At 37.0% G+C, this 288,358-nt stretch overlaps 1 protein-coding gene across 1 annotated transcript; it reads left to right on the top strand.

Annotated features, from left to right (window-relative positions):
* The first annotated feature begins 57,835 nt into the window (after positions 1–57,835).
* TLL1 (tolloid like 1) lies at positions 57,836–194,759 on the top strand. Its single transcript, XM_015888475.3, has 22 exons — positions 57,836–57,970; positions 58,692–58,970; positions 131,904–132,014; positions 141,627–141,707; positions 143,019–143,171; positions 145,516–145,633; positions 152,297–152,475; positions 154,723–154,828; positions 156,224–156,348; positions 163,093–163,208; positions 167,075–167,177; positions 167,898–168,014; positions 168,979–169,124; positions 170,672–170,867; positions 174,863–174,988; positions 177,465–177,625; positions 178,671–178,851; positions 181,488–181,613; positions 182,135–182,262; positions 187,337–187,550; positions 187,997–188,247; positions 190,639–194,759. The coding sequence occupies exons 2-22, from the start codon at positions 58,808–58,810 to the stop codon at positions 190,771–190,773; spliced, it is 3,036 nt and encodes a 1,011-aa protein (XP_015743961.2). The 5' UTR covers positions 57,836–57,970; positions 58,692–58,807; the 3' UTR covers positions 190,774–194,759.
* Positions 194,760–288,358: the final 93,599 nt, after the last annotated feature.

The raw sequence follows: 288,358 nt of genomic DNA, 5'->3' as shown, positions 1-288,358 counted from the left end.
GATGTATTTTATAATGAAGTTACTGTAGATCGTTTGGGGAAAAAAACTTAAATAATATTTAGGTACTATAGATCTTAATATATCTAGAACTTTTCTTCTCCATATTTTCATTCATATACAGCATATATGTACACACATGCACACACACACAAATCCACAGAGAGAGAGAACAATATATATAATCAGTTAACATAGTAAAATTGCAATAGAAGGAATCAGCAATTACAGTATTGCAACCGTGTGTAATAAGCAGCATTTATTTGCAGTTACTAGTTACTTACTTTGCAAAATATAAAATGATGATGATATCTATTGCTTGCTAATCCTGAACCAATTTTGAGTTTTGTTTTTTTTAAAAAGCAACTCTCTCTAATTTAATTCAATAACACAGGTAAAAGATCCTACTCTGTCATTGTTAAATGTATGTAATACTGCTGAAAAGAAAGAATTCATAAACTAGATTCTCTCCTTTTTAAAACCAGCGCTCAGTTCATGATACCAAATAGGACAGGATTTGCCAAGATATAAATGGCAACACTATGAGCCTGAATTTTCAAAAAACAAAGAAAGAAAGAAACTGATTGAATAGTCAGTAGGAAGCTGTTAAACAGCCACAGACCCATTATATATAAAATTCCCCTCTCACCCCTATGGGTGGTATGTCTTCCTCAATCTTGGGTCCTCTACCAGGGGCGTGGGAGTTTGAGGGTTCTGCATAGTATCTTAGCTGTTCCTAGCACTGCACTCTTCTGGACAGAGAGCTCTGATGTTGTTCCTGGGATCTGTTGGAGCCACTCTTCCAGCTTAGGAGTCATGGCCCCGAGAGCTCCTACCACCCCCAGGACTACTTTGGCCTTTACTTTCCACATCTCTATTATCTCCTTCAGGCCCTGGTACTTCTTTGGCTTCTCATGTTCATTCTTCCTGATGTTGCTGTCACTTGGCACTGCTACATCTATCACTACTGCTGTCTTCTGGTCTTTGTCTACTACCACAATTTCTGGTTCATTGGCCAGTATCTGCCTGCCTGTCTGTCTGGATCTGGAAGGCCCAAAGGATCTTAGCCCTGTTATTCTCCACAACCTTCTATGGAATCTCCCATCTGGATTTGGGAGGGAGAGCAGCTTCCTCCACTTGGACTTCCACTTGGACTTCCTCCCATGTCTGCTGCTGCCTCAGACATTCTCTCAGCAGCTCATCTTTGGGTGCCATCTTACTGATGTACTCCTGGATGGTCTGGGTTTCGTCCAGGACAGTGGCTTTGACACTTATCAGACCCTGCCCACCCTCTCTGTGGCTGGTGTAAAATCTTTGGGTGTTGGACTTGGGGTCGAAACCTCCGTACATTGTGAGGAGCTTCTGGGTCTTCACATTGGCAGCCTCCATGTCCTCCTTTGGCCAGCTCGCTATACTGGCAGGGTACCTGATGACTGGCAGGGCGTACGTGTTGATGGCATGGATTTTGTTCTTCCCACTGAGCTGGATCTTCAGGACCTGTCTTATCCTTTGGTGGTACTTGGATGTTGCTGTCTTCCTTGCCTCCTCATCATGGTTCCCATGTGACTGTGGGATACCAAGGTATATATACCTGGTCTCTATGTCTGCTATGTGGCCCACTGGTAGTTCCACTCCATCGATCTGAACTACCTTCCCTCTCTTTACTATCACCCTGCCACACTTCTCCAGTCCAAATGACATCCTAATGTCCTCACTGTAGATCCGTGTCAGGTGGATCAGTGTGTCAATGTCTCATTCATTCTTAGCATACAACTTGATGTCATCCATGTAAAGGAGGTGGCTGATGGTGATTCCACTCTTGAACTTGTATCCATATCTAGTCCTTGTGATTATCTGGCTGAGGGGGTTTAAGCCTATGCAGAACAGCAGCAAGGACAGTGCATCACCTTGGTATATGCCACACTTGATGGCCACTTGTGCGACCTGTCTTGAGTTGACTTCCAGTGTTGTCTTCCACAGTCCCACTGAGTTCTTGAGGAAGGTCCTTAGTGTCCTGTTGACTTTGTATAGCACCAGGCATTCAGAGATCCATGTGTGTGACATTGAGTCGTAGGCTTTCCTGAAGTCAATCCAGGTTGTGCTCAGATTGGTCTGCCTAGACCTTGAGTCTTGGGTGACTGCCCTATCTATGCGCTTCTGGTGTTGTTCCCAATGCCCTTCCGAGCTGTGCTCATGTACTGGCCCATACTAGCTTGGCAGCTAGGATGCCTGACAGAACTTTCCATGTTGTGGGTTGGCAGATTATTGGCCGGTGGTTGGATGGTGGTGTTCCCTTGTGAAGGTCTTTCATGATCAGCACTGTCCTTCCTTGTGTTAGCCAGTCTGGGTGGGAGTCTGCTGCTAACAGCTGGTTCACCTGTACTGCTAGGCATTCATACACTACTATTAGTTTCTTTAGCCAGTAGGTGTAGATCATGTCCAGGCCAGATGCTGCCCAGCTTTTCATGTTCTTGACCCGCTGTTGGATGTCTGCTACTGTGATAGTGACTGGTTCTTGTTCTGAGAGATTGCTATGGTCTGCTTTCAGGTCCTGCAACCACTTTGCGTTGGTGTTATGTGTCTTCTCTTTCTCCCATATATTCTTCCAGTAGTGTTCAGTTTCTGCTGCTGGTGGCTCTTCTGTTACTGTGTGGTTGCACTGCAGTTGGGAGTACATTTTGGGTGGTTCTTTGGAGAGCAGGACCTTTATCTTCTTGGCCTCTGCTTCTCTAGTGTAGCCTTTGTTTAGCAGTCTCTAGGGCTTCAGATGGAGTCAGGCCCATATATTTTTTCAGTAGTCAAGTCTTATCCTTAATCTCCACACCCATCTGTAGTTCCACCAGCTGACTGACTTCTCTTCTCTTCTCTGACTGACTTGGAGAAGTTGCCTTGATCTTAACCTCCAATCTCATTTTCCAGGGCAGGTATGTACTGTTGTTCTTCTTAATCATGTAGCCAAGCATTTCCAGGATTACAGCAGCTGTAGAGTATACCAGTTCATTGGTTTGAGTAATGGTGGTAGTAGGGATTGTCTGGAGGGCTCTATTGGCATCTTCTAGCATACTCTCCGATGGCACTTCTCCACTGAGCCTTGGTAATCCGTCTCAAGGGTTGACTGTAGCTAGTTTATCCATGATCTTCTGCCTCTTATCAGCTGCTGTGCTCTGTAATGGAGGGGGTGGCAGTTACGTTCCAGCTTCAGGTGTTGGCTGCACATCCAGTTGTTCTTGCAGGTCTGCTTGAATCTGGGTTGTAATGTGGAGTTGGTCTATCTCAAATTGTGAGATCAGCTTCCTCTTCACTATGTTGAAGTGCTGGGTAACTACTTGTTTCTCAGTTATTGTGGATGTAGGTCTGTCTATCCATAGTTCCCTCATACATTTCATATATCCCCTCTCATTAAGTCTGCTGTACTAGCATTCCATCAATTCCAAGTTCTTTTGTCTCCATGTATGGTTTGTTCCAGTAGCCCACTTAACATCAGATTTTCCTGGTTCCCCAACATCTGATGTGGACCTTGTTAATCCGGGGGGCATCCAAGCTGGCATAACGCTTTTAGTTTGTGTCACTCTCATATTTGAGGTAGGCAGGTGAAGCGTTAGGGGGTCTTTGCCTAAGGACCCCTACTGGTAAGGTAAGTAACAGCTGGGATTTGAACCCCGGTCTCCTACGTCAAAGGCGGTGTTCTAACCACTACGCTATCCAGCCGCTCTACGTATCTGGTGCTTAGTGCCTGTTTTTGTGCTGCTACGATCAGTGCCTCAGTGCTGTCTTTTAGTCCAGCCCTTTCCAGCCACCTCAGCTATCAGTCAATGGTACATCCCATGCAGGGGCTTGTCTTGCCATGGTACTTCCTCCACTTGGACTTCCACTCTTTCTGTGTGTGTGTGTGTGTGTGTGTGTGTATGTGTATACACACACACATACATACATACATAGACATACATACACACATAGTACTTCCTGCATTTGGACTTCCACCCACCCACCCACCCACCCACACACCCTTTGAGCCAGCTGCAGCTATATTTCTGTGGAATGAGACTTCCACGTATGCATCCCAAGCAACATGGGCATTCACTGCATGTACCACTCCTGATGCAACAAAATTCATTAGCAAGGTATGGACCATAGTCCTGCCAAGATAACTGCCAAGGTAGGAACTTTGATCAGGGTTGGGAATGGAATGGATTCATTCTCTGCTCTCCAAAATAGCTCAGGGATGGGATTGCTGATTAGCTAGTAGTTTTGTACTACTAACTCCTGTGCCTCTTTCTCTTAGAACTGTTGTCCATCCATCCATTCAAGGCAATTGGTCCAGGGCCCCTTCATACAGGACATCTATGCTACTTACAGACTGGCACTGTACCTATGTGATCACATTCTATTAACACTGGTAGCACAGCTAATATCTCTGTGGCAATAGAAGAGGAATAGTTGCTCATAGTTCTGCAGTGGTAATGCTGGAGCTTCAGCCTGGATGGACTTCCATGGGTGGAAACACCTGCCTCCTCACTTCCCTCTTCTGTGCTGAAGCCTCCTACCACTATTTCTTTATTTTAAATTGGGCAGAGGCAACTTTCAAGTTCTGCTTCCTAGCAACTGGCTGGATTTTGCTTGAATTATTCAGAAAACAAACGAACAGGCAACTGAGGATCAGCCAGAAGATGTGGCATTGGTGAGATGCTGAATTTTGAGTTACTTCTTAATTAGGTGAAAGGAGCAGTTGTTTATTCAACCACAGATTTTGTTGTTGTTCTAAGAATAGCAGCACAGAGGATATTTGTGGGCCTGAATCAGCTTGTAAGTGGAGGAATAAAACCAGTGGGTGTGGTGAAAGTGCAACTAAATTCTATTAACTTTAAGGAATAAATGGCAATAAACATGTGTTATCTGATTACTTAACCTGATTACAGATGAACTTGGATTGTTACATTTACAAAATGATAATGATTTTTCATGTTTACTGTTTGAAATGATAATTAGCCAATATTCAGATCCTAAGTTTTATGAATACCTTGAAAGAACTTGTTTCTCTCTTTACCCATAAAGGACTTGAATAAGTCTTTATTAATTGGTTTTATATATAACAGGAAAAGTGTCATCAATTATGGTATAGCATTTTGGAAACAAGGTGTCCCACAGACACCTGGCAAAATTCCCAAAGAGATTTCTTTCCATTAAAAATTAAAATGTTACAGTATGGCTTCAGCTAAGAGAACAATTGGACGCATTTTGCCTCCATGCAACGTCCACTGTCCTGAAGTATATTTCATTATGATTTATTCTGTTCATCGTTTAATATTAAATCCCAAATATTGTTAAAACAGTATTCAGTAGCTGTTATGAATGAGCGTGAATCAAAGTTCTTAAGCAGGTTTAGAAAAACTACTCACAGAAAGAGAAAGAATATGCTTTTGTCATTCTTATTTCTATAATCACTACTGCTACACTACTACTGGTATTATTAAGAGCTTTATCTTTTCAACCCACAAGTGAAGATTAAGCAGTATGAAGACTGACCCTGATCTCCTCTGTGTATTTGCTGCTTAAAGGACACGAACAGGAAACAGGTCAGCCTCGGGACACAATGAAAGGAAACAAACACAGCAGAAAACGTTTTACTGATAACATGCAATCTGAGCTGGTGGGTAGATCCAGTCAGTCATCCAGCTATTCAGGCCAAAGTCTTTAAGCACACAGCTGACTCAGTTAAGCGTTTGCAGAGCTGGCAATTGATACCTGATATGTCAAGAAAAAAAGGTGCTTTTTTTTTTTTTTTTGCCCATCACCCTATACATTTGCATTCTGCATTCTACAAACCATGCATTCTACAAAATTCTACATTTACAAACTTGCAATTTTTTTCAGTTTATGCCTGTTCAGGGAGGATTCTCTAGGGAATTAAAGTAAAAATGGTGGGGTTATCCAGTAATACATGCTGTAGATATAATAGGAATTGATTGGGATAATCACTGTCAGTCATCCCAGGTCAGGATTAGGCAGTAAACCACAGACTTTAACTCTATATGGCTTAACTAGACTGCTAGGCTCAAACCTAGGTGTCTAGATAAGAAGTTTTATTGCAGACTAGAATGAAGCCATACGATTGTTTTCTGCAGTGTAAGGGTGCAACTACCAAGGCTGTTGAAATCTCTTCCTGGTTTCAATGGACTATCTGCTCTGAGGTTCATGGCCTTGAACTGAGTGGCTGTTGTTGGGTCTTTGCTCTTGGTTTATCTGTGACAATCATAAATTATTGAAATTACCTCAGCTATCATTGTTCGATTTTATTGAGAGATGTTTACTCTTTTGTTTTGATGCTATCCTTTCCTTTCCTTTCCTTTCCTTTCCTTTCCTTTCCTTTCCTTTCCTTTCCTTTCCTTTCCTTTCCTTTCCTTTCCTTTCCTTTCCTTTCCTTTCCTTTCCTTTCCTTTCCTTTGTGTTATCGTATGCTGTCCAGAATCCTTTGTGATTGGGATGGTTTATAAATGTTGTTAAATAACTACGATCAAAATCATACCCTTAATTTCTTTCTATATGAACAATTACTTATAAATAATATATTAATTTTACTATTTATCAAATGCCTACATTTATATTCCCCCTTCCTCTAATATCTCCAGGTGATTAATAGCTTTCCATTTTAATCTCATATAGGTTAGAATGCATAATAGTGACAGACCAAGAGTTATTTAGCTAAATGACTCAGTGGGAAACTGAACCTGGATCACCCAGATCCTTATTCAAAATTCTAATTACAGCATTTCTTAACCTAGGTGCCATCAGGATGTGTGGATTTCAACTCCAAAAATTTCCTAGCCAACATGGTCATTCCTGAGAATTCTAGGAGATGAAGTCCTCACATCTGGAGTTCATCTAGACTGGAGCAGGCTGTTCTAACTACTACACCAAATCACTTGCAAGTCAGTGCTTTCTCTACCATCCCAGAACTTAATACAATTGATTAATTTGGACTTCTCTCATCTTTTACTTTTTTGAAGAGAAAGTTTCACACCCAGACTGGCAATGGGACTTTTTTAAAAAAATGACTTTCTCTGTTATTTTACTTCATACTGTAAAGCCACAAAAAATTGGAGTCACCCTTTCAGTAACAAAAATACGTATAAATGAATCTGTGTTACATAAAGATATTGTTAGACATATTTGTTTTATCAATTTGTGCCTTCTGATATCTTGAAAATCCTGTTATAATAACAGCAGCCCAAACACTTTGGACATTTTGCTTTGATTCCCTTTGATACATTTTAAAAGTTGATTCTAATAATTTTTATAGATGCTAATCATGCAAATTTCTGGTTTTCCATGAATTTTGACTAAGAAGAATAAGAGATCTTATTTACCTCAGAACACTGCTGCAAGCCTGAGAGGACTTCATGATGGCTCTCTCACACCCATCCTAATAGGATAATTCTGTAAATTGTCTACTTTTCACCTTTTAAAACATTTCCAGGGTTAATGCTTTCTTAAGACTTAATAAAAAGTTCATTGAAAATGCTTTTTATATAATCATCCTGAAAAAACAGGACTTAGAGCAGTTAATTTTGCTTAAACTTCATAGACCTTTTCAGCTAGCATTACAGCAATGTCACAACATTTGGCACATCTCTCATTCTAAGATCCAACAACCAAACTGTGAAGGAATGAGCTACAATATAGCAAAGTAAATAGTTTAAACAGTTTTGTCATTGTTTGAAAATTATATATTATTTCATCTCGATTTCAACTTTAGTGGTTGCTCCTTTTGATTGCCAGGTTTGTACTGCTCTTAAAATATTGGATTCTTAGTCTCATAGACTGTAGAATTTATTATTATTTTCCAAACTTCAGTGGAACAGAGCTTAGCCATGATTCTACTGTATATATTGTTGCCTGCCAGTTTTTGGTCATGAACATGACTAGGTAGTAACAGATGGAAAATTACTTTTCTCTGTGTGGTTCTGACAGAGAGCTACACTAATTTGAAAGAATTTTGAATCTGTAAAGTATGTTGAGAGTAAAGCTGTGTTTAAAAAATGGCAGAAGAAATCTGCATTTTAAATGGCTTAGTAAGAGAAGGAAGGACAGAGCATTACAGTACAGAGATCTTTTTGCATCAAGCCAAATGCTTTTTTGGACATAATGCTTAAACAAGAACCTATATAGATGACATGTTCTAAACAAGTTGCCCCTGTCACTAACCTCTCTGTATGTGCTAGCTCCATCTTTTCTGCTCTCAGCCTTGATGCTTTGGAAAAAATAGGTGGATTTAGTCATTTTCACTTGACTATGAATAGAACCCTTATTTAATAATTTTTGTTCCATCAACCATCTTTTGACATTCACTTTTTGTTACTGACCTTGACAGGAGCTTTGTGTTTAACTTTGTATTTCCAAGCCTCTGCTTCAGTGTATTATGAGTGAGAGGGTTTCTTTGGCAAAATTTTGCAAATTCAGATGTGGAAAAAAATAAGAGTTTTTGTCAGGCCTTTGTATAATCTTTCTGTGTTTGATTGAACATTTCTTAGGATGAGCAAACTACCTCATACCCTTCCTGTTGGTTATGTTCCAATCGAAACAGACATACACAGCTTATTTTAAGCCAATTCTCATTAAGGTTCAACCTGGTACCTTTCTTCATTCTGGAATATTTGTTCCAAATATGCAGCCATAATAAAGAATAGCTGAACATATGGCAAGTATACATTAATCAGCAGCACCTATCTGCAATCAGTTTCTACAATTTGCTATAAAGAAAATAATTCTCTCATATAAAGGGCTGTGACTTCTGAGTTTAATTTCCTTTTAAAATATATTATTTCCATTAGGATTAAGTAATGTGGCACAGAAGTTCTTTTTAATTTTCTCTTTCTCTTATCTCTCTTTTTTCTTTTGTAGCAGTTTATTCAAGCATGGGAAGTTAATTGAACTTTTATCACATTGGGGAAAAATGAAACAAGTCTTGAATTCCCAGATTAGAGACAAGCATGCCTAGGTTTTTTGGAACTTCCTATTGCTAGCAATAATACTCTTGGTTCTGCAGAAAATTACTTGCAACAGATCAGATGTACAAGCCTGGCTACTGTGTAGGGCCATGTGAAAAAGATGTGCAGGCTGACATTATGGGAGTCCCTTCAGGCTTTCATATTAAAACTGTACAAAGCTTGTATCACTTTTCCAAAATTTCTGTTGATCAAAATATGAAAACTTCTCAGCCTGATAAAATGCAATGTGCATGAAGCTCTCAGTCACTGCAGAGACATGCCACTTTTTAAAAAAGTACAGTCTTTATGTAGGAATCAGAGGCAAAATAAAAGAATTGAAACATGATAACATAGTAAACAAATGGAATAGTAACAGGTCCATTACCCAGGTCTGAAAGCTTCTGATAGTTATAAAATCTGATTATCTTCCATACAAATTCCCCAAAACTGATCGGTTTCAAAGGAAAGAGGAAGAAATAACTTCCTACTGGCAGTGTTTTGAATTAGAGCACTTCCTTTTATTTTCTTACCATAGTTTTTGTACTTCAGTCTCCTTTATCATGAAAACAACATCTTCCTAGATATTTCTTCAGACTGAATGGAAACATGTCGGTCTGACAATTATAAATGTGACCTAATATAAACTCTTCATTTAAACAGAAAATCCAAATAAGATTTTACCATAAAGGAGGTTATTCAGATTTAACATGGTTTCTACAAGGACTACAGTAGAATAAAAGAATAAAAATAGTAAGTAAATAAGATAAATTGAATTTAGGAATATTATCTAAGACAGTAAGCAAGTGAAGATAAAATGTAAATTAACAAAATTATGAAAAAACATGTTATAATATTTAATCTATTGGGGAGAGGTAAGAACTGATAATGAAATAAAAGATAAAGTCAAGGATATATTGTGCCAGAATTAAGAATGGTTTAGAAATTTTAAAAGTAAAAAGAGAGAGAGAGAGAGAGAGAGAGAGAGAGATTGGTTCTCAGCTTTTCCTACCTTAAGTTCCATCATTCAAATAATCTAGGTCACTTTGATATAGAACAAAAAAGTCAATCTTTCTGAGAAAGAAAAAAAAAAATCCCCTCTCACCCCTATGGTGGAATGTGCCTTCCTTGGGTCCTCTACCAGAGGCCTGGGAGTCTGAGGGTTCTGTGCAGTATCTTCACTATTCCTAGCACTGCACTCTTCTGGACAGAGCTCTAATGTTGTTCCTGGGATCTCTTGGAGCCACTGTCCCAGCTTAGGAGTCACAGCCCCGAGTGCGTCTACCACCACTGGGACCACTTTGGCTTTTACTTTCCACATCCTCCCTAGTTTCTCCTTCAGACGCTGGTACTTCTCCAGCTTCTCCTACTCCTCCTTCCTGATGTTGCTGTCACTTGGCACTGCTACATCTATCATAACTGCTGTCTTCTGGTCCTTGTCTACTACCATGGTGTCTAGTTGATTGGCCAGCACCTGCCTGTCTGTCTGGATCTGGAGGTCCCACAGGATCTTAGCCCTGTTAGTCTCCATGACTTTCTAAGGAATCTCCCATCTAGACTTGGGGGGCGGTCTAGCCATACACTGTATAGATGCAGAGAGGGGATTTTCACACACACAAACACAGAGGACTACAGGAAAAGCCTATGACTCAATGCCACACGCATGGATCTGTGAATGCCTGGCACTATACAAAGTCAACAGGACACTAAGGACCTTCCTCAAGAATTCAATGGGACTGTGGAAGACAACACTGGAAGTCAACTCAAGGCAGGTCGCACAAGTGGCCATCAAGTGCGGCATATACCAAGGTGATGCACTGTCCCTGCTGCTGTTCTGCATAGGCTTAAACCCCCTCAGCCAGATAATCACAAGGACTGGATATGGGTACAAGTTCAAGAGTGGAATCACCATCACCCACCTCCTCTACATGGATGACATCAAGTTGTATGCTAAGAGTGAACGAGACATCGACTCACTGATCCACCTGACACGGATCTACAGTGAGGACATTAGGATGTCATTCGGACTGGAGAAGTGTGGCAGGATGATAATAAAGAGAGGGAAGGTAGTTCAGATCGATGGAGTGGAACTACCAGTGGGCCACATAGCAGACATAGAGACCAGATATAAATACTTTGGTATCCCACAGTCACATGGGAACTATGATGAGGAGGCAAGGAAGACAGCAACATCCAAGTACCACCAAAGGATAAAACAGGTCCTGAAGAGCTATCTCAATGGGAAGAACAAGATCCATGCCATCAACCCATACGCCCTGCCAGTCATCAGATACCCTGCCAGTATAGTGAGCTGGCCAAAGGAAGACACGGAGGCTGCCGATGTGAAGACCCAGAAGCTCCTCACAATGTACGGAGGTTTCGACCCCAAGTCCAACACCCAGAGATTGTGCACCAGCCACAAAGAGGGCAGGCGGGGTCTGATGAGTGTCAAAGTCGCTGTCCTGGACAAAACCCGGAGCATCCAGGAGTACATCAGTAAGATGGCACCCAAAGATGAGCTGCTGAGGGAATGCCTGAGGCAGCAGCAGACATGGGAGAAAGTTCAAGTGGAGGATGTACCATGGCAAGACAAGCCCCTGCATGGGATGTACCATTGACAGATAGCTGAAGTGACTGACATTGGGAAATCCTATCAGTGGCTGGAAAGGGATAGACTAAAAGATATCACTGAGGCACTGATCATAGCAGCACAAGAACAGGAACTAAGCACCAGATCCATAGAAGCAGGGGTCTACCACACTAGACATGACCCAAGGTGCAGATTGTGCAAAGAGGCCTCAGAGACAGTCCAACACATAGTGGCAGGGTGTAAGATACAGGCAGGAACAGCATATACTGAACGGCACAAGCAAGTAGCTGGCATTATGTACAGGAACATCTGCATAGTGTATGGGCTAGACCCCCCCAAGTTCAGATGGAAGATTCCACAGAAAGTCGTGGAGAATAACAGGGCTAAGATCCTGTGGGATTTCCAGATCCAGACGGACAGGCAGGTACTAGCCAATCAACCAGACCTCGTGGTAGTAGACAAAGACCAGAAGACAGCGGTAGTGATAGATGTAGCGGTGCCAAGTGACAGCAACATCAGGAAGAAGGAGCATGAGAAGCTGGAGAAGTACCAGGGCCTGAAGGAGATAATAGAGAGGATGTGGAAAGTAAAGGCCAAAATGGTCCCAGTGGTTGTAGGAGCACTCGGGGCCATGACTCCTAAGCTGGGAGAATGGCTCCAACAGATCCCAGGAACAACATCAGAGCTCTCTGTCCAGAAGAGTACAGTGCTAGGAACAGCTAAGATACTGCACAGAACCCTCAAAATCCCAGGCCTCTGGTAGAGGACCCAAGATTGAGGAAGACACGTACCACCCATAGGGGTGAGAGGGGATTTTTTATTATTATTATTATACACACACACACACAAGTTATATATTTGTTATGATAAATTTTAATGAGATAAAAATGGAATATTTGAAATAATGAGTAAGAAAAATGAAAATGTAGCATTGTTTTCCATTGCAGGAACAATATTTTCCTAAACCCCAAGCAAAAAATAGGTAGCTAGATAGTGCAAAATGTTAGTTTATTTTACTTTAGCTGTTACCCATTAGAGGATATTCTACTTGTTTCATAGATGGATCCCTTTCCTGTGGATGTTTGCTCAATTATCATCTGTGGCCTTTGAGTGGTACAGTATACTCATTTGGTTTCATGTCCTAGCTTATCAATCACATCCATGAGTTCCCATTTAAAAGACATTATGTGAGAACTATCAGTCACAGGGAAGAGAATAATTATATACATTACATTTTTCATGCTTTATGCTGACCATATAAATATAGGCTATGTAGTCAGAAGGCACTGTAAATTGAAGCCCAGAGTATAGCTAGTTAGGGCAGCATTGCTCAAGGATTCACTAAACTACATTTAAATAGCATATTGGCTGAAAAGACCCCTATATATCAATTGTTCTATAATACTGACAGTAAAAACTTTTTTCAAAGCAGATGTATTTAAATGTCTAAGAATACAAAGTAACTCAATCCGTGCTGCTTGTTAAAGAGGATTTGATCCAGAGTAACTACATTTAGCTATCAAAAGTCCCATTGATTTAAATAGGTTTATTCTAATTCTACTGGAAAAAAAATGGGACACATCTGTTGTGATTCAAGTCCCAATGTACATTAGGTTGAACTTCAACAGGTGGCAACTCCAACTGACCTTGACTGATTCTGGAAGGTAAGTATGGTTGGCCTTGGTTAATAACCTGGAAGGGGACTACTGCAAATTCCAGAGTAGTATCTAGACTGCTGCCTGCCTGCCTGCCTGCCTGCCTGCCTGCCTGCCTTTTGTAGACTACAATCCTACCAGGGAATAAAGTCCACTGAATTCAGCTGGGCTTACTTTTCGGTAACTATATACTGAAATGCACATCTCAATCCAGCCACTTACTTAATGGTGTTACATCTCCCATTCTGGAGTTATGCTATATAATGAAATCCTGGAATTCTAACTTTCTCCTCAGTGTTAATGTAACTTTCACTCAGGATAGCCAATGTTCATTGTGTTGTATTTCTGTTTCCAAGGTCATACATTATAGGAAATTTGAGCTTGGCTGCATCTATCTGACTCCTGCACATGTCAGCTTTATTTACATGTGTTATAGCTGTAGCTGCCAAGTGATGTAATTTTAATCATTGTTTAAACCTGACAGAGAACAGAAACAGTATTCAAGTATTCAGATAGATTATAGTTTCATATAAATAAATAGCTTGTAAATTTAGATGATAGATATGGTTAACTTATCCTTTCATATAACAAAAAGATGCAAGCTAACTGCATTTTTTTTTCATTTTGAGTCTTGGCTTGAAGAACTGCACATATGATAATATTATTATATATTAAAACATTTAACACTAACTCAACATGTTTCAAGAAATGCTACCACATTATAACAGCATAAAGGAGCAAGAAAAGTTATTGTTAATAATCCCTTCTTTGAAGTGGAAGAAGGAAAATATGTGCAATATTCTTCCTTTTCCTCACAATTCATATTTTCTGAATGCTATTTACTCTAGCTATTTTATTTCTTCTGTGGTAAAAATGAGAATTCTAAATCTCAGGCCATAGTTATAGCTTTCAGAATAAAAAATACCACATTTTTCTATATTAGAAATTCTAGAAAAGCTATACTTTTTTTTAAAAAAAATGATATTGTTATTTTGAGTTTTTTTGTTTTTCAGTTAACTTCATTTGCTGGTCACCACAAAACAACTTGGATTGGTTGTGTAACTTAATGATGTTATCCAGTTCAATTCATAACTCCTGAATCATTGTTATTATGTGTTTATATCTCCTTTTAAATGGCTCAAACATTCTAAGATTTTGGAGGAGAAGGCTAATTCATAGTTATTCACTGAAATAAAGAAATAAAACATATTAAAAATAAATGATATTCCTAAAGGCACATAATTATAATAAGGCATTTGTGCTTGATTTAATTCAAATTTGAAATTTGTTAAGATAATTCTAAACTAACAGCTACCATTTAAACCCAGTTACCATTCCAAGGTTTATAAGCCATTTGGATTTACTACTAGGAATATTAGTTTTTTATTGTCTAGATCAAATCCAATTTATATATTTGATGGAAATTATCTTTTTCCCATGAGAAAGGAAAAAACAATGCTGTATATACTGCATTCATTTTCAAGGATACATATATCCCATTACGGTAGTGTAGAGAAATACAAACACATATAAATCTGTCCAAATAAAACAATAATAGAAATTCAGATCAGTCATTCATCACATCACTCTTTTTAATCTCACATATATAGACATTCTTGTGTCTTCATATAAGAGGTATAGCACAATACTATACTACACCATAAAAAGGACATTTGGTGAGATCCAGACTCTTGTACTTAAGAGTAGTAGATCTATTGAAATCAGTGGGACTTATGGTAGACATGGTTAATATATATTGTTAATTTCAATAAGTCTGTTCTAAACTATTTATTTTAAAAGGACACATTTTATTTGTTTGTTTATTTATTTTTGTTTATTTCAAAGCTTAAACGTGGCTGAAAAAACAGCCTTCTTTTCATTCTGGCTGAGAATTTGGGGAACTGAAGTCCAATAGAAATTATGGGAGAGGGGAAATACAAACTAGATTGAAGAAAGCTAATAAAATGTTTCCTTGGTTATAATTATGGGGCCACTTATTTAAAATATAAATGCTGAATTTCAAACAGTTCCTTTCCAATTTTCTTTTCTCTTTTCCATGCAGACACACAACCTACCACTATAAGATGGCAATATTTGAATTGATACAGATTGGAATTGGTACAGAACTTACATAAAAAGTATGGAATACAGAAGCAAGAGTAAGTGAGAAGGAATAAATCAAATCAACAAAATACTTCACGTGCATTCATCTCTATGTCCAGCTCACACAGTAGTTTGGACTTTGTTGCCTTATACAGTGTATACAGAATATAATCAATTCAGCCACATATCGCTATCAAAGAAACATCAGTGATAGTCTGTAAGAGAAGTTAAACACTAGAGAATAGGTTTATAATGTAATAACTTTATTGCATCTACAATGTTCCAAAAGTACTCAACTGGTGACCATAGAAACTAAGAATCAGCAAACAGCCAGTCAGTCAAAGAACTTCCTTAAGAGAAAATGCTTTCCAACTCATCATGTCATGATCTCATGTGACTGGGCTTTGGCTCATTAAAAACAACTCATTTTCCCCAAATTTGTGAGAATCCTTTGGCAAATAGGTGAACATATAAAATCAGCTTAATTTAAATATTTATACAGAGCAGATTTTGGACAATGCCTGGGAAGAGGAGCATTGCAAGTTTTAGGAAACTTTTTTTAAAATTCATGTCTTCAGTGCCTTTCAGAAGAGTATCAAGGTGGGGGCCAGTCTTATCTCCATGGGAATGATATTCCACAGGGAGGGAGTCACCATGGATGGACCTCCTTAATAGAGGGGACCTGCAACGTACCCTGCCTCCCCAACCTGGTGGGTCGGGCAGATGAAATTGGGAAAATGTGGGCCTTCAAATAACCTGGCTCCAAGACATGTAGGGGTTTAAAGGTGATAACCAGCATCTTGAATTGGGCCTGGAAGCAAATTGGCAACCAGTGCAGCTCCTGCAAGAGAGGTGACACATGTGCAAATCTAGACTTGCACAAAACCATGCAGGCAGCCACATTTTGAAGCAACTGAAGATTCCGGATACTTTTCAAGGGCAGCCCCATGTAGAACACATTATAGTAGTCAAGACAAGAAGTGACTAAGGCATGGGTGACTATGAGCAGGGCCTGTTGGTCCAGGAAAGGGCATAACTGGTGCACAACCTGCAGTTGCGCAAAGGCCTTCCTGGCCATGACTGCCACCTGCTGCTCAAGCTGGAGTCGCAAGTCCAGGAGAACCCCCAGATTACACACCAGGTCCGTCTGGGGCAGTGGAATCCCATCCAAGCCAAAGATGGCAATTATCCATGAACCAAAGAACCCCAAACCCAGAACTATTCCATCTTGCCAGGGTTCAGTTTCAACCAATTGCTCCCCATCCAGACCTTAACAGCCTCCAGGCACTGCGGGAGGGAGGTCATGGCATTGCTTAACTCACCATGGGCTGAGATATACAGCTGAGTATCATCAGCATACTGATGATATCTCACCCCATGGTGACAGATGATTTCACCCAGCAGCTTCATGTAGATGTTAAACAGAAGTGGAGAAAGTACCGAACCCCGCGGAATTATATTACACTGACAGTTGGATCTTATTATTTACTGATGAGCAATAAAAATCAGTCAGGAAGCATTGTCCTCACTTACTTGGTCACATTGTTACATGGCCAACTGCACTATCTAACAATATCAGATACCCAGCCAATGTGTTTCCTATGTTTGTCTCAAGAAAGAAATCTGTGTTTTCATTAAAGATGTTCCTACAGCTCACAATAGGGAAAGCTATGGGTGAACCATCTTTTCAGCCCTGGGGAATGCATATAATGGGGGACTGGTGGTCAGGGGAGGTAGTAAACTCATAGACACACAATAGACACATAAGCTACCAAAGCCCCTCTGCAATCTCACTGTTGCTGAAATTGTTAGGAGAGGAAGTTTAAAGCCCTCCACATCTTCTTCTCTTGTCTTCCTTTCATGATTTGTGAATGGGACAGCTGTTGTAGATTTTTCTCTAAGCCGTGAACCCTGGACAGATTCTCTAACTTCTATTCTGATAGGGCTCAATGGCTATTTAACTTTGTAATAAAAAGGCAGTTTCCTGAAGGACTTTTCCTGCAAAATAGCACCAGCTCACTTCAGAACCCAAAGGATCATACACTTAAGACAGTGAACCTAGCATGACATTTAAAAAAAATAATCATCATAGACTTCAACGTTTATAATACAGGAGGGCTAGAATGCTATTTATACAGTAGAAGACTCTGAGCTGTCCACTTTAGGAAATGCAATAGTATGGACAGACAATGAACTGATACACATAAAGAAAGTGGGGGGAGGGATTGTTAAAACTTTATATCTTGCTCAAGAATTTCCATGTGTAAAAATGCACTTTTTCTGAAAATAAGAAAAATAGACACATTTTTATATATATTATATATCCCATATATATATATATATATATATATATATATATATATATATATATATTTATATGGAATTAGAGCAGGGCTCTATTATCTTACATTTGCAATCTTGCAATGGCTGAATAAGCTCCTTTGAACTTGGTTGAATTTCTGAGAAAATACGCATGGCAATGAAGGATATAACTGCTATCCTATGGACATATACTTCAGATTTTGCCCCACTGGACTATTGTGGGACTTTCACCCAAGTGAAATTGCATTGGGTTGGGCTACACACTTAACTGAAAATAAGGCTCACTGAATATAATAATTATTTCAAAATAGTAAATTGCTGTATGTTTGTTGTGCAGAGATGTTTTATTCAGGAAACAATAAATATGCTGTTGTAGAAAGAATTATGCCATAAGGGAAAAAAATGAAGTATCAATGATATCATTTCCCATACATTTTAAAGGATTTAAAAAGTAATAACTCTTTTAGAGCTGGAATAAACTGTCAGCTTAGACATAAAGGTTACCAGGTATGAGAATCCTCATATTGATCCAGTGTGATTTTTTTTTTTATTTATGTTCTTATAAATAATGTATTGCACTTGCAGCTGTTGGCAACATTTGATAAGTGAAAGTAAATATATTTATAAAATACACTTAAACCCGAGTGATACTGAAGTCTTAGGTGAAACTGAGAATGTCTTAAATCACATAAGGCATGTGACATGACAATTTTGAAAAAGCAGGATAATTGGCTAAAAATCATGCTCAGAGGTCATCAGCAAGAAAAGTGATGATAGCATAAACAAATGAACTGGACAAAGATCACCAATGTACAGTATACTAATTTACAAAGTACTCTGCTCTTAATTCTAATGATTTCTTTCAAACATCCTGGACTTCTTAAAGAAATTTAAGTAATATCATCTTGGGTTTATTTCTGGAATAAGAGGCTTCTAAGCATAGTTACTTACATGGTGCAATTGCTTTAGTGTAATTATTTTAATATAAAAGCATTATAATTAGTTTAATATACGTAAAAGGAATAAGAAGAATTTCTAAACAATCCTCTTTTTTGCCTTTTGGCATAAAGAAATAGGTAATTTGTAAACAGTGAAAGATTCACAAAAGTTTCTAATAAGATCTTCAAGTTAAATTTTGGCCCAGTTCAAATACAATAAACATCATGGAAAATCAGGATAAAAGACCATCTATGATGTAATTAATCTTACCCAATTTCAAATAAATAAAGCATCTTGCATGAGAAGTCTCAGTTTAAAAACGTTTTAGGATATATAAAAACGCTTAACAAATATTTTGCAATGGAAACTTTGACAGTTTGCCACATCCTTACTGCTGAAATCTTCTCAAAGTACCACATGTTAGTTACACCCATTGGCCAGAGCCATTACTGGCTTACTGCTGAAATTTCATGCTGATTGAAACAAGTGCCAATAATAACAGTATAGTGCTAAGGGAGAACACAGGAGGAAGTACTTCATGTTAGATACACATGGGCCATTGTTAACAACAATCATATTGGGAAACATTATGAGATCACAAAGCACTTGGTGATCTACATCTCTTTGAAATTAATGAGAACAAATTTTGTCCTATCTGTACAAGCCCCACTGACTTCAATAATACATAATGCAATCCAAAGTTAGCACTCTTGTCCTTGCATTTCTCCATATAAAAATAAGCATATGCATATAGAGTTTTATATTCATGAATTCTAGATACAAAATGCTAGAAAGAACTTTCTTTTAAAATACCTCAACTTTTAACATTCATTTCAGAATTCATTTAGGGATTATATTTATTTCCCATGTCTTTGCTTGTCCTTTTATACTTTCCATGAGTTTTGCCATATTTTGATTTTCCTATCCTTTCAATTCAGCAGGAGTTGCAATCTGCACACAGATCCAAATCCAGCACAATATATATTGGGATATTGAGAGTTCATTAGTGAACTGTGATGAACCTGTAGTATCACTAGAGACAATAATTCTTTTTTTTATATAAGAACTTTATTAAGTTATAAAAAGCATAAAGATAAAAGCAACAAGAACTAATAATCAAGGAGAGAAGTACAGAACGAGAGAGTTAGAATGTGATGAAAAAGTGATGAAAAGTAAAGGGAAAAAAGGAAAAATTACAAAAAAAATGACTTCTGATTTCTTATACAGCAGATATAGATTAATTGTATAATAACCTTTTACTCTAAAACTACATCTTTACATGTTTTGTATAACCTCTTGATTTAACTAATCATCAAATCGAGACAATAATCCAAAGATTTAAAATTTACCTGATTGTAAGATTCCTGACACCCAGGTTCTAAGAGAAAGAGGAACATAGGAGAAAGAGAAGCATAGAAGTGACAAAATGGGGCAAAAAAGTATTTAGTCAGCCACCAATTGTGCAAGTTCTCCCACTTAAAAAGATGAGAGAGGCCTGTAATTTTCATCATAGGTATACCTCAACTATGAGAGACAAAATGAGAAAAAAAATCCAGAAAATCACATTGTCTGATTTTTAAAGAATTTATTTGCAAATCATGGTGGAAAATAAGTATTTGGTCACCTACAAACAAGCAAGATGTCTGGCTCTCACAGACCTGTAACTACTTCTTTAAGAGGCTCCTCTGTCCTCCACTCGTTACCTGTAGTAATGGCACCTGTTTGACTTTGTTATCAGTATAAAAGACACCTGTCCACAACCTTAAACAGTCTCGCTCCAAACTCCACTATGGCCAAGACCAAAGAGCTGTTGAAGGACACCAGAAACAAAATTGTAGAGCTGCACCAGGCTGGGAAGACTGAATCTGCAATAGGCAAGCAGCTTGGTGTGAAGAAATCAACTGTGGGAGCAATAATTAGAAAATGGAAGACATACAAGACCACTGATAATCTCCCTTGGTCTGGGGCTCCATGCAAGATCTCACCCTGTGGGGTCAAAATGATCACAAGAACGGTGAGCAAAAATCCCAGAACCACACGGGGGGACCTAGTGAATGACCTGCAGAGAGCTGGGACCAAAGTAACAAAGGCTACCATCAGTAACACACTATGCTGCCAGGGACTCAAATCCTGCAGTGCCAGACGTGTCCCCCTGCTTAAGCCAGTACATGTCCAGGCCCATCTGAAGTTTGCTAGAGAGCATTTGGATGATCCAGAAGAGGATTGGGAGAATGTCATATGGTCAGATGAAACCAAAGTAGAATGTTTTGGTCTAAACTCAACTTGTTGTGTTTGGAGGAGAGAGAATGCTGAGTTGCATCCAAAGAACACCATACCTACTGTGAAGCATGGGGGTGGAAACATCATGCTTTGGGGCTGTTTTTCTGCAAAGGGACCAGGACGACTGATCCGTGTAAAGGAAAGAATGAATGGGGCCATGTATCGTGAGATTTTGAGTGAACACCTCCTTCCATCAGCAAGGGCATTGAAGATGAAACGTGGCTGGGTCTTTCAGCATGACAATGATCCCAAACACACCGCCTGGGCAACGAAGGAGTGGCTTCGTAAGAAGCATTTCAAGGTCCTGGAGTGGCCTAGCCAGTCTCCGGATCTCAACCCCATGGAAAACCTTTGGAGGGAGTTGAAAGTCCGTGTTGCCCAGCGACAGCCCCAAAACATCACTGCTCTAGAGGAGATCTGCATGGAGGAATGGGCCAAAATACCAGCAACAGTGTGTGAAAACCTTGTGAAGACTTACAGAAAACGTTTGACCTCTGTCATTTCCAACAAAGGATATATAACAAAGTATTGAGATGAACTTTTGATATTGACCAAATACTTATTTTCCACCATGATTTGCAAATAAATTATTTAAAAATCAGACAATGTGATTTTCTGGATTTTTTTCTCATTTTGTCTCTCATAGTTGAGGTATACCTATGATGAAAATTACAGGCCTCTCTCATCTTTTTAAGTGGGAGAACTTGCACAATTGGTGGCTGACTAAATACTTTTTTGCCCCACTGTAAATGGCTGGGTATAATGTGCAGTTGAACAACATAATGTTTTAAACTCCAGTATTAGTAACCAGTAAGCCTGGATTGGGGGTGCAGTTATTCCACAATGCAGCCTATAATATCCCAATGGCATTTCTCACAAACTATTGATTCCTTTTCCAAGCTGAGAAACAGTTCCCTAAACTGGGTGATGTGGCTGACCTCTATGACAGATTTTCCAAATCTCAGCACCAGATTATCCTTTACTGAATTCAAATCAATTATGCCATAGTATGTGGGCAAACTATGGCATACTATGGCATAAGGGAATGACCTTGGGAGACAGGGCAACGAGATGCAACCAGGGGAACAATCAGATAAAAGACAGCTTGGCCCACAGCAGAAATGTGGACAGGGCAAGAAACTCTAGTTTTGGAGCTGTAAAGGGGATGAGGGGAGAGAAGTACTTTCAGACTTGCAAGATTCTGTTAATGTAACCTTACAATAAAGTAGAATGAGCTCTTCTGGTCATGTTTCCCATCTGATCTACCGTTAGGCTGACATCTCTCTAGATTGTACTGTTATATTAAAAATGAAGAAAGAAATACATACTGTGTAATTTTCATTCTTGTTTTGTTTCCATTATTTATTTAAATTTATTTTTCCCTTTAAGCAAGTTTTTCATCCTACATAACTGTTCAATTTAAAAACATGTTGCAATATTACATTAAAATTGAGCAGAAAGCCGTTTAGAATCATCCAAACACAAATGCATTTTTATGAGTTTAATGACAGACAGGTCAAGCATTGCTCCCAAATCTTACAGACTTTTCAGCTCACTGATGACTTATCCAATGGGTTTTCTTATCTTGAAAGATGCATGGTGGTAATTAAACTGATATGAGAGATGGAATTTTTCAGCACTGGAAATTATTTTTTTTCTTCTTTCCAGTAATAGTATGTAGCACAAACACGAACGTACCCTGTCCAAAACAAAATCCATGTTGACTGTCAAAACATTATTCTTTCAAATACTTTAAACTCCCCCATATCCCAGTTCATATTATTTGCCAAGCACATTGATATCCACACAGTATAACAGGATAGATGAATTGGTTACCATCCTTCTTCCTTAGAGGTGAATTATAGATGATCCGACACTTTTTATTCCTCCTGCTTGGAGGCACTTTACGTTCAGGATTTTTGCAGGATACTCTTCTGTGCCTTGACATGTTGCTTGATCTTTCAAGATTTAAGGAGCAGAGACATGATTACCTGGCTTGTTTAGCCAAGCTGTCTACTCAGGTGTTCTGTGAGCTTCTGAAGCATGAGTATTTCAGGTCCCCCTTTTATGAAATCTGTAACAATATGGCACTATTACTATGGCCCTTTGTCTGTTGAAACATGACCATATATAGCAACTGCCCAATATTAGGGGAAAAAACATAAAATATTTTTTGTTTTCAACAAAATGAAATGCCCTAAAATTTGCAAACTATTCCAAATCCACTGACTCCAATCTTATATTTGTGACTTATAATTATAAAGAATTTTAGTTTCTACTCAATCATCTGTTTTATTCAGGCAGTCTTTCTTCCATTTTGTTTGAACAAGGACAGTAGTGGTAACTAAGATAAAGGCAAAATATATCAATGCTTAGATTTATCTGAATAAGGAACAACTACTCCCTTTTTCAGCTCTACCATATTGGCAACTTTTATTCCCATTCTTAAATTCTTAAATTGGAGTCAGCAATGCAGGAAATTTAATTGTTCAACCTATATTTTGCAAATTTTAATTCTGATAATGCAACATAAACTTGCATCAGCCTTTTCTGAAATCACATTACACTCTTGATTTATATTCAATTTTTAAAAATATGTATTCATTTATCATTTTTCCAATATTCAGAAAAAGAGAAAAAAAATACAGCAAAGTATAAAACTACAGTCAAAACAAAAACCACAGTGAAACAAAGCACAGATGTATAAAAGCAACTCAGTTTTTAAACAAGGAATTAAACCTTGCCCACATTAAATTTGTTACATCAATAGAGAGCAAGGCTGGGCGTGAACACATTTCTTAAATCCATTTCTTTCAACAATACAAAAATTTCTTTTGAAATACAGCCCAAAACTGATAAATCCATAGTTCATAAACCAATAAATTTAAAGTTTTCAGTGCATAATTCAACATCACAATATTTTAAAATCCTTTCTTTCCCCCAAATTGTATTAATAATAATGTAAATACTCAAGTAAAAGGGGACAACCATTGGGTAAGCCCAAATCACATAGCAAAATCCCCTCAAATGTGTTATATTTCTACGATTCAAAGGATGTTTAATTCAAATTAAACATCCACTGAGGTGGATTAAAAAAATCATTTTTTAATGATTTAGCATCATAAGCAACATTAGGGTCATAAAAGTTTTAACATTTTAAAACATGTTTGAGACTATTGATTTGTTAAAATAGGATATATTAACTCTTTATTTCAAAGTTATTGAAACTCACCAGTATTCTTCAGCTCTCTGTAGAAGTAAATTGTAATAATTCTGCCCTTTACCTAACTATTCAAAAAAGGAAAGGAAAGGAAAGGAAAGGAAAGGAAAGGAAAGGAAAGGAAAGGAAAGGAAAGGAAAGGAAAGGAAAGGAAAGGAAAGGAAAGGAAAGGAAAGGAATGGAAAACACATTTGCCTCAGTTTTTAAATTAAGATTATCTCAATGTGTCAATTTTTTATGTGAACAGGTATCAAATTTTTATCCAAACATCTTCCAAATATGTATTTCACCCTTTAATGTTGAAAAAACAACAAAATTTTCCCTTAGAGAAGTACCAAGGCCCTGCCAAGATATCAGAGGGTTCAGGTAATAACTTCTAATTGTTTCCATAATGGCTTTTGGGAAAAAAATCACTTGGATTTGCCATTGGGCTTATGTTTTGATTTCTGTTTGTGTGTGTGAATTACACACACACAAACAGAAATCAAAACATAAGCCCAATGGCAAATCTCAAAAACTTATCAATCTATTTAAAGAACCTAACAGAAATAAGGGGCTCTTCTAGAATATAAATGTATCAGTCTAAAATATTCATTTTAACCACATTCTTTCCCATACATTCATGGGAGCTTTCAATCATCCATTTATCAATATTAATTTAACAATTGAAATATTTAAATAAAAAATACATTTCTCCAAGACTATTTCCAATGTATTTAAGAGAAGCCATATAATAAACAACCCATTTATTTTACAAATTGCCATAGATATCTTGCCTCACATTCAATTTGTAAAAAAACTATTTTTGGGGGGAAAAAAAGTATTTTTTACAAGGAGTATTGCCAAGTCAGACACTCCCATTCTATATCTGTGCATTTGATCTGTGTACTCTTAGAATTCTAATAGTTTTAAGTTAATTTTTCCAACTTATCAAACTAATGTTGCAATTATTTTATCCAAATCATTCCTTACCAAACTCAGGACTGAATCTTGCGCCACCCCATATTATAACTTATTTTTTCTATTCTGATTAGGAATTATTGAAAGCCCATTGAGTTAAATTTTTGAACCAGCTATATATTCACTTCATGCAAACTAGCATACTCTTAACGGGTTCACTAAGTAGAATGTCATGAGGTATTCTGCCATGATTGCAAAATATTTTGCCTATAGCATTCCCATAATCTACTAAGGAAGTTATCCACGATGAATATAGTTAGTCTGCCAAAGCTAGTATTATCCATGCAAACTATTGGTAACCATAACTTCTCTCTTGTTTCTGCCTTTCAAACATTTGGAGTATAACTCCCAACATACCTAGGCAGTGTACCTACGCTGACTAGACTGGTGGCAGTTACTGTCTATTACAAATCATTGGTACCATTTTGGAAAAAGCTATTCTCATCACACACTTTATAATTCCTGAAATGCAGTTCCCACCCCAGTGTCTTTCCATGGAAGTTCAACAGCTATGGCTTTAAGAGTTCTGTGAGTGACAAGGGGAAAAAAAAGCAGATGATTCAGTAAGTTGCTCCCCATGAGATTCCAGATGTCCTAAAAAAGCAAAGGATGTGCATCACTTGCTTTTCCCTAAAAAAAAAAAAACATTTGGATCTACTGCACCCCAAAATCTTTAAATTTTTATTGTCATATTTCAGAGTGTGACCATTGTTGTTTTCCCAACAGTATGTTTATAGAAAGACAAAAAGCAGTGCAAGCGATGCTCAGATGTTTATTGTCCAGCATGAATGGTTGCGGAAGCTTGATGCATCAGACACCACAATCCTGGTCTCCCAGCATGTTGGTTTTGTGGGATTGCAGTTGTCCTATTTCAGGAACCGAAGATGGCTAGGCTGAGACGGAGCTCTTCCGGTAATGGGCCTGGCGTGGGCCTACATTAAATAAACAGAAAGGTTGGTGTAAATGTATATAATGTATGAACAAATGTAAATAGTAATGAAAAAGAATAATCATTTTACAATTTGCAAAGGTAGTATGTAAAGGTTATCTTTAAACTTGGCTTGTAAACCCTGTTTTAAACTTGGCTTCAGAAGTTAATTGAAAATAGTGGGAATTAAGTCATGAGTAACTTGTTTCAGTAATTTCAATGTAAAATAAATTCAGCTAATTGTCTTGTTCTGCCTGTCTTGTTATCATAAAGAACTTTCTGTATGATTTATTCAATAATTATCTATACATTTTAAAATATTAATATAATAAAATAATAAATTGTCTTAGAAAATTGAAACTAAAAAGAAAGCAGCACAGTGCTTCCCTTCTATATAAGAATTTCTCTCATTTGTCTCAACACTTTTTAATGGTACTTTCAGAAGTATTAGTTATTTTTTAAAACCTCTCTTCTGCATCCTCCGGTATCTTCTAGCAGTTCTTCTCCTTTGTTTTAATCTCCTACTACGATGCAGCCTTCTGCTTCTGCTGCTCTGGCGCAAGTACCGTGACATTGTCTAAAATGTTCAGTCTGAGATAAGCTAGAAATTCAGTTGGTCATCCTCAGATGGTGGTGTTATTCTGACTATGGGAATATATAAACAAATTACAACAAGACTTTTGGGCATATTCATTATATCATGAATTACAATATGTTATTATTTTATTATTGCTATGTAATGAGAAATATCACATTACTCTCTTTTAAGTATTATCTTCTACTTTTGTTCTTCTTACAATGATTACTGTGCTACTGGGGAAAGATGTTTGATCAATTTCCCCACTTTATTATTTTTCCAGTAAAGAAAATGTAGGCAACAGCTTTGAAACAGAACAATACAGATTTGCAGGAGATCGGATCATACACTCATCCAATCCAGAAACTAAACTTCAGCTAATTTTAAAAAAGTATTTTTTAATGTTCAGTGTGAACTGCCGTTTAAGAGATCTTACCTACCACTAGGTTGCTGTCCCAATGATTACTGAACTGTTTTATCAGTAACTAGATAACAGCATATACTACTACATTGGTGACATCATAAAGATACATTGTAACATAATTCATGGCAATGCCAAGCAATATAACTTTTTTTTTTTAATAAAAATGATTTTTCCATTCTACTCAGGGAACTATATTACTGTAATTTAGTTATTTTCACATTTCAATATTGCATCTTTGTCTCAAGAATAATCACCACCTCACTGAACTGGATCCAGAAGTTTATTAAAAACCATAATAGTAATATTTCTCTCCTTGTTAAATGTTGCAATGCTCTGGCTGTCACTTCTGAACTTCATTCGAAAGCATCCCCACATTGAGTGCATTGCAGTAGTAAATATACAAACATAGCAAAGCATGAGTAATATGGAATAACTTAGAGAAAAGCAGTTACAACTGACTATAATCCATATTCTAAAGCTACTCCTCCTAATACGCCCATCCAGGAATTCAGTGGCAAGTTAGGTTCTAAAAAACACCATGAAGAAAATAAGTTTGTTTGTTTATATGCCACATCCTCCTCAGATTCTAGGTGATTCACAATACTTCTCTGGCTTGACTGCTTTAAGTAAAATAGCACTCCCTCATGAAGGGTTACTGGAAAAGTACAGTCTTAACTTTCTGAGAAGCTAAAAGGCCTTCTTAACTTGGGGGAGAGAAGGGCTAGGAGGCTACTCTTACAGAGAAGGCCTGTTTCTGGACTCCCTTCCTCTTGATTTCTTATGGGAAAGAGAATCTCAGCTAGCCTTCATCTACATTGTCAACTAGGAAGGCACAGTCTACCTGAGTCAAATGGCCCTGAAGGTAACAGGAACCTTTCCCATAAATGGCTTAAAGGTGATTTAGAACCTTGAATTGAGCCTGAAATCCTACTGGTAGCCAATGAGGCTTCCATGAAATTGATGTTGTTCTGCTGTACCAGTTGCAGCAGGGAGGCAGATTAATTTTAAAGCAGTTGTAATTTCTGAACTGCCCTTGATGGCAAGCTCGTAGAATGAACAATCCAAGTTTAAGATGCTAACAGCATAAATTATTGTTGCCTGAATCTCCTGATTAAAAAACAAACACCTCAACTGCTATACTAGCCAAAGCTGGGCAAAGGCTCTCAGCCGTGTCCTCTACTTGCTGTTCCAACAGTTGTGGATCTACTCTCAGGGGTAGTACCAACCTGTCCTGAGCTAAAGGCAAAAACATCTTGGAAACTGAGGACTTTTGAACAAGCACTACCTCCATCTTGCTGGTGTTTCTCAATCATCTCACAAGAGATGGGTCAAGATTTCCACTGCTTCTCTTCCTGTGCCAGGGAGAGATGTAAAGCTAGGTATCATCAGCATACTGACAATACTTCACTTCAAACTAGTGTGAATTATCTTTCTCTGTGATTTCAAGTGGATATTGAAAAGGACAGAGGAGAAGGCTGAGCCTTGAGGCATCCTACACTGAAATGTCAAAGGATCCAACCTCTCTTCCCCATCAATGTCCACTGAAACTGTTCCTCAGAAAGGAATGGCATCAATGCAGAAACAATGCCTACAACTCTCAACCCTTACAGGTGATTCAAAACAATATCAGGACTGATGCTATCAAATGCCACTGAGAGTGTAAAAAGGACAAGAAGAACAATGCTCTCCATCTACATCCCACTGCTGGTCATCAAGCAACCAATGTGGTTTCTATTCCATCTGCAAGAAGTGATTGACTATTTTTGCAAAAGCTGTCAAAAGATCCAGAAAAATGAGCAGAACTATTATTATTCAACTCTAGATCTAATCATTGACCTGTGGCAGCTTGCAGACAGTTGGCCTGGTTTCCATACCAGACAATTCTCATGGATTGAGGTGTTGGCTTGTGTGTACTGGATGTTCATATCTGTACAAATTGGCATGAGGCAAAATGATTTGAGCCAGGAATGGCCACTATCTTCTTTGGTTACTCCTAGTGTAGTGGTATACAGCATTTAATTAGTTATAATCCAAAGTGATTTAAGAAGTGGGTTTGGTTATACTCAATGTCCTTTAAAAGCTTACACTGAGGTTACAAGCCTGATCCTCCTCTTTGTCTCTTGGCTGCTGTTACTCACAAGGTGCCTGAAGAATCCTTTCAAATCCTCCAGGCTTCCTTGTGAGGAGCAGCCATCCAGAGCACATGTGGGCAATTTCTTCATCTTTTCCTTTCTCTGGAGAAGCCTTGAAAGACCAGACACCTCACCCAATCGCAATTCCAGCTTTGGTGTCATCTCTGCACTTTCAGAGACATTCAGTCTATAATTTTCCCCACTGAAAGTCCAATAGACATCCACAACAAACTGAATTTTTGTCGTAATCAAAATCTGGCTATTTATGATGGTGCTTTTCTCAATCAAGCTCTTATTAATGGGGAGATTGCCTTCCTTTGGGAATCTTAACTTCAGATAGTGGGTCTTGCTTATTCATAAGGAATCTGAAAACCATGACAAAGGCATACTGAACTTACCAGTGGTAAAATAGCGTGGGATAGGATCCTAACGTGAGGACATTGTTATGCTTTTTTGTACCACTTTCTCATAAAATTCATTCAATGTTTAATAACTCAACAATAATATTAAAGGTAAAAAGGCAGAGAAAATCATAGCCTATTAGTGAATCACCAAATCATTATTTAGGCTAGCAGAGGTTAATGCCCAAGATGAGGTGACAAATTGCCCTTGCTGTCACATATTTCTACCCAGAAGCTGATTAATACTGCAATGTTCAGTTCATTATTCTGAGTTCTTATACTTTAAAAGAAATGTTTGGTGTCCCAGTCTATACTGAAATTACACTGACCAATATTATATACTGTTTTATGACAAATTTTGGTAAAAAAAATTCTAAATAAATTTGTAAGAATAAAATAGAGCAAACAAAAATGACAGTATAAATACAAGTACTAAAACATGAAAAAAAATTAAAGTATTTATATCTAAAACACTGAATTATAACATTGTGAATAAACTACTCAACTACTCACTTACAAGTGAATAGAGTACTTTCTTAATATACTAAGCTATTTAACACTAAAATACTACTTTTACTATTAAAATACTTAAGATGTGACCCTGATAATCCATTGATCAATCAATTCATTACAGTTACATGTTGGAGACAATATTTAACTTCCATGTAGTCAATATAATATATTACACCCAACAATCTAAATATTGGTCTCCTGCATATAACAACACAGTCTTTGGCATGCTACTACACAAAAGTTTTGCTACTTGCCATGTGATTTTACCCTTTTAATGTGCAAATAGGTATTTTATATAAGAACCATCTGGAGCTATGGGAATTTTGTATCAGGCAGAACTATCAGAATTCAAGGAGTATCCTTATACAGGTGATAGTACAGAAGCTTACAGATCACTCTGCCCCACATGGGCAGTCTTTCATTACATGAAGAGGAGTTTACACTGCTGAAGGGTTAAAGCAGGCTAAAGTGTACTGTGTGGGACTTTAGAAGAGTAAGTTGCTCAGGTGACAGACTGCTTGAGGGCTCTACAATCAACTTCCTGCTCCTGCTGGTGCAGAGATCCTGCCCCAGTCTTTCTGTACACTCATAGCTGTAAATCTGTTTCAACATGTCTCTTCCTCAGTCATGTCCCATCCCCAAAAGCTTCTGGGGAGAAAGCCCAGACTGCAGCAGTTCATGTTGTGTTCTTTGTTTCCACATAACACAGAGTTGGTTAATGTCCGCAGGACCAAACTTGTATGAGGAAGTTCAGCCTTAGCCAGAATTATACTCAGCCAGGCCCTGTACCCAAGCAGGGCTGCATTTGGCATGCAACAAGCCAGATTTTGCTCAGAAATTTGGGCTGAGAATTCTCATGTTAAGATATTGTACTTCCTAGCCCTAATTCCATCTGTAAAGGAGTTGATTAGAGGATTGGCCATAATGAGCATAATAGCAGCTGGACTGTGTTATGGTCCACTTGTATTAGAAGAAACAGTATAGATGCAATACTTCTCTGTGCCTTCTTGGCAGCATACAAAAGGTGAGCTTTCTGATTCCCAGTTCAATGAAAAACTGTCCTAAGATAATTAAAATGAGCCATATCTGCCCATTAATGAGCCAATTCAGACTTTTAGATCTTTTTGAAAAAAACAATATTTTATTGAAATTTAACTGTAACTAATGCTCCTTGCAGAAGAGGGATAAAGATTGAGTTGTCCTTTTTATTTCTATAGTGTCAGTGCATCATCTGCATACATTAGCACCGCTGTTAAACCTGTCTGCAATATCTGATGGGTAAAATTCTATTTTTGTCAGAAAATTGACTATATAATTTATGTAGAAACAGAATAATAGCTGTGTGATAATACAGCTTTGTTTAACCCTCTTCTGATAGGGACTGAGTCAGAGAACCGCCCTGCAGCATCACCTCTTACCTTAAGAGTTTACATATATCTTAGAGATAAGAATAAACAGCTGTGGATCAGCTGACGTATCTCTGAACTTTTCTCATAATTTGTTCCTTAAAACCTGCTTATAATCAACAAATCAGCACACAGGGCAGACTTTGTGTTTGCTATATACGTGTATACCCACAAGAGGTGAGGGCAAATGACAAAATGTACATTGTGACACCATGGTAGAAACTCTGCTTTTCTATGTGTGTAAATAACAGGAGGAGCTGGCATGATGGATGTTGGATCATTCTGATAAAACCATGGCATGCTCCAGTTACTTCCGGCTATGCATTTCTCTAGTAAATGACTCAGCTCAACCTTTTGTTCTATTGTACTTCTACCTTCTCTAAAACCTGCCTGCCTCTTTGGGTGTGAGAGATTCTGGCTATATAAATCAATAGTGAGAACAAACTGGAAGCCACCAATCCAGACTAATTTGAATCAACTCTGGCAAGTCAATTCAAGGTGGCTTTCTAGATTTCAGATGAAGAATGAATGCGCTGATTTCTGAGATTGAGACCTTTGGCCAGTGTGGGAGAAGTCCCTCATATTTAAGCTTAATATCAGAATGCTATAACCTACTTATATAAATTTCACCAAATAAAAATTGAAAGCAAGTTCTTTTCAAGCAGTAAAGGAGAATGGTAAAAAGTGTAGAAGACTATTGGGGCACTAGTTTCAAGTTGTTCACCCCATGGGCTGTGGGTCTAATCAAGACTGAAAGCCTGCTTATTACTTGAGAGTAAACAGTGACTACATACACACATGCATGGTCAGCTGTACATGTAGCTAATTTAAGATGTAATTGGCCTTTTAGGTATCTTATTTGATGGCAGTTGTAATCCAGCCAGAAAAGATTTGATGGAGTTTCCTCATCCCTCATCAGTCTATGACAGTTCTGGCTGTTTTAGCCACAACAAAGCCAACCAGGTTTTCTCCCCTCCCAAGAAACTCTGCTGCTTCTGTTCCAACTTCTCAGTTCATAGTGAGTGGCCCATGTAACCATATTCTGAAGAGGGTTGGAGAGCAATGGGACATTTTATATATTATTTTTAAAAAAACATTTCTTGAAAAGTTTATTTAACCAGAAAGCAACTTATCAATACAGTAGTAGAAATACAATGGGATCTGCAACGTATCCTCCTTAAAGCTGCTACAAATTACATTCCTCCTCTTTGACAAAAAGACAAGGGGAAAGAGAATAGAAAGGGGGCATTGATTAGCAGCTGGGAAATTGAAAATGTAATTAAGTGAGGGACTGCTCCAACTAAGCGAAAGTATTCATCAGTGTGGGAGAGGTACTATCACTTTAAGAATTCTTTAGCTGTCACATAGTAGGAAAAACCTGTTTGCAAAGCAATCATCAGCATGCAGTTGGTCTCAGTTTATCTGTATGATTGTCTATCAGCTTAGAAGCTAAATCAACAATAATTATAAAAAAGTTCTTGTTACCAGGAGTGGGGTGCAAAAGGAAGCAAGTCCAAGCAACAAACAAAACAGACAAGATGGAGCACTTATAGCAAAAAGGACTACAATGATCAGATAACATGTTAAATCCTGGAATAAGTTTAAGTAGCATTCTGATATTGATATACTGGCCACTGCTTATGCAGCCAAAGAGGGACATAACAGTGTAGATTGGCAGGTGTCAGTTGATGTTTTTAATGACATGCAACCTACTCAAGAAGGAGGAAAAAATTATAGAGCTGTCTTGCAAAAGTTTGCAGAATGTTGCATGCCAAAAACAAGTTTAACAAAAGTGTTCCAAAAAGGATGAATATTTTGAAAAACATCTCACTGACTTAAAGCTGTTGAACCTAGATTTTAATTTTGGCCAACTCACTGAATTTGTGATAAATTATCAGGTTGTGCAAAAAAAGACTTTTGGAGGATGTTAATTTGAGTTGGTATAAAGCAACATGAGTGTGCAAGGCTGCTGAAGTTACTCTGCAGACACTTCAAGTTATAGAAAACAAAACTGAAATTGTCACAGTAAGCAATTTAACTGACATGGCAGAGTTAAGCAGCAAAACAAGAGTGGAAACTTTTCCAATTCTCTCCCGCAGGATGAGCCTGCAGACATGATGCACAAAAAGTGGCTTCCTTCATTAGAACAATGTCCTGCACTTAGAAAGTGCTGTAATGCATGCAAACAATTTAATCATTTTGAGTCTGCACTGAGAAGCAGGTTACCAGTCTAAGGGGAAAAAAGCACCCCATGTTTATTGATGAGGATATACCAAACACTTCACAAATAAATGCAATTTATTAACAATGCACAAATGAATTATTATGTAGAAAAGTTCTGTGTGAGAACTGTAGAAAAACCTGGGCAATTTCAAACATGTCTCCTCATCTAAACAAAAAGTTGGTCAACAGTTTTTCGATTTATCATTTATGTAGGCAGGTATATTAAAAACCTGAGAAAGCCTACCTCCCCACTTTTTGAAATGTTTTTGAAACATTAAAACAGCTCTAGTTCTTTGATGCCTTGATAGCAAGTAGAGATTAAAATATCTACTGATACTGTCAGAATGGGTATTAAAGTAATGCTTTTGCCAAAATATTATTTTTGGAAGACTACAGTATATGCATCTTGAGCTTTTATAAGCACAGAAATCTGATATAAACAAGCTGAGAAAGAGGAGGAGGAGGAGGATCATCTTGGTTTTGAAAAATGTAAACATCAGGCTAGGGAGGTTTTTTATATTGGCTAGCCATTAACAAGGATATTGAAAAATCAGTCCATAATTGCACTATTCATCAAACAGTTTACCAGTCTAGGGGGAAAAAAGCACCCCATGTTTATTGATGAGGATATACCACACACTTGACATAAGTGGTTATTTATTTGTTTATGCTGGCAAGTAAAGATTACATAATTATGAAGTACTTTTCTCATTACTCAAGATTGTTTTATTAGAAAACATAACTACTGCACAGATTATCTACCACATGAAGGTTCTTTATCTCACCATAAAAGTGAGATAAATACCCAGTATTATTATGTCAGAGAATAGTCCTCAGTTCTCTGGCCATGCTCTTTGCTAAGCAATGTGGCTTCTCCCAGCTCAGATTTCCCACAGTCTAACTGATTTGTTAAAAATATGGTTAAGACTATAAAACAATTACTGAAATAGTCTTTATTTTGAGGTGATCCCTTTTTGTTATTTTTTTTACTTATAGAGCTATTCATTTGTTACCATTTTTGAAACCTAATGATTGTGTTCACCTTTTAAATGGCACCTCTTGGGCTACACCAGCTGATAGGATACATGAAGCACATCCCATTCATGTGAGGTGGTGACTGCTCTTGTTGTTCCCACAGGCATAACAGGTTGTTCCTTCATTGAAGAAGGAAGGGGAGGAGAGAAGAAATGTAGGGTTAATTACCTTCAGAAAGTATTGTGGAGATCAGTAGGGAATTATAATAATCTCAAGGCTATAGAGGAACACCAGAAAAGAGACTCAGCCATTAACTTTTGAAGAACCAGAACTAATCCTACACAGATTAACCAGAACATGCAGAATGCAGAGAGACCCACTGAACAATGTATGTTTTTATTCTGTTAAACCCAGGATGATGATGACAATGATAATGACTTTGTAGTTTAGCCTACAGTTCTGCTAGGCTAAACAGCCTAGTAGAAACTATCTTTCTACTAATATAGCCTGAAATTGCATTTGCTTTTTTTGCAGCTACATCACATAGTTGATTCATATTCAGCTTATGATCAGCTAGAGTGTTGAGATTTCACAGGTATTATTAGCAAATCATTTATCCCTTATTCAATATGGACAGAGCTTCATTTAGACCAGAGTTCCCCAAAGTGGTTAATATCAATCCCCAAGGGTTATTGTTGTTGTTGCTATTGTTATTGTTAGTTATTGTTATTGTTATTCTTACTTCTATTAGTTAAAGTAGTATTTACTGTATTACATTATTTTCATATAATAAATGTTTGGGGGGTTGATGAACAATCTGAAACTTCATGAAGAGGTTGGTGAGCTGAAAAGTTTGGGGACCCCTGATTTAAACCATCAACAAGTTCCTTCAATAACCTGAAAAATTCATCTTAATATTCATATATTACTCTATGGAACCACAGCTAGGCATGGTTAAGATGTACTGAATAAAGGACTATCTGTGATAGAATGCAGTAGAAAACCAGGTTCTCAGGAAGGACGGAGCACATTCCAGAAAGAAAGGGGGAGAGACAAGCCACACAGTCCAGAGCAGGAGCATGGGAACAGGAAGAGACTTAGAGTAGCCACTCCCTAGAATCTTCCAGGGCATATCCATTAGGTTAGCATAGTACAGATTTGGTTTGGCAAGATTATGCCTATATGAACTTTTTCCTGTTGTTCTTGGGCTGGGCCTGACACTATCTCTGAATTAGATCAAAAGTGGAAATAACCAGTTTGGTCTAGGCTTGGCATCTACTATAAGCAGGATCAGTGTGTTTTGAACCTGGATAGGAATTTATCAACTCTGTTTAAGCAGAACCTGGACATATATTTGGATTCTTGACTGAGAAAAGGGTTAAATTCAGTGACCTGAATTATTTATTCTAACTCTCTGATTCTATTACCTTATTATTATTATTATTTTTGCCTGAAGGGAGAAAAGATAATATCAAAACAAATGATAGTTTCATACCAATTGAGAAAAACCCTCTCATATCAGAAAGACACTTCTTGCCTTTTTGGGTGACAGCCAGTGGGAGAAAAGTGTTAAGTTTGCCAGAAAATCAAGAGAAATGGTGGAGCATGAGCATTCAGGAACAAGGGTCACAATGCTATAACTAATGACATTTGTTGTGGTTCTTACATCAAGATGCAATTTGATTTTTTTCCTGAATATAAAAATGAAAATTATAGTTTACTTCTCTTTATTATTTTTTTCTTATTTCCTTCTGGGAAATTCCATTCTCCTTTGCTATTCTCTACAGTGAAGCTGTTTCACAGTCCAATGAGGGCTATCAGGTGTTTGCCCAAGATAAAATAATTTCATAGTCAGCTAATCCCTGTGTCTCATATCTGATCACATATAAGCCATAGAGGTTGCCATATCGATGAGATGAGCTCATAATTGCCAAACCCTTTAAGTAAAAGGACAGGAGAAAGCATAGTTTCATAAACTCAATCACCATCTCATGGAACAGACTGCAGTGGCTTCACCAAAAGACATGCTCCTCTTGGTCCTTGACTAAGCTCAGAACATCACCAGAATCCTAGGAAAATGTCACGATGTCGGTGCAGAAATCCTAATCGCAAAAGGCTAAGACGAAAACGGGGTTCTGGAGGATTGAGGAAAAGAAGGATGGGAAGAAGAAGAAGAGGTAAAGGCAATCTGTATGAAATGTATCAAACAATGAAAATCAGCAAATAATGAAGTATTACTTAGCTTCCTTTATTAAAATAATTTATTTTCTCGGTGGGTAGGAGAATTGGAAGTTGAATACAGATATTCTCTCTCAAGCTCATCTCACGACCTTGGAAACATGATAGAAACGCTTTGCCATTGCCTTTTGCCAAGATATTTTCAATTACCCAGTCTGGTCTAGAGTCCTAAGATTTATTGGTATTCTCCAATCAAAGTACTAGTGAGGTTTAACTCTGGTTACTGTTTTTTTCAAGATTAGTCAAGTTCAGTTGAGTCTGCTGTCTAATTTTGTCCGGGTATGTGTGATACTAGAAGCTAAATACTAAGATTTAATCTTAATATTTTCTGGATTCGTTACTTATTGCATTAAATAGAAGTTCAACATTGGTGTAGAGGGAGAAACATCTTTAAAATGTTTGGATTTTTGTTTCCACAGTATCTGTAGCTCACACAGTTTACTACTACAGGAAGATCAAATAGCTTTGCAAGCCTTTCATTCTAACATGCAGTTTTGGACATGTCAGTCATCACCAACAAGATGATTTCTGAATGAATCACAGTTCCAGCAAAGCACATGGATTGACAATCCTGATCCTGACCCTCTAAAGAGGAGCATTCTGCCATTAAACCTGAAGCCGCAATGTCTTTTCTGAATTGGTTACTTTATCAATTCATATTTAAATTTCTTGGCAGGTGGGGGGGAATTGGGGGTTTCTTCAAAATCTTTTAGGAATAGTTCATTAAGGTTTTGCAACATTGTTAGAATGATAGAATTATGGAGTTTGAAGTCCAGCTGTTTGCACATAACAGGATCTCCTAGAGCATCTCTGACAAATTACCATCCAACTGATTTGAAGACCTCCAGCAAAAGAGAACCCACCACATTGTGTGGCAGCCTGTTCCACTGATTCCTCCTGACATCTAACCTGATGAGGTAAAACAGATAATAAGTCAATTTCCCCTTCTAGTTGAAACTGAAGTGGAATTAACTGGCACTGTTTGAGTGTGGTCATTCAGCCAGCTGTGACTCCATCTAACAGGATGATCATCTCTAAATTCTTCAGCATGAGCAGTTCATTATGATGAAGTAGAACTAACACCCAGCATGTGCTGCTTTTCTGAAAAATATACAGTCTTCTAACAAATTGACAGTAGTTCTACAACAATTGACATCCTAGTGTCAACACAGTTTGCACTATATTGGACATGAAGTCTAAAGTCAAATGTTCCAGGTCTATCTAAACCATTATGAGTTCATTCTAGGTTCTGACTCCCCACTGAGATGAGAAATGGAGTGGAATAAATAAGACAATATTGAATTAAATGTTTACAATGCAGCCAATCAAAGAAGCTCATACCACTTTGTCCCTCAGACAAACTTGGCAATCTTAACATAATTTGTAGAGAATCCACAACTCAGAAGGTTGTGAAGTGATCTTATGACCTTAATGTTATAGGAAAAAGCTATATTGTGTTGATTCCCATGCTGTCTAGGAGCTGAATGATTACAAATCCCTAGTTTCTTTTGTGCATTGTAAAAAATGTAGGCTAAGCCTTATATGCATATCACTGTATATGTAAACAGGCTTTCAATCACACTTCCCAAATCTATGTGCATTTAGTAAAACATTCTGACATTCTGGAGGAGACAGGGGCAGTGGTCATCCTCAGGTTAGTGGGGAGTCTGCAAAGAGGGCCATAATGGATTGAGATCCTAAATGCTAGCCTATGGGATGGTGCAAATATGACCTTTTTGAAGATACTTTTGCAAAAAATCACTAAATGTTTTCACTGACTCACTTAAGCATTCAGAATAGCTACCCATAGAAAAATGCAGAATTTGCTTCTTTGAAAGAAAGTATAATTATGCACCTTGCACATAGTAGTAATTTCCAAAAGACATTCTAAACCACTGCATTTGAATTTAGAGTCAGATTTTTGGCTATTTGAAAATCTAAGTGCAGATGCATAGACACCACAGCTATAATTTCTTATGTAGCCAAATGAGTAGTTGCTTCCTTTTTCCTTAAGGCAATAGCCTTTTTCCTTAAGGCTAGCCCCTTAGAGGCCTGTCTCCTGCAGTTCTGGAAACCATCAGCCTCTTGGACTTTTTCTTTTCTTTTGGTAATGCTTTGTATAGTTTTCATGTTTTATGTAATTTTGTATATATTTATTGTTTTAATGGATCTTGTGAGCTACCCAGAGTGCCCCATTAGGGGGAGATGGGCGGAGATAATCAATCAATCAATCAATCAATCAATCAATCAATCAATCAATCTTTTCTACAATCTTACTTTGCTAAAGTCTGTTGTAATAATCCTATGTTCTCTTGTGAAAGTTTATTTTTCTTTAAGTACTGCTGCCATTATTCAGTTTTAATGTCAAATCAAATGCAAAAGACACATTCTAGTCTTCAGAACTAGATCTTTAAGCCTTTAAATCTAAGTAACACCCTAGAGCTTCTAGATGGAGAAAACATGGGAATGAACAGATGATTCAAAATTATCAACTTCTGATAAAATTAATCCAGATTTATGTTGTATTTTGTAAGTTCTTAACTTACATTTCTTTAAGCATAAAGGCTGCAAGGTAACTAGTCAAATTCATTTACATCTTTACTTTGCTTGGAGCTAATGATTTTATAGTGGTTGATTAAGATTACTGTTTCTACGTTTATCACAAAACATCACACAAGACATGTTTTGTCAGTATACTGTCATTTCTTGCTTGTTAGAGTTAAATGACTTAATGCTCTTCTACACCACCACCGTATCCACTTCCCAATCTCTCAAAAGTGGCTTGAAGAAAATCTGTGAGCGAGTTCATTGCCATTGAATTCAAATGCTGGCAACATATGAACGATTCAGTGTTCTCTCCCCACTGTCTATCTGGAATGTCCCAGCCCCATTCATAGTTTATTTCACACATGTGTTTGGTGATTTTTCCCACAAGCTGCATGGTTGTTATTGGGGTGGGTGGATGGATGGAGCTGCACCCTTCTTACATTTAGAGTAATTGTGTTTTGGGAAGATGCTGCAGAGGCTAGACATTTACAGGGCTGGAGAAGAAGGTGAGTTAATTTGGGAGCTGGGTGGCAGAGTAATGTAAGAGTTTTCACCGATACAAAACTGAACAGCACACAAGCTCTCCAGAACTTCAGTGTTGAGTTCAAATGTACAAGTATTTGCTGAGGCAGAAATAAGTTAGCTAACCAACAGCAATGATCACACAGATGCTGAGCTGATGTGGATGCTGTATAAAGACCCCACGTGGAAGTGCCTTTAGACCATTTGTTCACACAAGATTTTTGGAAATCTCTCTGAACTAGAATCTCAGTTCATCAATGAAGACATTTTCATTTTCTCTTCATCTCAGAATATTCCCAATTCTATGTCATTCAGACTAGTTAATCCTTATTTTTCCTTACACTACTCTCACCACATTGGCTTCATAGCTACTCTGTCAGTCCAAAATCCCTCTTCTTAACTGACACTCTGATCCTATGGAGTCCTTGGGGTTCTTTGAGCTTGGTTCTTTTCTTGCAAACGTTTCATCACCCAGCTAGGAAACATCTTCAGTGCTAAAATGGGATGGGGTTTGCTCTCTATTTATATACTGTGGCCTGCCTTGCCAGTGCTGGTGGAGGTGGGAGTTTTGTTTTGCTCCTCTGGTAGTTCTTTGATTAGCATATGTTTACTGCTTGATTGTATGCCTGGTGGTAACCCTTGCTTATCTGGGTGATGATTGCTGGTGAGGCGATCTTCTGTTCTTTTGTCTCTTTTGAATGGTATGTAGATGCTGTTTATCTCTATGTGTCTGTTAATTGCTGCCTTGTCTGAATACCAGGCTTCCAAAAATTCTCTTGCATATTTGGATTTAGCTTGGTCTAAAATGCTGACAATTTCCCAGTTAAAACTATTGTTGAGTCTGTCCATGTGTTGTGAAATTAAGGAATTTTCATCATGTCTTCTGATTGCTAGTTGGTGCTCATGGATGCGCTCTGCTAGCCTTCTGCCTGTCTGTCCTACGTAGTGTTTGTTACAGTCCTTACACTGTATGTTGTAGATGGCTCCTGTTTTTTCTTCTTGTGCTACTGGGTCTTTTGGTTTTTAGGATATAGGATATTTTGGAGTGATTTTGTTGGTTTGTGTGCTACAGAGATGCCATGTGATTGTAATAGTCTGTTGATGGTTTCTGAGACATTTATGATGTATGGCAGTGTGATCCTTTTCATAACTTATGTAGGTTGTGTAAAATCATGGCCCTTTTGTTCTTCTGTTCCCATAATCTCTGGGCTTCCTCAGAATCCCCTGGTTATGGTTGAGGGGAATCTAAACTATCTAGGCTGCCCGAAAGTCCAATTGTAGCCTTAGTTTGCATAGCCAAGCTGAAAAATTATCTTCATTCAGCTTTGGGATGGGGGGTAGCCCCTCCTCCCTCTCCATTGTTAAAAGGAGAGAAAAAGAAAAAAAAATCTGAACTGGGCCTTTAAAAATGTGCAAGCAGTTTCTTGGCTGTAAGACCAAAGAAACCTCCTGGGCTGATACACTGGGCCCGTAACCCAATGTTGGGATTGTGAAAATGTTGATTCAAAAACCATGAGGAGGAGACCGGATTCATTCCTACCTCATGGAGAGCCATGAGGAGAAGTGAAGGAAAATGAAGGAAACAGGAAAAAAAGTGGGCTCCAAGCCCCTCCCACACAAAGCAGCAAAGCTAGGCTGCAGCGAAGCTGCCCCTCTCTTTGTGCTCGTGTGAGACAGGCTTGGTTGAAACCCCATATTTTCCAACAGAGCCTGCTTACATATTTGAATCAATTGGAGTCATAACTCTGTGGCAAATCTGTGTTTTGTGTGCAGAAGGTCTTAGGTTCAACACCTAAGCATCTCCAGATAAGGTGGGGAAAAAATTCCAGTCTAAAACCATGGTAAACACTTCCAAGCATTCACACACAAATGGATTTAAGAGAGAGAAATGAACTGTTAAGTTTCTTTTCAGTGTCTAGAATTTTTTTTTTTTTTTGGCTTGATTACAAATATTGGCTATTTATTCTATGGTACAGGCAAGATACTGAAGCCACAGAATGAAAGAATGTTCAGAATTCTCTTGTACCATTGATAATTCCCTGTACTTCTGAGACTACCTAAAAATAAATCCATACATTTCTCAACATGTTACTGACAAGTGAGAGAGGGAGAAAATGGGAGAAAGAGAAGAAGAAAGTGGTTTAAAAAAGTCACATACAGAGCATAACAATTTCAGAGTGAGTCATATTTCCAAACCCAACATTTTCAAATATGTTATCCAGGGGAGTAACAGTGCACTCAGTACAGTCACATCAAAGTCAAGTGTGAATTAAAATAGAGCTCTCTTAAATATATTGTTCTGAATCCAAAATCAGTAGATTCTCCTTAGCCTCTCAGCTACTGAATAAAATTATCTCCAGTGTATATAAACGCTGAGACAAATGTTTCATATTCCTGCCTAATTTGGTACTATGCCTTTCAAATGCTTTTTGTTAATTCAATAATTTACATTTATTTGCACTTATTGTTAAATCCCTAATTATAATTATTTTAATTTACAGAATTTTGTTCCTCTCCTACTCCACCTAAAGATTAAAAACTGACCTTATCTGTATTATGAAGCTCAGACAAATCATATTCAGAACTTTATGGGACTTATACATCTTACAGATATATAATCCCAATATTCTTTCTCTTACAGAATATTATCCTTCTCTGTGTGTGTTTTAACCTTCTGTTCACTTTAAACCTTCTGTTCACTTTAAATTAAAACTATAACTGTAGATTGTTGGGAAATTTAAGAAAGACTGTAGGAAAGAAAATATTTAGAAAATATGGAACATTCTAGATTGTTAGAGTATAAAACTATTGAAATATTCACAGTGTTTATTTGTGCTACTAAACAATGTGATGACTTTTCTACAAAATAAAAAGCCCAATTTTTAAAAATTTACTATTGTTATTTTGGGACAGGTTGATAATAGTATTATACATTATGATCTGCTAATACATAATTAGATTCTAACAATAAAAATAACACCTACTGGTTCAGTTCTGACACGGGAAATGTCATAATTTGTTTAATAACATAAACAAGGCTGACACCTATGGAAATATTAAAGAGCTGTAAAGGATGAAGAGGATATATCACACTCACATTGCAGAGTGCCAGTAACTGAGATCAGAACTACATGCTATGTATTATTAATACCACCAGAAGTAGCAAACAACATCACAACTGACATTTTGACATATATCAAATAAAGTTATTTAATGGGCTGCATCTTGTTCCCTTTTGCAACTGTAAACATATATGAAAACTTGATGAGCTGCAATGTTCTACATTTTTCAGGAGGAAGAATGGTATATATCAGTGCACATGTTTTTCTTCTCTATTTCTACATCCTCTTCTATATTCTTTTTTCCTGAGTATGTTCTTGTCATAGTAAAAATATGTGACATATTAATGATGGTAGATAATCTGTTCTCATCACACTCCCCGAATGGCCTTTCTATCTTACTGAATAAACATATCCAGGTAGCATAGTTTCACAAACAATTTATATTCATGGAGGACTGCAAAACTCTGCACATGTAGGGTAAGTGTGATAGAAATGTTGGCCCATATCTTTTCTGTACTGTCTTTTCTAAAGGGGTATTTGTAACTGGTTCTGGGAAATCTGTTTATACGTATAGATTTTTTTTATTATTACAGGTCAGCAACCTAAACTAAATAAGACTTACTAAATAAAACTTACAGAACACAAACTACAAAATAAAATAAGGCATACAAGGTTAAAAATGTCCAATTATGCTTGCACGATTTTGCTTTCAACAATGTGTGAGTTTTACAAGCTGTGAAAACAAACTTTGCAACAGCGAGAGTTACCTTGGGGTCTTTATCTGCCAATAAAAATTGACCATAAAATTCTTTAGTTGTCCCAGAAATGGGGTTAAAAGAGGCTTTAGTAACTCTTTTCATATGTCTTGATGGAAATTACAACACAATAGAATTTATGATTTTATGTTTCAGTATTACCATCTTTACAAGGACAGAGCCTTTCTGAATAAGGAATTTTACAAAATTTTCCATCCAGCTCAGCTGATGGTATAAGAGTGAACTGTGATAATGTCAATGCTTGCTGAAATGTATTGTTTGTAAGTTGATCTAGTTCAGTGTTTCTCAACCTTGGCAGCTTGAAGATGTGTGGACTTCATCTCCCAGAATTCCTCAGCCAGCATGGCTGGCTGGGGAATTCTGGGAGTTGAAGTCCACACATCTTCAAGCTGCCAAGGTTGAGAAACACTGATTTAGGTATAATCCTGCTTTGCAGTGTTCATTGCGGTGGCCCAATTGTACCCTTGGTGACAGTTTACCACATTCTGTTTGTAATTCCATATCAAGGATCCTTTGCTTAAGTGCCACCATTGCCTGATCTTGTCCAAGGGTATGAATATCTCCCTTGCAGAACTCAGTTTATCTAATTTTTGTCAATTTGGGGTTTCCATGAGGAATTGCATTTGCCAGTTAATATTAGCTGTGTCAGACCTTGAGGTTGGAAATGAAATGTCAGCCAGTATTTGGGCACACATAGCCATGCCCTCATTTCATTTTAAATTTGGCCAGTCCTGCCTTTACCCACAGGGCAACATTAGGCACTTGGAATAGATGTCTAAGGAATTTTGACTGTATCTTTTCCAAGTTCTGAGCAATTAATACTTGGATTTAATTAGGCTTTGTATAACAATTGGGATAATATCTCAGCTTCAAAAAGCTTGAGGGCAGCTTAACATGTCCTGGGCACCTCTGGAGGAAAAGAAAGAACGAACTGCTGCTGAACTCCTCTGGGCATTGGAAGCAACCTGTGCAGTGTGCATATGGCACTTCCCAGAGGAGAGCAGCAGAAAACCCAAGTATCTGAAGCTGGGAACCTGCTCTCTTTTCTGTCCTTTACAAGTCCAATACAGTTTTAAAACCCCTTGCAAAACACATGATCTTTGTTTTTTCATAGTTGATCTGTAATGAATGTTCTTTACAGAAATGGAGCCGAGCTCCCATGGCCCTTCTAACTCAGTATAGAGGTCTGCTGTTCAGTTTTGGGGGACTCCTTCTTTAAGGGTACTAGCCCGTTTACTGATATAATAATCAGAGTAATGAGGCCAGAATACTCCTTTGTTTAACCCCCTTGTTGGTTATCACTGTATCTGAGAGATGCCTGGCTGTGGTACACCTCAGCCTCAAACTGATATTTTTATGTAGTCCATGTGTTAGAGTAAGTAACTGTCTATTGATGGTACAAGCTTTCAATATCTTCCTGGAAATTGAATCAAAGACCTGCTTAAAATCAATAAACAAGGCATAAAGAGTTACTTTTGGTGGATGAGTGTATTTCATAATCAGGTGGGAAAGAATCTGTCCCTGATCTGTCACAGAGCAGCCTGCTCAGAATCCCACCTGTTCATCAGCTAGGAGGCTCTCTTCCTCCAACCAACCTAAAAAATTCCAAGAAATGTGTCTGGCACGTATCTTACTGACTATGCTCAGAAGACTCACTGGGAAATAATTTGCTGGCATATCCTTCCTTCCCTTTTTCCAGATAGGGACATTATAGCTGTGCCTCAGTGACTAGGAATAATTGTTTTATTTATATAGATGAAAAGAGAAGCCAATGCCCACCAGTCAGAATGCATATTAGTTCAGGAGGTATTAAATCCATCTATTCATACAGTACAACTTAAATGCCAACTGAATGGAGCAAATCTATATCCTGCAATATGCAATCAAAAGGGAATGAAACAGGAAGGTATCTTGTTCTCAACTTTACTCAGTCAATTTCTATATCAATTCTTCAGTAAACTTCTTATCAAGAAAAGAACACTCCCCATATTCTCATGTTGTTCAACAAAACAATCTGATGGTGCTATCACTTCCATTGCTGAAGTGGCCATGAGGTGATACCTTTGGGCTCTTGCTTTGTACTGAAACACTTTTTTTTTTTTTTTAATCTGCGCTCAGTCTTTACTGACCCTGCAGTGACTGCTTGGACGAGTCCTTGCAGTTTTCAAGGCAATTGTTTCGGAAGTGGTTTGCCAGTGCCTCCTTCCTAGAGCAGAGCCCAGCTGGCGAGCGCAGGAGGCGGGGTTTCCGTTGCTTCGTGCCCTTTTCGGGCGAGTGCGGTTTCGCGTTTTACCGGCAACTGCTCCCGACTCCTTTTGCAAGGTGCCGCCAGCATTTTTCCTCCCACCGGAGTGAGAGTCCCCATTTATCTACTCACGTGAGTTTTCGACCTGTTGGGTTGACAGGAACTGGGAAGGAAACAGGAGCTCACCCTGTTTAACGCGAAGGCTGGACTCGAACCGCTGAAGCGTCAGCCATTTCTGGCCGGCAACTTTCAGCGTCATTAAGCCGCTGCACCACCGCGTCCCTCACACTGAAACACTTACCATCAACTAATAAATAGGTGAATAAATAATAAAGTCATGGTATTTCTTGGGGCTTCTCCAGGAAAACTGACATAGCATCAAATAAACCAGGTTATTTAAATATCTAGGCATTCTATTTCAAGATTTAACATTCTGGTCCAAACTCTCTTCAGTGAAAGAATCTGTCCATGAGGGGCTGATGTGAGAGAAATGTTGATCATTAACTCATATGGCAATTAGCAAAATGTTGTTTGCAAACTCCTGGGCATAGTGATATTGCATGGAGGAGCAGAAGGTCTAGGAAAATAGAAATCAGTGACCTTCCCTATTATTACATATTATTGTATTTTATATTGATTTTATGTAATTTTATATAATTCACATATCTTTTCTTTCGCCATTATATTTTGAAGCAATGTAATAAATATTGATACTACTATGAGACCTAATAAAATGTATTGACTGAATATTGCATGCTAACCTTTTAGAGTAGTCCAATATTACCATTTCTTGGTCTCCTGCTATGTTGGAGAATACAGTAATGAACTTGATGAAGGAAATTCTGGTGCTTAATATCAATTCACCTGATTCTGGACCAAACTGAACAATTCTAGGCATGATTCAATTTCCAGTCTTGTTCCTTAGAAATTCTGCCTGATGAATTGAGAACTGACATTTCATATATTGCCCATGAAAATGTTACACACACAGCGGCATTAACTTTAATGGCATTACTTTATCTTATCCTGTATAAAAAGCCTGCATAGGATCAGAAACAGCAGATCTATTCATATAAACAACCCTTTGCTAAATAGTTTCAGTAAAGTAAGAAACAGGCAGTAACCAGCTACATGAGGGAAAACTAGCAGGGTTTTGTCTGCAAATCACTACCTATGGAGTTTAGAAATAACAGGGAAAGATGATATTCAAGGAGGATTTTCCAGGTGGAAGGAGATAATTAGAAGTTTGGTGGACAAACTAATCAGCAGTTTTCAAACTTTCCATAGTTGTCTAACACAAACAACCAAGCTGTCTTGGTCCTAAGAGTCAGGCTACTCTTTCCTAAAAACTGACACATCATTAGTGGAACAAGGCAAAGTTGAGGACAGGTAACAGTCAAACTCCAAAAAAGCAGCTATCAAAGATCAGATGGACCAAAGACAGTAATATAATCCAAAGCAGACAGGAACAGTTTCAAAGGCAACAACAGAGGATAAAATAATATTTTGGAGGATAGTACATGACAGTGTAAATTATGGGTTAGAGAACATTCCCAGATCTCTCTTCTTCTCTGCTATTGTTTCTTCCTAGTATTGGGCACTGGAATTTTTAATTCCTCCTTTCCAGATATTTATGGTTGTTGTCTGTTCAATAAGAACATGAATTAAGAAAAGTATAGCTAACTTTGAGAAACTTGGCTGATCAAGTGCACACTTATTCCTAGCCTTTGTCATCACATCTGTCAGGTACTGCTAATGCTTCTGTGAGAAAAGACGTGCATGCCTACCTTTTTAATGGAAGAAATGATATCTCCCATACTGAAGTTCTCATTGGTTTCTGTAATATGAAAAATCAGCATCGGGTTTTGGATAATCTGTTTTGGGGTAAGGTATGTGAATACATTGTAACAGCCTAATTTGCACCCTAACTGATGCCTGCTTCACTTTCAGGCTAGATTTTGGGATTGAAATTATTTGGGTCAATTTAGTGAACCATGTATCTTAGCAGATTGGCAAGGTGAATCTTTCATTGACATTTGACACCATTTATCAATTGGTTAGGAATTATTCCATAAACAGGAACTTTTCTGCCATCTTCTCAAAGTAATATAAGTTGTTTCAGCTGAAGACTTTATCCATGGGATTTGCCTTTCCTTTTTTAGTATCTCAAAGAAGATGGCTTGGTCCTTGTGGCCAGCTGAAAAGATTGTTCCTTTTCCATCCCAGGCAGCTTTTTCACAAAAGAAAAAAAGCAAAAAAGCAATCCTCTGCCCCTTCAAGTATAAAGCTTGTGGCAGGACCATGATCCTGATGGCGGAGGTAGTAAGCTGCTAAACCTGATGGCTAAAAGCTAGTTTGATATATGGATAGAATGTGTAATTTTAAGAATTTCACAGGTGGTCTGCATTCCTAAATATATTTACAAAGACTAACTTCTGAGTAGACATCCATAGGATTGTGTGTTCATACTTTAAATTCCACATTTTTACTAGTATTTTAAATAGTTAAAAAAAAAAAACCCTTGCATTCTCAAATAACTGTGAACCTCTTTGAGTGGTAAGTTTTGGTGAGTGAAAAAACTGATTTGCAAGCTCCCTTTTCTTAAAACTAGATCACATATAAAACAATGAATACTGGTTAAATTCCATAAAAGTATTACACTCCTAAACATATATAATATATATATATTTTGGATAGTAACTTAATTTCATTTTCTTATTTCTCCTCTCTTGGTGACATGAATTGATTATGTTATTCAGTCAGAATTAGAATATATATCAGCAATATGATAGCGTGCACAGCTGTTTTTATCTGACAATCACTGAATTAGAAGCACTTAATTGCAGGCTAGATAATTCTCTGAGATGCCTACAGGAAAAAGTCCAAGAAGACCAGAATCTGGCAGGAAGAGGTGCTGCAAGTGTGCTGGCAGTCATGTTGTTCACTAGGGGTCGCAGCAGGATGTCAAAAAATCAATCAGGCAGCAGTACCAAAGCTGTAATCCCAATCTGTACAAACCACTGTTAATACAATCATTTGCACACCAATTGTACTATTTGAGAAAGCACACAAATTACGGTATCATTTTCATGAATATTATACTCCCTCATTCTGGCTTATTTCATTAGCACCATCTTATTAAAAAGTTATGTTTGATTTTTGAAAAAAACAGCACCACTTTGTTCACTGAATATTTGAGAGAGCATGAGGGAGTTCTGGCTGACAAGGAATATATTGTTGCATTTTTATGGCACTTTTATCTCCAGGAACTCAAGATCACTTGCACATTAACTCCTCCTCTAATGTTATACTCACAATAATCCTTTAAAGGAAGTTTGGCTGAGACATAGTGATTAGTCCAAAATGTTGTGTGAAATTCAACTTATATGTGGTCTTATGCTCACCAAGAAGCCTATTATATACACAGGATATAATTATCATAATACAATTTAAAGAAATATCTCACCTTCTCTTGCAAAAGGAAATCAGATTTCTCATTATCTAAGCTTATTACCTCCTTGCTTCACCATCTTGTTTTCTCACTTAATTTGGTTGGGTCTTCTATGCAGCAGAATAAATGGATCATAAGCAATTACTTTCCAGATTACAGGAGTGGGATTTTTTTAAGCCCTTCCTCCCACCCTCCAATTTCCTACAAATATACATTTAGTACACTAGAAAAAAGGTGCTAATTCAACTCTTCTACATTGTTTTTCAATTTGCAAGGGAACAAAAACAACACATGGAAGCATTCAAAACGAAACCTTATTTATATCGCAGGGGTGCAGAAAGTGTGGCCCAGGGGCTACATATTGCTTGCCAATAGTCCTTTTACATAATTCAAAGCTCATTAGACTGCATTTGGGCCTCTTTTTTTTAATTTTAGGAAAATTATCTAACCTCCCCATGAATCTTGGCTCTGCCCATTGTGAGCAAAGTCTGCTGTGATGCTGGAGGTGATGGAAGTTGTATGTCCTTGCTCTGCAGACTAGACAAGTGTAGTCCTTTCTACTCCTTGTGCAATTTACAACCCATTTTGCTTTCATACAAGGATTAAACCTCTTATTGAGGTCATTCCATTAGCTTTTTCAGTTTTCTTCGCTGAATTTCAAAATCGAGAAGTGTATTTCTGTTTCATAAACAACTCAGGTGTGCTTTATATGCTTTCTCCCTCATCTCCAGTTGTCCAATCACACAAGAAGCTGTAAAAACTGGGGTTTACCAGAAAAAGAAGGAAAGAAGGAAGAAAGGAAGGGGAGGCATACAGTTTTTGCTGTTTCTTCCTGTCACTTAAATGATTTTCTGACTTGTCCATAGTGTTAGCTAAGAATAAATACATTATGAGTGTTGACTGAGAGAAAACAGGTAACAATTTTGTGTGCTCATGACAGTGTATTACAATAGTAAAAAATAGCACTGTGCACACCTGGAAATGATTCTGAAGGAGTGCTTTTGATTTTGCATAAGCCCAAAGCTTCTGTGCTCTTCATTAAAGCATCCCTACTTCTTTTAGGCTACCACACCAAACTGAAAAAAGGGGTCCATGCAGAAGCCACATGAAAAAAAATGGGGCCACTTGAATGAAAAGGAGAGGGACTGCATTTTGCATGGGGTCCAAAGCACTTCTTCCAAATCAATTTTGAAGTGTGGATAGCCCAGTCTAAGAATTGTCTACTTGGAGCTTCTTTACACATAGATGTATTTTGACACTCCCATCATTAGTTTCAATCAACTATGCAGTATAAGGATAATAATCAAATAATACTGTTCTTCAGAAAGAATGCATTTTTGGGGAAAATGCATTCATTATGGAATGACCAATGAGCAGAGAAAAAAAAAGACATTTTTAAAATAACATAGATGAACTTTCACAAAAGAGTAGTACTAGAATTAAGCATTTTGGTGCAGATTTTCAAGTGAACTGAGAACATTTCCCATCAAGGTGATAAAACAAGAACAGATTCTTGGTGGATCAGACCAAACTTCTCTTTACAAGTCCACTTTGCATTTCTAAATGTTCAGTCAGTCTTTGGAATCTTATGGGAGCCCCACATAAGGCTTTATGCTGGTTCAGAACCAGCTACAGGTCTACATGATTGAGTGTTCCCTGGTTTTGAGAATGGAGCTGTTTTTTCTGGCCCTGCTTCAATTTGAAACTGGAACAAAACTGGGATTTTCTTTGCAGTGCTGTAGGCATGCTGAGCTTGTGGGTGGTCCATTTTTCCAATGGCAGGAACTCTTGTTTCATCCCACCTTGTGGCCTCGAGACAAAGAAAGGGAAGAGAATATTGCAAGTGCTGGTGAAAATACTTTATTAAGTGAGAGCCCAATACATTTTGGATACTTTTTGCACTGCAGAACAAAATCTTAGAGAACAAATGTGATATTTTTCAACCTATTGAACTGTTCAGTAAATCATTAAATGAAATAAGCATGGTATTGTTTCTTATTATTTATTATTAGTGTTAGTGTTTCAGCCCTAGGAAGAAGGCAATGACAAAACATTTCCGAAAATCCAGGCAGTCACCGAGGGTCAAGACTGACTCAAAGACTAAATAAATAAATAAATAAATAGAAATAAAAATTAAACATGTCTTCTTATATAACTAATAAAACATTTTTTTAAAGATACTTACGTACTTTGTTATCTTGAAATAACTAAAACAAAGACTAATAACTTGGAGTTAATACAAAAAATGCTTTCAGTAATGAGGGACATCCATTTGAGGAGATAAAATAAATCATTGGTTTGTCTTCTTAAATCATTGTATGCTTTTATGTATATTTTTTTCATTTTTTTCCCTAACTAATCCCTCATCATGATAGATAGATAGATAGATAGATAGATAGATAGATAGATAGATAGATAGATAGATAGATAGATGGATGGATGGATGGATGGATGGATGGATGGATGGATGGATGGATGGATGGATGGATGGATGGATGGATGGACGGACGGACGGACAGACAGACAGACAGACAGACAGACAGATGAAAAAGTTTACAACAACCAGAAACTATAGCCATGGCTAAATTATAAACAAAAACAAAACTTTTTTACATGAAATTTCCATCAATTCCATTTCAGAGAATGGAAATATATAATACACATTACCAGTGACAATGACAGAATGAACTTGAATGAACCCAATGTATTATATATGAACTAGGAAATAGCAGGTCAGGATTTATAAACTATTTAGAGAGGCATGTTTCTCCACAAAAGATGTTTTTATGAGGACGTGAATGATCAGAAGACTGGGAAACAGCCTCAAAGTGACCATCTGAAGCCTACCAAAAATATAGTGTCCTTGATGCTTCAAGAAAGAGATTCAGAGGGACATTTGTAATCTGGCAGAAAGTGAGGAAACAATACCCTGCAAAACAGAAGTTGTTTTTTTTTTAAAAATATTATCGCCTCAAGAAAGAAGAAAAAAGAATACAACTAATACAAACATACATTTGGAGGAATATAGAAAAAATAATGAGGATAGGAAAACAAAGCAACAGAATACAGGTAGATAGCCAATAAATTATGAGTAACCAGCATATCGAAGATATCATATAGCTAATATATTCTAGTACACCATTAACAATTTAGAGTACTATAAGACATTTCAAATCCAATTTCTGGTCAAGAGATGTCTCTACTGAAGTGTAAAAATATCTGGTTAATGCAATTAAAAACAATGAGAGAAAAAGAAAAGCTATAAATAGTAATCTATGAAAGTAGTTTTATGAATAAGGATTCTTTGGATTCCTTGGATCCAAAGAGAACTAATAATCAGAACCAACTTTCTTTCTTTGGATTTGCAGTTTGAGTCCATTTCACAATAAATTATATTAATAAAACTGTAAATATGTGTAATTCTGCATTTAACAGGAACCCATTAAGAAATGGGTTAAATGTAAGCTAATATATCTACAAGTAGCTACTCTTGTTAAATTGTCCTAAATCATTTAGGAGAGAATTAGGTTTGATGGTTATTGTTTGTGTTTAATCCTTGTTCTATGATAGTAAACAGAAATGAAACCACAATTTATCTCAACAAAAATCAGGAATTTACGCCCAGTATTTATTAACTAGAAGATTGCATAAACTTGGAAAGAAGTAATATGAATGTATAATTAACAGCATGATCTGATCTCTTCAATTTTGAATAACATTTCCCCAATTAAATTTTCCTAGATCTTATTTCAAATAACTATTCACAGTTGTGAACATTTAATTTATTCCCTGATGAGAGCCAGGGATACTGACCAACACCAGAAAGCAACAATATTGAATTTAGATGTTATGATAGACTAAAACCATTGCATCCTTTTAATCAAACATCTTAGTGATAAAGTTTCTTGGTGATTGCATTAAAGAACTATATTAGAAAAGTGTCAGAGAAAATACCTGCATATGAGAATCATGTTTGACCTTTATATATTATTTCAGGAATTGTTGTATGTCCAGTTCCCATATACTCTGAATGAGAAGCACTAACATGCCTAAGGGCACATCAGCCCTTTCTGGCATAGTTACTTATGCATAGCAGGAAACAGGGAATAACAAAGTAAAGGAAACAGCAAGAATATAACCCTGAAGTCTCCTACTGACATATCTTCTGCAGATATAAGAATTACTTTGGGTTTGTCTCTTTGTTTTATCTGAAGCATTAATGAATTTAATGATAGTAGGACAATATAAATTTCCTTCCTTCCTTCATCACAACTCTATAAAGCAGGTTGGGCTATGAATAAATGGCCCAAACTCACCCAATGAGTTTCCATGGCTAAGAGTGGACTGACACTTGGGTCTCCCCCATGCCAATCCCATAACAAGCTAGAAAAGGCTACTATAGCATGAAAAAGCACATATTTAAATTTTTTAGGGTGGTGGGGTTGGTCTGTTTTCCACATCCAAATATTTTCTTGTACATGTAGTATTTTCCTCTGGGAACTGAGGGATTATTATTTAGATTAAGTTTAGGATTAATATTATAAGCATTTAACCTGGAGTTTATAAAGGTTTATATGGGAGGAAGTTTCATTGAATTCATGCTGATCTGAATGATGGGAGTTGCAGCTCACATCTGGAGTTAAGTGATAACTTGGGTAATGTTATTGTTAAGGTTGTGAACAACAACAACAAGATTGACTAGGAAATATCCTGAGGAGAGAAAGTAGAAATAAAGTCATTTGGGACAGAGGAGATGTGTGTTCTTCAAGCCATTGAAATATATATTCTGAGTCAAATCAAGGGAAAACTACATGAATAGGACTGAAAGGACTGGATATGTACTAGACTCAATTAATTCTTTCTCCCCTTGAATAAAATGTATATTTAAAAAAAAATACTCTAATTATAACTGGTTCACTACTGGCGAATGCTATCACATGAGGATGTGAGTTAAAAGAAATAGCCAATTGAATAATTGGAGAATATAGATGCATCTTAATTTAAAGGACCAGACTGCATGCATGCCATGAAATATTTTTCATCAAAATATTTGCTTCTTCTAACAGTCCTGGCAGCGAGGAGAAGGGATCACTCTATCTGACAACATTAAATAATCAAGATAAAGAGAAATCTCTTCTTTCCAATGGCTGGCAAAGGAAACTACCTTGAAATAAAATGAATGAAATGGCCATTGCCTATTATTTCTTTGAGTTGTCTTAAGATTTTTTTTCCCCCGATATATGCAGCAGCCTCACAAACCTTTGGATAAACAGGAATATGCAGTGAGCGTCTCTCCAATTAGGCAGCCTGTCTCTGTGCTTTTGTTAGGTACTTGGAAAGGATTGCATGGACAGACTTTGTGTATGTTGACAGATGGATTATCAAAGTTATGAGTAGGCTGGTATTAGACATTTATGTGTGATTTGGGAGAAAAAAACACCTTGATTCAAAAATGGCTGGTAAATTAAACAGCTTGCAAAAACATGAATCATGGAATTGTTCTGGTTTTCATCATTTACTAGAAACTGCAAATTGGAGGTATAGATTTTTCTTAGTTACTAACATTATAACTGCTGCTTCTTTGTCTTATCACATCTTTCCATCGGGCAGGCTGAGCTGCCTTGTTTCGATATCTTGGCACAGACATATCTGGGTCTTTTTTATAGCTTTCTCAAGGGTCTTCAAGGCCAATTGTCCTCAAGTCTATTGCTAGCCACTGTTGCTCTGCCTCCATTAGTTAACCTGAGGTCAGGGGCAGATTGCCATCTGGAGGTTAAGAGGTGACGTGTGTAACTTGCTGGAATAATTAATCTCCTGCAGGGAGGATATATTTAATTCTGGACTTACTTAGGAAGACTGGGAGACTTGAGATTGCATACTTTTCTTCTGAAGCTATGACACCATTTGGGAATAGCCAATCATTAAGATCCTCTTACCTCATGTCTGATTCCATCATAGGATAGTTTCTAGACCCAGAACAAGGTATATTTTATATTTGTGACCAGGGCAATTGAATACCTTTGTGAGATTTGAATGCTTTTGTTCAAACAGACTTATGCAAGATCTGGTTTGATTGGTTGAATTTTTACTGGGTTATTTTTTTGAATGAAGCAAGTATCCTGTCAGATGTTGGGAAAATGTGCTTATTACCATATACTATGGACGAAATGAGCCTTCTACTGCATCTTATATTCCATTCTTAATGTGGAGGATAATTATTGCACTACACTGTGTTAAAAACTCTTAGGTAATATTTGTATCATTTAGATTTAGATTTTTTTTTATCCCACCTTTATCATGTTGGTCTTGGTAATTTTTTGGAGCTATGACACCATTTGGGAGTAGTTTAAGATCTGCTGATTTTGTCCAAGGGTTCAAAATCACAATTTTGCCAACTTCCTTTTCTTAAAAAACTCCCCCCCCCCCCCAAATATCTGGGCATATGGCACCAAATTTAAAGGTAACTAGAGTTCTGGGAGCTTCTGAAGTAAATCTCTTGGTTATTTACAGGGAAGACTACAGAGTTACTGAAGCAGTAGCAAGATACCGAAGGGCAGAGCTGCCTCAAGCTTTCTGAATTATCCTGCTGTTCACAAGTGTAAAGGAAAACACTATTCTGCACATTTTGAAGTGTCACCTTGGATTGCTTCTCTACATGGAATATGAGAAGACACTATTTTTGTCCTTTGCCTCCAGCAGAAAAGTATCATGGCCCAGCCTTGGTTTATTGTACAGCATCCGTAAAATAAAGCACATGTAGAGGATTTTAAAGAAAGCCATCTTTTGATACTCTGATCTATTTGCTTGGTTTCCAGTAATATTTTGCACCAGCACAACATTATGTTGTGGTGGTAAACAGTCTTTCCACAGACAAGAGCAGCTTTGAATGGAAAAAGAGGTTTTCAGCAGGACAGCATACATACAACGCTGGACCGCTTTAAGCATTAAGGCTAGTAAAACATATAAGAGTATTTAATAAATCCTGTGGACAAAATGCCGTTTCTCAGATGTTTGTTTTAAATCATCCCATCGACCAACCTCCTGCTGTGCCTGGGTATTCTTTTCCTCAAACGTTCACCATCCTTTCAGGGCCCTATAGTCAGCAGCATTTATGCCTGCAGATGTGATGATGAAGCAGTTTCATTGTAGATGTGATGAGGAACCCACATGTATACATTAACCTCTGGAAGGAAATTCAGGGGTTAGTGACACCGGATCACATCCCAAGTCTTGATCTGAAAGGTTGCATGCTTTTTTGTCTTGAATATCTTGCAGGGAGCGGAGGAAACCTGTAAACGTCTACTTAGTTGTTTGTTATGGCTATAGCCATAAAGATACTGTTTTTGCAACTATAAGCAACCTGTTAGCATCCCAGCTTATAGGAAGGTAACAGAACCTCTTCCTTTGCATCGCCCAGTTAGGTGTTACATCTTAACACGAGCACTTGGAAAAATCCAGTTCACTAGAGTCTCCCTCCCCCTCCCTTTTTTGTATATGAAGACCAGGAAAGTCTGTCTGTTTTTTACAATAAACCCATGAGCTTGTGACAGTTTGGCATGGCTCCCATTCTAAATACAAGCATAGTGCCTTATATACCTTAGGCATAAAATGAAGTATTTTACTCCCCCTCCTCGCCCCCTTTGGGATCTATCTCCGTGTTGTATTTTCTTAGTCCAGCTCCCCGTTTTATTTTTTCAGGCTGCTCGGCTGAAGTCAGATTTTAAACTCGCTGATTCGTCTGACTGGCTTAGAAAACAAATCCAGCCCTCACGCTGCCTACGTTTGGAGACTGATCGCTGCGACCCACTGTACAGCACGCACTTCCAAGCAAGGGAGGGAAGGAGATGAAGCTACGACGGAAACTTTGCTTCTGAAAACCCCGCTAACCTTTTGCATCCGCTGGAAAGCCAGGGCCGAGCCGCCTGCAAGAATTATTGCTACTGTTTGCTGCTGATGCACAACCTGCTTTGTTTAACACTATTCTTTAGCTCTCCTAATTCTACGCTTGCTTTCGCGTGACTTTTTTTTTTAAGCCTACAGCTGAAACTGCTTTCCTTGGCTGAACTCTGCCGATCAATGGTCGTCTTATATCCCGTTCAACTAACGGGTGGACGCCTTAAAAAAAACAAAACAAAAGCAACTTTCCTTCCCTTTCTCGCGCCTTGCACGCTGGCAGCGGAAAGCGAAAGAGGCAGAGACGGGGAAAAGCGCTGCAATTATTCCTCATCACCGTTATTGTCACCCTCGCCGAACCTCCTTTCCATCTCTCTGTTTCCGGATTCGGGCGACCTCGGGGGCCACTGCGAAGCAATCACGCCGCGGCTGATTCCTCCCCCGCTCCGGTCACCGTCTGCTCCGTGAAGTTCTGCTCCGCTCCGCTTATCTCGACAGACAGCAGCTGTATGGCGAGCGGGGCACACCGGACAGGCGCGCATGTTTTCCTAAGGCTATCAGAGCAGCAGATCAGAAGCAGCCCGGATCCCGGCCCTGCTGGTCGGAATAAGTAAGCAGGATGCTGACGGCGAAGATTCTGCTGGACGTTTTTGCTAATTAAAAGGAGGGGAGGGGAGGAGGACTGGCGGGGGCAGGGAAACTCAGAAAAATCAAAAACGAGGGAAGCCTTTGCACTTTTCCTTCCTCTCCCCTTTGCTGACGCGTTGCCATCACTGCAGGGCTGCCGTGCTCCTGGTCGTCCCCTCCACGCCTCTCTGGGCTTCTCTTTCTCTCCCCTCGGCAGTTTGCTGATGTGCAGCCGACTCCATCGCCCAGCAGCAAAATCGGGAACGGCGGGAAGCTCGGCAAGGGGCGACCGGGAGAAGGGCTTCTTGCACCGACCTGGCTCTGTCGCCGAGCCCTGGCCAGAGAAGCCCCCGGCAGCCTCGTGCTGCTGCTGCTGCAGCCCCGGCGGCGGCTGTGGCGGGAACGCAGAAAAGTTTGCTTGGCCTTTGACAGAGGCGAGGAGGGGAGCTCGGCGCTGTGAGAGGGCAGGCGGGCGAGCTAGCGCCCCTCCACTTTGCAACTTCCCTCCTCGCCTGCTCGGAGAAGAGCAGGGTCGGACCCTTTCGTCCTCCACGCGCGCACACACACCCACACACGCCCACGCGCGCGGCACCCTCCCGATTCATTTGCATGGGGGGAAGCCCCAGCTCCGGGTCCGACCCCCCAGGAGAAGAGAAGCCTCTCGGTGCGGACGAGAAATTCGCTCCCCGTTCTCCCCACTGCAGGGCGGCCAGCCGTGAGTCCCCGCTTCTCTCCAGCCCCCTCCGCCACACGTACGCTCAGCCGCTCCTGGCACCCGGCGCCTCGCCTCCCTCCCTCTCCCATCTCTTCGCTGAGGAGCATGAAAATGTTCTGCTGGAGGATGGCTCTGTGGCTGGCTGGGGTGGCCCTCTGGAACAAACTCTCCCGCTGCCGCTGTTCCGGCTTGGATTTCGACTACGTTTACGATTTCAGCGAGGAGGATCAGGCTGAAGCCATAGATTACAAGGATCCTTGCAAAGCCGGTAAGTGCCTTCCCAGGCGAGATTAGTCTCCTCGTGCTAGTCGCCCTGCCCCGGCCTTTTCTCCGGCGCTTCCCCGTAGAGAGGGATTTTCTCTCCCCCCGCGGGTAGATTTTGTGACTTAAATGGGACGGAAGAACGGGATGAAGAGGGGAAGCTCACCTGTTTCCTCCTTCGCTTCGGAACGAAGTGAGAAATTCCTAACCAAGAGGAAGCTGGAAAAAGCCGGGGCAGGCGCACTTGGATTCCGCTAGAGTGGCACCGCGAGCCGCTGGGGGCAGATCTCCAAGAACCTGTTGTCTCGGGATTCGCCGCCGGCCCAGCCGGCTCTCTCCTCCTTCCCGCACCCAGGCACCCTCTGCACTTGGCAGCCGCGCTGCTGTCCAAGCCTTGGAGGAAAGAGCAAGCGGCGGAAGGGGAAATCTGGCGCTTGTTTCCCCTGCCCCCGGTGACTCCTGGAAATGTCATCCTTCGGGGGTCCCTCTCTTCTCCATCTCTCGCACACACGCCGCTTCTCCACGTTGCTGCGCTAACCGAAAGGGGTGGACGAGTCGAAGAGGAAAGGGAGTCGCTCCGTGCTCCTGTCATGAGTTTTAATTCTGAGATGGAAGTTGAGAAGAGGTCAGGTTTACCCGGAAGGCTCTTCTTCTGCCTCGTGCCCCCTTAATCCCATAAATGAAGAGCAGCTTTAAATAGGTAGGGCAAGGCATTCCGCAAGCCTGAAGAGCGCTGCTGTTTCTTTGTTATTACACCTTCGTACCAAACTGGAGTGGGTTATTCCTGGGCTGAGCCTTGGAAAAGTCTGTGTTTATGCCTTAGCTGCTTATGGTGGAGGTGCGACTGAAGCCTTGTTATTTCAAGGAATCAGTTGGGTAGAACTTGCGAGAATTACAGTCCCGGGGGCCATCCAGCAGTAAGGGAGGCACTCAAGGCTGAATGCACTGAATTTAGCAAGTTTATTCCTGGGCAGGGTTTGATGACAATCTGTGTGTGACATGAAAACTCTCCCAGCATTCTTACCAATTTAAGCAATCCTGCACGTGAGCAATGGTAGCTCGTAAATACTGCTCTGTTGTCCCCACAACCGGTGCACAGTAACACTGTGCTGGGGCACCCACATGCAGCCACTTTATCTGAAAGGAGCAAATCTGCACTCTGAACCTTGGAATGAGGAAATGGGTAGGCACTCTTAACACAGCCACCCTTTTAAACCACCAGGTGTTAGGCTTGGTAGGAAATGCAAAATTAGATCTTGGGAAGCTGTTCTTCACCCACCACTATGGGCATGGTGGGAACTGTAATCCCGCAGAACAATTCTAAAGGGCTTCAGGCTGGGGAAGATTCAGGAGGTGCCTCAAGAGAAGGGACAACACCAGTCTTCATTATCCAGATCAGTGCTGCTGGATATGGGAGCACTTGCTCTTTAGATAAGGCCTTGACTTTAATGGGGAGTCACTTTTGTTTTTTTAATGTAGGAAAGACTCCCCTCCCCCCCCCTTCCTCTAGGTTTCAGCTGCTACAAAAGATAGAAGGTTTTCAGGTTTACAGAGTTCAAAGCAAAGGCTGAGGTGCCATTTCAGGTACAGTGTAATTCCTTTTAAAAAGAAAAAAAAATGTGGAAGATGTTATATCGGAACACAGGTGAATCTTGCAAAAATATCCAGGAACAATCCACCCTCTTATTAATTGATAGCTGGTACCTAACTCATTGAACTATGTTCTGAATTTGATTCTGTCATAACATGTTCTGTATGTAATTGCCTGTGTTTGTTTCCTTGTTGTATAAAAGCTGCCCCAAGAAATAACCTTTTCCCAGTCCAGCCCTAAGTTTATTCAAAAGAATTTTCTGCTGTGTTCAGTTAGGCTTACTCCCAGATAGATAGATATACATAGGATTTTGATCTTGAACTAGCATTTACTTTAGGACCTATTGAATGATCTAAAAGAAAATTCAAGACTGTCAAAACCAGGAAATACTGTAATTTTTGTCAGTAAATGCATCAAAAGGCAAGTATTTTAGTTTGGACCCAAGCCTTAGGGTTGGACAAATTAGCAGTATAAAAGGACTATTTAAAATTAATCATTCTGAAGAATATTCTGTCCAAATTGAAGAAAGAGGACATTAGTCAATGACAGAATATAAACTTTGCATGCAAAAGATCCCAGGATTGATCCATGGCATCTCTGTGTTGAGCTGTACAAATTGCCTGAACCCTAGGAGAACAGCTGCCAGTTTGGGTAGACTAGGAAGGCCAAGAGCTGACTCATGGAAGGCAGTATGTAATAATTAGTCCCTACCATCATCTGCCAATAAATTATGGTTTATTTATTGCAAGTTTAACTAGAATAATTGAGGGGAAAAGTCAATTAATTATACACCTTACTATTATTATTGGTTTGTTGCACAGTCAGCCAGGTGTTTAGACTGGATTTGGCATTTTTATCCACCTGTTGAGTCCTTCCTATTATTATTATTATTATTATTATTATTATTATTATTATTATTATTACTACTACTACTACTACTACTATTACTATTACTATTACTATTATTGTTGTTCTTGTTCTTGTTCTTGTTGGTCATACAATCAGCCAGTTGTTTAGACTGGATTTGATGGTGTTAAAGGTATTGTCACAGGATGTAAGCTGTTCCAAGTAAAGCTGCCTTTTGCAATTGACTGATGGTGACTTTGTCAGTGCAGATGGTCTTCAAGTGGTGCTCCAAATGTTTTGGGATTGCACCCAAGGTGCCTATTATTATTGATACTATTTTTGCTTTCTTTTGCAACAGTTATTCTACTTCTATTTGCAGGTCTTTGTATTTGGTGATTTTCTCCAGTTATTTCTCTTTTATTCTGCTGTCTCCAGATATTGCAGTGCCCACTATCCAGGCTTTTTTGTCTTTCTTATCAACAGTTGTTAAGTCTGGGGTGTTGTGTGGCAGGCGCTTGTCTGTTTGAATTCTAAAGTCCCAGGGCACTTTAGCTTCTTCATTTTCTATTACTTTGTCTATTTTGTGGTCCCACTAGTTCTTGCTTGTAGGCAAATGGTATTTCTTGCAGATATTCCAATGCACCATTGTTGCTACTTTGTCATGCCGTTGTTTGTAGTCAGTCTGTGCCATCTTCTTGCAGCAGCTAACTAGGTGGTCCACTGTTTCTTCAGCTTCTTTGCAGAGGCAGCATTTGCTGTCTTCTCAATTCTGGCTTTATATGCATTTGTTCTTAAGACTTGGTCTTGTACAGCCAGAATTAGCTCCTCTGTCTCTTTCTTCAACTTTTCTGCTCTTAGCCATTGCCAGGTGTTGTTGTTATCTGCTTTGCCTGCTAGTTTTTTTGTGTACTGGCCAGGTAATACTGTGCCTTGCCATGCCTCTTTTCTGTTCTTCATTTAGCCTTTCTTATAGGCCAGTTTGGTCTCTTTGGTATTCAGTAGGCCTTCATGGTATACTAGCTTCAGTCCATCTTCTTCACTGTCCTTCAGATATTCTTCCAATGCCCTTTTTCCTTCTTCAACTGTCTAGTGTACTTGCAACATTCAATGCCCACCTATACTCCTTGGTAAGTAGAGTCTGTCAACGTTGCTGCATGGATGAACAGCATGATTCATTGTGATCATTTTTCTGGTCTTCTTATCCAGGGCTTTTAGTTCAACTTGATTCCAATCCACTATTCCAGCTGTATATCTAATGACTGGAATTGCCCAGGTGTTAATCACCTTGATGGTATTTCTGCCACTTAGTTTGGACTTTAAGATTTTCTTCATTCTTCTAATGTATTCACTACTAACCTTCTTCTTGACTTCAGTGTGCTTGATGTTGTCAGCATTAAGCATGCCCAGATATTTGTAGTCATCTTCTTTATCCAGAATCTTGATGTTATTTCCATTGGGCATCTTGATTCCTTCAGTTTTCACTTTTTTCCCCCTGTTGGTGGTCAGGGTGGCACATTTGTCCAGTCCAAACTCCATTGCAATATCTTGGCTGTATGTTTGGACAGTGTTGAGCAGCGATTCCATTTCAGATGGTGTTTTTCCATATACAGCTTCAGATCGTCCATGTAAAGGAGGTAGGATAACCTGGCAGATGTTTTTGATGTTTGATAGCCTTGACCTGACTTGTTCAGTATTGTTGACAGAGGACTCAATACAATGACAAACAGTAATGAGTCTCCTTGAAAGATTGCTCTCATGATGTTAACCTCTCCCAGTCTATCACCATTGACCAGCAACTGCATCGTCCATTGTGCCATTGATCTTTGCACAAAGCTTCTGATGTTTCTACTGACTCCTGTTATTTCTAGGCACTTGATTATCCAGTCAGGTGGCAGGGAGTCGAATGCTTTCTTGTAATCAATCCAAGCTACATTCATGCTGATCTTCCTTCTCTTACAGTTTTCCAAAATCATATTGTCAGTTAGGAGCTGTTCTTTTGTCCCTCTGGAGTTTGGGCGGTTTCCTTTCTGCTTAGATGGAAAGAGCTTGTTTACAACTAGATGCTGTTAGACTGTATCAGTTACCACACCAGTTAGCAATTTGAAAGTTGTTGGCAAGCAGATAATTGGCCTGTAGTTGCCTGGTGCTGCCCCTTTTGCTGGATCTTTCATTATCAGGTAGGTTTTGCCAGATGTTAACCAATCTGCAATTTCACCTTCTTGGCAGTATGTTGTTAAACTGCTTGGCAATTAGTGGGTGCAGAGCAGTCAGATGTTTCAACCAAAACCACGCAGTTCATCTTCAACTGGTGCTGACCAACTCTTGATCTTCCTTGCCCTTTTCTCCACCATTATTACAAGTTCTTTCATTTCAGCTTCTTTTTTATTCCGATCTCCCTCCTTTATCCAAGCTACATTCTTGTTGTATTTCTTTGGTTGTCCCATAACTATGCCCAGAACTGCACTGTTTCTTCTTTGGTAGGTGTTGAGTGGTTCATTGCAGTCTCTCCATTGATGGATTGGTAGAAACATTTCTGATTCTACTGAAATTGGAGATTCTGCCTATAGTGTGCAATTCTTGATTTGTATTTGCTGATCTTCTTGGCTATGGCTATTATTTGCTGCTTTTTTATTTCCAGTGCTTCCTTGATCTTCCTTGTTTCTAGATGATATTTCTTGATCGGGTATTCTTTGGTCTTATTGTTCTTCAGCTTCTTTTCTTTCATCTGTTCTAGCTTGCTTGCGTCTGTTCTTAGCATGCTGATCTTATTTTCCAACCTGATCTTCCGTTTTGGTAGTGCACTGTTTGGCTTTTTTTTCTTGTTTGTTGATTTTGCATCCAAGGTATTCAGTTATAACAGCAGTCATGCTGTGTGTTAGTTGGTTTGTTTCTTGCAGTGAGCTGGTGATTATATTTGATATTACAGTATTGGCATCATTTAATACTTGTGCTAGCTTTGTGACAAGCTTCAATGCAGACAACCTTATTCTATTCTCTTTGTGCTGTTCTAGATGCTCAGTTATTTTTCTTTCAGTTCCTCTTGTTTTTTAGTTAGAGGGCTTTGTTCTTTCTGAGAAGGCTCTACTATTTGAGCTACTTCTGGCAAGGCTTCGATTTCTTTGCCCTGGGTGGACCTTTGCAGTTCTTTCAATTCTACTTCTGTGAATACTTTATTTTGTGTTATAAATCGACATTGATCTGCTAGCCTCTGTTCTGTTATTTCTGATTCTGGATGTTGTTCTTTCCAGAAGTGGTGCATTCTTTTCAGATATTCTTTTCTCGTGGGACTTGATTTATAATAGCCGATCATTATTTCATTGTTTTCAATCTTTGTATATTTGTGACAGGTAAAGAACTTTTCTTTCAGTAGTTCTGCAGTTGCTGACCCTGGTTGTTCAGCCAACAGTCCTGAGTCCTGCAGCCCATTTGTCACCCAATGTCCAGGAACTAGAACACCTAGTGTGGTCCTTGTTGATCTGGGTGACGACTGATTCGGTATGGGTTTATGTAAATTACATTTCACCATATTGTTTATGGGAGAGACACTCTTTGTCTGGCTCCTCTGATGAGACCTGTCCAGTATGGTTGAACCTCTGGCATAGCTTCATCCTCCTCGGAGCACACAAGCCCCACAACCATGTCAAGGTAGTGCCTCACTGGGGGATTATTATTATTATTCCTTCAAGTCAGTGTTGACTTTTGGTAGTTGCCTGGATTAGTCCCTGTAGTTTTTTGGCTTGATCTTCAGAAGGGGTTGGCCATGGTCTGCTTCCTAGGGATGAGAGATAGTGACTGGCCCAAGGTCACCCAGCTGGCTTTGTGCCTAAGGTGGGACTAGAAGTGGGTATCCTGGTTTCTAACCTGGTGCTTTAATCACTGCACCAAATTGGCTCTCTGTAGGCCACATTAGGACATGAAAAAAGGATTAAATCCCAGCTTCCCACTATGGAGAAGCAATAATGGGAGATGAAGACTAATTCCTCCAAATGGGTATTTCTTTTTAGAGTCAGAAAGAATTCAGATGCTTGTCTGAAGGAGTCAATCTAGAGAGAAGTCTGCCATGTATCTTCCAGAGGAATTGCTAGCATCCTCCCTTTGAAAAACCTAAATCTGGCCAACTGCTTCCCGTGAAGCAAGAATTTCTTTAATGATTTTCACTTATTAAATCAGTTTATGGAACTTGAAGAAAAAAATGTAGATGAGTTCTTTTTAAAATAGATATTATTATTATTTTGCAGTGCAGTAAAATGGGTTATAAGATACAAAACTTGCCTTCTGTTCTATGAATAGTGCTTTATATTGTTAATTTACATACAGTATTTATAAATACTGTATCTGGTTACTAGCTATTTAAATGCCCATGTTCACCTATTGTAATATTTTTCCATATTCTTTAAATTAACTTTTGTTATGTCAAAAGGAACATCTCTGTTTTTCCAGACTCTAGTGAAACATCTGTTGATTGCAAGACATGTGTTTTAGATTTATATGCTCTTTAAGTGACTTGAGTAAGTTAATACTGGATCCATTTAATCCTGCTCAGTGGCTTTCCCAGCACCAGGAATGGGGTCATGGTTTATTACATCAGAATGACATACCTTTGTAGATTGTGTATATGATGTACGTACCATATTATTTTGAAAGAGCTGTTCTGTGCAATCTGTGTCCATGTGGACAGTTGGAATTTAAAACAAGTGCTTAAATTTTGCTATTACTTCATTTACATTATTTGCTCTTTTCCTTGAGATGTAGTTCAGCCAAAGTTAGTGTTCATGTTGGCCACAATCCTCCAATGATTTATTCTTTAGGAAAGAATGGGATTAAGTGGTTTGTGGTCTAAGTTGTGATGGGTGTACTCTAAACTCAGTGGTTTGAGGCTTGGCCCTGGTATATGTTGTTTGGTTGCTGTTAGTCATTTTTATTTATATGTTGATGGGGCCAAATATGCTCTATTATAACAACTCCTTTTTCTAATATTAAATATATGTGCCATCTTGGTATAAATTGCTAAATATTCTTTATTTGATCAGAAACACAATAATTACATTTCAGTAATAAATTGTTCTATGTGCTCTAAGTATCACAGTCGTTCTGACCATCTTTCAAGCTTCTGAATAGTCTTGAGCAAATTACTTACATGGAAGTGCCACTGAGTTCAATGTACTTCTTCCCAGTTAGTTCTTTGTGCTGCCGTTTGGCTGCTTATCCCCACTGATTTATTCAGACACAAGTTCCATTGCTACCAGTATGGTTTATTTTCAAATAAATATGCTTAGGTTTGTAATCTAGTATGTAATAAATGTATATTCAGAAGCAAGTCAATTGTATTCAGTTGGACTTATTCTCAGGTAACTATGTGTGGGGTTGCAGCTTATTTGCAGTTCTTATTTCACTTAACTGGTAGTATGTCCCTTTAACTATAGTAGCACTAATCTTCTGTGTACTACTGCATAGTTTGTATTAAAAGTGAGTACTGAATTTATTCAGTTATAAATATTTTCTTTAATGGTCGTCACATAGTGAAATGCTCGTTCATAAGGTAAGAGGCTCTGAATTTTATAGGGGTGAATGAAAACGAATGAAAGTGACTTACTCATGTTTGTGACATTTAAAAAATATTAAAATGTAATATTTGTTCTAACATTATTAATATTAATGTTAATTAAATTGGTTATTAATATTAATAAAATATTAATATTTTAATATTAATTTGCTCTAATATTAATAATAAAATATTTGTTCTAATATTTCATACAGAGTAAATGGTATATATAAGGAAATATACATTATTTAGAGTACCAGTAAATTTTAGCTATTCATTTGATTGGAGTTTAGTAATTTATGGACGATTCTGGTGGAGAGAGAAAAATACCTAGTTTTAGTGGAATGGGACTGTACAGCTTTTTATTGCAGCTATCATATTCCTGGCTTCTGGTGGCATTCTGCCCTGCATTCTGGGGATTGCTAATGTGCGTGGGTGGATTTATCCAATTTGCAGGCTGCAACAATAACTTGCCCTTCCCCATTTAAAAACTGGTTGAAATTCCTCAAACTCCACCTCTTGCCCTACCTGTGCCTTGGGTTACTTTGTGCAAGAATACTATAAATCAGCTAGTTAGTCTGGGATTTAAAGGAAGAATGGTGAGACCTCTCATTTTTAAGGAATCAGGGCATTGCAATACATGCATCCCATAATTCATTTTCTGTATATTGTAAAACAAACTTAATTACTTTGTCATGCAACTGAAGGTTGGTGTTTGGTAGCTAAAGATTCAGTAGTTCTGATGGAACCCAGACAAGATAAATAAGGTGTGAATGACAAAAGGAAACCATCTTTCTGTGATAGTAGAACAGTCTTAGGTAGCCAGAAGATGCCTCTAATCTAGGTATAGTGATGAGACTCAAGTGTTACAGAGCCTGAGTGTAGCTTCTAGGCAAAGAATTTGCCACAGAAGTAACAAAAAACCCCTGCTCAGTCTTGAATGGCTCTTCCATTTCTATCTCTGTTGCAACTATAGCAATTATCAAATGTGAAAATGCATGCTAGCAAAGTTACTTTGGTATTTTTAGCTTCATTTTACAGTGTACAAAATACTTCATTCTTTGAAAGGAAAGTTATCCATACTGTCTTCATTTGTACTTCATTTCATTTCTAGCTTCTATCTTTTTGATTCATCTTCTTACACTATTACAAATTTTCTGGCTAGTTGTTGTCTTCATTTTGCTCAACTTCTTAAGGCTCCCCACATCCATATGCCATATGCCACTTGATAAGCAGTTTATCACTTGGTTGGCTTCAGATAGTTTGTAATTTGAAGCAAGACTGGATGGTGCCCTTTCTCCCATCCACTTACAGAAACTGACCAAGCTGGTGATTGAATCAATCCAACTGATGAGGCAGCATTTCCCACCATACCTGACAGTAGGCTAATGTAAAAGGGGAATGGCAACACAGCTCTTTCTTTCACCATCTTAGCAGTGCTCTCTGATTCAGCTTTTGCCAACTGAGAGCATTGTTTCAGTCTGTTTAACTTTATGGGCAGATCTGTTCATTTGCTTCAACAGTTTTTTTTTTAATTGAATATGTGCCATCAAGCTGATTCTTAGTAATCAATAGATAGACCTTCTCCACAATGATCTGTCCCTTTCAGGCCTTCCAACAGTACACCCATCACCACTGTAATTGAGTCCATCCACCTTGCTGCTAGTGGTCTTTATCTTCTCTTTCCATTCAGTTTTCCCAGAATTATAGACTTTTTTTCAAGAAAGCTAGGTCTTTGTATAATGTGTCAAAAATATGTTAACATGAGCCTGGTCATTTGCTCCTCGAGTGATAACTCTGGATTGATTTGTTTGATGAGCCATTTGTTTGTTTTCATGGCTATCTGTGGTATTTTCAGGAGTCTTTTCCAACCTCAAAATTCAAAAGTGTCAATACTATACTCTTCAATACTCCTGCTTCTTCAAAGTCCAGCTTTCACTTCCATGCAATCATGGAAAACCATTACCTGCATGGCCACTTTGTCATTCTACAGATTTGCTGGCATAGCTTATAGGAGGAAAATCTATCTTTGGGTGAATCTTTGGGTGAAAGAAGCAAGTTTTTAGAGGCCTTAGATGAATGGGATCAGGTCCAATTCAAGGTGTTGGTTATCACCTTTAAAGCCCTACATTGCATGGGACCTGGTTACCTGAGGGACTGCCTCTTCCCCATGACTTCAACCCGTCCCACCCAATCACACAGAGAGGGCATGCTCCAGACCCCCTTGGCAAAAGAGCTCTGACTAGTGGGGTCCAGAAGGTGGGCCTTCTCTGCTGTAGCCCCCGCTCTTTGGAATATCTTGCCCCTGAAGGTGAGATTGGCCCCCTCATTCCTGGCCTTCTGGAAGGATCTGAAGACCTGGCTCTGCCATCTGGCCTGGGGTGGGGAGGGAAGACATCAGGTGTGGGGTTGGCTAGCCCCTTAGAGCCCTGGCATTTGCTGCTTTGAAACATTGGCCTCCTGGACTCTTTCTTTTTTAGTAATTGTTTTGTATAGGTTTTAGGTTTTATGTAATTATATTTTTATTTATTATTTTAATGAGTTGTGAGCTGCCCAGAGTCCCCCATTAAGGGGAGAATGGGCAGGGATACATTTAATAAATAAATAAATAATAAATACTCTTTTCATCTTTGGTCTTCTTTGAATCAGTTACTATCTGCCCATTGGCGTCAGTTAGCTTACTAATTCAAGGTTGTAACCTCCTTCTGAGTTTGGAGATCTTTTAGAAGATTTTCCTTATTTTTTTGAGGCATCTTCAATGTTGTTGTAGATGTCATTGTAATACTACTTCTTGTCTCTTCTAATAGCTCTCTGAAATTCTTTGTAAAATTCCTTCCTGGGATTTGTCTTTCTTGGCTTTGGCTTGTCTTCTCTTCTTGGCAAAATCCATCTTCTGTTCTAACATCCAGTTAGCTTTCATCTGTTTCTTGGTCTTTCATAGTCTTTTCTCACATTCATCCTTAACGATTTCTTTGATTTCATTCTTTCATTTATGTCTTTAATTTTATTCATTCTTCTGGTTCCATATCATTGAGGTTCAGGTCTTTAAAGTGATTCCTGATGCTTTCCTTGAAAATGGTGGGAATATGCTCAAGATTATATAATGGAAACCCCCTCCTTCCTGCCTTCCTGACTTTCCAGAAAGGACTAAAGATCTGGCTCTGCCAGCTTCCACGGGGCAACAAAAATCTTAATCCTGGGGGTGGCTGGCACCCTGATTTCGCTTCCTGAGCTACTTGCCAGTTAACATCAACTCTTGGTCTATATTTGTTTCTTATTTATTCAGGACTATTTTATATTGTACTTTTAACTGATTTTAGCTTCTCTGTAAACTGCCCAGAGTCTTTTTTTAACGAGATGGGCAGTGACAAATTTGATAAATAAATAAATAAATAAATAAATGAGTGAGTGAGTGAGTGAGTGAGTGAGTGTGTGTTGAGTGTCACCCAACCTGAAGGACCCAACATCTGGCGCTATATCTTAGTCACTTTATTTTGTCTTATACCTGTGGCTTTCTTGTTAAAATACAAGAGTGGTTTACCATTGTCTTCTCCTGTGCAATTTGAAATGATGTCACTAAAATGATCGTCTGTGTCCAGCGTCTTCCTATATTGCTGCTGTCCAAGATAGGTTCCTGCTTGCTTTAGCTGGGCAACTGAGATGACCTTCACATCTTGGGTGACCTTGCTGGAAATATATACTCTTGTTGTCATTCCCCTCATTCTTCACTCATCGCTCCCAAGAACACCCCTCACTACCACAATGAGGCAACATAGCAGGATTTGGGGAGATATATATTGTGCCTTCAAGTCCACCTTGAATACTTGTATCTGCCTGGATATGTCTAAGCAGTCTAAGCAGTTTGTCATTGTTGTTTGCCATTGCCTTCTTCCTAGGGCTGAAAGAAAGAGATTGACTCAAAGTCATCCAGTTGGCTTCCATTCCTAAAGTAGGACTAGAACTCCCTGCTCCTAATCCAGAAATTTAACAACTAGATCAAACTAGTTCTCATTTCTATAATTTAGAACATGGTTAATGTGGAGAACTAGGCTGTTTGGGCTTTATGGAGGCTCTACTGTAGGTTCTCAATTTTGTAAACTTTTCAGTTTACAAAACCTTCCAACCTTAGGTAAATTTGTGAACCTTCCAACTTCAGGTAAATTTAAGGAAAAATGAACTGAAGATCAAAACACTAGTAGGCAGAAAGATGACGCACAATGGTGTCAAATAAAATAATAAATATAGAGAGGTCTGATGGTTTGTTTGATGTGGAATTTTTATTTATTGGCTTGCTAGTGAGGCAATTTTCTTGTGAAAGAGGGCTATATTGTAGACAACAGTTTATCTCAAGAGAGTACAGTTTTTAGGAAGATGTGACAGATTAAATTCTTTGTGAAATCCTGAATCTCCTGTCTTTAGTTTTGAGATATAACTTTTGAGGACTGATTTTTGAAATCTATGGAAGCATATTCAGTAAAGGAAAGAATAAAAAATGATGCAGTTCTCAAGGCCTAACAAGTTGTCACACAGCTGTATTTTGTCCTGTGTTCTGAAGAGGAACAACTCTGATACTTGTATTTTACAGATGATGAAATGAGTCTGAGAGGAACTTGTCCAAGCCAATCAGTGAGTTGATACATCAAGTCCCTAAATCCCAGATGTTGCATTTTCTCTACTGGGTAGCATTAGCTCCTGTGATGTAAGAATGTGGTTTTCCCCTTCAATATTTAAAAGCGAAATTGTCAAGAATCAAAGATGTAGAGATCATTTTTGCTCTAAAATAGCTTTGGGCTCTTATTTTATTGAGTTATGTGAAAGGTGATGCCTAAGGGGAGGCACACTTGGTCATTAACCATCTGCTCTGGATGCTTAACATTGCTTAGGTGATATTTGCTTGACAAGAGAGCCAGAAATGAATAGATAATTAGCCTATAATTGTTTTTATTGGCAAGAATATCAGATACATTTTTCAAAGGGATTTATTTCAGAGGATCATGGCTGCTCTCTGAAGCAATTAGCTGCATAAATGCTCTTGTTTATGGTAGTGTGTCTTAGCATAATAGCAAAAATGTCAGATGAATATTTGTAATACTCTTGGTTGTATTATTTTTTTAAATCAACAATGCTCACATCATAGTGTATTACTTAACATTAAAAAAAAAAGATTTTTTTATAATTAAAGTGGATCCACACCTAATGGACCAATTGATGCATTCTCTGAACTCCATGTATGCTTCTGAAAAGCATGATATTAGAAGCATATGTTCTTGCCCTATTTCAGCCCAGCTTCTGGCCTGGATAAGATATCCATGTTTATGTAATCTTAAATTGCATTCTTAAGGTCACATGATTTTGGCCCACTCCCAGGTTCTTGCACACCCATAGCCTGTGCAAATTACAGAGTTAGGCTTGAACTGTTCGTATAGTGCCAGCAGTTTCTTTAGATTAAAATCTGGCCAAGCTGTACTATCAGCTGTAGTGTTTCCTTACTAATTGCAATTCCAGGCAGATCCTGAAGAGTGAGGAGGAAGAGAAATACTACAGGTTTGGGTAACATTTTAGTGTTAGGTGAAACTGAAAGAAGAAAGGTGAGCTTGAATGAGCAAACAACATGCATCACTCCATGACTGAACAAGAGTAAACAATATAGCACTTACTAAGTATTTTTTCATGTACAGTGGTACCTCTAGTTACGAACTTAATCCGTTCCGTGACTCTGGTTGCAACTCGAGTTGGTTGCAAGTCGAGGTAAAGTTTCCCATAAGGTTCAATGTAAATACGGTTAATCTGTTCTGCCCTCCAAATTTGGTCGCACCACGAGGCAAATTTTCCCATAAGGATCAATGTAAATACGGCTAATCCGCCCTCCAAATTTGGTCGCACCCCGAGGTAAATTTCCCCCATAAGGTTCAATGTAAATACAGCTAAACAGTTCTGAAACATATGCATTTTATTTTTAAACCTCAAAAACCTTCCAAACGCCACAAAAACCTTCCAAACGCCACAAAACATACCACAAGCCTCACCGAACGTCTCCTTGCTACCACGATCTTGCCCACAGGAAGCCGCGACCGCGTGGCAGCAGGGAAAATGGCCACGGATCCGGTTCGTAAGTAGAGGCGGAGTTCGCATGTTGAGGTAAATTTTTGGGGCCGGAGCTGGTCGTATCTTGAAAAATTCATAAGGAGGGGCGTTCGTAACTAGAGGTACCACTGTATTTATTCATTAAAATTATATCCCACTTTCTAGGAGCAAAAGGCAGAATACATATCATATCTTCCTACAGTTTTATCTACAAAAACAACCCTATGAGATAAATTAGAGAGCTAGTGATTGGCCCAAAGTCACCCATGAGCTCCCATTCTTAGGGTGTCCCTAGTCCTAGTCCAACACCTTAACTATTTTGTCATACCAAGCAAGGTAGCCAGCTAGGTTCCTCCTTGTTGATATTTTCCTGTCCAACAATTGGGGAGGACCAGAAAATGTTAATATGTAAGTTAAATCAATGCAGACTGATGCCATGTGGACTTATATTGGCTTCTAGGGATTCTTTTGCTTAGCATTTATTTGTATGTAATATCCATATGCTTAAAATGATTAAAATGATTATTTTTAAAATAATTAAGGGGGATGAGAAAACTGGATGGTAGAAATAGAAACTGATTTTCCTTTTATGTTCAGTAACTCATTAGGAGCTCCTTTCCAACAACGAATCAGTCTATATTCTTTCAACATGATTTGCAATTCTAGTAATTAAGACTGTACATATAATAAGAGGAATAATGCATTATTTATAAATAATATGAATTCTTTAAATAAACCTTTTAACAAAAACAATGGTAAGATTGAAAAGGCATTGATTTTTTTTTTTAATCAGGAAAAATCTTAATGAGGTAAACATATGGCTTGTTAAATTATAGCTATTTTAATACCAGCATAATATAAACTTGGACAGAATTAATATTTAAACTGTTATTCACTCTCAGCATGAATATAAGGGTATTAATGACACCTTCCTTCATGTGTTTAACATATGCCTAAAGTCCAGTTGCAGAAAAGTAATAATGCTGTTAGTTGTTTTCTTCCATTTGGATCCTTTCTAAAGCTGTTGGTCTTCATTGGGATCTGCCCTATTCTGTCTTAGAAAACTGAGTCTCTCTAAATGTTTTTGGATTTGACTTTGGAAATATCTGCATGGAAAGCATGTGTACGGGAACTGAGTTTTAACTTTCTCCACAATGATATCATCAGGATCATGATAAAGTTTGCGTTTGAGGTGCAACTCAGATTTTTCATTTCTTGGAAAATATTTTGAAAATAATCTTGAACTGAACAGAGGGATCTTTGCCCATAATTACTCCTCACCATTCACCATCTACAGTGTTGCCCTATCTAGCCTAATAAGTGAAAATTGCTGCTTATAAACTGATTATGTTGCAGTTTTCAATCCATTAAGTTTGTAAAATTAGTATGTAGATCCAAATCATTCAGGATAATTATTATTTTTTCCTTCCATATCCCATTGCCATTCAGAGGTATCATAAAGCAGGAATACACAATTTGAGGCTTTAGGACCTCATACACCCCTGAAAAAATCTGGAAAACTCTTCAGAGTTTCTTAAAAAGTTGGCAAAAAGGTATAACAAATTAATAGGACAGCTGATTGTGATCAATTGTGTTAACTATAATTTTTAATTGAATTGAAATGTAATTTAAATTAAATCAAATATAGTTTTGGCTGTTTTGGAGTTAGGCTTGCAGCATGCCATCTAAAGGCTATGTGCACCTTTCACCCTGGAGATATTACTTAAATAATTTGTTCATAATATATTCTAAGTAGCGAGACAGTAGAAAAATATATATTTTGTATATTTACACACACACTGACACACACAGATATATTTCTATAGCACTATCAGTATGACGTCCTTAAAGAAATAATGTGCAGAAATTCTTCTTACATAATATCAGTGTATTTCAGTATGTTACTTACACAAGCCAATTATATTTGGTTTCACGTAGGATAGTTTTAGAACAATTCAGTGGGTGTGAGAACACGATGGTGCTGAACTTTTGAGATGAATTGCATTGCCCAATTTCACCATCTGGCAAAAATTGCTTTTCAATGTTTATATAAAGACATGACATCTTTTATTATTTTAACCTGCATGCTAATTGTGTAATTCCTCCTTTCTTTTGAACATATTTTAATGGTTATTCTTTGAATCAGTTTCATTAAGGAATACTGTTTGTAAGCACTTAATGTATATGGAGGCCAAATATTATAGAAGTTTTGCAGTTTCCATATGTGAAAGTGTGCAAGAATATGCATATTCCCATAATGGCTTTGCATTACACAGATGTAAGAAAAAAGAATACACAGTCCAACTGCTATTAGAAGTGGTTTATACAAGTTAATTCAAGTAAATCCGATGTGCCTACTCAAAAGTAATTCAGTTAGATTTATTCCATGATAAAAATGTATATAGGACCCCCCCCCCCAATGTACTTAAGCACGCTTTAAAGACTTCCACTGCTTCTGAATCATAAAGCTGTACTGCATCTCAGTTAAAGAATAGGAAAGTTTGAATTATTAGCTGTATTCTTCTCACTTCTCTCTTCAAAAAAAAGCTAATTTCCAGTCACCAATCCATAATCCATTAGCCTTGTACCTTCTATACAGGATCACTGTTTAACAAAACGCTTACTAAAACAATCGGGACACACAACTCAACTGGCCATTAAACTTCACTTTGCAGTCAGTATGAGAACCAAATAGTTGCCAAGATACTTACAATGAGTTCACACTAATGATGTTTTCTCCATGCTGTTAAGCACAGAGGAAAAAGGTTAGTGTATAAATTCTGTGGTAAACACAGCTGTCAGAGAAGTATAAGTGTGACTAAAGAGGTCTTTGCTATCTTATGCAATTCATCATTCGGTATGTGAAACCTAATATCTGAATGACCACATGGAGAAATTTGATGAGGATCACCTACTCCTTGTTAAAACTTGTATACATGTTCATTTCTGTCTTGATTCTGAGAAAAGTGATTGGTATATATGAATTAAAAATGAAATACTGCCCAGATTTGTAGTTTATTACTGTTTTAATCATGGGAACTTACATAAATGACTTTGGGATATAGACCATTTTCTGTCTCATTTCAAATATTGTTCCAAAGCTGAATGAATTTTAATTGATACAATTGCTTTAGAATAGTTACAGATCTGCCTTTTCACACAATTGGCTCAACGTTTTAACTGTTATAGTAGATGATGGAAATTACTACTGGAAATTGCACAGCCCCTTTTTTTTAAAAAAATGTTTATAAGTATTTATGGAAAAAAATGCTTAAGGTAAATCATGGGGGAAAAGTCTACTCATATTAATAAGAACAGCTTAGCTGAAAAAACAGAAGACTTCTGAAAAAAAGGTGGAATTATTATTGCATCTATCTATCTATCTATCTATCTATCTATCTATCTATCTATCTATCTATCTATCTATCTATCACATTTATATAGCTACCGATCTCCATACATAAAAAACCAATAAAATACAACCAAAATAAATTAAAAAGGTAAAAAAAAGACCAAAAAAAAAACCCCATAAAAGAGAGTGCATTCCAATTAACCATCATATAACATCTAGCAGGCTCTTCTCTATCATGGGTTCCCCAGGCCATTTGACAAAACCATATTTTAAGGGTCTTCTGGAAGGCCAACAGGGTTTATTATTAAATTAATTAAATTAAAGGTTATTGACAGAAATGTATTGTGGTTATACTAAACCAGACCACAACAGTGACATAATTACTGTCACTGTAACTAGTAGTTGAAATTATACTAGATGTTTCATGGTGTATGTAAAAACATATCATCTGTTCTGGGGAAAAAATGTTTTAGCAAGCTAAGTTATATGCCTTTGAATGGTTAAAGTACTGAGTGACTTTATCAGTTACAAAAGATTGATGGGTATAATTGAGATAGATTTTGTTATCCTGTGGTTCCTGGGGTAGTATTCTATGGGGTCTTCAGATTTATTGGATATTTCTCCAACTTTAGAGAGAGAGGTCTACTCTTATAGGCCTCTCCACTATTGACATGGAAACGTTGAGATTTACTAAACAGCTGTGGTGGCTGAGCCACACTTAGATAGCAACCATGCCAAGAGAGCAGGGACACCATTGTCTAGGTCAGATGAAGTAAAAGACTGCTATATGACTAAATTAGTCACATGTTAGAAATTGGATCATTCATAATAAATGAGATATATGGTTATATTGAACAATACAATCACCTGATTGACCATCTAAAAGAGTTCTGTATCCCAGATAACCAATAAGTTGCCCTAAACAAAGAAACAAAGGCCAGGAATGGTTTGATAAACAGTGTGCGATATGCACAAGGAAATTTATAGCTGGTTTTAAGGCTTACAAACAGAACTCTTAAAAAATTGAGGGGCTATCAAGATTTTTTTTTTTAAATAAGATTCTTCTCAGGAAGAAAAGACGAGAGGCCATTAAAAAATCCTAGCAAATATTAATCCAGGCAGTTAGGGAAATGGACTTTTTTCTTGTTTTGCTTAAATTACTACCAGTGTATTTGGTAAAATGCCAACTAGTCCAGCTAACCAAATCTCAGTGCACAGGTGGGAGGAGCACTTTAATGTCTTGTTTATATGGTAAACTTATCAGAATTTACCAAATTCTTTAAGTCTCTGAAATAGGAAAGCACCAGGTAGTAACTTTGCTCCCTGAGTTAATTAAAATAAATCCATACTGTGGGTACCTGTATGTTAGTGTGTTTATTTACATATATAGATCACACTACCCATTTCTCCAAAGACTGGGAAGAGGTAGTGTGGCAAAAATTGTTCCAATTAACAGCAATAATATAGCTAACTACTCTCCTATCAGCTTATTGAGCATAATCAATGTTATATGCTAAACATCTAAATTAAAAGCTAAGATTGGGTAGATTTTGAAAACATACTTGGAGATAAACAAGAAGGCTTTAGGTCTGGATGTTCAGTATCTGATCACATTTTAGTTTTACCCTATTTAATAGAAAACTTATCACGAACCTAAACTTTGTAAGTGGCTTTCCTGGACTTTAAGTTTGTTTTCAACTCCATTTGGAGAGCAATTTTAGGTGTCATACTTAAGATGAATGCTCATCCAGAAACTATATACGAACACCTCCTTAAAAGTGAGATGTAAACCATAAGGAACATTTTTGAAAGCAATATCTCCCTGGAAACAAGTTGTGCAAGGATGCATATTGGTGCCCCATCTATTCATCTTCTATATTAACTCTATGGCCAAAGCCTTAGGTAAGCCAGATTTCAATCTCCCTCAACTTGAAGGTATTAACACTCCCATCTTGCTATTAACTGATGATATATGAGCCATTTCATGTATTCCAGTTGGCCTTAAGAGAGCCCTAAAAGCTATTATCCAGTACTGTGGCAGAACATCCTGGTCATTATGATTAAATAACAAAACTATAATATTTGTCAAAAAGACAAAAAGCACAGAGATGAATGACTGGGGAAAATATAATGGAACAGAGCCATAACTTCAAATACCTGGGAGCATTTTTTCATCCTAGAAGGATCTGGAAGACCAGCAATGAGTATGCCAAGGAAGGAACACTAAAATCTTAAAATATTTGTCTTCTCTAGAAGAATAGAATTGATACCTGTAAAACTCTCTGAGGCAAAACCCCAAATTCTTTATAGGGCGCAAGTGGGCATCTACATAAATAGAGAGGAAATTGAGACACTGTAGACTAAAATTTTAAGGGCCATTATATTTGCCCCAAGATGTGTACCCATACAGCACTTAGACTAGAGATCAGGATGCCTAAAATAGAAATAATACTGTGATTAAGTTATTCAGCTTGTGACATATTGAACGAAAATGACTAGGGACATTGTAGCAGCAGAGAACACCTATATCTCAAAGTCATAGGAGAGATGACAGAGATGTAGGAAATGCTGTGAAACAATCAACATGCCTACTTTCAGATATCTAGAGGACAGCAGGTGTTGAAAGAACTTGATTCAGTTTGCTTTTTCTGGGCCTTAAGCTGGACTTCAGCAATGATTCATCATTTTGGAAATAAAGAGCTCATGGTCTCCAGAAGGTATGTGGGTGTTAGCAGTTTTGGAAGAACAGCAGAAGTTGGGAGAAATTCTGATTATTCCAAGGAACATGGCTTTCTTTTTAATTTCTAGTTTAATCACAATGCATTGTTTCAACTCTTGCATACTTTTAACAGTAAATGCTTGTTTGTACTTGATGCCTTGTAAGAATGAATTAATGGATACGTTCAAATTTTTAAGCCAGGTGTTTGTCCTGCTGCAAGGCCATTACTAAATTGGGGGTGTTATTGTCTTTAATTTTATTTTATTATATCTGTAACAAATTGCAAAGTGGTAAACACATTTTATGCAAAGACTATATGCTTTCCAAAAAATACACAGAGTTTTCATCATGTACTTTTTGAAAACTAAGACCATATTTATAATTTCAGTAGTACTGTTTAGTGACCAGATTCATCTCCACTGAAAAATTAAAGTTATATAGCTCTGTTCTGTTGCTGTATTTACCCCATGTTCCTTTTAAAGTGTGCCTTTAAACACAACTATTTTACATTCTACTTCTAAAAATGTAATTTGATTTCATTTTGTTATTTATTATTATTGATAGACATTGTTGGACCTCTTGTTCAGGAATATTAATTGTATTTATAGTATATATCTTTTTCCAAGGAAAGTTGTTTTGTTTTATTATTTTAGCAGGGCTGTATATATAATAAAGTTTTTTAAACCTTTAATTATTGAATAATGAAGAAATATATTGTGTTAACACTTCGGCATTTTATAAAATGTGTCAGGTCCGTTTGAGGCAAAGTTCCTTCTGTCCATGTTGCATTAAATTGTGTAAAGGCTATATGTGGAATGTTTCGAGCTTCTGAAATAGTGAGCATATCCCATATGTATAAAGATACTTTCTAAAAGTTTTTTTTAATTAAGCAATGTTATAAAATTTAATTAGAATCTTGAAACTGATAAGCCATTTAACTTTAGCTAGATTTTATAGACAGTATTATTTGAGAACATTAATGGGTTTTATTTGCATTGATACAGTATCTCAAATGTGAACATTGATTCAGTTTGATGGAGAAATATAGTTCTGCAGATCTGGTAAGGTAAGGCTGAGACCAAGAGAATATATCCTCAGAAGCTATAAAAAAACTTGAACTTTATCATAATAAACCAAGACATTAAAGCTATATGAATAGGAAGAGTTCTCAGATAAAAATGTATTAAAATTACAAAAAATAATTGTAAAATTATTTTTATATTTCAGTAAGTTTTGCAAGATAAATATTATGTTATTTTAATCATGATTTGAAATGAATAAGATCCTCTTTATAATTTATGGAATCTGCGTTGGGCCTCCATGTCATCATCAAACGCAACTGATATGGTGGTTTTAAAAAGTCTATCTTAAAAAAGTCATGCAAAAAAATGTGTCTTCTTTCCATAGAAATGTTTTAAAGTTCCCTCTGTAATGCTGCATCTCAGTTCTCCTTGGCTATTTCATCTGGAAGACAGTAGAGCCACATGGGGTATGGCAAAGGAAAGGCAAATCTATTTCCCACAAGTGATTTTCATATATTTTTACCCATGATTCTGTGTATCTTCTCTACATTCATGTATGTGTACCTGTATGTATGTATGTTTTAAGAATCATCTCAGTATATATATTCAGATTCAGGGATATATAATATGGTTTAGGCACAGCATCCAGCAATTTCTTGCATCCATGTTCCCTGCCTTTTCAAAGGTGATTTTAACATGCAGCTGCCAAATAATCACCAGTCTTCCTCCCAACTTTTGTAATGGTGGATTGATTTGCAGTTGCTCAGACAATTTGCTAGCTCTGGCAGCCTCAGAATTGGAGGGGAAGCTGTAAGCTTGTCATGCTTGCTGGAGATGACACTACTTGCCATGGCAGGTGAAGAACACATTTATTGGAACATTTTTATTAGATATATATTTAGATTAAAGATTAAAATAAAACTGCTTTAAATTTCAGTGAGAGTGAAATGGTACCCAAATGGATTAAAGCGGCGTGGACAGGCAGCAGTGAAGGGAGTCCCCAAACATTTGTCATTCGCTGCTGAAAAATTTGCATTTAGAAATGATGTGGTCAAAGAGAAGCTTATATTTGAGGCAATTGTCCTTTAAAAGAAACACTATATTAGATGTAGCAGTTTCAAAAGTCTTCATTAGGGCAAGTTGCATCCAAAATTCACCTTTAATTCCAATAAATATTAATGGGACATAATATGTCACAGAATTTCTCAGTGTGAAAAATCTGGCAGTTAAATAAATTCTGATCCATATTCAACATTATAACATGTGGAATTCACATAAATCGAACTATTTAAGCTTCTTTAAACATGACAACTATGACTCTGTGGTAGAATCCCACATCAGTGGGTTGTCTGTGCCTGTGTGTGAATACTGCAGCAATTCATTGAGACAATTATATGGAAATTTTCCATCTGAGTGGAGAGAAAATGCCAGAAAAAAATCTTGCCATTTTTCTCTATAATTAAAAAAAAAACACCCACAGTTTATGTTGTCTGTACATCTAATAGCTCACATCATATTTGGTGGTTTTAGTGGTTTTATATAAAGCCCCATCTGCTGCTGACAATAATTTTAGTCCAGTATTTAAAGTGACTTTAGAGTGTCTACAGATATTTTAGATTTGTAGTCATGTCTACTGAGAAGATTTAACAAAGAAAATGAAGTTATTCATGTTAGGAAATGCATCAGCTGGAAATCTACTGCCATATTAGTTAAAAAATGGGCTCTTCTGAAGCTTTCATAAAGTGTATGTTTATTTAGGAATAGAAAGTGGTGAAGAAAACTCAGAGGACTTATCTGTGAGATAAGACCTAACAAAAGAAGGGATTAGAAAAATGCTGTAAATTTTGGAGCCAGCAAAGTAAATGAAGACAAGACTTACTGAAAGATGATCAGGGAGGATACTTTACAAACTGCACTAAACTTCACAATATAAATTCTGAATATAAATATATTTCTGTATGCTGCCCAGAGTCACTTCTAGTTAGATGGGAGGCTATATACATTTAATAAATAAAATAAAATAAAATAAAATAAATAAATAGTAATTAGGCGGGGGGAGATTTCCTTTTTTAATCTCTTTGAAATAACCACAATGCCTGAAAAGGGTCAAGAAACTCTCAAATAATTGAGATAGTATGGAGAAAACTTGGATGGGGGGGGGGGGAACGTCCATTCGGAATGCCCTGCAAAATAGAAATCCATGTGCAGTGCAGGAACATTGTTTCTGTTATCAGAGTGGAATTACAAAGTGCTATTATTTTTATATTATATCTTTTCTCGTGAAAATCAAAATAATACACAGGGGACTTACTCATTCTATAATCACGGCATCTTCTTGAGAGAAACTAGGCTGAGATATAGTGCCTATCCCAAAGTCACACAGCGAACACCATATCCAAGGGGAAATTTGAATCTCAGTTTCCTTAAGTCCAGTACCTTAACCACACTGCCATACTGATCACTGTGATCTTACTAGATGATTCAGTCTCACCTGATAATTTATGGAAAGACAAAATCTATGATTTGTCATAATATTGTTTTCAGAACAATTAGAATTGAAAATATTTGCTGTTTGCAGTATTAGTTTTGATCACGTTGCAAATATTTTCTATGATGGAAACCATTTTCAGATATTGCACTTGGTCTTTCTGAATTGGAGTCAACTGAAGGTTAGCAGAATGTATTTCTCACACTATTTGAGAACTGACATTCATCTTTAATGATATGGGATGTCACCCTTCAGTTAAATTCTTGGTCATCTCATGCCTGATTTTCATTCTGATCATCAGAATTTTTGAGATCATTAGCAGAATAATGTTAAAATGCTTTTTCTTTTAATTAAAGTTTCTCATGTATGCCTTGAACAGGTCAATTCCTTAAGAGATTACCATTATCTGCAGTTCAAATTTTTAGTCTGGCTAAAATAAAATAAAATTTAAAGTGGTGGAAGATAAACAATTTGAAACAACTTGAAGATCACATGTGCATCTCCTATCATGAAAGAAGAAAATAGCAACAAAAGGACCAATATGAAATCAAAATGAAACCAACAATGCTTATTAAAAGAAGAATAACAAAATTGTAATTTTAACACAGAGAAAAACTAAAGCTGTATGGCTTCTGGCCAGTAGCTGAAAGTCAGCTGCTCGTAAACAGAGGATCAAGGCCCAGACAATGCCTCCCAACCAAATTAGTTAAGGGCTATCTCAGGGCTGTTCCAATAGCCAGATACTTAAAATATAGAAAGAGAAGACAGCTTCATAAAGTTGTTATATACCAACAGAGAGAATATTTTATCAAATGTTCCTAATGTTTTCTAATATTGTATCATTTGTAATAACACTGTTTTAATGTTTTTACTGATTTTTGTATATTTTAATTATTTTATTAATGTATGGCCACTTTTGGGCAGGTTTTACCTTATTTGTTACAATCTGTGGTCAAAACAATAAATAAATTGAATTGAATTGAAAATGCCAACTATAGCTACAGAAGATATCTGCATGGGCTTACAGCATTTCAGTTGTTAGCCTAGATGCAGAATGCATTGCTGAATTCTCCTTACACACAGTTCCTGGAATTAATACAATGAGCTGAGTAGTATTACTAAATTCTGTAAAGCAAAAGGATATATCTGATTTAAGATAATGGATTTGTGTGCTTCTAACACTACAGCTGAAAATTTTGAGCAGTATTAGATTTTTTTAAAAAATAAAATCACATGTAAAGGTGGCACCTATTATGTATTGTCTGGGCTATTAATGTCAGGACATCTTTGAAGAGCATTATATTTTTCTGCTTTGGCTTATTGTTTGTCAAAACATGGTTGGATGGAATTCCCCAAAAAAGAATGTTGCAATTAATGACTGGTTGGAAAATGTTATCTTCCTTGTCATCTGCATCTGTGTTCTCAATTCATGAAGTTGTGGTTCCTATGATTTACATGATTTACAGAAACTTACAAATATGCCTCAAAAGTCTGCATGTGGTATAACACAGATGTTTCTTGAAATGCAGATTGCTACATGAAACAGATCTGTTAAAGAGTTATTCCAAAATATTTTTAAGTATTAAGGATCTACAATGACTGCAGAAACTGAACCACATCTGTGCATTGCCAGTGACATTCCTGTGTCAGATTGACTTTTAATAGAAGTGCTGAACAAGTAGATATAATTACTGTAAATACCCTATTAGCAAATCAAACATACTGCATCAGATAGAAATTAGGCAATCCTGAAAGTTAGCAGTTTCCAAAAAACAATACTGTATTCAAGATCATTGCTCATGAAACTGAAATTAGTCTGTATGTTGGGAGTAAATCCATTGGCTAAATGACAGTACTATTAGGGTGACTTAATTTAGATGAAAAGACAAATAAGCTAGGAGAAACTACAGTTTCAGAGTTTAAAACTTAGTTTATTTATTTATATGTCATTTATATAGCTGCCCATCTCACACAAAGCGACTCGAGGCAGTTAAGGTCTTGCTTGGATTTTTATACATTGTAAAATATATAATATTTATATAACTTTAATATATAATTAGAAATTCAAGATTGGTTAAGTTTCAAAGCAGGTTTAAAAGAATGCCTAAAGTATAACAGAACCTAATTAAAATGTGTACATTAGTATATACATACTGGAAATGGCTATTGGGATAATTTTATTTGAAAAAAATAGTTTCATTTCATGAGTAAGACAATTCAGAATAAAAATAATTAACTAAAAAAATACTTTTTGATAATACCATCTGGCCAATGCTCCTTTATATCAGGAGCAAAGTGAATATAAATCTTCCAAATAAGGCTTTTGATAAATGGGGAACATTAATTTGAAATACAGGCATGTAATTAATGGAATAAGTTTCAGATGTGAAAACAGCTTTTTCACATTTCCCTTTTCTGTGCTTGAAATATCCAACTGTAGGTGTTTGCATCATTTCCAACATAATATATCACTGTATGGACAAAACCTTGAGATACTCTACATATGACAGTATAAAAAAAATACCCACATATTTTTTTCTCTGGCACAAAAAAAAAAATCTCCTTATGAATCAAAAGATTTGTAGAATGGCTGGAAAACAGAAAAGTGATCATTAATTCTAAAGAAATCAATAGTTCTAAAGGGAAACAATGCTGGAAATGCAAATCCTAAATAGAGATCTGTCTGATAGAACAAGCCTCCATTCATTAAATAAGGCTATAAACCAAACCAAAGACTCTCTGTTTAAAAAACAGGTTCTAAAGAAAATACTTCAACCATTCAGTTCTTGGCAATTATTTCTTCAAACATATTTCCATATGACAGTTAAAACAGCCTGTTCTACAAAGTTCATCTGATCAGCTTTAACACTTGCTCAAGTACTCTTCATATTTGCTGCTGTTGTTGTTGCTGCCAATGGATGTTCTTTCTCCAGGAAATAATTTTTGGGCTTCTTCATTAGTAGACCTCGGATTATCATGATAATCCTGATAACGTTAACATCCATCTGCTTAGTGGCTGCTAGCTTCAGGAAATCAAGTACTTTGGGGGCTGCAATCAATATCCCGTGTGTTTGAGAGCAAGCTCCATTAACATTAGTGAGACTTTGCTGAATGATTGTGCTGTTGAAATCTCCTAAGATTTCTATAAATTGCTAAATTCTTTCTGGCGTTATGTGATTTAACTAAATGAAATTTATTTTTCTTATTAATTACTTTAAGAAAAAGAGATTAAGTATATGTTGAAAACTGTTTATTTCATGGTATCAAGCTGGGTGCTTTTCCAAATTAAAAAGCAAGCAACAATTCATTTGACAATCTATCAACTATAGTTTCACAATTTTTCATGCAGAATGACAGATATTAAGGATATGTTAATCAGTCTATTTCTGGCCCATGTCATTTTCATGCATTCATTCAGTCATCCACTCAGTTCTGTTCTTGCATTAATCTATGATTTTTAAAATAATCAGTCCCAAAATTTGTGTGAATTGCTTGCAAAATAGTCCCAGCTGGCAGAGAGAAATATTTATGTCTCTGAATTCTAGCCATTTAGGAGATCATCCAGTTAAATTAGCGGTATCAAGAGCCCATGTACAAGAGCCATTTGTGGTAGGCTAATCCTAAATTCGTGGAATTGGATATTTCATTATAGAACATAATTTCCCAGTCTTACTAATACTTGGTTTATTGAATGAAAGGAATGATATACTGTACTTTGAACAAATAAATAATAATGAATTTACTTGCAATGACACCAGAATAATCCTAAAATTGCAGACCCACCGTTATTTTTTAAAGGATGGGGAAAGGATTTTTTTTCCTCCCCTCTCCCCCCTCCCCCCAGTTCATTTTGACAATTTTGGCTAACAATGTGCTTGGAGCTGTAGGGCACATCCTCTCTCATGGCCTCTCTTTGATATGTGAGACTAAGTCCCAATGACATGGTAAGCTTTGCTCTTGTCAGTTTTCTTTGACAAATGTATATGACATATTTCACAAATCTTTTCTTTCTCACAGCTGTGGCCTGTATTCGAAGCACTTCTCTGCTAATTGTCTTGGCAATAGCAGCTCTATCTGTGGCTATCCTTATTGGCCTGTTTTATCGTTAATGTATGTGCCTAAGTCTCTGTTGATGTTAATAGGAGTTAATCACACATATCAAAGGGATCATAAACAGTTACAAGACTCTGCAACCATCAGTTGGGAAATGCATCCAATTACCATCAGTTCAGAAACAAGATTGCTTGGAAATGTCTTTCTTACTGCTTTGTGAGAAAAGATACTACCAAGTGTAGTCGTTCCAAAGGCTCTGGTTTCACTGTAGTGGCCCATATAGTTAAATATTCTGCCACCTCTTTTAACTCTCTTTGAATATCTCCAAATTGAACATCTCATCTCTTTTAAGTCCCTTTCTTACTGGCCCCTAATGAGCAAGACTGGAATTACTTCACTGAAGAATACAGCACTAACTTATACATGTTTATTTAAAAGTAAGTTTAACAGAGCGTCTCCCTTGAAAGTATGTTTAGAATTGCAGCCCATACGTACAGAACTTCACATAGATATCTTATACCTATGTTAGTAGACTAATGTAAGACTAGGTCTTACATTAAAGCTATGGCTGAGTCACATTAAGCCATAATGTGACTTATTTGGTTTTAGCTTAGTATATTGTGTGACCTCTGCTGTTACAGTTTTTCAGCCATGGATTATAAAGCAGCACAATGTGTTAATCCAGCCACTGGGGCTCACCTAACAAATATTATTAAACTGTGACTTACTGGGATGTATGCCCCAGTCACTGCTAGTTTCTTTTGAAAATTGTAGATACACAACTTTTGTAATTAATCCTATTCAACACTACCCCTGTTTTATTTCTCAAATAAAAGTCTAGATTTTGCTGGCAATTTCCAGACCTTTGACCTTACCCTCCCCCCATCTTTGTATTTGTATTTTCAATATTCAAGGCTTCTAGTGCCATTATGATATTATGAGTGTTGAGTATGCAACAGTTCTAATGCCTTGTTGCTTTTAGTTAGATGTAAGTAGATGTGCTTGAAGTTCACTCATTTGAATCAAAAGGATTTCAAATTCTTAATTTGGTTGGTTGATATTGCTGATGCATACCTAAAAATTGAGAGCTAATGTGTTGTGGAAGTTAGAGTGATACATTATATGGTGGAAAGGTTTGGGTTCAATTTCTCATTCAGCCAGAAAGTTCAGTAGGTGAACATGGACTAGTCAGTTAGTCCTTCCCGCTACAACTGGGCACTGTCACCCCTAGAATTCCCAGCCAGCATGGCCAGTGGCTGATAACGCTGGGAATTTGAGTCTCATAAATGAAGCAGGCGAGAGGAGACATGGAGCTCTTTAAGGAAGATCTGAGAGAAACAGTCATAACATGTCAATGTATATTTCTTGTTGCATGGATACAGCAGATTTATGTACCACATAATATTCTTTATCCAGCAGAGCTCTTGTATGGAAGGTACAGACACTGGAGGTAAGGTAAGATACCAGAGCAAAACATGTATTTTGGGAATGAGATTTGGAAGTAGGGGTAAACACCAGCTCACATTAAGATACAGTATGAGTAGCTTATTTGGAAATTCTTTTTTTTTTTTTTTGCATTTACTTTATGTGGTTTACTATTTGGTTGAATTACCTTTTTTCACATACTACTGTGTCTTTGGTGAAAGCAGGTAAGGTAGTATACAGCTATAATAAGATTTACTTAATAAAGTTCCTTATTTCTTGAGACAGTAAAATGAACTTGGGCTACTTATACTATCATTCTAATATTGTTTCCCTTTTAGTGAAAGCAAAAGGAGGAGCAGTGAGCACATCAGGTCGCATTTTTGTGCAGTACAAATATATAGAGAGCAATTCCCACTGACCCCTAATATGATATGAATTGGCCCTTAGTACTGATTTATATAATTAAAATATTAAGGACTACATCTGAAAATACCACTAAGCGTGGCATTGCATTTTAAGTTTATTAGATAGATGTGGAGAAATAAAACATATTTGAAAATCAAAACGCAGTTCATTAATTATATTATGGATATAATTTAAGCCAGAAGCTACAAACAAGAAAAATAACCTTTATAACTTTTACCATTACAAAGTAAACAAATTAATAGCTATAACAACAATTAAATCGTCCCACCATATGTCACTGATATTCAGCATATATTTCAGTAGGTTCAGTGCACAAAATGGCATACCACAGCAGTACCTCCAAAGTATTAATTAATTCTTTATCTGTTAAGTGTCGGTCTCTATATGAATAATTAATTCTGATTATTTCCAGGAAATATTATGGCTTAGTCCTGCACTGCCCTCTGTCATTTAAGGAAAACAAAAAAGATGTTTTTCAAATTTTAATTTAAAAGCTGATAACAAACATTGTATTTTATGCAAAACTGTTAGCAAATACAGTTTGGTTCGTGAGATTTTGCAGGTAATTGTTCAGGCATGATTTTTGTTCTCATGTGCATTAAATGTGAAGATATTCCCGCACATTCAAAAGTGCTAAATATAACATGTAAAATTCACAGAATCTCATTCAAAATGCTTTACAACTACCTTTCAGTACTTTTTATTTCATTACATATAAAATCATACAGTCCATTTGGCAATTTTGATTAATCTCTACTCTACAAAAAATTAGAGAACCAGTTATCAAGAAAGTGAAGTCCTCCAGTGATGGGTAACTTATCTGAAGTGAGAGGAGGATAGTTTTTTCAAAAGTGTGGATCAGGATAGTGTCATAATAAGAGCAACAGAGTGGCTCCCATTTTTCTCCCCCGTTTGGGGTGGCAGTGTTCAGTTTTATCAGTACAGTAAGCCAATCACAGGCTGGCACATCTATTCCTTTTTCCAATGAAAATTGATGGGGAACTGTGCCAATGGCTTTGGTGTTATGCCGTAGCTCTGAAGACTGCAAAAATATAGACTGGACCTGCACAACATATGGCCTGTAGGGCTGCAAGTTGCCCACTAAGTAGCCTTGTGCAGCCTACTGGCATTTTTTAAAAATTCAGCAAATCCACTGCTGCAAAACATTGCCACCACCAGGAAGGAGCCAAGGCCACCTAGTTTTTCACAGCCACTTTTGCCCTGAAATACATGCTGCCCAGCGCCTCCAGTGCCTCCAGGCCTAACACTGCCAGCTCCGTTGCTGCTGCCGCACAGCTAACTCCAAAACATCTGATCTTCATGCTAGCTTCCTTTATGGCCCGCAATTATTTTTAATGTGGCACTTTCCCCTCTAGATTTGTGCTGGACTGATATAGACTATGATTTCACATGGTCCAGAGGTGGCCCACCCTCTTCTAAAACAAGCCACCCTTTATCTCTGTGTTCACTGCTGCAGGAGAGAAAATACCCTGTCCCAAAACATTAGTAATTCGGTTATTGTTACAGTCAAAGGTGCCAACCTGTTTGAAGTAGCCATAATATTCTTCTATTTCCCTAGTTTATCATCTCCTTGTTTCTTCAGCTCTTATGCCACCTGCCCAATTGCTGCCTCATTTTCTTAATCTGTAACTAGTACTGTCAACAGTTTCTATGAATAATAGCCTTTTCCTTCTTCTCTCCATCCTCTTCTTTTTGGTTGAACTATTGCTTGCTATCTTCTACTGTAAGTAAAAATGCTTCGTCTTGAAGCTGCAGCCCTGCACCATTTTTTTTCCAGCTGTAAGAATGCAAGTGGGGGCCACAAAACAAGACGCTCAGACCTTCATCACTCCAATTCCTTCATTAACCGTAACAAGTGTATTGGTTCAGCTTGTTTTTTGCATTGTTATGGATGTAAGTAATTGGTATGCATTTTATTTAACAAATCCCCCCCCCCCCCCAAAAAAACCCAGAAACTTGGACAGGCTTTCAAGATTGATATCAGCCCTTCAAGATGCGACAGGTTAAGAAATAGACACAAAGGGATTCCAGGAATTATACTTTATTATTGCAGCGTATTTTAACAGAATCTTGAAAGCCTGTCCAAATTACTCTGTGTCTCATCTTATGTTAAACAAAATCAAGGTGGAATTACTTTTAATTTGCTTTTCTTTCTATCTCTGGACTGTGTAATCTCATGTCCAAGTCCTCCCTTAATGGCTCTCTTATACTTTCCCAAGATCAGGTCTAAATTCCTTTGCAACTGTACTTTCAGCCTTGCCCCAGGCCCATTCTGGCCTTGCTTCAGGCCAAACCTTTTGCTTATTCTTCCATTTCCATGCTTAAAATGGTACCCATAACCCTGTGCAGCAGTTAACCTGCATCACCAGGATATATTTCTTCTAAATATTATCATATACATTGTTCAATTTCCAACTCTGTGACCTGGCTGACATCATTCTGCCAGAATTGTCTGTCAGTAACTGCTTCTTTGAGTTCTTGTAATCTTATGCTTGTGTCATCAGTGATAGTATCTGCATCTTGTCTTACATAGGCCTTTTTTACATCTGACTTAGATTTTTCCAGACATCAGAGTCTTGTTCAATGACTTTTGTCTTTCCATTATATGTCAAAAATATATAAGTTTTAGCTTTATTATTAATGTCTTTAGTGAGCAGTCTGGTTTTATTTCATGTAATACCACATTATTTTTTTCAATCCAAGGTATTCTCAACATTCTTTTCCAGTATTATATTTCAGAGGCATTTCTTTTTGTTGTGGTTGTTCAGCCTTTCTAATTATCCAGCTTTCACTGCCATATATTAGACAAATGGGAAAACCATGTTCTTGACAATGCATACATTTGTTGTCAGTGTGATACCTCTGTACTTTAATATTTTGTCTAATCTTTGAACTATTTTGTTGCTGTTTTTCTTCCAAGTAGCAGATGTCTCTTCATTTCCCATCCTGAACCTTAGAAGATGAAAATACTTCAACTTCTTCTCCACCTATTTGCATTGGGTATGCATTGTTGGTTGACATTATTTTATTTTATTTTTTTAGCAAAACCTGCTTTGTATTATTTTTTTTCACCTTCTTTAAGTTTTTTCATCTTTTGCCTTACTTCCAACCTTTGAAATGGTATCATCAGAATATCTTTCCCAATGTTGAAGCATTTAGTTGTTCCATATTCTGTTCTAACTATTGCTTCCTAGTCATCAGATTTTCTGCAAAAAGCATATAAGGTTGACCCAGTACACTGATGTTTTTAAGGACTGTTCACAATGTGTTGTGCTCTGCATAGTTAAAAGTCTTTGTATAATCAATAAAGCAAAAATAAACATCTTTTTGGAAGTCCTTTGACTTTTCCATTATCCATTGGATGTTTAGAAATGTGATCTTGTTGCCCTTTCTCTTCTGAATCCCTCTTGTATATCTAACAGTTCTCATTCCAAGTACTATTGAAATCTGAATTACAAATCTTGGTGCTATCTTACTACCATGTGAAATAAATGCAACTGTTTGATAATTCAAACGTTCCTTAGCATAGCCTTTTTGGTATTGGAATATAAATGAATGTTTTCTAATATCTTGGCCACTGCTCTGTTTTGCATTTTAATTGTATCATGTGCATAAACCTGTTAGTGCTGGAAGCACATGACTGAAAATTTATGGCCCATAAGTTTGGCTTTTTTGTGGAGTTGTTAAATGTGGGAATAGGAACAGGATGGCTCCATAAGCAAACCACTTTCAATCTCTTCCTTTAAATCCACCCAAAAATGAAAAAGGGGTCTTAAATCACTATAACAATTGGGCTATTGTGTTGCCTAATTTCAGTGGCACGATTGTTACAAACAGGGTGCTAAGGACCACAAACACATCATGGGCTGTATGAGTTGCCTATACCTGGTGTAAATTCATAACAAAATACAGTGGTACCTCGGGTTACGAACACCTCTGTTAACGAACTTTTCAGGTTACGACCAGCTCCGGCCGCAAAAATTTACCTCAGTTTGCAAACTCCGCCTCGGGTTACGAACCGGATCCGCGGCCATTTTCCCTGCTGCCACGCAGTCGTGGCTTCCTGTGGGCGAGATTGCGGTAGCAAGGAGATGCTCGGTGAGGCTTGTGGTGTGTTTTGTGACGTTTTGGAAGGTTTTTGGTATGCTTGTCAGCATGGCTCCAAAGAAAATGCAGAGCAGGCTTGGCAAGAATAATTTGCTTCGGGTTGCGACCAATTCGAGTTGCGACCAGAGTCACGGAATGGATTAAGTTCATAACCCGAGGTACCACTGTAGTTATAGAAAGTAGGATCATGAAAATAGTTGATAGTATTATCTATAGTAGAGCTTTTAGTTGGATTTCTCATGATCTTCGAAGTTATTCTTGGTAAGCTACCTGTGAATGTAAGTGCTTCATTCCCAAGGCCAAGAATAAATAGAATATGAAGTTTTGGCCTAGCAAAATTCTGTTCTCATGGTTGTGAATATATTTCTTGATGGGTTAGGACCTGCACTGGGATCATGAATGCAAGACCAAAGAATCATTTCCCAAAAGACAAAAATGATTTTCAGGACTGAAAAACGTGAGAAAAAATGTAGAAAGGACAGACAGTATAAGGAACTGGGATTAGAGTAAACTGCAAGGACTGACTTCTGAAGACGATGATAAGTACAGAACAAGCATTCTGTAGAAAGACAACAATAATTGCCATATCATTGATAGTTTCTAGATTTCTCCATGTTGCTTTAAGAGATAAAGCAGATGAGAAATACCTGGAGAAGCTGCACCTTTCAGAAGAGTGGTAATACTGAGGTAGAGATTGACCTTAAGAATGGGACTATTTATTCTTAGAAGCTCTAGAAAAATAATATTTCAAATATCGCTTTCAGCCACTTCAGAAAATCAGCTTTATAATTTTTATTCAAGGATGGGAAGAAGGCTAGAATGAGTGCTTGCCTGATTATAACTTTCCAAAATGGTGAGACTACTGACTTTGGTACAACCAGCTGTGAACAGCTGCCTGATCCAATATGAGCAAATGGAATGAAGGTAAATGCCTCACTCCCACAGATAAGAAAAGCTGTGGATAAATGTTTTTGAGATGGGTTTTCCTTACTGAAGGACAGTAAAGAAAAAGTACAAAAACTGAGAAAGGGGTGGGCGTAGCAATGTGCCAGCACTGTCTCATAGGGCAAGACTTTCCTTTACTGGTGATATGAACTGAGGGAGTAAGACATTGGGAAATTGGAATGGTTGCTCATCTTTTTTATTTCTTTTGGGACTTTGGGAATCCCCACAAAAACGTAGCCTCCTAGTAACAGTCAAGATTAGGCACTGATGAGTCCAACTGAAATAATTTTTTAGCCTTATTCTGGACCTCTGGAGGGCTGTGGGAATGTCTTTGTAGCCAAAGGGAAGAATAAAAATGCATATCTGGCAAGCACTGTGAAATTCATGCAGCAGCTCTGATAATAAACATACCTTTCTGTAACTCACATCTTTGTCATTATATTTCTTTATAACATTAAAGTAAGTAAAAGAATCTTAAGGTAAAACATAAGTTAAGTAATTATGTTAAATCCATCCATTCATTTTTGTACAGGGAATTTTGGTTTGCTTAAAGAAAGAAAATCAGTTCAGTATACCAATGTTCAAAGTAGCTTTCTGTCCAACCAAAATATTACATAACTTTATCACTGCTAGGTATTCCTGTTTATATTATTGCTAGGAAAAGCACGATGTGAGTATTTGACTGTTCATTTATCTGATACAATCTGTTCTCTTCAAGAGCAAAATACACATTGCCAACCTTTTGTTATCTAATTTCCCGGTTGCAGTACAGTATTGAGTCCTGCCAAACTTGCTTACATATTAGAAGTGCTCACTATTCCCTTAGTTATCTCTTCCTGGTAGCCTGCATCCTGCCACTTAGTTGGAAGTCTCTTTTTTCAGCATAGACACACACAGAGATGCACTCCCTCAAGTTCATTCATGCCGCTGCTTAGACTTTTTAATATTGAAATCATTTGCTGAAACAGTAAGTGGTCACATTCCATGGGCATCAGTTTTGCCTTAATTTAAAGATTTCTCACAGAGTGCTTTGTGGGGATTTAAAAAAAATCCATAGAAAATAAGATTTCACTAAAAAAAAACCACCCGGTTATTTGGTAGCCTGCTGTTGTTTTTCAAGAATTCTGTCATAGTTTTTAGACATTGGCTAAAAGTGTTGAACATACTTTAAATATAGGTGATAAAATCCTCACATGATAAAGTTTATGTCAGTCAATCCATTTCAGACCTTGCAGGTACAAAGGAGAATTTAAAATGTATATTTCTTACATGTATACATTGTGGGAAAATTCACAAAAATTCATATTCAGAACTGCAGATTGCAAAATATTTCCATATTTTTGACACTAGCTTGGCTTATATATTGAAAATTAATTATATTGAAGAATGAAATTCTTTTTTAAATATGTCCTGTAACCAAAGAGAGAATAATCTCCTATTTACATCAAAATAATCACCTTATGAAAAACTGTGCACATTGCAAAAGGTTCATACAAAATGAATATTATATTTTAAAAATTTGCATGGATAAGCTTATTTTTCTGCCAGATTTGTTAGCAAATGGGGAACAGAATTGCCCATTATAAGAAACACTGCATTTACAGCATCAGATGAAGTATCAGAACCTGATGTTGTGGAACAGTTATGCTATGGGTAATGATGAATAGTTTGAAAAAAAAGGAAACAAATTGAAACTGAGTAAAAGGCTGTAGGTGACCCATTTATTGAAACTTTTTTTTTAAATGAAGTTTAGAAGTGAGAAAAAGTGGTAGATGTTCCGTTTAATGTGTCCATAAGTATAAATACTTTAAAGGGCTTCCTTGATACTTCATGAATCAGATTACATTACCCACTGCTAGGAAGAACTGTGTATGCACAATAAAATTAGAAACATTTCTGGCCATTGTGGGGAATGACTCAACTGTTGCCTGAACACAGTTTCTTGTAATATGCACTATAGTTCACAACAAGTTAGCTATACAGTATCTGTTTCATTCACCTCGAAGTGGATGGGATATTTTCATTCACTGATTTTTGGGGTGGAGAGAGCAATTATTACTTGAGGGAAAATAAATCAGAATTGAATTGTGCAATTCAAAATAATGGCTAAAATACACAGAGTCTTTTGCCATTCGCTAGAGGTTGTCATTGTTGGGACAGCATTTAAATTATTTCCTTTTAAAAGCCACATTCTTTATATAATTGGTATATCATTCCTTCAGAAGTTTGACTGTCAAGGTCCCCCTCCAAAAAATGGCAGAAATTAATGCAGATATAAAAACACACAAGTTTAGGGGAAACTTAAACACATATACGCACACAGAGGTATCTTTTGTGCTTTTAAAATAATATATTGGGAATAGCCCAAACATGCTTAATCAAAACCAAAGTTTAAATGCCATTTCATGCCATGATTTTTGAAGGAGGGAGGAATCAGAAATTAACAACAGTGTACAATTGGTGTTCAATGAGATTTACTCCCCCCAAAATGTTCTGATAAATCAGCGAAGTTGTTCCATGAAACAAAGTTGGAGAGCATTTCCCATGCTTGAATTATTGGGTCAGTTTAAAAAATAAAATACTGCTTCTCTACTGGATTATTTAGCAGTTGAATAGGACCGTTTTGCTTGATAATACTGAGCCTGATTTTTACAGCTCAATTTGTAAAACAAAATATTATAGTTCTGTCTGTAGCTTGACTCTAAGTATTCATACTGAATTTATAATTATTCATCTTTTCTTGAAAAATTCCTACATATCACAAAACCAGCATCCAGAGAAGGAATATTACACCAGTGTAGCATTAATTTTTAATGACAAGGCTCAAAGTAATTTTATCTCTTTTTGCTCCAGATTTAGATATCTAAGATCTAGATAGATGTAAATGGATACTTGTAAGCAAAAAACACATTTTAGATCAGTTACTGGTACAGTTAAATTATTTCCAGTGATTAAAGCTACATAAGTTCCACTGCAGTTGTACCCTGTTATAGAAGAGAATTAAATGTACCCTCTTTAACACAGAAAATATAGTTAATACAACATGTATGTAGTATTAAATTTTGCTGTCAAAGAGAAGAAGGTGTATTACATCGCTGTTTCTCCACACATTTTTCCTACTCCAGCACCACTTCTTGATGTTAATCCACTGGATTCCAGACACTATTAATGAAGGAAAAAGTATCCAAGAAAATTGGCTTCATGTTTGGCTAAAGAATGTCAAACTCTGTAGGCATTTCTGTAATGTAGGCGTGGTGTGAATTTGACTGCTAAAAAAGAAAGAGCAAAAGAAAGCATTTAGTAAAAGTTTGTATGGGGAAGATGACTAGGATAAAACAATTACTATTCTGTACTGTATTATTTAGTCATGTGTTATGTACAATATTAAGGAGGAATGAACTGAATGGTGTAGAACATAAAGTAGAAAATGGAATAATGATGTAAAAGAACAAATGAAATAATAAGTAATTATTATTTGGAGCTGGGATAATTCTAAAGCTAATTCCAGACAGTGCTTTCAATTACTCTGTTTCATTATGAATCTCACAGGAGGAATCAGATATCCCCTCCACACACACACGCAAAATACTTACACACAGGTGCAGGTAAATACACATTTCTAGGATAGGCATGCTGAAAAGACTCCGTATAATTCTGTCTCACCTATATCAGGAGTTACATGATACAGCTCTAAAGATTTGAGAGATGCAATTCAATAAGGGTCACTGTCTGTACCTTATCTTCGGTTTTATATGTTCTTATATCTTTTTCTTTTACTTACACTTCTTCATTTATACTCTTATGATTTTTTTTTTAAGAAATGTAATTTGCTGTTCGACCCTATGCATATCAACATATTAGTAATTCCCATTTTGTTTAAAGGATTTTACTTCTGAGAAAGTATTCGTAGGATTACAGCATAAAATTATTGAAGTCTCAGAATCTTAAATGTTAAGTTTAGGAGAACAGCAGCTAAAACCTGGAGGCATTGTAGAAGTTTATAACATAATGGATGGCGATTAGCAGGGTTTTTTTTCTGATAATACAGGTAGTTCTTAAATGACGGTTGATTGGGGCCGGAATTTCCATTGCTAAGGGATGCAGTCATAAAGCACAATGTCACATGACTGCACAGCTTAGTGACGGAAACCACGGCAGTCCCTGTTGCCGATGTTAAGTGAAAATCACAGTTCATTAAGTGAGGACCTCATGTGACTATGACTTGCAATTTCCTGCTGGTTTCCCACAAGCAAAGTCAATGAGTACTAGGAGTGAGGCAGGGGTGCTGCGGTGAGTGTGTGCAGGCTGCAACTGTCATACGTATGAGCTGGTTGCCAAGTTCCCAGATTGTGATTATGTGACCGTAGGTGTGGTGCGATGGCCAGAACTTGTAGGACTGGTTGTAAGTTCCACTCATTCAGCGCCATTGCAACTTTGAACGGTCGCTGCATGAGTGGTCATTAACCGAGGACTAGCTTTAGTAGAAACTGGTCTGAAATTGATGAAGTATGTTAAGGACTGACAAATGAAAGTCCTTTTATCAAACATGACATATAAATTTGTGACAATATTAGATTAAAAAGGATTAAACACTTTTATATTGTCACTATTAAACTCATTTGTATTACTGCTATTGTCATGGCAGTTAATGCCATCTTTAGACCTACTGTTCCTAAAGATACAATAGAATTCCTTGAACATACATAAATATTTGGTTGCTGGAAACAAATGTTGAAGTTGACAGAGATTGGTCTTATTTTTATTTTTACTTTTACTAAAATGACATGCAATAATTAGGAAAAAAATCAAAGTACTGATCAAAAATGTTTGAGGGTACAGGTCAAAAATGATTGAAGGAGGGAGCATTGTTGCTTTCTAGAATAAGTAATTTGGGATCATAATTTGAAATAACCAGACACTTGATTAATGTAAGTCACTCTCTCCATTTGTGCTTGAAATGTGAACCTGTACAATTTCAGAATAGTTTAAAGTATAATTAGATCAGTTTTTTCACTATTTTTACTTGATAGAAAGAATTTGCGCTTAGTCAAAACCAGTGCAGGAATCTGTCTCTACCCAAATACTTTTTTCGACTCCTGCGTTTCATTTTTCTCAATAATGAACTTAGGATTCAGGCTATGATCCTTGAATTTGATGAAATATGTAGAGCAAATAAGTATATCTTAAGCTCCTTGTTACCTAATTTCAACTAATTTAGTTTGCCTCCTTTGCCAACCCAAGACTGTAAAAAATGATGGAGATTCCTTTCTTTAGCACCCATAAACACATTATCTATAGGGGGAAAAAGAGGCAAGTGACATCATACTGTATGTCATTTGAATCATGACAAATTAATCATGACTAACATAATTTCCATCATTTTGTGGCATGATGTTATAATGCCTATGCTTGTGAGGAACGGCCTGACTTTGTGCCTGTTCAGTTATTTATCTTGAACTGCTTACTAATTTCTGCATTTAGAGATGTGGCCCAATTTTTGTTCAAGGGAAGCAGGTATTAAATTCAGTTCAGGTTAGGGGTACTAGATCTGGGCTGCGAAAATTCAGACGACTACTACATGGCAGCAGAGTTAGACGCTTATGTATTTCTAGAGGTTGTCTGGAATTGTGCAGCCCAGATATGGTAATCCTGAAAAACATCCTTTTTTTTTTAGCCCCTGGGTTCAGGTTCTTTCCATCCCAGGGGGCATGATACCTAAAAAACACAGTGCAGCCTTTCCCAATCTTATGACTTCCACATGTGTTGGGACTACAACTAACATATTTACTATCCTAATGAAGAAAAACTGAGGGATATTTATTAAAAACAATTTAAACAATTTATCTTTCATTTACATATATTTGTTTCAAATTCTGTGTTTAATAAAAATTGTATTTGGATGAACTTTAAAAACAAACTTTTTTTAAAAAAAATTGTACTAGTTAATTGTTCAGATCAGCAATTTCCGAACACCATAAAATCAAGGTTTTGAAAGGAAGCCAGGAGCAATGTCCTGCCCAGAGACGGGATATCCTTCAGAAAAAGCATTTCTAACAAATGCTTAGAAATCTTCAAAAGATATTCCTCAAAGCATCTTGCTGCAGTGCTAGTATACAGTTATAAGTAGGAAGTCCTTCCTAAGTAAACAAATTCTGTTTCACTCTGACCTCTGCCCCTATAAGTCTGGAGTTCATATTTTAATTTTTTAAAAATATTTGGATTCTCATTGTTTACCTACTATTCAGTGTATGCTTCACCTTACTGCTTATGTAAGTACTTATATAATGTACATTGTTGCATATATCCTTTCTCTTTCTTTTTGGAAAACTATGTTCAGTTAAGACATGTATGTATCTATGTATGTATGTATTACATCTATATAGCTGCCCATCTACTAAAGGGACTTGAGTAGCAAACAAGGATAAAACATAATATAAGTATTAAAGTCAATTAAAAAAAATATAAGGTGGAAGCCCCAATTAAGGTCTCACACCCATAGAACACATGGAACCACAGTGTTTCCCCAGCATCTTTTTTATCTTTTTAAAGCAAGGATTTGGAACCCTAGCCCTTGCAATATTACAATTCCCACCATCCTTGGCAAATACAGCTTTAGTCACTCAGCTGTTGACTTCGCTGACTGGAGCCCATGGTAGTTGGAATGCAACAACTAAAGAGCCACATTTTCCTACCCTTGCGTTAAGTTTTAATGCCCTGAACTGTATTCCTGAGATTGCATTTCTTTGCATCCTTATGTGAAAGAATGATTCAATACAGTGGGGTTTACTTTTGTGTAAGCAGGCAGTTATCATATAAAAAAGAGAAAGAAAGGAAACTAACTGACAAATTCTGCTAAGCTTCATTGATTTTTTAAAAATTATTATTATTATTTCCCATCAAGTCAGTGTCAACTCTTAGTGACCACATAGATAAATTTCCTCCATGACAATCTATCCCTAATATAGTCTTTCAAGTCATCTTGGTCCATCCTCACTGTAACTGAGTCCATCCACCTTGCTGTTGGTCGTCTTCTCTTTCTTCCAGATTTGTCCTTCAAGAGAGAGTGGCAAGGATGAAGTGATTAAATTAGAAGAGGCAACACTAAATTTCACTTTTCATTTTTGGGAGATGTGGCCTTTAAAACAAAATAGGGTTTTTATTTTAATCTAAAAAAAAAAGATAGATAAATTTAAGGGGTTTCGTGGAAGCCCTGGATGGTTCACCTGTGCTATAGAAAAAAGGAAGAAGATAAGCATAAGCTTAGTGGAAAGGCCATCAAATTTGGCCTCCTCCTTTAAAATCTTTCTATTCCAGCTAGACCACCAAAAGCTTCTGGATGCATTACAGCCAATATAGCACTGCATCCATATTACAGCTGGCCATTGTAATATCCATATAATATTGGTACCTCAACCCTCTCATTTTCTTTTCTCTCACCATTTTTTTCCCTTTTGTGTCATCTTTTTAAATGGTTAGCTTCAGAACAGGAACTTTCTATTTTTATTGACAAATAAGCTTCTGGGAAAAGATAGAATTACTACAGATAAATAAGTACATTAACCACAGTTTTTCTTTCTCTCTTTCTCTGACGTTTTATGAAAAGTGAGGCATAAAACTCTATTATTTGTACTTCTAAATAGGAAAAAGTAAAAAAAATATTTTATTTTTGTAATTGTATGTTTTTCTGGTTGTTTTTATTTGTATTGAGGAAATAATTTTTGTAAGAATTGCATTTTGTGCAGGCATGCATTACTGCATGCTGTTGATCATCTTAATTGCATATGATAATACAGACACCCCTAAAAATGTTCCATGCTAGTGTGGACATACCAGAGATGCCATTCCTCAAAAGCTCTATTAACTTTATAGGAGAATTACTTGTGACAGGAAAAGTAGGAAGACTGCAAAAAGACAAGTGAACAGATGAGACTAGATAGCTGGTATGTTTTCTAAAGGATGAAAGCTAGACTGTGTTTAATCCATCTTTGCTTTTAAATAATTCCTCACAAGTTTGATCTTGCTTAACACATTTTGAGATAGTTATTTATGCAGAATTAAATGTCTGTACTTACAGTTAAATGAAAGAAAATCATTCACGAGACTAACATTGCTGAAAGCCTATCCCCTACCCTTCAAAGTAGAAAGAACAAATATACAAAGGGAAATATTTTTTTTCCTACAGCATTGGATCCTGACTATGTCATGCCCCCTTGAAATTAATGGAATATGACTAACTTGTCATAGTGATTTAAATGGTGCTAATGTGAGTTCAGCCCATGCTTAATCCATGGAATTCACCAAGAGTGATGGTTGTTAATTTACATGGCTTTAAAAGGGGATTGGATAAATTCTCAGAGGATACTATAGGTCTATTCATGGTTAGCTATGAAAACTAACTGCATCCTCCCCACGTTCTATGGATTTCCTAACTAGTATGGATTCTATGACTATGTTTCAAACATCAGGGCTATTTTTACTATATTTCATTTTAGCTGATGCTATTTTGAATGTTAGTGTATCCTGCACTCTATTTTGAAGGTCTTGACACATTCTGACAAGGATGTGGTTGTCTGAAATTTCTATAGAAAAAAACAAGTTGCAATTTGGAGTTCATAGCTGTTCCACCAAAGCTTAGGATGCTCCCTTGTTCTTCAGGAGGGGAATCTGACCAAAAAAGATGAACCTTTCTCTGTGTCAGGTACCAAATGCTACAGGAAGCAGATTTGCAGATGCACCCCACATTACCAAAGGGTTTTGTTTGGTCAGCTTTTCACTTCTGTGTCTTTATTTGTTGGAAAAGTCTTCGCATCTTAACAAGCATCCTGTTCAGGGAAAAAAGTGTCAACATGTTTCCTTGCCAAGTTTCTTTTCAAATACTGGGACTTAGTAATAACGTGATCCTAGTGACACATATACCAACAGTTTGCATAAAGCTGTATCCTGAAGTAATGGGAAAATTTACTTTATTCATTTTTTTCCCCAGTAGTTAGATAGACCTGCCTTAGCATTATCACGCTGATATAAAACAACCCTATGGAAATAAACATGCAGGTATATTTATGGAACACCTTCTTAACATTTGAATTTCCATTTTATTTTTCCCTTCTATACAATGGGGAAAAAAGACAAATATTTCCATTCTGTATTCCATATCACTGAACATCACATCAACATGATTTTCATTTACTTACTATAACATTAACGTGTTGTTGTATGTATTTACAGTACTATTCTCTGTCAGCTTCAAGTTCCTCTTTAAGCATTTATTATTTTCATTCTTGCATCATTATAGACTATATTTCTATATAACTCCTACATTATCTTTCTGTTGCATGATTTGAATCTTTCAATTTCTATATCCTTCAGATAATGGGAAACATTTCACACATGTTTGATGAATCTTTATTATATTATTAGCACATTTGCATGACTATCTTTCACATTAATCTGAACTCTTAATACACAGTATCTACCGTCTCCTAGTCACTCTATTCTTTATGCATCCCTTCCCTGTACAGGTAATATATAATGTATTCTAGATGATTGAAAAATGTTGCAATTCTAACATTCTGTATCAGTTGTAATTCATTATCAGTGTTTAATATCATACATATTCTTAATATATTCAATTTAAAACTTTTGTAAATACATAGTTTTTTTGAGACAGCACAGAACATCAAAGTCTTCTAAAAAATGCAGGAACTAACAAAAGTAAACTCCTTGGAATTCCCTTAAGTTGTCTAAGAAACACTAATTAATTTATCTCAAGGTATAATGTTGTGTGATTAGCACTGATAAGTTAAACTCTTGTAATCATTAAATTGTCAAGAATTAACTTCCTTTTAGCATTTATTCAGAAGTTTTATCATTAACTGAACTCATCTTCCTGTTAATTAGTTTTCCCTCTTCCTGAATTAACAGAACTACTGTTTACTGTTTACTGATGGCAGCATGGCATGAAAAACTGCTATCAGTTAAATAACTTCAGCAAATACTTTGAAACAATACATATGCACTTTTCACAAGGTGGTGTTTTTATTTATTTAACCTAAATAATCACACAAAATAGGTCTACAGACCAAAAGACAGCCAGAAAATGCAATCCTCATATTATAGCCCAAATTGGACATTGTAAACTACAGTATTATGATATATAATTATGTGCTCTACTGGATAATCCATGTTTATAATGTCCTGTTTATTTTTTATTTACATTAATATCTTTTAGGTGTTCCAAGTTAGTTTAATGAGGCTCAGTAAGAACTTTTGGCTGGATTATTTATGTTTTTATCTTTCAAAATGATACACCATGATAACAAGATTCCCTTTTGTGTTTACTAAAAAATGAGTTGTATTCTGTTAAATTTAGGAAGAAAAGACAGGTAAGCAGAGTCATAGGATTAAAATCTGTAATCCTTCACAAAAGGTCATATTGATAGAGAACTTTTCTGGTGTGAAAACTACACTTCGGGCCAAGGATTCATTTCTGTAGGTTTTCTGCCATAGATACCTCTTTCTCTTTACAATAAATCATAATGTATTTAACAGCTTCTACACTGGCAAATTGGGAAGAACTTTGAGAAATGTGTGAAAAATATCTTGCCTAGTGAGTAAAAAGCCAAGACAACTGTTGCACAATAGTTGTAATAAACTATAAGAAATAGAATGACAGTAGAGATTTGCAGAAAGAAATTGGAAGTAATATAGGTTTTTTTCCTTTTTTTTTCCATTTTAAAGACCCTCTGTAAAATGTTATTATATTAATAATTATACATTATTAACTTAATGTGTCATATAGATTGAAACACTACTACAGTAATTCCTGGCATTCACACTTCCTAAATAGGCACACTTCCAAAAAATGCATTTTTAGGAAGTGTGAATGCCAGGAATTACTGTAGTAGTGTTTCAATCTATATGACACATTAATGCTAAAATGCTAAAATAATGCCTTTGACAAGAAGATGCGTTTATAAGTACACAGTAAAAACATAGGAACATCAGTGGTGCCCTGCTGGAATGGACCCATGGCCCATCTAGTCCAGCAGGATGTTCTCACAATGGCCAACTAACTGCACAAGGAAGCCCCCTCGGCTCCCAGCAGATGGCCTTCAGAGGCAGACACGCTGTCATCAAGGCTAATAGCTAACAGTTAAACTCAATATACTTTCTTTTGTTTATACTGGTTCTTTTTGGGGGGGGAGGGGGGATAATGTCCAAGAGTGAATATCAGTGACTTTTAGGAAGTCCAGTGACTCAATTACTCATGTGAGAGCTGCCTTCCCAGTTGTTGCAAAGGAGACTGAAAGGCTGTTACTTCCTTTTTGACTTCCTTCATTTCACCCTTTCTTTCCTCCTGAGTGAAAAGAGGGCCATTTTGTCTAGAAGTCAGCAAAGAGGCTTTTCTATAACATGTTGCTGCTTTAGTAGTCATCCAGAGTTATACAGACTACATATGGTAGCCCTAGGGAAGAATCCGTGATGGTACCATTGGGGTTGATGCCATTCCAGACAGGATTGGGAGGAGCATATATATCCTATTCTTTTCTGCTCCCTTTTCACCCTTCTGCATAGCTGTGAGGTAGAAAACCAGAAACAACAACAGAGGTGGAATGCTTAAAGAAGCCCCATTTTCACATGTCCTTCCTAGGCCTTATTTTTATCATATGTGTCAGAAAGGGCATTTAGCCATCCAGTAAGTACTTCACAGGATACAGGAGGAGTCAGCTGAATAGGGAGAGGTGATTTAATTCCAGACATTCTATTGCATTCATGGTTAGTTGACTGAATCAATTTTAGAATTCACATAACACATTTAATTTTCTCTCTCTGGTTTAATATATAAGTATCAGCCAAGGTGCCAAGCCAGGAGAACTCTCTTTTTACAAAAATTAAAAAGCTTTGGTGATACTTCAGAGGGTGGCTTTGCTGTTCTTAGTGGCCCATCACTTTTCTCAATAATTTGGGACAGATGGTCTTATGTGAACAATGTTATGCCATGTGTTGTTCCTTGGAGCTTTCTTGTGTATGTCTGAGAGACTGACAGATTGAAGAATATTTCTAAGTCAACTCAAAACTGAGGTTTCCTTGGTGTGTATGGTGTAGACCACTGAAAACATATTTAGACATAAAATGAAACACATTGTTCTAATGTAATTAGAGCAAAATACATTCTTAGGATAGATGGAAATAATTAATATAGTAACACAGGTTAGAGTGATATTGAAATATCAGGGGCAGTCCCTTAAAATATCATGACACCTTTCCCATTAAATATTTTATCCTAATCTACTAAGGAATCTGCTGGAGACAATCAAGCTGGTCTTGAATTAACAGGAAAGCTTTTGTTTGTGTGTGGATATTAAGAAGGGAAGCACTCAGCCATTCTGTCTCTATGCTCAGCCCTTCCCCACCTGAACATTCTTTAGTTCCCTGCAGCATCCAAAATTCATCCTGTTGAAAAGATCTGGGCCAAATATTTTGACTCAACAATATAGAAATATGCATTCTGAGAGAAAATATTTTTATAAATACTTTATACTTGTTAGCTAGTTACACTGTTTCTTCTTGTTTTCTCATTGTACACTTCCCAGAGTTGAGTACGTGTGTGCAGTCATAGAAATAGTAATTATACATAAAAATAAATAAATTTTTCTTCAGAGAAAGTACTTTAGCAATGTGCATCAGATTTATCATTGCCAAGCTCATCTGGGGAAAAGAAAAATCTACCACAGAGGTAAATGGACTGAAGATAAATTAGGTTGCCAGCTTGGTTGTAGTATTCAGTTAGGACCAGGAAGATCCAGGTTCATCCTCAGCCATGGAATTTCACTTAATGACTTTGGGTCAATTACTGTCTCTCAGTCCAACCTGTCTCACGGGACTGTTGTGGGAAAAAAATTGAGGACGAAGTGCTATGTGTGCCACTTTTTGCTCCTGAAGGAAAGATGGGATATAAATCTTATAGATAAATATACAGTCAGGTCCAGAAATATTGGGACATCGACACAATTCTAACATCTTTGGCTCTATACACCACCACAATGGATTTGGAATGAAACAAACACAATGTGCGTTAACTGCAGACTGTCAGCTTTAATTTGAGGGTATGTACATCCAACTCAGGTGAACGGTGTAGGAATTACAACAGTTTGCATATGTGCCTCCCACTTGTTAAGGGACCAAAAGTAATGGGACAGAATAATAATCATACATCAAACTTTCCCTTTTTAATACTTGGTTGCAAATCCTTTGCAGTCAATCACAGCCTGAAGTCTGGAATGCATAGACATCACCAGACGCTGGGTTTCATCCCTGGTGATGCTCTGCCAGGCCTCTACTGCAACTGTCTTCAGTTCCTGCTTGTTCTTGGGGCATTTTCCCTTCAGTTTTGTCTTCAGCAAGTGAAATGCATGCTCAATGGGATTCAGGTCAGGTGACTGACTTGGCCATTGCATAACATTCCACTTCTGTCCCTTCAAACACTCTTTGGTTGCTTTTGCAGTATGCTTTGGGTCATTGTCCATCTGTACTGTGAAGCGCCGTCCAATGAGTTCTGCAGCATTTGGCTGAATGTGAGCAGATAATATTGCCCAAAACATTGCAGAATTCATCCTGCTGCTTTTGTCAGCAGTCACATCTTCAATAAATACAAGAGAACCAGTTCCATTGGCAGCCATACATGCCCACGCCATGACACTACCACCACCATGCTTCACTGATGAGGTGGTATGCTTAGGATCATGAGCAGTTCCTTTCCTTCTCCATACTCTTCTCTTCCCATCACTCTGGTACAAGTTGATCTTGGTCTCATCTGTCCATAGGATGTTGTTCCAGAACTCTGAAGGCTTTTTTAGATGTCGTTTGGCAAACTCTAATCTGGCCTTCCTGTTTTTGAGGCTCACCAATGGTTTACATCTTGTGGTGAACCCTCTGTATTCACTCTGGTGAAGTCTTCTTTTGATTGTTGACTTTGACACACATACACCTACCTCCTGGAGAGTGTTCTTGATCTGGCTAACTGTTGTGAAGAGTGTTTTCTTCACCAGGGAATGAATTCTTTGGTCATCCACCACAGTTGTTTTCCATTGTCTCCCGGGTCTTTTGGTGTTGCTAAGCTCACCGGTGCATTCCTTCTTTTTGAGAATGTTCCAAACAGTTGTTTTGGCCACGCCTAATGTTCTTGCTATCTCTCTGATGGGTTTGTTTTGTTTCTTCAGCCTAATGATGGCTTGCTTCACTGATAGTGACAGCTCTTTGGATCTCATCTTGAGAGTAGACAGCAACAGATTCCAAATGCAAATAGCACACTTGAAATGAACTCTGGGCCTTTTATCTGCACATTGTAATTGGGGTACTGAGGGGATATCACACACCTGGCCATGGAACAGCTGAGAAGCCAATTGTCCCATTACTTTTGGTCCCTTAACAAGTGGGAGGCACATATGCAAACTGTTGTAATTCCTACACCGTTCACCTGAGTTGGATGTACATACCCTCAAATTAAAGCTGACAGTCTGCAGTTAACGCACATTGTGTTTGTTTCATTCCAAATCCATTGTGGTGGTGTATAGAGCCAAAGATGTTAGAATTGTGTCGATGTCCCAATATTTCTGGACCTGACTGTAGGTAGTCCTTGTTTAATGTCCACTTGTTCAGCAATCATTCAAAGTTACAATGGTGTTGAATGAAGGGTATTTATGATGGTCCTTGTCGTTGTGGCTGTTTCAGCATCCCACAGTCATGTGATCGCGATTTGGGAACTTGGCAACAGGTTCACAATTATGATGTTGCAGTGTCCCATGGTCAGGTGATTGCCATCGGTGACCTTCACTGTTGGCTTTCTACAAGCAAAGTCAATGGGGAAGCTAGCAGGAGATCGCAAATGGCAATCACCTGACTATGGGACACTGCGACCATGCAGCATTCACCCAACAATGACAACTGGGACTGCCGGAACTGCTGTCATAAGTCAGCAATGTCATGTGTCATTGCGCCTTATGACCTCATTGCTTAGCGATGGAATTACTGCTCTCAATTACTGTCGGTAAGTGAGGACTACCTGTAAAGTTTCAGTGGTAATATGCTAGTAGACCATCAAGAAAAATAATTGTTTGTCAGATTTTAAGGTTAGGGCCCTTGGAGAAATGAATGATGACATTTGTCCTAGTCTGTCCTCATATTCCCTCTTTTTTATAATTATATTTTAGTTTGTATTCTGGTCCAAGGCTGAAGTAAGGCATTCATTTCTTATGATCTTTAAAATACACTTACCACTTAGTATAATGTTCCCCTCCTCTTCTTCCTCTCTGTTGATGACATCATTGTCTATCCACTTTCAGAGAGCTACAGATTATTCAGTTTGAGTGCTTTTAGCACGGCTACCAAAATAGCTACCAAGTACATGGTCTGGAAATCTTATGAAAAAGTAAAGTTACATCATTAGGTTAACAGAAGATCCAGTAATTTCCCAGGTAATGTAGACAAGGAAAATTCTATTTAAGATTAAGCATCTATATAAGGGTGAACTATGGAAGAATGGAAATCAGTCAGAATCCCATTTGACTTTGAGATGTTATTGGAATTTATGATTCATGATTCAAAGGCAACATGTTTATATTCAAATTGATTTGAGATTTGATTCAGTAAAAACTTTGCCTGTATGCTATAATAGGAAGCATCGAATGCCTGCAAATGGACAGCAGTGTGTTCATTGTTCACCATAAAGTCTATAGATACAATGTATGAACCAATGCAGAAAGTTTTCTATTTCACTTAAAAAATGTAAACAACTCGAAAACTGTTTAAAAAGGCTTACAAGTTATTGAGGAGTATCTATCTGCTTGCTTTTCTTGGCTGGCAGAATTGTTGGCATGGGTTATTGGCAAGGATTATGCTCTTCTGGATATGATGCATTACATGCTACTTATGCAACAATTTAAGAAACCGCAGAGGCATATGTGTTACTATTATTGTGCATAAAATAAACTGTGTTGCAAAGAAGCAGCCTTTATATGCAATAAATAGCAAGCACAGTATTTCTCACCTATTTGCACAATAAATCCTCTCTCTCTCTGCCTAAGCAAATTTTAGCAGAAGAATAAAAGAGACAAGCAGCAGACTGCCACTCTCTAATAGGAAGAGCTTGAAGAAGGGATAACATTTGCTGGCTGATTACATCTGTCAACATTAGAGAGCCCATCACACCATTCAACCCTGCCTTAGCTTTTCCATATATGGAAGTAAAGCAGCAGTAATGATTGAGACTCTGTAAAGCCAGAATGTCCACAGAATCACTCAAATGCCTAGATTTCTCCAAAGCATTTAGAAGGCAATGATTTGATTGTATGCCAGTCAATTTAAGTATTTGTTTTGTGAAGGAGATTCAATCAAATATCCTTTGAATCGAATCATCTAATAGGAGCATCACACAGCTAGTGAAAAATTCATAGACTAAAATAGACATGTGTAGTGTTGCATTCTCTCCCCACCCCCACCCCCACCTTCCCCATCACCACATTTACAGACTTTTGTTGTAAACTGGAACTGTTCCAGTTTTCCTTCAGCAAATAATTCCATTTTCTTTTCTTTTTTTTAATTATATGTATGTTCTGTTCCTGATTTTTTTCCTATTCTGATTAGATCTAAAGATCTAATGTTTACATCACTAAAAGTATTTTCTAATGCATTATTTGAGCAATTGCACGTTCTAAAGGAAATGTAGCTTATTTTGGAATGGACAGAGAGTTGCAGGGATGATGTGATTATATTTTAGCAGAATTTATATTTCTTATAATTAAAACATTTTAGGGATTTTGTACAGTTTTTCTATGATTTCGACTGTAAGAATGAAATCCATGAAAGTTGTCCTTCTGGCGTTTGAAGTGGGTGATTATGAATGGTAATAACCATTGAGGCATTATCTAGCGTTCCAATGTCTAAATCTACGGAAGGAACAGAAATGGTTGAGGACCAAAGAAGAGGCAGTAGTGCGATGGAGGACTTGGATGAGGAGGTTCAAGGTCATGGGGAGAAGCATCTCCACAGCTCACAGCCTGAGCGTATGAAAGCAAAGAGGATGAGACTGGAACCACCCTAAGGAATTCATAGTGTTTAGTTGTAGACTTTGGGAGTTAGAGGTAGTCTGGACAGATTCTGTCAAGTAGGTGTAAGCTAATAAAGTAACTGACCAATTCCAGAACCGTCCCATGGAGTTTCTTGGGCTGAACCTGACAAGTAGCTTGTATAGCATAACTGTAGGCTTCTATTTTACAACATCTCACACAATTCACCTGGTCTAAATAGGATGATTTGCTAGTAATAAAACAGATTATTCTAGGATGGCGTACTAGGGTTTTTTCAGGGAACAGTATTTATGGAGCACTATTATGAAGAGAAAAACTAAGCAGGCTGGAAGAGATATACATATATATAATTCCTTTTATACAAATATAAAAGGAAAATAAATAAGTTAATTATGTGTGGCTTTTGAAGATGGGATAGGATGTTCCTTCTTTTATAAGCGTTGGGAGCGATACTGGTGATAAACACAGCCCAGAATGCCACTTTGGTATGATATGCCTTACAGGACATTCTCAAAACAGCCATTGATTTATAAGAAATAGATCTTTAGACTTCTAACATGATATAATATAAAGCCAGAGGTGTTTTATGATAAAGATAAAGGGGGGAAAAAACTATTTTACATGCATTGTGTGGAAATAGATATATAATGCAACTGGCCTACCTACCTATTCAAATCACTGTGTTTACTACTTGAAGTTGACTAAGTCAGTTCATAACAAGAGGCAGAAAAATTCCACTTGAAGTGCCATATTTGGAAATAAAACTCTAGTAATATAAAATATCCTCTTTTGTGATAATGGTAAGCTTCTGTCTGAAGTAGCTGCTTCATTTTGCCTAAAAATAGAACTGGCCCTGAATCCTACATGTGTTTACTTAGAGTTGGGTCCTACTCTATGCCATGGGATTTATTTCCATATAAGTATGCAAAACAATCATTTACCAGTGAGCATGTCCCACTGAATAGGATACAGAGATCATTGATAACAAATATTCAGTAGTATTTTTCTTTGGCCCATTTGTGATCAAAATCAGACTTTCAATTTTTGGTGATATTTGGCAGTATCACAATATTTATTCTCTTACTGCTTGCTTTTCTCAATACTATTATAATTATGAATAAGTTTTACAACTCGATTAGCAATGGCTCACATGTTGTTTTATTAGCCCAATACATTTTCAGACATTAGGGTAGTGTCTTGATCTTCATACTTGGAGATGAAGGTTTATTGCTGCAGTAGAAATATTATGAAAGTATAGGGTAGCATTTCTATTCCATGATTCATAATTTGAAAAATATAGTGAATTAGAACTGTATGTTTTATGGAAGTATAAGCAATTATTTAAGTTTCTGCATATAACCCAGAGATGTGACTGGAGGGGCACTTTAACATTTTGGTATGGTCAAGGGATTTTTTTGGATGGAGTAAGTAAAGAGTGCCTTAAGTATGTGAGTAGGACTCCATGTTCTTTCCTGAAGGCAGACTTTTTCCTCTATTGCTTTTAAAACTATACTGTACTTCTTATGGCTCACAGTATAGATTTTAAATAGTTGTTGCTTCTTAATGGTAGGAAAGTATACCACTGATTTTTCAGCCATATATTTGGAGATGACACTGAGGAAACACACACACACACACACACACACACAAATCACTTCAGGGGAAATATGTAATCATGGGAATGTAGATTGCTCCTCTCTGGATATAAGTCTTTTAAAGTAGCCAGTGGATGCTACCAGCAGTTTACTTATTTCTTTAGTGAATTAATATATTGCCTAATAACTAATGATTTTACTCTCTGTACCAATGATTTTAGGTATTACAGGACATACCCTTCATACTATTCTCTTCCAGGGCAAGCAATGTTCTTCAAAGCACAGAAAAAGAGTAAGGGATAGTAAGCCAAAGGAATTATGGCACAAAGTGAGAAAAAGAAAAGGAACTACAGCTTGATCTATAGTACAGTAGTTTCACTAACACTATTATTTCTACCTCCCCATATCTTTCTGGCTTTGCTTCTACTACATCCATAAATTGATTCATTTTATTTCTTTATTTAGCATATTTATATAGCCACCCATCTCACAAAAACGTGACTCTGGGCAGCATACAAACATAACAATGGTTAAAAACTACATAACAATCTAAAAACAGTCAAACATAAATAAAATGAACATATAAAACCCAAGAAAGCAGGAGAGCAACAGTCACTTGACCTCATACAGGCATCTTGTGGGCTCCCCATGGGATCCCCAAGGCTGATGAAAAAAAAATGCTTTAAGGGCCTTCCAGAAGGCTAGCAGAGATGGGGCTAGCCTCACCTCAGGGAGAATGATGTTTCAGGGGGCAGGGGCCACAGCAGAAAAGGCACGACTCCTGGGTCCTGCCAGATGGAGCTCCTTTGGAGACAGCATACCCCTCCTGCCTGGCCTTGTGGGATGGGTAGATGTGATTGGGAAGAGGTGGTCCCTCAAATAACCGGGTCCCATACCATGTAGGGCTTTAAAGCTCAAAGCCAGCACCTTGGATTGCACTCGGTAGCAAACTGGCAACCTGCGGAATAAAAGTGTAACATGCACCCACCTTGGGGCACACATAATTCGTAGCTGTATTCTGCATCAGCTGAAGGTTTTGGGTGCTCTTCAAGGGCAGACCCATGTAGAGCACATTACAGTAATCCATTCGGAAAGTGACCAGGGCATGAATGACTGTGAATAGAGCCTCATGGTCCAGAAAGGGGTGCAAGTGGCACACAACATGAAGCTCCTAACCATGACTGCCACCTGCTCCTGTAGAAGGACCTTCTACAATGAAGCAAGCACAGTCTACGAAGAAACAATGCTTCTTCAGACTGTGCATTGGGTCTGTCTGTCCACCCCATCCAGTACCAAAGATGGTAGAATCTCAGAACCAGAAGGCCCAAAAACTCAGAGCCACTCAGTCATGCCAGGGTTTCATTTTACCTTTTGTTCTTTCAAGTTTTAACTCTCTCTTTTTTGAGAATCTCATCAATTCCATCCAATCATACCTTTCTTGATCTTCCCCTTCCTCTCTGCCCATTCATTTTTCCTTCATGAACAGTATTTGCTATATAGTTCAGTCCTCATTCATTCTCTCTGTATAACCAAACCACTTCAAGGTACTTCTTGATACTGGTTACTCACTTTTGTATGCAGTCTGTTTTCATTCAACACCCATTCATTCCTGAGCCTTTCTCTTTTTGTTTTACCACACACTTCTTAAATACACTATTCCTACTGCATTCATCTCACTTGTATATTTTCCTAACACATCCAACTCTTACTTTCATGTAACAAAGTGGCCAGAAGTATGGTGTTATAGAGGAGCCATTTTTGCTTGTGTTGGTCTGTATCAACAGAGTTCCAGTATTTCTTGTGGAGTCCATTTCTTGACATGGCCTACCTCGAAGCACCAAGCACCTTTTTCATACATTCCCTCAGCAGTTCAAACACTTCTGTAGCACTTTGTAACATCATTCTTTTCACTCTCTTCAAGCAGCTTTGACATTCTTTTTCCTCACACCCACTGAATTCTGAATATGCCCACTGTATTCTAATACTTTTTCATACAAAGAACTCTTCTTGCATCATTCTAATCTTGATACTACCAAATAATGATCTTTCCCATGTTCAGAATGTCTCATCGCTCTTCTGTCTTTCAGTCTTATGATCTTTAATCAAAAACAATCAAATCAAACATGTTTTTATATTTATATTCTTTCTTTTGTTGTGTTTATGCATGAATAGACTTATATTTAAGCCACATATTTCAAATGAACAGACTATTTTCTAAGCAGTTGTTTACCAGTCACCATTCTCAGTCAACAAATCCTGTAGGACAATCATTTTTCTATACTGTCTCATCTTATTCCCAACTATCCATTCATAACAGAATAAGTTTTTTCCCAGGAACACATTCATTCACAATGTTGCACATTTTTCCCCCAAACTCATCCCTAGTTGTTTTGTTATTGCCATTTACTGGAGTATAATTGGAACTATTACCAGCCTTTGAATTCCCAATTTTATGCATAACCACAACAATCGTGATGACACAGATACATAGTTTGTGGTATATGTTTAGCATTTTCATTCCTAATTAAGCCTGCACCTTTACTTTCCTGAAGGTATTCATCAATTCCTCTCCACAAAATTAGGCCAATTTCATTCAATTCTAATATGTCCTTCCTCTTTTCTGCTAGTGTCACAAACACATAACATATCTATTTTTCTCTCTTTCATTTACTTCATTAATCCATGCTCTTTACCATTTACATCTCTTACATTCCAAGTTGCAATCTTCCATATGCAATAGACATTAACAAACAGTTCATTGTAAACTATTTCCTTGCAATTTAGATAGCAGGCACTCTGTTCAAAATTTGCTGGTTTATCAATGTTAGCCAGAGACAATAATATTCCGTACTAATTTGAACTCTCTAAAGAAAGGGAATAGATTTGGGGAAAAAAAATAAGCAAAATATTTTGATCAAACTGTTATTATTAATAAAGATTCACATTTCATGTTTGTACCAGCTTGATAGTTACACTTTGGAATTGTATGAGAGGAAAAGTCAATAAGATAATTTTAACAAAGTTCCCACCCTGTTAATTTGATATGTTTAAAAACACATAAATGGACAGATGTGCTCACAACATGGAAAATTGTGCAGAAGAAAGCATATTTTCATGCTTCTGTGGTAACAGTGAGATCACAGAACAATCAGGAGACTGTTCAATTCTACAATAAACAGTTACGTATTTCTAGCAATGTTCCCAGTGCTACTGATGTGCATGTTACTATAGTCCCTCTGCTGAAGACAAGCAGAAAACCAGAACTCATTTAGGCTTGTGTGCATTCAGTAATGTTTTTTTTTCTTTTTTCTATTTCTGTGCTTTATTGCAATTATGGTACTCCTGAGAAGTCAAGGCTGCCTTTTATGCACATGTAGGCTTGGAAATCTGGGAGTTGCTGTCCCAACACATTTAGAGCGCATGATAATAATTGATTGCAAACTGAATAAGAACCAGCAGTCTCATATGGTTGTGGAAAAGCCAAATATAATTTAAACTACATTGGGAGAGCTGTATATTCCAAATCACAGGAAATAATTGTTCCACCTTATTCTGCTTTGATCAGATTGTATCTCGAGTATTATGTTCTCTTCTGACATTACACTTGAAGGATTCATAGATATTAGAACATTCAGTGAAAGTTTTTGAGGATGATTAGAGGATTAGATACTCAAACCTCTGAAAAGAGCTGGGTATATTTAGCAGTTCAAAATGGGACCAATTACTCAGAGAGGTGGTGGGTTCCTCATCAACAGAAATGTTCAAGTGAAGGGTAGACAGCTATAAATCAGGGAGGCTTTAATTTGGATACCTGCACTGAGCAAGGTTTTGACTTGGTGGTCTAAATGGCCCCTTCAAAGTCTATGATTCTATTATATTAAGGAAAGCTCATGATTGAGCTACTAAGAGTGAAATAATGTTCAAATGCAAAACAAATATAGAACTCCATTGAGTCCAAATAACCTACTGTTAAGTCCTTAGATTCTAACTAAAGCATCTATGCTAACTCATACCAGATCTGTCATGCAAAACACTGTAAGGACTATATTACTCTTAAGCAGAAGATCCATAATTAGGCTTATGCTGCAAGTTAAAATATTAATTACAGCTGTAGGGACCAATTGGAGCAGAAATTGCAACTCTGGAATACAGGAAAATAAAAACTCTTTCCTTAATATTCCTATCTCCATATACATCAGTTGTTATTTCTTTCACAAGGAAAATATGCAGATACTGTATAGATCTCCCAAGTAACATGCACTTTGGCTTAAAGACTCTGGCTCAGCTTTTGAAAGTTGGTTAATCAGTATGGCTAAAGGAGGTTGCCAGAAACATGCCTGGATATAAAGAACTCTATTAGCATGTCTTCTGCAGGTCCATCAACTTCTGGGACAAGGCAAGTAGTAACATACAAAAAGGAGGAAGAAACATTCTTATTGATAGGTTTTTAGAGCTCCAGTGTTGTGGTACACGGATAGTATCCGAAATGCATGGGATTGGTTGGATTTCCTGTCTGAAGTTGCGTCTTTTTAAAGCTGGCTGTTACTGATACTATAAACTATGATGCTGAATAGATAGTAAAAGAAGCCTCTTGAGTTTTGGTCATGAGACAGGTCTGAAGAACCTTTGAATCTGAAGAATTGTAAGCCCATCTAGCCTTCCACCATATCCACAAACAGAAGAAGGAAAAATTAAAACTATTGTAGATGGTCTAATTTTATACCCTCCCATTTCAGGCAGTGGAAGAGATTTTTTAAAAAGGAAGAATAGTGAAAGAGCTTCCACTTTTTCTTCCCTACTCCTTGTTTCTTAATTTGCAAGACAACAGTCTTTGAAGTCAGAAAACAGATTTAGTATTGCCATGCCTATTTGTTTAACATTTGGTATTAACGCTTTTAGGGTGTTTTTGCTTGCATTTACAGTTTTATTTTCAAATGTGATCAATCCTTATTTTAATATTTTTAAGCAAACTATTTTAATTTTTATTTATTTATATATCAAATTTGTTACCGTCCATCTCATTAGAAAGCGACTCTGGGCGGTTTACAGAAAAGATAAATATTAATTAAAAATACAATATAACCATTAGTCCTAAATAAATAATAAATATCTTCCAAGAAATGATGGTAGCTAGATATTATTAGGCTCAGGGACTGTCATCAGGGCGCCAGCCATCCCCAGGTTTGGTTAAAGCTCTTCTTCCTCCATGCAAGCTGGCAGAACCAGATCTTCAGATCTTTCTGGAAATCCAGGAGGGTAGGGGCTGCACCCCTGGGGGAAGAACATCCCAGAATATCTTTTTGAAGTTTTGCTCCTCCACCCCCACAAATTCTAGTTGGTAACTAGTGCAGGGCTTGGAGCTCTGATGTAATGTGCTTCCATCAGTGAATGCTGATCAGCACACCAGCCACTGTATTCTGAATCAACCACAGCTTCTAAGCAATCATTAGAGGTAAGCCTATGTAGATCATGTTTCATTAGTCTAAGTGGATGGTGATGATGGCATGAGTCACCGTAGCAAGATCCTCTGACTCCAAGTAGGGTTGTAACTGGTATACCAGCCACAGCTGGGGAAACTCCCCTGGGCCATGGCCTCCATCTGTGTTCTAGCAGGAGCTGTGAGTTCAGGAGAACCCCTAAGTCACAATCAGGTAGTGCCCCCGTCAAGAGAATCACTGGTGCAGACAGAGAATACCAATGGACAAATAGTAATTCCATCTTACTAGGATTCAGTTCAAGCTTGTTCTTTCCCATCCAGAGCCAGTCAACCTCTAGGCATCAGGACAGGACTTCAGCAGTATCACCAGTCTGGTCTGGGGTAGTGATGTAGAGTTGGATATCATTAGCATATTGATGATACCAATCCCCATACCTTCAGGTGACCTCTCCCAGTGGTTTCATGTAAATGTTAAATAAGAAGGGGGGAAGAACCAGTCCTTGTGACACCCTGCAAGACAGTAGCCATTGTGTTGACCTCTCCTCCCTGCTGCCCCAAACTGAAACCATTCATCAAAGAAAGAGCAGAACCAGGGCCATACAGTTTTTCCCAACCCCAGCCCCTACAGAAGAGTACCATGATCAATAGTATTGAAGGCTGCTGTGGTGTCCAGAAAGGACCAGGATGGATGCATTTCCTCCATCCATGTCCCAACAAAGTTAATTCATTAGTGCAACCATCAACATCTCTATTCCTTGTCTGGTCTTTAACCCTAACTGTAGAGGGTCCAAGATTGGTTTGTAGACATTAGAAAATTCATAATGTTGTTCTGAGAATCATATTGCCTTGATTCTTTTAACTTATCCAATATTGTATTATAAATTATTGGGTTGGTCTCATATATTTTTTAAATTTCAAGTAACAGAATGGTAATGTTTCTCTTAAGATTGAATAATGTGTGCTTGCATAAGAACAGATTAAAAAGCAGATTAGAAAACTCATTTCTCAGTGAATCAGCAGCAATTACTTTTATCGGAACAAGCTCATACAAGATTAAATAAGTATGCATCTTCTTACAATAATACAATGCTAACACTAAAAGTATAACCAATTTTGCCTTTTTTCATGCATATTGTTTTTGTTTGCTTATTTTTTACTAAGTAATTACAGTTTAATCATGAAGTAACTTATTTGATAACTTTGATGTCAGACAGATTTTTATATACAATATGTAGATTTAGAGATGAAATAACCTGTGATCTACACTCATATTATTAATACATTAATTTTTTTCAACATATTGGCTTCAAAGTCAGCTTGACTGTTGTTTTCTAATATGTGTATGCCAGTATATTTTTAAATTGAAATGATATAACATGATTGTAACTTACATGGACACTTAGTTTGAAGCATCTGCTGAGTCTGTTTCCTGGTTTTAGCAGCTGTTTTGTTGTAAGTGGCAAGTTAAATATAATTTTGTTATTGTTGTTCATTCTTATTTTACAGCTTCTTGTTAAAGCCACAAAACAGAGGGTTTGTTCAATTGCTGTTTTTGGAGGGGAGAGGGAAAGACTAGTTTTAAATTAGTGAAACTTTTACTAACATGTCTATGTTCAACATTCATTCAATATAGTTATTAAGGTTCTGTACCTGTAATAGCAATACTTTTCATTCCGGTAATTAATAGTGAACTGTCATACATAACTATGTAGAAATCAGTCTCATTGACCTTAGTAGTGCTTATTTGCAGGTAAGTGAGGATAGAATTGCAGGCAGACACTGTTAAATCCTTGTTTCTGTAAGATTATAATTGGTGAATTGTGTGCTAGCCAACAGTGCACATGTAGAGATGGATTTCCTTATTTTGCGCCTTATGCTTGCAGATCTTCCATGCCACCTCTTGTCACTATAATCAGTCATTTGTAATCCCTGCTGTTCCTACAGCTCCTCTCTGTTCTTGTTTGCTGTAGCCTTAAAGATGAGGATTTGGGGCAGGGGCAGGATGCAGCTGTGGGGGACGTCTGATGACTTTGAGTGCTCCATGTTGTGCCGGAGCCATCCTTTTATGTTGGCTGTCCATCCCAAGGAAGCACTGCACTAGAAGAGAAGAAGAAGAGCTATGTAGTGGTGAAGAGAACACTGATCATTCTGTTGTTTGATCCAGAAGCTTTCTTGAGCAATGAAACATGGTTCTTTTCTGGTTTGTTTCCTAGATCAGCTGAGTTTTTTTTTTTTTTTTTTTTTTTAAATGGAGGAGAGCTGACAGGAGAGAAAACAGTGAAACAGTAATGGCTAGCATGCTTTTGTTGAGCTACGCTGCCCTCTTTATTTCTGATCTGATTTTTGAAGATTCTCTTCACCTAGACTAATGTGGGAGTAACAGAAGCAGGACAGAGCCCTTCTGACTTGCCTACAATTGATTATGCATTTTAAAACTTATTTTTAACCCAGAATAGGACCAGTGGGGGAGAAATTGATACAAGAAATACCAAGTTTGAAAATGAGCTGGGCCCAGGCTAGGGGCTTCAGGAAAAAGGGGAAAAAAGTAACAAGACATCCCCATGGGAGAGGCCATTGGGCAGCTGCCTAGAATAATGCCAACTCCTCCATCCTAAACCTTTCCCTCTAAACCCACCCCAAAGTAGAGCATATGCAGCCTGCTTTGTGCTTCTCAGAACACGCAGACACACAAATATATGGCTACCACTGGTAGAGAGATTGGAAAGAATTCCAGAAATCATGTTCTGATGTCTCTTTGTCATGGCTTTTATCTGACCAGGATCCTGAAATATCTTCCCAGGTTGCGCAATTTTGTGCTACCATTTGTTGTGTCCTACCTACAGTTGAAGTCTAGCACAAATTTTTGTGATTGCCACTGCTATCTGTATTACAATTACTAGAATAATGTATTTTATGTAATTTTATTGCGTTTTATATCTCTCTCTCTTTTTAAAGTTTTATTAATAATAATTATAGGTTTATGTGTTTTATTGTTGTACTCTCTGGCCTAAAGGCCATAATAAAGGTTTGATGATGATGATGATGATGATGATGATGATGATGATGATGATGATACTCTGCATGCTTTCCCCACCTTGTATTTTATTATTTTGAACACTGAGAATGATCCTACATAACAAGGGGAGTAAATGGCAGAATGAACAACAGAACAGTTTTCAGCTTGTCACATTGTACTTACACTGTGATTGAAATTCATATATGTCCAGGAAATCCAGACCCAATTTGTAGCTGCTTTATACATATATATCGAGGTCTTGTGTTCGATGACTAGTGTTAACTTTGTCATATGAGATCACTTTTTGAATGAAGAATGAAAGTTCTGACATTTCTATTTCTAGTCTACCAAGCATATAGTCTGCTAAGCGAGGGACAACTTCCCTGCTCGGATAGTCCTAGGCACTTAATGTAAAGCTGAACAGTCAATTGTGGGTTTCAGAGTAGCATAGACATTAAAATCATGGGCCTACTAGCACACTATCATTGGCAGGGCTGACAAATACTGAGAGTTGTAGTTATGGAACAGCAGAAGAGCCATATGTTCCTCATTCTTGGCTTAATGGATTACAAGGTACCTTTAATGGCACTTCTGGTCTGTATATATCCCCATTTTTCTTAATGGGGATGTATTATTTTATACGTATGTATATAAATTATTTTATACATATTATTTAAATCTCTTAATGCCCACCGCCATTAAGAGATTTAAAATTTATGTAATATTATGTAATATTATTTAATATATATTGAGGACAGGATAAAACTTCTGATTTCTTGACTAACTTTTTGGCTTTAATTGAACCACAAAAAATGAAGTTGGTGAGAATTTAAAACTTAATTAAACTCACAATCCTATGTTTTTTGGGATAGCTAGGGACCACATCATCCATCGGTGTTTCCCCATTGAGAATTGAGAAAGGGGTCTAATGTTGGAGTGGGAATCTGACTTTACCAGCCTCCAACATCCAGCTAGTCTCCAAGGCAGGCTCTTTCCAACATAAATGGAATGCAGTATCAGAAAGGGCTGAAAGGAGATGTCCAGTGAAAGAGGCCATAGACCTATTGAATCAAGCAGGCATTTGGTCCCCCGATACCCACCCTCAAAAAAAACCCCCTCTGATTCTTGACTCACCAGTTTTATTCCTTCTATTAGGGTCAAATCTGTACCATTTAAAAAATTTTACTAGACAACCCATGACCCATTGGGTCATTGTTTCAAAGATATTTCCCTACCTAAACAGAGAAACAGAACAACCAAGGCCAAAAAAGCAGTGGGAGTGACTTACGACTTGCTGCCGGCTTCCTCATTGACTTTGCTTGTGGGAAGCTGGCAGGGAGCATCAGAAATCTTCCACCTTTCCTTCCTTCCTCCCTCCCTCCCTCCCTCCCTCCCTCCCTCTTCCTTCCTTTCCACATATAATATAGGATTGTGCCATTTCCCTCCCCTCACAACCCTCAGGAGAGCCCTGATTAAGCCTCCTCCTCCTTGGCTGCTGCAGAACTACCTGCCACTTTGCTGTGGGGAGGTAGAACAAAGGGAGCCGCAAACTATTAGGAATACTGCACCCCCACTCCTCATTCTTGCATGTCCCCAAGGTTCCCCTCCCTCAAGGGAGGAAGAGGGCTCACCTGTTGACCACTGGTGCCCCCCAACTAGCCCTACCTTGCCAGTAGGCATCTAAGTCATTCCCTTATCCTTCCCTCAATGCCCACCTCCATTAAGAGATTTAAAATTTCTCCCTTGGTTCCAAAGCAGCCAATCGCTGTTTGCCTGTCAGGCCTTGCTGCCAGCTGATTAGGTGCAGGGGACAGAGGGGGGTGGGAAAGAGGTCATGGATACACCTATGACAATCGTGTGATTTGGGCTGACAGCAGTGGCATGGCAGGTCAGTAGTGCTGAAGCAGTCACAAATTGCCCAAATTTTAATCCCATGGGAATAATGGTTCCTGGATTTTGGATGTATTCTGTAAGTTAGCCCATTTGAAGTACCTTGGTTCAAAAATTGTTGCTGTATGATGCACCGTTTCGCCCAGTTGAAGGTTACAGACAAAAGAGTTTTAGTAGTATATAGGTATTCAGCATATAATTTTACTTTTATATAACATTTCCATGTGTTCAGTACTGTGTATATTATTATAATTATTTAATCATTATATAATAATTATATAATCCACTGCATACCCCTAAAAAAACAATTGTGTTGCATCTTTCATTTATCCTATATTTATCAGGAAATTCTGGTGAAAAAAGGCAGACATTCAAACAGAACTTTTGGAAGCAACAGCAGCTAGTTGATGACAAAAATGATGGTTATCAATTTTGTTCATATTATGTGGATGCAGTGAGAGTCAGAGAGGAGCACTAACCTGTTTTCTTTGTAACATGTAGTTTACAATTTGGAAAGTATTACTTTTTTTCCTAATAAAATTATTTAAGATGTACTATTTTAGTATATCTGCTGCATCCTGAAAGATACATGTATTATTGTCTGTCTGTGTGTATATACAAACAATATATATGTATATTATACACATACACACATATTTTCACGCACACATATTACACATGTATGTGTGTGTGTGTGTGTGTGTGTGTGTATATATATATATATATATGTATATATATATAAATGTGTGTGTATGTATGTGTGTGTGTATGTATACATGCACGCACACACACATATACATACACATCCCTGCATGGGATGTACCCCCAACAGATAGCTGAGGTGGCTGACATTGGGAAATCCTACCAGTGGCTGGAAAGGACTGGACTAAAAGACGGCACTCAGGTATTGATCATAGTAGCACAAGAACAGGCACTAAGCACCAGATTTATAGAAGCTGGGGTCTACCACATTATACAGGACTCAAGGTGCAGACTGTGCAGAGAGGCCTCAGAGACAGTCCAACACATAGTAGCTTGGTGTAAGATGCAGGCAGGAACAGCATACACTGAATGACACAACCAAGTAGCTGGCATTGTATACAGGAGCATCTGTACAGTATATAGTCTAGACTCTCCCAAGTCCAGATGGGAGGTTCCATAGAATGTCATGAAGAATAATAGGGCTACATATCCAGATGCTATTGGTATTGGCCAGTCAACCAGACATTGTGGTAGTAGACAAGGACCAGAAGACAGCGGTGGTGATAGATGTAGTGGTGCCAAGTGACAGCAACAGCAGGAAGAAGGAATAGGAGGAGCTGGAGAAGTACCAGGGCCTGAAGGAGGAACTAGAGAGGATGTGGAAAGTAAAGGCCAAAGTGGTTCCAGTGGTGATAGGAGTACTTGGAGCTGTGACTCCTAAGCTGGGAGAATGGCTCCAACAGATCCCAGGAACAACATCAGAACTCTGTCCAGAAGAGTGCAGTGCTAGGAACAGCTAAGATACTACGGAGAACCCTCAAACTTCCAGGCCTCTTATAGAGGACCCGAGGTTGAGGAAGACACATACCACCCATAAGGGTAAGAGGGGATTTTTTTCTATCTGTGTGTATGTGTGTGTGTGTGTGTATACACATACATACACATACACACACATATATGTACACACATATACACATTTTATGATACCTATTATTTATTGTGAAATATGTATTGATGTTTGGATAATTGAGATCATTGCTATGTTGATGAAATTGTGTCTTTTACTTGGTGGAATCTTAATTTTTTTATGCTCATTTAGGTTAGCTACTCATCTACAAATTTCATTGTATTAGACTGTACCTCTGCTAAGATATGGGGACACAATTTTATCCCACTATTAATATACTGTACTCAAAATATATATATATTAGAATATGTATCTAAGCCAGTTTTTGTAGATTTCAAAAGTTTTCAGAATAATTTTTATTACATTTAATATATTTTCTCAAAACAAAGACATGCTTAACTTTTCCCTATGTGCAGATATTCATTAAACTGATAACAATGCACCGTATTTATAACTGAATTGAAGCTATAATTACTGGACAGTTTTTCCCATATTTTCCTCACTGTACTATTGTTAACTTTCTAAATATAGTCACTTATTGTAAAGCTTTGCTTAATATGGACAGAAGTGAAAGTATTGTGTGCCTAAACGCAAATGAAAACATTGAAATATTTATACCTCATCCTAGAGCTGTCCTTGGTAGCAAGTTATATGATTGTTCATTACTTTGTTGCTTGATAAGATTAGTACATTTGTCTTCATTGCTTGCTTGGAGAATTATGTTTTCCCAGGGAAGGTGATTAAGATCACAGTTCTTTAACATTTGGGATTAAGTGGGAAGTTCTTTTAAGTGATGTGTATAAGAATGTAGGGCTGAAGAATTTCTTACAAATTCTTACAGATCACATAAACACTGTTCAAAGAAATCTTCTGATTTAAAACTAGGGTTAAAGATGCCTCACATAAATTTAAATTCCACAGACCCAAAAAATTACAAGCTAAGGCTTATGATTTAACTGTCTTGTCTCATACTTTGTACTATGTTGTACGTATATTATTATACAAAAGCCTTAGATGATTTATAAGGAAATACTAATGAAGGACAATTTGAAACATTGTTGTTATCTGAGGTGTTTTTGCTGGCCATCCCAGATATATGCCACAGTTGGTACTTCTCTAACTAGTATTTTTACTTTCATATGAACTAATCCCCAATACTTGACATGTCCTGCCAACTAATTTGTATTTCAAGACAACATAGTTAGATCTCTGATTTTCAGATTCTTGGGTTGGTTTTAAATCTTTTGTTTGCTTCCTTGTTGTTTGTATTCTAGTGTATAGTTCCATGACAAGATTTTTTTTTGGTTTTGGGGATTATCTTCATGTGAGCCTTACTGATTAAAAAAAAAGTGTGTCAGTGAGCACTTAACATCAACATTGTGCGCTTGTTTCATTTGCTTTGTAAACTAAGTATTCCAATATGTGATATGTCAGTGCAATATGGTGACCAGCCCTTCTTGAATAGTTTCCAAGGTATTCAATATACTCAAAGAATTGTTGTTGTTGTTGTCATTGTAAGATTATGGGAAATTAATTTCTCATTGTTTAATGCAAATTTCCATTGGATTACTAAGATAACACATTCAAACTGATTATTTGAAAGGTTAAGTAAACAATATTAATTTCATCAAATTTCTTCAGTTTTCTATAAAGAATAGTTACTGGCTTAGAAGTTAGTGATAAGTCCTCCAAAATCTCTAATCACAGTAGAATGTCAGAAGCAGCATTTGCATCTAGACCATATAAACAAAATAACTAATAACAAATAACTCATTTGTACAAGGTGATTTCCTGTTGTCTGTAGGCTGTGTGGATCTGGATGGGGAAGAATTGGCTTTGGCTCAATCCTGAAAAGACTAAGTGGCTATAGGTTTTAGGGTCCCCCATATTTAGGGATTCTCCATCATTAACTTTGGATGGGATAACATGGAAGAGTTGGTGCATAGTCTGGTGGTTCTCCTGGACTTACAGCTCCCACTCAAGAAGCAGGTAGCAGCTGTGACCAGGAGAACCTTTGCACAATTGCATCTTGCGAGTCAGTTATGCCTAGATCAGGAAGCACTACTCATGGTCACTCATGCCTTAGATACCTCCTGATTGAACTATTGCAATGTACTCTCTTCTCTGCATTTGGAAGCCTCAGCTGGTCCAGAATGCAGTACCACATTCAGTATTAAGGATGCGAAACTATGCCCACGTAACACTGCGGCTATGTGAGCTGCACTGGCTCCCAGTAGGCTTCTGGTGCAATTCAAGGTGCTGGATGTCACCTTTAAAGCTCTACATGGCATGAGGCAAAGTTACTCATGGGACTGCCTGTTGCTGATGGTTTCTGCCCTTCCTGCCAGATTGGACAGAATGGGCATCCTCTGGGTCTCATCAGTGAAGCAGTATGACCTAGTGGGCCCCAAGAAGCACCCCTTCTCTCTCATGGCCCTTGTGTTGTAGAACAGCCTTCCCATGGGGATACAGACAGCCCAGCCCTGTTAGCTTTCCAGAAGGTTGTGAAGATCTGGCTCTTCCTCCAGGTGCTGGGGCCAGAATGTTAATGGAGCTAGGTCATGCATGTGGCTGCATTTGATATGTTAATGATGAGATTTTTAGGGACCATGACCCAGTTTCTTTTAAATTCATTTGTAAATGTTGGCTAATGTTTTTAATTTCCATTTGCCACCCAGAGTTCACTGGATAGATGGGTGGCTATATAAATTTGTTTAATAAATAATCCTGCAAAAATTTTAAACATTAATTGTTCAGAAGAAAGTTCACTGAAGTCCATTTTGTTTCATATTCCACAACAAATTTTTAGCAGTTCTTAAATAAAAGTACTACACCTGTAGGATACAAATTTCTTGTTAAAAAACAAAACAGCTTCAGATATTAAGGTGCCCAATTTTGTACATGTATGCTTCCTGCTGGAAAGATATCTAAGGCCTTTTGTGTTCCATGAAACTAACAGAGACATCATATTGTGCTAAAACTAAAAACAAAAACAAAAAACTTCCAATATTTCAGTAGGTCAAGGGAAATAAGAAAGAAAGAAAAAATAGATAACATAAAGAAACAAAAAAAAAAGCCACTTTTTTTTTAAATCTATATTGACAGCCAGTGTAGTGCAGTGGTCAAAATGTTGAACTGTGCTTGAGAGTCCTAGCTCTTTGTTCATCCTCCTCCACAAAAGTTCACAGGGTAACTTCGGGCCAGTCGCACTCTCTCAGCCCAACCTACTTCATAGGGTTGTTGTGGGGGGAAATGGGAGAAGAAAGCCCTATGTATGGTGCCTTGAGCAACTCTATGAAAGGCAGAATATAAATTTAACAATTGATATGTTAAATAAAAAAATAGTAATTTTAATTTTAAAAAATAAAAACAAAACAAAGTGAGAGAAATGCCATTATATCCCTCCCTCTACCTACCTCTATATCAGATGTTGCTTAGGACTTCCAGACAGGACATGCTTGAAACCCCAGTGCAGAAACTCCACCTTTGAGCTTGGCCAGCCTATTCCTCTAAAATCTAGAAACATTAATCAGATATTAGAAAAACTGTTATTACTTTAATTCAGATGATCCCACAACAATAAACATCTGAGCAGCAGCTGGATTAGAAAAAAAATCATACCTGTATCTAGGGATAAACAAAAAAACACTGGAAAATGAAAAATATAATTTAATCACTTTTTTTGTTTAGCTGGCAGACACATTTTATTAAACTTCTAGAAAAATCAATATGTAAGCACCTTCACCTGATACTTACATTGCCCTAGTAAATAACAGCAGTTAAATACCAATTGCAGGGGAAAATGACAGAAGAAAAGTATATCTCCAACTTACAAACACCCCAAAGTCATCTAATGGTCCACTAGGAGAAACAGAGTAGTCATCTATGATGGGCCATGGCCTGGTTCAGCTTTTCTTACATACTCCAGCTTTCCAAAGCACCCAACCAACACATCTGGAGGGCAACTGTAGGGGAGGGCTGGAATAGACCATTTGGAAAAGATTATGAATTGTTACAGCACTTTTCTTACTGCTTATACATCTGTAATATGTTTGAGAACTGTGTAAATTTAAGTCATAGAAAAATCTGACTTAAAGAAAATTAGAAGTAAACAGGAAAGTGAAATGTTCCTTTTAAAGTAGGTAGAAAGTGTCAAAATGTACAATTTACTTATTCATTTATTTATAAAATATTTATGTGTTGTTTGTCACACAAAGCATCCCTGCGGAGTGTACAAAATGATGTGTCACATAATTGAAATGGTTTATATAAACCTTTAAAACAATGGAAGCTGGAAAAAAAAATACTTTCTGCATAACTGTAGAAATGTATTAAACAAAATGAATTGATTTCTTTACATCTTAGTACTCCTGCAGTGTAGGTATGCTGGTAGGTTTCTTAAAGATTTTGTTTTAAAATAAAAATATATAAATAATTCATGCTCCCTGGGTTGCTGACAAGACTGGACATGTGCTTGATTTCATAGTTTTACATTCATTCCAAATTTAAAAAGAGTTAAACTGCTATATAATTGTTTCAGCTCCCCGTCAGTACTGTCTGGGTCGTTGCATATTCTGTACTTTGGTATCAGGTTTTTAAATGTGTGATGTGCCTGTCAAATTGGAATGCTGAACTATAGTTCATTTCAAAAAAGTAAGAGACTGGAGACATATTTGACTTGATTTGTTCTTCTCTGTTATTGCCTTCCTCTGCGAAATCAAAGCAATGTCAATGTTACACACATTTTTAAACAGTGAGCATAATTGTCAGCAAATGTAGAGAAACATAATCTTTACAACAAAAGAAACACAATAAAGGCACTTTTTCTGATAAACACTTCTTGAGAAAGATGGTTGAGCAGCAGGGTTTCAGATAAATTAAACCACAGGTATTATCATTATGGAGCATTCTGGATTATTATTATAGTCCTACCACTACTAATAATATACTGTAATGATAACAAGACAATAAAGCTGATAATTTGGAAAAAAAAAGTTTTCCTGTGCATGTCTCTGTGTCTACACTTTTCATTTCTATATTGTATGCATGTACTGGTAGGTAGAATGGGGTTGACGGTATGAAGTCACATTGAAGGTTTTATGAAATTTATCAGTAAAGTAACTGCAAAGAGTATTGTACAACATACCTTTTGAAGATGTGAGAAAATTGAAGCTAAATATATTCTGGAAAGATGCCAGTGCTCATGATCAAAAAGTAATACTTATGGTAGAAACAAAAAGAGCTAAATTTATGCAATAACTGACTTACAGAAAACCTGTATCATTTTGCTCAATATGATGATTTTCATTTGTGATGAAATGGGTACCTTCGATAATTCTTTGGCTTGGCACTGGATCCAGATAGAATATTTATCTGAGGCTTCCCTCCTTACCCTGCCAGATAACTACCTCGCTGAATGCTTCAGAGTTATCTTTTTAATTACACTTTTCAAATGCAGTTGTCATTCCTCAATCTTAATCTCACCGGACTTATTTTTCTGTAAATTCCATTGTCAACAATTCATTTTCTATCCCTTTTGATTAAATGCTTATTAGGTATCAGAGATAATGAGTTAGTCTAATTGGTTTTCATTAAACAAAAAAAAGTTAAAACAAATCACTTAAAACACAAATAAATCAAATATTTTTAAAAAAACTTTAATAATAAGAATTTTAACTAGTAAAATATACATTTTACTACCTTATCCTGTTCAACTATTTAGATTAACTGTAGCCAGTTGTGGGTTTTTTCTTAGTTTCTCACCTTCATTATATTCATGTTGACTATTAGAAGTTTTCTTTTAATGTAAATATTCCATATGAGATACTTTCATCCTTCTTTCTCTCTCTTACTATCCTTCTGAACATACATTTTCCCTTCCTCCTTCTCTGATTATCAATATTATCAATATTTGAGTTTCCTCTCACCATTCTAAAAAGTTTTTGCTTACTAATTGTAGAGGTACCTTGCTTCTGAAACAGGTAGAAAGCACTCATTCTTTAAACTCTACAAAATATGGATTTACTGTAGCCCCACTCAGTTATATATCCATATAGCAGCTGTTGCAACGCATGCTGTGCAACTCAATTTGTAAGCAGATTTACTAGAGAGTACAAATGATGGTTCCACAAATGGGGTTTAAATATCTCTCCCGTGCAACCCCCCCCCCGCCAAAAAAAGTCATCCATGCACTCACCTGCAAATCTGCTATAAAGGGTTGTAGGCTTTTTAGGAACTGATCTGAGATGTAGATTGGGAAGGAAGAAAGTAACAAAAACTCACATTACAGTTGCAGAAGATACTGAATAATATTGCACTGAGCTTACATCTGAATAACCATGCTTAGGATAATGCTATAAACTTATAGCCAGAAGAATAATTGTTTGTTGGAAAGAAATATGTTGAATAACACCATTTCTCTAATACTATTTAACTTCTTGTTGGAAATGAAGAACTTGTTGTGGGTGTCAGCTGAATATTAAAAATATGGGAAATGGGAAACAGCATGGGATGAACAAAACTTGTTTCAAAATTGGTATTCCTGTTGGAAATTCTAGCATAAAAATCCTTTGGTTTAAAAATATATACTAATGTTCCAAACATTGTTGAAACTATGAATTAAAGTTCTTGGATTAGATTAATTCTGAACAGGAAATCCTTCTCTACGAATAGAGAAGGCAGTATAAACATTCAGAGCTTTTCACTTTAAGGCAGTATGGTGTGACTTTGCTTAGCCACAAGCAAAATAAAATGTTCCTTCTCTGCTGTTAACGTTTCTCCACAACGAAAGAAAGTTCTCTGATGTATCCTCAGGCTGTACAATGATCTCTTTGACATATGCAAATATATCAGGACTTTTGGAGTCTAGTCAATAAAATCTGGTAAGGTATGGTCATTCAGTGACTTCTTAGAGATTTTTTTACATGCCAGGCAATTAAATTTGCCTACATCCATATGTGGAGATGGGACCATATCTAAAGTGTAATTACAACATTTAATCCACAATGCAGCTTTTAGTGATACACGTTGAGTAAACATGTCTTCTGCTGACAGATTGGTATGGCTAACATTGGCAAAACTGATCCATGTTGAAACAATACTGCATGCTAAAAAAAACTTGTTGAAAAGATTACATCTGTGATGGAATATATTGTGGAATTTAAAATGCTAAACTTTATATATGGTAAGAACAAAATGTTTATCGATTAGAAAGAGGGGATAACATATTTTTAATTGCTGTAATGTGTTTATTATACAGATGAACAGGATAGAAATTGGGAATTATATTGCCATGATATCTCTTTTCTGTAGCCATAAAATATTTTAACTATTTATTTTCTCTTTTAGTGATTTGTGTCCTTAACTTCCCATCCTCAAATACCCAATATTGTATAGAATAATAAATTTAGAACCCCTAAGTTCAAAGTCAATGTAACAATAATGTTCTTAAAGACTTCTGTAATGCTGTATCATTTAAAATGTATAATTCATCTTGTATATTATAAAGTCTTTCTCAGTAATTGAACATGAAGTCTGCAAGAGACTTTAAGCAAACAAAGATCCTTGATTTCAATATGTCAAACTACCCTTAATGCTCTGTGTTTGATTATAGTCATAGGCTTCAAATAGAGGTTTATTTGATACTACTTTTAATATATTTATATTAAGCTCTCTTTTTGTATTTAAAGCTGTCTTTTGGGGAGATATTGCCTTAGATGTTGAAGACTTAAAAATCTTTCAGATTGACAGGACAATTGATCTTACACAACATTCAGAGGAAAGAAATGGACATAATACTGGTAAGCTACAAACATTTTTTATTCATTTATATATACAGAGTCTAACAAGTGTGTACAAATGTAGATTTGTAACATATTCTTATCAGTTGTGAATAATTTTAATTATGCAGATAAATATATTTATTCATTCAGTTAGTTAATAAATTTAGCCGTGTAATTAAGATACTTATGAAATAGAGATGCCTGCTACTTGGGAGAAAGACTTCTCTCCTATTTGACAGAATATTAAAGTGCAGTTCAGAGATATCACGTTGACCACAGAAGCTGTGAAAGGTGGACTGCTAGAATAAAGAGAAGTTGATGACTTTGAGCTGCAATTCTGGACAAATAGTTGAGAATAAATAACAAACAATTCAATGGTTGATGAAGGAAAATCAGATTGATCATTGGAAGCTGTGATGATGAAGCTAAAGTTTAAATATTTTGGACACATAAAGTGAAGGCAAGAGTCATTGGAGAAGGTATGGTAACTGAAAAAAAATCAAAGGTAGCTTAAACGGAGGCCAATAGAGGAGAAGGCTACTAGGTACTGTCACTGAGGACTCAAACAGGGCTCTGCATGAGCTCAAAGAAGCTGTTACTGACAGATGGTCTTTGTGAAATGATGTCCATTGGAACACAAAGAATTGAAAAAGTGATTGAACAACTCAGCAATAAACCTTTGGTTTGCCTTTATGTTAAATACAACATCTGGCTTACAAGAAACACATTTAAAATCAAAGAATATAGAACAACTTGCATCAAAATGAATTACATTTTATCTGTCATAGTTTTATCTGGTGGTAAGATTCCATCAAGAGGGCATTCAGTACCAGGTTGGGGAAGGAATAAGAGTATTTGTCAGTGTACAAATAGAATATGAGTGTCAGAGCTTCTGATACCTGAATGCAGTAGTTGTTTAAGGGGACATAAGCTTTTGCTCAGAAACTGGCCTCAGAGTTCATCATAGCTAAAAATTACCAAAGGGAGTAATCTATACAGAACTGCCATCTCCCTTATTCCAGTTGTGATGAAAGCTGAGTCAGATATTAACATTTTCCAAATGTAGGCAAAACCCCCAAGTGTTGGAGTAGAATGAGACTGGACCCCAGCAAGGTGGTCTGTTGATGGGTGGGAGAATGTTGCCCTTGGGTGCCAAGAGCTTTTATTGTGGTTGGTTTTCTTTACTGTTTTTATTGTTTTGTGAACTGCCCAGGGTTGTGGTTCATAATATGAGCAGCTACATAAGTCTTTTAAATAAAATAAAATAAATAAAAATCTGAGCTAAATAAAAAGGAGATGGGCCAAAATTGGGTCATGATTTGTTATTCAGTTCTAAATTTCTTGTCAGGAAGTTCTATTGTCACTCAGCTGGAGAGCAGGACTATGGACAGCTCTTTGCAGAAATTTGACGCTCCTTCCTTTGAAACTTCTGAGGGATGGTTGGATTCTAAAGGGATTGCATTTGTTTCTAAGGTGCTGACTCCAGGAGAGGGAGTACTGTGCTGTTCTTGGAAACAACATGGAGGTCGGGGAGTGGGGATCTTATATTACTTAGGATTTTTAGGAGGAGTCCTCAAAGCTGCAGGACTCCTTTAATAAGCCAAAGCTTCTCTGAGTCTTGAATCTCTTCACTCAGGAAAGTTGCTAATGTGGTAATGTCTTTTGGGATGCATAGAGCTAGTTCTTGCCTCCAGTCTCACCCTTCTTAGAGTCTTTCTCAGATACTAAGAAATTGATACAACAATAATAGTAAGTGGGTATAATGTTTGGTCGATGCTCTTCTACCCTTTTCTTTCTTTCACACTTCTTTGCCAACCATAATTGGCAGATGTGGTCATTTCTTCTCCATCCATGCATCCAAAATGCTTTAGGTTTGAAAATATAGTTCAGAAATCTCATGCATTTCTTGAATAACCCTGACATGCAATTCTGAAACAAATGGCAACATTTCAAGCTACAGTTTCACTTATTATCTAGGGGAAAATCCACAGAACACAGTTTTGGCCTTCAGACCTACTGAGACCTTTATGCAATTCATAACAGAAAACAAATTTTACAAGAATTTACAAAATGAAGCACTAACTTATTGGACTGAAAAGTATACATCATGAAATTGACTAAAAAGCAGAAATTGTGTAAACACATTTAGTTCATTATAGATGGAATGTAATTTTTTAAAAAGTAAAGCCTTTTTGGAAGATACTAATGTTTATTGTATACCATAGTAACAGGGGACATCAACAGGAAGAAAGTTTCTACATAACTCTTTTAGGGGACTTCTGGGGAAGAAATGGCGGTCTAAAGATGGCTCCATGAAAAGCAGTCTCCAGCAGGTTTAGAGTTTTGGGAGATGAGGGAATAACTATCTTGCTCAAACCACGGCTAGAACCTTTGAAAGGACACTTGGGTTACATACTTCCTTTCTAATCACTTTCGGAAATTGCTTGTTAACTGCTTTTCAGCTATTAGGAACTTTTGGATTGACCAGTTTTATAGCACCAGGTGAGTTTCCTTCAAACCTTAGCAAAAGAAGTTTTAGTTTCAAGTTTAAGGACTTAAAAAAGGTTTTTGGGGATAAACAGCAAAAAGGTGATTAAAACTTTGATTTTAGAAAGTTACAAATAGACTAAAGGTTCAGATAAATTTGAAATACGATTTTGGAATTAATTATAAAGAATCCATCCTGTGGGAAAATGCTTTTGTTTTGAATTCTTTAAAAGAGCATAATAAGACAAGACTTTAAAGATTGGACACTAGAGGAAACTAGAAGGAACTAAAGATTACAGTTAAAGGAGAAGAACACTCAAATTTGACTTACAAATACAGAATGAAGCAAAATATTTTAACATTTGACATAAGGATAAATTCAAAAGGATATTTTTGAACAGTGGACTCAGAAGTTAATTTTAAGAGTGTCTGTCTCTATAGATAGACTGTGTTAAAAGATGCTATGGAAGAGGAACAAGTTTTACCTGACAAGATTTAGACTGATTTGAAAGTGGATTTAAAAATGACAGGCTACAAGAATGACACGGAAAAAGATGTTACACTGGACATACAAAAGAAACAAGCTGATGTCTTAATAATTAAAAGGGATATATAAATAACAAACCAAGAGAGTGACCTGGACAATATTCTTATATTGGATTTACTAAAAAGGCTTTGAAGAATTTTGTGAGAAGGGACAAAGAAAAGATGAAAAGAAATCCAGTTCTAGGACATTATTTGAAGGGTCTAAAGATCAAGATTGTTAAAAGTAAAAGGAAGGAATGTAGAGTTGGTTTATTTGATCAAGGTTAAAATAGACATGTTATTTCTGGTAACCCTTAATGGACTTTTGCTGATATCAGGACTGAAATGATGAGACTTTAAGAATTTGTTTATAGATAAAATATGGGATATGGGAAAAAGAGATCATTTGTTGTATTTTAAGAGAAGGTGATAAAATTGTTTATACTTGTGATGAAGGGGGAAGTCATTTCTTTATATATTCCTTTTCTTTTTCCTTACTATATTATTTTTCTTTATTTTCTATTTTTCTTTCTATTTTTTCTGTACTTTCTATTCTTTATTCTTTTCTTTTTTAGTTTGTATTAGTTTTAACTTTCGAATTGTAATATTTAATAAAATTACCATTAAGTGAAACTCTTTTAGGACTGGCCTTCAGCTGAAATATTCTACTGGAGAAAAATTACTACGTATTTTTCTTGTCCCACTACAATTCTCAGCAGGATGAAATGGTCTGAGCTGCTTTTCTGCCTTGATTAGTGCACTGACCTTCAGAGATCAAGAGATGAAGCATCCATAGCATCTTTTTGGGGGTGAGGTGGGAGGTATCTCACTGCAGATGAGCAATTAATAAGATTGTCCATAAGAACATATGTTTCTTGCAAATGCTCATAAATTAAGTTTGCAGTATTAGGAATTAAAAAGCAATGCTTTGCCAGAGTCTCAAAAAAGAGTTTATAATCCAAAACCCATGACTGTCTGATTATGGACCTAACGATTACATCAGCATTGTATTTCTCAACATGATTACTAATAGGTATTTTTAAATTAAAAGAAAGATAACTATGAAGGAAAGAAGACTTCATGTTGTAACTATTTAGATCTGGTGGTACAGAGGGAATAATCTCCTGGATTATCCAAATACTTAGTTTTATCCAAAATACAATAAAGCACTACCAAGTTAAATCCTTAAACATTTATAAGCAGTTCAAAATCATACAAAAAAGCTCTCAAAACACCTATCAAAAATAAATAAATGAATGAATGAATGAACGAACGAACGAACCTAGGAAAAACTCCGTGTGTGAAAAGTGGCTGTCATTCAAACGTTTATAATCCTTCGTTTTCTATCTTCTTCCCACAATATGGCAAGTGAAAGCTTTTTCACAAAATTGGGCTATTAAAAAGCAAGTTCAGGGAAACACAAACACATACACCTTTTCTTAAATAATTTGTATTTATGCCTATATTTTGACTGCAATATTAATATCCCTTGCTTTTCAGCAGCATTTTCTCCATTTTCAGCTACGGTGAAAGTTTAGCTGTAAGAGTTATTGTTATCTATAAATAAAAACTAACTTCACATGTTCATGTCCTTGGTGTACTTGTTTTAGAATCCCAGTAGTGGTTTTGGCTACCGTCAGGACTCCTGAAAGGATTCTGGTAGCAGGGGGAGGCACGCTGCTTCTCTTGGTTCTCTGTGTTTCTGATTTATTCTCTTTTCCCTTCCTCCGTGGTCCTCTTATGTAGGTCCTGCTGCTTACTTTTGCTGTGAGTCACAGCCTGACGTCTTCATATTTCTGTCCTTTAGCTCACATTACAGCATTGTATTTTTGTCTGGTAGAATGCACACAATGTAGAATTGAACCAAACACTTTCCTGTTCTCCCAGCTTTTCTCCCATTCACTTCATGGACACCCGCATCCTCATCTACTAATATCTGAATAGGAGTCCAAAGTTAAGAGGCATAGTTTTAATTTCCAGTTCAAAAATAGGTAAACTCTTTTTCCCAAGTACTCAATACATTTTTAAAGAGACGGTTAAAAAAAAAAACCTAATTAAAAGATAGTGAGTAGACTACTTTTATAGTGCCCTATCATCTTTGCTTAACTTTTCTTAAGATTACCTGTTGTTTTAATTAGTAGCATACCTGATCTGATTTAGGATCTGATTTAATAAGATCCTAAATATAGTTTAGGACCTATAGAAGATGGCACCTATAATTTAATAGGTGCCATCTTCTTTCTCAATGAATATTTAGCTTTGGGCTGATTCAGAGACTAACTTTGCTGATGGGACCATGCAGTCTGGGAAATAATTATATTTGTTTATATATATTTGCATTTCTGCTTTTGATTCAAAGACATCTTAAAGTTATGATATAGTCAGGCCGATACCTTTAACAATATATCTTATCTAGTAGATTAATTTCCTTCATGTTTTACATAGGAAAAATGTATGATCACCTCCAGATGAAACAGATTTTTTTTCTTTAGGTCAAAGTTACATTTCTTACAACTATGTCATGAATAGAAATACCAGGGAAAATGCTTAGAATTTGTATTAATCATTTTACTTGTAGAAAGAAAAAGTATGATAATTTTTTTAATAAATGAAAACTAGATAACATAGTAATGTAATATAATTTGGAACAAATGTAGCATTATTTAAGTTGCACTCTTATATCTACTTCCTTGGAGAAGGACCATTGAATTCAATAGGTTACTTCCTGGTAAATCTTACTTTGAAAGATGGTTGCATCACTGAGCAATAAGTATTTGCATTCTGGGCAGTTGACAAAATAGCTCATAGGGTAGGAATGTCTTAACATATTACTTCATCCTTCTAAAATCTAAGAAGAAATTCAAAAAATTTTTCTCAAGGGTTGCTGCAGTGGTGTGACAGTGGAAGGCAAATCATTAGGCAGATTACTCAGCAGTCACCCAACACATTTGCCTTATATGGCACTGTGCACTTTGTTATAACCCTTTGGACACTGTCATTTAGGAAGATTACATGAAGATTACATGTTGAAAGAATCTGAGGAATTACTGAAATAACGAGCCTATTTTTCATTGATTTCAATGGGCCTCGCTTTTGAATGAGCATGCAAATGAGCTTTATTTTTATGGGTTTCTTAGGCTGCAAGAGCAGTGATTTAACATTCATTCATAATCTTTTTACAAATGGCAATTAAACTTGCTTGTGGGAAGTACATAGTATCATTAGTTAGAAGCAACATAATGTAAAGCTTTGAGTGCAATTACAAAAAAAAAATTCCAAACATAGTCAAGTGCTAAAAGAAGCAGTGCAATGAGTGTAAGTACTATATACAGTATTACCTGAAAAGTGTTCTTTGTTAGAGTGTGATAGAATCCAGTGAGTTACACGACTTCTAGTACCATATAAAATAGAACATAGTTGTTCCCTTCATGCTTAAACTTCATGATTTATTCTATGGAATTCTTTGCCACAGTCAAATAGACCTCACAGAAAATGTTTGTTAAGCTATTCAAACCTTCACTGCTGTCACCAACAAATAAGATAGGCATGAAGTTGACATCACCATTAAAGTTGTTTACTAGATGAAAAGAATTAGGCTTTTAAGTGAAAATTACAAAAGGGATTATAAGGTCACTTTTCAAAATATGTTATAATTATTTAAGTAATTAATACATGCTTAATTTTCCTCAACCTTTTCCCTAAATTTCACATAAGCCAAATTCATCATAGGACATCTCCTTATCTGCATATAATTGCACCATAATAGTTCCTTAGCAATTTTCTCTTCTGGTACCTATGACTTTACCCACACGTCATCCCCAACCCATCAGTGTAACTCCATTAAATCCTGATTAGCTATTCCAGTATTCAAGTTGTATTTTCCCCTTATACTGATGTTGTCTAATAACATCCTTAAAGTGTATAAAACAGTTCTGTGAAAAAGTATTCACCCCTTTAAATTTTTCAAATTTTGGAATGTTTTTGCCCCTGAATGTTTGTTTGTTGATTTATTCATTCATCATATTTATATAGCCACCCATCTCACGAAAAGTGACTCTGGGCAGCATACAATAAAAACTATAAAACAGTAATATAAAAGCAATTAACAAATCCAGAAAATTTAAAAATTGTGATTAAAAGGCAAAGAGAGGGCAACAGATATTAACCGCAATGGAGCCACCTCAGTAACTCACCAGTCCCTTGGGGCCCCTAGGTTATGATGGATAACCAAGTTTTGAGGGACTTCTGGAAAATTAACAGGGGTGGAGCCAACTTCACTTGGGGGGGGGTGATGTTCCATAAGGTGGGTGCCATGGCAGAAAGGACCCACCTCCTAGGTCCTGCCAAGTGTAGCTCCCTGGCAAACGGGACCTGCAGCATACCTCTTTCGCTGGATCTGATGGAACGGGCAGATGTTATTAGAACATCATGTGGATCCTACTTGATGTAGAGATAAAGGGAGTCCAACTGAACAAATAACAGAAATGTTTGGAACTTGTTTCATACTTTTTTTCATAAACAAAGTCATCTAACATCCGATGTGTCAGTGTGAAAAAGTAAACATCCAAAAGGGGGAACATACCTTTTCAGAGAATGGTGAAGTAGGAGTCAAATTCCTCATGTGTAGGAGTCAAATCAGGTGACCAGTGGTGGATATAATCAAAGAGATGGTTATTTGCTTGTTAAGGCAGATGCAGACACTCCTTTTCCCCTCTGGTCAGCCTCTTCAGTGGCCATTCTGCTTTTCTTTCTGTAAAAATACAACAGTGTTCAATATCAAGTAAACTTTTTAGCATGTATTGTTGCCAAGAAAACTACATGTGTCCATAGGGCTAACTTGGCTTGATAGAGACTTTACTTACATATACACAGAAAGTAAGAGCGGGAACCAGCCCTGTGTCAGTGAGTGCACACAAGAGGTCTTTTCACTCTAGTTTGCTTTCACTCTAAGGTATTTCCCAGTATTAGGTAAGGCTGAATAGCACATCAATGAAAGAATAGGATGGGGAGAAAAATCCTGAATGAAAATGCTGTTTCCAAGGAAGTTTTTGCCGAGGATTCACCTCCCTCTGTGAATCCATTCTTTTCCATTCTTTTTAAGCACTTTATCAAACTTGTGACAAAATGAAATATGGGAGGGGCACATCCAAAGCTGCCTAGAGAAGATAGATTGAGTCCTAAAGTTAGAAGCATCCGATTTCTCCTGCATTGCTGTGCTTCTTGGAGGATTATCTGTCTCTTGGTGAGGTGCAATAAAGCCAGAGGGTTAAACCAACACTTTGCTTATCACAAGCAGCATATGCAAAATTCAACACCTCATCACTATGGAGTGGTTTACAACAGAATCAGTACATGATAGGGATTAGCAGTGGGAATGGGAAATATCACGTAAGTATTGATTTTTTTTTATTTTTTTTTTGCTGATTCAAGGATGGATAGATAGTAATTTAACTTAGTATTGGAAAGGCCCATAGTCAAGAATAGATGCCGTATGATATTTTTTCTCTGCCTTCATACCAGTAACAATGATGTGAACTGCTTTTTTTCCCCCCTTGAAGTTTCATTACACACCTCCAACATAGCTTCACATTTGCTTCAACTAACTAGGAGGTTTCTTCCACAAGATTCTTGGATTGGAAGTTTTAGTCTTCCCTCATCTTCAGATTTGCTTCCCTCAGTTCTGTCACCAAACTTGCAAATGTTTCTGTCAAACATCAACCTTCAATCTCCAGCCAATTAAAATGATCTTTTTTGGTTATAACATTTTGGCCAGAACTTCTGAAAATCCATTCCTTCTTGCCACTTAAATAATCCAGTTTGTGTCTCCTGGACCAATCCATATTGTCTGCTTGAAATGTTGTTTGTATAATGTCATAGGTATCCACAAGGGGGTACAAATGACAAAATATGCATCATGATGCAAACTCTATTCCTTCTGTATTTCCAACATGATGTTGCATCCAAGCATGTAAGGGGCAGAACTGCGTAAGTTGTCATTTTGACAAAAGCTCCATTTGTCATAGATGGCCATGCATAGCATTGTGCCTGAGGTAGCCACAGTCTTAACCTCAATGCATAACAGCAAAATTAAGCTTCTGGCTTAGTTGGTTATGTTATTAACTCATTTAATGTTACTCTGTCACAAACATTGCAGTAGATAAGCAAACAGAATGTAGCATTTGTTGACAGCCTATAAATGAAACAGTGAATCCTGGGGGAAAAAGTCCCCTGTCCCTGTAAGTAGCTTTTAAAGCACCTCATTCAAATTGTGGCATTGGAGTTACTATTTATATATGATTTATTACAGTTGAAAACAGTTCATATGTTAATACCTTCAAATGCATCTCATTCAAATAAACTGCCTTACATTCTTTATAAAGGCTTTTATTCAGTGGATTTGGATACCTGTACCTGACCAAGCATGTAAATGACATTTTTTTTTAAAAAATCGTAATTTATCATTCATATTCAAGATCACTGTGGTGAGGAGGAAGTTTTTTTAGATGGTAATTGAATAATATAAATTTAAAAAGTCTCCATACCTTTCCTATACTTTTTGTAAATACATTGGCTAAATTCATGCATGCAATTTTTCATTTACTTGTTTTCTTCTAAAAGGTGGCTTTGAAGAACGTGAGGTGTCCAAAAAAAGCAGTGCTCTCTATCAGCTTATAGACAGGATAAGAAGAATTGAGTCAGGTATGGGCAAGCTACTTAATTTTGCTTCACCGCTGCATACAATATAAGACATTCCATACCTTTCTTGGTCCAACCTCTAAGTAGCCATGACAGTAAGTAGATAATGTAATTGTGAATACCAATAATGAAAAGATTTTAGGGATGGTCTAAATCCAGTTTATGCAAGTGCCTAATATACTTGTATACTATCTGCTGTCAGATTTCACAGTAATTAAAAAATAGAATATATTCATACTCTAAACATCTCAGTTGTTATCATGCAAATTTAGAGTATGTTCTGCAGTATATTTTTTAACATAGTGTAAATAGCCCTGTTTTTACCTCAGGCAATTTACCTAGCCAAATTTTTCCCTCCTCATTTTTCCTGTAAAATATGCTTTGTTTAATAGCAATGAAGCCCTAACGTCCATTAATTTTTAACATAGTTTTCCTTACAAATAACTCTGATTATTACTTATTATTCCCATATTTGCTAACATGTATGTATTTTTCTAGCGAAGGTTGATGCATGGCAGTTAACTATGTTTATTACTGCCATACATGCTGTAGCAGCCTTAGCTTTTGCATTTTGCAATAGCTAATGTAAAAGGAGTCCACAGTTGGTAAATTTGACAAGCCTTAATGAAGGTGCTGTGAAATTTGTCCTGAGTCCAATCTGCATGTCAGTTTCTAGAAAAGTTTCTTCTGCATATCAGCTTAATTCAGTTCAGTAAAGAAATATAATCCAGAACCATGTGAAGGTTTTCTTGGCTTCAGAATTCCACATGCATTGGAATTACAAAACTTTTAACTTTAGAAAAGCAGACAAACATTTAAAAGCAATTGTATATTTTTAAAAACATCAGTTTCATTTATCTTGTTTCATATTAAATATCTGAAAATAAATTCTGTCTACAAAATAAAATAACTATTATAGTTTTAGAGGTATTCATTACAAAATTCCCATCATTTAACTAAGAAATAACTTCTTAGTTAAAGAAGTTAGTGTTGGTGTGAGTCATTGGCACATTATTTAAATGACAGTTAAGGAAAAAGCAGCAGGAGGAGATATTTACAGTACAAAGGGTGAATCAGCATAGCAGGGCTGACAGGAGGACAGTAAAGTGAATATTTAAAATGCTGGTTTTATGATAAATAGCTCTTTAGCACTGAGCTGTTAGTAATTCATGTTATGTATTTCTTAAGTCATATATATGCACCATAATGCAAAGTTTGTATGTATATAAGGGTAAAAAGCTAACTTATCTGAAGAAAATGTTACTGTTAGCTAAGTGTTAAGAATGGTATTTTACAGCATAAGTGTCATTGCAGGTTTTGAACAAAATAATAAAACAAAGGGAAGAACAGCTCTAACATTCTCAGGGAGCTATGAGAGAAAAAGATTTTCCCGAGCAGCTACATCGCGCACAGAAAGAATATGGCCAGGAGGTGTTATTCCATATGTCATAGGAGGAAATTTCACTGGTAAGGCAGACCAAGAAGTACATTTATCAGACACATGAACTAAGCCTTATATATTTCATTATTCAGCTAGAGATGTCCTGAAGACAATTCCTTATTTATAATTTTCTTCTGTTCCATGAAATACCAGTTATGCTTCATGTGTTTAATAATGCTAAATTTTAAAGTATTTGCATATTCTGGAACCTGAATAATGCAACGATATTTCTGTGCCTTATGACTCACCCTACGAATCATTAAAGGAAATTCTAAACAGCCCTAAACCATTAAATGAAATAGTGCGTATTATAAAGCTATGGAAAAGTATCCATTAACAAACTTAACCAACTTCACCTTTGTCATAATATAACATACATTTTCTACTGGTATTAAGTCAGTCTTTTTGCAGACTTCAGTTTCCAGATGCTATTGTATTATAAACTAAGTTTCCTGCCCGCTGCTGTTGCTGAGTAGAAATGATGGTTACAGTAATTCAACAACCTCTAGTAACTTAAGTTGGGGAATGCTGGTCTTAATATTGGGATGCCAGACCTATTTCTTAATTTATTTATGCAACATTATTGTACAATTCATTAACTAATTATGAATGCATGTGCATTTCAAGATTCTAATTCTAGAAATGTGGAACTCACATACACAAAGAATACACACTGTCCTTAGTAATAGCAGGAAATGCTGCATGTCTCATGGGGGTGACTAATGTGGGTAACTTAATCTACACCTTTAAATTACTAAAAAGCTTTATGTAAACAACATGATGGGCAGCAGAAGGATCTGCGGGCCTATCTTTTCATGACAATGTTATCTAGAAGGTCGTGACTTTGAATGTAAACAGTAGTAAATGGTGAAAACCATGAATAAATGAATGAAATGAAAAAAGTGCATGTCTGTATGTATACACACAGAGACACACACACGTGTGTGTGTGTGTATAACACACACAGACACACACATACATACGTACATATACCAGGAACAACATCAGAGCTCTCTGTCCAGAAGAGTTCAATGCTAGGAACAGCTGGGAACAGCTAAGATACTGTGCAGAATCCTCAAACTCCCAGGCCTCTGGTAGAGAACCTGAAATTGAGGAAGACACATACCACCTATAGAGGTGAGAGAGAAAATGACATTGTAGGTTTCATTGGATATGCAAATGCAGTACTTAAGAAGTGTGTGTGTTAGAACAAGAAGACATAGGGTCAAGAATAAATGAGTGCTGAATGAATATGTACTGCATACAGAAATGAGTGTCCATGTGAAAGAAGTACATTGGAGTGATTTGGTTGTATAGTGAGAACAAATGAGGATCGAATCATGAAACAAATATATGAAGGAAGAGTGAATGGGTTGAGAGGAAAAGGAAGACTGAAAAAGGTGGATGGAGTTGATGAGGTCCTCAAAATGAGAGAGGTGAGAAATCTAAAAAAGAAAAGGTAAGTGTATTAAACATTGTACGTACATCGAGACAAGGACGGTTTGTAAGGATAGAATGGTATGGAGAGGTGTAGTGAATGACATTGATGTGAACTGGATTTAGCTATATTTCTTTTTCTTTTTTTCCTTAGCTCAAGCCTTAATTTCCTTGGCTTACTATATCCTACTCCTTTTCTGCTCTTTACATAACATTGCTTATTCTGAAAGGGACTGGTGTGATGGGTACATATGTATGTGTTATGCACACAAACAGCTTTCCTTAGGGAAGACAGTAAGCATACCAATAACACCAATTTATTCAAAAACAACCTGATTGCATTTCACTGTTACTTAACTGAAGTATTTCCATATTGCCCTTAGTTTTATGTTCTGATACTTGCAACAATATACTCTTTAATATCTTGCATGTACATAGAAGAATCAGCACATTTTTTTTCAAATTATTAGCTATTGGGCAAATGGCATAGCAGTAAAAATGTACTGCATACTGTATATTTCATGCACCAATGATGATTCACTAAGACAAATTAATCAAGCATGTTGCAGTACAAGATTTAGCTGATGGCTGTGTGTCTAGCTTGATGGCCACAAGTTTTGTGAAGTATAGATCTTACAGTGGATACATTTCTTTCTAAACACAGGCATTAAAAAAAGACCTTAGGGTAGTATGTTTATTTGTACATGGGAAATCCTTTCTGAAAAAAGATCCTTGCTTTGTAAGATTTCAATAGTTGCTACCCAGCTCTTTTATTGCTTATGACACAAACCTGCCTTCAGTATTCCGTTGCCTTTGAAACCTTCCTGCTCTCATTTGTTTCAAAGTAAAAATAATAATAACTTTAATATTTTTGGGGTGACATGATTTTTTTGTTTTTGAAATTTGTTATTTCATTACAAATTTTGCTTTCAGGCAGCCAGCGAGCAATGTTCAAGCAGGCAATGCGACACTGGGAAAAATATACCTGTGTTACATTCATTGAGCGAAGTGATGAAGAAAGTTACATTGTGTTTACATACAGGCCTTGCGGGTAAGTTGGTATAAAAGATATTGATCCTAATGAATTGTCAGCCTCACCAGGGGGACCAGATCAGAAAATCAACTCCATGGAAGAGATTTATAACCATAAAACCTTCCAAGTCTGATTGTGCTGTTCCTTCATTCTTATACTCTGATGAATTAGGGAGGCATCTGACCTGCTTCCAAATATTACCTCAGGACTTAAAGAATGTTTAAATGTTTCAGCCCATTCAGGTAATGGTTCCTGCATATTTCTGTTAAGGTCACTCCTTTACTCTGTACATGAATTGAGAGCTTAAGTAGTTATGTTATTAAAATGTTAATGCTTAATGTTACTTCAGTGTCATATGCTTAACAAATATGATACACGCACACTTCATATATTTAGCTGCTTTATGCCTGGAAGCACAGAATAGAAAGAGAACAAAGAGCCATAAATTTCAGTCTCCTATTGCAAGGCACCTAGGTATAAACATGCAGTCTAGACTATAATTTGTTGCCGCCAGTTGAGAGCTCTGTTTTAAAAAGAAACTTGTAGACTAGCTATTTTCATACCTAACTATTTTTTACAGTTCTTTATGGATTGATAACTAATTTGCAATATCCCTCCAAGTGTACACTGGGGAAATTAAGAGAAGAGAAGTGAAAAACATGTCATGACACAAAATTCACAGCCTATATACTTATATCAGGTTGTGGGATACAAATAGATATGGTTGGGATTTGTGTCATAAGATCATTGAACTTGTTTTTTCATTTTGATGTACTCTCAGTGTTGATAATAACATTTGTTTTAAGCATAATCATATACAGTATATGGTATAACAGTTATGATCATGATTCAAAAAGTTAGTATGCCTTTGCAGCCAATTTTACAGGGCAAACCTGGTGAGATTTTATTAAACCGTTTTCTTTTAAATGGTAAATCTTTCCCATATCACAACTGATGTTATATTTTCCATGTATATATCTATTGATTTATTAAACTTATGATTCTTGGCAGTTCAAAACAATTACAAAATACAACAATAAAGTGGTACATTAAGCTGATTTAAAATTAAAATAGCCAGTTTGGTGTCATGGCTAAAGCATGATGCTAGAAACTGGGAGACCATGAGTTCTAGTCCCGCCTTAGGCACAAAGTCAGCTGGATAACTTTGGGCCAGTCACTCTCTCTCAGCCCTAGGAAGAAGACAATGGCAAACCATTTCTGAAATCTTGCCAAGAAAACTGCAGGGACTTGTCCAGACAATCATCAGGAGTCAATGCAGAACTGAAGGCAAATCATCATCATCAACAAAATCACCATCAATCAATTGCAAAAGGCAGCTTTGCTTGGAACAGTTTACATCCTGTGATGATACCTTTAACACCATCAAATCACAACTGCCTATCCCAGGTCTTTGGGAAGGACTCAACAGGTGGATAAAAATGCTAAATCCAGTGTAAACATCTGGATGATGATGATGATGATGATGATGATATGGCACAACCCTGATAATGTTACAATTCACCTTAAAACTTCCTAGAATAATTTGATTTGAACTAATTTCTGGATGGTTAATGGAATTAATTAATGGAATCAAACTCACCTCGAAGAGAAGATCATCACAAAGGTTCACTGCGTCAGGCCTTGGCTTTACTCACTTCCAAGAAAAGAGGCATTATTAACAGTTTTCATGGGAGAGATGCCCCCAACTAGGTTGAATCTGATTGGAGGAAAGAGTTCCAAAGGTAACCAGGTAACAAGCTTTCTAAGATTCAGTAAATTTGCCATGTAACATCAGGAGCTGATTGAGAAAAGGCCATGTAAAGCAAGCGTCTTGTTTAATAGATGTTCAGCAGATGTTTAAGTGGTCCCCAGATGTAAATCTAACACAGCTTTAAGACTAAAACTAGGAATTACAAGGATAGAAGCCAGAATCTGGATTGTTATCTTTAATTATGGGCTAAAACTATTATTTAACCCAACAGGCCTGACATCCCTCATTAACAGGGATAACTTTCAACCCACTTGGAAGATATCCATTAGAGAAAAACTATGGCATCTCTAATGAGCAATACAAAGGATGGGAGCCTATGGCATCTCTAATGAGGCGATACAAATGATGGGATATGACCAAGCAAACAGATCATTGAAGGGAAGGATCCTTGATATAGGATGGCAACATGACATCAGTTTAGCACCAAGGCTACATAAGTCTTGGAGACTGTCTTTTACCACCAAGCCAGCTAATTATTGGCAATACTTAATAAATAGTAGATATCACAAAGCATTTGCTCTGGCTAGATTAAGCACAATCCCTTCAGCTTTGATGGTAAACTTCAAAAAATTCCCTTCCACAAACAACTCTGCTCTTGTGACTCTCTGTCATCTACAATCATAGGATGTTTTTCTTACAAACTGTAAGAAACTTCTGAATTGCAAAAGTAGAAAAGATATATTTGCATAATGTTAACAGAGAATATTTAGAATTTTATAAACATGTAGATATATTTGATTTAAAAAAAACCCTATCTGATGGTAATGAAATTACTGTGTATTTAATTATGTGATTTTTCTACTGTCAAATGCTTTGCTTTATAATTTGGGATGGAAAGCACTTTTTGAAATATTATAGTTACATGTATAATGTAATAATTACATGTAATGTGACACACTGGGAATTAGGTTACAATTCTATATAATCATCTATCTAAGACTAAGTCCTGTTGAATGCAGTGAGCTTTATTTCATGTAGAATCACATGGTTAAACTGTCACATCCTTTGTGGTTCATATGCTCAAATTAAAAAGAAAAAAGAAAAGTGACCTGATTTTGATTCCAAATTTCTCTAACCAGTTTAAACCTCTTGATGCCATCTTTATAATTTAAGTCTCAGAGGCTATTATACCAATATCATATTTAATGTTAGCCTAGTGGCTTATTTTCTTTCAGACTGTCAGATACTGCACTTAACTTGCCATTATTAAATGGAGTCAGCGATTCAAGTGTCTTTAACTGCTGTCTGGCACAATGTATGTACATTAAGGAGGTCAAGGTCTTTGGCAAACTTTCAGTAAAGTTTGTGGAGGAAACCAAACATTTGCACTCAGGAGAACAGTTGGGCATTGGACCAAGTACATCTAGCTTTGTTTTGCGTATAGAGATGTGTTTGTGTATGTCTGTGTGCATGTGTGTATGTATTTCTATATAGAATATTCTTTTGCATAAAGTCAAACCTTTAATTAAGTGGTCCCAGTCCACTTAACTGAATGAATTATTGATGTACTTGGCAGTTAGTCTCAGTAATCTATCATAGCTATGGCTATTATGTGAAACAATTGTTGCTACTCATATCAAACACAGAATACACAAAAACAATTAGCCAGATTCCTTTGAATGTATGTCTCTGTTGGAGAATTTTTGAGTGTGTTTAAACTGGGGACCTGCAGTGAAGCACAAATTGTCTTACTGATAGTACTGGAGGTGAAGACAAGCCTAAAGTGGGGAAGCATGAGTCTTTTTATATATAGACTTATACAAATTACAATACAGATTTAATTTGCTTCTGATTCACTGATTAGGTAACAGCATGCACATGTCAATATATGTGGTAATGAGGTGAGATAAGTGAGGTAAAGGGTCCATATACAAAATGGTACCCTTGAGTTAAAACAAAGAGTTGAAGAAACCTTATCTGAAGCCATTGCATATCTCTAGCCACTATGGAAAAACCTCAAGTTCCCAGCATTATTAGTTATTTCTTAGCTGCCCTAGTTAACATTCTTTGCATTTAACACTTCCATTATTTTGTTACCACATGCAACATTTGTCACACCTGCATGCTTCTAGTGTCTAACTGAGAATAGCTGAGCATGGTGTTTTTCTTTCCCTGGAAGATGTATCTGGGTTGGAGGCTAGACCCCTCACATTTCTCTTCACCACTCTACTTATAACTTCAAGTATTGTTTAACTTTAGCGATGTTAGAGGGTCTTATTTTCATACTTAATATTAATATAAAGTCTTGTACTTCTATCTTTATGTTTGCATGCCTTGTATTGCATCCTAACCTTAATGTTTTATAAAGATGGCTTCAGTTCAACAGAACACCCTTTTAGGATATGTTCAATATTTGTCATACTTTTTGGCCTTTCATATGCAACAAAAATTTTAAGCAAGTTTCTATACTTCTGTAAGATTTAGCAAATTATGATGCTTATATGCATCTTAAATATATTGATTAAAATGAAACATATCTGTTTTATCAATGTTTTAGGGTATTGCTTTTGTAGGTCAATTTGGAATCACATTAGATAATTCACTTCTTTTCTAAATAAATTGTAGGATTATGTATTCTTTAAAAGTTAATATAGTTTTGGTTATAATTATTGTACCCTTTTATTATAATAAAGCATGCATTTTTGTCAAATAACTTTTGCAAACTGTAATCTGAAAGGCCATTGGAGGTTCACTTGAGTATTCACTACTGATCTGTAGAGAACTGCAAGACTCATGCAGGGAGCAGATGGAAAGAGTGAGGCAGACAGATGGGAAGAAGAGATTATATGTACTAGGGACTTAGAATGATTAACTTAAAAATGATTTTCCTAAAATGTGATGCTTATTAAAATGTTTCTATTGTGACTTTATTTAATGTGACCTACATGACCTGAACAAAGCAGTGGATTTCTGAAATAGGTCAAAAGCTGTTCATAACTATTTTCAGTGTTTAAATTTCATATGTAGAGTAGCATACAATCTACAGTGAACTCTGTTTCAATTATGCATTACCTTAAAATAATGTTGTTTTGTGAATTGGGTTTATAGAACATGCTTTTAAGTAGACCGGTGGGATCTTTATGCTAAAACCTATTGATTTTCTATATAAAGGATTTTGCTTTATGTTTGCTTAAAAATTATGTAAGTTAATACAGGTTACATTTATTTAATTTTCTCAATTTAAGCTGTTGTTCAGACTGATTATTTGAATCAGTGTCTTATGAATTAATTACATTTAAATCAAAACGTTATTCTGATGGCAGCTTTTGATATAGTAGAGCTTACATCTCCCAGTAGTGACATAAACAAATGACCTCTATCACAGTGTTGTCTCCAGTATGTGATTGGGTGTTTTATCACATATCCAGTTACTTTTTTCCTCTTCAAAGCCAATTCAGAATATTATCAAGTCCTATTATATTTATGTGGCTATAGGCCCAATCTATAGTCCAGAACAAACTCATTTTCTTAATATGTATTTTTATGGAAGCAAAATGGATCATCTGTGCACGAGAGGAAGGTTTAACAGACTTGGGGGCATTCCAAGGTCTGTAGAAGTGCAAAACATTTTCAGAAAAAAGAGAATGGGACATTTTGAAAGAGAATAAGGTTACCTGGCTGGAATTCTCAAAAGAAGCATTTCCCACTGCAATATTCTGTTGTAAATCCTACATGTCAGTATAATTTCCAGTCTGGAGAGCTCTTGAAAAAGTTTAGGACACATATATATCCCTGGAGGATTTGCTTTCATTTTTTAATGTTATTGTTGAAGAGCTCCACATCAAAAGAGAATAAGGGGATGTGGACTGGGAGGTTACATATCATCAGCACCACCAGTGCAATATTCTTCTACCCCATGAAGAGCTTAAAGGTGATAAAAAAGCAATTCACTGGGAACTGTGAGGAAGCAATAATGGATAAGGAACACAAGTGTCAGCTTCAAATGAAGTGACATTCTAGGCCTAGAATATTGCCATAAGTTTTGTCTTTATTCAGCTTTACTTGACCTCTCTGTGGTAAATAAAAGCTTCTGTGCCATTAGCTAAACCTGCACCCAAAACTCTGTAGGCTTTTATGGCTTTTAAAGAGATTAGAGGTGACATATGATATTTATGTTTACTGCCTTCCTCCTACCCCCCACGCTGCCACTTCTTGAAGAGGAATTTCAACTGGTAGAATAGCACAAGGCAAAAGGATTCATTTTCCTTATTTCAGCACCGTATTCCCACCTATGACAGGCACAATTAATTTGAAAAATGAAAATAACTACCAGACAGGCAGTCACAGATCTTTAATATAACATGTAGTTTGGTCTTAAATTACAGTAAGATAGAAGAAAGCATCTATGGCAGCTTCCTTTGTCAGCGGCAAATAATATATTTTGATTATTCAAAATATTCCACAATCTTTCTTCTAGGGAATGGGTTGGGAAGGAATGAGATTCGTGCTGTTGCCCACCCCACCCCACCCCACCCTCCTCCTCCTCCTCCTCCTCCTCCTCCTCCTCCTCCTCCTCCTTTTTGCCATATACTTTTTTAGTTACAAGATCAGGCTGCAATTGATAGTTCTTGACGAACCATTTGGTTTTCATTTATATTTGCTTATATCTGTTAGCTAAATATATACAACATACAAAGCATCTGGACACAAATATATACATTTAAGAAAATTTATATTATAATAATGTATTTTATTAAATTTATTATTTTATTAAATACATTTATTAAATACATTTATTAATATACATATATGGTATATTATATGTATATTATAAATATATTTAATAAAATATTTATTAAAAACAAAACCTAAAATAAAATAGAAAATAAAAACATAAAATACAGTTTACAGCTCCTTCTTGGAAATGTACATTTAACTAATTTCACTTCTTTTCTTACCCTAAATTACAGATGCTGCTCTTATGTAGGCCGAAGGGGCAATGGTCCTCAAGCAATCTCTATTGGCAAGAATTGTGATAAATTTGGAATTGTTGTGCATGAGTTGGGACACGTAATAGGATTTTGGCATGAACACACAAGACCAGACAGAGATGATCACGTCACCATCATCAGAGAGAACATTCAGCCAGGTGAGATAATTTTAGGGTGGTATCCCAGATATTTTAGGCTGATGTCATAGATCAAAGCTGCCATCAGGATTGAGCTTTCTGAGAATTGCAGTTCTGCAACATCTAGAAGGCACCTGATGTGCTGTGTGGGACCAGAGCATCTAATTATTGATCTAATGTTTTGATAACTGAAAATTGGTCTGTTTAATTTTGTAAGAGATTGATTTGGATATAGGCATTAAATCCTGTAGATTAAAGTTATAATTAATTCTGCTTATGAAATAGGTGAGGTATTATTTTAATTAGTTGCGAACTTTCTTACTTTTTCTATGCAAATTGAAAATTTATTTATTTATTTGATTTATATAGCTGCCCATCTAACTTTTATGTGACTCTAGGCATAACTTTGAAACTTTGCTCCAGAAAATAATAGAATCTTTGCAACAGTGTGGAAGTAGGTGAAAATCTTATTCTCTCTCTCCTCCCTTCCCTTCCTGTCTCCACCCCCACCCCCCATGTCTTCTACTAGCAGAAGTATTCTATAGGCCTTTTATTCAGGTTGTCCAGGTTGTGAAGGATGTAAATTGAAGACATACTTTGCTTATTTTTATAACATAAATATGAATACATTTTTTAAAAAATAAAGATTAAAAGTAGAGCGGTAAAACTTTCTGAAAAATTGACTCACCTATTAGTTCTTCAAACCACCCAATGCTGTATGAAGTAGAAATGTATTGTTTATTTTCTGGTATTAATCTAATCTCCTCAGGGAGGTAGTTTTATAGTTGTAATGCTGCTGTAGAAAATATCTTACTGCTTTCCCAACAGCATTACCCTTGGTAGAAAGGCATTTCTATGTCTCAAAGATCTGAAGTAACAGACAAGTTCATATACAAAGAGGTTATTATTACAATACTATTTAATGTTTTATCAGTAAGAACCAATGCCTGTAGCTGAATTTTGGACAGATTGGAATCTCATACACCTAATGTAGAATTGGCATAATAGGTTTATAACTGTCAGCCCTCCAAAGTAGTCCAGACAAGAAGCCCAAACCATGAGTACTTCCACTACCTTTATTGTAAGGTTACAGTAACAGAATCTGTCTTGTCAGGAGGATCAATTTTTTAACTCTGTCCAGTCACTTATATATCCAGGGACTAATATAAGCTTTACACAATCTAGAGATAAAGGAGAAATTTATTTGCTTTACATTTGAATATGAATTGTCATAATTTACACTTCTGAAACTAATATGGAAAGTAGAATGCAATTATCCCTCAGTTTCATCAAATGCATCAAAACATCTCAGAAACAGCCAACAGACTGTTACAACTATATGGCATCACCATAGCACACAAACCAACTAAAACCCTCCAAAACATCTTAAGTAAACCAAAAGATCCAGTAGCAAAGGAAAAAAAGCAGGAGTCATCCACAACATACAGTGTAAGGACTGTAACAGCCACTATGTAGGACAGACAGGCAGAAGACTAGCAGAGTGCATCCATGAACACCAGCTAGCAGTCAGAAGACTCAACCATAGTTTCAGCTAGGAAACTGAGCATCCTAGATCAAGCTAAATCCAAAAATGCTAGGGAATTCCTGGAAGCTTGGCATTCAAACAAATCAGCCATCAGTAGATACAGAGATAAACCACATTTACAAACCATTCAAAAGAGACAATAAAAAAGCTAAGTATATGTAGTTTGTCATTAACCATCTTCAGGGATATTTTTTTTCTCCAGTCTAGCCTATAGACCTGAGGTTTTCTGGTGGGTTTCCCATCTATGTACTAATCAAATTTTACTTTGCTTAGCTTTTTGAGATCTATGTTGTACTGTTAATTAATAATGTATGTTGTCAAATTGCCAAAGCAGTACCAATGTTTTTATGTTTCCACAATGCATGGTGGGAAATAAAAAATAAGTGTGAAATAATCAAGTCAGAGAGGAAATAATAGTTATCTTCATATGCTGCATACCAAGATGACATTTCAAACAATTGTTCCATCAGTAATTCAGTTCATAACCAAATGGGTACATTGTAAATGCTGTTTAAAGGAAAATTTAGAAAGCTGCTGTTAACTGTGCACATATATCCTAATCAATGAATTCTGTGTTAGTCTTCGCAAGGAAATTGTTTATATCTACCCCAGATTATATTATAATGTTAAATTTAATTTGCATACAAAAAAATGAGTTATGGACCTTTTTTTCCTTTCTTCCTTCTGAAAAATATACATGAAATCTTATTTATGAATTACAGGTCAGGAGTACAACTTTTTGAAGATGGAGCCTGGAGAAGTGAATTCTCTGGGAGAACCATATGATTTTGATAGCATTATGCACTATGCCAGGAACACCTTCTCAAGGTTGGAGTCTCAGGTTATACCTTTTGTCTTATAATTCTATTCTTCAATGTGAATATTCTGTGTATGTTGTTCTGATGTAGGCAGTTGTCAGAATTGCTTTGTGATGTTGCACCTCTTGGGTGAAGAGCTACTAGAAGCCAAAATGTGTTCTGTGGCTTTATTTAAGTTTTTCATAAATATTTTCTTTGATTATTGTTTTAAGGAAGTTTTTTAAATTATGTACAGTTTTGTTCTCTATTTTTTCCCAAAACACTGTTCCAGAACACTCGCCCATCCTGAGAAATGACAGAGGAATGCCCTATGTTAACATTTTTAGCTTATAGACATTGCCTTCAGAACCATTGAAGCCTGACTTGACTACGGAAGTAACAAACTGAAGAATGGTTTCTTAGAATGCTAGAAAAGAGATTTTAAAAGCCGTGCTTAGTATTTTTAAAAACTATTCTACAGGAAAAAAGTATCACTGTGCCAATAATAGGAACAATGTATAATGTTCCAGCTACTATATGATCAAAAACTTGTACTATGAAGATAATACATCTTTTCAGTTCTGAAGGTCACATAATTTGTCCATTTAAAATGATTTATTTAGAAAACAGTATGTCTAATTAGAAGACGATAGCAGTCCAGTCTTATTTATGCATGCAAATATTTTGCACGCTATTATATTTAATCTTAATTTTTTTTTTCCTAAGTAGAGACATGCTTTTGGTTCCTTCAGTCCCTTGGATAGGCTCTTGCACATTGATTGGTTTTAATTATTATAAACATTTTACAATAACCAGTTTGCTGCAATTCGAAAGACTGCCTCTTTTGATTAAGGTTCTAAAAGACTTTTCTGATTATGGCCCTAAGATGTGCTGTTATTTTATATAAATATTTAAGCATATATAAAGTATGTGTGTCACTGTAATGAAAGTTTAAATAGAACAATGCATTAATCTCACACACATCAAAAGCTGTGAAAATGATTACACACAAAATATATACTGAGGTTTTGAAAAAGCAGATGAAGGCCTTTGAAGCAGATTTTAATGAACTAATGAGCAGTATGAGAGCCAATAATTGTATTGTGGATTTTTTTGTTCCTAATATTCAGTTAAATAAGTATAATTAAAATAATTGGGCAAGATCAAGATGATGTGCTGCAGGAACAAGGCCTTGAGCAGAACAGTTTCTTCACCTATTGTGTGAATGTCAATAAGAAGCGAGACAAATCAAATAAGCATGTAATTATAATTGTTGACTTTTCCATTTCACTGGCTGCTTTTTGTTACTGATCTTCATATTACCTGCTAGACTGCAATGTACGTGCTGAAGGGTATTTTGTATAAGTTCAAAACTAGTTTGATATGAAAAATAAGTTGGTTTTCTTGGTTTCTTAATTACTTTTAGGGGTATGTTTCTAGATACCATACTTCCTTCCCGAGATGATAATGGGATCCGACCAGCCATTGGTCAGCGCACACGATTAAGTAAAGGAGATATTGCACAAGCTAGAAAGCTGTACAGATGTCCAGGTATTGAACCGTAAAGCATAAGCATGAAGAAGCATATTATAAAATAGTTAATGAGGACTAACTATAATTCTGAATAAGGTGTTTTCTTATCTGCTTCTATTCAGGCAGTTACTTAAGGTGAGATCATAAACATTCTTAAGGCATTAAGGGATCAGTGGCTTGAATCTGAGTTTACCATCTCAAGAGGCAGTTCTGTGCTTTCCTAATGTAGCTGTTCACTTGCTGGAGATGACAGTGGGAAAAACATGATTCATTCTATCATTTCTTATTTAAGGTAGTGTACTTTAAATCCAGATCTATATTTAGACTGATGATGCATTTGTTTAACATACTGCAGCAGGGAAATCTAGCTGCTCTGCAAAACAATTGTCCTAGGCTTTTTTTTTTTTTTTTAAGACATAATGAGTCTTAAAATAAGTGCAACATTTGGACAAGAAATCCAGCTGTTGAAAGCCTTGAAACTTGGTTCTTTGGCTCTTACAGAAAAAAATGCTTCTTGTGGCTCTGAAAGCTCGGTAGCATCTTACCCTACTGCACTTTCTAAACTATGCAATTGGTCAGAATTCCTCTGTCTCCATATATTAATTTCCTTTCCTGCCTATAAGTCCTATCTGAACGGTGCAAGGCATCACTTATGCAGTACTTGTTTTGAAGCTAAGCTTTTTCTAATGGATGCCAGTTAGGGAGGGAAGTTAAAGGAGCTGTTCGCCCTATTCCCAACACACGCACTGTGTGTTTGCAAGTGTGTCCATCTACGTGTCTCCCCAATATCTTAGTTCCACTGATTATACCCCTTGCATATTATTCTAAATGCTTCACAAGCCATATTATGATAGAACTGTATCAAAAACACAAAACATGCTGAAAAAATTATATTTAGAAGGCATCATAGGAAATCCAAGTGGTGTTCAACTAGTATGTTATTAAGGAAGTCACAATGTTTATATGCATGCATGTATTAAAAAATGATAAGCTATTTCAGTTTACAAAATAAACAATTCAACTTGATAATTTATTTATTTAAGTAGGTTGGGTTGAGAGTTTAAGTGGTCAACCTAATTGTATCTAATGACTTTTTAAGGATTTAAAATGATGGTCTTTCTAATGCTAGTTAGATATTTTATTTTTTTCAATACATTTATTAAGATTTTTGGAAGGAACAATAAAAGATAATGCAAAGAAAAAGAAAAGAAAAGAAAAAAATAATGCAAAAAATTCCCCTTTGAAGAACATGACTTCCCACCCTCATCACAATAAGTATAAACAAGTTCATAATTTCTTCACCCCTCTTAATTAACAAATACAAAATTCTTCATCCCATAACCCGTCTCTTAGTAATCAACAAAACAAGTAACATCTTCTTATCCAGTTGTCAGCAAAAGTCCAAACAGAGCTCTAAAATATTAAAACTAACAAATATAAAACTCAACTTTCCATGTCTCAGCTCTTAGCTGTAAGCAAAACCCCATTGAAAAGGCATAAAAAGTCCCAATATCCTCGTATAAACAAACTAACCCTAAAACCTAACAGAGAGAGACCATTTCTCCTTAAAAAAAAAAAAAAGCTCCAATATGCAACCCATTCCAAATGCCAACCATTCCAGAGATAACCACCGCAAATAATAGCATATCCCATTCAAATAAATATTCCATAGCTCAACTCTAAACTATTCACAATATAAAGTAATCCCAGCATCCAATATAAAACAAGACTAAAATTTAACGTAACAAAAATAGTTTTCCTAAAAATATTTCACATAATTAGATGCTAAGCATTTAGCTACTAAACAATTACAGTACAGAAAGTAGGTATAAAATTAAAAAAAAATTAAACACCAACTAAGCAAATCCAGTATACCGCATTTTTATAGTCAAAATATCAGTAAATCCAAAAAGAACCACCCAGAATAACAGCATGTCCCATTTTAACCCTGGTCAAATAAACTGACTTTGTATTCCTTTTTTTTTTAAATACAGAACTATCTCTCTCTGTAATCCATTCCAGCAGTAGTTGATCCTTATTACAAATTTCTTCTATACTTTAAACATCCTGTTTTGTAAATCTAACAAAAAAGAATTATTCCCATTACTCTCTCGGATCATCTTTTTTATTTCCTTCTTAATTTTTAAAACCTCATACACTTTTCTCTTTGTATCTGATGGTAGGTTCTTATCCAAAGTTTCATTCATATTGTTCTCAAGTGGAATTTGTTGTATATCTTGTTCTATAACATCTTGTTCTGGAGACAGATTGTTTCCAGAAAGACACAACATAGCCACCAAAATTAATTTAAAGTCTCGTCTCAGTCCTCCGTGGAGTTCCTCAAAGATATCTCCAAGCACCATGATAATTTATTTCCCACAAACATGCATTTATTCTTTAAAAATAATTTCAAAGACTTAATATTCAAAAGTCAACCATTTTCTGAGCCCTTAGTCTTTTAAAACTTTCTGTAGCCAAAACTTTGTCTTGTTTAAATTCTTAAAAGTTATAAAAATAAATCTTCATTTTCTTGTATTAAGCTTTGAAGATACTCACTCACTGGGTGTTTTCAGCCTTGCTGTCCCTTTGAAGGTGTCTAACTTCATCGAAGCAGTTAGTAAGCATTTCCAAAAAGAGTTAGCAAGTGAGAACTTAGTGTCCTTTGAAAGGCTCTGTTTGTGGCTAGATCAATTATGGCAAATTCCCCTGTCTCCATGCCTCCCCCCCCCCCGAGACCACTTTCTTGGTAAGGAAGAGGAACAACTGTAAGGAGAAACAGTTTGGGAGATCTTGCGTCTCTCTCATTTTTTCCAGAGAGGATCAAAGGAGCCAATTTGCTAAGTGGCTCCTTAAAAAAGTCTGCAAACATTGGCTCCGCTTTTTTGCAGAGCCATCTTCAGTTGGCCGTCTTCCCTGGAAGCATTGGTTAGATATTTTAATAATTATTCATCATCCAATTTTATGATTAGACTTTTGCTTATTCACAGTCACAATATTTTAAATGAATCAAAGATCCCTGAGCTAGGACTTCATAGACACTATAATTTGTTTAAAGGCCGATACTTTTGATCCTTTCGCACATGAAAGAGGTGAAGGGATAAGGAACATGTAGGCTTGAAACTTACAGATCTTTCTTCATTCAGAGGGGAAAAAAATCCCAATGGTTTCTATAACATCCAAACTAAGTATATAAGTCTTTTACTGTTTTAAGTTTTCATAACTTAGCTATGTTTTAAAAGATGAAATTGAATGGATTAGGAATAAACTAATCCTCCATCTCAATCATACATTAAAACAACCTTCATTCATATTACATTACAACATCTTTAATAAGTTCATAATTGAGGTTTGAAAAAAAATAAGCATAATTCTCCCCACCCTCAAATCTGTAGGGAGGTGTGGGAAAAAGTAATTAAGTAGGCTGCAGGGAGTTTGGTATTTCTCATGCAGTTATTCCCACTGTGGAAGAGAGACAGTGCACTTTCAAATGAAAAATGATGAACTAAAAATTAAATTCTCAGCTCAGGTTAAAACTTAACACAGCAATTCCGCTGGTGGGGGTAAGTGATTTCAGCTGAGAACAACTACAATACAAAGGCCTGTATTGTGGATATGGCAAAAGATGAGGGAGGGAGGAGAATCTATGGTTTTCCACCCTCCTATTGACTCTAGTGGACCTTGTCTCCAGGTAACAAGTGAATTTTGAAGACTGTAGCTCTAAAGATGCCACTTCTACATGCCTCCTTTTACCTTCTCTTGCTCTCTATGGAGGTATCTTCTTGCTCTGCTGTACATGACACTTTTCTCTGTCACTTGAATGATACTACCTCTTCCAACATTCCATGTATTGCCAACCTGTTTTGGGCTTCCAGATTACATGCCACAATGTAAAAAAAAATCTGAGGAAAATAACTTTTAAATCTACTGTGGGTGAGCATTTCAGACTGGTAAATTCATATTGCAAATGACTTACAGATGAGTTTTGGTAACATTGCTGGTTGTCTTTCAATGGTTTTCTTGTTTGTTATTCTGTTGGTTTTGTTCCATTTCCTTCCCTAAGAAGTCTTTCAAACTAGAAACAAAGTTCAACACAGATTTAATTTTATAGCAGTCAGCATCAAGAAACCCAAGATACCAACCTCTGCAGTTTAGTGGAATTACTAATGATTGCAGAGTTAAAAATAAACTGTCAATAATTAGCTATGGTATTTACTCTGAAATGTCTGGTGCTGAATAAATTATTTAATATGCAACTCATATTTGATTAGATGTCATGTGATGCATGCTTGGTGGAAAAGAAAATATTTTAGGCTAAGTCAATTATTCTTTTCCTGCAGATGTGGAAGAATGATAATCTGAGCTTGTGGACATTTTCATATGGCATTACAGACACTTCCCTTGCATTTTTAAAATGAACCCTAAAAATCTTTATAATAATGCATTATAAAATATATTTGGCATGGAGTTAATAATACAACATTAACCAGAGAGCAATATTGCCAGTCTTATCTTAACCCAATAGCTGATCTTTTTTCTGCTACAGCTAAAGGCTTTGAAAAATCTCTTATAATTAATTTGGCTTTAATTATACCTGTGACCTGCCTACTGCACTGTGATAAGGAAAAGCCGTGGCTCTGGGTCACAAAGTAATTGTTTCAAATGCGAGACATTCAGCAGACATTCAAATCAGCAGAAGAAGCAACTTGTTGATTGAAGCCCATAAATATAATTAAGAAGTTGCCTATTAGCAGGAGTGTCTGCAGAGTATGATAAAAAAGGAAAGGGTGTGATTGAAGCTCCACTTTTGGGTTCCATACCCTGTGACACTCCTGTATAATAGGAAGTGGGGAATGGGTATTCCAAGGTGTTGGGCACCCCTCGTTTCCCCCTCGAGCCCAGCACAAGCTCCAGGAAATACACCAGCTGACATTGCTGTCCCATTATATCCATGGGGGTGGGGTGAGAATAAAGAAAAAAAATTGCCACATAAGAGAAAAATGAATATATTCCTGCAGCGCTGCTGAAACAAAGTATTATAAGGGATTAGTAAAACAGGAAATAAGGTAACAATATATAATTGTCAATATAGCTGTAAAATGAAAGAGGTAACACTGAGCATTATACTATTACAAGGACTAGCACCCTCCCATGTAAGTAGTGGCTTCAAAGAAGACTAATGCATGCCCAGATAGATGGCAAAGGAGAGGGAAAGCGTGCTGCACCATAAGGCTAGCTCCCTGTGTGTAGGGAGCTGCTGCTTCATAGGAGCAAATCTTGGACCATGTGCTCCTGGCAGAACCAGATTACTCAGGATTGCATCAGTTTCCTGAGCCTGCTAGTCTTCAATCTATTGCTTGCTCTGCTGGGCACCCTTCTTTTAGCATTTATGTAGGAATGGGCTCTTGGAGAGGGCAATGTGGGGAGGAGTTTGGCACAGCTTGATGTTAAGAGATACAAATGAAAATGGGTGAGAGTGTTGCACAGACAACAGCATGTCAGCAAACATATCACCAGCAAGGTGGAAGGTTGCATAATGACCATGGCAGGGGAAAGAGGGAGGGCCAGTTGCTGACCTTTTCAGGTTTCAGCATAATTTTTAAAATTAAGATGACAGAAATGTTGGCCTCTGCAACCTAAAAATTCTGCTATCGTACCAAAACAGTTACTGGTAAAACTTCTATTAGATTCATTTGTTGAGATTTTGGCCTGGATAGGGTACTAAAATTACTGTGATCATTTTGGTGGATAACCTTACCAGATTCTGGAAGGGGTACTATGGCCTTGCTGGCTCTTCTGGATCTCCCTTTTATGATTCTAAGGTCACACCATTCCTTACACATTTAATGTCAAGTAGATTAAACAGCCAGAGGGACATAACACATCTGTGTCTTACTCCCTGATCAATGTTGAAAAATTTAACAAGCATTCCATTTATCCTGATGCATGCTTTACTCCCTTCAAATACTGCTCTTATTGCATTCAGTTACCTACCTTCATATAGATTTTTATATAAAATGTCTCTTCATCTTATCATACACTTTTTAAAAAATGCAGTGAACTTTCTTTTTCACATTTCTCTGTGAATAAATAATGTCTGTGTTAATATTCCAGCAAGTTTTATTAAAGACTCTTTTGTATCAGTAATTGCCTGTCCTGCAATTCTGTTGTCCTGCTCAAGAATGATTGTATACATGTGCTGAGAAAGAAATACCGTATCAGAAAGTTTCATTCATCTGATGAAGTGGATTGTGGTTCATGAAAACTTGAGCAATAACAAATTTGTTAGCCTTGAAACTGCTACAATAACCTTTTCCAGTTCTGCTTGAAACCCCTGTCATGACTAACATATAAATGCTTTGCTATATTACATTATTGCCATGACAAATATAGTATGAATAAATACTCAGCTAGCATATATCCTAGACTAAATAGTTATTAAATGAAAATAGCAGTTGATTTCCTGCATCATAGCAATTGCTTTGTTTTCTCCGTATAATATTGCAGTGAAAAAAGAAGGTATCCTTGCCTGGTTGACAGAGCAGAGTTATTTTAAAGCCTGCTGTAATTTTGATTTAAAGAAATCTATCTAGAAAGGTATTTACTCATGGCAGACTGTTTTGGAATTATGGCTTTGTGTAAACGGTTGTCATTTAAGTACAAGCATTTCTCCTTTTGCCTCTGGGGAATCCTAGGAAGAAGAAGCAGGCTTGCTTAGCACCCGCCAGAGAGCTCACAATTTCTCTGTTATCTAATGTCTTTCAGCATGTGGTGAAACACTGCAAGAGTCCACAGGCAATTTTTCCTCTCCAGGTTTTCCAAACGGTTACCCTTCATACACACATTGTATATGGAGAATTTCAGTGACTCCTGGAGAGAAGGTACTTTGCTCTGATTTCCAACTTTGCTTCCTGAGACAGATAACATTCTTGCTATTTTGTGTTTGTCTTATTAGTTTTAAAACATTCAAACTGAAGCACCACTTTGAGGCCTTGAGTTTCGTTAAGAGTGGGTTAATCAGATAAAGCGGATGTGAGGGCGATCTGGCTGCGACATCTGTCACCCCATTGATCGCCAGGGTTGATTCGGCTGATCTGGCTGGCTAGGCGGGTGTCCCCTTCCTCCCTCACCACTCCATGTGCGTCCCTCCCAAAGCTGCGCGCTTGGTGGAAGAGGACGACCATCCCAGATAGAAGGAGTGTACCGATCTTCGGTCAAGGGTATACGATAGCTGCGCTCCCCTGCTAGAACCTCCAATCAGATAAAGCCTTTGAACTATGTCATCATTGCTTTTATTTCAGCTGTTGTTAGTATTGCAGATCCATTTATGTCTGAAACTTCATGTGAAAATGAGTATTGCATTTAGAAAAAAATACTACCATACTAGCCTCATAGATTTTAGTTATGTCGCTGCAAGTGCACACTGATGGAGAGTCAAAAGCAAATTATCCTACTTTTTTGTAGATTACATACGGATGAAGAAGAATCAGTTTTCTAGTCTGCAAGTGAAGTGTTCTGATTTTTGTTTTTTATTTTAGAAATTTCTGATTTTTTATAAAATGTTCAAGTGAGAAGTATGCTTCAACACTTTAATATGGGGGAAAATGAAGTATGTTTTCAGACTCCAAGAATTATCCTGACCATCTGTTCTGTTACCCACTGTCAGGGCTATAGCTGTGAAGGCTTTTAGTTCCCAGATCAAGGGTTGTTACTTACAGTATTTCTTTGATAGATAGGGCTATTTGAAAATTGCTCATTTGATGAAAGGATTGCACTTAATTAGTTGCTGTTCACTTTTGTTAAATCCTCAAACCTATTTGAGTTATCCCGTTGCATTCCTGTTGAGCTGTGAAAATGTGTAACACCTTATTCTGCATCAGGCAGCATTGCTACTAGTGAATTTGTTTACATAACCACTAATTTTTCAATTATGCTGACAAGTATCCGTTGGTTGTTTATCTCTGGAGATTTGTAACCATCCAGTCCTCTTGAACTTTTTGTCTGTCTTGTCTCCAGTTCTTCTGTGTCTGCTGAGTTGCAGAACAGATGTTAAAATAATTTTATGGTTATTCAAGAACTCAAGTAATGTCATGTTTAGCTGTTGTGTTACCATAACTTCCAGTTTTGAAAGATTTTGGTTCTGTTGTGAGATCCCATGTCCAGTATACTATATCTTCCATGATTTAAAGTTTTTTTTTTTTATCTTCCCTGTACTGAATGACCATGCTACTGTGCTGACTAGCCTCATTTCATAACATAAGGGAAAGAAATGTAACATAGTTTTTCATCCTGTCTTGTGCCTTCTTAGAAGGATAAAGAATGAAAGAACAAAGCTGAATTCCATAACTTCTTTCTTTTAGTTCAAATAATTGAGTCTGTTGTGCAAGTGTCCTTGCATTTTGGGGAAGCAATCACTAGAAATTGAGTTTTGAAAATAATTCTATACTTAGAATTCTATTATGAAGTGTGTCATTTACTTTGATTAAGCAAATCATCATTACATATTTCATGCCTATAATAAAAATAAGTATGAGTCAGAATTCCTACAGTTTATAGCATATGAGCAAATGAAAATAACATTTTGCTAATGTACCATTTTTTTTTTTTTGTCTTCAGAAAAAAACAGAAGGTAATAGTCCAACAGTGCTGAGAATGCTTTAGTCCATCGGTTTTAATGGGTGGGCTGGAGCATGCCTAATTCTTTATTCAGTTGTGGAAGTAGTTGGCAGTTGTACACACAGCTGGGATGCTAGACTACCATTTGCGTCAGTTCAACTGCACTGTAACCATTTTGTATGTTAACTATTTGGGTCCCAGTTTTAAACCCAAAACCTTATAAATAGATCATACCAGTCCCAACGGTCATGATCAAAGGGCAGAAAAATCCAGATGTTTACTAGTGCCCTAGCCAATAACACTAACAGTTGAACGTAACAACCAATGTTTAGTTAACTGTAGAAATCTGAAGGCAGAGTTCACCTCTCTGGCTCCTAAGCCATCATTTGGCTCATGCACTATATGACAAAACAAACAAAACTTAGGCAAAGTGTTAAAAGTATGTATAAGGCAGAGAATATATGAGCATCATGTTACTTAGTACATTTCTTAACTAAAACAAATATTTGAAAATATACACTCAAAATCTCATTTTGATAATCACACAGAAGTATTAGTAGAATTTAGTGTAATAATATTTGCTAATGCTGCTCCTACTCATTATCATAACAGTAACACAAGACGGTGAAATTTGGTCGCAGAGCTCTCCCATAATTACTGTTTCTACTTCCCCAGTTTAAAAAAAAAAGCAGTATCAACGAGATAAAACAACTGTTATATAAAATATAGGCAAGAGAAAAGTCAGTTCCAGAAATTCATCAGTATGATTTTAGAAATAAATGAACTAACTAACCATGTTGGTTATCTTTTCTTCTAGGAATACACAAATTTTAACAAACTAAAGTATCAAAGCTATGTATTTCATTAGAACACTGCGAACTATTTTATATCTTGATATATTTTGGGTGCTTATAAAGCTCTAATATAAAATTACAAAAATGTTTCCAGAACTTCAATACAATCTGATTTTCATAGTGTACTGTATGCAAATTATGTGCAGCTGAAAACCAGTAAGTAATCATTTAAGTGCATTGTTCAAATATCAGTGTTGTATTTCCTTATCATAAGTAGAGAAATTCTAGAGTCCCATACAGATACAGAGGAGATATGCCAAAGTGGCTGCCAGAGGAGGTATAGCATTGCAGTATAAAATTTCATTCACTACACAGTAGCAAATAATCATTTTAAAGCAATTGCTTATAATAAGATATGTTCCATCTTAGGGTAAAATGGTACCATTCAAAATAATCAATACTCTTGTCTTATTGGAATGCTTTAGGCAGACACTGCCCGCAGAATGATTGGCCACCTCTGATATAGTTATAATCACAGTAAGTTTGTACTTGTATAATAGGCCAATTGAAGCCACAATATTAAATCTTACTTTTAAAAAATCAATAAAAAGCTTTTATCTCCTTCCTACATTTCCAAGATTCCTTCCCCTGCCCTGCAGGAAATCACAGACATATCAATTGTCTTAGAATAAACATGGTAATAACAAATGGTTCTTATCTCAGAAATGGCTATGGAGATTGACCTCTGCTTGAGCTGACTGCTTTGTAGGATGCAAGAAATCAGACACTATTTTTTTTCCTCTATTATAAGAGTGATGAAATCTCTAGCAGCATCTGTCTCGCTACTGAAATGACCAGGATCCAGTTAATGCATTTCGTATAAATGTATATTATATGAATATGCAGGTGAGATTCTGTTGAAGAAGTGCTAATGTCACTATCTAAAATATGTGCCATGAAATAGATGCAATCTGTTACGTTCCTCAGGACTAACAAAATAAAAGTTCAAAATCTTTATTACATTTTTTTGTCAGAAAATTAACAGTCCCCTCCTTCTGTTATGTCTTTAAGGGCAGTTTTAGATCTCTCTCCTCCTCTCCCCTTTTCTCACCCACCTGTCCTCCCTCTTTCCATCTGTCATAAACACATACGTGCCCCATATGCGTGTGTTTCAGAGCCTGTTCAGAGGCTAAGATTTCCAAGATTATTTTAGAAATAGTCTTATTCTGCTTTAAAGCTAGTATGCTGGTAAGAAAAGCTTTGAATTTTTCTTTTTAGTCATGCTACAAACCATGTTAATGGGATATCATACTTATCTCCTTTGCACTTATCTCCAGATTGTTTTAAACTTTACAACAATGGACCTCTATAAGAGCAGCCTCTGCTGGTATGACTACATTGAAGTAAGAGATGGCTACTGGAGAAAATCACCTCTGCTTGGTATGAACCTATCTACTGTGGTCAGTTTTGAAAAGTGGAATGTAGAAATAACAACATCAAATGGAAATGGAGTTAACCTTTTTAGTCAGGCAAGGGTGTCTGTAGGGAGGGGGTAAAAAAATATGTAGGGAGGGGGTAAAAAAATCAAGAAGGAACATGGGTAATAGTAATTTAGCTTAAGCATACTAGGTTAGTGTCTGTCACTCCCACATCTGCATTATTTCTGCTTCACAAAAGATGTTTTTTTTAAATAAATGAAACTATTTCTTCTCCAATGTTTGTTCCATATTAAATTTTATTTTATTTTCATATACATCTATTATTGCCTATTATTGTCAAATGTGACCCCCTACTCTACCCCAGCAAACCCATGTCTGTACCAAAGTAAAACGAGTGGCAGAGTGAAAACTGGAAGAGCAACTAAATCAGGGATCAGCAAGCTGTCTGTATGCATCCTTTATTATAACCTCCTGAAATATCCTTGAAGTACCCCTAAGTGGGTGACACAATGCCATTTTCCACTAGGGAATTAAAGAAATTTACAATTCTAAGCCAGACTTAAAAGATCCTCCAAACAAAAAATAATTTAAAAAAATATATAAGGATCTGTCTTCAAGAACAGTAGTTTGCATCTCAGACTGCTTATATCATATTGCAGGGCATCATCTTAAGAGATGCCTTAAAATGCATTTTCTCACTTTTTACATTTTTTTTTTTTAGGCAGATTCTGCGGAGATAAACTCTCAAACATCCTCTCATCTAATGATAGCAGAATGTGGATTGAGTTCCGTAGCAGCAGCAACTGGGTAGGAAAAGGTTTTGCAGCCATTTATGAAGGTGAGTCCTTAGGAAAATCAACTGGTTTAAACTTAAGTTAAAATATATCTGTGGCCCAAATTCAGCAGGACATGCTTTTTGGCATAAAATGTGAGTTTCAAGAACAGAAGGCAAATATCAAAATACTAAACCATTGCTCTTGAAGTGAACACTTGCTAAAATTCTTCCCTCAACTGCTTTTACAGTTCCAAGAGTAAAAATATAGGAAAGATTTGAGCAATTACTTAGAATACTTCTAGAATATCTAGCAGCCTTCCCCACTGGCCAAATTGGCAGAGACTTTTGGAATTAGTCCCAATGCATCTGTAATGGATCAAACCAGAGAAAACTGCCTTATGTGTTCAAGTAAGGATGGTGGGTAGGTGTGAGTATAGATGTGGAGCCCACCCAGATCAATAGGATTTTCTTACATTCTGCCCCTGAATAATTATCAGGTGTCTTTCACATAGAATACTTGAGCGATAACAGTTATTGTCTTACACAACTTTCATTTATCTTAAAGTCCTTTTTGTGTTCTAATCTCTCAGTAGGTCTGGACATTTCTGAGTAGTAATAAACTTGCAAACTGTGGCAGCATACCAGGTTCTGCATGCTTAGAGCTTCCTTTCTGATGAGAAGGGAATTTTCCATGTGCTGCAGATTTCCCATTGTGCATGCCAAGCATTTCCCTTTCACAGGAGACAAAGGGAAACCCCTACATTAACAGGTGTTGGCGCAGACACTGAAGCTTCTGGGTCATATCCTATGGCTCCCATCCAGTCTGCAATTTACACATATTGTAGGTTGATTGCACTGCATACAGTGCAGTTTTAAAACTATAAATGTTATCAGGAACAGTTGATGAAGGATTCATATATTTGTCATTTAAATGGGTCCTCCAGACACAAGTGACTGCTCATTTTAGAAAACAGTGAAAACGTAAACATTGGAAGTATGCTTAAATTTCTTCTTTTGTATTCTTTAGCAATTTGTGGAGGTGAGATACATAAAAATGAAGGCCAGATCCAGTCTCCTAATTATCCTGATGACTACAGACCAATGAAAGAATGTGTATGGAAAATAACAGTGTCAGAGAATTACAATGTCGGATTAACCTTTCAGGCATTTGAGGTAAAGCCTTTTAACTGATCTGAGCAAACCATCTTGTGGCTAAATGACAGTGACATTTCAGGGAATCCTCATTAAGCCAATATAGACACAAAGCATTCTCTGTATAACATAACACCATCCAGTAGTTCCTATTTCCTTTCACTGAGAGTTTTTTCATTGCAGAAATTTCAAAAGATGAAAGGGTTTTATCTTATCTGCACTATTTGAACTGGAATATTTTAAAAACTGACAATAGTTCTTTTAACAAATAACTAATCCTGTTCTACCAGGCTATTTAAGGAATAGGACTTTTACTTCTTTCTAAAATCTCTTTGTTCTCATTTATCTCTTCACACAACTACTTCATATTGATATTTATCAGGGATCAAGATTGTAATGAATTTTATAATAACCGCTAATTTTTATTTTGATACTTCTACAATGTAATTCTGTCATATTTGCTGCTATATTTATTATATACTATTCAATGAGCCTGTACCTCTAACGTGTTTTGAATCCTGTTATGATCTGGGCTAGATCATTGTTCAAACCTCCCTACTGTCACAGGGATTTAAAAATAGGTAGGTAGGTAGATAAATAGAATTAAATAAATGAAACGTAGTAAAAAAAGCTTTATAAAGTTTTTATATAGGGACTTCTGATTTTTATTATAGGTTTGCTTTGTCTCCTTTTCATTAGCTGTTAAAAATAATGGGACTTCAAAGCTGCAATCCTGCACATAGTCAACAAACTCAGGTTGCAGGATTGTATTCTAAAGAAATGTCAGAAGATTAGAGAGCCATCTTCATGAAACTCATCTTGTCTAAGAACTGAGGGAAAAGCTGTAACTTCCTCAGTTACAAGATAGCCCTTAAACAGCAGAGTTATAGAATGGAAGCCTTGCGGGTATTAGCTCAGCTGCCAGTATCTCTCTTGAAAGATACTAGTTTCCCTGTTGCCTGAAGATATGAAAGAAATATGGCCTCCAAATTAGACATTGCTAGTCACAATGGGGCACTGACCTGAATCAGTGTGGGGACATTAAATGTTTACTGTGGCTTTGTTCAGGTCTAAGACAAAGAATTATTCCAACATGACCTGTTGGAATGTTTGTTTGTTTTTTTGCTCAATAAACTACATTATCTAAGATAGCAGGAGTACCTGTATCATTTGCAAATTAAACATGTCTGCATTCCTTCATTAATTGTTGAATTTCCAACCTTCATAACTTTTTCTGCTTCTGATTTTGCATCTATCTTAAGTTCAGCTTGATACTGATTTGGCCACATGATGGCAAATGCATATCTCTTGGTGCCAACATAATTTAAATTAATTCCAATTTAATTTTACTTGTCAAAAAAGCTCTGCTCAGAATTTAAATAACTTTTCCCAGGAAAACAGGATATTATACATCCTTGAAATTTATTCTTAATGAGGTGTAAAGAAATTTATATAATTAGACAGCAAATATTTTAATACAAGAAACTAAGTAATGCAGCTAATCTGAAAAATTGTTAGCAGAAATATACATATTATAATTTTGATCAAGTATCATTTTATATTTGCAGATTGAGAGACATGATAATTGTGCCTATGATTATTTAGAAGTCCGAGATGGAATGAGTGAAAGCAGCCCTTTGATTGGCCATTTTTGTGGCTATGATAAACCTGAAGATATAAGATCTACCTCAAATACCTTGTGGATGAAGTTCGTTTCTGATGGAACAGTCAATAAAGCAGGATTTGCTGCTAATTTTTTTAAAGGTAACAGTTTGGGCAATTAGTGGAGTAGTTGCATTTAATGATAAAATTCAGGGGAAAATAATGTAGAGACTTTTCTTAATTTAAAATTCACATTTTAAGCAGACATTTTTTCTGCTTCTGCCTCTACTCCCATAGCCTTCACTGCTGAGACAGTATGATTGAACGTGATCCATGAGCTTCTAGGCTTCTTTCTAACCTTTCACTTATTCTCACTATGAAGCAGTTTCCTAAGCCAGAAGATCCTAAAGTTATTTGAATGCGTTTGTAGGAGAACTTTATCTCACTAATTTTACTAAGAGTTTATTTTAAACTGGAGACCACAACACAATTCCGTTGAAGCACAGATTGTTCATTATATTGGAGGTAGCCAAAAAAGCAAACCTAAAGGAGTGGAGATGGAACCTCTCCATATAGAGGTATACAAATTAGAATATACAACTGAGAGATACAGTACAAGAATCAGTTGAATATAATTGGATATAGCAGCATTTAATTAATTGATTTGTATAGCTGCTGAACTCAACTTTACTTTATATCATCAGTAAACAGCAGAAAGTCAGTTAAAACCCATAATCAAAGTATAAAAATATAAACCAAAACAATATGCAAATACATAAGTGCCAGGAAAAAATCCTCATCCAATGGGTCATACTACTCCCAGACCCATTGTCTAAGGTCTTTATGCCTTTAATGTTATCAACAAGCATGACCAATGTCGTATCCATACTGTGCCCAGGTCTGAAACCTGACTGAAAGAGATCCAGGTAATCCCTTTCATTTCAATCCATTCATCACCTTATCAATAATCTGCCCTGCCCTGCCCTGCCCTGCCCTTCCTCCTTTACCACTGCCTAACCACTGCCTCCTTAACCACATGTAGGATTATTCCTCCCCTCAAGGAAGAATTCATCACTGCTTGGACCCAACCACATGCCATCTCTAGGGAGGTCTTAATCAACAAGGAGGAGCATCAGTGTAAAATACAGGCAGATGCACTTACAGCTCCAATGACCATGTCCACTTCCTCAATGCCAAACAGGAAAAAAACTCTTACCAGATAACCATATCAGCTCTTGATTCAGCCAACTCCAGAGAACCTGCACAAGGAGTCCAACTCAAGTGAATGAATCCAAGAGATTTTAATTGACAGATGCTATGAAAAATCCTCTCCCAAGCTGGTCCTCGTCAGCAAGGACAGAGTCATTTTAAATAGGGCTATTGGATGGCAATCCACAGCCACAAGAAGAGCAACAAAATAACTCCTTTTTGCTGCTGTTATCACCACTGGGTAATGCTTAACAAACACTCTTACCCAATCAGATTCGCTCTTCATTTTCCTCCAGTGTGCTCTAGGCATCTTCTGCTATTCTATCTCAAAGAATATTCTGAAAAGCAGGGCCTCTCCAGGATGCTCAGATAGAGAGGCGCAATTCTGTGTAAGGTCATCACCACCCTCTAATTTCAAGCCAATAACTAAAGTCTCAACTGTGCACCAGATTCTCAGGAATTCCACCAAGCACCCTCTGAAACCCAACTGCATCCATCAAACACCTGAGGCAGATGAATAAATCCTCCCTCCCTGCAGTGGAGCAGATAGGGAGAACTCCAAAGCAATCAAAGAGTGATCTTACGTGTTAGTGGAATCAGCTATGGGGTGGATCCTTTGAGATAATGGGGAAGGACTGAAAATACAGAATTTCATTGAATGAACAAAGAGAGCATTCTAGGAACATAATTACTTTCTAGAAAGAAACTGCTCTTGTTTCTCAAAGTTCATGCTCACCTCCTAGTATCTTCTCCTAGTTTATCAGTATTCCTTGGCCCTCTATATGTTTTATGGCTGAACTGACAAAGTTTATTGTTTTCTCATGGCCCTGATTAAGTAATTAGGGGAAGGGAAGTTTTGCTTTATTTTAGTCCTCCTAACCAGTCCCATATTTCTCCTACACATTATCTACCTTAATTTTGAATACTGAAATTACTAAAGAAAATTATTTCAGTCTCAGCTGTATCCCTGGCAGATCAATGTAAACAACAGAAGCAGAGAACAACAAGTCTCAAGGTAACAGTGGGAGAGTGTAAATTGGTTTTTCAAACTCTACATGAATACTTGCTACATTTAAATCTCTAATGTTATTACAGGAAACATATTACCAATTTTGTATGAATTCTGTTGGATGCTATTTTATTTATTTCTATTGGATAATATTTATGTAATAACTATACATTTCCAGTCTATTACAGTCTGGGCCAATGATGCCAAGGTTGCACTCACTTCTATATCAATATTCCTTAAAATTAAAATCTTGGGGCAATTCTGCCATTTTTAAAGCTGAAGGCTAATACTGGACATGCTTTTATGATGGTAGCTATTATTCCGTGTACAGCTAAGATCTTCATTTAGAAATTTAATGCTAAGTTTTGTTTTACTGTTTAATGCCAACTCATATGAGCTTGTTGTGTTTTTATTACAGCCTTATTTTATAGGCACTATAATTTTAATTGCACATACATTTAAAGGTTCTTTTGATATACTATGGACCCTGGCCAAATAAACTTATAACTCATTCTGATTCTCAAATTTGATACAAACTCTTCACATATGGCAGTATTTCAAAAATATTAACAAACCCTGGAAGTATAAATATATATGAAACTGGCATGCCTTAACTAATGTGTTCCTCAAGCAAAGACTTTGATCAGCAAAATGGGAAGGAAAGCCATTTTTGCATCTGTTGTTAACTATTACCTTGCATATCAGTGTTTTAGCTAGCCAGCTATTAAAACATAGGGAAAGAAACAAGTATTTGCTTTTGAAATGTTTTTCATAGGATTGTTTCAGTTATGCATATTATGTCACATATTTTAAGTAGCTAATTTAAACAACCGTTTTGCTAACAACAGTAAGACAGATGATACTAGTGTTTATACTAGTATAAACATTAATTGAATTGCACAACTGCTTGTGGAGTTGCTACTGTATCCTGTGCACACTCTCTGTCTTTCTCTTAAATACATCTTGTTTTCTTTAGTATTAATAAAATAAAATTGTGACATATGAGGATTCAGTTAAACCTGAGTTCCTTCTGGTAGATGGGTGGCCATATAAGTTTGTTAAATAAAAAATAAATCATAACTTCTGCATTAGAGTGTAATGCTTGTATATGAAACCTATGTCCCACAGTATTGCTATAAAATAGAATTGTTCCCTGATTTCCTCCTCCCCCTCTCCTTGTGCACAAGGGAATATATAGGCTGTGTGATAATAAATCAGATACATAAGTGCCCAGTACATATAGCTGGTGCATTTTGCCCTCTCTGTGAGCCAGATATTGCAAGCTCATTTCTTGCTTTCCTCAGTCATAAGAACTAGAAACAGCTAAGCAGGGACATGAAAAGCACACTGAAGTCTCTGGTTCACTATAACCGCCTGACGTTATCTGTTGTTCCTTCATCTGTACTCTGTAACTGAAGGAGGACTTAGTTATGACTTCTGACAATCTCGCTACATATGCCTATACAGGAAGCATCAAATTCTTGGAATTTTAGAGAGTAAGGAAGATGACCTTGATGGAAATATGTGAGAACCATTACTGAGGAAAAGGGGATGAAATGTTTTTTAAGTCTAGAGCAGTGAGATAAAGCAGCTCAGGCAGACGCCTCCCTGTTTCACTGGAGTTTAAGAAGGGGGAGGAGATATAACACAATCAGACTTGCAAGATTCTGTTAATATAGCCAATCTCAATAAAAGTAGTTTCAGCCTTCCTGTGAAGTTGATTTCCTGATCTGGTCTACCTACCAGGGCTGATAGAATATAAGGCCAGCGCTTAAAGGGATATACCTGTCTTCTCAATTATTAGATGTATCCTACTTTGCCAAAATGGTTATATCAGCCACAGTCTGAATTATAAATACAAGTTTGTTGTTACTATAATACAGTGGAAAAACAGAGGTAAGTTTATGTTTAAGTGCAATGCTATTTTTTTACTTCTCAGAGGAAGATGAATGTGCCAAACTGGACAATGGTGGATGTGAACAACGATGTGTGAATACTCTGGGCAGTTATCAGTGTGCTTGTGATCCAGGTTATGAGCTTGGGCCTGATAAGAAGAGTTGCGAAGGTAATTCAGGGTACCAATTTCCAATATTCCAGAGACTATTTAGCTTTATTACATGACATGCTTATATGGCAAGTATCAGATCTGCATTAAGCCTAATTTTACATTCTTGCCAAGGCTGGCTTTGTATATATATTTATAAACCTTACACCAGGTACGTACTTCTCAAAATGCTGAGCAGACAGTAGATTCCACGCGTAGTGGGTTAATGAAAGTCTACTGTAGTGGTTCGTGCCAGCCAGCTGGTCATTTTCAGTGTCAGTATGTCTCATTCTTAGTGAGTTAACATGAATTTCATTAAATCATGGAAAATATTTAACTATTAAAAGCATCTCTAGATGTAGCATTTTATTTAAAATTTTGAGAACAGGAAAGAGATAAAACTCACCATGCTGCTACTCTGTTAGGGCTTTTTACTATAACCACTCTATAAAATCACTTGGATTTTTTCTAAGAACAAGGTAAGATCAGGTCTCAAATTAGTGCAAATATGCTCATTTTCCTCTGCTTCCATTCCACTTTTCTCTGTAGACAAAGCAGCAAGCAAGGTCCCTGGGCCACAAAGGACTGTTAAATGAACATGTGTCAGCTGCCTACTATTACTGAGTGAACCACCAGGTGTCCATTAACTCAGAAAGATGGGAGGAAAAATCTTAGAGTTAAAAGTCTAAAATGTGGACCTACATAAAGGTTTTGATTTCTTTCCTCTGCAGAGGGCAAATTATCTTTGTATCGGTGGCTTCATTCTTGCTTGCAATAATTGCAATAAAGAAATGAATTAGCCAGTTTATGTCCGGGACTCTTCTGCTGAGTGAGCCTATTCCTGAATAAGGAGTTAACTGCCTGGAAAGCTACAATTTATGGCTGACCTTTGGTGTGAATGAGTGAGCCCTGTTAGTAGAAAAGGGCAAAAAACCAATTTTTTGTTTTATTACAAAACAATAAATGCTCCTTTAAAAAGTTTCTTGTATGAACAAATATAATATTTTTATATGGATAGTTTTACCTCTAAAGCTGTACTTCTTCATTTGTGAAATCACTAGTATCTGCATAGGAACTTATCAGAAGAAAAAGGTTCACGTGTATCCTACATCTAAATCAGTGTTGTGCAAACTTGGCCACTTTAAGATGAGTGGACTTCAACTCCCAGCATGGCTGGCTGGGGAATTCTGGGAGTTGAAGTCCACTCATCTTAAAGTGGCCAAGTTTGGACAACACTGATCTAAATGTTTGTTGCATAATGTCTGCTTCCAGGTCTCAGTGCTATCATCTTTTCTTATTGCATTAGTATAGTAAGTAAGCGTTAGTTAATTGATTAGTAGATTATGTGCCATCAAGACATTCTCAACTCCTAGCAGCTACATAGATAGATTTTCTCCATGATGATCTATCCCTAACTGGCTTGTAAGCTCTTCCAAAAGTGCATTCACTGCCACTGTAACTGTGTCCATCCACCTTGCTGCTGGTCATCTTCTTCTCTTTCCTTCTACCTTTCTCAGTGTTACAGCCTTTTTTAGGGAGCTGGGTCTTCATATAACTTGTGCAAAATGAGATAATTTCAGCCTGGTCATTTGTGCCTCGAGTGAGAACTCTGGGTTGATTTGTTCGATGATCTGGGTTTTTTTTGTTCTCTTCCAAGTGTCTAAGATTAACATTTAGCTCTAAAATTGTGGTCAGTAGGCTTCATAGAATTCATATCTTAGTTAAAGGAATTAAATTGATATAATTCCGCATGCATCACTTAATAGATTTATGAATTTGGCCTGAGTTTGACAGCCTTTTGATGGAGTGGGCATTTTTTTTTTTTTTTTTGGAAAGAGGAAAATAGCTGAAAACTCTCAAACTCACCAAATTCCAAAAGATTTCAATTATGTCTCCACAAAATTTTGCAGCTATTTATTTATTTATTGGCGGGGGTGGAATTCTGTGGGCATTATTCCACTGTACAGTAGTGGTCACAGGCATTTCATAAGCATTGTGGTGTCCATAAACTCCTCTGCCTGAATTGGATCATGCAGTGACAGAGAACAGACTTCACGTATTTTCACTAGGATAAATATTCTAATACATCCTGTTTGGCATCCTGGTCCCAAACCCACCATGAATACTATTTTGGCATATTTTCTATTCTGTCTTTCAGGAATCTACAGTTTGGATTGATACAAAGTGGAATGTATGAGTAAAGAAAAGAGGGAACTGTAGGATTTCTGAAGGCCATAAGATATACATAACTGCTTTTTTAAAAAAAGAAAAAACAATGTTTATGCATGCATCTACCTTGCTCTTCAGCCTCAGCCTCCTTATATGTAGTCCATATAAGCCAATAGGCAACATGAATTGGCCTAATTTTGGATTCATCTGTTTTGATTCTTTTTTTAAAAAAATAGATTACTTAATTAGTGTACTACTTCTTACATATACAAAATATGGCTTTATGGACCTGTAACTTTATGAATTTGTTCTTTCACTTTTATTTCAGCTGCCTGTGGGGGACTTCTGACAAAGCTTAATGGGACCCTAACAACACCAGGGTGGCCCAAAGAATATCCTCCTAATAAAAACTGCGTGTGGCAACTTGTTGCTCCCACCCAATATAGAATCTCAGTGAAGTTTGAGTTCTTTGAACTGGAAGGGAATGAAGTAAGTTAATGACAGCCAAAGCTGATACTTGGTTATACAATCAATAGTAGCAGAATACAAAATAGATCCTATCAATGAAAAATATCTATCATAATATTTTTCTTATTGGTTCTTATTCCTATTTCTTGGAGCTGTTTCCTGGATTTATTCAGAACATATGCAAAAATAAATGAACTAAAAATTTACAAACCTACCATATTAAGCATGTTGGTCCCATTATTTCAAAATATGTGCATGCTAAAATAATCCACTTGAAATCAAGCACATGAATGAAATCATGACCACATTTTTAAAATCCACTTTGAGACTGGAGGTTTTTGGATGTATATATATGTATGAATTCCCATAATTAAAAACACTCGTCAACACAGTATCAAAATTCTAGGTCCTGTAATATTTTAGAAGGTCAAGGATTAGAATTCCTAAGGGCCAGGGAAGACTAAGGTGACCAAATGTTAGGTATTTTCATAGAGAATATCATTCTTCTAGTACCACTAGAAGATTTTGGTTAACAAATTAATAAGGGTGTTCCAACTCATTTTAATACCAGTTTACACACACAAGACAGAGTCATGATTCAGGTAACCAAAACAGAAATGTAGACTTTTAAATTAAACCAAACATCAGGAAGTACCAGGGAAGGCAATTCAAAATGAAAAATATAGGTGTGACAATACTCTTTGCATTAGCCACTATTATTAATAGCAAAGCATTTTCTATCATAATACAGCTGAGCTAATCTAAGATCCTGGGGTCACTAGGGTTCCAAGTCTTAACTCAGACTAAGAAACATGACATGTTTTCTAAAAGAATTTAAATGCTGCCCTCTTCCCCACAGTCACTCAAGGAAAAAAAAACCTATTCAAAGGCTTTTGTATATTTGGTCAATTTACATTATATGTGGAAATATGGTGTAAAGACTAATGTAAGCAATAGAATAAAGAAAAAGAGATAAACCACATTATCTCTTATGCTGGAAAGTATAAATTGTAAGATAAATATATCTCTGTTGCATTAGGATTAATACTGGCATTTCATTTTTTAGGTGTGCAAATATGATTATGTGGAAATCCGTAGCGGCCTTTCTACTGATTCCAAACCACATGGCAAATTTTGTGGTACAGAAGTGCCTGAAGTTATCACATCCCAGTATAACAGCATGAGAATTGAGTTCAGATCAGACAACACAGTTTCAAAAAAAGGTTTCAAAGCTCACTTCTTCTCAGGTATTAAAACAAATACAATAGGTGTGATCTGTATGAATGGGTTTTTGCAAATACAACAAAGAGTTTCCAGTATCCTTTTTTCCAGGATAAGATTTCTTTCTGCTTTTCACTTTTTGATTCTAATGAAGATGAATGGCCCTTCTCTTAATGTGTTCAGTTTCAATTTTCCACTCAATTAAATAAGTTAATATTAATTTTAACACTTAGACTGTAATAATCATGACAAGGAACTATATCACTATTCAGATTCCATTATTCATTTATCTTCCTAGTTATATTGGTTTTCCTTTGTTTGCTATAATTTTCTCTGTGTTTGGATTTTTTTCTACTTCTTAACAAATAACATGTTTCCCCACAATATAAAAATGTGTAGATAGGTTAGAAACTCCAGCAAATGTTTAGCATGAAAATTCAGAGAAAGAGAGCAGATTACAATACTTCCTTTTTTACCTCTGATAATTTATAATATTATAGCACAATCCTATATAATCCCTATAATTTGGGAATAAATATTGTTGAATTCAGTTGAAATATATTTTGAGTATCCCTATGTAAGATTGCAGACTAAATTCTGTAAAAAATAAAAAAAAAATCATCTAGGGTGACATTTACTCAGGTTGCAATTTCTGGATGAGATTAACATGACTCATACAACATGTAGTATATCAACTTTTTAGGAATCCAAGCTCTCTGAAAAGCTAATAAGGGTTTGAGAGGCAAGTAAAAAAAAAAAGGGGGTAATATATATTTGCAGCTATGAGGCAGATTAGGACAGTTTTCCTGAATCTAATCCCTCCATATGTGTTGGACTATGATATCACTAGACTAACGGATCTGAGCTGCAAAAATCTGAATACTTCTAGATGAAAAAGAGTTTTCTGTGTCTTCTTGTTGCTATCTAGTTGTCATCTGCGTCTTTGCAGCCTAGAACTCATCACTCTAGAGATCAACTAGTTTGGCAAGCTTGGGTTGAGGCATGCCTCCAGTAGATTATCAGTCCCACTCACTATGATCGTGAAGCCATTGAAAGGCTTGCCTGACATCAATTTTGATTTTAGACTGAAATAAGATATAATTCCTGAATTGAAAAAATATTAAAGCCCTCCCCTGCCAGGGAAGAGAAGTGAATTCCTTTACCCAAGAGCTGTGACCCCAGGCCAATCCAATGACTGTTTTTAACTTCAATGTAATTCATGGAAGGTCTTGATCATAAGTGATCTGCATCATGTCTGTCATGACTGTGAGTGATAGCTTCAAGAGTAAAAAGTTCTGAGCAAGTAAAAATGATCAAGCACCAACAATGTATGACCACTGCCTCCATAACAAGATATACGAATGTAGAACACATGACTGATCACCAAGAACTTTCAAGCATTCTCTTGAGAGGAAAAAGAAATCATTTATGGATAGAATAATAATATTCTTTTAGCTTGTGTTCTGATTAATTTCCACATTGTATTATATTGCTTAAATCTTCAGTTTTCAAGTTTGAAAGTTAAAAGCACCTGTTGGTTCTATTTCATAATTGAAACTGGAAATATTTACTATATTTAGTGGAAATATTTATTATCCAAAGTGCCTGTATATTGGTGGAGAAGTGGGACTGGGGAAACATGAAGATAATCATGTTGCAGTAAAGAGATAAAATGTTACAATTATTCTATCCTTGAGAACATTGATGTTGGAACAGTGATTCAGCCACTCAATTTTGTTGATATCCTGGTAATTTTTTTCCCCACAGACAAGACAGCTGCCTTCAAGGAGAACATTTTTGCCTCTGAATCATGCAAAGACTTGATACAGTTTACCCCTTCAGGCCAAGTACATATAATTCATAGACTGGCCTTTGAGGATCTGAAAGATGACCATGTGTCTTGTGAATAAATCAGATCTATCATATTGTTGAAAATGGATCTTTCCTAGTTCTAAGAACTATTGACAGAAAAAAATACATGAAAGATCCATTTAAAACTGGGAGACTGATTTCCATCCCTGAGCATAACAGATGATGTGCATATACATTAGTCAGTAAAACATTTATTTCTTCAACTAATCTGTATTAATTTTCTCATAATTTTTTCAACCTGGAATGCACAGGATGGAAAGTCAACGTTGGGTTATATAAATCATAGATAAGAATTTTACTGCATCATTCATTAATAGTGCCAAACTATTGTATTCTGCCCCATCATAATTGGGGAAAGGACTACATTTTCATTCTAATAAAACAGAAACTCTTTAAATAAAACAACATAACTGATACACATAAACACACGCACAACATAAACACACACACAAATATACATACATACATACATACTGCTTCAAGCATTTTGGTGGATAAGAAGGCTTTGCCAATTTATAAAAAAAGATATTATATATTGATTTATTATTTATTATAAGTGATTTTGACCTTCCTTTCTATGCATTTGACCAGTTGTGAAACAATTGCAATCAAGTCAAGGAAAAGCTAACCAGTACAAATTCCCTGTTGGTCACTGTGCTTGGCTTTTTTTTTGTACTTTCAGGAGAAAGTTTCTCACAGGGACTTAAACCTAACTAAAACATTCAGTGCCTTTGCATGAAAAATAGAAGTAGATTCTCTCTTTAGAGTAAATATGTTGTATATTTTATAGATAAAGATGAATGTTCAAAGGACAATGGTGGCTGCCAGCATGAATGCATTAACACTTTTGGAAGCTACGTATGCCAATGTCGCAATGGATTTGTGCTTCATGAAAACAAACATGACTGCAAGGAAGGTAAATAGTAGTGTGGCAGAGAAGCTCACTCTGAAAGAAGTTGCTTGAGTGCATTTTATCTTCTGCATGTATCCTTATATTTGCACTTGTTCTAAGATTGTAAGATATTTCATGGAAAATGTTATGTAACAGGCTATATGAAATATTCAGATATTGTATGATCACTATACCTAAAATCAGTGGAAGTATCTTCTGTGCAGACACATGAATGTATGAATGAATAAATGGGAGGGTCATTAAAGCAGCCAGACCAAACTTTCAGGAGGACGAGGGTTCCGTACTTCTCAAAAAATTTGCACCACCCACAAAACTAATATTATCGATTATTGTAAATTATTCTTGGTAATGAGTTTGCAAATCGTAGATGCTGATAATTAAGACTGAATGATTACACCATATCAGCTTCTAGCAAATGCTTCCTTTTTTCATATAGCAGAGAATTAATATCTCGGTTGTCTAGCTGTGTGATATCCTGTATTTTCCCTCAGTTCATTGATGCTTTCTATCCATGATTAATGCAGCTGAATGTGAACAGAAAATCCACAGCCCAAATGGAATTATCACAAGCCCTAACTGGCCTGACAAGTACCCAAGCAGAAAGGAATGCACGTGGGAAATAAGTGCCACACCTGGTCACAGAGTCAAAATAGTAAGTAATAGTTAACAGCAGTAACACATTTATCAAAAGCTTAACTTGAATCAGCAATATTGTTAATGATATAAAAATTGAATCAACAGATGGTTAGAATATTGTTTTGTCAATATGTATGTTAGATAAGAGATCTCTAATATGTGTTGAGATTCATATTCATATTCCAAAAGCAACATGTGATTTGCACCTTGCATGGGTGCACATGTAACATCTGACAGGAGCACCTCACAAGCAGAGAGCAAATGTGCAGGCCAAGAAAAGATGCAATTACTTTGAAGTATTCTTGACCTATGCTAAGTGTATGTCCATGTGTGCTCTGAATCACTTTTTGCCCTTCAAATCCAGATCTATGCACAGTGCTTGGCCCCAATATAGTATTCATGGTGTGAGTATATTGGCAGATCTCCCATTTGGTACCCCCCAGGCTCCATCCCCACTTGAATTATTTATTTTCCAACTGGCTATGCAACCGTATTGTGAATGGAGAGGTCCCCCTCTGCAACATGCTGTCAGGATTCCAAATGTGCATGTGTAACTTTTGTGTAAAATACGCACAGGGAAGTTGAAATGGTATTTTGCACATTACAATATAATGCTTAGTAGTTATACGATTTTATTTAAAAATGTTTAAAAATATTATGGTTGGGAATTCAATAAAGGAATCTGTTTCTTACTTACTGCGTGGGGTTGAAATTACTTCATTTATTGACTGTGGCTAAAGATGAGGCCAAAAATAATCCTATCATATGGTAAGTATTGGACATGTGTAAAAGTTGACAACTTGTTTTGGGTTTGCATTAAAAGAACAGAATGACATTTTCTCTACCTTATTTAGAATTTTTATCACACAGCTTTGATTCATTTGGTTGGGAAGTTGTTGTTTTTTTTTTTCTCACTGTCATTTAGTGACACTTTACCTCACTTAATTTAAATAACTCAAGAATCAGCTACATTCTCAATGTATCAAAAATAGCATCATTTATTCTAAGCTCATTTTGCACTCTATCAACTTTTTGAGTTTGCAGTGTTGCTTATCCATCATCTGCCAGTCACCCAATCTTTGCCTCTGAAATTACCTGCTTGTGCTGCCTGAGGAAAAAGGCAAGATGCCCCATTCCCTTTGATTCCTCAGAAGATAGCAGTGGCTGAATCACATCTGCACAAGCAACTGGGTAGAGTCCTACACCTCATTTGAGGCTAGCAGGTTCTCTGACCTCTAAGAATGTTTTAAGGACATTTGCCTAGCATTATATTAATAGCAAAAAGAGAGGCAGCCGTGGAAAAGGCACCTTGCTTGAAGGCTCTTGTCCTCCTTTATAAGAATTCTGGAAGCTGAGTATGTGTTCTTGAGTTTTTTTAATAGTCTTGTAAAAGGGTCAGTTGATGACTGTGGTTTATAATAAATTGCCCTAGCAAAATTCAAGGGGATGAGGAGAGGCTTACCATCAGTTTGATGGTAAGGTGGATGGGCTCTGTTACAGCGGTGATGGGTGCACCATTGGAAGACCCAAAATGCCAAGTTGGGGACAGATCCTCCTGGAGAAAATCTATTCATGTGGGGCTAAGAGTCGACACTGACTTGATGGTACATAATCAATCAATCAAGTTTGAAAAGATGCCACACATACACAGTACACAAATACATATACACCCACATAAATATGTGTATTCTCAAATATGTGTGTGCAATTAAAAACTCATTTTCAACTAACAATTGTTCTGAAGGAAGAAACAAACCATTTTTTTTCCTTTTCAAATGCAGCTTGCTTCTTTACCAAAGTGAGCAGGTGGGATAAAAATTTCCAGGAATGGCATAGTATTCCAATTGTTTTTATACCACTCCTTTAGACAGTATTGAGAGTTGAGAGATAATTAGTTACCTACCTTCCTACTAGCTTTCTACTGTGTGATATTTTTGTATAGTATACAAAACATCTTAAAAGGAACATTTTCTTCAAGTACTCATGAGTTAAATGTATTACTTTTAAATCTTTTAATTTAACTGTACTGAATGTAATGCAATACTGTTGCCCTTGGGGGAAAATCTAGTTGTGATCAAATGTACCATTTAAATGTAAAATTCTAAGAGTACAGTCCTGTACTATTTATCTTGGAGATTTTTTTTTTTTTTTTTTGGACATAATGGGACAACTTCTGAGTGATATGCATGGGATTGTGCTACAAGCCCACAATTCTACACACATTGCCTTGAAAGAAATCCAATTGAAACATGCTTCCTTTTGTGCATACATGCATAGAATTGCACAGTAAAGCCAAAAGCTCTTCTGTAAAACACAGTTGGTTGCATGCTGACTAGGAATTCTTCCAGATGAGTCTGTTCATTATACAGCCATTCTACCATCCTTACAGGTTTATGGGCTCTAGAGAATCTAATTATTCACCTATCCTCTTTTTTTCCCCCTGTCATTTCCCCCATCTTTTCTCTGAGCCTAAAAAAAATTGCTAAAAAGAGAAAACAGTATAGTCATATAATGCTCTTGACTGATAGCATTAGCAGTCCTCCATTGGAAAAACCACTTTAGTCATACTTAGAAAAGATCCATTACGTAAATGAGACATCAATTAATTATGGTCTGCAGGTTGAATAGAACTAATTCTCTTTTTAATAGAGGTGATCTAAATGTCAAATAGCACAATGATTGGCCCTGTGAAAGTTGTAACGGTGAACAAAATTTATGAGTAGCAACTGGGATAACATTTCAGCTGTTTATACTGCATCTGCAGCTTCCTTCTATTAATAAAAATGTCTGATTTTTCTTAACAAAGTACATCAGGAGAAAGTATAATTGTTTCAGTTTGCAATACTTTGTGCTCATTCTGATTATTTCCATTTTACTGCCAAAATGTCAACACTTGAATGATATGAAATTTCTCAAGGACAGCTGTTAATATAAAGTGGCAACACATTGTACTTTGGCTGACTTCCATTAGGGAGTCAGTAGATTAGAACTGCCTTATTGTCCAAGACATTTTAACAGAAGATCTCTTTGCTCTGTATTTGATTCTTGTTGGGTTTCATTCCTTTTATGTCCTGACTCTTAGTAGTTTATTATATTATTAAATAAAGTAATAAATACTTTATTTGTTAGAAGGTTCTTCTGATGCTCTTGTTCCTATTTGATGTTTTAATATATGGTGGAAAGCTTAGAGAAAAATGCTGCAAGGAAACTAACTTCATTTAATATATACTTGAGCCATGTGTATATCAGAAAAGTAAGATAGATATTTCTCTTTTTTAATATTTGTATTGATAACTTTTTAGAAATAATGATCAGTAGAAATCCTATGCAGATATAGAGTAACTTCATTAGGTAGAGAGGGATGTGTGCCCTCATAAATGTACTACTATTTTTTAGTAGTAGTAGTAGGGAGACATAGGGATGTTGTTGTTGTTGTTGTTGTTTAAACTTCTTTATATTCTAGCTGATTGTCCTTTAGCCTAATTGATTTTTCCTGAATCCCAAACTTCAGGTAACATTTTTCTGCTTTCAAAGAAAAAAGACCTACTTATGAACCACTCTCATTACATTCTATGTAATCCAACTGAACCCCCCAACATGGGAACTTTATCACATCTACCACTCTAAACCAATTGGGTGCCTCTGCTCTAGAGGTTTTTTTTAATTCTCTTTGGATTTTAAATGAAGAAAAATAATGTATGATGATGACTTTTAAGTTATACTATAGCCACTGATTCCCATGTTCAAGGAGGAGGTCCATAGGGGAGTTACAACCAGCAGAATATGGTTAATATCCTTACAAGAGTGTGAACTTTGCATAGGTTTGTGCTGCAATGGAGCATTGTAGCTAGTGCAGTGCTGGGGAAATTCCCAGTATTTTTTTTCTACTAATTTATATTCAGGTTGGTGAAAGATAATTTGATGCTGAAATTCTACCAAAGGAGAAGATAATTTTGGAGAAATGAACATGAGTCAAATGCTGTGTTCTTGTACTTAGTGAGTTATGAGATTCTGAGGGGTGTATGTCTTTTGTCTTTCATTGTACAATCATCTCTCCAGCACTCTGGTGCCTCTGTGGTTTCCCACGCTTAATTAAATCCTAAGGAAAGACCTTATAAAGGAACTCCACCCATTGGGCTTTTTCAATAAAGATGCTATTGTTACCACTGAGTAGGTTTCCTATCTCTGATATTGAGAATTTCTGTTTCCCCAGAAGTAATTCAGATATGTTATTCACCCAACTTTTGTGCTCACAAATTTAATGGAGAATTTTAAAGAGCTGTTTCTATCTAGTTCAAGTTACAACTATTTTCATTGTCACAGACTTTCCATGCCAACAGAGAAAAATCAAAAGGAATTCTATCATCCATGCATTTTTTTAACTGTTAAAGGAGGCTTGAAAATTACTTATATTGAACAAGGGAAAACAATGTAGAGGGATGAAAAGAAAAGAAATCTTTGAATTTTTAGTTTTATGTAAACGTCCTCCTCTTAAAAAATTGAGTATTTATAAAGTCAGCCAAAACACTAATATACAGTATTTTTGGTTTTTTGGTTTTTGTTTTAGTTGTGACCACTTAACTGAATGCATTTCTAAAAGCCCTAAACTGTAGTCTTAAAATTAGTTATATAACATGTTTCAGAAACTTTCATTGCCTTTCTTATGTACATCCAATTATCTGAAAGAAAGAAAAAATGAAAATGTCCTATAAACTTGAAAGAATTGACAAGTATTAGACATCTATATTCCAGATTGTCTTGCTTCTGTCATGGATAGTAAATAGGAATAAAGATCTTAATTTTTTCAGTGCGAATCAGGATTCCTAACACAGAAACCTATTAAGAGCGCAGTCTTTTTGGTATTTTTGCTGACCAGATCCAATGCAAAAGGAATTGTACAATAAATCTCCAAAATTCTCATAAATATATCTACACACATGCTAAATTAAATCTTCATTATTTCATTGTTTTGCTCCTTCCAATACCCCCCTGTCTTTTAATGTTTAGAATGATTCTGATCAGCAAGACTATAGCATAACTGTACTCAGGACACATTTAAGTTCTGAATTAATATTTTGTTAATTTTTCAGGTTTTTATTGAGTTTGAAATTGAACAACATCAGGAATGTGCTTATGACCATCTGGAGGTGTTTGATGGAGAAAATGAAAAATTTCCAATTCTAGGGCGTTTATGTGGAAATAAGATACCAGATCCTCTTATTGCCACAGGAAATAAAATGTTCCTTCGATTTGTCTCTGATGCATCAGTTCAAAGAAAAGGCTTCCAAGCAACCCATTCAACAGGTGTGAAAATAATTCCTGCTAACGTCAGTGGATACATGTTTAGCATTGTTATGGGTGAAAGTTTCATTAGGTTCCTTGTGCAGAAACAGAATACATTTTAAATATATAGTCTGAATACAGGGGAAGACATTTGAATAATCCATTTTGTTATTTCTGGGAAAACAAAATCTGATTGTTTTTCTGAAGAATATATTTTAAATCAAGCTGGAATATAGTTCTTGGTGATCATAGAGAATCAAAATACTTCTATAAAAAAGCCCCTGCCATTAAGGTTTCCTCCTGCTTCAATCAAATAATGTCTAGTGATGTCTGTTTCTTTGTTTATACTGACATCTAGTGGTTTTTCTTTTGTTCATGGTGCTTCTAAATCATGGTAGAAAAATCAGTCTGATCCCTTTCAAAACTAGACTAAAGTGCACATCTTTTTCTTTCCCCACCTTCCACAGAGTGTGGTGGTCGCCTGAGAGCTGAAAGCAAGACAAGAGATCTTTACTCTCATGCTCAGTTTGGTGATAATAATTACCCAGTTCAAACAGACTGTGAATGGTTACTGGTGTCAGACTATGGCTATCAAATAGAGTTAACTTTTCAGACTTTCGAAGTGGAAGAAGAAGCAGATTGTGGCTATGACTATTTAGAAGTCTTTGATGGTCATGATACATTTGCTCTGAGGATTGGCCGGTTTTGTGGATCAGGGGTAGGTCACTTTTAAGTTTTGCAGTTATCAAATTTTCTCTATAAAATATCAGAACAGTAAACTTAAGTGTGTAATGGAGATGTCTATGCACTAGCATCTTTCTGTTTTTTCCATTTTTCTCTAGCAGATATCCATGCCCACACAGTTGATCACCACAACCCTCTGAGTTTAAAGGAAGCTTCAATGCAGTAGAATGATTACTGTTTGGAAAAGGAAAATTAAATTCCTGCAACTTCTGCTTGGAAAAGTTCAGTTAAAGTAGCTTACTGGATCGCAGCCACTATTTTAGCTTTTTGCAGTCAACGTATTTGTTACTTAAAGCTAACAGAATCAAATAATCTTTGTTTTTGACAAGGCTGATTTTGTTATTGAGAAGTGGGTAGACAGAAGCAATAAGTAAAGGAGCAGTATAGAAGAATCAGAATTTTAGGCATTCATTCTGTTAGTGTTTAAAATTATTTCAGAGATGCTGCCTGAAAACAGAAAGCAAAACAATTGTGGTAACTACCTTTTTCATTTAATATAAAACCCATTCTTACATATATTTTTTTTTTGGTTGAAATTAGTACTAAAGAAAAACGGAAGTTTTCCTGTGGGATTGACTACAATGTTTTCAAAGCACTATTTCCATATTTCCATTTTACTAGGACCTTTAACTTGTGATAAGTTAGTTTAAATCAAAAGGAATACTCTCTCTCTCACTTCTAAAGCAAGCGATCACAGTCATTGACAAAGGGGTACACAACGTCAGGCTACAAATCACATGAGGCCTTCATACTCTTGGATGCAGGTCCTAGACCGCTTCAGATTAACTTTATTCAATAGAGTTGTTGATCAAAGTATCATAATAAAAACTAGAAAAATCAAAACATTGTAAAAAAAAAAAAGCAAGCAGATGAAGAAGGAAAAAACGAAGAAAGAAGAAATTTAGAGAAAAAGAGATTGCGTGGATTTCAAGGGAGAAATACGAATACTTTAAATATCAATATTCAGTGTTACTATCCAAAATGATATTTGTACAGATAAGGTAAACGACTGGGAAAAACATTTTAACAATATTGCTAATATAAACTAAGCAGATCAAAATCAATTTATTCATTAATATAGGGTTTTATAAAGCTCTTTTTAAGTATGTTAATTTTTCACCCATGTCTAAATACCACTAATCTAATGAAATATTTACTTTAGTTTTTACAGTAGTTTGTTATAAAAAATCTGGCAGCTAACAACAAGACTTGAATCAATTTCTTAAGCTGTTTATATTTATGTATCTTAGGTTAGTTAAGGAACAGTGAGATTAATTCATTGTGAAAGACAGTTGGGTGATTTCGTCAGAACCTTTCAACCAAAAGGACTGTCTGATGGAGTACTGCCATCAAAGATGATAATATATACCAATTTGCTTACAATCCACTAACGCAACATAGTAGAGTTATAATTTATATAGTGCAACTTTAGACAAATAAAGTAACATCTCTGGATCATCTTTCTGGCCAATTCTTGATGATTTGCTGAAATAGATTTAAAAGATCTCTATTTAATTAAGCAAATATAATCTTAGTTAAATTTAAATAAAAACAACTTTTATCCTGCTGCATGTCCTCCTTTTTGCTTCACTAGTCTTTTGGAGTGTAGCCCCTAGCGTACCATACAAAGGCCAAATGCAATCCTTACCCTCCCCCCAAATAATATAACATTTTATTTATTGGCAGCCCTAAATGAACAGAGCATTTAAACTATCAGGACTCTTGTTTTAAAAAGTCTCAGGGTACAAGAAGAAAGGAGATTCCTCTCTGTATATTGATATTATTGAATGAAAATTCGTTAAAAGAGAATGATTTTTCTCTGTGTAGACAGGCATAGAATGTCCTAAGACAAACACAACCATTTCATAGTTTCTTTTGTTATTTCTAGTTCAAGGAAGACTTAAGCAAATTTGTCTTTAACCTGAAGATGAAAAAGTGGAGGAAGAATTCTTCTGGTCTTTTTTCAGTTTTCTTTGTTCCCAAAGCAGGGGAAATGCACAGTCTAGGCAGGGTAGTTTTGTGTGGAAAAAATGACATGAAGGGAATAGTCTAAGCCAATTCTTACCCCCTTTTTTTCACATGTGCTTCACACTGCCTTGGCTTTAAATAAAAATGGAGAAAAAAGGTACAGCAAATGGCTACATGTATCATTTCAACTTTAAAATTAAATATAACACAACAGTAGTATTTTGTTCATATACTACTGGCGATAGCAGAAGAAACATAAACTCTCATAGTGTATTTTATTAATGAATACGCAGTATTTCAGATAAAACACTGTTAATTGCTACAGTCTGAATGATTGGTTGATGTTGTTCCTAAGATAGCCTTGGTAACCCTCTCTCTTTTCTTCTTCCTCCTGCAGCCCCCGGAAGAAATTTATTCAGCAGGTGATTCTATTTTACTCCATTTTCATACAGATGATACAATTAACAAAAAAGGCTTTCATATACGATACAAAAGCATAAAATATCAAGATAATGTTCACACCCCAAAATAACACAAGGCTCCTTTAGCTATCAAATGAGACAGAGAATGACTGTTTTGAAGAGGTGGGGGGGGTTCTTTAAAAAAAATACAGACAATATTAGTAAAAAGCAAAGATTTTTAGCCCATGAGTTCAAACAGAAGGAAAACTGAAACATCTCACTGTTAAATGTACTCCTCTTCTGTGGAGGAACAGACATTATGGTGACGACATATGGTCTCCATTCATGGTTGTCTTTGCAAAGCTGGTGAAAAGACATTGCATGCTTCCAAGGAGACTGTAAGAGCTTTGTTCACAGCTTGACAAATGTCATGGTTGTTTCCATCTTCAATAACAGGAAAAGATCCTGCTGACTGTAACTTTTTGACAAGTGACTTGAATCCAGGAGAGGAGAAAAGCTCACCTTCTACAGGTCATGCACTTGAAATGTTGTCTTTGTATTTTTCTTATTCTAAATGCATTGATGGCATATCCAAGATCTAAAATGTACAAAGAAAAGTCAGGAGAAGAGAAATCTGAATTTTTCCATCACTTCACATATTATTATAAAAACTGGAAAACTGTATCTGCAAAATCATTAAATCTGTGGACGGTTCTGGTTACAATAACATAATAGAATGGATTATTTTACATTCATGGTAACTATGAATACATTCAGACTTTGGATATTGTCAGTGACTGAGTATATTAAGTGTATTACTGCTGAAGTACTGTAGTATGCTGAGCTCTCACATTAGACTAAGAACCAAATCAGAACTGGTCTTTTGGCAGACCTTTTCCCAGTGAGCAACAGAAGGAATCAGGACCAGAATAAGCCAAAACATCAATCATGAATTTCATTTCAGTAGTAAAAATGAACTGTTAATCTGTATTTCCTTGGAAATGTTTGTGAATGAACTAATTATTTTATTATTATTTTAAACCAATAACAATGAAAAAAGAGTGGTTTCCAAAAACCTAGGTTTCCCAAGCATTTTTTTTTTTTCCTTTTGTGGTGGCAAAGACTATTTCTATGGTGCTATTCCATGAACTTTAAAAGAAATCCCCATATCCCAAGATACTAGATTTTTGAGCCAATAAACTGCTGATCATTATGCCTTGTTGCATATTAAGAGGGACAACTTCTAGGCATGAGAAAAGGATTATTTCAGCGGCAGCACAAACTCTGTGAAACAAACTACAATTGCCTTAGAATATTTGTACATGATCATACAGATCTTCTTGTAGATATATATCTGATTTGATAAAGTTGATGACAACTTGAACATTTTAAATGTGTGTTCACAAAAATGATCCTTAAGCAAATTGCCATGCACAGAGCAAGATCATCAGTTGTAAATACAGCACAGCAGACTTGTTACCAATGTAGAATATGTTACTTTTAGAAGTTTTATTCTATGTGCTTTAGGCCATACGTGGATTTAGTCACAATGTATATGCATCATGTAAGTTAGTACGAATGAGTAAGAGTGAGAAGTGTTGTGTATGTATGGACAGGTAAATTGTATTTCATGTGCCAAGTTCTACCACAATCTCAATTGAGTGTAGCAACTTCTTTAAATAGGACTGTAATAAAGAATCAAGAGCTAATGAAATGTTTATGTTCCATTAAAAGAACTATTTTGATATCATTTGATGTTGGTTGCTATTTCGTTTAGTTTTTGTTTCCTTACCAGGATAAATACACTGGCATTAATATTTTTTTTAAAAAACAATAATAAAACTAAACTAAGCATGTGTAGGTCTCATTGCTTCTATTTAACAGCTGTTTCATTTATCAAAAGACAACAAACTTACACAGTCTTTAGAACACTTTGTTTAGGAGATGGCTGACAAGTGTTAACTTCATCACAAACTGCTGAAATATGGGCACATTTGTATAATCCACATAACCAAAAACTAGACAAACACACTTTAATTTAGTGCATTGTTCAAACCCAGGGTGTATGATTAATTTATGATTCACTGTATCCCTTAAAATGTGTTATATTAATTGTATTACTCAGAAAATGGAGTAAACCATGGTTAAACCAACCATGTGCAAGCATGTTATGCAAACATAGCCAATGTTTTCTCTTACGAATAGCAGATTATTGAAGCTTGAAGAGGCAATAGTCAAGCTGAGCTTTACTGCATATTATAGTGAGTACAGAATAGCAGAGGATGTATGTTGGGACAAGAGCAACTTGCTACGCTCTTGTAGTAATGCAAATTACACAGCTCTGTATGTCTTTGTTATGTGGTCAAACCCATGATGTTCTTGACACACACAGGTGTGTGGTGTATGCACACACACACAGAGCACTGAAGCAGAAGCAAGTTAGGAAAGAATAACTGAACATACAAAAGAAAAATCCATGAAAACCGAATAGAAGAATTTTGTTTATATCTTTTGCTTCAACAAACTTCTTAAACATTTGGCAGAGTTCTACTGAGATCAGAATTATATTGGCTGATTTGGATATACAATTTTGATATGGGAAATCCAGGCTGTGCGTTCAAATAGATGTCTTCCAAAGTCAAACATATGTTAGCAATAATTTTATAGTTCTGAATGTAGGATATTTGTATCATGATTTGGGTCAGTTTATTTAATGAGTTTACATTAGGTTTGCCATGGCAGTGGTTTTCTTGAGAGTGTTTCCTCTACCAAGAATTCTGTATTGTAAGGTTTTGTGTTACTGCTAAAAAGCTTGAAAAAATTGTTGAGAAATGTATTAATGCATTATTACCCGAACTGAATAAAAATCCTTCAAACTACTCATTATCGAAAGCTTTCTAATTCTCTTCAGTCTATGGAAAACTGAACCATTCCTGAATATGAACTGTTTTCTACTTCCTTTCTTGATTTAATGTTAAGCAGTTTGTAAGAGATTTGTCGAATGTTTATCTTGAACATAGTTTTAGTTAACAGGACACTTACATTCAGAGAAGATTGCACTCCAGCCTGTCATAATGCAGTAGCAACCTGATCTGCACTTTCTGGAAGTACGGAAGTTTCACAGTTAAATACAGAAGTAGCACGTTGAAAGAAAAGGAGAGGGGTTTTTTTTTTTGGTCATAATTTTCAGCTGAAGAAGGAATTTTGCATTCTGGAGGACGCTTACATATTAAAAAAATACACAGAAAGACTGTTCATATTAGGAATGTTAACAACCATATCATATGTTGCTATGTAAAATAGCATTTTGATCGCTAGTAGCTTTAATAGGTGCATCTGAGTATTTGTCCCCCCCCCCTTGTTTAAAAAAAGAAAAACGGATGGCTTTGTAATATAACTGTAACTAAAGTTATTACAAAAACGTTTTGCGCTCATAAAAAGGTCTTTTACCAGGTCAGCTCTACCACACTGCTAAGATTACTATGAAATAGATCCTCATTCATGTTTAGGTTATGTTCATAATTCTTTGAATCAATTCAGCATTCTGAATGTACTATTTCTTCATTAAAAAACACAGGGTAGTGGAATTTCTGTTCCTTTTGTATATATAGCGACAACATGCATCTACAAACAGACCAAGCTTTGATCATGATGCCACACCTACTGATTTTGACCTCCACCACTCCCCCATGGACACCCATGGTTATAGGTAATCTTCTAATAAACAATGCTGGGTAAACCAAAAATAAAAATGAATTAAATGGCTGACCGAAGGCTAACAAGCAGTACAGATACTAATTAGTCCCTTGTACTTAAATCCATTAGCATTTTTATTAAGTATTATTCTAACATAGGTACTATCTCACATTACCTAGACATTAATATAACAAAAACATGTTTTCATTTGTCATAGCATTCTCAGACATATGGGCTTTTTGTACTCAACTATTAATGTATATGGTTTTCAATGTACAGTTCATCAATGCAACTTTTTCACATACATTTTCCCCATGTTCTTTTTAAATGAAAAAATTCCCATTGTGTGCTATTCATTTTAACATAAATTTCCCCAATGCGTACATTGGAATTATCAGCAAGATATGTATTTTTCCCACAAATATAAATACACGTTTTCTGTATTCAGGTTTCTCAAATATACAGATTCATTTTTTGCGGATAAAGTTGATTGAATTATCTGCATCTGTGACAATTCATTTCTGTGGCATTTTTTTAACCTCTGTATTATTTTCTGTGATATAATAAATATCTCTGCAACATAACTAAAAAGGATTTTGAACAACTTATTTTCTTGCTATATTATTTTGTGTAAATTGAAGCACCTTGCAAAGAAAAGTAGGAATATGAACTTTCCTGGGAAAATAGAATGATGAAAATGATGAAACATTGCACCATTATCTTTTATTTCCTAGAATTAAGAGGAAATAGTCTTGGGACCTGGACTGTTGACGGTTTCAAACAAGGGTTTTATGTGCAATTTCCCTGTCTCAAAATAAGGAGAGGGATCCAGATGCTTTTCCCCCTCCTGTGTATACCCATTGTGGTTTTATTTACCACTTGAGACCAATGTTTAAAAACTTAACAATACCATAGTATCTCAAATATAAAACAATAATAAACATGTACAGAAAAGCCTGAAACAATGAGTAGTATGTGGGATGTACCAGGTGACTTAAAACTGGTCTTCCATCAACTCTTCCATCTTTATGTTTAAACACCCCTCCCCCCAAATCTATTAATGAACAAGAAAAATATGGAATAGCCAGAGAGTAGTTTTTGTGCTAGAATCACCTTTGTAAACACTTTTTACTTGCTTGGTTAGGTATACAATAATTTAGATTATATGCCTATTCATTAAAATATTTAAACATCTATGTCTATCTCTCCATGGCAACACATAACCTTTTCTTTTTCCTTTTTTTTTTTTTTTTCTTCTGAGAGCTGATTGAAAATAGCATCTCTGAAACAAGGTTTCCCTTCAGCACCATAACGTTTACAAATTCTTACTGTGTTACTATGCAAATTTCCTCTGTCAAGCCCTGTGTAAATGTTCCATCGCAGCAGCTGGCTGGGTTTGGTACTAACTACATCATATAGTACAGTCTAGATAAGTCACATACAATGTTTTTGTACTGAATAATAGAAACTTTGTTTTTTCTCTCTAGGCCAGCAATGACATCATCCATCCATTAAGTGACAGCCACTTAAATGTTAAAATGCAAACACATTTATGCCATTTTACTCTTTGTATAGGCAACTCTGACAGTATTTTGATAATGTTCGCACAAGTGGAGGGTTGCTCCACCCATTGGGCCCCTGGAGTTTTGCACATAATGTCTAATTAAAAGTAGCTGTGAGCAATTAAGGGTGGATCCAGGAACTGGGTGGTATGAGTAGTCTTCAAAAATGCAGTGATATACAGGGTTTTGTATGTTTCAGATAAGATTTGGAAGAAATGCTTTGGATCTTGTGCAAGTACAAGCACTTCATTTCCCTGCTATTCATTCAAGTTGCCATCTTTTTTTTAGATTTCCATGTAAGCCAGAATCAAAGGGGCAATTGCTTTAAAGGTTGCATTGACTTTAATAAATAACTTCTTAAAGCAGCCACATCCTTTTTCAAGAACACGTGGAAGCCTGCTTTAATGAATAACAAGCTGCTGCTTTAATGAATAACAGAAAGGTGCTGTGCTCATGCAAGGGCTGAAGCACTTCAAATTATTTCTGAAGGGTACTCAGCCCTACTGAATTGCCCCTTACTGGACAAAATGTTCATTATACTTTTTTCATAGCAAGCAGATGGAATAGACAATGTCACTTCTGTTTCAGATGAACTTGAACAAAACAGATTTTCTGAATCCATTTCAGTCTTGATTCAGGTGTTCAGTGCTGAAACTGCCTTGACCCTGATCAATTTCCTGAATTAGAACAGAAATGGTCTGCCTTTAGTACTACAGTATGCCCTACCCTTCAACTCTCCAACTTAATTTTAACCAATTCTTAATTGCTTATGTAGCAAATACTTCACGAACACACACACACACACACACACTGTAAATATGCATGTGTGTGTTTATGTATATGTATAGACATGTACATTGATAGATACTGCACATGGGGGGTGGCCCAACCAAAGAAACTTAATATTGAATATCCTCTGGAAGTCAATTAAAATACTACAGAATATTAGATTACAGCCAGCTCTGAACAACAAAATCTTCATTGCCAAACTAAATGGTTTATGAGGTTCTGCACAGTATTAACAGTAGGAAAAAAATAAAGCTGTTAAGAATGTCCATTCGGAATAGTTAACGTTTCCAAAGTATTGAAAAAAGTCAGATACAGTTACTCATGCCAAAATGGACAAATTATTCTTAAATATGCTGTATTCTCCTTCCTTCCCTCCCTCTCTTCCTCTATCTTTCCAGATGTATGATTCTTTTCTGAAATACTGCATCTGTGAATTGTGCTCCATTTTTTTTTCTCAACATAAAACTATGCCAAAACTTTCTGTATTGATATTTCAGACTGATGCATATCAAGTAAAAGTTGGCCTGTGCATTATCAGTGAGCTCCAACCAACAAGGGGTACCAGAGAGCTCTTCTTAAAATTCATAAGGGGGGTGAGAGAAGAGCCCCACTGTGATAAGTTGTATGAATAACATGCAGTTTAACTCTTCATCTATCGTTTATTTTATTAGTCATTCTGTTTGTAACCTCCCTTTCATAAAAATATTCTATGACATGCTTTACAATAGGCCATGTCAAATTGTTTTTCCTGCATGTGCTTTCTAATATAAGTATTTCAAACTTTTCAGGAGAGTTTGGAGCAGAAAAAAATGAAGAGGGAAGAAGATGCCTTCTGCATATCTATGCATAAAGGGAATTAGAGTAAATAAACACTTATGAAAATTGTACTCTTAGCAGACAATGAGAGAGGTTAAGGGGACACTTCTATAATTTGTTACCCTATATCTTTCTGATTTAGTCATTTCACTATATTTCTCTCTTTGCTATTTTGTAAACCAAATGATACTGCAGTGTGGCACGAGCATAGGGAGGCTAGGGAAAGAGGGTGTGGGGTGTGTGCATATGTGTGCAAGCACAAGGAGCCCGGGAAAGAGAGTGTGATGTACATATGTGTGAGTGCAGGGAGGCCGGGGAAACAGCATGGGGTGCCTGCATGTGTGTGAGTGCAGGGAGGCCAGGGAAGGAGGGCATGGTGTGTGCAAGCAAGCAAAGGGAGGAAGGAGAGCACGATGTGTGCGAGCAAAGAAAGGCCAGGGGTGGCTGGGGGACACTTACCCAAGCAACCTGACCTTCCCTGCTGACTTCCCCATTGATTTGCTTGTGGGAAGCTGGGATAGAAAGTCAGCAATGGCAATCATGTTACCGTGGGATGCTGCAACTGATTGTAAGTGCAAGCTGGTTGCCAAGTGCCTGAACTTTGTTCACGTGACTGCAGGGGCATTGCAATGGCTGGAACTCTGAGGATTGGTTGTAAGTCCCTTTGTTCAGTGCCATCGTAACTTTGAACAGTCACTGAATGAATGGTCGTGAGGTCTTGAGGACTACATGTATTATGGAAACCGTAGTCTACCTTTTCCAAAAAGCACCCAGTTGGGGAAGATTAACTTACAACATGGTATCTTGTTTATTTACTTTTTAATTGAATATTCCATTTTTCATTGTTAAAAACAGTCCCTGATGCAGAATACAGGTAGCAAAGATCTTATTATGTTGATCATAATAAGACTGCAAATCTATCCACCTTTATTCTTTTTAAAAGAAATCTGAAAACTTTTCCAAAAACATAGCATCTTACTCCTCAGATATAATGTATTATTTATGGAAGATCTATGGATCCATTAATGACAGCTTTTTCTCAAAATCAGCTAGATTGCTGTTTGGCAAGGAAAGGTGAAATAGTGAATAGAGAACAGATTATTTCAGACCTCCATTGCCTCTTCCAACCACCTAATTACATGGCTGGATGGTTGATTTAAGGGAAGCTATCTGAATATTTAACAGTGATGCTGGTCAAGTAAAGATGTTACATATGTGACTCAATGTTGTACATCAAGTTGCCCCAACTACTGTTAGTTGCATATAAGCTGCTTCCTTGTATAGTGTCTTTACTGGTTGTTTTTCTTTGGAGTCCACACAGTCAGAGGCCCATTCTTGCCATAGTTAATTAACAGTTGTATTAAAAATAGGGCTTGTAAGACCAAACTTTGTATGGCATCAGCAATGCTGGTTGTAATGGAATGGGGGGTTGGTAGCAGTAATCATTGCTGAAATAGTCAGTTCTTTTCCTGTCCTGTATCCCCTCTTGTTGATGGATAACCATTAGTTTACAGCTGTCAGAATTCTCAGCCAGCAGTGCAAATAGTCATTTATAATGGATCTGTAGTTATCCATCAACAAGAGGGCATACAAGACAGGAAAAGAACTGTCTAAGATTATTTCAGCAGTGATTACCACCACCACCACCACCACCACCCCATTCCATAACAACCAGCACTGCTGATGCCATACAAAGTTTGGTCTTACAAGCCCTACTTTTAATGCAACTGTTTATTGTAGGACAGTTTATTATAGGAAATACATGACAGTGAGGTGAAAAGCACAGCTCTTAACAATGCCGTTTCAGATGAGAGTCATGACAGCAAGTGTGTGTGAAGATAAAGGCAGGAAGGAAATACCTAACCAACCTTCCCTGGGGGAAAACAATCACCATATGCTTTCTTGGACACCACTTTTATAGTTTTTATTGTATGCCATCCAGAGCCACATTTTAATTTTGTGACTTTTCTCTGTGTAATAGAGGTTTATTATGTTGTTTTCATTCTCTGTTGTTAGCACCCAGAGTTTACATGTAAGATAGGTACCCATATACATTTTCCAAATGAACAAATATATGTTTATCACACACTTTTTGGGCAAGTGACTCTCATTGTACCAACCAGCATCAATTAATTTAGACAAATCACAGATAAGTAGCAATAATTTTAAAAGCCAGATGGGTATTGAATCTCAGAAAGACTTAGTATGAATGAAGGTTCAATATCTTCTTGTGTAACTCAGTGGGAAACCTGCAAGACATGTAAAAGGGGACAAATTATTCTCTCTCTCTCTCTCTCCCCCCCTCCCTCCCTCCCTCCCTCCCTCCTTCCTTTGAGTAGGTCTTGACTGGTGACTGCCTGGACTAGTTCCTGTAGGTTTTTTGGCAACATTGTTGGAAGTGATTTGCCCTTGCCTTCTTTCTAGCTCTGAAAGAGAATGATTGGCCCAGAGTCACCCAACTAGGCTTTGCGCCTAAGGCAGGACTAGAACTTTTGGTCTCCTGGTTTAAAACCCATCACCTTAAGCACTGGCTGTCCTGTTCCTTAAACGATTTACAGTAAAACACAATTAGACAGATCATGGCTGTCAACAAGTTTTTAAAAATCACTGTTCAGAAATACACAGAGGAAAGTATATTCCAATATCCTTCTTATGGCTTCCCTTAGGCATTCATCTGTAAATTTGGAACTAAATAGGCCTTTGGCCAAGGGCAACACTGCTCATCTTAGAAAGATTACTTCTCTGTAGAAAATATAATATCAGACAACAACTGCAGGGATAGGTAAAACAGGAGACAGAGGACGATGGCATTTGGTCTAGGCCTCAAGGACCAAGGGGGCTCAAATTTAGGCATACAATTATTTTAAGTACATATCTCACAATTTTTGGTGTCTTATTTTGCTTTCATCATTTTATTTGTATTATACTTTTTATTATGTATTATTTTTATTGTACACATTATATTCTGAGAAACCTCCAAAGTGGCTTAGGCTTTCTAGATCTTTGAAATGGCATGGATAAAGACGAATTCTACTTAGTACGGCCATAGACATCCTTACCTAACCACAATGATGAAGCATGAATCCTGACATCAGAATACAATATTGTAATGTTTCACTCATGTACATAAGGCTGGAGTTTGCATCACAATGCACATTTCCTCCTTTGCCCTCTTTGCTCTCCTTGTAGATGCCCGTAAGTATAATTTCTCTGTTTCTTTAAGAAGAAAAATAGATGGGTTGGGCTTACATTCCAAAAGTCAAACCATTAAGTGTCATCCAATCCAAGAACCATGTCTCTTTAATGTTTCTTGAAGAGGAAAATAGTAGTCACAGATCTCTGTTCTCTGTTTTGCTGGGCACATTTAAAATGGGCAATGGTAGCAATGGGAAAATAAACTTAAAGCATAATGCTTGCATTTTTCTTCTCTACACTGACGTTCCTACATAATGGAAAAATAAATGGAGCAGAGCAAATAATCAGGCCAGATATGTTCTTAGATGTGAAGCTTTGAAACTTTTGTTTATTCCATGAAAGTCCCAAGGCTTCATAACACCTGTAAATCTAGAATAGGTAGAAATGGTTCATTATTCCATAGAGGTTCTTCAGACAATATGGTAAACACTGTTCCCCCCACCCCCAGAGTTACTTGAAGCAGATAATTATTTGCACATTCTTTCAAACAGTTTTCAATGAGTTTTGAATTCAAGATCCATGGACTGTTAAGAATTTATTTGTTTATTGATAGTATTTCTATATCACCAGATTCCAGGAAGGTGACCATTCATATCATCTATAGAAATACATGTTATTTATTAACTTATTGCAAAGGAGTTTGAAAACTTCTTATTAACTCATTGCAAAGGAGTCCTTTTTTACCCCAAAAGTAAAATAAAATAAAATAAAATTCTAAGGAAATGTCATTATAAGATTTATTTGAATTATGTGGTTTATTTGACTACAACCTATCTCTAAAGTCCATTCAAATAGTGGAACTTAATTTAACAAAGTCTGGATTTTACGGAACTTTTTTGAATGCACGCTAATCTTTATGAACTTTTTAGCTGTGAACAATGGATGGCAGCAGACTCCGTTTATTGCTGCTAGCAGCATTTATTTTGGCAGTTCGCTATTTCTTCACAAAATACATGGTGACAGATTTCTTTTACATTCTTAGACACAGCACAAATGTACTCAGGAAGATCCCCAAGGTCCTGGAACAGATCTGGGGCAGACTAGAGTGAAGACTTGCAGTAGTTTTCACTTAGCTGGCAAATGGAAAACACTGGATATAATCCTGGGAGTCCAATGTAAACTGCAACATCTTGTGCAAGGATGTGCCTACACAGTTTTTGTTTTTGTCTTAATAAGAAGACAATTTCTCCAAATCAGCACAAATACATTTCTATTAACATCCTGTGTTTCATAACAAAAATTGCTGATTTGTCTTGAATACACATTCCTCTTTCTTTAGTTTATCTTCAGGAAGAAAAAAGAATTTAGGCCTAGTGCTTTGGGGACTGGAACTGTTCAGTTGAGAGAGCTTGTAAAGTTCCAAAATATAAATTCTTAAGTCATATAGCTATCAAGAGTGTCTTAGGAGATATGTGGAATATCTTGCCTTCTATTGAGGTAATTTTTGTTAGCTTATTTCCCTGAAGACCCTGTACTATGTTATTACATACAGAAAAGTACACAATCAGACTAAAAGAGAACAGAAGGTACAGTATGCCTATTCCCTATGCCAATTTTAGTGTTATGCAGTAAATAGCCAGCATCCATAAGGAAATTCCTAAGTGTGCTGGGAAAGTTGTTTCACATAATTCTTAAGCCCTAATAGACCCTGTTTGTCATTCAGTGCTATGATTGTGAGCTTCCTTAGGCCTTACACCTCCTCCCTCCCTATTTTGTCCTTCCCATTCCCTTTTGACATAAAGATGCCAGGTTTATCTCCTTTCTCTAGTTGCAGGAGAGCATTTTGACCTTCATTCCATTTCCAGCTGAAGTTTCTGAGTTGTCTTCAAGGGCAGACCCATGAAGAACACATTTCAGTAGTTTGCACACAAGGTGGCCAAAGCTTGGGTGACTATGGGAAAGGTTTCTCCACCCTAGAATGGATGCAATCGGCACCCAAGATGAATCTTGCCACAGCTTGCTCTTCAAGCAAGAGCAGAAAGTCCCAGAAGACCCCCAAACTATGCACTAGTTAATTGTATGCACAACTGTGCAATCTGGGTCAGTGCAACCCCATTCAGAAGTAATGATGAAAGGTGCACAAGTCCAGATGGTCCATATACTCACACTGCTTGGTCTCGCTAGAACTGAATTTGAGTCTATTTCTCCCCATCCTCTAGGCACCAGGACAAGACCTAGACAGCATCACTTGGCTGTCAAGGGGTCCAGATAGATGGTTGAGTATCATCAGCATACTCCACTACTCCATGGAACTTCCCTGGAACCAGAAGGCTTCTGGACAAACAGCAACCTTAATTTCTTGAATCCTAAGCTTGTTCCAGTTATTCACAGCACCCAGGCACCAGGTTAGATTTCTACTGCATCCCTTCTCAGATGATGCTTCACCCCAAGATGATGCATGACCTCCCCCAATTGTTTCATCTAGATGATATAAAGAATGGGTTTTATAAATCCTAGTACTTATGTTTTTAATTATAGTTATCTACCCTAGTTATCTATAGCATTCAGACTATTGATTGTAATTTTATAGGTCTCTCCTGGGTTTTAATACCTGCCCTTTGGAATTTTATGTTAATAATTTCATTTTTAATTTATTTTATTCTATTGTTATGATTTTTTAGCTTTTACTGTTATGTTATTTGTTTATGCTGGTCTATGACCAAAGTAAACAACCAACCAACAAAGCATTGGGCAGAGGGCTGAATCTGAGGCCCTCCACAGTGAAGTGTCAAGAACCTAACCTCTCATCCCCCTTACCTACTGGAACTGCCAGCTCAGAGAAAAGCGAGACCACAGTGCTCACAAATCCCAATCCTTGCAGGTGGGTCAGAAGGATACCATGTTCAGTGGAACTGAATGTTGCAAAAGATCCAGCAGGATCAGAAGGACTGAACTCCCTCCATACCTGCAAGTTACCTGCATTCCTACAAGTACCTGGAGAAGCTACTTTCACTTTTGCCAGTGATTTTGAAATTCTGGCAGGGCTGAATTATTCATTCTGTTAGAAGCATTCTGGTCTTTTCCTCCCACTTCAGGTACAAATGCCATATTCTGCTTTCTGGAATGCTTTTTATTTGGAATGTTGCAAAGAGGCAAGGAACAATAAGCAATTAATAATTAACAATATTTCTTGGTTTTAAGGTTGGGATAGCTCTATTTGCCTTCTCTGGTTTTGCCTGCTTGTAACAAGGTTCTGTTCTCTAGATGAATTAATATTGCCCATACCTCTGTGCTTACATGCAACCATAGTTCCTTAAATTATGGTACTTATTCTTATATTTACACCAATGACAAGTTTCCTCTGCTAAGTTTAATTGCAGCAATCCAGAAAAAGAAAATAACATGACTTCATAAGAAAGTTATTAACTATTGTTAATCCCCTCATGTACACTAGATGTCAGTCTTATCCTTTTAAGGAAAACAAATTCACCACTTCAGACCACCTGTAAACACAGCTTCATATACATACTGAGCAATCAGTTTATCTCAAGACCCTTTGGAAAGTTTTCTGTGAAATGATTTTTCTTTCTTTAAAACTTTTATTCCTCTTGAATGAAAAATAAAAGCTTTGTACTAGGTACGTCCATCAATAGTTTCTTTTCCAGCTTTTTTTTTTTTTTTGGATATATGGGATACAGTTGTGAATTGAAACTGTCTGTAGAGCAAACAAATCTATTATTGAAAGATGGTAAAGACCCTGGGGCAAACTCCAGACTGTGAAAACATTGAGGCAATGTGCTGAACAGAGCTGCTGCTTAAGTCAATGACACTGCTAATATATATATATAGAAGTACCAGGGTCTGAAGAAGGAACTAGACAGGATGTGGAAAGGCCAAAGTGGTCCCAGTGGTGGTAGGAGCACTCAGGGCCATGACTCCTAAGCTGGGAGACTGGCTCTAACAGTCTGAGCTCTCTGTCCAGAAGAGTGCAGTGCTAGGAACAGCTGAGATACTGCGCAGAACCCTCAAACTCCCAGGCCTCTGGCAGAGGACCTGAGTTTGAGGAAGACACGTACCACCCAGAGGGATGAGAAGGGAATTTATATATATATGTATGTATGTATGTATGTATGTATGTATGTATTTCTCTACAGTTTTTTTAACAAATGTTTCATCCACATATGTAAGATTATATTGTATAAGAGAACTGGAGAGTTGGAATCTTAACTGATATTTAAATATTGATATTGGTATGCCAAACAGGCTCAGGGCAGTTGGTCAGAGTACTGGAATCCTGATAGCACCCTTGGCTACTATCCACTTGACTAATAATGAATTGCTACCCATTCTGGAGCAGAAAGAAAAGCCAAATAATCCATTGTCCCAGTCATACTACTGAGACGTGAGGAAATTATTCCTTTCCTCTGGTATAACTTCATGAACTGCTTATAAGGTGACAAAAAGTTGATGGAAATACAAGGTCCCAATACATGTTCCTTACAGGGTTTTTTTTTTAATACCCCTATTTTTACTTTTTTAGATGTCAAGCTTTCCTTTGGAGCTTAGTGTCTTCCAGTGGTGTCACAGTTCCAAAGCTACATATGATCCCTAAACCTACCAATTGTGTCCCTAAAATTTATGGCAACACTGCCTGGCCTGTTGCAGTCCTATCTTTTAGAAAACAATCAGTTATAAAAAAGGGCAGACCCCAGTTGCAAAACTGTTACTCACACTTACTCTGGGAAGGGGGATGGTATCAAGGATAAGATAATTGCAGCGCTTGATTCTTTCAATATCTCTATGCAACATCTAATAGAAATTGTGGTTAGCACTGAGGATGGCGAGTCAGTGGAAAGGGGGGGAGAACTCAAATACTGATTATTTTGCTGCTTGCCACAGACCAAACTAGTAGAAATTATACTGCTTGTTTTATAATCTGATCTTGCATGTGGTATCCTTGTAAGCAAACCTTATTCATGTTTACGGAACTTTCTTCCAAATAACAATTCCCAAGGTATTGCTCTTTTGCTGGAATAATCCTGAATAATAACCAACTGCAGTAAACAATGTGTAACTTTCTTCAAGCAAGGACTGTGTAGAAAAGAATTGTTATCACTGTTAAACAGCACCAAAATATCTCTTCAGACAGGCATTCTACCTATTAGTCGCTTGAGGGTTTGAACTAAATCCTGGGAGGCATACCTTTATCTGGTACCCAGTAGTTACAGAATGCAGGAATATTTGTGCCTGCAGAATTTGAGAGATGGAACTGAAATTAATGTTTGGGTCACCTTATAAACCACATTTTCAAAAGAAAAAAAAAAAGGAAAATAAAAGTACATCCTGGAGTATCTTATTTTATTTCAGTGAAACAGAAACAAAGCTACTCTAAAGTTATTATAACCAATATAATCATTTGCCGTAGGTCTTTAATAACATATTTGCCAGGGAAATAGATTAGCAAATAGTAGAGGAAAGTAGGAAAGTGTACTAAAGTATATGTTAAGGTATACAATTTGAGAAGAACAATAGGACAGTTTTGATAGCCTATTGAGTAAATGTATGTTGTCAGTCCAAATCCAATTTGTGAAGGAAGCCATGCCTTAACACAAACTTTTAGCCTTGTCATTGCCTGGTGATTAATTTGATAGTGTTTTTCCATTACATGTCAGCCAGCCCATATAGGAATGCCATGTGACTAGAAGTGCCAGCTCATTTCATATGTTAAGATGCTTGCACTCCATTCTGTGACCTTATAGATGAGTTCCGTCAACATCTGTCAGCATTGCCTGAACATGCCTGTGAAAGAGAGACCTTAATGACCTCCAGATTTGCGGGTTAACTACAGGCAAGGTATAAAGAGGCGTAAGTGTATGGGTTGGAAAAAGTAGCAGTTACTAAAAATTGCCCCTGTGTAGCTTCTACCTGAAGTACTGTTGTACTACTTACTCTCAAATGATGCCTAAAGACTGGTTGAAATGTTTAGGTCCTCTGGATAATTTTGTGGGAAAAGAAAAATAGTTTTATTAACATGACAGTCCTAAGACCTAAGCATGGTTATATGATGAATAATGCTGGGTAGCAACTGGGGCCCTCTGCAGTTTACAAGCAACTAATTATTTGTTGGTTATTTATTAGCAAATTAGTATGTGCATTTGACAATAACACAACTAAATATTTCATATTTTGCTGCAAGCAGATGGGCAAGTTGTGCATTGCACAAAGGCACCATGATGGGTGCCAAATGATGGGAATGGTAGTAGCCCAGTACTGGATTGCAGGGTTCCAGTTGGGGGAAGAAGCCCATCCAGTTACTGCTCTGTGCATCTGCATCTGCTCTATAGAAGAAAAGGGAGAACAAAGTGCCAGGAAGCCACAGCTGCCATGTGATGTGACTTGACACACTGGTGGCAAAAAACGTCTTGCACAAAGGCACTTTACATGTCAGTGGTGATCCTGATGCCCACATCTGATATATAACCCTTTACATGAGCTATTTTCATTGGAATTGTATTAGCATTAATGCATGAATTCAGATATGATTCTTCCAAGTTTCTTGTCAACAATCTATTGCTGACATGAATCCGAAATGCATTTCTTTTATATGAAGGCTGGTTGGTTATCTAGGCTCTGAGGATTCATTTGCAATCTGGGCAGTAAATAAACACATGCTATTGCTATATTTCATACTTTTAGTTGTTGATTTGCAAACTGTCTTTCAGTCCAAGAACTAGCAAGCAGTCATATTTTAGGCCCATGTGCCACAGATTTTAAAAGAGTAAATATAGTTAATATTGAAAAATGTCTGGCTTGCTCAAGTTCTTCTTTACCTACAACTATTGTACCCTGTAAGTGAGGCAATCTATAACACTGGATGGTATCTAATAGCAAATATTTCCAAAGAAAGATACATTCTTCTGCTTTCTCTCCCGCCCCCCGCCCCCCGCTTTAAATATGTGACATGTAAATTTTGTAACAAGCAAGTCAAAAAAACCATTTTAAAAGGAAATAGCTATAGATATACAGAGTAATAGTAAATGCAAAATGCCCTAATATATATTTTCTGGGGAAAACAGAAGCAGTAAGAACAAGGCATCAGATGACAAAGGAATGTTAAAAGAAAATAAGATGGTCTGCAAAAAGAAATTATTCTTTTCTTATCTCTCTGTAAAGCAAGGAAGAGAAACCAAAAATGTATAACAACTGAACCATTTCTCCAGATAACTCTCTGAAAGAAGTTTACCCAAGATAAGGCATGATCCTGGTTTGATTGCAAATGAATGAAAATATTGTTTATTTATTCATTTGTAAGCGTGGTGCAATTTATCCCCCAGCAGTTCAGAATTGAGAACTAAAACAATTCTGATTCTATTTTCAAAACTTAGAACATGATAATACAGCAGTCAATTTTTGGGGGGGTCTGCGCTCAGTCATTACTGACCCTGCAGTGACTGCTTGGATGAGTCCTTGCAGTTTTCAAAGCAATTGTTTTGGAAGTGGTTTGCCAGAGCCTCCTTCCTAGAGCAGAGCCCAGCTGGCGAGCGCAGGAGGCGGGGTTTCCATTGTTTCGTGCCCTTTTCGGGCGTGCACGGTTTTTCGCGCTTACCGGCAACTGCTCCCGACTCCCGTGCAAGCACCCCCAGCATTTTTCCTCCCACCGGAGTGAAAGTACCCATTTATCTACTCACATGAGTTTTCGACCTGTTGGGTTGGCAGGAACTGGGGAGGAAACAGGAGCTCACCCTGTTTAGCGTGAAGGCTGGACTCGAACCGCCGAAGCGTCAGCCATTTCTGGCCGGCAACTTTCAGCATCATTAAGCCGCTGCGCCACCGTGTCCCCCTACAGCAGTCAATAGTTCAATATATATGAACACCTCTAAACACTGAATCAAAATATGAAGTGTCCCCAGGTTGTGTGGGCTACTCACACTGCACCACTGCTAAATTCCCCCAACAAATATCATGTTAATCTGAAGAATTATGTGAACAGATGTATATCAAGGGGGCTCTTTTAGATGATGAAGAAATTAGCCAACCACTTTTCTACCTTAGATATGGCAGACATCTGCTTATAAGGGTTCTCTGCATAACATGTGATAAACTTCCATGTAATGTTTATCCAGTGAGTTAAATGGATGTGTAAGTCAATGGCAGTAATGGTTATAATTGTCTTGTTCTGCCCTATTTACTATATGAAGAAGATTTTATGTACCCCCCTATAATAAACCAGTTTGCATGGCTTATCTATAGAAACTATTAATATAAATAATTATGTATGATACTTAGCTAATCTTAGTTGATTTTGGAAAGCTAAGCTAGGGTCCATGTGACAGACTCTAAGGAAATTCTATGGTCCTAGACTCAAGTAAGATATTGAAAAACTTCCTGGAAAAAAGCAATAGCAAACCACTTCTAGCTTACCAAGAAAACTACACGTAATCATCAAGAAGTGAGATAAACTCCAGGAAGATTTTATCTTTACCTCATTAAGATCATCTATCATACCAAAGAAGAGTATCAAAACAGCTATCTGACAGTAGTTGTTAAATAACAAAAGGTACAGATGCTCTTATTTTTTTTAAAAAAAGACCCTTTGCTTTTTCAAACAGAAGTTGTATAGTGGGCATAGGTCATCATGTAGGTTCCACTCATAATGTCCCTAATTTCCAACTTCATCTGGATTTAGTAGGAAAGTCTAAAAGGAGCATCTGTTTGCTTTTGCTTGACTAGGAATAGAAACCCCTCCCCTTTATGTTTAGGAAACCTGGTCTAGCAGGAATAGTAAGACAGAGCCAGAACATGCCAAGATATATTTAAACATAATGCCTGAACAGGAGAAGGTAATGAGCCACAGAAAAAAAGTACTGCTAGAAAAGACAAGAAGAGTATTCTATTTGTACAAAAAGGAACACTCCCCCATCCTAAAATCCTCATTCAGTTGTCTTAGCTAGGGTTACCTCCCTTCATGGGTGACAAAATCCAGTGCCCTTAACTTTTAGAGATTCCATTCAGTTCTTAAACTATTGACTTCTATACATGGTGTGTGCAGGCGTTCCATCTTGTTCATGTTAGACAGAAAATAAAGAAATATGTTCTGCATACATACTATTCTATACAAGATCCAAATATGTTTTGAGGGTAAACATCTTTGGAATCTTGGAAATTAATGCAAAACTCAGATAGGAAAAATCTATAACTTAACCCCAAATTCCACTATAAACTTCTCTGTCTTATTTTACTGGGTATTAAGCATATTTATATATAGCCCTTATTGCTTCATATTGCTTCATATGTAGCTCATATATGTTTTATTTCCACTTATACTTTGATGTGTTTATTGCATATCAATAAAAAAGATGTATGTTTATCATTAAAGTCTCCTTTCAAAGAGGTTTGACCTCAAAACACATTGGGATCTAGTATATGTACGCCAAATTTCTTTATTTTCCATCCATAAGTTGCCCTTACCTTAGATAGAAAAACTGACCAAAGAGATGCCTTTTTTATTCTTCTTAATTTTTTTTTTATAAATTTTGAAGTCTCCCATTGCTGCTCCTTTTCTTTTTTTAGCTATTACTCTCCTTTGCTGTCTTTTGGGTATTCATGTAATTTATGATAAAGCTTTTCTTCCTTCAATCAAAGGCTTAAAAATGTAATGACACATCTATTACTATAATTTAGATAGGATCATAGAACCAGTTTTTCTTAATGTACTCCTTTTCTACCAAGAGCTAACATAAGATGTTGAATTTGCTAGTTGCATAAATTTGGAAGGGCCTTTCGGCATTGCCATGGAAGATCATATGAGAAAGGAAGTACATTTAAAAGTTCTCATTGCACTGATCATTTATGAGTTTTACCTTAGGCTCTGACAGAGAGAAAAAAATGTATTTAGCCTTTTCTCAAGAGAGGGAACAAAATGTCATTCAATATACCTTGTGACTTCAAGAATGACATGGTGAGCTCCAATTTCAACTTAGCTCATTTAGATTATATGAGTATTGATTGATGAGTCCAGGCTTTGGATGTAAAAGAAATCCTCCATGGATTTCTGTGACAGAGCCATCCTGGGTCTCTATGTGCAAGAGCCATCCAAATGGATTTTGCTCATTGCATTGATCAAGGAATCTGGGGTTGTTGTTTTTTTTAAACCTAACAGCTTCCATCACCTAAAAAAGTTTGAAAACCTCTGGGATAGTCTACATTTTTATAGCCAAATTCCAACACAAGACAAAACTCTATTTGTTTATGAGAAATACAATTAAAATGCATCCAAAAATAGCTATGTTTTAAAAAGCAAGGGCTCACATCAGTGAAAAGAGTGATTTCAAAATACATTGAAAGAGCCTGCGTGTGGGGAAATTTAGATAGTAAAGCATGGGATTATGAAATTTATTTTCAAAACATTTTACACACTATTAATGTCAACTGCAACATTAAGGGAATTTATGTATAGAAGTTCATTTCATATATAAGGAAAAAATGTGAACTAAAATAAATAAGCTTTTTAAAAAAGATTTGAAAAGCATTAAAAATATATCCAGACAGATTGGAATATTATCCTACTGACATAGACAGTAAAACAGATCCAAGTTCCACTCATCAAATATACTATATCCTGAGGTATGCTTCTTTTCTTACTTATTTATATAATTTATAGGGCTGCCCACCTTAACCAAAAGCTCTGGGAGGCTAACAAAAAGCATGCATAAAATAACAAAATATAAATGCCATAAGACAACACATAATTAAAAATAAATGAGGTTCCTCATAAAACTGTGTCATAGCACAGAACAAAGCACACATGCCGGGCTCCACTAATATCCTGCTCCAGTACCTGAGGGAAAAGCCAGGTCTTCAAGACCTCCTAGAAGGCCAACAGTGTCAGGATCATCTGGATTTCAGGGGAAACAATGTTCTTCATGACAAAGAAGACACTCCTCTAGGGTACCACTAGATGACCCTGTTTCACAGAAGGACCATGCCCACCCTGCCAGATCTGGTGGGATGGGCAGAAACCATTAGAGACTGGCAGTCCCATGAGTAACCTGGCTCTGTGTTATGTAGGGCTTTAAAGGTGACAACTGATCACTTTGAACTGCACCTGGAAGATCAGTGGGAGCCAGTATATTTCATGAAACAGCAGTGGTAGGCGAGCATACTGTGGTATGTCCAAAACTGAATGTGCTTCTACAGTCTGGACCTGCTATAGCTTCCAAATGCTTTTCAAGGGCAGCCCCATGTAGCATGCACTGCTGTAAACCAACCAGGAAGTGACTAAAGCATGAGTGACTGTGAACACAGCCTCCTGATCCTGGAACACCTATCCATCCACCATCCATCCATCCATCCATCCATCCATCCATCCATCCATCCATCCATCCATCCATCCATCCATCCATCTATCTATCTATCTATCTATCTATCTATCTATCTATCTATCTATCTATCTATCTATCTATCTATCTATCTATCTATCTATTCAATTTATATAGCCACCCATCTCATAAAACAAGTGACTCTGGGTGACATACAACAAAGCTAAGAACAATAATTAATAAATTATTATTATTGCTGGTCGCACAGTCAGCCAGATGTTTAGACTGGATTTGGAATTTTTATCCACCTCTTAAGTCCTTCCCAAGGACCTGGGATAGGCAGATGTTGTTCTTTGATGGTTTGATGGTGTTAAAAGTATTGTCGCAGGATGTAAGCTGTTCCAAGTAAAGCTGCCTTTTGCAATTGTCTGATGGTGATTTTGTCAATGCCGATGGTCTTCAAGTGGTGCTCCATATGTTTTTGGGTTGCACCTAAGGTGCCTATAACTATTGGCATTATTATTATTATTATTATTATTTTATTTTATTTTATTTTATTTTATTATTTAAAAAGTGCTAAAAACTACCACCTCCAATCCTTATCTTCCCTCCCCTAGATCAAAAGGCCCCAACATACATTAGCTGACACATTTCTCCAAAACAGCTTATTAATCCAGGTGCCAGGGGACTTCTGCAGAGCACCCAAAATGTGGCCAAACAGCTTGTCTACTACCCTCCACTCATACATATCTCATAACATCCCCTGCCCTCTCTGCTCTCACCCAGGTGGCTGGAGGAAAAGATATTCTTATACCTTCATCAAGCAAGGTGAGCCACTCTGCCCTCCATGTCTCATTCAAGAAAGGCAAGCAACTCCAGCTTCTCCCGTGCCCTGGTCCTTTCTCCCAAAACTTTCCAAAGCATAGGTAATCAGCCCTGTCCCATTTGCCACTCAGTCCTTCAGAGGTAAGAATGAAATAGAATTAGGACTGTCACAAGCTGTTACAATCAGGACAAACTCTGGTCCATCTAAGTCCCATGTCCACAGTGCAGAGCAAAGAAATGGCTGTACTACCACCAGCCCAGTCACATGATAGCTGCAGGATGCAGTCAGTTCTCTTGAATAACTACTGACCTATTCTCACTCCTGCTTCTACCCAATGTGTGGTGTCTGAATTCTCCGGCCTATCAAGGGTAGCTATTCCCCAGTCATTGTCACCATGTTTGCTCAACCAAGCTGGCTAGAACAGCTGCTACCCTGTCATTTTCACTGTTGTCTCCATCAAGATGGAGGGCCCAGTCAGTTCTGCAGCGATATAGTCACCTCCTCAGCACCCAAACTGTAGCATCTTCTACTTGGAACCACATGGCACCAACCAGCTAATCAGCAACACTGCTAGAGCCACCATTCTACCATTACCTCTGCAAAGAATCTCCATGTTTGTTTGTCCTGGTCTGGACCTGAAGCTGATCTGCTGAACTCCTCCACTGGCTGCCAAAGTGCTCTCCAGCCCCTCAGCAGATCACTCCTGAGATTCCCCTCCTTACCATTCTCCAGAACCACCACTATTCCTTGCACTGTACTATACCACAGCTCAGAAGAATTCCTAAAACTCTCCTGTCCTCAAAAGCCGTCAATACATTTGCAGACAACTATCAACATGTTAGTGCCAACTAATACTCAAGAGCTCAATAGCAATCTTCCAGCCTTGGTGTCATATTTTTTAAAAAGCAAAAGTTCTTCCCTTCCTGCTACTTTCTGAGAACTGGAAAATTATTATCCAAAATTTTCTTTGTATCTATAGGTTTAAATGTGCTGGCGAGAGGTGTTTGATAGAAATGCCATCTAAAATAGGAATTCCCAATAGCTGCAGTCAAGCAGATTAAAAAGATGCAGAATTTCTTCTTTAAATGTCATAAATGTTTTAACACGTAGCACTAGCCATTTGTTAACTGCTAGACAGAACGTAGAAAATCGTCCTTTTTCTTCCCAGCAGGCTTGCGATATAATTGAGTTGGACAAATGCAAAAGGAGAGAATAGTTTCAGACCTTTTCAAAAATATCATCAACTTATCCTGCTAAGAAGCTCAAATTTCTTTAAAAAGAAAAAGTGTGTCAATAAATCCATTTAAAGCTTTAAACTCTGAAAGAAATTATCTTGCCTCCCTGAAAAGAAGGGAGCACATTTCTGAGCAAATCGATAACATATTGTACATGCTGCTAAGGACATGTAATCTTGTATCAAAAATGTGCAACGAGGATAAGAAAATGACCCTGCTTTATTTGTCATTCTAAAACAGACACATAGAAGGGAGATAGATTTTCTCAAGCAGAAACTATCTTTTAGTGACAAAGACTAAAGTCAACAAACACCATGCTTGCCCTGTGTCAGTGGCATTTCAGCTCAGGGAAACAAATGTGTCTATCTCAGTGCTGACTATTTTCTGCAAGCAGCTGAAAAGATTTCCTTCTCTTGGAACCCACCTGTCTCACCTGACTTTGTTTTAAATAAGTTTATTTTCAAACTGCATAAATAATTGAGATGCTGGTTATTTACAGCACAAAGCACCCACCTTCAGTATTATTTTATTTTCACACTGGTAAAAGAGCCATTCTTAGAAAATAAAAACTGTGGGAGACTACAGTAAGGTGCTTTGCTTGAAAGTCTGCTTGCTTGCCCCAAAAATAAAAGAGACAAAGTTCAGCTGGGAAGAGATCTGGGAGCATCCTCACCTATTAGCCTTCATGTGAATAAGCATTTTGTGAATGATTAACCAACACAGAGAGTGCCTGTGACACGCCCTCAACATGTCAAATGGGTTCACTGATCCCAAATATTGGGAATTCTTGCAGTGTATCACTGCCTGACAATGACGTTATTTTTTCTTTTAAAATGGAAAAAGTCAACAATGCACATACAAATAACAAACTGAACTAAGTTCACTATTATAACAATTGAGTGATGTGAACAAAACAGAATATCTAGGGGACATGTTTGGCAAACAACACACGTTTTGCAAATATAATAAAAATGTGGTTGTTACAAAGGGACTTTGGACATACAGGCACTAGGAGCAAGCTGAACCAGAGAGAATCCAATCAAACCTCTTTGCAGGCTTGCCCACCAAATAGCTTCTTCTAGAATTTATGATGGTTAATGAGCTTAATGAACTGTATGATAAATATTCAGTCTAATTTGCATCCAAATGCATAGGTCCATGGATAAATAGAGAGTAAGCACACTGATATGTTAGGGTAGACTAAAAGAAGGATATGCCGAAGACCAGAAGAAGATCAAAGTATGATTGATGGATAAAAGTAGAAAGAGTCAGGGTATGAACTGCCATGATCAACAACTGCCCAAGAACGACTGCCCAAGAACATCTCCCAATTGCCTTCTAAATTGTAACACCATTCCATGGCAAGATTGATGAAATCAGCTAGTCAGAGTCCAAATTTATTAGATTATAAAACAGGAGACAAAGATGAGCTCTATGTGAGGATGTAAGATGTGTGTGTGTGTGTGTGTGTGTGACACAGAGAGAGGGAGAGAGAGAGATGTGCAAGAGTTTCTCAATTCTTTAGCTTGCTATTTGCTTCCAGCTTTTTGTCTGCTACTTCTCATGCTAGTTTTTTAACACAGGGAAATCTTTCTGGAATTAAATAGCTATGAGACAACTGTTGGTAGCGATTTGATTTCTGATTAAAATAACCTTTCCACTTATATTATTGGGAAAAATCATGCTGATTAGCGATATGTACCTCTAATTAGTTGTGCTGGAACTAAGAAATGTATTTTTTTAATATAATTTTTATTAAAAGTTTCAAGAGCAACAATAAGAACTAATACAGACTAAATTAGAACAGAGAAAACAAAAAAGAGAGGAATAACAGAAAAGCTAAAAGTGTAATAAGAAAAGAAAATAGAAGAAAGTAGGGGGGAAAAGAAAGATATAAAGAAAGATATAAAGGTATAAAGAAGTACTGTAGCTTCCAATATTCTTCACAGCAGGTATAAGTATAATTATATTTTAACCTCGCTCTCTAGTTACATCATGACTCTCTTCTTTCTATAATCTATCCTGTCTAATCATCAAAACCATAAATCACAAGTTCATTTTTTTTTTCATTTTTTACACAAAAAGTCCATAAGGGATTTCCAGTCACCAATAAATGTAGATATTGTCCTTTCTCTAATCAAATAAGTCAGTCTGTCCATCTCAGCAAGTTCTGTCAATTTCACCAACCATTCCTCCATGGTGGGTAGTTCCCAATCTTTCCACCTGGAACTGAGAAATTTATTAAAGAGTAACTGGATTCAGGCTTTGAGTCAATAAACCTATGCAGTTCTGCTGTGGTGATTGTGCCTATTGGAGACAAAAGCTCCTGAGAGGCAAGTAAACAAATTCCAGTATCTTCTCCCTTCCAAGACTAGTGAGTCTAACAGTACAGTACAGTCAATTCGGAGCACATTCTATGGCCCTAGAATATTGTCTGCTGTGAAGTAGGTGAAATGATGAATCCTAAAAATAGATGTGGCTGAATAGTTGGAATACTGAACAAGAGCGCTTCACACTATAACACTTTGTTTCAGGTTTCACATCTACAGCTATTTGATAAAACAAATCCATCCATCTGAAAGAAGGAAGGAAGGAAGGAAGGAAGGAAGGAAGGAAGGAAGGAAGGAAGGAAGGAAGGAAGGAAGGAAGGAAGGAAGGAAGGAAGGAAGGAAGGGAGGGAGGGAGGGAGGGAGGGAGGGAGGGAGGGAGGGATATTTTGGTGTTCAGTAGTTTGCCTTTGGGTTTCCTGACTGTTGGTCTGCCAGGTTTATTTGATAAAGGTAAAGTTATAGCTCTGAAGAAAGATACACTCTCTGAGCCACATTCTGATTTATCAGTGGCTTTTTGGCCTCCACATTTTAGACTACTCAGATATGAATCAGAGATGCTAATGCACTCAGAAGAACTTGCTATTTTATTTTGCTTGTATCTGTGCTATGTTTAACTTCCTTCTGCCCTGGCTGGTTATGCAGTGCTTGTCCCAGCCCCCAGACAGATGGATGCTCTGGATTTGGCCCATAAAATAAGCAGTGACCCATATTCCATCTCAGCTACTGCCAGGATATTGTAGAGAGCTGGAATTCATGATATTCACCTTGGAGTACCTTTTTTGTTCATCTGAATTTGTTATTTAGAGCATGATAGATAGCAGATGGCATCTTACAGTTGGTTTTATTCACTTCATTTGGGCTTTTTTCTGCTGGACTGCTCTGAGGATTGGTCTGCAATGCTGAGTTCCAGTCTGTCCTCATCAATCTATTCTGCTGTGTTGCGTGCTCTAAATGACAAATTCAGATGTACAAAAAAGTACTCCAAGGTGAATATCATGAACTCCAGCTCTCTACAATATCCTGACAGCAGGATTTGTTGGTGGCCAAAAATACCTATTCTGCAATGCTTACGATGAGGGATGGTCATAGTAAAAACAGTCTGTACAGATGTTCAAAGTGAAACATGAACACAGAGAAGAAGGAAGTGGTGTCATGACAACTATGATACCATACCCAGCTTACTTGGAAGCCTCCATTGTCCAAGATCTCTTTTGTATGGTAGAGGCAGGTGAGGGACAGGCAGGGGGTAAGATTCCTGGTATATAATTGGAAGGAATCCAAACAATTTTCTGCAGAGGAACAGGACCATTATATGGTCTCATCCTCTTCTCAGTCACGTAGAGAAGTTTGGAAGATGCAAGTCAGGAAGGCTGCCATTAGAGCTCCCACCACTAGAATGCATACCACCATGCAGCCAAAATTACCACCACATATTACATCTTCGTAGCTGCCACCATTAGCTTGCTGTGCCTGACCAACCATTGAACAGATTATGACATGAGATCAAATCATTTACAAAGAAGTGGGACAAGAATAGACATGGAGAGGTTAAGATAAATTAAAACAAAGGCAACAATAATTCAAGAAGCAAATAAGGATTGGCTTTTTAAACTAATAGAGTGTGTTTATTGGATGTGGCTTATGATTTATTACTGTAGATATTGAAGAAGCTTTAGTAGATCTGTTGCAGTAACAGTAAGTTTAGCAATGAGCTGAGCCACTCATGTAGCCCACCTCCTGCAGTGTTTGGAGCACTGGAGTAGATCCACAGTTGTAGTAGGTCAGTTGATGATTATCTATGTTCCTGGAACAGGTCCTGGGAAAGAAGCCAAGGAGAAGGAGAAGCCAAGGGACCCCCACCAACTGTCATAGGTAGACACATTGAAATGGTGCACATTTTACCCTTCCCAGGATTTTCCATACTTGGATACTCAGAAAATATTAATCAACTGGCAAGAAGTGTGGCCATGCACAGAATTTGGATCCTGACCCTATGCTGCACTAATTTGTCAGTTTTAATCAGTATGTTGTGGCCAACATTTTTCCACTTTCTGAAAATGTGTCAAATGTCTTATTTGTCTACAAATATTCAATTCCTCTCCCCACCCTGTACACCACTTTGGGTATTGCTGGAAAAAATATCTGAAGGGAGCTTAAGGGCACACTAATGAACATTTAAATGAACTGGAGTGGAACCTACTGTTGCAATTGTGTTGCCTTTTATACTTTTCTTATGGCTTCTTCAGTAGTGTGGTAACAATTTTTGAAATACAAGAAGTCATGATGACAATCTCCAAAAGGAATTCACAGCTGCATCATAAAATAGAGTTTTTGAAAAGTTGGCAAGTAGGTTGATCCATTTCACATATAACCATGTGCATAAACACACACACACATACATGTATGCATGCAAACAGCAGTGTACAGTAATACCTCAGTTCACAAACGCTTCTGTTCACGAACAATTCGGTTCGCAAACAGCAGCATTCGCAAATTTTTGCTTCCATTCGCAAACTCCGCATCGGATGATGAACACGACCCGTGGCCATCTTCCCTGCTCCGACATGTGGTCGTGGCTTCCTCTAGGTGAGATCGCGGTCACAGACAGACACTTGCTGTGAAGCTTTTTGGTGTCGCCTCAAGCAAGGTTAGTGCCCTCTCTCTTCATACTGTACTGTACTGTACTTTGTTTCATATTTTTGTGGTTAAAAAAAAAACATATGGTTCAGAACAGATTAACCTTATTTACATTGAACCTTATGGGGAAACTTGATTTGGTTTGCGACCCTTTCTGTCCGCGATCAGAATTGTGGAATGAATTAAGTTTGTGAACCAAGATACCACTGTATATCATAACATTCTAATAACCATCTGGCAAAGATGGAGGGCCAGCATTTTGGTGTGGCCTGCGGGAATCAGGATTCACAGTCATAAAATTCATTAGATTACCTTGGGACTATCACTGTCTGAGCCTAGGTTACTGAACAGAGGACCATGTGTCAGGACATACCCGTTGTCCAGTCCTTCAAATATATAGTGTTGGCAAATCCCATTCTAACAATACTGTCATTGCTGCTACTGTGAAAACAGTTTTGGAGCCTTCATTCTTATTCTATTACACCACCTATCTTCTTTACACATGGTGTTTTTCATTTCAGAATGAGAGCTGAACTATAATGTATGGCAAATAGAAAGATATCCATCAAACTAAGCAGATAGATAGATAGATAGATAGATAGATAGATAGATAGATAGATAGATAGATAAAGAGAGAGAGAGAGAGAGAGAGAGAGAGAGAGAGAGAGAGAGAGAGAGAGAGATGCTTTTTACAACTTAGGTCCCAAAATATTTCAAGAAAAAAGCTTCTTCTTGAGGGAAAGGTACTGTACATTTCCCTGGCGAAGAATATTAGAACCTACTTTCTAATAAAGCAATTGTTAACTATATTTTAGCAAGTCTGAAGATCTGAACAAGTTTAAACATAACTGCCTTAGGTCTGTCAGGAAGAAAATCGGGGTCCCACATCCAAAGAACCCCAATCCTCCCAAACAAAGAATACACGAGAAGAAGCCACTATGAAATGAGGCAGTTCATTCCATCTTAGCTCTTCACTTAAGTGGAATAATGTGTCTTTGTAAGGTGTTTTGCTGTATTATGTCGGAGTGACACACTGCCATGAGACAAAATATCGACTGTGATCTGCACACTAAAGTTAGCAGTGCCAAAGGACTTCTGTTTATTTACATGAATAACACACCAGTTGCCATACATTCTAGTGTGGCTCATGCATAGGTAATCTGGATAGCTTACCGTACTACATTCCTATCTCCCAGCTGCCAGAAGAACAATGTGATGGGTCTAAGTGGATATTACAGAAAGCAGCAGAGGCCAAATAATGAATACTTCCAAGCTAGGCTTCCATCAGATTATAGTTAATTAAAGCAAGGGGTACAATTTCAGAGTAAGCAAATTAAGGGCATTTTAATTAAATGCATGAACACTGCAGCAGCATCTAGTGTTCAGATAGCATTTGCTGCTTAATTTCATATCAGCTCCAAGGGATGAAGAGGGAGTAGCTACAGTATGAAGTACTGCTGTTTATATGGGAGAAACAAATTAATTTTTGCTTCCAAAGAGCTGATTCTCAGAACTGTTGATGCTTAACTCTATGTTAGAAGTACACATATCTTCTTCCTCTGATTTGAACATACTGCCTCTGGCATATTCACCAAACCTTGACTGAACAGTCACCCCTTGAGCCCTGCTAGCAATTAAACTAATTGTGACATTCTGATATTTGCAGTAATGCAACTCATACTTTTATAGTGCTCAGCATTGTTTGCAATTCACTGAGCTTGAAAAGCCCCTTATTGGGAAGTATAATACGAGAAGAGAGGGACTATAGTTCAGCGATACATCACATGTTTTGCCTGCGGGAGATATTGGTATTTCTAGTTAAATAGATCATATTCTGGTAATGGGAAAAGCTTCTGCCGGAGACACTAGCAAGCTACCAATGGTCATAGCTGGCTAATTGGATAAATTAAGATGACCCCATATAATCAGACAGAAGAGGCTCTACTAGGCCAAGATATGTTTTTCAGAGCTACATTATGAAGAATCTTTAGTTATCAATATCCACTTTTAACATGGACATTGTCCTTATATCACTGTATCTCAGTATAAAAATAGAAGGCTAATTACACATAATCAAAAATAAGAAAATGCATCACCAAAAAAGACAAAAACACATGTAATTTTGGATAAAATGTCCATATGCTAATTTTTTTATGTACAGTTGGAGATACTGGAGTACAGTGCTTTAGTAGGGAAGATTATGCCAGTTCAGTCTGCTCTTTGGCCACTAATAGGTAACTTCATGATCCTTCCTCTCCCTTCTATATGTTTTTAAATCTTTGATCCAGACTTTGACTGAATAGCCCATAAAAAATAGCAAAACCAAATACCAGTTAATCAACCTTCTAACTGAAGATTGTCCTTTGTAAAGAAGGACATGGCTGTCAGATAGCCAGGGCTGGCCATATCCCATATATTTTAGTTCTATTATTCACCTCTCACATACTCCCCCCCTGTTCTTTACCTGCCATGTCACATACCTGAAGATCTGTTTAACATACCAGCTAAACAGAACATAGAAGAGCAAAGTACAGTGATTACCATTAAAGTGCCATTGCCTGTTCCTGCATTGTTAGAGCTCTTCTGGGCAAAGATGTATAGTGTAAATTGTTTGTTCTGCCAGTTCTACAAAATTGAGTTTCTTCCAGGGCCTGTAACGTTCAGAGTTCCTTCATGCACTCTGCTGAATTTAGGTAGTTATCTGCTGCAGGCTCTGTGCTCCATACATAGAAAACAGTGGTAGAACCAGCAGACTCTGCAGTACTGGCAAAACAGCCAGAAGGTATATTCTTGTTTGCCTTTTACACAGTAAGTGAAATATGGAAGATAGTGTCTAAATACATAGTACAGCTAACATGGATTGCAAATACATCACATTACATCACTGATAATTCCGGGGCAGCATGAATTCACCATGTATATTACATGTATATGCATATGCATTATGACAAGCTAGAATTCTTTGATATTTGCTTAAAAATGATTACATCCATTCTGCTTTTTTGAGTTTCCCACTGACTTAGCTATTGTTATAATAGTGACATCGAATGAGTAAGTTGGAATGTTAGGTTTACTATCATTTGTAATACTCAACCATTTCAGATAAACAGTGAAGATAATATGACAACTTGAAGAAGGATTCTGTTAAATTCCAGATGGAAAGGTTAATGGGGTTTATCCAGCAAGAATAAATTGCCCACACACACACACACACACACACACACACACAAAGACTGGTTGCAGTGTGTTGAAACCATCCTTTCCATTTGCACAGACTTTTTGTCAACCGCTTCTCTTTTCGACCTGGTAGGTAAGCGTGGTAGTCATGACTTATTGCATAATACACTAAACTGTAAAATATGGTTTACAGACTACAATGGCTAAGATCACAGAGTGGGCTAAGCAAAAACTAACCATCACATTATTGCAAAGTGGAATACAGTCTTATTATACCAAACTGAAGAATACCTGCACGTCATCAACCTTTCAAAGTTAAAAGTGTCTTGCAACCAAATGATAAGGTTATATATCCCAAATCCTTGGAAACAAAATTATTGAAATTAGCACCCTTGCCCAGAGACAAACAGGCATTAAATAAAGTGTTAAGATTTCTTGAATAATGTTTTTGCAAACATTCATTTGGGAAGAAGAAAAAGATGCTTACATTCAGCATACTGTGTAACATAGAAATGACTGTGTACACAAGACTTTCTTTAAACAAAGCAACATTTTAGAATCAGACAAATTAATGAGAATGTCAAAGTAATTGTTCTCTTATCTCTGAACCACTAAGCACCATTCATGTGCAAAAGTCATGGCTGTCAGTCAGAGTGAATAAAATACCATATAATGAATCTTTAGGCATCCCAACTCGATCAAAGGCTGGACACAAATTAATGGTTTGGAAGGAGTTGTCAACTCACAATTGACATTTGAATTTCTCTATCATACTGTGTGTAAAACAAAATTAATCTTCTGATTTTCCTGGCTTGCTCAGAAGTGCAGCTAACTATGAGAATGAAAGATTAAGGAGTATGGAATACAAAGAGAGCTTTAGATTTTCAAAATATATAAAAGTGGGCAGACAGGAAATTGGTGGTGTAAATTTTTAAAGATTAATCAAACATGTATTAATGATTGACTGCTGATTACTTTATGATGTTATAGTGTTACCAACCATGCTTTATTTTTTCATATTGTTTACTCTGGACATTATGTTATATTAAAGTGGATGTTTTGATTGTTGCCTTTGTTGTGAGCTACTGTGAGTTTAAATGGATTTGGCAGTATACAAAATAAACAAACCAGTAAATAAATAAATAAGTGGTATTTTGGGATTACCATCTCTGACACATCTTATTTCTACTGAAATAAAAATAAATGGAAATGGAAAGATAATCTTGATATGATGATGTTTTATGGATATGTCTATAGATAAGGGATGGGATATCAGATAAAAAGATTATTGTTTGTAACCTTAGACGGGTGAAGAGTCACTAAATTTGTTTATATTAGTTGTGATAAAGGTTGGAAGTCACTTCTTTCTATATTTCTTTTTTCTTTTTTTTCTTTTTTTTCTTACTTTTCTCATTCTTTTTTTCTTTTAAGTTTAGTTTGCATTAGATTTTATGATTTTATTTATTTATTTATTCAATTTATATAGCCGCCCATCCCAGACCAGTGACTCTGGGCAGCTAACAATAATAAAAACAGTCAACACTTAAAACAATACAGAAAATTAAATATAAATATAAATACATCCAAGAGATCTTTAAAAACCATTGGTATCAGCACAACCATGAAACGGGGCCCTTTGCACACTTGGGGCCCCAGGAATAAAGCCAGGTCTTCAAGGCCTTCTGAAAAGCAAAAAGGTTGGGGCCATCCTAATTTCAGGAGGGAGGATGTTCCAGAGGCAGGTGCCACAGCAAAAAAGGCATGTCTGCTGGTCCTCACCAGCCAACATTCCTTAGCTGACGGGACCTGGAGCATGCCCAACCTGCTGGACCAGATTGGACGGGTAGAAACAACTGGGAAAAGATGGTCCCTAAGATAACCCAGTCCCAAGCCATGAAGGGCTTTATAGGTGATGACCAACACCTTGAATTGCACCTGGAAACACAATGGCAACCAGTGCAGCTCCCAAAGCAGTGGTATTACATGTGCCTAGTTGTCAACACTATTTACAACCCAGGCAGCTACATTCTGTACCAGCTGAAGCTTCCGAATGCTCTTCGGAAGGGCAGCCCCATGTAGACCATGTTGCAATAGTCCCAACGAGAGGTCATGAGGGCATGAGTGACAATGAGTAGAGCCTCCCGGTCCAGGAATGGGTGCAACTGGTGCACAACCTGAAGGTATGCAAAGGCCCTCTTTATATGTTGTTTATATTATAATCAGCATCCTTATTAAAATTATATATATCCTTATTAAAATGTGTGTGTGTGTGTGTCTACATATATAGTAGCCCTCCTGCACAGATGCAGGTAAGAGGTGGGGAAATGAAAGGGACCTGTCAGTTGGGTGGGAAGCTATCAGGCACCAGAATAAAATGGGATTTCTGGCTTAAGTTGCTTCTAAGCTCTTCCTTTATTGGGAATGTAGCATAAGTGCAAAAATTAAAACCATTTTAACCCATGATGGTTGTAAAATTCTTTCCTGTAATTGTAGCCACTGTCTTTCAGCTGAATTAAACGGAAGAACATTTGTTTTATGCTTTCTTAGGCACCATGCCAACTAGGAATGGGAGCAAGATGAAATTTTAGCTCCATCTGTAGTAGGAAGGCTGAACTAGAAGGTAGTATCTCTTTGAACATGGCTGATATTGAAAAACAAACAGGATCAGAACTAATTAGATCTTGGAAGAGACACTGCAGGGAAATCGCAGTGGTGTACATTACTTTACAGAAAACCAACATCTCCCCTAAATATCTCGGACGAAAACAATGGTAAACCTAACTGATGTTGATTGAAGTTGGTAAACTATTGTCCCATGTTATCGTCAAGAAAACTATATGGACTGTGCTGATGAAGTTACTGGGGGTTGAGCAGGACTTATGGGAGACGTTCCGTTTATAGCAACAATGCTAAAAGAAACTTTCAGGCTGTTGTTTTGCTTCTTCTAAAGAAGCACTTGTAAAGAACTAGCTTCCCACATATTCACACCAACTTATGTTTTCCTGGGATACTATGGTAAGCTTTTGACCTGATTGGACCCAATGCCTTGATCGGCTTGTCCATGCATTATTCTGAGCAGCTTCAGCAAATCCATTTTGCCAGCTGGTCAGAGAACAAGAAAGCAATTGATTTTTCATTTCTCTGCATGCAAAGTCATTGCAATTGCAGGTAAAGAAGTTTGCTTTGTGAATTAATTCACAATCTGGATAAGGAGAGTGAAGAGGCAATTTCAGATCTTTGTTTTTATTTCCCTTTGCATGTCTCCTCAGTCTTTCCCTCTAACATATCAACCGCAGCTATGAAACGGAGATGTAAAGGCGGGAGAAAGAAACCCAGGACTTAAACCCTGGGGCGACCTGTTTTTAAGGGTAAGATTCTTAGCTCTGTAGAAGCTGCTCTTCATAATTACTAGGACAATTTCCTATCTGCAATAAACTGCCTCATCTATTTAAGCCTTGGCTTTGACTGCTCCATGAAAACTCCTGAGATGTGATGGAGCCTCTAGAGAGAAGGATTATTGCAGTGGCTTGAGTATGATTCTGACTACAGAAACCGCGTCAGTTAAAGCTGAAGTCTGTTAAATGGTAAGTTGCTGAGAACCAGAAGAAAGAGAGAGAGAAGATAAATGCAGTTTAAGCCATAGCTAAGGAGTAGAGCCAGTGTGAACGCTGGGCACTCAAACACTAACCCCACAATCAGAAGCAACACTGGCAATCACAAGTAGGGTGGATTGGGTGTGTCAAAGGTGTGTTATTGGCTGAGTTGATCCAGGAACCAAAGGCAGTGAAAAGAGTGGTAGTGGCAAGCACTATACTAGGTACCAGATGGCACCTTCTGGCCCAGCACATTTTGTCTTTTAAATACAAAGTCCACTAACTGACTTTGTATGTTAAACTGAGAGTTACTATATTTACAAACAAGCTTTGGACTGAGCAAGAGATTTTAGCTGCATTTTTCTTTATTTGATTTTTCAATAAAGTTGGAATCCAATGATCAGTCTGGTGATGTGCAATTGCAGTAGTAATTTTTCAGGAATTTATAGTTATTTTTCTCCTTTTGCTATTTACATTCAAGGCATTTTTTTAGAACTAGCAGACATTCATTGCCACACCTGATTCAATATAATACTCAGGATTGACAGCTATAATAATGAACACTTTATTAATCTTCACATCTAATCATTACTTTTTAAAATAAGTTGTGTGTGTGTGTGTTTGGGTATATAACCTACTTGGTTTCATTTTCTATATGTTTTATTTTGTTAATTGGGCTGCAGGATATTTTTATGGCTTCACAAATGCAGCAGAGTTCATTTGTGAACTTGTCATTTTTTTTTTTTTTTTGACACAGTAATTTGATTACAGCATTTCTTTGTAATTTTTCACTGCTGTAACGAGCATGATAAGAATTTGACAAAAAGCTACTGGAAACTGAAACAAAAGCAAAAACACCTCGACCCCCTACCGCAATTCCTCAACACCATAGTTTGCTAATGAGATTGTTATCTATGACAAGCTTTAGTTTTTGGGTTATAGATGACAACTAGACAACCTGTGACCCATCGGGTCATCCTTCGAGAGACAGGTAGGGCAATGAACATGAAATTTTAGGCTGACCATATTTTTTTTATCCCAGTGCTGAACAGTCCCATGATCATCTAAGAAGAGTATATATCATAAATAGAATAAGAATTGTAGTGGCCAACAAACTTCAATAATAAGTCAATGTTTCCCTTCCTAAACAGAGAAACAGAATGACCACGGGCGGGCAAAAAAGCAGTGGGAGCAGGAGCAACTTCCGACTTCCCCATTGACTTTGCTTGTAGGAAGTTGGCAGGGAGCATCAGAGTGGGGACACTGCAAAGGCCACAACTTTGCAAATAAAAGTCGTCTGAACATTGTGGAAATTTCAATTCCACAGGAGTAATGGGTCCCGGATTTTTTATGTATTCTTTAAGTTAGCAGATTTTAGGTACCTTGATTCAAAAATTGTTGCAGTATAATGCACCATTTGGGCTAACCTGAGGGTACAGACAGTCAAACAGATAAACACAGTGAGAGTTTTAGTAGTATATAGATGCCAGCTAACTTAACCCCACGCTAAGGGGCTGAATAGACATATTAATTTTTTATTTCCCCAAAATGGATGGGTAAACTTTTTGGGTTTCCCCAAAATATCTTTCTCAAGTAAACTGTTGTATACAATGTCATACTGCATCTGGGAAATCCTTTCATTATAGGATTGTTTGGAAAATGTATTCAGCTGCTAAATAATTTTCTGATTTGCTAGCTAAAGTGTTTGGCATCAGAAACTGAGTCTTTTATTTAATTGAACAAATCAAGAGGTTGACTTTCACTTATCTACTGCATCTACAAAACTCTGAAGATATTTCTAGGAAAGAAGGCAGGAGCAAGGAGAGCCTACCTAACATATCCAAGGAGGAGGTCCAGATGATTTCTCTCCAACTATCCTCTCTGTAATATGCTGAAACCCATTACCTTATTCTGGCAAATAATAAATAATCAGTTTAGCTAAGCTGATTGGTATTGTATTTATTTTATTTATATTTACTTAATAGTATTTATTTTATTTATATTTATTTTATAGAATTCTTTGTGTTTATTTCCTTCCCTTTTCTTATATTCCCTTCTTCCAATAGATTCTTTTTTATATCTACCTCCATGTGATAAGAAACCTATCATTAAAACCTTTCCTATATACAAGTCTATGCAGCTGCACAGTAATCCCTTGTGTTTCATTGGCATAAAGTTCGCTGAAGTTCATTATTTCTGTGGTTTGTGCAGAAACACCTTCCTGTCTATTTTTTTCCCCTTATTCTAGGATGAAAGAAATAGCCCTTGATAGAAGGACTAGGAATTCGTTAGCTAGATAACACAGCATATGTCAGGAAGTTCAACTTGACTGACCTAGACGTTTTCTTTTACTGGAGAACTCTTAAAATAAAGGGTCTCTGTTGTAAAGCTTTAAATTGTCTCATCTTCCAGCTTGTAACATTCCATAACTTGATCTGAAATATTATTGTGAACTCCTTTGCTCTCTGATAAAAAATGATGTTATAAAAACAAACAATCAGATGGTGAATAATTATAGAAAACATTAATTAGTCCAGACCTAGTATCCTTAAGTACGAGGGATGATGCTAATTGTAATATAGTGTATTAGAGTGGACCAGGTTGGGGAAGGCTGAACCTGTATGATCGCTAATGTATCTTCAAATATACAGAAATGCAGTGTTAGTGCCTACTTTACTTTGAAAGAATATTCAAAATTCAGGATCAATTGATTGATTGATTATGTGCTTTTAAGATTCCTAGTGATCACGTAGATTTTATCCATGTCCCTAATCTGATCCTTCAGGTCTTCCAATGGTGCACCCATCACCCCTGTAATTGAGTCCAACCACATTGATGCTGGGCATCTTCTCTTTCCCTCCACCTTTCCCAATATTAGAACCTTCTTCAAAGATCTAGAGCATCACATTAAGTGTCTGAAGTAAGATAATTTGAGCCTGGTCTTTTGTGCCTCAAGTGAGAACTCTGGGTGGATTTGTTCAACAATCCATTTGTTTGTTTTCTTGGCTGTTCATGGTATTGTCAGGAGTCTTCTCCAACACCAAATTTAAGAGTGCCAATATGCTTTTTATCTTACTTCTTCAAAGTCCAACTTTTGCTTTCCTAGAGTGCCACAGGGGATACTACTGCTTTTTTCCCCCTCAACTTAATTATTTTATTGCATTATAAAATGCAAATAATGCATTATATAATACAGATAATAACTGAGTACAGTGGTATTTATACAATATAGTGGAAACTATTAACTTTGTGACAATTAAGATAAATTAAAACTTTAAGGATGAGAAAAAAATTGAATATAATTTCTAAAATATGAATGAACATAAGGTTGCTTAGGTTATGCAATTAATGCTGAATATGACATTGATAAAAATTGCAAAGTGTATTGAATAATTTTATAATACGAAAAAGTTTAGATCTTTGAGCTTAATACTAAATATTTAATACAAAAGTCTCCACTATATTATTATTTATTGTTATTCATGAATATTAAAAGGAGAAAGAAAGAAAGAAAGAAAGAAAGAGAGAGAAAGAGAGAGAGAGAGAGAGAGAGAGAGAAATGCTGCTTGAAAAAAATAGATAGGTATTTAATCTCTAACTTCCTCCTTCTCTATACTCTGACTGATTTACAGTTTTTATAGACATTTAGACCCCCTTAAAAAGTATACTGTCAATGTTCGTGCTTGCTTTGCTGCATGATACTTTGTGGGAATATAATTACTTGAGCTATTGTGGTATTTGTAGTTATAGACAGATCATTGCATCTGAATATCCTTTCCAAGGCCTTCATAGCTGCTTTTCCAAGTGCTAGTCTGTGGCATGTTTCTTGACTGCTTGTTCCTTTACTGTTGATGGTTGATCCAAAAAGGCAGAAGCTGTCTACCACTTTGATATCTTCATTGTCAATTCTAAGGCTGGTTTTGTACCTGTTGCATTAGTTAGGTATATATAATTTTAGTCCCATTTTTTTACTGTGCTCCTTGATTTTTTTTACTAGCAGATTCTTTGCATTTTTGGCTATCAGGGTAGTGCCATCAGCATAGCAGAGGTTACTGATGTTTCTTCCTCCAGTTTTAAAACCACGCTTTTCTTCTAATCCAGCTTTCCTCAATATATATTCCACATATTGATTGAATAAATAAGGGGAGAGTATAAACCCTTGATGTCCTCCTTTGCAAACCTGGAGCCAGTCTGTTTTGCTATGTTCTGTCCAAACTATAGCTTTGGCTTCTCTTCTCTTCTCTTCTCTTCTCTTCTCTTCTCTTCTCTTCTCTTCTCTTCTCTTCTCTTCTCTTCTCTTCTCTTCTCTTCTCTTCTCTTCTCTTCAATTTACCATTGCCTTCTCCCGCACAATATGAATTGAAGCCTTTGCTGTTATCACTACCTGCGTCTAACTCCTGTGTCACTGCTGCCCAACAAAGGTGCCTGCCTGCTTTGACTGGGCAGCTGGGATGACTTTCATGCCTTGGGTGACCCTTCTGGGAATATATATTTTTTGTCATACGCTCCCAGGAACACCCCCTGCTACAACACAGCAGGACCTTTTTTGGGGTGGGGTGAGGAGAGTTCAGGATGCACCACCAAAAAGGCTGTCTCTGCTGTAGAGATGTGTAATGTAGTGCTCCTACACAAGGAATTCATAGAAGTAATAGATTAGCAGGTTCAAATGAAGGGTGTTATTCCATAAAATAATTTGAATCCTAAACAGTTTCAGATTTTAATTATGTACCTTTAAAACTGCATACCCCTTCATGGATCACTGCCTTGTTGTGGCGAAGGGGCTTGCGTAACTCAGTGAAGCCATGAGCTATACCGTGCAGGGCCACCCAAGACGGACAGGTCATGACAGAGAGTTCTGACAAAATGTGGTCCACTGGAGAAGGAAATGGCAACCTACTCCAGTATCCTTGCCAAGAAAACCCCATGGACAATGTTAAAAGGCTAAAAGATATGATGCCGGAAGATGAGCCCCTCAGGTCGGAAGGTGTCCAATATGCTACTGGGGAAGAGCGGAGGGCATTTCCAAGTAGCTCCAGAAAGAGTGAAGCGGCTGGGCCAAAGCCGAAAGGACGTTCAGCTGTGGATGTATCTGGAAGCGAAAAGAAGGTCCGATGCTGTAAAGAACAATATTGTATAGGTACCTGGAATGTAAGATCTATGAACCAAGGCAAGCTGGATGTGGTCAAACATGAGATGACAAGATTGAACGTCGACATCTTGGGAATCAGCGAACTGAAATGGACGGGAATGGGTGAATTTAATTCGGGTGACCATTATATCTACTACTGTGGGCAAGAAACCCTTAGAAGAAATGGAGTTGCACTCATAGTGAATAAGAGAGTGGGAAAGGCAGTAATGGGGTACAACCTCAAAAACGACAGAATGATCTCAGTGCGTATCCAAGGCAAACCATTCAATATCACAGTCATCCAAGTCTATGCCCCAACCACTGATGCTGAAGAAGCTGAAGTTGACCGCTTCTATGAAGACCTACAACACCTTCTAGAACTAGCACCAAATTAAGATGTCCTTTTCATCATAGGGGATTGGAATGCTAAAGTAGGAAGTCAAGGAGTAATCGGAATAACAGGCAAATTTGGCCTTGGAGTACAAAATGAAGCAGGGCAAAGGCTAATAGAGTTCTGTCAAGAGAACAAGCTAGTCATAGCAAACACTCTTTTCCAACAACACAAGAGACGACTCTACACATGGACATCACCAGATGGTCAATACCGAAACCAGATTGATTATATACTTTGCAGCCAAAGATGGAGAAGCTCTATACAGACAGCAAAAGCAAGACCAGGAGCTGACTGTGGCTCAGATCATGAGCTTCTTACTGCAAAATTTAGGCTTAAATTGAAGAATGTAGGGAAAACCACTAGACCACTCAGGTATGACTTAGATCATATTCCTTGTGAGTACACAGTGAAGGTGATGAATAGATTTAGAGGATTAGATTTGGTAGACAGAGTGCCTGAAGAACTATGGACGGAGGTCCGTAACATTGTACAGGAGGCAGCAACTAAAACCATCCCAAAGAAAAAGAAATGCAAGAAAGCAAAATGGCTGTCTGATGAGGCTTTACAAATAGCTGTGGAAAGAAGGAATGCGAAAAGCAAGGGTGAAAGGGAAAGATATAAGCAGCTGAATGCAGATTTCCAGAGAATAGCCAGGAGAGATAAGAAGGCCTTCTTAAATGAACAATGCAAAGAAATTGAGGAAAACAATAGAATGGGGAAGACTAGAGATCTCTTCAAGAAAATTGGAGATATGAAAGGAACGTTTAGTGCAAAGATGGGCATGATAAAGGACAAAAAAGGCAGGGACCTAACAGAAGCAGAAGAGATTAAGAAGAGGTGGCAAGAATACACAGAAGAACTATACAAGAAAGATCTTAATGTCCCTGATGTCCACGCTGGTGTGATCACTGACCTTGAGCCAGACATCCTAGAGAGTGAAGTCAAGTGGGCCTTAGGAAGCATTGCTAACAACAAAGCTAGTGGAGATGACAGAATTCCAGCTGAGTTATTTAAAATACTAAAAGATGATGGTGTTAAAGTGCTGCACTCAATATGCCAGCAAGTTTGGAAAACGCAACAGTGGCCACGGGATTGGAAAAGGTCAGTTTACGTTCCAATTCCAAAGAAGGGCAACGCCAAAGAATGCTCAAACTATCGCACAATTGCACTCATTTCACATGCTAGCAAGGTTATGCTCAAAATCCTACAAGCTAGGCTTCAGCAATATATGAACCGAGAACTACCGGATGTACAAGCTGGGTTTCGAAGAGGCAGAGGAACTAGAGATCAAATCGCCAACATTCGCTGGATCATGGAGAAAGCACGAGAGTTCCAGAAAAATATCTACTTCTGCTTCATTGACTATGCAAAAGCCTTTGATTGTGTGGATCACAACAAACTGTGGCAAATTCTTAAAGAGATGGGAATACCAGACCACCTTACCTGTCTCCTGAGAAATATGTATGCGGGCCAAGAAGCAACAGTTAGAACCGGTCACGGAACAACCGATTGGTTCAAAATAGGAAAAGGTGTACGACAAGGCTGTATACTGTCACCCTGCTTATTTAACCTATATGCAGAGTACATCATGAGAAATGCCAGGCTGGAAGAATCACAAGCCGGAATTAAGATTGCAGGGAGAATCATCAACAACCTCAGATATGCGGACGATACCACCCTAATGGCAGAAAGTGAAGAAGAACTAAAGAGCCTCTTGATGAGGGTGAAAGAGGAGAGTGCAAAAGCTGGCTTGAAACTCAACATTAAAAAAACTAAGATCATGGCATCTGGACCCATCAATTCCTGGCAAATAGAAGGGGTAGAAATGGAAGCAGTAACAGACTTCATTTATTTGGGCTCCAAGATCACCGCAGACGGAGACTGCAGCCATGAAATTAAAAGACGCTTGCTCCTTGGGAGGAAAGCTATGGCAAGCCTAGATAGCATATTAAAAAGCAGAGACGTCACCTTGCCGACAAAGATCCGCATAGTCAAAGCTATGGTTTTTCCAGTAGTAATGTATGGCTGTGAGAGCTGGACCATAAAAAAGGCCAAGCGCCGAAGAATTGATGAATCAACCCTGATTGCTCATTGGAAGGATCGATAATGAAGCTCAAGCTCAGATATTTTGGCCACCTAATGCGAAGAGAGATCTCTTTGGAGAAGACCCTGATGCTGGGAAAGATTGAAGGCAAAAGGAGAAGAGGACGGCAGAGGATGAGATGGTTAGATAGCATCACTGAAGCAATGAGCATGAAACTGAGCAAACTCAGGGAGGCAGTGAAGGACAGGAAGGCCTGGCGCAATATGGTTCATGGGGTCACGAAGAGTCGGACACGACTTAACGACTAAACAACAACAAAAAAACTGCATATGATCCTACATAGCAATATTGAGGTAGTATCAATAGGGGAGGCAAATGTATCTATAATAACTATTACCTCTTCTATAGCTTGCATTCACACATAATACTACAGTATGATTTTGTTATTAATTAATGCCTGTGTGAACTTACCTACTATATGAATGAATTCTCCTTCATCTGAAACAGACTGAGGAAACTTCACCAATACCCTCTCTATTTCTACCTACTCTTTGCTTGTTGCAGCCCATAATCCATATAGTAGGTATCCTGGTGTTTGAAGAAGGAAGATTTCAGATTAATAATTTCAAATAGATTATCTTCAAGCACTATCCAGCCTTATGATTCTGTTTAAGGCTACAGTGTTATTATGCGCACTTTTTAGCTGCAGTTTATTTTTACAGATGAATGAGAAGAAATAGTGAGGTTGGTTCAAATGTTATGAATATTATGCAAGTATGTGTGCCTGATCTCTATGTTTATTGCTCCAAATATTTACTAGTATTTATTATTTTAATAATGTTAGTACTAGAGCTTCTATATTAAAAATGGTGCTAAATAAACATCAAACAAGCTGGCTAGCCTCCAGGGACATTTAAAGCCCTATTCTAACTTTGTTTTATTTGTTTGTTTTTTAGAACGATTCTTTTATTCATAGCAATTGGAGCTTAATTTCTCAGAGACAATGGGGAAAGGATGGATATAACCAAAATAAACAAACAAACAAAGTAGAATAGGGATGCATTCTGTGTTATGCATTAGAGATTCATGGATAATTGTGTTGGTACCTTCTCTCTACTTCTCTCTAATCCCCCATTCATATTTCTCAATCATTCTCATATTTCTCATTCATTCACAAAACAGGCACCATCATTTATATAGAAAAATGTAGACATTCAGTCTATAGACCAATAGCAATGTTTGTTCTTCATACTTTCTCACCAGTGCCAAAGATATTGTGGGGTCTCTATTAGAGCCCAAAAGGAGAATGCATGCCTATCTGGTTACAAATTCTAGACGTCCACTAGATGGCAGTGAAAGGCTAAAGGTATTTGCCTTTCTTGGCTTCCATCTAGCGGTAATCCAGATTGTTAAAGCCAAAATAATGAATTCTTATTTAAATAATTGAGCTTCTTAGTAATCCCTATACATTGATATCTTTTATGAAAAGGGCCAATCGCACAAGCCATTTTTGTAAACTGCAAGTGGGTAGCCATAGAAATTGAATAAATGGATGAATGCATCAATGAATAAATACATAAATAAATAGTTTTCAGTACAAAGTCATCTAGATGTTGGCCTATAGAGAGTGCCACAGAACGTTTTTCTTATCTGTTGATAAGAGCTTTCCCTAGACTGCTAAGTCTTTTGGAGTGAGATAGCTGTAATAAATCTATATTGTTATTATTATCATTATCAGTATGCTTTTTTAAAGCTGGGTAAGAAAGACTTAGGTCTCCAGATCTTGCTGAACAGCAATTAGAATGACAAATGATGAGCAATGCTGGGGGTTACATTTCAACAACATCTGGAGATCAGCAAGTTTCACATCCCTGCTATATTTCATGATGATGATGATGATGATGATGATGATGACGATGAACCTTACAACAGTGAAAACAGTTAATTATTCTTCTAAACTGAAAAAATATAGAATTTCATCAGGCTTGGGGCTATTTGATGTTTAATACTGATGAGTTTAATACATATTTAATCTGTTTTTAATAGGTATATATTAGGCTTGGCTAAAGCGCTTGCTTTTCAAAGGCTAAAGAAATCTGTCTCAATATTATATTCCATCATATTTAAGATCCCTACCCATCTATTGTGTACATAGTAACAAAGCATAATTGTTGGAAAGTCTTTGATTACCCCTTCTCTCACTGAATTATTTATATTTGTTGAAGAAAATAGCATGATACTGGAAGCTGACCATGCAGTAATTATTTGAAAAATGAGGAAATGCTTGGCTTCTGCTGAGAGAAACAATCCATTGTGACTCTGTGGAGTATATCCAAGGTTGGTGTCACTTTGCTAGAAGTCTGACTGCTTGGAGAGCAAATACAAATCATTGATGTTAAAGATGAGATGCTGGAAGGAAAGTAAGAAATCATTTACCAGAACAAATAGCTCACTTCTACACCAGCAAATGTTTGCATTCAGTTATCCCATTTTCCTTGAAAGCATATATTTAAATGTATTGACTTAATGGAGCCATTGAGCTTAATATCATCTAATGAACATCTTATAGAGATCAAATATAGCACATTAAAAACAAATCAAAAGGCTCCTTTCTTGGGGTAATCTATCATCAATAGTATCTATTGTACAATTCATAATGCAATCTTTAATTCTAACTTCTGCAAGACAATTTTTAATGAGATTGGATTAGGGAACAGTTTTATTTCATTGTGAATTTGTATTCATTGGAAATTCTGAAAACAGGTAAGGAAAAAAAAAACCTGCTACTTTTTAAGTGTTTGGTTTCCTATGCCTCCTCCTGATTGCAGTGACCTATTGCTTTACAGAAGGAATGCATTAAAAATACTAATTTGCCTATTTACTTATGCTAACTTAATTAGCACGTTGCTGTCATCATTGTTTTGTATTGGCTGCAAACCTGGGGGCGGGGTGGGGGGGGTGTTGGTCATTTGTGAGACACTGGAACCTAACTGGGTAGCAGTGGGTTTAATAACATGCTTGCCTTCATTTAAGACAGCAATACAGAAAGAAGCAATTGGCATGAAATTAGATATTGAGTGATTTAATATATGAGACCCCAGGCAGAAGGGCAAAGGATATGAAGTTCTGAACCCAGAATTATGGGAATGCACTCCTATTTATAGTATTGGTCATCCCTCCCTCCCTCCCTCCCTTCCTTTGGCCCCAAGCATCTTTGTGTGTTCTTATGAGATGACCAAAAATATAAATGTGAAAGTGTGAAATTGTGCAAGATCAGCAGATCTCGCATAAGGTGAGATCTCACACAAGGTTGTTGAAATCTCATTGAAATTTCACAAAATTGACAAAACTTATGATATTTGGGGGAAATCTTTCATTTTTTTTCATAATGCAGGAGTGTTTTGGGATTCTGAGAGAAGTTGAGTCACTTGTGAGGGTGTCCTATTGCTGACCTCTAATTTATGCTATGGAATTATTCTGATTTGTGATCTGAAGTGAGTAGGCTTCATGTATACAGCAGTTCTTAAACATGGTGAAACACTGAGTTTGATTCAGTGTTTAATCATGTTTAAGAACTGCTATATGCACCTACATAACCTACCCACTTGAGATCACAAATCAGAGAGGCATCCTTTATCTATATAAACTGTATGAAGAATCCTGTGGTATCCCCTATCTATCCAGGCCTATTACAAGAGGCTCAATTCTTCCAGGAATTGACTGTTTGGATGTAGTCCAAATCAGCCCACCACAAAAACTAGAAAGTTTTTCAGACTTCTTAAGGGCCTTCCATGATTGAACCAAAATCAGATATTTGGCTGCTGCAATCATGGTGCATCATTGGCATCACGTTCAGATGGTTCTGAATTTGCATAAATCTAATGTCAAGAATGTGACTTTTGGGTGGTATTACATGTCAGACTGAGACCTGCCATTTGGGTGTCCTGGTCAAAGCTGGAATAGTGTCACTTTTCCTATTGCCAGGTAACTGGAAGAAGTATAACAAACAGGGAGAGATAACACTGATTGGGGAATATATTTTCTGGCTGACATGTAATATGCATCTCCTTCTTCTGCTTTTAAGTGGTCTTTGACAAGGCAACACACATTATGTTGGACATCCAGTTTATGTTGATTTGATGCCTATTGTTTGTTAAATTAATATATGATGTTTAAGTAACAAAGGAAACTTCCTGTATGATGTGCTATCCCTTGTGCTTCCTCTCTTCAAGATGTAGTTTAGATAGAAGTAAAGTTTTTCTAACCTCATGTATTTTACTTCAATCATAGTGAATGTCTGCCTAGCTAGGTTAAGCACATACTCTGCATCCGACAACTATATTATGAGTATCTAATTCCTTTTATTGGGGTGTTCTGCAACTTAATTACTCAGTATTCTTTCAGCATTCTGCATATATGGTATTCAGAAACACATTCTCTAACAAGGGCTTCTGATGAATATAAATCTCCAAGAATTTCATTATATAGAAGAACATTTTAAAAAGTCATGCTTAATGTACAGTCCTTTTCACCAGCCTGCAACTCTTCTTCCATTTAAAACAGTTCAGCTGATTGTATGGGTGAGGTCTTAAGTCCTATATGCTAACGCTCCTCTCCTGGCCTATTTGTGACAGATAAATATTAAGTATGCCAAATTTCAGCTACCTAGCTACTTTTTTTTCCTCCCTCTCTCTCTTCACAAGGAAAAGAAATCCATGCGTAATAGAATCCTTCTTTTATTTTAATAGTAACTTTATTAAAACTTACAATTACAATGATAAAAAAACTAATACAAATTAAAAAATAAAAGAATAAAAAATAGAAGGTGAAGAAAAAGAAAAGAAAAAAGAAAAGAAAAGAAAAGAAAAGAAAAGAAAAGAAAAGAAAAGAAAAGAAAAGAAAAGAAAAGAAAAGAAAGAAAAAATAAGAATATAATAAAGGGGAAAAAAGAAATATATAAAGAAATAACTTCCCCCTTTATCAAAATAAGTATAAACAATTTTAGTAATTTATCACCTTCTCTTAAAATACAACAAATGATCTCTTCTTTCCATATCCCATCTCTTACCTATAAACAAATCCTTAAAACCTCATCATTTCAGTCTTGATCAGCAAAAGTCCAAAAGGGTTACCAGACATAACAATATATCTAGCTTAACGTTCATCAGACAAACCAACTTTATATTCCTTCCTTTTACTTTGAACCATCTTGATCTTTAATCCTTTCAAATAATGTCCTAGAACTTGATTTCCTTTCATTTTTTCTTTGCCCCTTCTCACAAAATTCTTCAAAGCTTTAACAAGCCGCTTTTGTAAATCCAATATAGGAAAATTATCCAGGTCACTCTCATGGTTTGTTATTTTTATATCCCTTTTAATTATTAAGATATCAGCCAGCTTCTTTTGTATGTCCAGTGTAGCATCTTTTTCTGTATCATTCTTTTTAGCCTGTCATTTTTAAATCCACTCTCAGATCAGTCTCAGTCTTGTCCAGTAAAACTTGTTCCGCTTCCATAACATCTTTTAAACACATTCTATCTATAGAGGCAGACATTCTTTAAATTAATTTCTGGGTCCATTGTTCAAAAATATCCCTCAATATGTACAATGCTCCATTATGTATTAGTAAGTCAAATTTAAGTGTTCTTCTCCTTTAACTGTAATCTTAAATTCCTTCTAGTTCCTTCTAGTGTCCAACCTTCAAAGTCGCATCCTATCATTTTTTAAAAAAAAGAATTCAAAACAAAAGCATTTTCCCATGGGAAGGATTCTTATAATTAATTCCAAAATCTTATTTCAAATCCATCTGCACTTTTAGTCTGTTTGTAACTTACCAAAATCAAAGTTCTAGTCACTCTTTTGCTGTTTATTCAAAAAAAAAAAAAATTTAAAGTCCTTAAACTTGTATTTAAAACTACTTTCACTAAGGATTGAAGGAAACTCACCCGATGTTTTCAGACTTGTTGATCCAAAGGTTCCGAATAGCTGAAAAGCAGTTAAGCAATTTCCAAAAGTGACTAGAAAAGGAAATATGCAAAGCCAGTGTCCTTTTAAAGGTGCCAACTGTGGTTTGAGCAAGTTGGCTATTCCTTTGTCTCCCAGAGTTCTCAACCCACTGGAGACCATTGTCTTGCAGTCTTCTCATGAGGAGCAACTGTCTGGAGCACTTGTAGGTGATCTCAAGTCCTCTCCTTGTCTAGAGAGGAATTACGAAGGGCCAGTCTACTTTCTGGCTCTTCATTCCACTCTGGTCATCAGCTCTGCTTTTAGTGGAGCCATCTTCAGTTTGCCATATCTTCCCTGAAAGTCCAATAGAATCCTACTAGTGAGTCTCTAGCAGTCTCAGAAGCAAGGCCTATGCATTTTATGATTCCATCTCCTAACACATTCTCCTTTAGGAATCCACATACATCAGCAGATCCATAATTTACAGAGATCATCAGAGAATTATCTGTGAAGATGATCATTTCTGTAGGATAATTATGGACATGTCTGCTAGACAATTACATGATTGATAGTCCATGATTATTAAGCTGCCTTAAATGTAAATTAATTGTGATTTGTCATGATGGGATTAAGCTAATGAATGGCATAAATTGTCAATTTAAGACTGAACTTGACAGGACTATGTATTAAAGCTTGATTTACAACAATAAGAAGAAATTAACCAATAAATGGTATGTTTCCCCATGCAAACTCATTTTTTCCATTCATTCCCTCATTACACATGAGTTCTCTAGAACATTTCCTTTTGTTACCCAATAGTTCAAATGAGAAGACAAGCCAGATGTCACACAATGTATTTTCAAAGAGCTCATCATTATTCCATCTACAACATCATGAAGCCATTGAATTCTGACACTTGTATAGATACTTAGTGGAACAGTGAAAATAAAATTCCTAATATGGAAAATAGATGTGACCTTTTATTTAACTGTTTGTGCCAGAACACTGATTGTACCTTACCATAGTACAGACAAAATGTAAAACCTAGTGAATCATGTAATTACAGCAGAAAGACATTTTCTAAAAAAAAAAGGAAAGCTGATCCCAGGGCCCTTACAGTTTAATTATCTAGAAAATACTGTCATACACTTGCTGAATGCATTGAGATTTGTAGTGCATATAGAGGCCAGGCTCTGTGAAAGCTCTGCTATGCATTTATGAGCTGTGATACTGGGGATCCACATATATGATGCAATTAGTGGTGAAATTTTTGAGCATATAGATAGTTGGTGTGCTGAAAAAGGAAAATAATTTCCTCTTAAATATATAGATACCATTCTCACACATAGAAGAGAGTAGATAATGCCTAAAAATTGGTAACAGGAAGAAGTCAGCTCATGGAAAACTCAATCTGTTTTTTGGGAAAAACGTCATCCACTTTCTGCCATCTATCATGAGTTTGGTCTATCAAGGCTTTCACAAAGCACTTTTTAAACGAAGTTATAAGGCTTAGTCATGCCCACGTTAAATGTGGCATTCCCTGCTAATGGCAAGAATAGTACAACCAAAGGCCATTTTTTACCCCAAACATACTTAAGCCATTTTACATAAAGTAGGCCCTTTAGTCCTGAGACTGCCTTGAAAACCAACATACTGTTTCTTGTATCCATCTAACTAGGAGATATATGTGGTATACTGAGAATTCATTATTGCTAAACTGGTAATTCATTAATACCATACTAACAGAGACACAAATTTCATCACACAGAGAACTTATTTTAGCTTGGAATATCCAGCAAGCAGTTCTACTATCTTGAACAGCAGAACCAAATTTTGGCTAATATCAGGTGTCAATCCCAGAGCATAAAGTTTAGAGACTAAGCATTACAATTGGGAGACATCCATGATGATTTCCAATCTATGGTACCATTCTTGTTAATAAATACATCATTTTAGGGATGAAGCCTAATCCCAAATCTGGCAGAAAAGAATTTTACAATCCCTTACTGCTTCTAATGCATTTATGCTTCCTCTCTAATCGACCTGGGAGTTTTTATTAATTTTCTGTTTAGTAAATGTAGGACTTTCCTTCCTTCCTTCCTTCCTTCCTTCCTTCCTTCCTTCCTTCCTTCCTTCCTTCCTTCCTTCCTTCCTTCCTTCCTTCCTCCCTCCCTCCCTCCCTCCCTCCCTCTTTTGTACAGTTCTTGCTTAGGCAGTCATTATTACTGTCATATTGAGAAGCTGTGCTCAGTGGGATTCCCAGTACTTATATTAGCTAATAGAAGTTGACACATCTTTATGAAAAGTTATTTATGAGAGATCTTGATTGTTCAGAATGTTGACTGTTCGCTATGAAACCCGCCTGTTCTTTCTACTACCTTCCTTTCAAGTATTTATCAAAGCTGCATTTTTCTAGGGATAAATATTGTGTTAGCATAATGCCTGTCAAATTAGACTTATCAAGAGTGATGTATAATATTGTGCAATCTGGTGTGCTGTATAATGTTTTGGGTATAAGTTCCCTTCATACTTACAATAGAACTTCCACAAGTCTAAAAAAACTACTTCTTAACATGTGGTTGAGTGATAAATATAGATTGCTTGAATGCCTCCTAAGCCTTTTCATAGTAGTGTAAAACTGAACCTTTAGCATTTGCTAAAACTATAGTAAAATACTAAGTTCTAATATTAGTTGTTATATATCACACTATCTAGCTTAATCATAAAATTAAACAAAGGGAATGAATATGGAATACAATGTATAATAAAATGCTATAGGAGAAAAAATAAAAATACTTTCTTTAACTTTGGGTGCTGTCTGTCACTTCAGAATCTGATTTATTCTATCTTGTAACTAGAAAAGGCAGATTTGTCAACATACAAAAAGCATATTAATGACATTAATCAAGAAAAGCCAGTTGATTTGGCATGGCTTTGAAATGTCAAACCTAGAATAGCCAGTGAGAAAAGATTTCACACTGACATCGGTTACTGCTTAGTTTGACTTCTGATTCAACTCCAGGAACTGATTTGCAATAATGTTGTGGCACATGGAAAGCCTTGTGGTTTTGCCACTATTCTGCTTAAAATGTATTTATTAGTTACAGAAATGAAAACAGAAGACATTGAATAAAAACTTCCCATTTGGGAAGTGAAACTTTCAGGGAAAATTAAAGGCCTGTATGGCTGACACTCAGATACCAACAGGACATATGTTGTTCTAGGGTTCCTGGTGTCTGTATTGAAGGGCATTATTTTGATACACAATTTTATATATGCTTCACATAATGTTTAACCATACCTGTAACAGTGCACTCTATTTTATTTCTAAAGGGTTAACTTGCTTTTGCTTTGTAAAGAGCACTGGTTTCTTCTCCCCCCCCCCCCCTATCTCTTTGCTGAATGCCCGATTGTCTTCGAAGAAACAATTAGATGAATACAAGTTGTTTGTTTTACCAAGCTTTTGCAACAGTCGTGGGGCCCTGCATTCCAGAGAAAGATAAGAAAAATCTTGTATGCCATTCTCTTGGTAACCAGAAGAATAAGTTACATTTAAGTTTACCTTCCTAAGAACCACCTTTCACTTGCTCAGACCATCCCAAAAATCCCTTGTATGGGTGTGAGGGGATGTACTATCTGATTACAGATTTACATGTCTATAAAGTCTCTGATGTTTGTGTTGTGAGGTGTGATTTCATCAACATTTCTTGTGAATGTGTTGATTGGGGTCACCCAGCTGTGTCTTGATCAAAATACATCTGTTATCTTAAAGAAGCCTCGTCTCAAGTCTTTTTATTTGGCTTTATTGAGACTTGGGAAATAAAAGGTGCCATACATTTTTGGCGAGCCAGCCAGGAGTCCCGAAGGCAGGGATTCCTTGGGGAGGCTGCTTTCAGCCCCCCTCATTGCCTTCACAACAGCGGACGGGGAAAATCGACGGAGACCATCCATCAATGTCAAGCGCGCGCCTGGGAAGTTTTCCAGTGACCTTGTGCTGATCGCCGTCGGCAGACTCCGCTCCTGCTGGGCCTGAATGCTCCAAAATTGAGGCTTCTCCCTTCTGTTGTATAAAGACGGATTGGGAAGGGTGAGTATGCTTTTATTAGGTGGGGAGTGGTGCCTTGTGAGTGCGTGAATGAGACATGGGAAACTTCTGTTAGAGATCTGCCCATGAAGTGAGTGTGTGAGGATCTTAGTGCGGTTCCTCTTATTACCCATGTGAGGCGATGGAGGCCACGACGATCCGCGTGGTTGATTTGTGTGTGTGTTGGAATATATTGTCCTAGAGGAGGATTCCAAGGTAGGAGGGTGCACTATTAGATGGAAAAGGATTTCACATTAGGGAGGGTACTCTGGCCAGACCCCGAGCTGATTGAAGGAAAAATCAGTCCGAGAAATTCCTAGAAATCCCGAGCTGAGGCCCTGCGTCGAGGGAAAGACGAACAGGGAGTAGGCAGCCCGAGAAATTTTCCTGTGCCTCTCAAAGAATCCCGAGTCGACGGAAAGACCCGAGAAATCCTCTAGGCAGCACGCACCATAACTCACAGCAATAGAAGGCTTAAAAAGAAAAAAAAAAGAGGAAAAAGGAAAAGAAAAGAAAAAGAAGAAAATCCACTAGGTGGCACTATGGGGAACAGCAACAGCCGCCTGAGTGAAACAGCAAGGAAGGAAGCCGCGGCAGAAAGCTTTATGCCGGCAAAAAGCCCTACGCCGCTGCAGTGTGTTCTTAAGCACTGGGACATTTTAAAACCCAGAGTTGCAATGAAATTGAGTTTTAAAAAGAATAAACTAAAAACTTTTTGTGAACTCGTTTGGCCACATTATTATATTGGCCCAAATGTAGGATTTTGGCCACCAGAAGGTACTGTTGATGGAGAATTCATAAATATTTTTGCCAGCTTTTTGGCTTCAAGTGGCAGAATTGAGGAAGAGATATATGCTAAATTTTTCTTTAACCTCTTCCTTCGCCCAGACCTTCAAGTTCTATGTGGGCTGAAAACCAACCCTGTAAAACTTTTTTCCCTGCAGCCGAGAGCTGAGCAGGACACAGAAACAAAGCTAAAGCACAAAACGGAGGAGGAGGAGGAGGAATTTCCCCCCCCTTATTGTACTCCAACGGCCCCTCCTCCGCTTCCTGCATCAGCTCCTCAGGCATCTCCATCGCCAGCCCCCACGGGCTCTGCTGCTGCAGCAACCCCCGCAGCTGGGACTGCCCCCCCACTGCCTTTAACCTCTGCAGCTGCTTTTCAGCCAGCTTCTCAAGAATTTTTAGTGGCAGCTTCACAGTCACCAGTGGCTGTGAGTAGCCCTTCACATACCAGGACAGGACTTGTTTACAACACGGACTCCCCTGATATTTTTGTTGCTCCACTACGGGGGCAGGACCCTAATCTCCTTGCCCCTCTTAGACAAGTACCAATGGGCAACCAATTGGCTTTTATTCACACTCCTTTCACTACCAGTGATTTATTTAACTGGAGAGAAGGATTGCCTCCTTATCGTGAGTCTCCACAGCAATATGTGGATCTTGTTCAACGCATCATTTGTACTCACAAACCTACCATCCCAGATCTTTTTACTTTGATGTCAGCCTTTTTATCATCAGAAGAGAAGCGTCAAGTACTTAAAGCAGCCACTGATGCTTATACAGCTGCAAGAAATCTGGATGTGCAGGCTGGCCGCCCGCTTGGAGCTTGGCCAGCTGCTGAAGATGTTCTGGTGCCAAGTTATGAGGCTAATCCCAATACTCCAGATGGGGCACTAGTTTTGGAAAGGGTTAGAACTGCTTTCCTTCAGGGACTGCGACTGGGTGTGCCAAAGACAGTGAATTTTCATCGTGTCCACCAAATTGTTCAGGAACCCAAAGAATCCCCTATGGAATTCCTGATACGCCTTAAAGATGGCTACCGCCGCTTCACTGATCTTGACCCAGAAGCCCCTGCCAATGAAGTTATGATTAAAGCTGCTTTCGTTGGCCAAAGTGCTCCAGATATTAGGAAGAAACTCCAAAAGTTACCTGCCCCATCCACCCAAAATTTTGAAACCCTTATCCAGATGGCTTTCACTGTTTATTCTCAGAGAGAGTTAGAGGATGAAAAGAAAGAAGACAAGAAGATGCGTAAGCAAGCATCTCTTCTTGCACTGGCCATTCGCCCCCAAAGCAAAGGGAGGCAAGACTCTTTTCAAAGGCCAGGTTTTTTCCAAAGGAACCTTCCCTCCCAGAGACGCATACAGAGAGATCAATGTGCAAAATGTGGACAAATTGGCCACTGGAAAAATGAATGTTCGTGGAATGCCCAGCCTAATGCCCAACTTTCAAGGGCCAATAGAGGGCGAAGAGGACCAACACTGCAAGGCCAAGAGCCACAGAGAGGCCGACCTCAAAACTCCCAGCAGAGGTCTGGACCCCCCTTGCCTCTTTTAAGCGCTCAAGCCCCTGAATTTTACCCTGAGGACAATTCATATTGAAGGGGCTCCAGAGGACTTTTGTCTTCCCCCGATCCTCTGGTTGAGTTAAATGTCGGGGGGCAACCCTATCATTTTCTCATTGACACAGGCGCAACTTATAGTGTCTTAAATGACAAAAATATCCCTTGCCTGACTACTCCCTCTGCTCCTGTAATTGGTGCAACAGGAGTTATGGAAATGGCACCAATCAGCCAACCCCTTTCAGTTGTTGCCCCCCAAGGACCTCAATTGGATCATTCCTTTTTGCTCATGCCACATTGTCCTGAAGGGCATTATTTTGATACACAATTTTATATATGCTTCACATGATGTTTAACCATACCTGTAACAGTGCACTCTATTTTATTTCTAAAGGGTTAACTTGCTTTTGCTTTGTAAAGAGCACTGGTTTCTTCTCCCCCCCCCCCCTTATCTCTTTGCTGAATGCCCGATTGTCTTCGAAGAAACAATTAGATGAATACAAGTTGTTTGTTTTACCAAGCTTTTGCAACAGTCGTGGGGCCCTGCATTCCAGAGAAAGATAAGAAAAATCTTGTATGCCATTCTCTTGGTAACCAGAAGAATAAGTTACATTTAAGTTTACCTTCCTAAGAACCACCTTTCACTTGCTCAGACCGTCCCAAAAATCCCTTGTATGGGTGTGAGGGGATGTACTATCTGATTACAGATTTACATGTCTATAAAGTCTCTGATGTTTGTGTTGTGAGGTGTGATTTCATCAACATTTCTTGTGAATGTGTTGATTGGGGTCACCCAGCTGTGTCTTGATCAAAATACATCTGTTATCTTAAAGAAGCCTCGTCTCAAGTCTTTTTATTTGGCTTTATTGAGACTTGGGAAATAAAAGGTGCCATACAGTATGGATGAGTTTATATAGCAATCTTAGACTGGTTTTGAAAGGATGGCTGCTCTTGGGAAGACTCACTATTGCCCCAACTCTTCATTTCAGTATTGTGTCACTGACTATGGACTGTTGGAACCCCTCAGATTTAGGAATGATTTGTAAACTTTTCCAGATTGTTAAGCATCAACGATTTTTTATGGAGGGCTTCAGAAAGTATTTTTGAGCAGTGCATATTGTGCTTCTAGGAAATGCATGGTGAGAACTTCTCTGTGACAGAGTAAGCCAAAATTTGTTAGATTTTTATAGGGTAAAGATGGCCCAAATCAACCTTGATGGTATCATGCAACTGGCCTTATTATTTATATAACTTAATTTATTGAAGTGAGGCAAGGGAATGAGGGTTTTTAATGCAGACGGCATGATGGATGGCTTTGTTTTTGAAATAACTGAAGCAAGGTTACTGGTTCACTCAGCAGGACCCACATGAAGCTCTGAAAACTTCTAGTGTCAAATATATGCAAAAATTTCAGAAAATTCCAAAGGAGCAAATACTTTGTCACTGAATATGACAGTTTAGTGAAAAAGATATGCAAACATTCAGAAAATCCAACAGGAGAAGAACACCTTTTCACAGAATTATATGCAAAAATGAGGCTGCTTCCTCTGTATTTCTGCATAGAAAAAAAGATGCTTGGAAAGTTCAGTTTTTGTCACTGACCTTTTTAGTTGCACTATCTACCTAAATCTCGCAGAATGTTTTTTAAATGTTTAGGTATGTTCTAAATATATATCTACAACGTTTGTGTGTGTTTGTGTGTCTGTGTTGTCTTTCAGAGTAGACCTCTCTTGAATATCCTGACTAGTTATCATTAATAAGGACAAATTGCACCAATAAGAAATAAAACTTTATACCAGTAATCTTTTGGGGACCTCATTTTGAGAGAACATGTTGAAAAATGTACATCGGCCTCCTTTAAAGGAGAAGAAAAGAAAATGCAGAGCAAGCCTACAATTTTGTTGTTTAGTCGTTAAGTCGTGTCCGACTCTTCGTGACCCCATGAACCATATTGCGCCAGGCCTTCCTGTCCTTCACTGCCTCCCTGAGTTTGCTCAGTTTCATGCTCATTGCTTCAGTGATACTATCTAACCATCTCATCCTCTGCCGTCCTCTTCTCCTTTTGCCTTCAATCTTTCCCAGCATCAGGGTCCTCTTCAAAGAGATCTCTCTTCGCATTAGGTGACCAAAGTATCTGAGCTTGAGCTTCATTATCAATCCTTCCAATGAGCAATCAGGGTTGATTTCCTTTAAGATTGACTGGTTTGAAAGCCTACAATAGATAGGATCAAATTCTTGGGTCCTTTTTATATTTTTGGTGGCATATTTATTTATTTATCATATTTATATGGCCACCCATCTCATGAAACATGACTCTGGGTGGCGTACAATCAAACCATAAAAACACAATTTGAAAAAACATTCAACAAGTACAACAACAACAACAACAACAACAACAACAACAACTATTATTATTATTATTATTATTATTATTATTATTATTATGCTGGGACAGAGTGTCAGATATTACAAACAATGGAGATCACTATTCCATTGTGACCCTCAGACCTGTTGATTTTTTATTAAGGATTTTGAATACAATGCATGACCCTGCAGGGGGATCTCCATGGGTCACCCAAAACGGCCATGGGACAGCTATCTGCAGACACAATAAGCACAGAGAAGCATTGTCAGTTCACCACCTTTACCGCCATGAGGTAGGCCTTAATAGTGGCTCTAACCCAGGTTTGGTCGAGTTTGTCCTTCATTGAGTGCCAGCAATTTGGGATTTTTTAAAGGGCACTGTGGTTGCCTTAAGCCTGATGCACGCTTAAGACATCTGTTTCAACTGTCATACTCCTGAAACCCCCTCCAACAATGAGCTCTGGCCATGCTGATTTCGATTGCTTTTTGGCCTTCAACATGACATGAAAAGTCTGGTTATGTCATCCTAAGCTACACCAGCATTAGAGTAATTAATATTTCCTCCCTTATTACGACAGCGTCAATAGGAAGCTTCCAGTTGTGCAAATTCTATTAGGTTTTGTCACCCATTTGTCAAAGGGTGCATCAGCCATGGGGCTCATGGACACCGCTGTTGTAGATATTTGCAAAGTTGATGCATAGTCACAGCCCAGAAGAACGGCACATTGTAAAGCTTGTAAATGTAACTCTTCGCTGCCAGTTTTGTTCACATATGTCTTCAGTTGGGTGGGAATTTAAGTTGCCTTTCCCCTTTTCTTTAGTCATATACTTTCCAAAATGAAGGGGGAAAATGAAAAAAACAAAAAGGGGGGGAAGCACGGTTCAAGTTGGACTAGATTTCTACTGAGTCAGATGGTGCATCTCAGAATAAAATTTCTCTCAATGTAATTTTTTCATAAAAGATAACACACACAAAATTGAAAGCTCAATAAAACAACAACAAAAGTAACCCAAACAATGGTTATCTGAGCAACAAACAGGACCTTTGCTGTCATGAAGGAAATTTTGGTTTATCTGTGAACTGGAAACAAAATAAGAGCTGCAGGAGGGAGAAAAAAAAACAGAGAAATCTTATATCCGCAAAAGAAACAATTTTTTCCTCTCCTACTTGGTCCATCAATATGTGAGATGTACTAGTTGTATGGTAATATATCCCTCTATGTATCTTCTCCTGATACGTAATAGCACCCCTGTGAGCCCAGAAAATTATCTAGGAAGCAAGCAGTGAGGGGGAAAGCATAAAATACACAACCCATTATGGATTTTTAAAATAAAAAAGCATGAAGCCCACAGTTATACACACATGGCTTGTACAGTATCACTTCTTTGGGAAGTACCTACAGCACAAATAAACAAGAGACACTGAAAGTGTTAGAATAGGCAATAAGCAAGGATTAAGTGTAACCAGTATGTTTAGAAAGTAACTAATACATTTAGTTTGTTCTGCCACATGCCTATTCTGATTATCTTTATTTTTCCTCTTATCTAAGAATATAGCATCACTGATAAGCAATATACAGGTTCAGAAAATTATGGAATGGTGAGCCTTAGCAAAATTTGTCAGGCACTTCTTTGTAGCTGCAAGACCAATTCTTCATGTTAAGATGTTGTACACGTAGAAAGGGCCAGAGGTGAAGCAAATATGGACTTGCTTCTTAATTTAGAAGCAAATGGATATTTGGCTCAAAATAAATGAAAATCTGCAATAAAGTAGCACAAAGAAAGCACGTCATGTGCATGATTGAGTTGTAATGTAGTAAGTATTACATTAGCCCTCCCCAAAGCAATAACTTTCAATATGTAGACTTCCACTTTCAAAATTCCTCAACCAGCATGACATTCTGGGCGTTGCAGGCCAAACATCAGGAAAGCACCCAGATTGGGAAAGGCTGTTTTATGTTAACCTAATAAGGTTAGTCAGGTTTTCTACTGCTTATATTATGAATATGAAAGTGAGGCTGAAAGAGAGTGGCTTGTCTCAGGAAATTTCAAGAAGCAGAAGTATGGTCTGAATAGGAGTACCTGATTTGTAGCTTACTCACATAGCCGTTAGGTTAGGCCTACTTCTCTAAAGGCTTTATTTATTTAAAGAGTTCATATGCTACTCTTTAGCCCAAAAAAAGGTTCACGTACAGTCAATGAAAAAGACAGCCCTTACTGCAGATTTACTGTCTAAAACAGGATTCCTCAACCTTGGCAACTTTAAGACGGGTGGACTTCAACTCCCAGAATTCTCCAGCCAATCTTGCTGGCTGGGGAATTCTGGGAGTTGAAGTCCACCCGTCTTAAAGTTGCCAAGGTTGAGGAATCCTGTTTTAGACAGTAAATCTGCAGTAGGGGCTGTCTTTTTCATTGACTGTACGTGAACCTGGTCTAAAAGACATAAAACAAAGGGGAATAAGGAAACAAGAAGAGCAAGCACAGATATTAATTCTTAATATGAATTACAACTTCTTAAATAATAACCAGATAAATAACAGTTAAAAGAAAAGATTCCAGGCAGGATGGCCAAAGTCCATGTTAGAAAACTGGTGACATCTTATATCTGCTATTCAGTATTCTAAAATTACCAAACCAAGATAAGTGTTACATTTTTCCATTACCAACATGATTATAGAAAGTAATAAAATGTTGATAGAGTACAGTATTATCAACTTTCTGAGTTAAATGACTACTGACTGATCAAAAATAGATTACCAGTAGAAATCTTAATATCCATCACTTTACGTTTTACCTCACGTGAAAAACAAAAATAGCTAGCTAAGTCAGGTATTTTCATGTTTTCACTGTGACATTTAATCTGAATGTTAACAAGTTCTATGTACTTGTCTCAATAATTATCTTCAAAATATCTGCTATTTTCTATTTCCCTCCCTCCTCCCTAAGAACAGGTTAAAAACTTCCACTGCTTTATAAAAAAATATTATGTTGAAGCTTTGGAAGAAGGCTGCTGACATATGAATAGTTACAATCTGAGTAGAGTTATAATAATTTTTAACAATTTATAATGGTAGGCAACTACAGTTCTGTCCTCAGAATGGGCTGCAAGGTTATATGACCAAAAAAAAAAAAAGGATGTTTGAGGAATATATGACCATTTGGGGAATATGTGAATGATATTTTAAGTCAAAATGACAGGCAGTTGTTTTGTAAACTATTTCTTAATGTATTCATAAAATATAATCTTCTGCCATAACTACTCAAATGTTTAGCATACAATTTACATACATAAGTATAGTTCAGTAATAACCTTAAAATAAGAATGGGGCTTAAGTTGATTTTTAAATAGTTTAATTTTCTCTCATTTGCTTTTAATTATTGCTTTCATACATTTGAACAAATCCACCTGCACAATGCATATTCTTGATTTAATAGTATATGACAAGTTTGCTTGTTTCATTCAGGATGTAAATCCTTCCCTTCCTTCCTTCCTTCCTTCCTTCCTTCCTTCCTTCCTTCCTTCCTTCCTTCCTTCCTTCCTTCCTTCCTTCCTTCCATCATGAATTGGGAAACCTGGGAACATCTAACAAGATAAATCCAGGGCAGCAAGTTAAGCATAATTTTCATAGGGCAACTCTTTGAAATAGTGATGTGGGAAAAAAGTCATGTAAGAACTATAGTATGTGGGGATGATAGCCTATTGTTTTCTCTCCTCCCAAAAAGGATGTATTATAAATGAAATCTGGGTATTGGGATTGGTATGGACATCTCAACTTATTTGTTGTGGTGGAATGTAAAAGTAATAAATAAATAAATAAATAAAGTATATTTTTTAGTTAAGAATTTGATTTTATGTTTTGATGATGCTTTCTGTGTCAGTATTGCTAGAACTAAGAAGTTATAGGGATTTGATACTGTAATTCAGTTTAAAATGACCTTAAGGAATGAAGCAAAAAACAAATAATAAAGTGTGGACTTGCGTTTCAAGGAGATATATGAAAAAGGGTCATCTTGTCATAATATTAAAAGAAGTGCCTGTTGTTTGGTTTTAAAAATGTAGATCGGGGTTGCCAACAATACTAAGGTGCCAGCCTCAAGGCTAGGTCTGGCTGACAACCTTATTGCTGATACAGAGTTGGGGGCTTTTCCTGTCTATGCACGGTACTTAGTTATTCATGATCATTGACACACCTTTTTATTTCCTTTATAATCCTTTCCAAATGTATATTTGGGGATATATTTGGCCAGTGTGGCTGAGAACCCAGTGATTACGGTTATAGGATATTTTAAGAAAGAAACTTTGTTTCAGATCTCCACTGCTTTGATTCATATTACAGGGTATCACTATTTTTTCCATCACATTACATAGACTTATCAAGTTAGAAAGGGTGATAGAGATCATATATAGGCCAGCTCCTATACAGTCCAAGCTCTAAAATGCATGCTGCTGTGCTGTTTTTCGGCAGATGGCTATCCAGCATCTGTTTAAATATCTCCAGCAAAAGAGACCTACTACCATCTGAGGCAGCCTGTTTTGTCTAAAACTTTCTTCCCTGGCATTGCAATCAAGTCATTCTTTTTCCTGTCACCTGGGATAATTCTGCTTCATCTTCTGCAGTGCAGTCTTTCTGATATTTGGGAAACACAAGGTTAATCGGGGATGTGGGACTAAATACATCACTTTGCTTGTACAATTCGTCATAGGAATTGGGTTCCAGCCCACTTACAATTCTAGTTGATTTTCTCTCCATTTTGCCAATGACCTGTCAAAGATATGATACCCCCTAGACACAATATTCTAAATTTGGTTTGTCTGATATAAAATTGAATGAAAGGATTGCTTCTCATGGCCTTGACAAAATGTTTCAGACAGCAGAGCTTATGTTTAGTTTTTTTTTAAGTCAACTGTGCCATTCTGCTTGCTTATATTCACCTGGGATTCCAAAATAACACCTAGATCCTTTTCAAATATACTATTGTTTTATCTACACCTGCTCAAAATGAGAAAAATCTAATATTTGTTGTACAACTACAGTGGCATGATATGTCATAGAATTCTCTTGGCATCATATGCCATTTTCTTTTATTACCTTACATTTTAAACATATGAATTAAAATTAGGTAATACATGAACAGGAACTTTATGGAGCACCTTGGTCCCCCAGCTAGCTGCCTGTATGCAACGCTCTGAGAGGATCCTGAGGGTGGCCTATTCTGAGGTCACTCTGGAGTTTACCTGCAGAGGCAGATCTGCAGTTCCTTCAGAATCTACTACTCTGTGGACCCCTTCAGTTCAATTAATCAAAGTTTGGCCAGCTAGTTGCCAGGAGAAGGTGGGTAGGTGTGCTGCTGCCATTGGTAAAAGGCCCAGCAGGTAGAGAGCAGAAGGGAAGTGGCAGCAGAAATGGAGGATCTTTGTTCTTCCTCAGAGATTGACTTGTTCTTCCATCTCCTTTAGGCTGTCCCTCTTTGCAAGCAATCATGGCCCAATATCTTATTGTCTCTCTTTTTTCCTGGCTCTCAATTCCTTTTCCCTATAAGCTTTGCCAGAGGGATTGCGGCAAATACAAATATTGAAATTTTCCCTGACTTTGAAGGAATGTACTTTTTACAAGGTTCAATGCAATTCTCAACATTCCTGTATAGCCAGAAATTGCAGCTAAACCAAGCTGACATAGTAATACCTTAAAAAAAAAAAAAAAATTGGTTCGAACTCCAGCTTCCCAGCTGTTAAACTGAACAGCTCAATCACATTTGATCTATTTCCAGATATAAAAACAAGCAAAAATGATAATATTAAAATCACCATTAAAACTACTATTAGGAAGAAGGTTAATGAGCATTGGTAGCATAAAAGCCACCATTTAAAATCTATGGGAATGAAATGTTGGACCACTCACTGCTTTGAAGAACTGTGCTTTTATTTCAGGCATTTCTTATAATCCCATTAACAGTGAAAGAGAGAGAGAGAGAGAAACTCTCTTAAGGAAAAAGAGTTAGTAGAAGGGCAGAAGATAAAAGGACAGCCAGCTCAGCATCCAAGCATCATTCTAAATAGATAGCTGCCCCTGTCTGAATATGTCTAATTGTTTCCCCAAAACACCAGTAATATAAACTCACATACACACATACATTTGTAAATATTTATTATTAATATAAACAGAGAATAATGAATTCTGAAAACTTGCCTTTTTTTCCTCCTTCCTTCCCACACATTATCTTTAGGCCCATTGCAAAATGATCTCTAAGCGCCAGAGTTCTTAATGTTTCGAAATGAAGAAGTGTTCTCTTTTTGTTATGATTTCATAGGTTTAAAGTGGACTTGGATTGAACAGCCATTCAAATAGAGGACTTTTTAAAAATTAGCATTGGTCTTTGACTGCCAATCAGATAGACCAAATCATGGAACTGGAAGAGAACTTAGGGACCCCCTAGCATATTACCATTACCTATGAAAACCTCTAGGGAACTCACCACTTTGTGTAGCAGCCTGTTTCATTGGTTGTCAACTCATACAGTCAGGAAGTTCCTCCTAATGCCTAGCCTGAACTTCCTTCCTTGAATTTTTAACTTATTGGTTCCCATCCTGCCCTCTGGGGCAATAGAGAATGAGTCCACTCCCTCTTCTACATGACAGCCTTCAGGTGTTTAAAGACTGCTATCTTATCATCAGCTGTGTAGGTTAAACATATCCAGATCCTTTAAGTATTCCTCATAGACCCTGATTTCCAGACTTTTCACCATTTTTATATTTCAGCTATAGATGTCGAGGTTGAATCTAGAGTCTCCTGTATACTGTGTAAATGATGTACTCCACATTTAAGCTTAAAATTAATTAAGGTTTGGTGATGAGAAAGCAAATAAGAGCCCCCCATGAATAAAATCCTTAGACATATATATTTGTGTCTGTGTGGGGAGGTCCCTTTCCCTGATTACCTATAGAAAATATTGTCCTTCTCCATTCCGGGCATACAAATGGTTAAAAACATAAACTCAAAACCAGTCATAAAACTTATTGTAAATGACTTATTCAATAATTTTTGCAAATAACTAGTACTACCACCAAAAATGTACTGAAAGCAGATGTACTTCATCTTATTTTTATGTAGGATTGTTTTTAGAAAGTTTTGTGCTTTACCCATAACTTGATGTAATAATGTCCCAGAAAGTTTAGTAGTAATCAACTGTTTATTGTTTAAAGTCTTAAGCAAGCTTAACTCTAGAGAACATTCCTATAATGCAGGAAAGGAATAATCTTCCCTTGTCGATTGTTGCTTAGCCGTAATTATTAGGACCTGTTCTCAAATGTTTATGATGCAGTTGTACAAGCTTGAAAGGACTCCCAGTCCCTGGAAAGCATCTGACAATACTATAAGATTGCCAGCTTTTTTACATTCTTTGGGCTCTACAGTACTGTTACTCAGTGCAAGAGCTGGCAAAAAGGGGTGCAATGAGGCAGAATGTGGGCTTCGTCTTCATGAGAAGCAGGAATTGGAGAGAAAAGGGGTGAGAAATACCTCCTTTGATGCCAATAACTGGCAGCAGAAGATCCACAGTTCTTCTGCTGTCAGTTCTCTGTTGCTTCTCTCCCCCTTCTCCTGCAACCCATGTCAAGAGAAGCAGGGGAAGAGAAAAGAGACATGGTTTCCCCCTTTCTCCCCCTGCTGCTCTTACCATAGAGTAGAAGGTGAAAAGGGTAGGGAAACAAGGAAGGGAACTATCTTCTGCTGATAATTCTCTGATCCCATGGGATGGAAGACCTGGCATGAAAAGAGCTGTTCTCCCTGTTTCTCTCCCCAGTTTCTCCCCCGTGTCCTCTGCTGCTGGGATGGCAGGAGAAGCAGGAAGGAGAGAAGTACAGAAAGAGACGAGACTGGTCCCCTCTTCATTTGCCGTGGGTGCTAGGTGATGCAGTCTTTTCTTCTTTTACCAAGGAGGTGCTGGCCACCGAGTTTATGCTGTACATAGCTCTCCTGCAGCTTTGGTATTGCAGTGATAAGGCACCTGCATCATGGGGGAAAGTGTCTCCCAGTGGCACCTCACTGTCTGCTACCACAGAAATATGGTAATTGATTTCTTTAATGTCATCCTTAAATTTTGGAATGGATTCTGCTCAATTTTCAGAAATATTATTTTTTCAAAAAGGTCAGGGGAAGACTATCTTGAACATGCAAGTCCATATGGTTCACTTTTGTTCTCAGTGCCATATTTTTCAGCAGCTGAGTCTGAGCTCCAAATCTGGTCTACACTATATAAGCAATTAGGAGCCATATGTGCTATTCAGTTATCAGTATTGTTGTTATTAACAATAACTACCACTTTAAAAAATGATTTCTTCTTGCCTAGTATGAAATCTCCAGTTGAGAACGGGCATATAGTAGCTTGTTCAGTTTCCCTTAACCTAAGCCTCTCTAAATGTATTAATTCAGCCCCTATAATTTGCAGTCAGCACAGCCAATATTCCCATTGGCTGGAGATGATGTGAGTTGAAGCTAAAGCCCATCATATCAGGAGGACACCAGACTGGGAAAGACTGTACTATTAGCTGTTAGGGAAAGCTTTGACCTTTAGTCCTTGCTTGTTAAGTTCTTGAAAATGTTGCTTAGCAAAAGTCAGATGAAGAATGTTGCCCAACAAAGTTAGGGCTGAGCTGAAAGCACAGAATAAATTCCATGGACCTTAAAAATACCCCTGCCTATAATTTTTTTGCCAAAAAACCTCCCAAAAGTTCAGAACACATTGCTTTAATAAGTTGTGCTCCACAGCGCTCAGACTAGAATCCTTACTGTCATATACAAAAATCTAAAATCAGCTTTCTTTACTTCAATGACATCTGATATGGCTACTTTTAGGGATTTCCTAAAGCCTCAGTTAAAATCTATCCACCTGTCCTTAAAGTGAAGCCTGCACAAGATTTCTATCCTGTGATATGAAATGTATACCATAATTCTTTCTGTCTGTAATATATACTTTCTGAATCTTACTATGCTCATTATGTATCTTTCTACGACTAGCTGACCAGAAAAGGGGAGGAAAGAGAGGAATAAGATAACAAAACTGAAGAATATAGATTAAACAGTCAGTTGGCATCATTTAGAGCTGATAAATGGAAAGAAACTAAATGAAACATCTATTGTTATTTTATGGCCATTTACTAATAAACATGTCTTCATATTTTGAGAATGGAACCGACACATCAAAATAAGAATAGAAGGTACAAGGTCAGAAAAAAAATGTTAGAATCAACACATTTACCTTTTTCTCTATACTTTTCCTCCTTTTGGTATGTACTGTGTGTATGTGAATGGATGTGAAATTCTTGTAGAGTATGTTCTATTTAGAAAATGATCAACCATGCTCCTGGCTTGTTTCGGTGGGGCGGGGGGGGGGGGGAAGAGAGCCTTCATTGTCTATGCTGTGACATTGCATATAAGATCCTACAGTATATGTTTTGTAATAACTTGCTCTATTGCCTCTCTTGTGGCTTGAGCAGGATGTTGGTATCTGATTTCAGGTATGCAGTAAGTCCCTGCTAGACCTAATAGTGTATTAAAACAGCAATAGATGAGTAGAATTATTTCAGAGAATGGGTGGATAAAAGGGCAAACTTTCTCTAGGTGATTGATTAATGGGGGAAGAAAGAAGGTTTTGTGTTTCCTAAAGGGGTGTAACCCCAGATTACATAGTTGCTTGAAATGCATTTCTATGCCTAAGAATATCTAAACTCATGGCATTATAGTTCCATTGCACTGGATTACTGAAATAAAATACAGATATCTTTAAGAGAAAGTTGACTCCTAGTGACTATATCTATGCAATTTTCTTGGCAGCATTACTGAAGTAATGTTCCTTGCCATTACTTTCTGGGATTTATTTATTGTTGTTGATGATGATGTTATATTTGTTATATTATTCCCAATCTAGCCAACATCTCTGAAATTCCCAAGTAGTCCCTCATCCAAGTACTAACTGGGTCTGACCTTGCTTACCTTCTAAGATCAGCCAAAGCCAGCTAGTTGCTGTTGGTAAGGTTCTTCTTTTTTTGCTACCCATCTTCAGATAGATTTATGCTGTAACATCCCTGCCAGTGGGTTTACTATAACCATAAGACTGATATCAGAAATTAGATATCATTATAGAGTCTCTGTGCAGTGGAATTAATACAGCTGGGACTAATACTAACTAGATGACATACAATAATAAGGCATTCATTCGATGATATCAGAAGGCATTAAATACAGTTCCCAATTTATTTTTTGCTTTAAAGTTTATTAAAGCAATTTTAAATCCAACTCGCTCTTAAGAATGTGCTGATATTTAATATTCTGCAAGCAGAAGCACAAATTGTATTCATTTTATGGGAGAAACAACTTTAACAAAAGTATGAATTTTCTGGTTGTTTGAGCTCAACAGAATAGAAGGCTCAACAAACATCACTTTATATTTGCTTTAGAGCTCCACAAAGTTCAGCAAAGGGCAATCAAAGTAATGGGGGGGGGGGAAGGGGCTAGAAGGAACACAGTGGCATTCATAGGCATTTGGTATAAGCCACAGTGATATCAAATGCATCATGGCATTGTTCAAATGACACAAATTGTGTGATTTACATAAATGTAGGAAGATTCAGGATCAATAAAAGGAAGCATATCTTAATACAATTCAAGTATTATTATTGTAGAAGAGGAGAAGGATTTTTGTTGAATTCTAATTCAGTGCACTAGCAGGATCTGTGGACACAATGTTTTTACCAGTATGGAAACAGCTAGAGCCAATATTGGTTCAGGTTCACTAATATTCTCTGCAATTTCTAGATTCAGAAAAGTAGACCTGTCCATGAATATTATGTTATGAAGCACAGCATAGATCTCAAATGAATAAAAACAACTTGGAAGTATTCCAAATTTAAGCAAATGTTCATTGCAAAATGGATGAGCCGGTGGTCTTAAATGCCTCAAAGCCTTCCAAACAGGGTGGGCTGTATAATTAAATGATGAAACAAATGTATATACTTATAAGAAGCATTGCTTGTACCTAGAATGGCAACTCTTTTTTTTTTTTGACTACAATTTATCCATAAAACTAATTATTTAAAATAGGCCATGCATCAAATAACACAATTTCCTTAAGCTTAGAATTTCAATATTTATGAATTAATTTGAATTCCAAATAAAAAAAGAGACGTGTGTGCAGCTGTAAAAAACAACTTATCCTTATCTTAGGCATAGCTAATTGCTTGGAAAAGTTCAGCTGATTCATTCTTTGCCCCCCTTTTGCAAAACTCTCTAAAAAATGAGCAATCCTAAGCCTCTAAATATCTAGTCAATGTTATGTTCAAGCAAGTTTTAACACAATCACAAATACAAAAGGATGCCAGAGAAATACTCAGTGGATCTTTTCACACATAGTACATTATATTTGTGCATAATTTATTCTAACCTTCTTTGAGTCATCCTCATATGATCATGACACAGAATAATCCCACAGCAAGATAAATATAATACATGCCATTAAAAAGCCTCCAACTAGTATCTCTTTGGAGAATCCTCTTCTCCTCACTCCTACCGTATACTAGTTCTAGGAGTAATATGTGATAGCATCATGTGAGCTTGGCTTCCATTGGCCTAGTTCTGAAATAAGTTCACCATCCCCAACTTGATACTTTCCAGATGTATTGGATTTCAATTCTCAGAATTTGTCACCCACATGATTATTGGTGAGAATTCTGAGACTTTGAATCTACAGCATATCATTTAGAGAGCAGAAGGTGGGACAAGTGGCTCTAGATATTATTATGCAGAAAAAGAAGACTCATAACAGTATTTTCTTCTTGAACTGAATGAAGAATAGCCAGGAAACATACAACAGAACAGTATGGGTTAAATGGGACATCTTCCAACATTTTACTGAATGGAGTACATTTGTATAAATGTGATTTCAAACACTTGATGAGGACAATCAAGTCCAGGTACTCAAGATAGTTCTCATAATCATTCTCCCAAGAAAAATTAATAGTTATACTTTCAGGATATATGCTGCTTTTCTTTTACATTCAAATGTGCTAATTAACTTTGAAAACATTATAATGAAACATAGATACCTCCTCAAAAACAATAATAAAATCTCACAATTAAATTTAAGAAACATGAGTGATTTCTAACCATACTAACATGAAAAAAGACCCATTTAACTGCCATTGGCACTAGCAGCAAAACAGATTCTCTCCCCACCCGCACTTATGCTAGGGTCCTACCTTTAATCCTTCACAATGTTATGTATCACAAAATAGAAGTGGATTTTCAAAAAATTTAGTCTTTCAAAATGAGATTAACTCTTTGTACTGTACTGTTTCTGCAGTCTATTTATGGCTCATTGCTAGAGATGACTCAGCTAAATTTTGAGTTTTCAGAGATGCTGTGCCCCTCCAACTTAACATTTTCCATTGCTCCTGGCTTGGTTACAGATGTGCCCCCCCTCCACAAATCAGCATTCTTCCGACTCCATACCAGATTATTTGGCATTGGAACAAAACTAGATTTTTTTTCCAGTGTTGTTTATTTGGCAGCACTGAGGCTTGTAGATGATGTGTTTATCCATTAGCTTTACTCTTAGTTTACCACACTCCCTAACTCTTGGGCAAAAGCACGTTCTTGCTCAATATGACTTTAATGTAACTGAAGATAAAAAACAAGCATCCTGATCAGTGAACCTGATCTTAATCTTGTAGTTAATTTGTAATCAGTTTCATATTTTTTTTTAAAACTGTTTATATAACCATGTAGCTTTACTTCATTTTCTACCCTCTGGGCTCAAGCAATCCACTATTCTCTCCCCCATACATGCACACAGAGAAACTACCCTGTAACCTACAGTAGTTAGAATTATGGTAAAGAGTGCCTGGTAGCAAAGCTTCTATCCTGCTACACTTTCACCTGCAATACTAGCAGAGGCTTTTTGATGGAAAGAGACATAATGGCCATCAGAGCACAAGGCTTTCCATAGTAACAACTGCTTTTTGAGTCCCATTTTAAAAACTCTCCTTTTGATCATGAGAGGGGGAACTGATTGCCTCACAGTGTATCCTGCCCTGCCCATTTTGCAGCTGGCAGAACCTATGATGATCACAGGTCAACATCTGGTTAATGAAGGACTAATTAATGAGGGTTAGAAAAAAAAAGTGGAAACTGTGCTGTGAACTTAATGAAAGAATTTCATGTCTTGTATTTATACTTTCTGATTTTTTTTATTCTTCTTATCAATTCTTATTCCAGCTACTCAATCCATTTTCTTTTCTGTTTTCATTTACACCAGAACAAGAAAGGCTATACTTTGGGAAATAAATCTGCATTTTTCTGGGTGTGAGAGATGGATAAAATATGTTATTATTGACAAATAGTAGCTTGAGCATACTAAGAGTGCAGCTGTGTGAGAGAGAAGGAAGTAGTGTTAAGTGTTATGGTTATCAAATAGTGGCAGATGAAGTTGTCTCCTTGTGTGGGACAATGTAAATAAAAACTAATTTAACCTGGGGCAGTCTTTATCAGTATAATGCAATTAGCTGAAACCTTGAGCAAATTACCATAGACTTGCAATGGATGAGGTGGGAGGGACCAGGAAGAAACCATAGAGCGGCCGGAAAGACTGTACACCCTGAGTACCTTAGCCAATGGGGAAAAGGGGAGGGACTTGCAATTGGGAATGTATATAATTAGGCCAGCGTGTGTATGTGGGTGTGGCTTCTTATTTGCAATGAAGCCCACCAGCCTTTGCAAACGCTTCCAATAAAACTTTACTTCTGACTAACCCAGAGAGAGATTTGTGGTGCTTGTTTCACACATGGGGAATACTGGAGGAGGAAGATAACTGAACAGGGCTCGTGAGCGAGTCCAGCTGACCACATCCACTAATCTTTTCATCCATCCCCCTTATAATCTTCCCCTCTAGTGACCCTTATCAAAATATTATTTTCTTTGTAAAAATTATAAAGAACAAACAGCCTTTTTTGCTCGTTGAGAATAAATACCAGATTTCTACCTCAAGGCCAAATTAGAAAGACTCTAGCACAAATGTTCCTGCAGCTAACTTTCTATAATCTGGAATTTTTCTTCTTTTATTGAACAATTCTATGTCTGATACATACATACATACATACATACATACATACATACATACATACATATATACATACATACTGTATGTATATACTCTGTGTGGGTGTGTATATATATATATATGTGTGTGTGTGTATACATTTGTGTGTGTATGTATGTGTGTGTGTGTGTATGTGTGTATATATATATATATATATATATATATATATATATATATATATATCAGAAATTGCTCAGCAAATAGTGCAGAGATCTACAGAAATATTTTTATGAACTCCAAAATGTATAGATTCCCTTTGCAACAAACAAAACAAACAAAAATACTGTGTACAAATAACCATATCGTTTTGTCTGTTATTCCTCTTTCTCTCAGCATTTCCTTTTACAATCAATCAATGAGCCTGTATACACCATCACCGATGTCTCTGAAATTTGGCACACTGTGATTTCTCAACAATCTATAGTGCTAGAAAGCCTCATCCATCTTTTAAAAATGCTACAGCCATTATAGTCAATTGGATCCAAATCATCATCATCATCATCATCATCATCATCATCATCATGTTTCTGTATTTCATTTTACATTTGGCCTTGATGGATTCCCAAATCCCAAGTTAAGATCTGAATAAATCTTGTAACAAACCTGTGGTAGTTGTATTGTTAGTAGTAGTAGTAATAGCTGTATTAGCAGATAAACAAAGCTAAACAATGCTGTGTAAATTTGAACTTCCAAGAAATAGGTAAATTACGAACATCTTTATTACTAATCTTATTTCACTAAGAGTCTCTTATGTCATATTATTTCAGTTGTACTAAAATTGTTCATAGGTTTTTAAAAAGAACTTTGCATTGTTACTGTGGTTACACATGTGGCATCCATATGCATGTCTTAGTTCAATAAGAACTTCTGCACCTTTATTTGATCCCTGCTGGAACTTGTCCATCAGCATGTAAAAATGTCTTTTGTTTCAAAATCTTTCCTTGAACTCAGGAGACTGATTATGTTTGCCTTTAGGCTTTTCAGAACAATTCCTATATTTGCCAGCAACTGGATATGTTCTTCATGACTGGGTTTCCTTTTTTCAGGGACAGAGGATTGATGTAAATATTGAGAGTTGAATTATATTAACTAATGCTTTTAAGAAATAAAGGAAACCCTCAGATTCTCTAGGTGAATATAAATGAGCTCTTAGATATTGCTTATTTATTCTATGAGTATAGGTGCATGTTTGTGGGGGTGAGAGAGAAAATTTCTATTTTTCATTTGTATGAAATTCTACAGTACTGAATTTTAGGGCTGGCAGTTCTCAGTGATGCTCCTAAAGGTGTTTTTAGATGTTTTTAGATTTTTTGTAATTGTTGATGGTGCTGACCATCATAACTGCTCTTTCTCTGACCTCTTCTCTTCAAGTTAAGTTGCTGAACAAATAGTTTGCAATTTCATGCATGTTTGGAAGCCATTAACTATTGTCTAGATGTGCATTTAGCTCATGAATATAGTTCCTTGAATAACAAAGAGAGGATCAGAAGGCAGTCACACAAATGTACAACTTTGTTGTTGTTTTCCTTTAGAGATTTTTTTCCCCTATCGATTTCACAGAGTTAATAGCATTGTAGAATTTACAGTATCTTTATGGCTGATTTCAATGTATAACCTCCCAAAGTTGCTAGGAGGCATATAAATATAAATAATAATAATAATAATAATAATAATAATAATAATAATAATGATGATGATGATGATGCATTCTTTTGGGTTGTGAACAACATAAATTCTGAAAATAAGGATTTTGACAAGTGAATCCATGAGAGGTGAGTACATGTCTGTTCATTCACATAATAAGAAAGGAACCTATCTTAAATAATAGTATTTTAAAAAATCACTAAAAAGATTGGATCATTGTTTCATTTAGGCCAGTATGCTCAGTAATGTCTGGCAGAAGCCCTTCTGGGTTTCAGGTAGAAGTTTTATCATACCTGTATTCCTAATAGGAAGACACAAAAAATTGAACATGAAACCATTTGCGTACCTAAAAGTTGCTTTGCCCATGAATTGCATATAAGCTTGGATGGAATACATTTGATAAATTCAGATAAACATTCAGCCTAAATGAATTTGTCCTCCATCTTTAATTTTATTCATGGTTGATAAGTAGGATTCACAGCTAAAATAATCTTGAATTCTCGTTCAAGATTCATAAATATGGAACAGCAGGACGAGATCTCAGCCGTCACCCAATTAGTTCAGTAACACCAAGGGCAACATTTACATTATACCTCTGAGATGTTTATGATTCATTTGCTTCCTTTGGATGATGGTAATAGGCATATCACATTTGTTTGGAAACCAGAAAAGTGTTGGAATGAATCCATTCTTATGATTGGTGTTCAACATTGGAAAAAGGAAATCTACACTGAAGAACAGGTCTCTTGCACCATCTGTCCGTGTGGCCCTTTCCAAATCTGACGCTATCGGTTTCCCTGAAAACAAGCTGGCAGAAGATAGTAGAATACACTTTGGCTGCCAGCCTTCTTACTTGGAAAATATCTCTTGGCTCATGTCAATAAGGAGGGAAATGCTAAAGTACCCAGTGGAACAGATTAACATTTGTTAAGGCAAATGTTAAATCTGGATTGAAGTAAAGATTCAGAACCAGTGGCATAATATGTCCTGGATTTTCATTTGTAAGCAAACGTATCAATGAGATATTGTAGTGATTAGAGATCTTGTTCTTTTTGTTTGCATATTTGTTTTCAGCTATTTCTTTATAGTGATGGCAATCACACAGGTCAATGGAATTCAGATATATGAGGTGAAGCCAGTCTTATGATAGACTGAAAGGAAGTCAGTTTTATCACAGATGGATCTTAATGCAGAATGGAATGTAATTAAGATTCATATGAGTAAGGCTTGCTTGGGACAGTGAATAAACAGAGCACTTGCTGCCCTCTAATAAGGATAAACTCTCCAAACTAACAATGGTAGTTAGTAAAAGAAATTGCCAGATTGGAGAAAATGCATTAGACAAGCTAGAATGCAGAATGAGAGAGAGGAAGAGAGAGAGAGAGAGAGATTTAAAAACTTCAGTTAGTCTATACTGGTTTGAACACCAGGGGCAAATCACAAAATATACTAGGAGCACACCAGCATCTTGGAACAATATAACAATATATATTTCCCCATAATTATTACACAATATTCATTTATGGACATCCAAACAAGTTAAGCAGGGAGAAAGGTTATTAACTGCCATCTACAATGTGGTTAGGAATTCATAGTGGACGTCCCACTCCATTGAACACAAGGCAGTATATATGTATGTGACAACTGTTATCAAGTCCAATTTTAGATCTGCTCTGAAAAATGGAGCAGCATGGCTAATGAAACATCAGCATGTTTGTTAACTCACACAGCATTGCCAAAGAGTAACTTCACCAATCAATAGTAACCATGAAAACCTATACTCTGTGCTCATATGAACTGTTTGGGACTATTAAAATTTATGTAATGCTCTATAATAAGAATCAAGTGCAAGTCATTTAGTCTGCAATCTTATACATCATTTTCTGGTGCTCCCTAGATTTTGGAGTTTAATTTCAAATTATGGAATTATGGTGATTTAAAATCTAATACAACTGAAGAGGCCCAGGCTGCTATAACACCTATCTGAAAGTAGATCACACTGACTTCAGAATGGCTATTTTGGGAAAGGTATGTTCATAAATGTCATGAAAAAAGCAGTCTGTAGTTTCCATGTACGATGAATAAAGAAGCCACATAAGCTATTGTATTGCAAATCACTTGGTTCCTACGTTCTTCTGACATTTGTCTTTTTGTATGTTTGCCCATCACAATGCAGAGTATGATTCTGAATTTTATGAGGCCCTGTTTTGTAGGGTTATTTTTGAAAAAATAAAGTAATCAACTGTTTTCCTGTGCAAGAAGAAAACACAAGAAGCACGCAGTGTTCATCAGGTCACGTCTGCTGCTATCTACGTATTCCAGTTTCCACACCATCTTCTGTCTTTTAATGGAGAGCTCTCTAGACCTTGGCAGAGCTTTTTTGTAAGGCAAAGCTTTTTTGTAAGGGACTCACAGGAAGACAGAGAAAAATAGCTACCCTGGCTTGTGAAAACAAATATTTTCTGCCAGTGCTAAGACAGATAGAAACATATTTTTATAGTTATGTATCTTATCCTTTGCTATGAGGTATAAATATTTCTATTATCATTTTCTGTTCTGACTATATATATATATTCCTGTTCTTGTCTTATAGTCATTGTTTTTTCCTGAAAAGATGAATCTTTTTTAAAAAAATGCATTAAATTTTAAAGTTTATAAAAATGTTATTTGCTTTTCATGAACTTACTGGAAATGTTTGTTTCTTCTCATCTCAAAATAAATGTGCCCTTAATACAGTCAAATCAATAAGATATCTTCAAATAGAATTTCAAACAGGAAAAGAAAATGTATGCAAAGCCTTGTATGTGCAGGTGAAATATATTTTTTAAAAATGACAGAAGTCAAGTACAAAGGAATTGGGATGTCTATTTCAGCAAATACTTCTAAATCTTAAAAACGATATTCAATGATACAATATGCAAATAAAGTAGGAAGTTGTCTCTTGGCATTTTGTTCACTAGCAAACTTTTTTAGCATTTTTTTTAACAACCAACCTTGTTACAAAATAACATTGCATCTTCTGCTAATCAGTTCTTCGACACACAGTTTGTAGATGATCTCCAAAGGGGTAATAAGGTATGTTCATAAGTTCAATTAAGAGTAAATCTACACATGGAGTTAAAGTTAACAAGCAAGTCCTCCTAGATTCTGCTAGGTTGGTGACTTTGGTGTGTACAGGATAATGGCCGAGACAGTCTATAGGAATAAATATTTTCCCTTTAGTCTGCGGCCTATTTCTCTGCCATCATGTTCTGGAAGGTCACTCAAAGTTTTGAACAGGTTTTGAAGGTGCATATATTGGAGAGGTTCCAAGCTCTAAGAATATGCTGTTCAGTGAAAATAATTTGCATCTGTAACTCTACAACCATCCCAAGTGCCAGTTTCCCAATACGGTCCAAGATCGTGGAAACATGTACTGTATTACTCTTGAAGGAACATATTTTTCTGTTTATCTTCTCCAGTCAAAAAAAACATAATACTCATACTGGTTAAGACCAAAGAAGTAATCCAGAATTCTTGTCTCATAGTGGCCAATCAACTATTGGAAACATGTGCCAAAATACTGTCGTCCTCTCATTTCCCAGCAGGTAATATTCAGAAGCCCTGATAGTTCAGATAAGATAACCATCACAGATTGATCTTTCACATGCTGAAGAGAATGATTCATATAGGCTTGTTTTATTGATTACCAGAGCCCTCACAGGTCTGCTGTGACCCATTTTGCATTACACACTGAGGATAAAATTACCGTTATTGTAATAAACTGTATATTTTAATCTCAGCTGAATCAGGGATGGATGCAGCCATAATTCCATTTAGTAGAACTAGTTTGGATGTTTTTCAACTGTGCAGGCTAAGGATATAGACAGATTGTTTGGAAGGTCACTACTTACCTTTGCTGAATCCTTCATATATTGTATGCTGAAAACTGCTGAAATTACTCACTGGATTTTGGAAGTAGTAAATATTTCATTAAGGAAATGGGTTGTTCCAACTGTTTTTAAATAAAAAGTGGTGAGCTATTCTAGAAAAAAATGAGCTTATAATTATGAACAATTATCATGCCATGTCAAATGATCTATTCTAAGTAAGATTCTGGATAGGATGGTGGTGACTCAAATATGTGCAATTCTGGAAATTTGGAACATTTGCTATTTGGATCAATTCCTATATGGCTTTGATCTGGGTAGGAAAGAAACAATCCTGATCACCCTTGTGGAGGTCATACACTGGGGAATGGAAGGGAGTGAATTAACTTTGTTAATTTTCTAGATTTTTCAGAAGTGTTCAGTACAAAAAATACATAGTACCCTTCAGGGTTGCCATGGTGCTATGGCACCTCAGATCCTTTCTAGTATGACTAACCTAGTACATTGTGAACTTCTGTTCTTCCTCACATCCTTTAACTTTTGAGGTACCACAAACTACCTTCTTTGTTACTTACTAGTAACAAAGTAAGTTAACTAGTTTAACTTTTTAACATCTCCCTCTAGTTGCTGAAGGAAGTCATTCAGAGGTTACACCTAAAGCATCATCAGAATGTAGGTTTCACATTGTTTTATCTCTTATTTCTATCTATAATTTTTATAAATTCTTATTATTTATTTAAATCTAATAAATAAATAAATAAAATGCCAGAGCGTTGTGAAACATGTGAAGTGAGTGATGGCTAGCAGTGCCTTTTATTAGATTCAGCTAATATTTCGGTTGAAACTTTATCTGAGAATTATTCACTTTGTTCAGTTAATAATAATAATTCAATAATTATAATTTATTAAGCTTATATGCTGCCCAACTCATAATTACTCTGGGTGGTTCACAACAATCAAAGAAATTACCATACAATCAATAAAAGATTAAAGATGGCAAATGAAACAGCCAGATGGAATGAAGTGAGGGGTCTCACTGTCCCTCACCAAAGGTCTGGGTGAAGAGTCAGGTTTTCACTCCTTTTCTGAACAACAGCAGAGTGGGGACTATCCTGATTTTGGGGGAAACCTCATTCCAGCAGGCAGGCCCTGCTACAGAGAAGGTGTACTTCTGGAGTCCTGATAGATGAAATTTTTTAATAGAAGAAACCCAGGCCACACCAACTCTGCAAGACTGAAGTGGTTGAGTAGATACTAAGGAAGACATGCCCTGGTCACATCCACACTAGACTACTGCAGTGTGTTCTACAAGGCTGCCTTTGAGGATTGTTTGGTAGTTTAGTGGCATGAAATGAATTGTCTTGATGCTTGCAGGGATATATATTTCCACAATGTCACCTGACTATTGTACAAATGGCACTAACTACCGGTTCCTTGCAAGTCCAATTCAAAATGGTGTTTTTGACTTTTAAAGCCTTGTTTAATTATGGTTTTGTACCACATAATCGGATAAGCTGATTACGCATATCAATTCGTTGAAATGCTAATGATTACAGAGGCTCTGCTGGGAGCCCTGCAATAGACATGCTTAGGATATTGAGATAGACTTTTAGGTATGGGCCCATAGTTCAGAGACTCTTCCCTAATGAGTTATGTTTGGCCTCCTATTTTTCCATTTAGATGAACTCCATAACTATTTTTATTCAGTCTAGCATTATTATGGGTTTGAGTTGATTACAGTTCTTGTTTAAGATTAAACAAGTGCCTGGTCTGATGCTTAGATGTTTTATGCATTTTTAATTATTTTAGCTGTTGAGATGATAAATTATTTTAAAATTGCTATTGATTTAAGATTTGAACATTGTATTGTATAATGTATAATTCTCTGTAATTCTTAAGTGTTCTTTTTAGCCACTCAGAGAAAAACTTTTGAATTCAGAAAAGCAGCATAAAAATATATTAAATGAAGAAAAAAGCTTTATCATTCATAAAGCTCTAAAACTCCCAGTGTATCACTATATATTATACACAGTATTTTAGATGATACTTTATTTAATATTTTGATTATTATTTTTATTCCATTAGTCTCTCTTTGAAATGTCTTACAAAATTATGTAGAATATATTTTAAACACACACACACACACACACACACACACAATCAATAGGCTGTCTGGTCAAAAGAGCTGATTTTTCTAAGTATTCTGCTAAGTCTATTGCTGTCACTAAATTACTTTCCATTTCTGTTCTCTCTCTATGACCATTCTATGGTCAAATGACATGATACCTTAATTATGAAGTATGAAGTGATCTTCCTTTTTATTTAAAAGTAAACATGGAAGTCCTTTTTTTTTAATAGTAATTTTACTAAAAATTACAATTACAATAAAAACTAATATAAATTTAAAAAATAAAAGAATAAAAAATAGAAGGTGCAGAACAGAAAAACAAAGAAAAAATAGAAAGAAAAATAGAAAAAATAAGAATATAGTAAAGAAAAAGAAAAGAAATATATAAAGAAATGACTTCACAAGTATAAACAATTTTAGTAACTTATCACCTTCTCTTGAAATACAACAAATGATCTCTTCTTCCCATATCCGATCTCTTATCTATAAACAAATTTATTTATTTATTTATTTATTTATTTATTTATTTATTTATATTTATATGCTGCCCATCTCCCCCAGAGGGTGACTGTGGGCAGCTCAAATCCTTAAAACCTTGTTATTTCAGTCCTGATGTCAGCAAAAGTCCATTAAGGGTTACCAGAAATAACAATGTATCTATTTTAACCTTGATCAAGTAAACTAACTTTATATTCCTTCCTTTTACTTTTAACAATCTTGGTCTTTAGTCCCTTCAAATATGTCCTAGAACTTGATTTCTTTTCATTTTTTTCCTTGTCCCTTCTCAAAAATTCTTCCAAGCTTTAAAAAGGCTTTTTTTGTAAATCCAATATAGGAAAATTATCCAGGTCACTCTTGGTTTGTTATTTGCATATCCCTTTTAATTATTAAGACATTACCGAGTTTCTTTTGTATGTCCAGTGTAACATCTTTTTCCATGTCATTCTTGTAGCCTATCATTTTTAAATCCACTTTCAAATCAGCCTCAATCATGCCAGGTAATACTTGTTCCTCTTCCATGGCATCTTTTAAATACAGTCTATCCATAGAGACAGACAGTCTTAAAATTAATTTCTAGGTCCATTGTTCAAAAATATCCCTCAGTATGTCCAATCTACTCATAGGCTCTTCATTCCACCATGGTCGTTGGCTCCCCTTTTCACAAAGCTATCTTCAGTCCACCATTTCTTCTCCAAAAGTCCCAAGAGTAAACATGGAAATCCTGATGGTTGAGTCTTCCATGTTTGGACTGGAAAGGTTTTTCCCTCTGCTGTTTTCTTTGTAAAATTTGCTTCCTCTCACAAAGGTCTTATAAAAAGGTCAGGAGGCAGGTCTCCATTGGCAAGAAAGGATCCTTCCTTCCTTCCTTCCTTCCTTCCTTCCTTCCTTCCTTCCTTCCTTCCTTCCTTCCTTCCTTCCTTCCTCCCTCCCTCCCTCCCTCCCTCCCTTCCTTTCCTTGCTATCTAAACAGAAATTTGAAAAGAAAAATTGTGGAAATCTAGTAATTCAGATACAAGGGAAATTGTGTGAAGTGGATGACATCCAATTAGTATTTCCCTGTTTTGCAGATATTTATACTTAAATAGTTTTAGGCTGCAATCCAAGCACATTTATTGGGAAAAGGCACTGCTGAATATGGTGGAACTTCATTCTGGATAAACATATATAAGACTCCACTGTATAGAACATTAATTTTTGTGTAATGAAAATCTATAATTTTCTTGAAAATAGTTATACCTTCTATGCCCAGTGCCTCTTGCATAATTAATTTTCAAAACATACTTGAAAAGTCAAGTAAATGGGTAATTAGTATTTAAATCTGTAAAGCTCACAACACTCAGCTATTCATTATATCTCCCTGGGTGGAAAATACTGTAGTATATGGTTTGCCACTGAATTTGTTCAGACTGTTAAGAGTATTTGCTACACAATAAAATGCCATTATTTAGCATGAACTTGGTCCCCATGAACTGATTCATGGAAATTTCTAAATGGGAGGTGTTCAGTCATTATATTCCTTTTCTACTACAGGATAGGTCAGATTTTGAAAAATATATTCATAGTATTCTATAGTAAATTGAACCAATTGTCATATATAAAAGCTACTAGAGCAGGGATGGGGATCTGTAACCATTGAAGTATTTCTAAACTACATCTTCCATAATTCTCAACAGGCATGGCCAATAAAAAGAGATGCCGGAATTCAGTTACTTGTGCCCCGTTATATTATCTCTAGGTACTATTATCTCTAGGTAATTCAGCAGTAAAGTGCTGAATTTTCATAAGAAGCCTTTACTGTTTAAGTAGCTTCCTAGCTGAATCAGCCAAATGGAGAAGGAAAAAGCAACATTTTAACCATTCCAGAAGACGGCTGTGTCTGCACAACACATTTACCCAAAATTAATTGAATTATGATTTACTCAACCCAGTTTTCTGGGTTCATATGACACATTGAACCATGAATTAATCACTCATTCTTTGTTTGCACAACCTGGTAGACTAAATTGTGATTAAGTATTTTGTGTCATAGGAACATAGCTTGCTGCATTAGGTCAAAGTTCTAGTCTGATCCATAATTTGATACAGAAAAATGAACCAGGTGCATCTAGGAAGTTCACAGGGAGAAGTGTGGGAATAGATGTCTTTACAAGCTGGTGCCTAGCAGATGTCCACTCATACCTAGCAGATATGCACTCATATGCACTCAGACATACTGCAGCAACCCAGAACAGCAGAAAAAGGAAACAGACCACCTATACAACATCTTCTAACAAAATGAATATTCATGCTACTTTATCAAAAAGTGCCTGACCACTCAACTCACTACAGCACAATCAATACAAGCGATGATGTAACACTACCATACATCAAAAACATCTCAGACTATTACAAACACACAGCATCACTGTAGCACACAAACCAACTAAAGCCCTCCAAAACATCTTAAGTAAACCAAAAGACCCAGTAGCCCAAGAAGAAAAAACAGGAGTCATCTGCAACATACACTGAAAGGACAGTAACAGCCACTATGACAGACAGACAGGCAGGAGACTAACAGAGTGCATCCATGAACGCCAATTAGCAGTCAGAAGACATAATGAAAACTCCTAAATCTCACAACATGTAGACAGACTCAACCATAGTTTCAACTGTGAGCACCCTAGACCAAGCTAAATCCAGAAATGCTAGGGAATTCCTGGAAGCTTGGCTTCAGACAAATCAACCATCAATAGACACATAGAAATAAACCATGTTTACACACATTCAAAAGAGGCAATAAAAAAGCTAAGAAGAAAACAAAAAGACCAGAATACACCCTCTCCAACAGCCTACACCCAGATAATCAGAGATTAACACCAGGCAAACAATCAAGCAGAAAACAATACCGCAATCAAGGAACTACCAAGGAGAAAAACACCCCCATCAACACTGGCAAGGCAAGCTACTGTATATAAGCAAACCCCACACTCACTAGCACCGATGATGTTACTTAGCCGGGTAATGAAACATCTGCAAGCAAACAACCAAGCTCAGACAGCACCAAGAACTCCATAGATTATGCACTCATTCCATCAAAAATAGTAGGCCTTGAAGTAGAATTTGGGGTGTTGACTAAAAAAATCCTACCCCAAATACATCTTCCCAGAGAAAATAAAGCATTAACTCAGCTATAAATGAATTAAACACAAGAAACACTTGACTGAAGGAGAAAATGGCACTAAGGTAGACAAGTAAATTCCTCTTTCCGTGTCACTCACAATCCCTACATGCACTTTCTCAATGGAGAATAAATTACTAGCTCAGTCATCAGAACAAGATACTGCTGTGGGAAAAATGCCTACTTCAGTAAGAAACCAAAGTACTTGGAGATAGATGCAATGAAGTACCTTTCATTGGCATGCACAACTACTTGATCACTGGGGTCTCAGCCAAAATAATGCAAAGGAGCCCTGAACTAAGCAAGGTTATGGGTTATGAGTAGACCAGTTCCTTGGAACCTCTCCAGATAAGGAGAGGACAGGAGATTGCCCGCATGTGTTCTGGACTGACTGCAGGCCAGAGGTTATCCATGGGTTTGAGCACCAGGTGATGGGAGGATTAGCTATCTTGCTCACAGCCAGGCAGAGACTTTTGAAGGACACTAAATCCACAAATTCACTTTCTAATCACTTTCATAAATTGCTCATTAACTACTTCTAAGCTATTAAAGACCTTTGGAATGACAAGTTTGAAAATGCCAGGTGGATCTGTCTTCAGTCCTGAACAAAAGAAAATTGTAATTATAAGCTTCAGAATTTAAAGAATATGAAATAAACAGCAAAAAGTTAAATAAGATTTTGATCTTAGAAAGTTATAATGGACTAAGGGTCCAGATAAAATTGGAATATTGAAACTTTTACGATAAGGTTTTGGAATTAATTATAAAGTACAAACAGCTTCTCATGGGAAATAGATTCTGTTTTGTTTTTTACAAGACAAAACATAAATAATTTCATGACTTCAAAAACTGGACACTAGAGCCGATTAAATATTTTAGGTAGAGGAAGGATATACAGGCCTGCAAGATGGTTATGACAATAAAAATACTGAAGGAGACTTTTGTAAAATGGAATCAGAAAATAGTAGCCACAATATCAACAATGTCAGTAATGATGACTGCTTCTATGGATAAACCATGTTCAAAAGATGTTATTGAAGAAATGTTAGATGTAGAACAAATTTTATTTGACAAGATAGAGAGGTATCGAAAGTGGATTTACAGCTAACAGGCTAAGAGAATGATTTAGAAAAGGATGTTTCACTGAATCTACAAAAGAGACTGGCTGAGGTTTTAAAATTTAAAAAGGAAATACAAACCAAGAGAGTGACCTGGACATTTTTTTTCCTACTGGATTTATGAAAGAAGGTTGTTAAGGCCTTGAAGAACTCTGTGCAATGGGACAAAAAACAAATGAAGAGAAATCAAATCTTATGACAATATTTGAAGAACTAAAGACTAAGGCTGTTAGAAGTAAGGAAAAAAAAAGAATATGAAGTTGGTTTGTTTGATCAAGGTTAAAATAAGATACGTTGTTACTTCTGGCTACTCTTTTTGGACTTTCTGCTGACACCAGGACTGAAAAGATGATGGTTTATGAATTTGTTTATAGACAAGAGATGGGATATGGGATGAAGAGATAAATGTTTGTAACTTTAGAGAGGGTGAAGAATTACTCAATTTCTTTATACTTCTTGTGATGAAGGTTGGAAGCCACTTATTTATGTATTTCTTTTCTTTTTACTATATTTTTAGTTTTCTCTTTATTCTTTTTTTTTCTTTTTCTTTGCACTTTTTACTCCTCTCTATTTTCTTTTCTTTCTTTAAGTTTAGTTTGTATTATATTTTGCTGTTATAATCAAAATTCTTAATAAAAATTACATACAAGAAAAAAGGAATTATAAAAATGCAATGTAAATCATACTATGACATTTACAGCTGGAATGTAATATCTGATAATATTATGGGATGATTTTACCATGGTCTGACTCAGTGCCTCTAAATTCCACATTCCCACAAAGGCTCCAAGCCTGCCCCCTTCTACTGATACTAGCACCTTCTAACATAAACAGTATCTTTCTTGTACCCATATAGTATCTTTTCAAACCAGGGGAAAGGCAACAATCTGGTTTTTGTTATCTATCTCCACCTCCAGTTCATCTGCTCTGTTTAATATATGCTACAGAACCATAAGGAAAGGGTAGAATATTAATTGTTCCCCACAATATATGCTAAGATTCCGTGTTTAACTTGAGTAAGCCATTGTATTCGTTCTATTGTCTCACCACCTTGACTCACTAACTACATTTTGCCATAACCAAATAAAATTGTTTGCTACACTGATGAAATGTATATTACAATTTATAAAGAGAGAAAATAAACCTGCTCTTTAGGCTTGTCTTTGTCTCTGGTGCTTATCAGTAAACCAATTTGTGTTCAATGAAGGTGTGCTGGTCTCTGATTTAAACAAAATCAAAAATTCTCCTACACCCTCTCCTCCATGGCTTTCTCTAGTAACCTTTTAAAACCATCTAAATTGATGCCTATCCATATATTTGATGGCAACAAACTCTATAGTTTAAATGGATAGTGTGTAGTGAACTATTTCCTATTACTTGTGAAAATTGATCCCTTAGTTTCAGTGGAATACAAGGGAAAAAATTGATCAATACACATTTTCACACAATATATGATTTTATATACCTCTCTAATGTCATCCTTATCACCTTTTTTCTAAAATGACCCAAATGTTGTAGTCTTTCTTCAAATGAAAGCATATATATATATATACACATACACACACACACACACACACACACACACATACATACATACAGTGGTTCCTCGGGATACGAACGCCTCTACTAACGAACGTTTCGGGTTACGACCAGCTCTGGCCGCAAAAATTTACCTCGATGTGCGAACTCCACCTCGGGGTACGGTCATTTTTCCGCCCTGACACATGGTCCGTGGCCATTTTTCCGCCCCTGACACGTGGTCTGCAGCCATTTTCCTGCCGCACCGTGTGGCACCTGGCCATTTTCCCGCCACGCGGCGCCTGGCCGTTTTCCCACCCCTGATGCGTGGTCCGCAGAAGCCAGAATGGATTAATGGTAATTACATTGAACCTTATGGGAAAATTTGCTTTGGGTTACGACCAACTTGGGATACTCCCAGAGTCACGGAACGGATTAAGTTCGTATCCCAAGGTACCACTGTATATATATATATAGTTTGTCTTTTTAACAAAATACAATTGTAGGATCATAGGAAGTTACCTTGTGCCAAGTCAAATGATTGGTCCTTCTAACTCTATATTATGCACCAGGGTGCCTGCTCAAATGGTTTCAAATATAAGGACCTCCCTGCTTCTCCTACAGATGTCAAGAATTTAATCCAGACAATTTTGAACTCAGAACGATACCCTTTTTATCTGGTGTTGTTTTGACATTAATAGGATTAATCAGATAGTTAGAGCAGAAACTTGCAGTCTAAATGATATACCCTGGCCTACTACCAAGATACTGAAAATGTTTGCTGCAATGAATAAAGAATTTTACAATGGCTATAACAGCTGTTCAGCACATATTGATCAATTATTTTAACCTCTTTCAAACAATCTACTGTACTGAGGAGACATTTGGAATAGAAGAAAAAAGAGGCTAAGTGCTGAATCTTCAGAAGTATACAACAGAACTATGATCATTAATCAGAAAAAAAAGGGGAATGATTTAATATATTTTACTTCTTCCTAACAAGAAATGCTGCTGAAGATTTATTAGAAAGTTCTACCAGCCTCCACATTGGATGGCTATTATTTCTAGATTATTTTAATGTCATCGTACAGTTGAATTACATGATTTATAGGGGATATAATAATATATTTCCCTCCTATCATGATAATATGCCATTAACTGTATTGAAATCTAAAGTGGCCTACACATACCCTTGGAACTGCATCAGACTCCTTTTCCATTCCAGCAGCTATTATGAGTATTGGAGGCATTTCAGTTTTATTTTAGTTATTGCTACATTTGGTCCCATTTTGTCATTACACTTGCTTGTGATTTTTTCATGATATTCAGTAGGAGACGTGAAGCTTTAGGCACCCAAATCACATTTTGGATTCATTCTTAAGTCAAACAGGACAGTATCCAAAATGAAGTGGGTTGTATTCTGAATCACCAAATTGGGTCCTGAACTGAACAAAGCTTTGTGGGCAATGCAGACAGACACCTATTTATACTACTGTACCAATAAGAATTACTGCTGGAAAGTGACTGACTATGGGTTTACCCATAGAGCTACATTAATGTGTTTTCCTCCTGTCCTTGAGATGGAAGGAAAGTACTGTATATCAAAGGTACTGTCCCCACAGTCAACCCTATCCCATGCTTTAGCAACAAGGCCAGTCATGATGCTGCCCCTGCAGAAAGTAACACAGGCTGACCCTGTATCCTAACAGCTGACCCCAAATTGGAAAACTACTGCTGGAATGACCCCTTCTCTTCTTCCAGGAGCTGGAAATCACATGACAGTTTTTAAAAAGTTCTACCCGTAGTAATATCTCTGGTCCTATGAACAGAACTTTATAAAGAAAATGACATGATCCAGGCCCTGGAAGAAGAGATGTGCCTCAATGAAAGTTAGCTCTTGTGCCCAGTAGGGGTGAAAGCTGCCTTGCAAGTCCTGCAGAGGCTTTAGATCTCTGCACCCATGGGAGTATGGCTTGAGAGCTAGTCAGTTGCAGCCCTGGTTTCTGGGATAGTCAGCTGCAACTTCCTTTCAATGCATTCCCCTCCAAGAACACCTTGGAAGATTGGGCAGTCCTCCACACCTCCAGCAATCTCTTCCTCCTCCTCTCCTTGATTTGGAAGGAAAGTAAGTCACTTTCAAAACTGCTGCCCCCAGTGTTCCCTTTACAGTGCCATTGCAGTGAGTCCAATAAAGTACTTGCTTGCCCAACAAGTAATGCATGTTACTTTCTGGGCAGTGACTGGCTCTTCTGGACTGGGAAAAAATAGGATTTGAAATGGGAGAGGAAGAAGCTGCCTGCAGCTTTTTCCCAGACCAGCAGTAGGCAATGTCCTCTCCCCACTTCAAGTACAGTGTGGAAAGCAACCTACTCCCACCCCTGTCACTGGGAAACACGCAACACATATCCAGGGATGCCATCACTGCTACCCTTTCCTCATCAGGTGCAGCAAAACTAGTTCCTGCCTGCCTGAGACCTTTCTTTTTTACCTGTATGCCTTCCCTTCCTCTGTGCCATTCTTTCTGTTGCAGCATCTCTGTACTGGGACAAATGACAAGCGTCCAACCCTCCTTGGCATCACACATCTTTCAAAGGGATAGGTACGTTCATTCATTCAATCGCATGCAGTTTTTATTCAGGCGGGGAAGACATAGGCTAAGCTTAAGGAGCACACACATAGCTTGGTGCTTTAGCCTATCACCATGACCCACAGGAAAGTGAAGATTACATTCCTGCTGCTTTAACAGTCAGACAAGTAGTAGCAGCAGTTTTTATTTATCATCACCGATTAGCTATGTATAGCATATACAAACACAACAAAAACAGCATAGAAAATTAAAAATAACAATAGCATCAAAACTAAAATAGCCAAATCATTGAACGGGAAGAGGAAAATTACATTAACCTAAGGATGCAGTGTGAAGAAATTAATTCAGGGTATATGATTTTTTTTGCCTCTGAGCTCTGGATAAGAAATCAAGTCACTGTTGTTCATTTTGATTATCTTACCTACAGCAGCAATGTCATTAGTAATCCGAACCATTTTAAATATTTGGTCAATACTTTGCTATGTCTGATAAAACCTGAGTATAATCTGTCATAGCTGCTAAGCAACATTTGGCTACAGAACATATAATATTGGTCCTGATACTCTGACAGGAAAAAAGAGATATGTACCCCATCCTCTCTGGTTGGCAAGCCTTTTCATATATCCCTATGCCATCCTTTTTTGCATGGTAGCCACAACGGCAAAAATGTTCAGAATGGGGGATCATATAGCAGTTAAGGCACCAGGTTAGAAACCAGGTGACTGTGAGTTCTAGTCCCGCCTTACGCATGAAGCCAGCTGGGTGACCTCAGGCCAGACTCTCTTAGCCCTAGGAAGAAGGCAATGGCAAACCACTTCTGAAATCTTGCCAAAAAAACTGCAGGGATTGTCCAGACAGTCATCAGGAGCCAACACTGACTTGAAGACACACACACACATACACACAAGTATCTAGCACTGATAGCATCTGAAAGTAGTATATTGAGCTTGGCTAGCAAGAATTCTCTATAATGTCTAGCAAAGACTAGCAATAGTCAGCTAGAATGGTACTACACCCGTACTTCTATAGATTAAGTTGACTTCAGCCTATATTAATCACCTTCTGTCATTCTCCATCCAAACTTTGTTTCATAATCTTTCTGGCTTTCTCATTTCTCAGCAATCACAGAGCATCTCTGGAAGGTCCATAAGGAGCCAATTTCTCACTAATGCTTGTCTTCAATGAGAAACAGAGCTGTCTCTTGTCATCAGGGCAACCAGCCCAGTTGGATTAAACATCAGTTATAGCCAGTACCTAAACCAGTAACCCAGATTTGGATCTCCATCCTTGCGACTGTCAATTCCAGCCTTAAAGCTACACTAGAAACACATTGGGGGATTTGCAAAATAGTCCTCAAAAATGTTGATGACACCCGCTGTGCTGAAACAAGTTGGAATAAGAGCCCATATTCATACTGTCCAATAACTGCATTAGACAAGGAGACTTTGACTGGGTGAAGTTTCACTGTAGTTTGAAAGTTTATGTCAGAATAAAGCAGTTCTTACACTGTGATCTTATGCACATCTACTTCAAGGAAAGTATGTGGAGTTTAACACATTACTTGATTCCTTCCCACACCACCAAGCTTTTCCCTGTCCCCTGCTGTGAGCATCCCACAGAGCTAAAGGAACTATAATACCTATAGGAACACTAATCTCCTAAAATGCCTGCTTCCACAAGGTCCATTGTCCCATTACCAAAGAAGGGAAGGGAAGGGAAGGGAAGGGAAGGGAAGGGAAGGGAAGGGAAGGGAAGGGAAGGGAAGGGAAGGGAAGGGAAGGGAAGGGAAGGGAAGGTCCTGTTCTTTTCAGCAACCAGAGCAAAAATAGCTATGGAGGAACAGATTCCATAGGCCATTGGGAGGGGGCAGTGCTGCAGCAGGCCATGTGAAGCCCTGCAGGTCACCAACTTCCTTCAGGTTCCTCCTCTATATGAGGTGTTGTACAATGCTTGCATAGGAGATTTTCTTATCTTTTCTGATGGAAAATGCCACCTTTCTGTTGGATCACTGTGATTTGGTTTCAATCTGTTTCAGCAACAGGCTGGTAATAAGATGGAAGTTTCATTGTGTGGCTACACCTCTGTGGCCCGCCTTGGAGCTGGGGTGAGTAGGCTGTAGAGATGAGCCCACTGATAAAAAAAAAAAAAAAAAAAAAAACACCAGATGCCAGAGCCAGCATTGTCCAATACAATTGCCAGTTTTTCTGTTCTTCTTCGCATGCCTCCTAGCAGTAACCAGAAAAGTTAGACTCCAACAATATCTCATTAGTGAGATTTATTGCACGTGTCGGGGTGGAATCTTGGAAACTAGAGATGTGTGTGTTTTAGCCCTGCTTTTATCAGCAAATACATTGAGGCAGGTCATCTTTGATGCCTTTTATCTTTTAATTCTCTCTTAATTTAGAGAAGGTCTGGCTAATTGTTTATGAGAGACAGATACAGTGGAACCTCGGTTTACGAACTTAATTCGTTCTGTGACTCTGGTCGCACCCCGAATTGGTCACAACCTGAAGCAAATTTTCCCATAAGGTTCAATGTAATTACCGTTAATCCGTTCTGGCGTGGAGGACAGGGAGGCGGCTATTGCTTGGAGGGAGAGTCCCCCTCCCTACGACCACATGTCGGGGTGGAAAAATGGCCGCGGACCACGTGTCAGGGGCGGAAAAATGGCTGTGGACCATGTGTCAGGGGCGGAAAAATGACCACGGACCACGTGTCAGGGGCGGAAAATGGCCTCGGACCACGTGTCAGGGGCGGAAAATGGCCTCGGACCACGTGTCAGGGGCGGAAAAATGGCCGCGGACCACGTGTCAGGGCGGAAAAATGGCCGCGGACCACGTGTCAGGGGTGGAAAAATGGCTGCGGACCACGTGTCAGGGGCAGAAAAATGGCCGTGGACCGTGTCACAGGAGGGAAAATGGCCGCGTATCCTGTTCGAACCCCGAGGCGGAGTTCGCAAACCGAGGTAAATTTTTGCGGCCGGAGCTGGTCGTAACCCGAAAAGTTCATTAACAGAGGCATTCGCAACCCGAGGTACCACTGTACAATGTCCATCTGTTCTTATTCTGCATTGTTTTGCCAACTTCAGTTCTTATCCTCAGGCTCAGAGAATTCCATTACACATTCACATGAGAAAAATCAGTGACCGATGTGGGTTCTGGTTGTTGTGCATTCATGCAATGGTACAGATGCATCTTCCTGAAAACACTCTCCCACCCCTCATTTGAAGCTTGTATTCACATCTCATGATCACCTCTTTGCTGTCAGAAAGCAGAAGAGCTATTCTGGATGAAAACCAGGCAACCATCTAATAACTTGTCTGAGAAGGTACCCAGGAATTGCTGGAAGGATTCTTGTCCTAATTAAGATTAGCTGAACAAAGCAGCTCCTGCACAGAGCAGACTCTCTCAGGAGGACAATAACCCTCCTTTCTTCTTTCCTGCTTTCTTATTACATTAAAGCAGGACTTCTCCAGTTTTGCTCTTCAAAATGAACCTTTACACTAATGGGGGAGGAAGAAGAAGATGAACAAATGCACATAGTCTACTAAGGTGATAGCCGAACAATGGTGGCATTTGCCTGGGCCACCAACACATCCCTCTTATTTCCTCAATACAGCAATGAAGGAGGATGTTTTTGAATCGAGCTAAAAACATTTAGTGAGATCTTCCCCTCCCCTCCCCTTTATTTTTCCCCTCCCCTTTACTCATAGCAGCTTTCTGAAAAAGGAAACAAATCTCTTTTTTCTTGGACTCCATTGACTAAGATTTGTATATACATTGGTTGTGTATCTTGATATTTGTCTTTTCTACAAGACAATGCTCCCACTCTGAAGTTTGTAAATGTGAACTCCTAGCAGTACTGACAATGAATTTTGACAATGCCTTCCTTCCTAATTGTTGAACCAGAAGGGAGATAAGGTGCTTAAGGAATGACTCAAAATACACCCTTGTGCACTTAACCTAACCCTAACCTCCATCGTCTTACATAATGAAAGAAAGAATCTGGAAAAAAAATATATTGCCTCCTCTCCCAGTGTAGCTTCCCTGCCAAGCAGTTAAAGCCAAGCATTTAAAGCAGCCACTTTCACTATAGAATGCAGCTGTCAGATAACCTCAATGACTTTGCTTTCACTCTTTTTTGAGGGAGCAGCCACTTGTTAGATTTGCTGGTTGAACTACCCAAGAAAAAGAAAAAGAAGCAGTAGAATTAGGATTCTGGGATTTTTCATAGCCAGACTAAGAATGAAGAATGAATAGCCCTTGGATGGCAGGGAATGATCCCACAGCACTCATGCCCAGCCAACTGATGTAGGATGGATCATCAGACTGGATCTACAGGTTTCACCTCCATACACCTTAAGCTGTCTGCATGGGATGTCTTTCTTTCTTTCTTTCTTTCTTTCTTTCTTTCTTTCTTTCTTTCTTTCTTTCTTTCTTTCTTTCTTTCTTTCTTTCTTCAACGTATGTCACTCAACCCCCCCCTAAAAACCTCTGAGTGCCTTACAATAACACAAAATAAAATAGAAATCATCATAATTTTCATCAACCAAACTCAAAGGATCACCAACTGCAGGGAGAGAGCTACCTTACTATCATTCCTCATGGTTAATGGGGAAAATACATTTTTCTTATTTGCTTCACAGTCAGCTTTTTTAATGGGAAAGCTAGCTTGGTGATCTTTTTCATTTTTATTACAGTTTTCCATCAGTTTGATAGTATCAAGGGTGACATGTGTTTCTAAGTTCTCCCTGGCTATGCTTTATTTCCCAAACCTATGCTGAATGTTCTATTTATAATCCCTCTGTATCAAAAGACTGCTTTACTGATACATCTTTTTGTGACTGGAACAAGTTGAGGAAGTCATCTGCTCCATATTCATTATTTTTGATAAGCTATAGAAATATTGCAGGAAATATTATAAATGCTTGCATTGTTAACACATGCTTTAAGTGAATCCAACAAGATAGGCAAATTTGCAAAATTATATAATTAAGGGCTGCTATTTCTCAGGGATCCATTTTAAGTGGGTCACTTGCTCAATACGTTCTGATAAATGAAAAGAGCTTTAAAATACTATTTGTAAAAACTATGATTAAGAAGAAATTATTAATCTAATTATCAGATTTTTAATCCTACCTGTCAGTGTACCATGAACAGGGTGTTTTATAGAACTTAAAATACAACAAAACTTCAGAAAAATATCAGGATGATCTACTAGCAAAAATGCATGATATAAAATTCTTTCAAGAGAAACAGCTTGCAGAAATAAAATGGTTGTTTATTTTCTTACAGTAATTTGTGTGAGTGTGTGTGTGTGTGTGTGTGTGTGGTAGTTAAGACTGATGGAATGGAACTACTAGCAGGCCACATAGCAGACATACAGACTAGCTACAAGTACCTTGGTATCTCACAGTCACATGGGAACCATGAGGAGGAAGCAAGGAAGACAGCAACATCAAAGTACCACCAAAGGATAAGACCAGTCCTGAAGAGCCAGGTCAGTGGGAAGAACAAGAGCCACACCATCAACATGTACATCCTGCCAATCATCAGATACCCTGCTGGTATAGTGAGTTGGCCAAAGGAGGACATGGAGGCTGCCAGTGTGAAGACCTGTAAGCTCCTCACAATGGATGGAGGTTTCCACCCCAAGTCCAACACCCAGGGACTATACACCAGCCAGAAAGAGGGTGGTGGGGTCTGGTGAGTGTCAAAGCCATTGTCCTGGATGAAACTCAGAGCATCCAGGAGTACATCAGTAAGATGACACCCAAAGATAAACTACTAAGAGAATGCCTGAGGCAGCAGCGGACATGGGAAGAAGTTCAAGCAGAGGAAGTATCATGGCAAGAGAAATGGGATGTATCATTGAGAGATAGCTGAGGTGGCTGACATTGGGAAATCCTATCATTGGCTGGAAAGAGCCGGACTAAAAGACAGCACTGAGGCACTGATCATAGCAGCACAAGAACAGGCAGTAAGCACCAGATCCATAGAAGCAGGGGTCTACTACACTAGACAGGACCCAAGGTGCACACTATGCAGAGAGGCCTCAGAGACAGTCCAACACATAGTGGCTGGGTGTAAGATGCAGGCAGAAGCAACATATACTGAATGGCACAAGCAAATAGCTGGCATTGTGTACAGGAACATCTGCACAATGTATGGGCTAGACCCTCCCAAGTCCAGACAGGAGATTCCACAGAAGGTAATGGAGAATGACTAAGATCCTGTGGGACTTCCAGATCCAGGTGGATAGGCAATATACATACATACATATATACATAAGTACTTACGTACATACATACATATTGGCTGGGAATTTTGAGAGCTACCGATCGAAGTCATTTGAAGGACACCAGATTAGGAAGGTTGAGCTAGAAAGCTGCATTTAAATATGAACAATCCAGATTGCATTCACAAAGTAGTCTTGAAGAAACCAGTGTCATTTAACCTACAGCTGTGGGTGATCAGAGCTTAAACATTGTTCTCATGTATCAGTTGAAGGGTGAGATACAAATATAAGAAATAAATAAAAATTAAGCCTGGTGATCATTCACTCAATACTGCTAAAAAATTACACATTTGCATAGAAGTTTTGTACCTGTGAATTTTTATAACTAATATTGAACAAGAGTGTGATTCTGGTATAGTGATTAAAGGTATCAAGCTAGAAACTGGGAGACTTTCCAAGTGACTTTCAGAACCTTCTATCATGATAGGTTGGGAGAGATGGAAAGTGAAACCCCTTGACAAAAAGGATGCATGCAAAGTTTCAACACCAAATAACAAAGGATAAATAAAGATACCTCCTTTAAGAAGGTCAAAAATAAAGATACCTAAAAAGAAAAGGAAAGAGAGAGATCCTTTTTTAAGAAGTTCAGAGAAATCATAGGGAAATTACAGCTAAGGTGAGAATACTCAAGAATAGCCATAGAAGATAGATAATAGAGGTGTACTATATGAGGTTATAGAAATACTGTACTGAAACTCTTTGCAAATAGATTTATGGAATGATCAAAATATTTATATAGAGAGAACATATCCAGGAACTCACTCCACTAGAAAGTGAGATGTAACAGTTAATAGACCAGAAATCAAGTAAGAAAGTGCCAAGTACAGATGAAATACCCATTGATGAAGAAATAGATAAAATGCTAGCAGGTGCTTGTCAACAAATATGTAACAAGTCTGTAAGCCTAATAAGAAAGATCTGTATATGTACAGTATATCAAAGAAAGGAAATAATGAGAGAATGCACAAATTATTACAACAATTAAACAAATTCCTTGCAGAAGCAAAGATTTGTTTCTGAGCTGACAAAAAGCAGAACTGTATATATAGAGAGAAATGCCAGTTGAACAGACAGATTTCGTAAAAGGCAAAAGGACACGAGATCAGATAGCATAAGATGGATAATGGAGAGAGCAACAGAATAGAGGAAAGAGACTTACCTTTCCTTCATTGACTATAGCAACACTTTTAACTGCGCAGATCATGCCAAAATGTGGAACATATTAAAGCTGATGTGTGCTCTGGAATGTAGGGTTATTCTTTGGAGGAAATGTTACAATGAACAAGAAGCTACTGATAAAAACAGAACAGTTTTGAATAACTTTCAACTTTATTGATTTAGTCTATTGACCATATCAAGTATAAAGGAAATAAGATAAAATAAAATAAATGCCATTGTAAACATACAAGTAAGAATTAATAAAAATATAACTATAACTACAACTATGATACAAGTTCATGTCAAGCCATCACCCCTGCAGTCAACACCAATTTGATCTAAATAATCTGCCCTCTTTATAACTGCCTTTGATATAAAGAGTATAGTCTTACTGGTGATATGCAGGTTCATGCCCTGTAAAAAGTAGGAAAGTTTCTGCTGGCTGCTCCAGTATTTTTAATTTTTTAAATCTAAATCTAAATGGTCAGTCCTTTCTATGGAATATAATCTACAATCAAACAGGATGTGTGCAGTATCTTCAATAGCTGGGGTGCCACAAATACATAGTCTTTCTTCATATGGGACTCCTTGAAATCTCCCATATCTTACCATAGAGTCTAACTGGTCGAAACAAGCCCTAGTGAAAGCTCTTCTAAGATATTGGGGTAAAGGAGTTGTTAGATACTTTTCTAGTTGGAAGACTGATTTGTGTTGGGCCAGCCACTTCAAGGACTTGAGATGTTTAAGGTGCGCTATATCCTCTTGGGCAGCCACGTCCAAAACCCTTTGTTTAAAACTTTTTTTGGCCTTCAAGTCTGATTGTACTGGGAAGTGGGTTGAAAATCCATATTGGGAAATTGTATTGGTAAGTCAGGCTGCCCAAGCACGAGAAGGCCTATTGTGCAACTGTTCTTCAAAACAAAGCTTTGGTAATCTTTCTGAGTCCATAGATAGGATCTTCAGCCAGTAATTGAATACTTTTGTTACCAGATGACTTTGTATGGGGGGAATGCCTAGCTCTGCTCTTACAGCTCGGGTTGGGGTGGACTTATCCACCCCCAAAATATATTTCAGAAATGAAGACTGTATCTGTTCAAACAAACATTTTTGTTATATTTTTGAATAAGAAAAAAAAAGTTACATGGATACATATTATCCCCATAACTCTTTAATGACAAGAGTAGAAGAGATGACAGATGGAATCAAAATTGGAGGTCAAATAATTACCAATTTTAGGTCTTTGGAGGGTGCAGTGTTGTTAGCCAAAAATAGAGCTAATCATGAAAGTGAACATGAAAAGTGAAAAATCTGGATTAATGTTAAATATTAAAAGACAAAGGTAATATAAGCCTACAGTTTAGTGAACGTACAATTGATGGTGAAGAACAAGGGTTTGTATCTGGGAGTTCAAGAATAGGTAAAAGTTGACAATGTGCTGAAAAAGTAAAGAGGAAGGAAGGATTGCAATGATAAACTTGAGATTGTGTAGGATAAGGACATTTTGGTGACAACAAAGATCAAAGTAGATAGAGCAATTGTCTCTTCAACAGCAATGTGAGAGCTTCATATTGAGAAAAAAGACATGTTTGAATTATGGATTCAGATGTAGTTTATAGGAGTAACATGGATAGCAAGAAGAATTGTTGTCAATCAATCCTGGACTAAATAAATGTTGATTGCATTTTGGACATCTGATGTATGTGGATGATAGACTAGAAAAAATGATTTTGCTTGGCAAAGCTGAAGGAATTAGAAGAAGCAGAAGAGAATAGATAAGCTGGATGGATAGGATCAAAGAGATGATTAGAATGTCCTTGGAAGAGGTATGAGTTATTACTAAGGACAGATCAAGAAGGTGAGCATTTGTACGTACAGTCAGCAGGAACTAAGCCCAATTTGTTAACTTGCATTCTTCTTGGAGTGTTTCTCCCGCTAACTTAGAGCACTTTCTCATGGCAGTTTTCATCCAGTTTCAACAATCTAATTCATCATGCAGTATGTTGTCTTTTGCCAGATTTGAAATATTAAGCATAGATAAGGAGCCTCATGAGTCAATCAGTTCTGTTATCTTCCAGCTGATCAGTCAGAAAGCTCCTAAAATGGGAATGAAACAATGTCTCAACCCCTGAGCTGAACTCAACCCCCTCAACCCCTGAGCATCTGTAGTAACAAA

This window comes from Python bivittatus, unplaced genomic scaffold (genome assembly GCF_059951505.1).
Source record: "Python bivittatus isolate LINGU-HERP-01145 unplaced genomic scaffold, Pbiv_v1 ctg000070_np1212, whole genome shotgun sequence".
Lineage (NCBI taxonomy): Eukaryota > Metazoa > Chordata > Lepidosauria > Squamata > Pythonidae > Python > Python bivittatus.
This window is presented reverse-complemented; position numbering and strand designations above follow the sequence as displayed.

Coding starts and splice junctions, on each gene's coding strand:
- TLL1 (XM_015888475.3), top strand. CDS start 58,808: ATGAAAATGTTCTGCTGGAGGATGGCTCTGTGGCTGGCTGGGGTGGCC. Junction 167,178..167,897: donor GAGAAAATCACCTCTGCTTG/GTATGAACCTAT, acceptor TTTTTTTTTTAG/GCAGATTCTGCGGAGATAAA. Junction 178,852..181,487: donor CAAAGCTCACTTCTTCTCAG/GTATTAAAACAA, acceptor TATATTTTATAG/ATAAAGATGAATGTTCAAAG.